Here is a 273,891-nt window from a genome sequence, read left to right on the forward strand (position 1 = left end):
TCTTTCATGGTTTTAGTTTTCTAATTTCATGATGACAATTAACTCTTTAGAGACTAAGGCCATATCCATGTTGTGCATTCGCTTTCTTGCCTTGGATGTCCTCTTGCTTGCATATCAGGTAATGGATTAGTGGGCAAGACAGAGACCTGGTCCTGAAAACACATGGAATAATGGAGCAGATTTGTATTAAGCCACACAAAACAGTTTGGTGTATATATCTTTTGCCTAAACATGATACCAGTGTTTAAAAGTGAATTTATAAGAACAAAATAGCTGACATTTATTAAATATTTGCATTATTTTGTGCACCGGGGAAAGCACTTCTTATTTCATTTAACCCTTACAACAATTCTAGGGGTCATTACTATTTACAGTTAGGTGCTATTGCTGCTGAAAATACCACCAATATTCCATAGGACTCATTTAGTCCTTGCATCGGTTTATGTTGTCTTTTGAGTATTTATCTTGTACTGCATGAAGATTTTGTAGCATTTATTAAGTATCACATCTGTGTTTGTTATATTAGTTGCTATAAGAAAAAGGTCCCCAGGACCAGTTGCTTAAAGAGCAAAAACATTTAACTCTCTCTCTCTCATGTAAAAGGCCAGGAGGCATACCACATGGCTGTTCATAGACCTTTGCTCCTTCTGTATTTTTCTCCACCATGTCTTAGGTATGGCCTAGTGTTAAGGCATTAGGCTAGAAGTGGCATATATTATTGCTACTTACTTTGGAGAAAACTTAGTCACATGGTCACACCTAAGTTCGAAGGAGAGTAGAGAATGTAGCTGCTGGCATCCAGGTGTCCAGCTATAGTTCCATCACTACGAAAGAAGGGGTGAATGGAATTCAGTGAGTAGCTCACTATGCTCATTATAGTCCTCAGTAAATGGAGGGGCACCTGGGTGGCTCAGTCAATTAAGGATCTGACTCTTGATTTTAGCTCAGGTCTTGATCTCAAGGTTGTGAGTTCGAGCTCTGTGTTGGGCTCTGCACTGGGTGTGGAACTTACTTAAAAAAAAAAAAAGACTAAAGTTATAATCTTCAGTAAATAGACTGTAAACAGTTGGAGAGCTAGGCCTATGTGGTATTCACATTTGTCTCTATCACAAGGTTAAACACCTGCCACAGAAATAGCAAACACTTGACTCACATGCCTGTACTCACTGCTCTGATATTTATGGCAGACATCACTAATCAACCCTGGCACTCTTTCCTGCTGGACCTGAATGAGACCTTAGAACCCTGTGTAACATAATGCCCTTGGAAGCTGCGAGCAATAAGTAGGAATTGACAGGATTTGAATCCTGTTAGCCTTCCCTGATTATAGGTATTTAAATATTCAGTAAAGGGAAGAAGGAACTATAGTCTTTCCCCCTTTATTTCCATGGAAACAGATACTTGGTTGTTGCAGTGATTTTAAAATATGTCTATAAATTCTTTGACATGCCTTTCTTCAAAAGGCAGAGTTTAATTCCTCTCCCCTTGAATGTGGGCCATTGGTAACTCACTTCTAACAAATAGAATGTAGCAGAAGTAATGCTATGTGGCTTCTGAGACTGTCAAAAAAAAGATATAGCTTCTACCTGGTACTCTCTTACTTTTGAAATTCTCATGTTGGGGAAAGCCAGCTTCCATGTCACAAGGACACTCAAGCAGTGCTACGGAGAAGTCCATGTAGAGAGGAGCAAAGGTCTAACAAATAGCCACCATCAACTTGCCAATCATGTGAGTAAGCTACCTGGGAATTGGATCCTCCAGCCCCAGCCAAGTCTTCAGACAGTGCAGTCCCAGCCAGTATGTGACTGTAACCTCGTGAGAGATTCCAAGCCAGAACTGCCCCACTGAGCCACTCCCAAATTTCCAACCAATATAAGCTGTAAGAGATGATAAGTGGTTGTTGCTGTTTCAAACTATGAATTTTTAGGGTGATTTATTATGCAACAAGTAATTTAGACTAAAGATGAATGAAAGAAAGAAAAGAAAGAAAGAAAGAAAAAAAGAAAGAAAGAAAGAAAAGAATTGCCTTCTCAGAATGAGAACTTGTGGAATGTCAGGAAAAATTAGATCGTGATAGGGACAAAGGAAGGAGTTGATGGAGGACCCAGTTCCTGGTGGTTGATGGAAGCCAAGGCAGGAAGAGCACTACCATCTACCTCTAAGTTGGAAGGCAGGGGGCATTTAGTCATCCAACAAGAGTAAGAGTTCATCTTCAAGGAGACCTGGACATGGATAGGTGCCCAAATACAAAGAACCATTTAAATGGTATCTACAGTGTCCAAGGGTGCTGAGAGGGGGAACAAAGTGATAAAGATTTTATAATTATTTTTTGGTTGTTGGACTGTTGTTTCAGTGACAGCAGCTCCTGGCTTGGGCTAAGCCAGGAAGGAGCTCATCTCTATTAGGTTATACAACGCTTACTTGATGTTTAAGGAAGAATCAATAGGTTCACAAGAAATAGAAGCTAATAGTTACTTTGTGGTTTTCCCAGCCAGATTGATCGTAAGAGCTGCCATAGCTCAAAATTTCTCATTTCCATCCATAAGGAGACTTGAAGACACCTTCCTAATCATAATCCTACCCACATTATCACATGGCCTGGTTACAGTCACCCTTAGGGTGCTCCCAAGGTATCTGGTTCCCCTGGTGCTCTTCTAAGAGCCCATCCATCCACATAATGCTGATGCAAAAATGTTTCCGTCCTCTCCCTTCTGCATGGTTTTGTTTTCCGGTCTAATTATGCTTTATACTCCACTTGCATCAATGGGGATAAACCCAGTTTAGCACCCACTCTGTGCCCTCCCTCGTACTCTAGTGCGGGAGTTCCTCTGCACTTGAGATTGTATTACATTTGATTGTGTGTGCATTCATGCTCTTTTGGAAGCAAGTAAAGAAATACACTTGAACTTTTAAAAGCAAAGAGAGGTAATTTATTAATGAGATTCAAGAATATCTTGCTAAATTTAAGAGCAGGAATACATCATGGCATGGCGGAGTTGGGAAGTGGGAAATGAGCATAGGGAGTTCTTGCTGTGCTTTTGTCTGGACCTCTGTGACATTCACATTGTGCACCAGCTCTCTCTATATTTGGTCTGCGGGGCAGATGCTAAGTTACCCACTGTGTCAGAATTCACAACAGTTCTAGACAGAGACTAGACAGAGACTCTCTTTCCATCCTAATTCTGAGTTCTTAGGGTAAGGACTTTGATGGCTCCTGGGGGGCCATCAGAGTGGGTAGATGGGAGGCAATTAAAGGAATCACTTCAGTTTCTCATGCCCACAGACTCCCCAGTGTGCCTGCTTCACCAGCGCCAGATAGGACCAGGTATGTATAACATGGGCAGGTGACACAGATTGGATCCTTGCTCTGTTTCTGGTATATATTTGTCAGGACTTGTTTGGTTGGAAGTGACAGAAATCCAACTCCAACTCACTTTTGAAAAAATGATTCCTCATTATCTCCTATAAGCACATCACAGCAAGTCAGGATGGAGTTATCTCTGGCACGATCAAATCCAGGGACCAAATTGTAATGAAAATGCTCAGAGCTCCAATTATCTAGGACTTAATATGCTGCTGACTCTCTGCTAGATGCTTTACTTAACACCAGTGGTTCTCAAACTTCATTGGGCAGGAGACTCACCTGCAGGGCCTTTCAGAACACTGATTGCAAGGCCAACCCCTGGAGTTCTGATTCAGTGGGCCTGGGTTAAGGGCTGAGAATTTGCATTTCTAACAAGTTGCCAGGTGATGCTGATGCTGCTGATCTGGGGACCACACTTTGATGACGATTGACTTAATATTAATTCATTTAAGATGTACAGAAGCTCTGTATGTTATCATATTCCTGATTGTTTAGATGAGGAAACTGATGCTCAGGAGGTCACAAAGATAGTGTCGGCCCTATGTATGATCTGAACCCAAGACTATTTGAACTAAAGTTCTTGCAGTGACCACCGAACATACTGCTTTCTTCTGAGGTTCCCCCCCAACTTCAGCTTCCTGTTTCTAGTTTACAAACAATAGAACCTACACCTCCAAGACCAAACCAAAGCTCTCCAGAAAATCCCAAGAAAATCCTGAGCACGTGCGGCTTCTGCCTGTGGTGGAGGAATGGGCGCTGAACCCAGAGCAGCCGTAAGAGAGAGGCCTGGCGGCCTGCAGAGCTGCCTGGCTTGAGCGGGGCTCCCAAAGGGATTGTGGCCTCGTTATGGCACCCCCTGCCCCCTCCCGGTAACTGACTTGAACTTTTCTTTCCCTTCTACAGTTTATTTGGCATTCTCTGGGTCCTTAATCCACAGTCATTTGGGTGGCAAAAAAAAAAAAGGTGGAAATGAGCTTTCTGCAATGTTGATTTTTCTTTCAAATTCATGACGATGTGGTGTCCCCAGGAATGGTTATTTTCTTCCCTTTCTCCCTAGCGTGAATTCTCAAGTAAGTAGCAAATGATTTCAAATGCATGCCGACTACAGTGGACAGCTGCCAGGAGAGAAGTGAAAATAAACTGGTGACAGGAAGTGTCACAGTTCACGGAAAGGGCAGCGAGGATATAGTGGAGCAAGCCCATGACACTTCTGGTCCACATGCTGAAAGACTTACCCGAACGGGCTGGGCAGCCACAAATCTCCTAGTAATTCATTAAGTAAGGAGAAACGCTCCCAGAAACATTTCTCTCCTCTCCTAACACCCTTTGTCTTTTAATTTCCAAACTCTGGGTTCATTCCTAAGTCAAGCAAGCCTGGGTGAGTCTCTCTAAACAACTCCTTCATTCGTGATGGAACACTGCAGCCGACTAATGCTTTGACTCTTAAGTGTTTTAACAGGCTGAGGAGGTTTCCAAGCTTTAGGACCACAAGACGGATATATGATCAGTGTGAACTACAAAACAGCATCAAAAACAGCACGAAGGATGGGGGAAACAAAAGCGAATCATGTGGAACTTCGCCCAGGAAAGGGATTACAAAGTTAGAAGGAAAGTTACAGGGCTCAAAAATTGTATTAGAAGTTAGTCACAAGATAAAGTAAGATGACAGAGTTGAGGTCAAACATATCAATCCTATCAATCAATGTGAATGGGCTTAACTTGCTTATATAAAAGAAAGATTTTCAGTTTTGCTAACACAGCAAAATCCAACATTCTGCTGTACACAAGAGATACACCTAAAACAAGAAGTCCTGAGGTTAAAAATAAGAGGATAGACAGAAATATTAAATACAAATTAAAACCTAAAAGTAGAGTTGCAATCTTGGTATGTGACAAGATGAAATTCAAATCACAGAGCATTACGGAGACAAAGAAGGAGACTGTAAGATGCTAAAGGCAGCAATTCACAATGAAGATATATCAGTTGTTACTGTTTATGCAACTAACAATTGGAGATGCGGGGATGCAGGGGAAATAGAAACCCAGCAATACTAGGTGAGTTGAATACATCTCTCTCATCCCAGAAAGATCAAGTAAATGATAAAGATATAGAAGATTGAAATTCATAACCAATAAGGCAGCTCTTATAGATCTGTGTAGAAGTCTGAGCCTCCGTAGTAGTGAAAACACCCTCTTCTCAAGTGACCGTACCTTAGGCCACAAAGAAAACCTAAATACCAAAGAACAGAAAGAATACTCTTTGATTACAATATAGTTGAAACTAATAATTTTTAACAAATAGAAAAACTAAGACAATTTCATCTGAAAAGTAAAAAAACAAAAATCATGCTAATAAATAGCTGTTGCTCAGAGGTAGAAGTACCACATGCAATTGTAGAATTCCTTGAAAATAATAATGAAAATACATTCAGCGAAAGCAGCTAATAGGGGAAAAGTTTAGCATTTACCTCTATAAGCACAAATAAAAATAAATGAATCCAGCACCCCACTCAAAATGATAGAAAAGAACAATGAAGTAAGCCAAAAGGATATAGAGGAAAGGAATCAATAAAGATAAAAACAGAAATCAATGAGTTAGAAAGTAGAAAAAGAGTAGAGCTAATAAATAAACCCAGGGCTGAAACAATCAATACAATATACAAACGATCAGCTAAACTAATTTAAAAAACAAATGGTAGAAAGCATAGACACATTAAATTAGAAATGGTAGCAGTGGGTAAGTGGGGAAAACCATCGAAGCAGAGGAAATCTGAAAAATGCAAGAGTCTGTTTTTTTTTTTTTCAAGTCTATTCAAAGGTACTTGAAAACCTAGATGAAATGGATAATTTTCTAGAAAAATACAACTTATATAAAGTAATCTCAGTAGAGACAGGGTCTTAACACACCAATTACCAAAGAAGAAATACAAAACATAAAGAGTTTCCCTACAAAAAAGCCCAGGCCCAAATGGTTTCACAGGGAAACTCTACCAAACGTTTAAGAATCAGATAATATGAATTCTACTTAGGAGCAAAGAAAAAGAAGAAAAACTTCAGATAAATTAAGCATTTGTGAGATTAATAACTGTAATGACTGAAACAATGTAAAATCTGTTCATTTCACATGTTCATCTGTTCAAACACATGAATCGATACTATAGATACCAACTGGTAATGATACTGAAACAAACAATAGCAACAGCATTTGCTTGTCACCTTTGGAAGATACTAGCAATCTTTATTTTGAAAGATAGCCATTAAAGGGAAAGAATCAAGCATTTATCTTTCTTTTCCTGTGTAGACTGTATATTGTGATGAAAGTTTCTTTTTACAAAAACATTCCAGCTGAAAAATACAAAGTACTGATAAGTTTAGAATATCACTGTTTTGTAACCTCTAACAAAATTCATGGATCTGAGCTATGCTCATTAAAGGCTGCTCGCTTCTCAAAAGGTCAGATCAAGAGACATTACATGTTTTCCAGTGGAAGTCCACTGCATCATCCATAATACATTCTTGGCACAAAATCAAACCCGGAAATGACCAAGACTCTAGCACTACTAATTTACAAGGAACACATGGTCCAGAGGAACATGTGAAGTAATACCGCAGGGATACAATCAGCAAAACCCAAACTACAGAGACTCTGCGGGACAAATGACTCAGTTTCCTAAACAAGCAAATTGCAAGGGGAAGAAGAGATGGCGAGGGAATCTATAGATGAAAAGAAATTGAAGAAACATTAACCAATCCAACATGTGGATGTAATTTGGATCCTGATTCAAACAAACTGTGTAAAATTTATGTGACAACTGGGGGAAATTTGGCCACTGACTGGTAATATGATGATATTAAATATTTATTGTTAGTTTTTTAAGGTGTGATATTGGTATTAGAACTTTAAAAAAGGACAGAGAGTTCATGTGTTTCAGAGATGCATTCTGAAATGTTTAAAGATGAAATTATATCACATGCTATTTGCTCTAAGAGATTGAAGGTGGAAGGGGAGAAAAATAAATGAGGCTGTAACTAAAATAATATTGGCCAGGAGGTGGTATTTAAGAAAATTGGGTGAATGGACGTGGAGGCTCACTATACTATTCTTTATACTTTTGTGTATGTTTGAAATTTCCCAAAGAAAAAGGGGTTTTGTTGTTTTTAATTAGTTACCATTCTGGATGATTGTTATATTTCCCTTACATGTTTCTGTCTTTCACAATGATAGTGATTTACTTTAAATAATGGGAAGAATGCTTTTTGGCAAGGAATAAAACTAAAAATTTAGTCACTGCCTAATTTCTTAGTAGCTCACTGTGCAAAGTTTGATAACACCCAATGTTTATTGAGTATTTATTATGTGGCAGGTATAGTCCCAAGTGTGTATGTGGATTCACTTATTTATTCTTAAATACATTCTTATTTTTCTCTTAGAGATGAGGAAGTAGGAGCCCAGAGACTTTAAGTAACTTCCTCAAGATAATACTGCTGGGAGACACCTGGCTGGCTCAGAAGAGCATGTGAGTCTTGATCTCTGGGTCGTGGGTTTGAGCCCCATGTTGGGTATAGAGATTACTAAAAAACAAAAACAAACGAACAAAAAACACATAAACTTAAAAAAAAAAAAAGATAATACAGCTGGTAAGAGACAGAGCTAGGATTTGAACTCAGGCTGTCTGGCTCCAGATCTTACTTTGGAAACCATGGTTTTATCCTTGCCTCCTGACTTCATTAATTGCTTAGTAAAATGTTGGCAGCCCCAACCTCCTCCTCCTCCCGTAGGAACTTCCCATGTGTGTTCTGTGGACTATTACACTGTCACTAAGAATCTGGCTCTTGTTCGTGGCATTGTGGCTGACCTTGAGCACCAAGTCACTTCATTCTCTGAGCTTCAATTTTATCACCTGTAAAATGAGTGGACTGGACTATTTGATGCTGACTCTTGCTGTGTACCAGCTGTGTAGCCTTGGAGAAGTTACATAACCTGAACTGGATTCTCCATTGCTGAAAAAGGGGATCATTATTCCTGCCTTAGAGGGTGGTTGAGAGGAAGCTGAGAGGCCATGTGTGAAAAGTGTGGGTCCCAGCCTGTCACAATAATAATGATAGTAATGATGGCCATTATACTCTTCCTAACAAGAAGAAAGGCTCATTTGCCGAGGGAGATCATACTGGGCCTTGCGAGGGCATGCTGGTGACTCTTTCTGTTGAGGGGATTCCACACTAGCACAGGCAGAGAATAAAGATGGATGCAAGTCCTTGAGCTGAAAGGACAAATTCTGCAAGTGGCATTTATTAAACCCCTACCATTCTCTAGATGCGTTACAAATATTCCCACATTCAGGTATGGCTTAGCCTAGCAGGGTGGATGTTAACAATATCCCCATGGCTAGTGAGTGAGTGGTAGTTACTGAAAACCATGCTTTTTCTCCTTTATCATCTTGCTCTGCTGATTTTTAATTAGGTTTCTTATGTGTGCATAGGGTCTTACTATTGCATTTAACATGAAGATGCCTGAGTCATAAAATAGGGCTTTTTTTTTTCAAGTACAAAATGAATCAATGCTCAATATAGCAAATACAAAAAAAATCCACAGAAGTAGAAAGAAAAGACAATCCACTGGCAAAGCTACTACCTAACATTTAGAGATAATAATGATTAGCATTTTCTTCTAGTCATTTTTTTCTTTTTCTTTTCTTTTCTTTTATTTATTTATTTTTTTTAATTTTTTTTTTAACGTTTATTTATTTTTGAGACAGAGACAGAGCATGAACGGGGGAGGGTCAGAGAGAGGAAGACACAGAATCTGAAACAGGCTCCAGGCTCTGAGCTGTCAGCACAGAGCCCGACGCGGGGCTTGAACTCACGGACCGTGAGATCATGACCTGAGCCGAAGTCGGCCGCTTAACCGACTGAGCCACCCAGGCGCCCCTCATTTTTTTCTTTGTAGGTTTTTCTTATATAACTGAGATTAGGTAGATAGGTTTTTAAAACCTAAAATCATTGAAATAATAAAATAAGATTACCTCAGATTGTGAGGACCTCAGATTAGAGAGTATCAAGGTTGGTTCATCTCAAGGAGTCTCAGTTGTAGGTGATTTTGCCCCAGGGGACATTTGACAGTGTCTGGTGCTATGGTCTGAATATTTCTTCCCTCTACCTCATGCCCCAATTTATACCTTGAAATCCCAGTGCTCAATGTGACAGTGTTAAAGGTGGGACATGCATAGGTCATGAGGGTGGAGCTCTCATGAATGGTATTAGTGCCCTTATAAAAGAGGCCCCAGAGAGCTTGCTAGTGCCTTCTGCCAGATGAGGACACAGCAAGGATGTGTCCCCTTTCAACAGGAAGAGGCCCATCACCGGAATAGGACCATGCAGGTGCCTTGATCTTGGACTTCCCAGCCTCCAGAACTCTGAGAAATCCATTTCTGTATTTTATAAGGTACCTGCCTAGTCTGGTATTTCGTTATAGCAGCCTGAACAGACTGAGACCTGTGGAGACATTTTTGGTTGTCACAAATTGGGGAGTGGGGCTAATGGCATTTAGTGGGTAGAGGCCAGGAGAGCTATTGAACATCCTGTGGTGCATGGAACAGCCCTGCAACAAAGAATTGTCCTGCCCAAGTGTCAGTGGTGCTGAGCTTGAGAAACCTGGTCTATCTGATACCTCCAAATTCAGTGGCTCTGTCTGTTAGAAACAGGCAGCTCATCCTGCTCATCTCCACAGCAACAACCCAAGTGCGGAGGATCCGGCCTGATCAAGTGCTAAGGGGAGGCTGGTAGCTTTGGCTGCATCTCTGAGTGAGTCAGGATCCTTGTCCCTGAGGTCGGCCTTCAGCACATCCCTCTCAGTGATGCTTTTCCAGCCAGGCAGCCAAGCAGCCAGGCAGCACTTCCAACCACCTCCGTGGTTCCTTCATCAGGGGTCTCTAGTGAGCCCAGAGGCCTGGGAGGGAAACTGGGAGTGCCACTCCTACTAGTCACGAGAGCCTGGGATGTGACGGGACAGAGGTCAGAGACACAGTGGAAGTCAGGAGGACGTAAAGAGCCAGCCAGAGGGGGGTCCTGAATCTATCCACATAACTGCCAGTGCTATCTTTTACCCCCCTCCACCTCTCTCTGAAGGAGTTGGGTCGGGAACAGGTGAACAGGGAATAGGAGGTCAGGAGGAGATTCCGCCCCGACATGTTAGTGTGCTGGGGCCACCATAACAAAGTACCACCAGTGGAGTGGCTTAAACAACACAGTTTATTGTCTCGCTTTCTGGAGGCTGGAGGTATGCAGTCAAGGTGTCAGCAGGCTGTGCTCCTGCTGAAGGTGCTAAGGGAAGATCTGGTCCAGGCCTCTCTCCTGGCTTCTGGCAGTAGGACACTCCAGTCTTCACATGGTACTCTCTCTGGGTGCAGCCGTCTCTGCATTTCCCCCTTTTTGAAGGTCACCAATCGTGCTGGATTAAAGACCCACTCTACCCAGTGTGGCCTCAAGTACTTATATCTGCAAAGGCTCTGTTTCCCAATAAGGTCACATTCTGAGGTACTGGGGTTAGGAATGCAATGTTTGAATTGGGGCAGGGACACAATTCAACCCATAACAGACCCCATGTTTGGAAAGTGGTTTTGGTGTCTCCAGAGAAGCAGGAGGATGTTAATCATGCTGAGTGCCTGTGGATGCTCACAGATGCTCATTGGCAATGGAGTCCTTCCTGTGTAGATGTCTATCCCCTGGAGGGTTCCCTGCCCTGTTCTTCTCTTGGGAGAGTTAGGGATGAGGGGGCCGCTCAGAAGCTCAGCTTAACAATGATGAGAGCACGTGTCAGGCCCACCCATGATGGTGGTCGGGGAGGAATTTAGCCCATGGCCAGGAATCCATGTGACCGAAACCAAATGGAGAAAGGAACAAACAGGAAGAAAGGAGGTTGAAGATTGGGGTGGGCATGAGATGTGGACAAAAATGGGCAGTTTTTCCCTGGAGCACTCTGCAATAAGTGTCCTGTGGGCTGGAGCAGACATTTTTGCACACATAGAGGTCAAATAGATTGGTATTTCCCAAAGTGGATCCTGTGGAATATTGGTTCTATAGGATATTAAATAGATAGTATGTGATGAAAGGGTTACATGGCAAAATAAGTTTGGGGAGCAATATTAATCTGAATTTTATTTCCAAAAGAAAGATTTTAGAAAACCTGATTTACTAATATGAATTATACATTGTTAAGAAGAGTAAATAGTAATCAGCATTCATCAACTTGATTGGGCCAGAGAGACTTTTTTCTCAGGAAAATCTTGCAGGACGCATTTTGAAAAATGTTGAACTCAGTGATAGATGACCCCATTGTGAACAAACCCACAGACTTGATGGTTGCAACAGATAACAGTCTTGGGAAATTCCTAATTTACATTATAACCATTCTATATTCTTCCTTTCTTAGATCTTTCCTCTGTGCTAGTATATTATATTTCCTTGGTTTATAAAACATTTCTTGATGCTGGCACCATTTCTCAGGACTGACTGATAAAATTCTCAACAGTTGTTAGCCAAATCATTGTACACAATGCTACCATCTTTTGACAGATATCCCATGTCTTCCAACCCTGTTTCGTCCCACAGGGGGTCCTTTACAAAGTGTTTGTGGGGCCGCAAGCATTCTGCTTAAACCAGTGTGGAGTAGTAAGCAGTCATCTTAATCCTTGGAAAGTCAGCTGGCTGCCTGCATGAGGCAGAGCATGCTGAACAGACTTAGGGCCTGAGGTTTGTTTTCTCTTTACATTCAACCTAAAGTAAGTCATTCACTTGGATTCCCCATAAAACAAACCTGGAGACAGGTAGTTTCTTTGGGAGGTGACCCCAGGAAGCCCAAATGAAGAAGTGGGGAAAGCGAGACAGAGCAATGAGAAAAGCTGATAATGGGGACGTTAATGAGAGGGTTCTTGTGGCTAACGGAGACTGAGTCCCAGTGGGGAACCTCTGGGAAACCATATGGAGCAATTTCAGAATTGTGCCACCAAAGGATGGTGTGCCTGGAGCATTTGCTGACCTACTCACCCGTCGGTTTTGAAGTTTGGACCCTGAAATGTGCTGAAGAGTGTCCTCCCAAATTCATGTGCTTCTCAGAACCTCAGAGTGTGATCCTATTTGGAAATGAGGTTGCAGATGTCATCAGTTAAGATGAGGTCATATGCAGTAGGGTGGGCCCTTAATCTGACTGGCATTCTTAGAAGAAGAGGAGAGTCACAAAGACATCCAGAGGGATCAGGCCATGTGAGGACAGAGGCAGGGATAGGGCTTTGCTGCTGGAAACCAAGGAGCCTCCAGGATTGCTGGCAACTACCAGAATCCAGGAAGAGGCAAGAAAAGATCCTCCCCTTTTATTTGTAAAATGGGCATGACATCATCCTTCAGAGAGATGGTGTGAGTCTGAGTTTACTTTTACAAAGCATCCAGCATGGTGGGGGGCACGTGACACCATTCAACAAACATCACTGATAATAATATTATTAGCTATTATTAGTAGAATGAGTGCAGACTTTGGAGTCAGACAGACTTGAATTTGAACTTCAGCTTTATAGCGGCATGACCTTGGGCAAGTTGTTTAACTTAGTTGACTTTCAGGTTTTCCACAAAGATATAACACCACGTGTGAAGGCCCTGCTGGTTTTCAGTTTTCTCCACAGCTCTAGGACGCATCGAAGATCATCCTGGAAGCATCTTTCAAGGCTTCTCCTCACTCAGGGCTGTGAGGTTCCAGGTGGTATCTCTGAAATCCAGACACTCTCCCTGAAACCATGGTAGAATGCAGAGCCAGAAGTGGATATGTCCTGTTGACCTTGCTTTTTGATGCTAATGCTTTACCTGCTTTCCACCCCCAGCCCCCACCATCCTGTGCTAATAAAGCCCAAATCTCTGCTGTGACACGTAGAGTCTGGGCTGCAGCCCTGGGCGGCTGCCTGGCGGGCATTCCTTTGAGTGAGGAAAGGAAGCTCAGACGCCTGCCCGTGCCTTCACGTCTGAGCTGGAAACATGGCCTCCGCCTGCGGAAACGTTGGCGACCGTTCCCTGGAAAGGATCTGGAGACTGTTTCCGTGGGCGAGGTGGGTCAGCCCCTACTCTAGCTTCTTGGCGCACAGACAGTGAGGCGGTGGGGCAGGTGTCGATGGAATGATGTTGGCTTGGGCTCCTTTTCGCTCCCCATCACTCTCAGCTCAGTGTGTCCAGTGCTCCTGGTGGGGTGGGGGGAGGGAGGGTGAACAGAGGGCAGGATAACCCCCCCCCCCCACTGGACCCACTCCCGCCCTCCTCGTTCCAGCCCCCACTGCCCAGCTGTCTGGTGTGGTAGCCACCGGCCTGATGCTGCTAGGTTACACTTGAAATGAGGCTAGTGCCACCGAAGACCGAAACCTTACATTTCATTTAGCTTTAATTAAAAAACAGATGCTTGATTCAGGTATTGGAAACATTTATAAAATATGTTTGGAACAGCTTAGGTATGTGGAGCCTACCTTTTACTTTTACAACTGTACGTTTTTATGAAATCTAAAAACAGATTAAGTATTTCCAATGAAAATTTAGCATCTGAATGGAGATGTGCTGTGAGTGGAAAATACAAACCAGATTTTGGAGATTTAGTATGAGAAAAGAGTGTAAAATATACCAGTATAATTATGTACATATTGATTACTAAATAGATGCTAATCATTTGGATGTTTTCAGTTAAATACAAAATATGTTATGAAAATATTTATACCTACTTTTTGGACTTTTTTAATGTGTTGACTAGGAAATTTTAAAATATGTATACAGCTTGCATGATATTTCTGTTGGACAGTGCTGCTTTAGATGCATGGGGGCTTAAAACGTTAAATCTGGAAGGGGCCTCAGGCATGGTCTGGAGCATTCCCTCATTTTCAAGGTGAGGAATCTGATGCTCTAGGAGTTTAAGTGGCCTTCCCAAGAACTGGAACCCAGATTTCTTTTCTCCTGGCCAAGAGTACATAGGAGCTGGGACATTACGAATAAGGTAGGTTGTATAAAATGAGATAATGGATTGAAAGTACATGGTTATAAACACATGATGACAGTATCAGTAAGGTGTTTCAAATGTGAAATGCTATTTGTTACTATTTTTGCCCTGCTCTGAGAAGCTTAATGGAACCAGAATGTGTCCCTTGAGATTACTCAGAGAGGCAGATTTTTTTTTCTCCCCCCCCTCTCCACCCCCCACCCGGACATCTACCTCATTCTAGAACCTGGATACCTAGGACTCTGTCCAGGAGCTAGATGCCTGCTCTTGTGAGGAATGTTCTCATCTTCACAGGGTGCTATAGGATGCAGGCTTAGGGCAGAGAGGCCGTGCTATTACTTCAGGCTGAGTATCTCCTCTCCTTCCTTCTTTGTCTCTCTCCCTTTCTTCTTTTCCAACTACCTGCCCCTCACCCGACTCCCAACACACATACTCTTTAGGAGGCAAAGACAACTTTATTGGAAGGTAGGAATCCCTGTCACAAAATCTAGCCCTGATCCCCATCTAAAATTGTGGTGCAGACAGGAATATGGTCCCTTCCAGCCAGTCTAGCCCCAGCCCCTGCCTTTGGGTGTGAATCTGGCCAAAGTAGAGACCATCAGTGTGATTCTGGTTGGGAAGAGAGGGTGGCTGTGAACATGGTTACAGAGAGGGGTGATTGTCTAGTTTGAGGGTCATTGCATGTTTGACTTTGTACATTGCGTTGTGTGCATGGCCATATCCCTGGGGATGTGGTTGTGTGTTTGAGAGTGTGACCTGAATGTGATGTGGTGGTGGCAGGTAGGGACGGTCCATCCCAGTGCCTGAGTGAGTGAGGAGAGGAGAGGAACTGGTGAAGGAATCTTTGCAGACCTATGGGGAATTTGGGGGTTGAGACTATAAAGTGAGGTCTACTGTCTGCCTAAGTGGATGTGGCTTCAGTTGTGGATGTGGCTGTGTGGCTGTGTGCCTGAAAGTTGTGTGGCCTTTTTATATCAGAACTCAGAGTGTTTCCTATTGGCATCAGAGCATTACAAACAATTGCTGCAGGGTCACTATTATCTAATATCTTCCCCCCTCCTCTCTCCCCTCCTCCCTCCTCCCTTTCCCCTTTCTTCCTTCCCTTTCTCTCCCTCCCTCCCTCCTTCGCTTCTTTTCTTGTCTGTACTTCATTTCAAGCTTACAGAGCTCTTGCTTTGGGCCAAGTACTATGTTGGGATTATTTGTCACTTGTTTTTTCTCCCCATAAACTAACCCATCAAAGTGCTATGGTGACTGACCTCCTCTTCAGCAACTTCATTATGAAAGCCTCTTCGTGGCAAGGATTAGGTCTTGCTTGGCTCTTTGTCCCCCTCAGTAAGTCATTGTTGGTGATAATATGTTGTAGCGCATCCTCTTCAGGAACAAAGGGAATGTGGGAAAGGGTTAGAGGGGTGCTGTGGATGAGTGGCTTGTTTTGGTGGAGACAAGGCAGGCAGAGAATTTGAGCCTGATGACCTGTGTCTCTACTATTTATTCTCCTGCAGACCCAAGCCCTGGAGATGCCAAGCCAGGTCTACAGTGTCTCATAGTGATCAATGCCATGTGTAGCCAAGGTTTGGGGGCATAACTTGGTTGTCTTTGTCACCAGCCTTTCCCTCTGGCACAGGCCTGGGCAGCCTGGCTGCCCGCAGGCTCTCACATGGGTCTCAGGATCTACCTGCAGGGCCTGGCTCCAGAGAAAATCACAGGACCTGGCAGAGGCCCCTTCCTCCCTTAGGGCCAGCAGCCATGGGATCATTTCTTCTCCCACAGGCTGGGCTGTGGTTTAGCCCATTTTCACCCTGGCACTGGCTCCCTGGAAGGGGCTTCCAGGTGCACATGGGTCTTAGAACTTAGTGGTGACTGCCATATGACACACTGAACCCTGGCTGTCCCCATCCTTCCAGGTTGGGCCCATCTGGGCTCAATGTCTGTACCCGGGACCTCATTGGCACAGCTGCTGCAGTGCTCACAAATGGGTTTGAAAAGCAAGGAGTTGCTGTTTTAAAAAAAAAAAAATTCTTTTGCAAACCTAGAGCCCAGTCCACAATTGCTTCACCTTTTTGCTCAACTCTATTTTCATACAGCAAATTGGAGAGAGATAAAAGAATGACATGGAATTTGAAATGTCCAAGAGACACAGGGCACCATGGAGGATCCTGGGAAATCCACCATGGCACCCTACCCCTAGTGTGAACTCCTTTGTGAACTGTTTCTGAACCTCTCTGGGCCTCAGGTTTTAACTCTGTTGAATGAGAACATCTTCTTAATCACTGTATAGAGCTGTTCTTTAGGAGAAATGGCCTAGGCAATGTGAAAGCAGTTTGCAAAAGAACAAAAGGGAGGAAAGAGACAGATGGTTATTTGGCACTTACTGTATACCAGGAATTTCATAGACTACCTCTCAGTCTGAGCTGGGCTCTAGAGACTAGTGGGCTCCCTGATTCCCACTAAACTCCTCCATGTCCTATCTTTCCTCCTCCCCGGGCTTGAGCTCCGGGATTCCCAAGGGGGTGCTCTAACCATCCAGTAAGCACTTGAGCTAAAGTATTAATAGTGTGTAGACAACTACTAGGGGTCAGGAGTCGTGGGCTCCAGTTCTAGCTCTGTTACTTCCTGTGTGATTTGGGCAGGCCACCCGAACCCTCTGGGCTTTCTGATCACAAGCATGTCCCTGACTCTGCATGGCCCCCAGATACCTCCAAGGGTTCCTAAAGCCTTAGTATGAAACCAGGTGCCTTAACTTGACGTTCATCAGGTCTCTATTCTGGCTTCAGTTTACCTTTTCCATCATGAAATTCCTCTTCCTCCATGCCTCACTCTCCTTGTGTTTCCAAAGCCCTGCACTTTCCCGCCTGCACACCCTCTCATCACCCTCTGTGAATGGAATACACCTAGGATGCTCAGCGCAGTGCCTGCCACAGAACCAAGTGTTCTGAAAGGCAGCTTAGATCATTTCCACCCGGAGTGCCCACTGCTTCATCCACACGGCATCACTCATGCAGTGCCCAAGCCTCAAATATTAAACCAGACTCTAACAACCAAACAAATCTAGACTCTGGGACACTGTACAAGATAATTGGCTTGGATTCTTCCAAGATGTCAGTGGCAGGACAGACGAGAAAGAAAAAGGTGGGGAAGATGGTTCTAGATTTATGGAAATGCTCTAGGCTCTACTAGACTAGACTGACCACTAAATGGAACCTGTGATCCTTGAGTGGTTTTTGGATTAAAAAAAAAAATTGATATAAAGAATATTATTGGGACAATTAGAAAAATTTGATTACAGTCTATGTAGTAGTCTGCTAGTGCTGCCGTAATGCAATACCACAGACTGGCGGCTTAACAACAGACATTTTATTGTCCACAGTTCCGGAAGCTGGAAGTCCAAGATTGAGGCGTCTGTAGATTTGGTTTTTTCTTCTCCTTGGCTTGCAGATGGCTTCCTTGGCACTGCGTCCTCATGTGTCCTTTCCTCTGTATGTACACATCTGTGTCCTAATGTCTTCTTCTTATAAGAATACAGTCATATTGAACTAAGGCCCATGCGTGTGACCTTGTTTTACCTTATTTACCTCTGTTAAGTTTGGCCCTATCTCCACATAACAGTAACGTGTGAGGTACGGGGGTGGGAGGTTAGGGCTTCAACATGTGAATTTTAGGGAGATACAGTTTAGCTCATAACAATTTGAATATTGATGCTCTTGATCTTAAACTTAGTGGGTGGGACAAGACATTGTGGTTATTGGGGTGCCTGGGTGGCTCAGTTGGTTAAGCATCGACTTCGGCTCAGGTCATGATCTCACGGTTTGGGAGTTCAAACCCCGCGTTGGGCTCTGTGCTGACAGCTCAGGGCCTGGAGCCTGCTTTGGATTCTGCGTCTCCCTCTCTCTCTGCCCCTCCCCCACTAATGCTCTGTCTCTGCCTCTCAAAAAGTGAATAAACGTTTAAAAAAATATTTAAAAAAAGACATTGTGGTTATTTAGAATATCTTTGTTTTTAGAATATATATGCTGAAATGTTTAGGGGTAAAAAATCATCTATGACTTTCAAATGGTGCAACAACAACCACCACAACAACAAAGTATATGTAGAGAGAGCAAATGTGACAAAATGGTGACTATTGGTGAATCTAGATAAAGGGGATAAGGTATTATTTGTAATAATCTTGTAAGTTTTCTATAGGTTTGAAATTTTCAAAACAAAAACTTGGGAGGAAGGAAACTTATCTCAATCTCAGGGTCCTGGGACCCCAAAATATGATGTTCGTTTCCCCCTATTATGTGCTCAGAGACTGGCAGTTCTTTTCCCTCTTAGGATTTATTATTGTTTTTTATTTTGTATTTGTATTTCATTGATTTGACAGCTATCTGTCTGGGCTCTACAGAGGCAGGCGTTGGCTTGCTTGGCTCATGTCTGTGCCCCAACACCCCACACAAGGCCTGGCATTCAATGATACTGATGAACTGAGTGAATGAATGAACGAATGAACATAGATGGGGCCGAACAGACATAGACCAGAAATGTGGATGGGGAGTTGAAGAAGGGTCTAGATCCCAGACAGTGCCTTAAAGTTGATGAGCCTGAGGCCATCCTTGCTCTCCTGTCTGCTTTCCCTCCGTTTCCCCTTTGGGTCTTCCCTCTTTCCCTCCTTCTCTCTCTCTCTTCCCTCCCACCCCACTTGCTTTCTCTCCATTTGTTGCTGTGGATTCTTGGGTGCCCCTGCCTCCCTTCCAGGCCTGCCTGGGCTGTCACTGGGTATCAGACTCCCCAGGAATTGCAGGATCTTAGGGGAGGGGCGGGCCAGGCAGGGGAGCTGGGCGAGGAGACTTGGGCGGGCACACCGCCAAGGGACATCTCACGGCCAGTCCGAACCTTTCATTTTCTGGGAAGGAAATCTCTTCAAAGGGCTCCTAATTCCTTGCCTGCAAAAGTCAGAAAGTCTCTTCCCCAGGGTGCTTAAGCATTCCCTCCAGGCACAGACGGAAATCCTTTACCCTGTGATGCTTCTGACCAGGGGGCGGCTCAAGGACACCCAGATGGGCTAGGAAGCCGGGCTGTCCCTGGAGGCCCAGGATGGCAGTAGACTCAGGCTGACCAGGTGCACTTGGGTCCTTGGAGCCTGGGGAGGCAGAACAATCAGGTCTTAGCATTGCCCTTTTGTTTCACAGCTATGGCCTTAGGCAAGCTGTAGCCCCTCTCCCAGGCCTCAGTTTAGTCATTTCTGAAATGAAGCAGTTGGATCAGGAACTGAAGCTGGCAGTGATGCTGGTGGGGTGGAGGGGCTGTCACCCTTTGAAAGAATGCTAAATGGTGTGTGTGTGTGTGTGTGTGTGTGTGTGTGTGTGTGTGTGTGTGTACTTTTGCGGTATGGTCTTTCTCACCTGGAGGACAGAGCTGCCATATACCATCTGGCAGCCAGTGCACTGCTGGGGTCAAATTCAGATCATCCTCACAGGCCAAACTACCAGCCCTGGTGCATCTCTGTATTTGCCTGGTGAAAAGGGTGGGGTGTTTGTTTGTTTGTTTGTTTGTTTCTTAAGTGAACAAAGGCTCTGTCTGGGTCTTCAGTTTCCTTAGGAGTCACCATTAAGTCGTTGCTTATGACTTGATGGCCCCAATCCTTCCAAGGCAAGAGGGTGAAACTCTCTTTGAGCCCAGCTGAAGGTGGTGATAGACTCTCCAGCTGGAAGGAACTGCAGAAATACTTCAGGGCCCTCCATTCCATGGCAAATCTAGTCATTCCTTCCAGCTGCCCTCATACTTGCCTGCATGGCAGCATCAGCTTCTCAGGGTGTCCCCCACTTCACCCCTGCTGCCCTCTCACAGCAGCCAGCGGATGCTTTGAAACTCACAAGTCAGCCCACATCACATAGCTCCCTCTTAAACCCACTTAAGGTTCTCTAAATCCTCTTTCCTCATGGCATTTTGGACAAAACTCAAATTGCTTTCTTCTCATCACTCAAACCTCAGCTCGGAAGTGACCTCCTCAGAGAGGCCTTCCCTGACCATCGCATCTCATAAGCACCCCACACCCTGCCCTCCATCATTTTTTATCTCAAGAATTTGCATTATGTATTTGCCTGCTCCCTGGTTTCTTGTCTGTCTCCCCAACTAGACTGTAATCCATATGAGGGCAGAGCCTGTGTGAGTCTGGCTGATAGCTTAACTCCTGTGACCAGTAGGGATGTGGGAAGTAATTGATCAACTTCCATGATTGGAGGACATGGTAACTAACCAGCTTGTGCCTTTCCCTGCCCTGGCAGTTTTAGCAGTGAGCAAACTGGAGCCCAGGATATGAAGAGTGGGATGTGGAATGAACTGTTCAAGTTTACCCCACACTGTCAACCTGGACTGGAACCCCTCTACTGCTTCTCAGCCCCAGAGCTGTCCTGCCAGGGAAATTTCAGGCTCACAAGGATATTCACATCACCTCAAGGAGACATGATCTGATGTCACATTCCAAGGCCCTGACTTCCCTCTGAACTTGAACCTTTTAGAAAAAAGAGGTAAGAGAATAAAACCAACGTCTAACTTCCTGCCAAATGCCACACGGAATTCAGATCTACTTACTCTAACAAATTTAAGAAGATTTTAAAGTCACTAAAAGCTTTTCAAATTAGCTTTTTATCAAAATAATACTTGAACACAGTTTAAAAAGTCAAATAATGCTAACAAGCTTATAACTTAAAAAAAAAAACTCAACTGTTAGTCTTGTTTAATGCTGAGCCAAGTGGTGTACTATTATGACATTTATTTTTTTGTATAAATTTTTTAGTTTCCTGAGGCTAATTACTGCTCATTTCTTTTCATTGTTTAGATTTCTTTGAGCCTTTGGCTCAGTCTCCCCATATCCTCCAGTGCACCAGCAGTGTTTCTCAGAACAGTTTTTCCCATTAGTAAACCTGTCAGCTCGTCTCTCAGCTTCATATTTTTCCAGAGATGGTGCTTCTGGAAGCTTCCTTCCTCTCATTCTTCTTTAAGACTTGTGGCTCTCCAGACCTCTGAGAAAGCTCAGAAGATAGTGATAGTCACATCTCCCTCCATCTCGGGTCTTTGGTTCATACCATGTCCAGTCACCTTTCCCTTATTCATCTTCATGAAAGAACAATGCCAGCATTCCGCTCTGTATCAAAGAACAAGTGGAGGGTGGAGGGAGGGGGTGTAATACTCTACTTTGGCTGGTTCCTATCAGTGCTTTCATTTATTGCTGTGATTGGATGGAATATGTTAGGCAGAATCGTGTGAGATTTTGGCTGGTTGTTACTAAAGTAAATTTTATAGTGTCTCTTGAATTTACTCAAGCCCTTGAGCTTTATGGTAATGCAGAAGATTAATTAGGAGGAAACAGAATTGTCCAAGCATCCCCAAATCTTGTTCCATTCAGAGCCAGATTTGTAAGTGGTCAGTGTCATGATCTGAAGGGAGTCCAAGGAGCTGCTGTCCCTGAATGTCAATTCCGCTTGGAAAAGCCTGTCTGAGTCTCCACCATTATTGCCCTAGCCTCTACTTCCTAAGGATCTGTTGTTGAAACTCACGTTTCTCTTGGAGGGATCACATTTTAAATCACATCTGGGTTTTTACTTTAGGGAGAATATGTATTAACTACTTTCCAAAGAGCAGGTAGAGCAGAGGAGCAGTGGGGGGAACTCTTCCACAACCCACAAAGTCCACAGTGGTCCCTCCATTAGCAGGCTGGCCAGTGGAGAGCAGTGCCAAGGGGGGTGGGGGAAGTACATCTGCAGGAAGGGCAGACCCTCAGCTCCTCTGTATCTTTATCCCTCGCCGGGATTTCTCACTCTCAAGTCAGATGTGGAATTTTCTGGCATGTATGTGTGTGTGTTTACCATGACCTCCTAAAGTAGACATCAGAAAGGATGGACTCAGCTCTTCTCCTTCTTCTCTGCCCATGGCATGGCCCATGAAAGTGAAGATTCCTAGTTTGAGCAGAGTCATACCCGGAAAACTAGGGAGGAGGTCTTACAAGGACGCCAGCACCCCCCTGTGGCATCCTGATAATACAGGCATCTGCCGTCGCCCATAGCTGCAGCTTGAGTCTCTCTGGCCAATGCTGGACCAGAGGCTTAGCCCATGTTCACAACTGTGGAGCTCTAGAGCTGGCTGGGGTTCTCCCAACTGTCGAATTAGCCCAGACAGGAGGGCCCGTCCTCCCACTCAAACTCACCCCCTTTGTAAAGAGGAGAATTCAGGGAAGGTCCATTCAAGACCAGTGCAGCTTGGGCTTTGCAGGACACTACATGGCCTTGGTTTGATGTCAGTGCCATCCTGTTCGTCTTTGTTTTCCCCTCTCTCCCTGTGGCTTTCTCTCCCTCTCTCTCTGTTAGACTCTTCCTTGTCTACTTTGTTTCTCTGTGTCCCATGTTCTTGGTTCACAGCTTTCCTTTCTCAAGTCAAGATGCATTACAGCAATGAGACAAACCTGGATGCTAAAAGGTCTGAGCTGGGGAACTTTACTTGGCATCAGCTCTGCAAATGTGTGTGTAAATGTGTGTGTTTTCATTTTCTGATCATTTCATGTCATGTGGAGGTGGAAGGGTCCTGGTCGATTTTCCTATGAGGATGTGGATCCTGTTGACCCCTCTGCTTCCAAACCCCTCTGTGACAGAAAGCATGAGTTTGCTTTGAATTAGCAACATGGGTCTTTCCCTCCAGATTCTGTCTGTGACTATAACCTTGAGCTTTTCTCAATATTTATTAAAAGCATAGTTGAACTTAACTGTAAATCAAAGTGACAATATAACCATGCAGAGGAAAACAAAGAACCCATCCAAGGAACTTGTGAATACAGTGCTCTTACTGAACACCCTTGGTGGGATGTAGGCCAAGGATTACTGAACTGAAAAAAAATCTTCCCCTTAACTTAGGCAGCTTGCGGTCAGAAGAGATTGTGATGAAGTAATTCCTAAGCTACTTTGAGTATATGGTAGTAAATGAGTGAGTAGATTGGTATTTTGGGAGCTAGGATTTTACTGTGGGGGAAAGGAGATATGGCCATGGAATGAAGGAAGGAGAGGAAGAACTTTTGGTATTAGGTTGGAATCAGAAGTAACTTACAAACACATACTTTAAAAATGGATATGTGTTTCCTATTTCTGTCCACTCCAAAGGCCCCCAGTGGTAATGAGTTCAAAGGGTACCAGAACTCCTTGGAGAAATGGCTGATTCCAGATCTAGAGAAGAGAAAATGCAACGTTGGTCTGGAATGTCTTGTCATTCCAGAAAGTACTCCAAGTAGGGAAGTGTGCAAAACATTGAGGAGATGTCAAAAAGACATAGGAGCCACCTTGAAGAAGCTCAAATTGGTAAAGTTTGGGTCAATTGGAGCATCAAAAAGAATAGTGAAAGTCATAAATAATAACACAAAATAAAAGATCAAGGAGTCCATTGAGATATTCAAATAATAATAATAATGATAATGATAATGAAAGTGTAGAGAAAGATGGGAAAGCTCTTCTTCATAGAAAAACATCACCAAAGAAATGTAAAGGGAATAACAAAATTAGTAAATCATGATTTTCCAATCACTATTCAATAACTGGAGCAAGTAAATGTTGATCAGTGGGTGCTCAGCCACTGGATAAAACCATTAGGATATAGGATGTTCACACAGTCTCAAAATATCACCCTATAAATGTCCACTCATTATAGGAAAACAAAAGTACTTTTGTGTCAAATGATCAAACTTATCATCTAAAATGAGATAAGTGATCAAATATGTCTTCTGCTATAAGGATACAAGGTCACCTCTGTAGTATTTTTGCCAAACATTTAACTTGAATCTAATCATGAAGAAACAATCAACTTTGGGAAGAAACCCAAATTTGAGGGCCATTGTGCAAAATGACTTTCTGGTATGCTTTAAAAAATACCACTATCATGGGAGACAGACAGAAAAAAGCTGTCATGGCAACTAAAAGCAATGTATGATCATACATTGGATCATTAATATTTTTGGAAACGTTAGAAAGGAGGGCATTTATGGGATAATTTGGGAGCTATGAATATGGACCCTATATTAGATAATAGTACTTATTGATATGAAATTTCCGGTGATGGTTATATTGTGTTTATGGAGCACAGTGTCCATGTTCTTTGGAAACAAATACAGAAGTACTTAGCTATGAAGTATTGTGATGCCTGCCACTTACTCCCAAGTGATTTTGAAGGGGAAAAACATATTTATATGAAAAAAATGGAGGAAGAAAGGAACAATCAGGCACAAATATGATAAAATGTGAACTGAATTTTCTAGATAAAGAGTATAGAGATGTGTGTTGCATTGTTTTCTTCATCTTTTCTATAGACCTGAGAATTTTCAGAGTAAGAAGTTTGCAGGGAAAGCAAGCTTAGGGCTATAAAAAAGTACATGGAGTCCTGCTCAATGCAGTCCACTTTGTCCAGCTGAGCTCATGTTTGGGGCTTGGTCAAGCATTGTTGCCTCTGACAGGCACATTTTCTGGGAATGGAAAAAGGAAAAAGATTTGAACCTTCCAGGAGATCAGTTCCCTACTGCCAGGTGCCTCTGGTGGACGCATCTCACCTGCCTGGGACCGGTGGGGAGAGGAGCCTCACACTGGATGACTGAGCCCCAGCTTCTGCCTTGGAATGGCTACTTCTGATGAAATCTAAAATGTCTGACACCTCTACAGCGAGTCCCCATAGATCAGCTCTCTATCAGTCAGAGTACTGCATTCCCACAGAAATAATCCAGAATTCTAAGCTGAGATTCATAGCGGTATGTCCTAAACCCAGCTGCTCCTCACAATCACCTGAGGACTTGTTAAGTCGCAGATTTCGTATTTTTAGGAAAAATCCGTATTTTTACGGAAATCTGTATTTTTAGGAAAATGTCCAGGTGCCTCTAATCTGGAAATGGGGATTGAAACCTCAGGATAGGTTTCTCCACCTAAAAAAGGTGAATGAAGCAAAGACACACTTTAGAAACTTTTCCTTGATCCATCCATTAGTCATCCAATGGTAAAACTCTCTTCTGTCTGATTTAAAGTCTGCAATCTAAGTAAAACTCCCTGCATTGGAGTGGGTTAAATAATTGACACAGAGCTTGGGTCTTGAAGTTGGAAAGGTACTTTCACATGTCGCAGACGCTGAGTGTTTGGATCAGGAATGTGGTCTGGGTGACTTCCAGGCATAGCCTGCCTGTGCCAGGCTGGCAGGTTCTCAGCAGGACCCAGCCCCTGTCTCCCCTGGCTTCTAAGAGCTCTATCTCTGCCATGTGGGAAGGAAACCGTCTAGGTCTAGAAATACAACAAAGGACTGAATATATCTGTGAAAGTGAGCAGTCTGGAATCAGGGACGATTAGCACTCAAAAGAAATGAGAGGTTGTCCTGTTTCTTCTCTGACCACTTTAGAGGTGGGAGAGCTGAGGCCCAAGATCTGTTCCATGGCTGGTAAGTGTCAGAAATGGGTCTCTAACCATGACTCAGAGTCTCTCCAACTTATCTCTGTTTGGTCCAAACAACCCCCATTTTTAGGCATATATGAAGATAATAAAAGTCAAGTATTGGGTGAAATGGAAAATACTAAAAGGGCTAACTCAGAAAATATAGGCCAATTTCTCCATGGCCAAAATATGCCTAATAAGTTGTGGAATTTTTCCCCCTTATTTCTTCCTCGGAGCTTTTCCCACAAATTAACACTTTTAGTGTCTGTTTGTCCTTAAAAGACAGCAGTGTTTAGAACCTTGTGATGATGGGGATGATTTCTTTTGCTCTCAGGTTTTGCCTGATTTGAGTGAAGTAAAAATTTAAAAAGAAAGAGACTCATCTGGAAAATCCTTTACAATTATTAGCTTATAACTCAATTTAAAAATGGATATTTTAAATTCATTAATCAATTAATTATTTGTGTGCTAGGTACTTGGAATAGAGATATAGCAGTTGACAAACATACTAAAAATCTAAAAGCCCTTCCCTCTTGGAAATTGTAATTTAGTGGATAGTAGAGGTAAATCCAATAGTCAATTTGTAGTGATTGTCTAAATAAATATAACTTTAAATGTTAACCTTCAAACTCAGTCATGTTATATGAAAACAGTGTATGTCTAATACATTTTCTTGTTCTTAAACAAGACTGTGGAATTATAAGATACTAGATAAAATTATTGTGTATATTTGCACGTCTGTGTTGCTTTTTAAAAACTACAACAAATGGAAAAAAATGGACCTGTCCACATTTTAAGTGTCCTAGCAATTTAACTTCTCTTAATGGGCTTCCAGGTTTTAAATGGATTAGCAGTGTTTGCTTTGGGCCAAACTGGTGGGGCAGTAGACACTGGTCCTTAGAATTTGGGGAATTCTACTCAGAATCCTTTTGGTTTCCAAGAACAGAGACCCATTTGAATATGTTCCAGAAAAGGGGACTTTGTTATGAGAATCCAAAAGGAAAACACAACAAAATATGTATTAAAGAGCTCAACACAACCACATTTCACTAGGGCTAGGATGGGAAACCCCAGAGCCATTAGGAATAGGGGCTTGTCTCTGCAAGGGTTCTATCTGTCTGTCTGTCTCTCTTCTCCTTGTCTCGTGGCTTCTTGGCTTTTCTTAGCACATGTCTACTCTCCCTTCTCTCCTTGACTTTCCTATGTGGTTTCACTTTCTTCTTTCCCCCAAGTCTCACCTTGCACATAACCATAATGGCTACCACTGTGTCCATTCTCCTGGCTTTTCAATGGTAGTGCCACCACTGCAGCCACCTGACAATTTCCCTTGGAGGCTCTTAGTTTAAATTCTCAAGAGAGAACCTCATTTTCTTGAGCCAGGCCATACAAGGTATAGGTTGCTGACTGGTTTATGGATAGTCCCCTCATTGGGTCAGATGTCATTCCTGGTCCCATTAGTCATCACCAAATTCAGATGGTATAGACGTGACCATTGAGGGCCATCTTGGAGCCTGTTGAGGGCTGCTGTGAACAGGACTCCTGAAATGACTAATATGTCTGGAAGACTATGGCCCAAGGCCATTTTTGCTGGCTAAAGGGGCAGGGGAGTGTCTGGAACCAGAGGGAGCACATGACTTTTCTTAAAATTGAAGGTGTTTATGCTCGAGATGAAGTTGAATTCTATCTAGGCAAGAGATGTGCTTGTGTATAGGAAGCAAAGAACAACATGTGACTCCTGGTGGAAAACCAAACAAAACCAGAGTAATCCGGGGAGACGTAACTCGTGCTCGTGGAAACAGTGGCATAGTTCATGCCAAATTCCAAAGTAGCCTTCTTGCTAAAGCCATTGGCCACAGAATCCATGTGATGCTGTACCCCTCAAGGATTTAAACTTACTGAAAAGTAAATAAATACAAGTGTAGATTTGTTTTCTTGTATTTTTGTTAGAAAGAAAGGAAAAAGGAAAGGAAAGGAAGAAAGAAAAAGAGAAAGAAAGAAAGAGAAAGAAAGAAAGAAAGAAAGAAAGAAAGAAAGAAAGAGAAAGAAAGAAAGAGAAAAGAAAAGAAAAAAGAAAAGGAAGAGAAGGGAGGGAAGGAGGAAGGAAAGAAGGAAAGACAGAAGGAAGGGAGGGAGGAAATTACCATTGAGAACAGCAGCACTTGTAAATGAGGCAGATTCATCCAGAAGGCAGTGTTTGGGAAGAGGTACTCTGAAACTGTTTTATTATTGTGGTAGTATTTCTTCTCAGATCAGAACCCTTGAGGACACCCTTGATTGTTCCTGAACCCCATGAGTGTTGTGACCTGGGCAAAGTGAGAGATGGAGTTTCAAGAAGCCAGAACTGAATCCAGGAACCCATTTTTTTTTTTTTAACGCTTAGGTGTCTGTGAACACAAGGGAAAGCAAAACTAGGAGGGGAGAGCTCCCTCATTTGGATTCCCTGGCATTCTTGACTACTCTTTTTTTTTTTTAATTTTTTAAAATGTTTTATTTATTTTTGAGAGAGAGAGAGACAGAGTGCAAGTGGGGGAAGGGAAGAGAGACAGGGAGACACAGAATCTGAAGCAGGCTCCAGGCTCTGAGCTGACAGCACAGAGCCTGACGCAGGGCTCGAACTCACGAACCGTGAGATCATGACCTGAGCCGAGGTCGATGCTTAACCGACTGAGCCATCCAGGTGCCCCTTGAATCTGTATCTAACCGCAGATACCTGGGTCAGAGTGGTCTGGTAAGCTTGGGTCAGAGTGAACCCTCAGTGGTGATTAAAAGGAAAAGTACTCTATATGGGTAGTTTTCAGGCCAAACATCATGATGGAACATCAGTCCAGGAAGGCATGTTGGCAGATTTCTGGTTAGAATGGGATCAAGGTTGGGATCCACCAAGGACAATCAGTGAAATTTGGTTTCATCCTTCTAGAGAAGATGGCTGGGACCATAGAAGATTTAAGAGGCCAAAATTAAGCCTAGAGTATTCTTGTCAGAGAGAGGTTAGCTAAGAATTACGTCCTGGAAGCCCAAGTGGGTTTATAGGAGGTGGGACCCTTAGTATTCCAGGAAAACCAGGAAGGCCAATTGAAAGGCTGCTGTGCTTTTGATCAGGTGGAGTCATATACAACAGAGTTTGTAAGGCAAGTAATTGACGAGGCCAATGTTGACCATGAAGGTGGGTGAACGAGGCACTAAGTGTGTGGACTTTGGGATCAGACAGAAACTTCTGGAACTGCATGATTTGGGTAAGCCTCAGTTTCCTCATCTGTAACATGCAGATAATATCTAGTTTGCAGAGTTGTTGGGGGGGGTGCTAATATCATTTTATCTGTAAAGTAGAAATGTTCACTATTATTATGTAATCCTTACCATCAGAATATTTGTCCATGATCATTGATAAAACACATTACCATGCAATATCTCATTTGGCTTTTGCCATTTGAAACTGCATTTTCTTACCACAGCAATGAGTACGAATTAGGAAAGAAGGAAAATGCTTTCAATACTTCCTTTGAAGTTACTTCTTTTTGGAATTCACTTTCATCCAGAGTCAAAGCTTCCGTGCTGGAGTTGAGGGCTAAAACCCCTGGGGAAGACAAGACTTCAATAAAAGTTCACACTAGAGTTCTAGATCTCTGATATAAATTTTTTTTTTCTTATGAGAAGTGTTTTTGGTGGGAAGTACAGGGACAGTGAGGAGGAAGACATAAGCTTAAAGGAAACAAAGTGAATAAAAATCAGTCAAGGGAACCACAGACCAGTTCCCCACTTTGTCTTCAGGCCAGCTTGGCCTGTTTCTTAGAAAGTGCTTGGTTAATTCTAAGACCTCTTTCAGAAATTTATAATGTGAAGTAGTTCTGAGAAGTCTTGTGGCCAAGAAAATGCCCTCATTGCCCTTAAACCAGCAGTCCCAAATTCATTGCCCACAGAGCTTCTTTCCAGACAAAGATCCTATCAGCCTCCTAAGGAACTAGGGAATTCTGTTCCATATCTAATCAAGGAAGGGTACATGCAATCCTAACTTTTGTTTTCTCACCTTGAATTATCTAGGTATCTTAGGGAAGATTGGATTAGACAAATAAGATAATTATCTGCAAATGTATGGAGGGTTGGCACTTCAGACAGTGGGATTTAGATTTGCTCTGCACGGCTCCGAAGAACAGAGCAGGGGCCAGGGGCTAGATTCCAGGTCAGCAGACTTGACTTCTTAATGAGAGAGAATGTTTTAAAAATTATTTTTTTAAGTTTTTATTTTTAAGTAATCTCCACACCAAACATGGGCTCAAATTCACAGCCCTGAGGTCAAGAGTTGCATATTCTACCGACTGAGCCAGCCCCCCCAAATTGCCTTATTTTTTGAAAAAACATATAAACACATGGTACAAAATTTTAAAGTGTTAATGCCAAATAAGGATATGGGTCAATAGAAATGTTTGCACATCGCTGGTGATATAACCTGTTTGGAAGAAGTCACCGTTTCTATACTCCATGACCTAGCCATCCGCCTCGTAGAATTTACCCCAGAGAATTCCCCAGAGAAATTACTGCACATGTGCACCAGGAGATGTATACAAGAATGTTCTGGGAAAGACAGAGAGCTTCAAACTGGAAATGACCAAATGTCCACCAACAGGAGAATGGATCAACAAATTATATAGTATTTTCATACAATGAAGTAGTATATAGTGATGGAAGTGAAAAACCAACAGATACGTGAAACAACATACAATGGAAAAATTTCCATACGATGGAAAAATCATAAAAACTTAATACTGACATGTAAAAAGTAAGTTGTAGAAGACTACATATAACATGATTTTATAAACCCCAAATCAAGTCAGATGAAACAATGTATTGCTTAAACCTGTATCTATATGATAAAACTATTTTTAAAAGATAATAAGAGACAGCATTGTTCATAATAGCCAAAAGATGGAAACAACCCAACTGTCTTTCAGCTGGTAAGTGGCTAAATAAAATGTGGTATATCCATACAATAGAATATGATTTGGTAATAAAAAGAAGCAAAGTACTGTTGCATGCAGAAACACAGACAAGTTTTGAAAGCATGCTGAGTAAAGGAAGCCAGTCCCAGAGATTCCATTTATATGAAATTAATAAATAAATCCATAGACACAGAAAGTAAATGTCTGGTTGCCTAAGGGCTGAGGTGGGAGGTTCTTAGAGGGAATGGGGAGTGACTGCTAATGGGTATAGAGCTTTCCTGGGGGTAATGAAAATGTTCTAAAACTGTAGTTTGTGTTTGTTGGTTGCACAATTCTACAGATATAACAAAAACCATCAAATGTCCACTTTAAATGGGTGAATCATATGGTGTGTGAATTATATCTCAATAAAGTTGTTTAAAAAAGTAGCAAGAGATGGACACCCTGGGTGGCTTGGTCGGTTAAGTGTCTGACTCTTGATTTTAGCTCAGGTCATGATCTCACAGTTGTGAGATGGAGCCCCCTGTCCGGTTCTGTGCTGGGTGTGGAGCCTGCTTAAGATTCTCTGTCTCCCTCTCTCTCTCTCCACCCCTCCCCTGCACATGTGCGCTTGCTCTTATGTGCTCTCTCTCTCTCAAAAAAAAAAAAAAAAAAAGGCAAGAGAATAATGGACACGAAACTCAAGAAGGTGATACATGTGAGGGAAGAGGAGGGGTACACAAGAATAGGGTAGAGGAAGAGCCCACAGGTAGCCTTTATGGCACTGAACATGTTCCAGCAGTGAGGTACTCTCTCTGGGGGGATTTATCCACATTTTATTTTTAAAAATTGTACCACATAACTTGCATCTATGTTGCATGTATTCTTTTGTAGATGTCAAACAATCCATAACAAAATTTTAATACAAAATGTACAAAAACACATATAGTAAAGGTAGGTCTCACTCCCTTTGCTAGTTTGGAGGCGGCCACTGCTGTCTGTTTCTTCTGTGCCCTTCTGGAAAATATGTGCATTTATTAACGTGACACGTGTGTACGTATCCAGAAGAGACCGCACACTCTTCACACTGCTCACACATTGTTTCAGAGAAAAACTTGTAGAACTTTCCAAAGCTGCACACAGAGTGGCCTTTGTTGTGTTACTGGCAGAGAGGTGTTCAGTCCTATTGGGGAAACATGCATGTACTGAAGCCAGACTGCCCCTGGTTAGCCTTGCAGCCTGCTCCTTTGCTGCCGTCAAGCCTATGAAACAAAAAGGCCACCTCATCTGGAATGGCATCCCACCATCATCTTATATCCCCTACCTCCCCATTATTTTCCTTCCTAGCACAGCCTGGCACAATATGTATCCGTTTGTTTAGCTGTTTATCATTCATCTCCTCCATTAGACACCAAGCTCTGTGACAGCAGGGACTTTGTTCCAGTGCCCTGTAGGGTATATTGCAGTAGGCACACAATGAATATTTATTGAATGGTTGAATAAATAAAAGAATGAATGAATGAATGTCTGGTCTGAAATTCCAGCTTCACCACATACTAGCTGTGAAATCTTAGGCAAGTTATTACATTTTTTTTGCTTTAGGTTTTTCATTAGCACGATGGCATAAAATTATAAGAAAAAAAGGATTAAATAAACTGATGCATTCAAAGCACTTAGAGCAGGGCCTGGCACATAGTAACATTCAGCAGGGATGTACCATAATTTGTATAACTGGTCTCCTATTTAGGGTGTTTCCAAATAGAGCTGGATTGCAGAACTTTGTTATAACGCCATTTTGCGAACGGGCAAGTCTAGTGGTTGGATACATTTCTACAAGTGGAATTTTTGGGTCCAAGGGTACATTCATGTTTGATGTTGAGAGATAGTGCCAACTTGAAGAGATCAGTAGTGATGAGCAGAACTGGCCGCAGTGGAAGATGCTGTTTCCTGACACTAGTCATGCTTATTCAGTCACTAGGCTTGTGTCTGGCTCTCAGGGATGTGGTGGCAGCTCTTCTTTCTGCAGGTGGGAAGCTGGGCTGTGTGACCTGCAAGGTCCCTGCAGATTCAGAGCCGAGCAGCACATCCCATACTATTGCTGGCTAAGTGCCAGACATTTGCAACGTGAAAATGCAAATTTTAAAAAGTTCCATTTTATGTCTTAATTTTAAACGAAGAACCATTTTTAAAAATTCACATGATAGTGTTTTTGGGGGGATGGGTGGGAAGGGAAGGTTTGCTTTATGTTTTTGAAACTTTTTGAAACTTTATCTGGTGTAAAAATTTAAAAAATGTTCGGTGTACCTTTTTAAAAAATGTGTGCTCAATTATTTGAACTCACTCCACACAAATTAAATTTTTATATAATGATTAGGGTGTGGGGGTGGGTCAAGAAATATTGTATATCTTTTTTTTTTTTTAACTTTATTGGCTTCTTTTTTTCCCTTGTTGAGTCTAGTCAATAATCCACATTCTACAGCCACTCAAATGTCAAAATGTTTCAAAAACATAAAAAAAATCAAGAAATGAATAGAAGCGTCCTTGTTCTTTAAATTATTTCTGTGTTACCCTGAACTGTAAGTGAACCCTCCTTGCTTATAAAAGAAGCAGCTGTTCATGCAATTGAAACCATGGTTCATTACCAGCTGACCTCGGATTCAGGAGTAAAACTTCCTCTATTTTACTACGACTATTCAGACAGGGACTGGAGATAAACAATAATCAAAATCAGGATGGAACTTGACTGGGAAACCCTCTATGTTCTTTGGCAGAATTATAGCGGCTCTCAGATTGCCAGGAGTGAGGCAATGTGAAATGACCCTCAAACATTCCCTTCTGAAATGCAGTGGGTCCAGGCTGCCAGCTCCGAGCAGACAAAGGCTGATTGTAACAACTTCTTAAGCATATACTTATAGAAACATTAATTATCACCAACCCTATTTTAAACATTTATAGAAAGTCGAGATGAAAGGGCCCTTTTATATCCATTTTTATATTCCCCCTTGCGAGAAAGTATGATTACAGAGTGTTTTTTTTTTCTCCTTGGAATTCTTATTTCTAGGTCTTATTCTTAAAATATTAAGTTTGACTTGAGGCTTACCTGCTCATCAAGTTAGATGTGAGAAGATAGGAGGGAAAAGAAGTGGGTGAGTGGGTGTGATGATGGAGGGGACATGCTGTAGGGTGGGAGGTGTGGGCGTCATACACATGGAAATGACCCATTTTGGAAAGGTGGAATGCCTGCTCTAGACTGAGGTGGTGAGGTCGAAAACAGTGGTTCTCAAACATTAGAGCTCATCAGAGCTGGGGTAGGGCTGCTTTAGCAATGAGCATTATGGGGTCCCACCCCCAGAGAATTTGATTCAGTATATCTGAGTAGATTGTTACCCAACACTCCTGCCGATTCGGATGGAAGTGGCTTCTGACCACACTTTGAGAGGAAACTGGCTTGAAGGTTAATTGTTCCCAATCTGCCCTTCAAGAGACCTTAAGTCATGTCTCTATTCAGTCTACATTTATATGTTCCCTTTCTGGAACACAACCCTACTGTTTCCCTCCCACATCTTCTCCATGGCATACTGCATCATATGCTGAAGAGTTGGCTCTAAAAATGATCTGCAGCAGGCCATGTGCAAAGGTATTCTTGGCTGAGGCCATCCATGAAGAATGCTTTGACCTCTTGAAGTCAATTGTAATTCTTTATAATCAGGAAAAAAAAGAGGAGAGAGAAAGGGAGATTTCAGGCCAAACTGTTCACTGACAGGGAGTTGATAGATGTCGTTGGCATGTAGAAGGCTGAAGTGAGTATGGTGGGGGTAATGGACAGACCCTGGACCTGCCTGACTCAGCTGGCAGTTCAGTGGGCACAGTGGAGATCTAGGAACCTATATAAAGAGCCAAGCTGTTTGTTTGAAGAAATCAGGAAGCTGCACAAATTCCACTGAGCATACAGAACGAGACTTGACTCTGCTCTGGTTTCCCAGTGCCCTCTCTCTTCCCTCCACCCTGTTTCTGTGCTCCCATCACCAGGTTTAGAGAACACACGACTGTCAGAACTTCACGTTCTCATCCTCTGCTCTGTGCACATGAACACCAGTAACTGGAAATCCCCAAAAAGGTGTCAAGAGCCCAGGTATTGGCCATCTATTGGGTCCAGTCTCTCTTCTGTCTAGTTCCAGTGTCTGAAGAGAGCCACTAGACCAAGGCCAGCACAGAATTGCTCTTCTCCCTCTTTCTGCCTCCAGCTTCCTGCTGATGATGTGGGTGTTCCATCAGATAGGAATCTGTCATGTTCACTCTAAAAGTTCTTTCCTGAGATTGCCAAAGTCAAGGGGTTCCAATCTAGGATTGAGAGAGGGGACTGTTATAAGTTAGGTATGTACTAAGTGGTAGGTGCTTTGTGTCTGTACTGCATTGACTCCTAACAGTAACCCTGTAGGTAAGCAACATTATCTTGGTAACAAGTGGGGAACCAGAGGCTTGGGATTCTGTGGCTTGCCCCAGAGTACACACAAAGGACTAGAATGTGTGAGGTAGGGAGAAGACTTTATGCTGTTTCCTGTTGCTTTGATGACTCTGAATCATTTACTGTAGCTGTATTTTATGCCCATTTGGGAAGCAGTATAGTAAAGAGGTTAAGAATTGGGCTCTAGAGACAGGCTGCATAGGGTTCTGCCTCTCATTAGCTGTGTTCTATTTGTCTGTGTTCTTACGATAATAAGAATAATGATGATACTACTTACCTCTTAGAGTTTCTGACCCTCTAAGAGAGAGAAATCCTAATACCTACTTTGCTCACCTAATAGGTCCGAAGAGTGATGTCTTTGGACAGATAATTTGTAGACAGTATTTCTCTGTCCTTGTCTGTGTATCCAATATTTATTATGAGCCTGTGAGGCTAATCAATTATTATTACCATGTCTAAGTTTCTGTGGGGGTACACATTTTTAATCCATGTCCGAAGGTATTTATTGTGCAAGAATAATAAGAGTACTAACTACCACTTACTTAATATTTACTCTGTACCAGGCATTTTATGTTTATTATCTCATTGAATTGGCACAACAGTTGTAATGAAGTGACTATTCTCAGCCATTTCATATTTCATAAACCTCAGGGAGGCTAAGTAGCTTGCTCTCCATCTAAGACTTAACAGCTGTGAGTCAGTGCCAAAGCTGAGGATCACATCCAGACTCTAATTCCAAAGCCATTGCTCTTGATTGCTGGTGAAGAAGGGGAGTATAGTGGGTGAAAGATCATCCACTAATCGAAGGTGGATGTGGAGCCATTGCTTCAGCCAGAATGGTCAAAGATGACTTTGTGGAGGGGCAGGATGCAGGAAGGTTCTACAGGCTGAGGGGAGCATTTCATGGTGGGTAGAGGGATCAGTGAGGGAAGTCACAGATGCCCTGATCTTCCCCACAGCTCCACGAAGGAGGAGAGACAGGGATGCTCATTTCCATTTTGAAATGAAGGAAGCTGAAAGAGGTTATGTGACTTGCTCATAGTCACCCACTTACTAAGTGATGGAAATAGGTCCTCAGGCTGCTGGACTCCTTCCATTTTACAAGCAGCAGGGAAGCATGGAAGTTTCGTGCATAGAGTATGGGAGATGGGGTATGGACCCTCTTATACCATAAAATGTATAATTTTCAGGGCACCTAGGTGGCTCAGTCCATTAAGCATCTGACTCTTAATTTTGGCTCAAGTCATGATCTCACCATTGTGAGATTGAGCTCTGTGTCAGGCTCCATTCTGAGTATGGAGCCTGCTTAAGATTATCTCTCTCTCTTTCTCTCTTTCTCTCTCTGTCCCTCTCCCTTTCCCACTCTTGCTCTCTCTCTCTCTCAACTAAAAAAATATTGTAGCTTTCATTATTTGTTTAAAAGCAGCATTCTTGGGGTGCCTGGGTGGCTCAGTTGGTTAAGCTTCTTTTTTTTTTTTTAGATTAATTTATTTTTAAATTTACATCCAAGTTAGTTAACATATAGTACAATGGTGATTTCAGGAGTAGATTCCTTAATGCCCCTTAACCATTTAGCCCATCCCCCCCACAACCCCTCCAGAAACCCTCTGTTTATTTTCTATATTTGTCTTTTATGTTTTGTCCCCCCCATTTTTATATTATTTTTGCTTCCCTTCCCTTATGTTCATCTGTTTTGTATCTTAAATTCTTCATATGAATGAAATCATAAGATATTTGTCTTTCTCTGACTAATTTCACTTAGCACAATACCCTCTAATTCCATCCACATAGTTGCAAATGGCAAGATTTCATTCTTTTTGATTGCCGAGTAATACTCCATTATATATATATATACCACATCTTCTTTATCAATTCATCCATCGATGGACATTTGGGCTCTTTCCATACTTTGGCTATTGTTGATAGTGCTGCTATAAACATTGGGGTGCATGTGTCCCTTTGAAACAGCATACCTGTATCCCTTGGATAAATACCTAGTAGTATCGTAGGGTAGTTCTATTTTTAATTTTTTGAGGAACCTCCATACTGTTTTCCAGAGTGTTTGCACCAGTTTGCATTCCCACCAGCAGTGCAAAAGAGATCCTCTTTCTCCGCATCCTCACCAACATCTGTGGTTGCCTGAGTTGTTAATGTTAGCCATTCTGCTATCTCATTGTGGTTTTGATTTGTATCTCCCTGATGATGAGTAATGTTGAGCATTTTTTCATGTGTGGGTTGTCCATATGGATGTCTTCTTTGGAGAAGTGTCTATTCATATCTTTTACCCATTTCTTCACTGGATTATTTGTTTTTGGGGTGTTGAGTTTGATAATTTCTTTATAGATTTTGTATACTAACCCTTTGTCTGATATGTCATTTGCAAATATCTTCTCCCATTCCATTGGTTTTTTTGTTTCCCTTGCCTCTGGAGACCTGTCTAGTAAGAAGCTGCTGCAGCAGAGGTCAAAGAGGTTTTGCCTGCTTTCTCCTCTAGGATTTTGCTGGCATCCTGTCTTACATTTAGGTCTTTCATCCATTTTGAGTTTATTTTTGGTATAAGAAAGTGGTCCAGGTTCATTTTTCTGCATGTCGCTGTCCAGCTTTCCTAGCATCATTTACTGAAGAGACTGTCTTTATTCCATTGGATATTCCTTCCTGCTTTGTCAAAGATTAGTTGGCCATTCATATGTGGGTCCATTTCTGGGTTGTCTGTTCTGTTACATTGATGTCTGTTTTTGTGCCAGCTCCACACTATCTTGATGATTACAGCTTTGTAATACAGCTTGAAGTCTGGGATTGTGATGCCTCCAGCTTTGGTTTTCTTTTTTTCTTTTTCAAGATCGCTTTGGCTATTTGGGGTCTTTTCTGGTTCCATACAAATTTTAGGATTGTTTTTTCTAGCTCTGTGATGAATTCTGGTGCTATTTTGATAGGGATTGCTGGTTAAGCTTCTGACTCTTTATTTTGACTCAGATCATGATCCCAGGGTGCTGTGATCGAGCCCATGTTGGGCTCTGTGCTGGGTATGGAGCCTACTTAGGATTCTGTCTCTCCCTCCCCCTCTGCTCCTCTTCCGCTCACATGTGTGCATATGTACAGGCCATCATGTGCGCGCGCGCTCTCTCTCAAAAAAAAAAAAGAGCAGTATTCTTAACCTTTTTTTGTGCCATGGGCTTCTTTGGCAGTCTGGTGAAGTCTGTGGATTGCATTGCCAGCAATTTAAAAAATATTTAATTATGGTAAATACACATAACATAAAATTTCCTTCCTTCCCATTTTTAAGGTTACATGTACCCTTAAAGGGTACATGTAAGGGTGAATGTACCATTCACATTGTTGTGCTACCATCCACAGAACTGTTTTCATCTTACAAAACTGAAACTCTAATTCCCCAGTCCTTTTCCAGCCCCTGGCACACACCATTCTACTTTCTGTCTCTATGAATATGACTACTCTAGGTACCTCCCAGAAGTAGAAACATATAGTATTTGTCCTTTAGTGACTGTTTTTTTCACTTGGCAGAGTGTTGTCAGGGTTCATCCATGTTGTAGCATGTGTCAGAATTTCCTTCCTTTCCCTTTATGTATACACACACACACACACACACACACATATATATGTATAGACATATATATGTATATGTGTACGTGTATATGTATATATGTATACACACACACATCACATTTTGTTTATTCATCTGTCAGTGGACACTTGGGTTGCCTCTACCTTTTGGCTGTTGAAAATGTGCCAAATAATGTTTTAAAATGCATAAAATTATATGTGTGTGTGTGTGTGTGTGTGTGTGTGTGTTAGATATAACATGATCACAAAGGAAAACAATTACATTGATATACAGTTACTGATATATATATTAGAAACAAGTTGTGACATAGAAATACATCAGCTCTTTTACTAATACAGTAAATAAGATCTAGGAGCAGGCCCGATAACTGCCTTAATTTTGAAACAGTTGTGAGTGTAAATGATATTTTGATGTATGTGCCGTAACAAGAATATGCTATGAAAACATCCGTGATTTCAGTTACAGAGTCCCAGGTTCTACCAACAGTCCTGTAGTTTGTTGCTTGCATTGATGATTGAAGGAAACGCTAAATTTCAGTCAGAGATTTGTGAAAAGGAAGATGTCATTACTTCCTGTACAAGCTCGAGACCCCCTGGGGTTCTCTTTGCAGGTCCTGGAAAGCTGCAGTAGCCTGGGGCCACACTGAGGTCACTGCTTGGAGTTGGGAGAAAAGTTCTTCTGCCATCCAGGCCTGAAGCAAGAGCTCCAACTTCTAACTTCATAGTTTGGGGTGATCTTGTTCTGGCTTGGCCCACCTGTGTGAACTTGGGCAGTTGTTTAGCCTCTCCAAGCCTCAGTTTCCCCTCTTGTGATTAGATACCAACATGCAGTCCTCAGAAATGGAGGCTTGCTATGAGTCCTGGGGCTCCTTTAAAAAGGCGGACAAAACCAGGCGAGCATCTTGGCTCAGGTTTATCTAAATCTCAAAATCCCCTCCTCCATCCATAATGGATGGCAGGCTTTTTACATCCATGTTTTCCAGAACCTCATTTTCTTCCTGTTGGCCAGGGTAAACAACACAACTAGGCCAGACCCTGACTTGTCCTACCATCGTAGCCTTTTGGGAGCCGAGATTGGCATCTGTTTTCACAGACCCTGAGTTGTCTAAAACTTTTACATACCAAGGGGTGGTCTGGGATCCTGTCAGGGGTCATAAAAGACCATAGCCAGCAAAGATAGGGGATCAGCAGGGTTATTCTTGAACAATTAGCTAGAAAAAGGAAGCCACAAAGGGAAGTTTATATGCAGGTGTCCAGGCATTCCAGCAATGTGCCTTAAGATAACAAAATCCCTGGCCACGGATGATGGATGGGAATTCACTGAATTTGTTGCTTGCCACGTTGGCTTGGCCGGTTTGGTTTTAATATTGAACAACTCATACTGTGATACTTTTCTACAGTGTATGAAATGGGATAAGGTTAGCTAGCTCACAAGATTGTGGACTGATTGAGACTGTTTATGAAAGCTGCTGTCGATGCCGAGCTGGGCTGGAGGGATCTCTGGGAGGGGATAGGGAGGCCATGTACCCCAAGGCCTGCTTGCATGAATTGATGTGCACAGCAGTTTGGTTCTTGGTTGAGAGAGGAGGGTGCAGAGTTTGCTGTCATTGCTTTTTCCCCTCAGGAGTGCCTGGGAAAGGAGGAAGAATGGAGGAAATGATCACTGTTTCTGTCCCCCTGTCACAGATACAGCCCTCTGCAAGGGAGACTTTTGGAGACTGTGCCCAAGCACCGTTGGCTTTGTTGGCTCAGAGCCCAAGAGACAAAATGTCACACTGAGCAGGAAGAGGGCTAGTTGCCCCCACACCTCTTCCATTCTGCCCAGACTGAAGGGCAGTCCTGCAGATCCAAGGGGACCAGCGACAGAGTCCCTGCAGTGGGCAGTGGTGTGGTAGGGGACAGAGCGTGGTGCTTTGCAGAGGCAGAGGACCACAAGCAGACTCACTGCTGTGTATTTGGAGACCAGACTCCCTTGGGAATCTTGGAAAATAAGTGTTGGGGGAGAGAGTATGTGTTAAATAAGGTCTAATTTGATGAGTAGATGGGGCTGGGAGCTAGTAAGAGTCTATTGACTCAACATAACCTTGTTTGCACCACTTCTGCTTGGAGCTTTGGACATACTAAGTAAAGCCTCAGCCTCGTTAAAAAAGAGGGAGAGAAATTCCTCTTCTTTTTCTTAGTCTGGGAAACAATAAAGTATTTGACACATAACTGCTTACTAGTAATGCTACAGTCATTAAGGTATTGCTTTTCCATCAACTGTGTAGAAAGGTTTATAGGGTCAACTAGCTGCTTGTCAAAGAGCTGAGATTCAGTCAGGTTTCTCTGGTCCCAAAGCTCATCTTCTAAGAGAGCTTTTCCCTAGGTTTATCTTTGATAAGAAGAAAACATCACTAATAAATTAACAGAACTACCATATGTTCCAGCAATTCTACTCCTAGCAAAATGAATCAAAGGCCGATGATCAAACATGTGTACACAAATGTTCATAGCATCACTGCTCACAATAGCCAAAACATGGAAATAACCCCAATATCCACAAACTGATGAATGGGTAAGCAAAATATGGTATATACATATGATGGACTATTATTCAGTCATAAAAAGGAATGAAGTGCTGTTACATGGTGGAACACGGAGGAACCTTGAAAACATGATGCTAAATTAAGGAAGCCAGTCACAAAGGACCACACATTATGCTTCCAAAGATGTGCTGTGTCCACAGTAGGCAAATCCAAAGAGACAAAAAACAGATTATTGGCATAATACCCTCTAAGTTATTGCAAATGGCACAATCTCCTTCTTTTTGAGGTTGTGTGATACTCCATTGCGTGTATATACCACATATTCCTTATCCATTTGTCTATAGATAACTCTTAGGTTGTTTCCATATCTTTCTTGGCTATTGTAAATAATGCTGCAGTAAACATAGGGGTGCATGTATCTTTTTGAGTGAGTGTTTTCATATTCTTTGGGTAAATACCCAGTAGTGGAATTATTGGATCATATGCAAACAAAAACAGAATCAAACCTATAAATACAGAGAACAAACTGATGGTTGCCAGAGGGGAGGAGGGTGGGAGGATGGGCAAAATGAGTGAAGAGGAGTGGGAGGTCCAGGCTTCCAGTCATGGACTGAATAAATCATGGGGAAATAAGGCATGGCATAACGAATATAGTTAACGCTATTGTAATAGCATAGGGTGACAGAGGGTGGCTATACCTGTGAGCACAGCATAATGCATGGATTTGTAGAATCACTAATGTTGTGCACCGGAAGCTAATGTAACAGTGTGCGTTAACTGTACCCAAATTTAAAAATTAAAAAAAAAAAGCAGATTTGTTGTTGCCAGTGGCAGGGAGGTGGGGGATGGGAAGTGTTGCTAATGGGTACAGGGTTTCTTTTGGGGATGGTGAAAATATTCTGGAATTAGCAGCGATAGTTGCACAACATCATGAATGTACTAAGTACCACAAATTGCACTCTTTAAAATGGTTAAAGTAGTGAATTTGCAAGGAGCAAATGTTTAAATAGAAAATATTAGGCACATTGCAGTGCTTTCTTTCTCAGCAACTTATTTCCTCACTGTTTGGTACAATGATATCTCACCCATCTTGGGACTCCTTAGGCAACCTCACCCCAGCAGAGCACACCTGGGAATCAGGAAGAAAACATGGTTCTGAGAGCGTCCTTCAGTGGCTGTGAGAGGAAGAGCTGGGGGGCGAGGCTGTGAGCTAAGTGTGTATATTAGTGTATGCCTGGGTCATCGTGATTCTCAGGGTTATCAAGACAAGGGTAATTGCACTCTGGGTCTCTGGAACACCCGTTCAGGCCTCTTGATGTGTTTTCTGCCTTGTTACATAGCAAATCATGTGTTCTTTGGTTCATTCCTGAGAACTCTGAAGATTTTAAAGGAGTTTCAGGAACAGACTCAATTTCATGATGTAAACTCATGCTCTCCAGTGTGTCTGCTTAAGACAGAACTTGAACCTGGGAGCAAGGGCTGAAAGACAAGGATCAACCTAACAGCCACAACATCACCCATAAGATGCCGGCCCTCAGGTTTTTCAACCGTGGGGCAGGGTGGTCTCAACACAGGGCTATTATGAAAGTCAAATATGATAATGTGTGAAAAGCGTTTTATGAATGAAGAGTTTCTATACAAATGTAAGCCCCTAATTGTGTTGGCAGCAAGAATTCCCTGTGCTAGCTCAATAATAACAACCGACATGAGCTACACATGTACACCAGGCACATGCCAGCACGTCACACGATGTCCACGTACATTTAGGAGGTCAGTTATATCTTAGTCCCAATTAACCAGTGAAGAAGCTGAAGGAGAAAGATGGTAAATAATTACCCAAATCTAAGGTCACAGACCAGTAAATGATGGAGCCAAGATGTGACCCCAGGAAGCTGGCTTAGTCCGCAGCACTGCCTCTGGTGCACAGCGCGTCTCATTCTTCGTGTAATGGCAAGGAAAAAGTCAAGTGAGACTGAGGGATGTAATCAACACTTTTTAAGTGAGTGTCTTTGGATGAAATGACACAATCACTGGAGCCAGGTCAGAGCTGGTCGCTGGCATCTCTTTACAAACTCCACATCCAATAGCATCCATTTGTAGCTTAAAATCAACCACAGTGGGCGTGTTTATACCAGGGACATCAGCAGATGCTTCTAATCAGGGCTTTCTTCTCTTTTCCCCCCTCCTTCCCCTCCCCCTCCCCTCCCCCTCCTTTGGAGAGCCAGTTAAACACTTACCAACATAATGCTGGCTGCAATGATTTCTATTAGCGGGTAGAATTAATAATAATATCTGACAATGGTAATAAAAGCACTTTCCCTTTATTTGCAAACTTGCAAGTGCAAAAGGACTCCTGTTGGTGAGTGTCAGTTTCGGAAGAATCAGAGGAGAATGGTAACCGAAAGAAACTTGAGGGCAGCCCCTGGATTTGTGCTTTTCCTGGGCTGCTACTGCAATCTTTGAACCAGACACAGAGCACCTAAGTTGTGTTGTCTCATCCTTTGAACAAGATAGGTAGTATGTGCTATTATTATTGTCTGAGTTTAAGTGAGAGGAAACGGAACCTTGGATAAGTTAAGTAACTTGCCTGAGCTAGAAAAAGGCAGAGCCAGGACCGGAGTCCAGGTAGCATAAATCCAGAACTCACCCTTTCAACCCCCAGGCTTTATGACTTCAATGTCTTTGTTTTCATCCTTTCCTTTCCCTTAAGTACTACTGTTGAGGATCTTCCTAGATATCCTGGCAAAAACTGAAGGCAGTCAGAAAAGCCACCAAAGACAAACCGTGTCAGTGATTTGCTTGCAGATTTAAAAAGCCCATTTATTTTCAGGCTTGTCCTAAGATGTCAGGGACCCCCTACTTAACAGGTGCTGAGAGAGGAGCTGGCCCGGAGAGGGAGAATAAAACAGGATCAAGGACTCTTGAATAATACCTTCATCACATATATTTTGAGCACCTCTATGTGTCAGGCATAGTTCTTGCAGGGTGCTGAGGATAAAGCAAAACCCAAACAGTCAAGTCTTTGCACTAAATGGAGCTTATCCCCTACAACAACAATAACTAACATTTACTGAGTGCTTGTTGTGTCCCAGCACTCTGCTAAGCAAGCATTTATAGGCACTATTTCACCTAATCCTTGAAGCAAGATACTGGGCTAAGAGCATGACAAGTTGGTAGCCTTGGCAAGTTACTTGAGTATGCTATGGTCATTTCCCAGGTGCATAAAATGGGGATAGCATTGTAACTACTTCACCGGTTGAGAATTAGATGAAAGGATAATATGTGTAAAAGTGCTTAGCATAGTTTTTGGTGCATAATCAACCATTTATGATAGCTTTCATTGTTAATAAATTTATAAGATAAATACCATGATTAAAAAATTTTTTATTAATTCAATTTAAACTTAAAAAAAGCAAAACAGTTCTCCCATTCCTCCACCCCCCCCCCAGCCCCCACCTCTGGCAACTACTAATCTGTTCTCTAGATCTGTGAGCTTGTTTTTTTTTTTTTAAGTTTATTTATTTATTTTGAGAGATGGGGGGAGGGACAGAGAGAGAGAGGGAGAGAGAGAGAATCCCACGCAGTCTCTGCACTATCAGCGCAGAGCCTCATGTGGGGCTCAAACCCACAAACCATGAGATCATGACCTGAACCAAAGTCAGATGCTTAACTGAGCCACCCAGATACCCCTGAGCTTGTTTTTTTTTTTAAATTTAATTACACTTTTTTTAGATTCCACATAGAAGTGAGATCATATAGTATTAGCCTTTCTTTGTCTTATTTCACTCAGCATAATATCCTCAAGGTCATCCATGTTGTTGCAGATGTTAAGATTTCATTCTTTTTCTGTGGCTAATATTTCAGCATATATATATTGGAATCCATTCATCCATCACTGAATACTTATGTTGTTAACATATCTTGACTATTATAAATACTGCTGCAGTGAACCTGGGGGTGCAGATATCTTTTCGAGTTAGTATTTTCATTTTCTTCAGATAAATACTCAGAAGTGGAATTGCTGGATTATATGATTGTTCTATTTTTAATATCCTCCACACTGTTTTCCATAGTGGCTGCACCAGCTTACATTCCCACCAACAGTACATGAGAGTTCCCTTTTCTCCACATCCTCATCAACACTTGTTACTTCTAGTCTTTTTGATAATATCCGTTCTAACAGGTGTGAGGTGGTATCTCATTGTGGTTTTGATTTGTATTTCCCTGGTGATTAGTGGCGTTGAGCATCTTTTCATGTACCTGTTGGCCATCTGTATGTCTTCTTTGGAAAAATGTCTACTCAAACCCTAAGCCCATTTCTTAATCAGATTTTTTTTTTGCAATTGAGTTGTATGAATTCTTTATATTTTTTGGATATTAGTCCCTTATCAGATATATGATTTACAAATGTTTCTTCCCATGCAGTAGATTGCCTTTTCATTTTGTTGATGGTTTCCTTTGCTGTACAGAAACTTTTTAGTTTGATTGATGTAGTCCAACTTGTTTATTTTTGCTTTTGTAGCTTAGAAACTATGATTAATGCCATTTCACAGATGTGGAAACTAAGGCTCAAGTCTAACAATTAACACTGAACACATAGGGATGGCTGGGTGGCTCAGTCAGTTAAGCATCTGACTTTGGCTCAGGTCATGATCTTGTGTTTCATGAGTTTGAGCCCTGTGTTGGGCTCTGTGCTGACAGCTCGGAGCCTGGAGCCTGCTTCAGATTCTGTGTCTCCGTCTCTCTCTGCCCCTCCCCAACTCATGTTCTCTCTTTCTCTCTCTTTATCTCTCTCTCTGTAAAAAAATAAACATTAAAAAAAGTCTTAAAAAATATTTAAGGGACACCTGGGTGGCTCAGTCAGTTAAGCGGCCGACTTCGGCTCAGGTCATGATCTCGCAGTCCGTGAGTTCGAGCCCCGCGTCAGGCTCTGTGCTGACAGCTCAGAGCCTGGAGCCTGTTTCAGATTCTGTGTCTCCCTCTCTCTGACCCTCCCGCTGTTCATGCTCTGTCTGTCTCTGTCTCAAAAATAAATAAACATTAAAAAAAATTTTTTTTAATATATTAAAAAAAACACAAAACTCTGAACATATAACCACACTGTCCTTGGAGTATCAGAATGAGAAGCACGGAGGGACCAGTTGTAACAGGTGGGGTGCCTCCTGCTGAGTTGGAAGAGAAAAGAGGGGAAAGAGGAAGTCATAGGCAGAGAGAAGTCTTACTCAGATTTACAGGATGTTTGGGCACTGACTGATCCCAGAAAGGTCAATCTCTCTAAGTTCTGGATCATCTTCTTTAGGAAACCTTTCTTCACAGCCCCCACTCTCCCTGCCCTTCCACCTCCCATCCCCACTGTCTCCTGCCAGCCTGGACTGGGTTGCCCCTTGCCTCAGATTCCACATTCCCACAGCTTTGTGAGGTTATCCCTTTCATGGCATATACACACTATACTATGATTGTCTGTTTGGGTGTCTGTGTACCTTTTGAGGCCAGGAATTTGATCATCTCTCTAGTCCCAGCACCCAGCACTCCTGGTTAGAGCTCAGTAGGTGTCAGTTAATCTGGACAAAAGACTTCATTTATGATCAGGAAGAGAGTAAAAATCTGATCCTGCACCTCAAGGAGAAGTTTACAGGCATACACACTTATTTGCAAAATGGAGTAGAGCACCATGGCCTTTCCCTACTACTATCTAAAGGATGTTAGTAGGAAGCTCATGTTGCTGCGCCATACAAAGAAAATTATTACAGAGTTTAGGCCACTTAAAGGGACCTTTGAATAAGGTGTCCTGGAAACATCACAGAGCCCCAACGGGCTGCCTGTTGCCTGGATGTATCATGATTTTTCTAATCATTGCAGAGCCCTTACGTGGTTTCCATTTTGACTCTTCCCAGCAATGCCACAGAGCTCGTTTCTGAATCTATAGCCTAGTACTCCTGTGAAGTGCATTCCTGAAGGGGAATTGCAGGGTCAAAAGCATTCTCTTAAAGGCTCCATTTTAAAAACTCAAATATTAGAAAGTACTAATGTGAAACCTTGGCTCATGACAGTTACCTCAGAGGCAAATACCTCAAGTACCTTTTCCATGGACATGCTATTTATCTGTTCTGACTCAACATCAGAGTTCACAACTCTTGCAACCCAGTTTTCTCTGAGATTGACATTGCAGTACGCAGTAGGAATGCCCAGGAGAACATGTCAACAGAAAAGAAAGACAGAGTCAAGGGCAGCAAGAAAAATAACATTGAGAAACCTGAAAGAGCAAAGGTGACTTGGGGCTGAAAGGAGGGAATGGTAAAACGAAAGAAAGGGAGAAAATAAAACTAGTTTCTATCTGAAATAAGGATCTCATAGAAGTTTTCCTCTGAAAAACTCACAATGCTAGTAAATAGCAAGATTCTGGTGTGAAAAGCAAGGTTTTGAAATGGTACGAGATCCTCAGGACCCATCCCCATTTTTTGTAGATGAAGGAACAAGGGGCAGAGGGGCTCACTGCCCTGCTCAAGGACACATAGGCAGTTAATGGAGACGCGAGGACTGGCAGTATTTTGAACACTTGTTCTCAGTCATGCTGCGTCATGGCCTTTATTTTTCCTTCCATTTCTCTCCACTTATCCCTTTATAATTACTCTACTTAGGCAATATGGATTATTCATTCAGAGCTGGAACTTCGTTTTCTCATTTCACTGAGTTTAAATAGAGATGACAGGGCCTATTCTTAATGTTTAACAATCAAAACCAATTATGAGTCTTTCTTTCCCTCACGCAAAAAACACACCGTCCTTTTCAGAATGTAGTGTTTTCATTCTATGGCATAAATAGGCCGATGAGAACAATAATATGGCAATAAAACCTCCAGGGAAGACATATGCTGAATGTAATCAAGTAAGCCCAGTTATTCAGGGTTGGGGAAATCATGCTATGGATACAAAATAAAGAATAAAAATAGCTCAAAGGACATTGAACTCATGGGTATGAGTCAGGGCACACTTATGTGTTTTTAGTCCAGTGATATGATCAGCTCCAGCAAACTCAATTTCTTTAAGTCTTTGGAGGTCCAGATAGCAAGTGCCTATAGACTTTCTTCGTATTGAACCCAGATTTCCAAAAATTCCCAAACTATGCCTGGCTAGACCACTAAATCTTCCCACTTTTCCCTTGTAGTAGAGAAAAACGGAGTCAAGAGCCACCATAAGCATTAGTTCAATAAATTACCCAACCATCTACCCATCCATCCTTTCATCCATCTGTTGAGTTCCCACCATGTAGTTCAATTGGCGAGTTTAGAGACAGCTTCCTGATTGGAAATATTGACCAAGTCTTGGCTTCTGTCTTTACAATTTATTTATTCCTTATTTATAGAGAGGGACAGCCAGTTCTCTTAGGTTTTCGTCCATCTGTGAAATTAAATGGATATAATTGCTCTCCTCTTGTCATCCTAAGTCGTAGAGCCAGAGGAATAAAGCAAGAATAATTGAATATAGAAGGGAATCCCATTCTTCTTGTGCTGCATCTTTAAATAGCCATTTTTTTTTAATCCAAGGAAGAGTATTTGCCAGTGAGCCCTTCCGTGAAACAGAAAGAATTCCAGTGGAGTGGACTGCCCAGGAAGACAGCCCTCGTTTAGGAAAGAAATACTCTTGGACGTCTATTTCTCATGTATTAATGATCCTGGCTTAATTCAGTGCTGGAGGCATTTGATACCAGTGCTATTTGGAAACTACATCCTCAGGTGTCTAGGGGGCTCTGGCCATGGCCCTGCCTTTGAAGCTTCCTTGGCAAAATTGCCTGTGTTTCAGATTCCAGAGACTAAGGAACCCAAACAGACTGTTTACCTGGGATCCTGGAATAAGTTTATAGAATGTGACTCTCTGAAATTGAAAGAAGAAGAAATGACACAAAATGGATAAGATAAGCTATGTCTTCGGCTGGAAGATCTGTGAGGACAGGGGCTCTATTGATGGTATTCATTGATCTCTAGAGTCTACCAATATGTTGTTTAGTGCTGACCACCGATTTGTTTAGTTAATAAATATCACCATTTCAGTCTTCCTAGGAAATACTGTAGCAACTAGACTATTCAGCCATGGCAGGCACATCAGACTTGGGGTCAGAAATCCCAAGTCTGATTTTTGGCATTTCTTCTTACAAGCTGTGAGCATCAATTTTCACATCTTTAAAATGGGTCAATAGCATCTGGCTTACAGAGCTAGTGGGAGGATTAAATGGTATAGCATATTCAAGAAGCCTGAGCACAGTGCCTGGCACAATGATGTATGCTTCATAAATGTGGGGTGTGTGAAATAAAATTAGAGGACTGCACTAATCTTAGCAAGAGGCTCCAGTGACTCTGAAAAGGAATCACCAATTTAAAATGTAACCAATGTGGGGCATCTGGGTGGGTCAGTCAGTTCAACTTGAGTGTCTGACTCTTGATTTCGGCTCAGGTCATGATCCCAGGGTCATGGGATTGAGCTTTGTGTCAGACTTCACACCGAGCATGGAGCCTGCTTAAGATTCTCTCCCTCTCTCCCTCCTCCCTTCTCCCCCACTTGCAGGCTCTAAGAAAAAAAAAATGTAACCAATGAAAGAGAAGCTAAAACTTCCAGCCTGTCCTAAGGAAGCATTATAACGACAGACTAATTTCGTAAGGATACAAGGAATATTTTAACAAGAGAATCAATGGATAAAGGTTTGCTAGTATTCGTGTAGCAATTTTCAGTGCTAACTTTTATTTTCATGTGAGTAAAACAGCTTTCCTGAGTAAAACAGGAATGGTTCATTAAGATTTTATTTCAAAGTTCTTATTAAGAAAAAATTTCCAAAACCTAGAAAGAAGACAAAGAAGTTATTACATGCTCTTGTTTCAATGTCAGAGAGAGAACTGTCTGGTAAACTAACCTCAGAATCATCTGATGCTCCAAGGATTTATCATTTCATTTGACTTACTGTTTATTAGCTGTTAGAAACTAAATGTTTGTGTCTCTCCAAAATTCATATGTTGAAGCCCTAAACCCCATTGTAGCTGTCTTTTGAGATGGGATCTCTAAGGAAGTGATTAAGGTTATAACGAGAGTGAGGCCCCAATTTGACAGGATTAGTGTCCTCATAAGAAGAGACACCAAAGCATTCTTTCCCCACTGCCCCATGTGCATGCATCAAGGAAGGTCATGTGAGGACATAGCAAGTAGATGGCCTTCTATAAGCCAGAGGAGAGCCCTCACCAGATGGCTGGAATTGGCCAGAACCTTGATCATGGACTTCAAGCCTCTAGAACTGTGAGAAAATAAATTTCTGTTCTTTAAGCCACCGAGTATGGGGTATTTTGTCATGTCAGCCTGAGCTGACGAAGACAACTACTTTTCAAAGTCCAGACTCTCTAACTTTGAGTATCAACTTGTAACAGATTGAGAAGTTGTTTTTTCAGTACTGCCGTGAATGACTTCTGTTTGTAGAAAGAAGAGCCCCCCAAAGGTTACAGTTTTTATTGACTTGTAAGACATTATCCATTTTTATGTAATGTAATCTGAGCCTCAATTTTCCTGCTCTGTAAAATGCCACTAAATAGCTTCTCCTTCGTAATGTTGCTATAGGACTAAATGTAAGCACATAGTACCTCTATGGCACTGCCTAACATGTAGTAAACTCTCACTTAAATTACTCTCACTACGATTATTTAGATCAGAGGTCCACAGCCATTTTGTTGTGTTTGTACACTGTTTAAAAATATTAGTGGCCACCAGTAAAAGTCAGGATGTTTCACATATTTCAGATTTTGACTCCTCTTGAAAATTCAATCGGTCAAACAGCACAAGGCTTAAATACCCACATGGAAACCAATGGCTTAGGTGGGTGGCATCTTCCCTTTGGGATGGGCAAGTATTTTCCCACTTGCCATAGGCCACACCCAACTCTTTTGTTCCTTTACATTACCTGCCTAGCCCTTGAGGTTTCAGTTTCTGGTTTAGAGCATCATTCCCCTTATACCCCAGTTAAAATAACCTACACAGTTTCTAGAGGCTCCAGAATCTGGGCTCCTACTCTGTAGAACTCCAGTGGTGCTTCAAGGGAGCTCGTAAGGGGCTCATAGTTCAGACTGATGGTATGGGAGGTTTTCACTGGGCATCACCCCCTTCTCTTCTCTTCCTCAGCCCTGCAGGAAGGGCATGGTGTGCTTGGGCTGAGTGCTAGGGTAGACATCTTCCTGAGGGTCTCTGAGATTGTCATATCCTGCCCGGACATTCTCCACGACTTAACAGCTTATAGCATTGTGGTGGAGCACTGGACTAGCTGGTGATAATAGTTAATCAACTTAAATATAGAGCTCCCACCTTTTCCAGCCTCTTGAGGTGGGCCATCTTGTAGAGTCCTCCAAAGCATCTGAAGTAGGTATCATATATCCACAATCTGAAATTTCAGAGCACCCAAAACCAAAATTCTTCTTACTACAATTTCATGTTAGCAGGTTAGCGAAGTCTGACCTGAGCCAACATGAAACAATATATAGTCTTCATTTCCCCATTTAATGTAAACTCCCTCACATTTTGCTGCAGAAATACTGGAAATTGTTATTCATATAAAATTTTCTAAGCTTAGAAAACCTGGCTCCAAGGTTCTGGATAAAGTATTGAGAACATATATCATAACCATTTTACAGATGAGGAAACTGAATCTTTGAGAAAAGCTTTTTAAAAATCCAAATAAGTGCTTTACTGTAATGACCACCCATCAGGCAGCCTTTCCTGGATAATGTTGGGCAAGCCGCCTCTCTGGACCTCAGTGACTCTATTTGTAAAAGGTAGGGTAGCATTACTAGCTAATAGTGTGCCATGCACTTAAAATGTTTCAGGTTGTTTCATTCTCTCTAAACCATCCTATAGCATAGGCAGTGCTGTTGTTGCTATCCCTATTTTGTTGATGAAGACACTGAAGTTCAAAGAACTTAAACAATTTGCCCAAGGTCAGCAGCCAGTCACTGGAGAGCTTGCATGGTGAACCAGGTCTGTCTGGCTTTGGCGTCACACACCCTCTCATGGGGCTCGAGGGTCCTTGCGGCTCTAAAAGGAGTCCCTCTCTGTTGCATCCCTATTAGATTGCTTCACTGAAAAAAGTGTCTGGCCTGTTACCTCTGCGTCTGCACATTCCAGCAGTCATCAGCTTGACAGAGAGGCTGGGAAATCTTTGAAAATGCTATTTACTATTCCCTACCTCTCACACCCCAGGGGAGCGTTCCAGCCATTAAAAAATGTCCACTTTCAAACTATTGCAGGCATTTTCTAAAACCTCATTTTCCCGGGCTCCGTGAGTGGTCTGTCTCTCCTTCTTCCTGCTGTAAAGGTTTCTACAAGTAGGTGCAACATTTCTCCAGGGGTGTTTAGCCCTAACAGGCCTGACCCAACAGACGTGGTTCCTCCGCTCCTGTTAATGAGGTCTGTCCCTCCTCCTTCCTTCCACCTCGCCTGGCGATTGCTCTTCCTCTCACTTGGGACAAAGAGAAATCACAAGAGCTTCTGGGTTGGCCACGTGTGGGAATCCAGGTTTCACAGAAAGAGAGTGGAGTGCCATGCTGGAGGAGCTGTTGCCTTCCAGCCAGTTCAAGTGACCAAGGAAGATGTGGCTCATTCCCATAAAGTCATGTTCTTCAACCCAACTGCTGGAAGGAAATATCTCTTGACAAGAAATGCAGTGGTTTGGGAGGTCAGCTGCCTATAATCCACCAATGAAGAGATACTACCGGGAAAAGAGCAGCAGGGTCTGCTATTTCTCTCCCCATTCTGTACCCTTCTGACTTTGGGCAAGACATTTGAACTCACTGAAACTGTTTTATCCCCATTTGTCTGGGAAATGGGGATAAAAACACCAGATCTGCCTATCTCAAAGGACTGCAGAGAGAATCACAGTAGTCACGGATGTGACAACCTTTGCAAACTTCACATACAATTATAAGGTGAGCCTGAGGACAGTGGGTGAGTTATAGCCAAGGATGAATAAGGAAGAAAGGTCACAGGAAGTCAGCTCTACAAAGAGATGAGATCAAGAGTTCAGTAGACTGAACTCCAACAGACGGTGACAGGTGATCCTGGGCTTACACAAGTATTTCTAACACATATCCCTTTTTCCTGCATCCAGATGGTTATGAATTACTGTTTAAGAATGACTGAAGAGGGGCACCTGGGTGGCTCAGTCAGTTGAGTGTCTGACTCTCAATTTTAGCTCGGGTCATGATCCCAGGGTCATGGGATCAAGCCACCTGTCGGGCTCTGCATTGAGTGTGGAGCTTGCTTAAGACTCTCTCTCTCTCTCTCTCTGCCCCCACTTGTGCTTTATCTCTCTCTTCTAAAAAAAAAAATGAATGGTTGGAGAATTTTGTTTCTGTGTATCATTTAAAGCATTTTTATCCCCTAATATTGTGGCTAACACAAGAAATGCAACAAGAGTAAAAATCAAGAGAAACAACAGATAACAAAAACAAGCTTGCACCTACCTTCAACAGTGAAATCATCAGAGACAAATTATAAAACAAGTTTATTCATTATATAAATCATAAACTTGAGTGTATTTTTAGGGAATCATAAACTCTAAAAAACTCGGGGTGCCAGGGTGGCTCAGTTGATTAAGCATCTGACTCTTGATTTCAGCCTAAGTCATGATCTCACTGTTTGTGAGATTGAGCCCTGCATCGGGCTGTGTGCTAACAGTGCAGAGACTGCTTGGAACTCTCTCTCCCCCCGCCCTCTGCCCCTCCCCTGCTCACAATCTCTCTCTCTAAGTAAATACACATTTAGAAAAAAAATCTAGCAGATATGAAAAAGAACCAAATAGAACTTCCAGAAATAGAACATACAGGAACTGAAGTTAAACACAATATACTTTCATAGATGGGTTGGGGACTAGTCTAGCTGGGAGAAGGTGAGAGACAATGTCTGTCATGGAAAGGGACATTAGGCTTGGTGTAATTGGAGCTGTATGTAGGTGGTAGGGGAAGGGAAATAGAAAAGAGCTCTGGAAAGTGGACTTCCTTAGTGCTTCGGGGATCTCAAAGGTGTTGACTTCTTTGATAACAAGGGTAGCATCAGCATCAGACCAGATTCTTAGGCAGCAGAAGCCAGATCTTCTCTGGGAAAAATGGAAAAGTGGTGGCTGAAGGAGGCATCACAGCTCCCACTAAGTCATTCAGAAGTAGGGCACTGTCCGTACATCATAAATTACAACTATGATGTGGAATAAGAAAGACTAATTAGCAAACTCAAGAATTACTCTTGAAAATCCACTCTAATTAAAGGAAGGCCAGTTGTGTTTTCCAATTGCGTAGTCTTAAAATTGAAGCCAGGAATCCAGGTTCATGAAATCCGAAGGTGAGACTTCGTATCAGAATGAAAGTTCTTATGAAATAAATGGAAACATACATCCAAGTCTGGAATCCTAAAACTTGGCACTTGGAAGAAACCACAGAATGATCGTAGGGCAATCCCTTCATTTACAAAAGAGGAAACCAGACCAAGAAAGAGAAAGTATGGCAGACAGCTCACACAGGCAGCCTCCTAACCTCCACTCTGAGACTGAAGCAATACAACCCACCAAAGAAAGCCGTTCCCCCTTGGCTCAGCTTTCCAAAAGAAAAAATATATATATGGTGGATGGGGCTGTGAATGCCGGCCCATGTGGTGAATGATTGGCAAAAATCAAAATATAGAGAAAATGAGGGCTGGTTTGAGTCAAGAGAAAGGAGCCTGCCGGGAAAGGCTTGGAGATGAGCTTTGAAGCAGGACCTAGGCACGGACACTTCATATGGAAGGAAAGCGTGCCGCAGGCAGGGGAAATGGTACAAGCAAAGGCCAGGAGGTGGGGTGCATGTAGACTGGCTTAGTTGATTCATTTATTCAACAGACATTTACTGAGAGCCAGTCCTGTGTTGGACACAGATAAACAGAACATGGTCTTTGGTTCACGGAGCTTATAGTCTAGTGGTCTGGGGAGGGGAGGAACGAGATTGTTGAAGAGTGTGTGATACATTTCCTGGGGAGAAAGAAGAAACCGGCAAAAGGGTTGGTAGAATAAGGGCAGCCCCCCCTCCTGCAGGAAGCGGGCGACACCAGCACTGTGGTATCAGGGACGGATGGACCCCTGAGGCCCTGCACTTGTATCCCAGTGCCAGTCTGATGCAGGTTTGTGCTAAGGACTGTGGATAATGTTTGCTGCGTTTGCTGCAGCAGCCCATCCTGCGAAAGCTCACTTACTGGTTGCCATCAGCACCGGCACCGCAGGAACCCCCAGCCCCACAGAGCCCTGGCCTGCACGAAGCAGGCAAAGTGGGGACAGTGGGTATTTCAGGGTGCTGGTACTGGGGGTGCTTCTGTTTTCTTCCTTATACTTTGGCATACTTTCCAAGTTAAAAAAATTTTTTTTTAAGTTTACTTATTTTTGAGAGAGAGAGGGGCAGAGTGTGAACAGGGGAGGAGATGGAGAGAGAGGGAGATACAGATCCCAAGCAGGCTCCAGGCTCTGAGCTGTCAGCACAGAGCCCTCCATGGGGCTCGAACTCATGAACTGTGAGATCATGACCTGAGCTGAAGTCGGACGCTTAACCGACTTAGCCACCCAGGCTCCCAGACTTTCCAGGTTTTCTGCTTCAAATATGCGCCACCTTTTGGAATCAGAAAAAACAATGAACATGCCTTCTTGTGAGGTATTTATGTAAACAACTGATATTAACCATAGTTATCAAATGCACTGATATGGAAAGATATCTACAATATATTACTGAGTGGAGAAAAAGAGCAAAGCCACAGGACAATACATAGAACGTGATCTCATTAGTGTAAAACTTTCTACAGATGTATTTGATCATACATACATACAATGTTCTGGAAAAACCTGCATTAAACTCAGTGGGGAGAGGGGGAGTTTTACATTCTCCTGTAATGTTTGAATAAACATGTGTTACTCTTGCCATTTTTAAACCAAAGAATACAGAGATATTCGGTATCATTTATTCAGCTTCTCCTCTTTGAGTACTGTCCTAACACATTCCTCCGCTCTCCTGATGGCTCCTGCTCTCTGGGAAACAGGGGACGAGACCCTTCAAGTCACTCAAGTCTGTGCCCATCCTACTCAGATGACTCTTCAGATAGCACCGACCTTGGGCCCCTTGGATCTTCGGGCACACAGGTGTGTATCTCCTCTCGGTGTGGAGCAGGAGACCTGCAGGTGGTTATTTTTTCTGGGCTCTCGTGTGGCTCTGCCCAGCTTTCCCAGTCTAGAGAAGTGCTGGTGACAGGGCGTGCCAGTGGGTGCCCCTCTGGTTAGTTCTGCCTCATGCCGGGAGGGGGGAGGGGTGACTAGGGAGGTGCCCCCAACCTTCACCCTTGGCACCACACCACCCTCCACTCTTCTGGGCCCCACAGGTTGGGGGGCCCACACTGGCTTTCTCCTTCTCTTCCCCTCCCCCACACCCTCCCTACTGCCCCCTCCTCTGCCCAGCCCAGGAAGGAGGTGGAAATAATTAACACCTAAGTGGAAACTCTTTCACAAGGGTTTGTGAGCCCCTCCACGAATTTGCATTTTAAACCTTCGGTCCCTAATTGTGGAATGCAAGCCTTTGTCTCCTCTGACACAAAGGGCTGACAATGGGAATCAGGTGAAGAGGGCCCCCTCCCCACCCCAAACATCTGCCTCTGAGCGCGGTGCAGATTAAACCCATGCTGGAGGAGTGTCACCCCTGACAGTTGGTTTCTGGAAGTGAGCTACGTAGCTGTCTGTGACCTGGGGTCCAGCCGTCTCCACACTAAAACGGGCCCAGCCTGGCACTCTTGCCCTCAAGACACTGTCCTGTGTGCAGTGGGGGTTGGGGGCCTGGAGATAGGTCTACACCTGGTAGCAGGGGCAGAGGACCCCTGAGAGGGGGTGAGCAGCTTGCGTGGGAACCTTCCAATTAATTTCTTGAAGGAGTAGAACAGTCACCAAAAAATTCGAAAGGTTCAGAAGTAAAAAGCAAATGTTCCTCCTACCCCTTGTTCCCAGATTCCCACCCCCCCGACCTTGTGAAGCTGCGTGCACGTGTGTGTGCGTGCATGTGTACCACACTTACGTTTAATGATAGTCTATGGGACACACATGTTCATGCTTTTTTTCAGGTCCTTTTCTGGCCTACTTACTTGCTATGAGACCTGTAATGTCATTCATTTCCTTGTGCTCAATCTCATCTGTAAAATGGGGGGCAATAAAAATACTTACCTCACGAGAATGTTGTGAGGATTACATGAGTTAATTCACGTGAAGTCCTGAGGCCAGTGCCCAGCACACAGCCATTACACGTGAGCCCATTTCGATTATGAAGCATTGAAAATGAAGGATTTTAGCCTGTGATCAACCAAAATACAGAATCTTTGTGCTTTTTTTAAATAAAAACTTTTAAGTGTTCTTTTTTTATTATTTTTGAAAGAGAGAGAGAGAGAAAATCCCAAGCAGGCTTTGCGCTGTCAGCATGGAGCTCAATGTGGGGCTTGAACTGAGATCATGACAGGAGCCAAAAATCAAGTCAGACGCTTAACCACCTGAGCCACCCATGTGTCCCAAGAACCTTTGTGTTTTAAGGTATGTAAGAGGTATGGGTGTGGGTGGGAGAGAGAGAAGGACAGAGGATACTGATTTAATGTTATAAAGAAAAATGATGATTGATTCTGAGGCCCCCTGGAAAATGAGAAATTGACCTAAAGAAAACACAACAGAATGGTAACAGTGAAGCTCCTGTTATCATGTGTCTGCCCCACGCCTGGTGCCTGTTAGGCCCTTGACATACCTTATTTAAGGTGACAATAAAACTTTTTTGGTGGGCGTTGTTCCTTATAGTTGAGGAACCTGGGGCTTTGGTTAATTTGTAACAGGAGAACACTCTAAGTGACATAAACTCAGTCCATTTAGCTTCCTGTTTATGCTGAGCAGGTATCTGTTTGTCTGAAGATCAAGGCTAGAAGTTTCATAGGATTCCACACTGTCACTCCTTGGTTCTCATGTTGCCCTTGCAACGTGGCTGATGCTTAAAGCAAACAGAAACAAATAACTAGGGGAGTTACTGACCCTGAGCCTCATCAATACCTCATTTGTTAATATTCCACAGTATGTGATTTTGGGCAATCACTGAACTGATTCTTTTAATCTGTCCCTGAGGCATCACCTCTGTGCTACCCTCCACTTTGTGTGCCTTTAACCAGCCTTTCTGCCATCAGTCGGTTTACTATGGCAGACTGGCCACAGTCTGAGAAATCAGCAGGTGGCCAGCCTTGATGGGACTGTGCATAAAACCAGAACTGACAAGGGACAGTCGCTCCTCTGGGGAAAGAGTGACCCCTGTTAAGAGCCAATTTTTTTTTTTGCTTCTGTTGTGGATTCTTTGCATTCTAGGTAGCTGGAGTTGCAGGAAACTTAAACCCACAGTGAGTGTTAACCATTGATTCCACCTTTCTGGCTATTATGGGAGCCTAGAGCAGTGAGAGAGGCATTAGCCGGAGGTGGTGTGGATATTCCACGACCTTAAAATGGTGTGGGTTTTGTCCCTTTCCTCGAGTGCAGGAGGGCAGCACGGACACCTGCCCTGGAAACTGGCCTGTACCTGTGGGAGGGCTGGCAGTGGCTGTGGGGACTGGCAGGTAGGGGGTTTGTCCCCTGGGGTTGTCCTGGCTTTGTGGGCTATGCCTGAGACTCCCCAGTGGAGAGCGGGCTCAGGGGGAGCAAACATAGCAATGGCAATCTGAAGCAAATACACAACTAAAAATTCCACCGGTGGATTTTCTGATGAAAATAAACCAGAGGAGAGATTGTTTAATGGACCAGAGTGGCGCTATTGTAAGTTCTGCCAAGTCACCTGGATCTTTTGTTCTGTGAACTGCGTGTTCGCCTCCTTTTCCTGTTCTTCTGTTGAGTCATACTTGCAGATCTTGCCGATTGGGGTGCGCTCTTTGTAAAACAGGAAACCGACCGTTTATCGGTCGTAGGTTGCAAACCTTTTTTTCCCATTCTTATTTATCTTATTTTGTTTATGGCACTAATTTTTGCCCTACAGAAATTGTACATTTTTATGTAGTCAAAGGTATCGATTGTTCCTGTTTCTGGGTTTCACGGTCTGCTTAGAAAGTTCTTCTCCACTCTTAGATTATACCTTTCCCATGCCTTCTTTGAGACATCCTGTGGTTTCCTTTTTACAGTTTAAGTCTCGCATCCAACTAAAATTTATTTTGGTGTTAAGGATTGAGGTAGGGGGTCTCACTTCATGACTTTGTCCAACTGATTAGCCATGACCCCAAATCACTGGCAGAGGAACTCTCTTTCCTCACTAAATTGGAGTGACACTTTTATCATAAACTAAATTTCCACGTGTGTTTCAGTCTATTTATGGTCCCCTACTGTAACGCTATTTTTTTTCTGCACTATAAACTGTTTTTAATTGTTGTATCATGATGTGTTTTATTTTATTTTTTAATTTACTTTTAAAACTTTATTTATTTTGAGAGAGGAGTGGGGACAGGGGCAGAGGGAGAGTGAGAATCCTAAGCAGGCTCTGCACTGTCAGCACAGAGCCCGATGCGGGGCTCGAACTCACGAACCGTGAGATCACGACCTGAGCCGAGGTCGGAGGCTTAACCAACTGAGCCACCCAGGCACCCCTCATGATGTATTTTAATAACTAATAGGTCTAGTGCTACTTCATTCTTCTTTGGCCTTTCCAAACCAAATATTTCCCATGTTTATTTTTCCAGATAAATCCTGATCTCATTTTATCACCCCCGTCCCAATCCTCTTGGTATTTTAAGTCAAAATGCATTGAGCGTGTACATTAATTGAGGGAGAATGACATCCAGAAGAAGGGCGTGTCTTCTCGTTTACTCCGGTTTTCTTTTATGAATCTCGCTAAAACTTTAAAGTTTTCTTCCTGTGGGTTCTACAGACGCTTGGTTGAATTCATCCCCCTGAATTGTATCTTTTCCAGTCACCATAGCGAATGAATTATGTGCTTTTCCTATTTTCTACCTGGCTGTGTGACCTCAGGCGAGCCCCTCCCCCTCTCCAGGCCTCAGTTTCCTTGTGTCTCTCAGATCCCTTTGTCTGAAACTCGTTGAGTTAGTGAAGTGTTCCTTCACTATTCGTAAGATGCTAGTATTTTCGGGGGCAGCTCTGCCTCTCATTGCATTTTCATGAGAAAGACCCAGGGTCAGCTCAGTTTCTCTGGTCCCAGCTGTGCAAACAAATACCTGGGTCAACCCTAATTGGAGCCCCTGTGAGTCCCCTGCCCCCTCCAGTGATCCACCAAGACTCAACTGTGCCCTGACTCCACTCTTCCTGGAGCCCAGGGACCCCAGCAGGGGGGGCAGGAGCTGTATTCCACACCCAGCCGCCCTTAATGGGGCATCTACCAGGTGCCAGGCACAGCGCTAGCCTCTGGACCAGGCCCCTCGGCTGTTTATCTGATCACCGTGGACAACCACTGTGGATAATTCACACCTCCCAGTGCAGTTTGCAGTTTGCATTTCGGGCTTGATTCGGAGTTTCTTTGGCCTCCGTGTTCCCTGAGTGGATGAACTAGTCAAGACCTTTTCTCCAGCGTGCCAGAAGTCACAGCCAGGGAGTGTGATGGACGTGCTCGGCATATTTGGTGGTACCCAAGAGAGAGGAAGCTCAGAGAGCGCACTTCTTAGGGAGAGAACGTCAGGGCTGGCCAGGCTGGGGAAAACCTCCCACCAGGGGCAGAATGTCTTCCACAGTTTCCTGCTGCAGTGCACCCCGCTGTGCTGATGACTGGGTGACAGGCTCACACTCCTGGCTAATTCCAGGAGGGACACATTGACGCCACTTAGCCTCATTGTTTCTTTAATTGAAAGTCAGCAGATAAGCACAGGTTTCTTTTCCATGCTAAAGAGGCTTGAACTAGAAGAAACGAGCCAGTGGCATAAGAAAACAGATGCTAGCTTTAGCCTGGCTTTGAGGGAGGAGGGCTTTGTGCCTCTGTGTTCTGGCATCATAATATATTTGAGTTAATTTGACTGGTAGGGGTTCTTAGTTAGCCAAACACTTTAATAGGATTGAAGGAGGCTACTTTCAAGCCTTTGCATGGATAAGAATGGACTAACTAAGCCCTCTTTTCTTTAAGGAAATAGCCCCCACACTTTTGCAGGCCAAAATAATTAAGTAATTAGCAAAGGCATTTGTCAAAATGCCCAGTGGGGCTGACGAAAATGACAGCTTTGAGAAGGATGAAGACCTTGAAAATAGCATTTTCTCTAAGCTCCGGGCTGGGGTCAGGCCTGGAGCCTGCAAGGAAAAAACGCCTGCCTGGGACTCCAGGGTCCCAGCTCAACCTTTGGGGTTCAAGTTCACTTCCCTGTGGCAAAAACAAAGGTCCTATTTCTAAAGAGGCTTTCTTGAAAGGCCTTTGGAACATCAAAGGGCTCTAACACCAGAAAGTAAGTGAAAAATAAGGGAGTCATTTTCCTTTTCAAAGGATTGAAACCGTTAAACAGCCAAGTCGGTGGTGGAAAAAGCATTCGTGGTTTACTGAAGTTAAAAGACTGGGGAAGTAGCTTGAGGTTATAAGGCAGCCATCACTGTCAACAGTGAACCGTGCCTACTGTGAACTGTGCCCTACTGTGTGCAAGGCAGATTCCTGGGTTTTCTTAGGGCCAGAAGGATCTCCACCCTTAAGTGGCTTGCAGTGTTTTCTGTTGTGGGGTGGAATAAAGATTGGTAAGTGAAGAGAGATTCTCCCAACATAAGAGAAAAGCAACACTGTAGCAACAACCAGTTAGGGGCCCTTCAACATGACAGGCGCATGGTGTCTCATTCAGGGCCCGCAACAACCCTACGAGGTTGGCGTTCGTTCTTCTCCTTTAGTAGATGGGAAACTGAGGCTCAGGGCGGTCAGGAAGCTTAGAGACGAAAGGCAATGTGAAGGAGAAAGTTGAGAGCAGTGGAGTCATGAGGAGCTGGACTGATAGCAAATTCTACTTCTCCAGGTCCAAAGGAATAAGCACTGAGAAAAGATCATTAGATTTAGAAGCTGCAGTTGACGGCGTCTGAAGGGTGGTGTTTTAGGGGAGGGAAATGGGCTGTCAGACATGGCGAGAACAGGGTGTGAAGAGTGGGTCTTCCAAAAATGACCAAGCAGAGAAACATCACCATCTGTCCAGCTGGGGAGATTTCCCAAGCTGGGGGCTGGGGGTGGGGGGTGGGGGGCGGAGAAACATGCTCAAAGAGAGGGAAAGTTTGAAGATGCCAGAAGGGAAAGAAATATTTGAGAAAGACCAGTCCTTTCTGGAGGAGGTGGCCCAGAGAGTGAATGCAGCTTAGAGAGGAGGTCACCTTGCTGTGGGGGCAACACTGAAGGAGAGATCTTGTTAAGTTGTGATGTGCCAGGTTGGAAAGGAGGGAGTCAATTCAGAGGTGCAGGGAGGAGGGCTGAGAGTGCTGAGATGCAGGGAAGTGGCTTGGAGGGGTTCTGTCTAGGAGGAGGTCAAGTGAGGCCAGGAGCCGGTGGGATGTGTGAGGGTGCTGATGGGGTGGTGGTTGTGACTGGAGACAGGGGCCCGGAGCTCAAGAATTTGGAGGCAGAGTATCCACAGGTATATGTGGTGTCCAGGCTCGGGCTGGTGGTGCCCAGGGTGGGGGTGCAGGATCTTAGGAGGCCAAAGGTCAGGGACACAGTTCATGAGCACGGAGTGAATGATGGCAGGCAAGGGTGTGTCAGCTACCGAGTTTCCCAGAAACAAGGCCAAGGAAGCTGGAAGACGATGGTGGCAAGGACTCGGTGAGGGCTGTGTAAGTGGGAACAGGGGACGGTGGGGCCGCGTAATGACCCACAGGACACAGTAAACCTTCGCCTCTTCTCTTTCCAGACAGTGAGAAATACTGGGGCCTTGAGGGTTGGGCCAACCTGGCTTCTAATCCTGGTACTCGACTTACTAGTTGTATGGCTTTGGAAAAGTCACCTGGTCTATCTGTGAGTCTTAACTCTCATCTGCAGAGTGGGCGTGCTGCACTCACTGGTGGGGTGTGTGTGAGGATTAAACAAGGTAATGACTGTAAGAATCTGGAGCAGCACGTGGGGCATAGTCGGTACTCAGTAAATGGCAGCTGTCAGAAATGTTTCAGCCAGAAGAGACCTCAGGTCGTCCGTCCAACAGATGGAAAAGGAGGCCCAGAAAGATTAGGGAGGATGATGGAATTCCTATGAGGTCACACAGTGAGGGAGTGGGTGCCGGAAGGCAAAGATTCTGGAATCTTCAGGGTCCCCAGGCAGGTACCGGCTCTGGAACAGAGGGAGGGGTGGGTGTGAGTGTTGGGGGGTAGGGACATATCATAGCTCTTTCCAGGGTTACGACGAGTGCTCAGAGGGACATAAAACTTGCCTTCTAAGTGTGTGTGACACCGTATCACATCTGTAACTGAAGGGGCCTTGTCTGTGTGCTCTTGATCAAAACCCCAGGCACTGGCCTCCCTCTGGTCTCCAAGCTTGGACCCATCGTGTCGGCCGTTGCTCTGGCTGGAGATTGATTCGTGGTTGACAGAGCTTACTTCTGCATGCCTAGTGTCTGCTACAAGTGAGTGCTCTAGAAATACTTACGGAATCAATGAATGAATAACCTCTTCTTTGTTTTTGGTGGCAACACATTTCTCTGTTCACCTCTATGGTTAGCTGGCTGTGTCGGGGTGAAGTATCTAAGTTTAGGAGTTTCACAAAGAAGGGTTGAAAACCCACCTTTATCACTTAATACTGGTGACTTTCTCCAAACTGCTTAACTTCTCAGAGCCTCAAATCTATAAATGAGGATAACAATACTTGTTTTGCCTTCTTTGATAATTCAGTGATACGTGGCTGGAATGTTCTTAGCATCATGGCTATGTGGCACCTTCCGTAATGATGGCTATTTTTAATTGTCACCGCAGTACTGGGTATGGCAGCACACACAAATTTACCTTTTCTTCATTTTTTTAAAATGTTTATTTATTTTTAGGAGAGCATGAGCGGGGAAGGGGCAGAGAGAGAGAGGGAGACACAGAATCCAAAGCAGGCTCCAGGCTCCAAGTTGTCAGCGCAGAGCCCAATGTGGGGCTCAAACTCATGGACCATGAGATCATGACCTGAGCTGAAGTTGGATGCTCCACTGACTGAGGGACCCAGGTGTCCCTAAATTTTTATTTTTTTTTTGAAGCTGAGAGCCTCTCTTGTCCTACATTCTAGAAAGTGCCATGAAGCACTGAATACATAGCCATCCCTGTTTCCCAGCCCTGTGTAATTCCCACTGGGTTTGAGGCTGCAGTGAAAGAGGAGCCAAGCAAACCATCCCCTGATTACAACCCAGAGGTGCCTTCAACCTCAGGTGGGTTTGCCCCGGCCGGCCAGCCGGGTAAAGGCTTACTGCAAACAGGCGCGGTGTTTTGGGGTGCTCACCACCAGCAGAAGAAATTCTCTACGTGGAAATTACTTTAATTTGCAGTTGACAAAAGGCAAATTGCTGGCATTTTTTTGCTTGGAGCCTGGAATGTAACCTTGTACAACTGCCCCAGACATTCCTGGTGACAGGTTCCATTAGCCTGGCCCAGATTTCTAGTTTAAAGAAGGGGGGCAAAAAAGAACATAAGTAATTTTACAGGGGGCAAAACCCCCAATTGCTATTTAATTCTACCAACTTCTAGTACTTCGAATTCCTTCTTACCCTTGTCAGCATATACAAAGCAGAGTCAACAGGGACTGCTATCACGTGTATTTTTTTTCTGTGCTTGACCTTCAGTGGGGTATTACCTCACTCCACAGGCTGGTAATATTTAGTTTGATGGGAGACATCTTCCAGTGATCTACCACTGATTTGTGTGTGACTGGCCCTAAGGTCACGAGAGCAGGGCCTTCTCTGCCATATTCTTTGCACAGTGCCTGGGATGTCTTCGGGTCTCTACATATTTGTTGAAGGAATGAACCAATAAATGAATGAATGGGCAGTTTCCAAGTTTTTCCCAAAGCCAGAGCGTCCTTGTCTGTCTAGTCAGACTTCTATAGCATTCCAGAAGGAAGGGCATCCTTTAGTTTGCGGTGCTGGTCACCTTCCACTTAAAATATGTCCCAGAGATGCCTGTCTGGGGCGGGGTTAAGTGGAATGCAGGCTGAATGGAATGCCTTCTGGGCCAAGTGAGAACGTGAGGCCGCTGCTGCCATCTTGTGGACAGTATTTGAAATACAGAAGAAGTGACCCAAGCAGACCTTTGCACCCTTCCACTTCTCCCAAAGAAATCTTGGCTGATCCTCTGATGGAATATTCTCCTTTCCAATGCTTTAGGCCACATTTCCAGATGCATGCTTAATCTTTTTATATTCCTCTGTTGAACTCATCATAATAATTATAATAATAACAGCTCACATTTATTGAACTCCAGGCACTGTGCTAAGTGCTTTATTATCAAAAAACTTTCTTAATTCCTGTGCTATGATTAGCATCTCTATGGCAGAGAAAGGAAATTGAGACTCAGAATGGCTGCACGACTTGTACTTGGCTAGTATGGGAGACAAGGGAACCAGGACTTGACCCCAGCCAGTCTGATTCTGGAGAGTGTATCTGTATGTGTAGTCACATCATGTTTTAACGGTTTGTTTATGTGTTTGCTTCCCCAACAAGACGCTGAGCACCATGAGACTTGGTCAGAGCTACTGGGCATGGAGATTTTATGTGTCTCTGTGCACCAACTAGGCACCAAGACTGTGCTAGACTAGGACAATATAAAGATCTGTTAAACAGGGGGAAGACATTCCTTGTGTATGTGTGCCAGGGGGTTGCAAAGCCACAGGAAAGACATGGAGTATGTTCCCGGAGTATAATTTGTAATAAAGATTGATGAAGGTGATGAGTGGGGGTGGGGGAAGGAGCAATTTAACTAGTTATTTACAACTTTATTTTTATATGACTGCCCCCCTTCCCCAGGACTGCTCAGGTAAACCATAATCATTATTAAATCCACCCGTACATGTGTTTTTTTTGCTCTTTATCCTGGAGCACTTGACACAGAGCCCATGTGAGAAGCAGTTCACTGGCAGCTGGGGGTTGGAGAGAGGACAGTGGTAGCCTCTCTCTTTGAGGTTCTCTGGGATGGAAGAGACCCACGGAGAGTATCACATGCTCCATAGAGCCTATATTTTGAGTTAGATTACCCCAAATAAGTCCTCCGTGTTTGATGAATATGTATAGGCAGTTTGCATTTGATGTAATACTAGACAAAGCACCAAAATCCGATTAAAATAAAGATGGTGAAATGGAATGCACAAGTTAGAATAAATGTGTAAATTAAAGCAAGACTTTCACCAAGCTTCAAACTTGCAGGTAAAACCCCAGGCTTTAAGTCCATTCCCCTGTGTGTTAAGGTATTTGGGGTAAAAATTCACAACATACTCATGTATCGTTTCTTTACACAGAAGCAGTGGCACATGGGGCGGCTGAACTCAGTACAGCTGTCCTTTCTACTTTATTCAAGGACTCACTAAGGAGCATTCATCGTGGGCCAGGCGCAAGGCATGGTGTTTCAGGAACACAGAGCTAGGAAGACGGGGCCCTGCTCCTGTTGGCTGGCAGATTTCTCAGCTCTAAGTACTGTGAAGTAACACCTGCAGGGGCTAAAGACATACATGGGGAGACAGGAGATGCAGAGATGAAAGGAGAGTGTAAGAAAGAACTAGAAAGGAGAGGAGAGAAGAGGATGTGCAAAGAGAAGTGAGAGACTCTAGATAAGGTGATGGAGATAACCCCCAGAGACCTCGGAGGCCCCCCTGAAATGTCCATCCTGGGGGCTTGGAATCAGCTCAAACAAGCAAGTGCCCTCTTTGGGCCCTTCTAAAGTGCCTGGCAGCAACCATCTTCCCACAGGTACTGCAAGGATATCGTACCAGCTTCCTTGTGTCCCGAGCACTGGTGTCTTTGTTCTGGGGTCAAAACTATTGAGAAGGAAGTATTATCGCCATTTTAGTACTTTTATGCCATCACGGGCTCTGAATGTGCCAGCCTTCCTGGGCAGCAGGGGCTGGGTGTGCAACCAGGTCTGGAGTGATAAGGTGGGCACTTTGATGGCATCCTTGAGTAAGAGAAAATGTCTGAGACAAGTGAGACTGTGGGAGACTGACAGAGCACATGGCCGTGGCGTTGGCCTGGACCCATTCCTATGCTGAGAAGACATGGCTTCCATCTAGCATAAGGGACTCCTGGATGCCATCCATCTGCATGTGGGGCTCACGGAGACGGCACATCCCCAGTCCACAAGGCCAGCCCTTCTCAGAGAGCATCATCACCCAGCTGGTGAGGAAACATCTGGAGGCTGGGAAAAATGTATGGGAAAGCATTTAAAAGCTGTACTCTTCTTGATAGTTACATATGGCAGCCGTAACGACATAGTCCTTCAAAGGACTGTGCTTTCCTATCATGCTCTGGCTTTTATTAAAAGCTGTTACAGGGGTGCCTGGGTGGCTCAGTCAATTAAGCATCTGACTTCGGCTCAGGTCATGATCTCACGGTTTGTGAGTTCAAGTCCCCCATCAGGCTGTCAGTATAGAGCTGACTTTGGATCCTTTGTCTCCCTCTCTCTCTGCCCCTCTTCAGCTTGCGCACTTTCTCTGTCTCTCTCAAAATAAACTAAGTAAATAAAATTCTAAAAAAAAAAAAAAAAGCTGTTACATAGATATTTCTATAATTTACAGATAAGAACAACAACACCAGCTAACATTTACTGGACTTAGCAAATGTTAGGAACTGTACTAAGATCCTGCTGAGACATTTCTATCATCTTTTGGTTTAAGAAATAACTTTGCTTTTTCTGAGGACCTGATAGGTTTTTACCGAGTAGGTAAAAGCAACCATATGATATTTTTCTCTTCCCCTCAGCTTCCTGGACATTCTGAGTCACTTTTTAAACCTAAATAAGAGCAACCATATTGACTGTTAGGATTGACGTATTTTTTTCTTCTCTTATCCGTGTTTCAACCTAGTGAAAATTCTGTCTTCCTTTAGGGATTTAACTTAAAGAGCTATTCTTAAGTTAAATTTAAGAGAAATCCATTCATTCATTCATCCATTCATTTCTTCCTTCAGTGATGGCTGCTCTGTGTCATATGCTAAGTTGGGTGAACAGGACAAATGCTAACTGGCCTTTATAATGATAACAGCTTAATAGACCTGGAGGCCCCAAAAGTCAGGCAAAGATCTTGGTGCATGGGTATTTAAAGCAGCATTACTTAAAGTAGCAAAGAATTGGAAACAACACATGTCCATTGATAGGGGATTCGTTCAATTATAGTAGATGCATATGATGGAATTTTAAATGGCTGTTATGCATTAGTTTTTTTCCATGCTGTGCAAAAGTGTTTAAGAAATACCATTTTAAAAAGGGGGAGAAAAGCAAACTATAAAATTAGAGACTTGTGAAGGCAAGGGCAGGGAAGTTCTGGGTGTGGGAACCTAATTTTATAGCTTAAAAAAAGACCAGAAGGAAGTATTATAAAATATTAACAGTAGTAAATTTTCATTTTCATGTTTTGTGTGTGTGTGTTCTTCAGAAGCTTCTGTAATGAATATGAATTAATTTAAAATCATAAAGGCAATAAGGAAAAAAAGAGTGACTAGGGGGCGTGTTTGGGCCTTCAGGCTGCAGGTGTAAGGGGAGCATCACTGCTCAGATTTCCCCTGTCTGCAGCCTCCCTCACAGTGTCTCCCTCCAGGGCTGACATGAGCTTGCATCCAGGGTCCTCACTAACTCGCTGCGAGCCAGTGGGAGCCGGAGTGGACACTCACCAAGGGCACACGTGTGACGAGGAAGGTCACCTGGTTTTCCTCTGAAAGCCCTTGTCTCAGTCCCTGAGACAAATGTGGTGTTAGATTGACAGATGTAACGGGATGAACATTAGAGTAAAAATGTGGCCCTGTGGGGAGAAAGACAGTCATGAAATGGTTTCATTCAGTCCTTAAGGTTTTGGTCCCCCAGTTAGGTTTTGTTACTATTTCATCTGACCTACGCCCTTCAGTGGGATATCAAGAAGTGGAATCCACAGATAGAGTGGCTCTGGAGTCAGATGGTCCAGGTCTCAGTCCTGACTCCACCACTGCATTGCTCAGCGATCTTGGGCCAGTTCCTTAACCTCTCTGAACCTTACTTACTCTTATGTAAAAGGGGAACAATGTATCACCTACCCAATCTAGTCGTTGCGGAGATTAAACAGGAGAATCCGCACACAGTAGACAGGTGCTGTGGCTTGTCTGTGGCTCTCCCCGTGCTGCCCATCCCCACTCAGTTCCATTCCCCGCCCTTGCCCTGTGCCCCTCTCCATGCGAGGGGCCAAACGAGGCAAACTCTGTTTGTCAAGTTACAGCTGGCCCGGGGGAGGCCTTGCCGGGAGACTGAGGACAGGAGGCAGGAAGAGATGAGGCACTTCTCCGTGTCCTGCTCTGCTTTGGGCAACGTGGCTGGCCGTGCTCACATCGCCCCTGAGGTCCCTGTCCCCCCAGGGCAGCCCACCGCCTCCTCCGCCCCTCGCTTCCTGGCAGAGGTACATCTCCTGAACTCCCTATGTGCACTCTGTTTCCTGTCTGGACTCCGCCACTCTTCTGACCTTCGCTCTACCTGCGGTTTTGAATGACCACGATAAACAACTTTTACAAGACTTACTGTGTGTTTGTTCACAGATCAACTCTGCAAAAAGCCGCTCCTCATATTTAACCTCAGGGTGCAATCATTTGGGGAGAAGAAGCAACTTTTAAATTTTCTGAAAAATCACATATTGGCTCCAAAAGAATATGTCTATACGAAGTATGTAACATAAAGAATAATGATTCAAAAGGGGCGCCTGGGTGGCTCAATCGGTTAAGCATCTGACTTCAGCTCAGGTCATGATCTCATTGTCCGTGAGTTTGAACCCCATGTCTGGCTCTGTGCTGACAGCTCAGAGCCTGGAGCCTGCTTCGGATTCTGTGTCTCCCTCCCTCTCTGTCTCTCTCTCTCTGTCTCAAAAAACAGAAAAAAAGAAAAAAAAGAATAATGCTTCAATGGACAGACATCCCTGTATCCGCTGCCCAGTTAAAAGAAACATTTATCATTATCTTTGGACCCCTCAGTGAACCCCTCCCTGGTTTGGTCTCCTCCTCCCCTCCCCAAAGATCTCCATCTCCCCAGGCCGTCAACCCTTTGCTTTGTCTTAGCAGATCTACCATGTGGCTATGGGAGAAACACGTTTTTAAATTGTATATAAAAGAAAGAATGTTGCAGGTATTCTTCTCTGACTTGTTCTTCTACTCAACATTGTTACTAAGCATTTCCTGTGCGGCTGTGATTCATTCCCAATCCATTCACTCCGGCTTTGCAGTATTCTGCTACAGAACTACACCTCACTGTATTAGGCAACTACTATTAATGGACATGGAGGCCTCTCCAGGGTTCTGCTATTTCAAACATTCTTCCGTCTGTCTGCAGGTGCCTGAGCGTCGACATTTCTCTAGGATACAAACTGAGGCATGGAGTCTCAGGGTCACGGAGCAGGGAATGCCACTGTTAGCAGATAATGCCACATTGTTTTCTACAGTGGTTTTGCCAATTTATCCTCCCACCAGCTGTGTCAAAATATACGTTGCTCAATCCCTCATGAATCTTTGATGTCAGACTTTCGAATTTTTGCCCATCTGGGGAGTGGGAAAGGACACCTCATTGTGGCTTTGCTTTGTATTTTCCTTCTTATTAACGAGAGTAAGCTTCTTTCCATATTGGCTGTTCACATGTTCTTTTCCGAGAGGAGTGTGTTTGAAAAAGCAGCTAACTGTACTTTCCTGGAACCTTGGTCTTGTGGCTGACTTGGGCAGCTGGGGAGAGTGAGGAGGGTCCAGGAGGGAGGGAGGCCCTGAGTGGACAGGGCAGGGGCATGGCTGTGTTGGGGGATACAGGCTGAGAGAGCTACCCAGCCTGGGGACTTCCAGTTGATTCTTTTATTTTCTTCCCACTGTGAAGTATTGACAATTACAATTTGTTAAGAAAAGCTCAAAACATTTTTTTACTATTAATTTTGCTAATTTTTAAATGTGGACACCCAGAAGTGGACTTGCTATGTCACATGGTAATTCTCTCTAATTTGGTGGAGGGAACAGTCCTAGTCTCTTAGCGGTTTTACCTGTTTTCTGTACTTCAGATATGCAGTTAGAACTCAGAAGGAAATCAGCATCGTTTGGGATAGCGGCAACTCACATCCTTTCTCCAGCTACATTTTTCAAAAGCAGAACACGGATGAAGCGCTTGGGCCCATATCTCTTTGGCTCTTCTTGTCCTGTGGCAATGACCATGATCGATGATCCTTGCGATACTAACTAAAATACATTGTATACTTACTTTGTTCCTAACACTGTTCTAAACACTTGTGCGTATATTTGTAATAATTTTATCTTCGTAATCGTTCTACGAGGATTATTGTCCCAGTTTTCCGGGTGAGGAAACCAAGCCACAGAGAAGTGGAAGCGTAAACAGTGCCAGGACAGACAGGCTCATTTCGTTCAGCATTGACTTTCACAAACAAGGGAAAGGAGGCCGACGAGGAGATGTCCAAAGTCACAGCGTTGTGCCGTGACCGACCGGGTGAGCTCACAGGCTTCCAGACGTCTGCAACCCCTTGGCCCCATGTTCTCGAAGACAGGATTCCACCCGTTCATTTTGTTTATCCTGTCGACCCAAGTGAAACCTCTTCTGAGAGGCTGCCGTGCCGCATCGGGATCCAGCTGGATATTCCCGGTCCCCTCCCTGATCATTACCGGGGCAGGACTGAGCTGAAATATGACGGGGAGAGGATTATGGGTTTGGCTCTCAGATTTTGTGAAAACACACGGAAGTAGCACATTAATATTAGTCAAGGGCTGAATGGGCCTTTTTAAGGAGTCGAGATAAACTCTGGCAAAATCAGGTTGCCCTGAGAAGTATTCAATTTACCGTGGAGTTGCCCAAAAAAATTATAATTTTTCTTTCCTGTTAAGTTTATTTAGATAGTAAAAATCTGGAGTCTGTATCTCCTACGAAGCTGAACCCCTGAAGTTATGAGTTTGACCATACATATGGCAGGCCTGTGTTTTTCATTACATTCCCTTACTCGTCAGGTCTCACAGTTAGTCTGTGCTACACGTTTCTCTTGTGTTTTTCTTGAACTTCATGAACTCTGGCATTTCATTTCGGGGATGTATATCCAAGGGAAAAGCAGCCTTCCTTTGATCTTCCTTGGGACACCATTATGTTTAACCTAAGAAAGATTAGGGAGTTGCCATTCAACGCTAAACAAACACAAAACTCGGCTGCAAAGATGGCGGGTGCTTAATCTATTTACAACATCAACTCCATTATGAACTAATTCCATCCAAGCAGACTCTGAAAAGCATTCTTTGGAACGGGATTTTCATCTGCTTGAGGAGCCTACGTGCATGTGGTCCCCAGTCCTGAACGTATTGGCCGCACAAAGAAATCTATTTAGCATGAAATACTTAAACTGTAGAGGGTTTTTAAACTTTGAAATCATTGTCAGTGCTGGTTCCCCATATGGCTGTCAGGTTGTACTTTCTCTGAACTGAACAGCAGTTTCTGGAAAGCACCCTTGCCTTCTCCTTGTATTTGTAATAACATCTGCTCAACAGTGGTGAAACAAGTCAGCTCCAGTCTTTGGACAAACAATCCTCTGAGCTGGGGTGAACTCAGAGGGGCAAAGAACTGCCACTTGGCCACAGCAGCTGGAAAACCAGACTGCTCAGCTCCCCTCCACTCCCTTTCCAAAATGGGCTCCAGAATTCAGCCCACCTTTTAAATAGCTCTTTAAAGCAACATGCAGGTCTAATTGTGATATATGTGTGTGTGTGTGTGTGTGTGTGTGTGTGTGTGTGTGTGTATGTATTTTTTCCCCCTCACCCTACAATGAGAAAGGAGGAACAAAACCAAAATCAAGTGTTAGCCTGTCAGGATTTTCAGTTCCCTGTCAACCCCAAGACATTGATGGAGATTTATTTTCCTAATGAAGGTTCCAACGGTAATGGTGGCACTTGCTACAATCAGTTAGGACTAAGTGGTATTTAATTCACAGCGAAGCGACAATCTGACTGGACTGTGATTAGTTCCAGCTTTTAGCTATCATTTATAGGTCACCAGGCGGCTAACAACCTCAAATGAGGGACCATTATCTTTTGACAAGATGAAGCATTTTCGGGGGGGGGGGGGATGGGAGGAGGGGGCAGGGTGTTACCCAGAAAGCCAGCTTAATACTCTCTCTGGGAATTATTTCATTCCTAATGGAGCTTCACAGCCACTTACTCAAAGGAACCACACTAGTGCATTCCGGTTGCTCAAGGCAAAGGAGGAAAAGACTTTCCTTATAGCTGTTCACTTATCCACTCAGCAACTACAGGCAAACCTTGTCTTACTGAATGTCACTTGATTGCTCTTCACAAGGTATTGAGTTTTGCACAAATTGAAGGTTTGTTGCAGTTCCGTATCGAACATGTCTATTGGCACCGTTTTTCCAGCTGCCTCTGCTCACTTTGTGTCTCTGCACCACATTTTGCTAATTTAAAACAATTTCACTTTTATTCTATTTTTTATGGTGATCTGTGATCAGCGCTTTTTGATGTTACTATGATAACTGTTTTGGGGGCGCCATGAACTGCGCCCATGTGGGACAGCAAACTTAATCAGTAAACGTGTGTGTTCTGACTGCTCTACCGACTGGCTGTTCCCCCATCTCTCGCCCTCTCTCAGCCTTCCCTGTTCCCTGAGACACAACAATAATTTCAATTCCCTGAAGTTAGGCCAACTAATACCCCTATAGTTGCCTCCAACTGAAAGGAAGAATGGCATGTCTCTCCTTTTAAATCAGCAGCTAGAAATGGTGACGCACGGTGTGGAAGACCTGTTAAAAGCTGAGAGGGGCCAGAGGCTGGAGCCAGCTAGCCAAGCTGCAAATGCAAAGGAAAAGTTCTTGAAATTAAAAGTGCTACTCCAGTGAACACACGAAGGATAAGAAAGCAGAACAGCCTCATTGCTGATACGGAGAAAGGTCTAGCGGTCTGGATAGAAGATCCAACCAGCCACAACATTCCCTTAAGCTAAAGCCTAATCTGGAGCAAGGCCCTAACTTTCTTCAGTGTTGTAAAGGCTGAGGGAGGTGAGGAAGCTGCAGAAGAAACGTTTGAGGCCGGGTTGGCTCATGGCGTTTAAGCGAAGAAGCCATCTCCGTAATATAAAAGTGAAGCAGCGAGCGCTGATGTAGAAGCTGCAGCAGGTTATCCTGAAGATCTAGCTAATGTAATTCGTGAAGGGGGCCACGCTAAATGACAGATTTGTCCGTATACCGGAAACAGTCTTCTATTGGAAGAAGATGCCACCTAGGACTTTCGTAGCTACAGAGGTCAGTGCCTGGCTTCAAAGCTTCAAAGGAGAAGCTGACCCTCTTGTCAGGGGCTAATGCGGCTGGTGACTTTCAGTTGAAGCCACTGCCCATTTACTATACCCAAACTCGTAGAGCTCTTAAGAATTACGCTGAATTTTCCTGTGCTCTATAAATGGAACAACAAAGATGTTCGGTCAAGAACATCTGTTTACAACAGGGTTTACTGAATGGTTTATGTCTACTGTGGAGACCTACTGCTCAGGAAAAAGATCCCTTCAAAAATATCACTGCTCACTGACAGTACCCCTGATCACCCAACAGCTCTGATGGAAATGCATGAGATTAATGCTGTTTTCATAGCTGCTAACACTACATCTGTTCCGCAGCCCATAAATCAAGGAGTCATTTCTGACTCTCCATTCTTATTATTTAGGTAATACATTTGTAAAGCTGTGGCTGCCACCGATAGGGATTTCTCTGATGGATCTGGGCAAAATAAATTGAAAAATTTCCAGAAAGAATTCACCATTCTAGATGCCATTAAGAATACTTGTGATTCATGGGGAGAGGTCAAGATTGCAACATTCACAGGCGTTTGGAAGAAGTTGACTCCAGCACCCAGGGATGACTTTGAGGGGCTCAGGACTGGCGTGGAGGAAGTAACTGCCGACGTGGCGGAAAGAGCAAGAGAACTGGAATCTGAAGGTGGAGCCTGAAGCTGGGACTGAATGGCTGCGATCTCATGATGAAACTGTCTTGGATGAGAAGTTGCTTTTTAGGAATGAGCAAAGAGAGTGATTTCTTGAGGTGGAATCTCCTGGTGAAGATGCTGTGAAGATTGTTTACATGACGACAAAAGATTTAGACTACTGCATAAACTTGGTGATAAGGCAAAGGCGGAATGTGAGAGGACTGACTTCAGTTTTGGCAGAAGTTTTGGTGTGGGTAAAAGGCTATCAAACAGCATCGCATGCTACAGAGAAATCGTTCATGAAAGGAAGAGCACATCAATGCAGAAAACTTCGTTGTTGTCTTAATTTAAGAAAGTGCCACAGCCACCCAGCCTTCAGCAACCACCACCCTGATCAGTGAGTGGCCACCAACATAGAGGCAAGAGCCTCCACCAGCAAGATTAGGATTCTGAAAGGTCAGGTGACGGTTAGGATTTTTTTACCAAAGTTTAAAAAAAAATTTTTTTTTTAATGTTTATTTATTTTTGAGACAGAGAGAGACAGAGCATGAACAGGGGAGGGTCAGAGAGAGGGAGACACAGAATCTGAAACAGGCTCCATGCTCTGAGCTGTCAGCACAGAGCCCGACGCGGGGCTCGAACTCACGGACTGCGAGATCATGACCTGAGCTGAAGTCGGCCGCTTAACTGACTGAGCCACCCAGGCGCCCCACCAAAGTTTTTTTTTTTTTTAATTAAGGTATGTACATTATTTTTTTAGACATAATGCTACTGCACATTTAATACACTGCAATATGGTGGAAACTTCACTTTTATACGCACTGGGAAACCAACAAAAGTCATTTGACTCGCTTTATTGCTACATTCACCAAACCTGCAATATCTCTGAGGTATGCCTGTATTCCTTGAGTGAGGCACTGTGGGAGGACATATTGGTGGGGTTCCCTGGAAGGAAAGCTAATATTCAACCTGCGCGTATTGGTATGGTGGTTCTAGGCTTTTACTAGCCATTCTCCATTGTGACGGGGTAAAGCACCTGTTCTGATTGGCTGGTGTCAATGCCATACTGATTGTTAAATGTTCAAAATAACAACCTTGCCTGGAACAGTGGTCTTCTTTGGAGCCTATTTTTTTTTTCTCCAAGACAATTCCATTTTAAATACATTTGTATCCTTTACATCATTAGAGTGTCTCCTAAATTAGATGAAAGCTGTTGACCTTTTTTCTGTTCATCATAAGCAAGATGATGTGACATTGTAAAAAAGTAGCAGTTTGGGTGTGGGTACAGTATAATTCCAAAGGGTTAGGAGGCTAGCCCGTGACTGTTCATGAGAGCTGTGATGACATCTGTCAACCCCATAACAGGGAGGGCCCATTGGTCGCCAGATGGGAGCAGAAACCACTGGAAGGACGCAGGTGTCCCTGCCATCACCCACACACCACTTCTACAAAACCACCCGAATTGGTGAGAACTGACTTGTTTTCCTACCTCCCAACCTTGAGACCCCTACTTCCTTCTTTCTCGGCCTTGAGGAGGTAGCAGATAGTCTTAGGTCTTGCTTTTCTCCTATTTGGTGAGTCTTAGAAGGAAAACAGTTGGCTTTTATCTGCTTTTGGGACTAGAACATCAGATTTTTACCCATCTGATGTAATACCGAATGTCCATGCATCGAGTGCCTACCAGGCCTCAGATATTGTAAAGGTACTTGACACACAGGATTTCATTTAGCCCTCACCTTAATCCAGTGAGGCGGGCACTATTGTTCCCAGGTTGCAGAGGAGTCTGAGGCATGACCAAGGATACAAATCCAGGCCTGCTGCTTCATGGCACCCTCTGTCCTAAAGGAGCTTACAGTTGGTTGTGAAAACGAGCCACACCTATAGAGCTATAAGGTGAAACAAAGTACGGCAATATTTGTCAAAGCTTGATCCCTTAGTTTTAGGTAAAAAAATTGTTATGAACCTCCAATGTTGATTTACTTTTATAAATGACTTAAATATGCCCAAATCTAAATCTCGCGTAAACTCCTTATACTGCTAATATTTTGATGCCTCTCCTTATAGACACACATGTATTTGGGGGCTTATTTTATATTTGTATTGTGATTTTTTTTTTTTGTTTCTCACATATCAGCATTTTCCTATGTCAGTAACAAAATTTTAAAAGTTGATATGTTTTCATTTGTGCACCAATATAGGGATTGCACCATATATTCAACCATTCCCCTGTAGTTGGGCATTTAGGTTTCTGATTTGTGCCATTAGAAAGCCCACTGTAATGTGCCATTTTTGTACATGAACCTTTGGCTGTCTTTCTGATTATTTCCTTGGAGTTAATACTCAGGAGTGCAATTACCGGGACAAAGGGCACAAACATTTTTAAGGCTTTTAAACATATCTCCAGGAAGGTTGTACTAATATGTTTGCATCTGATATCGAAGGATCACTTTGAGGCCTAGGAGGTGTAAGAAGTAAGTGGCATTTGAACAAGAACTTCAAGGGTGGGCACAGCTCCCACCAGTGCAGGTGGGTGGAGGCGTTTCGGGTGGGAGATACCATCGCCAGACTCAAGGGACAGAATACAAGGCGCCTGGGGGAAGGGTGAACATTCTGATTTAGTTAGTGCTCTGTCAGCCATTTTATGTATTAAGCACACTAGAATGTTAAAATTCTGAGAACATAAAATGCTCAAAATATGAAACAACTCGGCAATAATGTTAAGATAGTCACCGCTGTGGTATAATGTTGTCTAAATGTGCAAAAGCATCACCATTATTGTACCATTTCTTGCTCCCCTTGGCTCTGTGCTTCGAATAGAACTATCTGACGATGTCACTGTGGTCTCAAATATTATCAGGACAATGTTCTAGAAGGCACGCTGTGTTTGGTGTTGGCATGGAGCCACACTGGGTCGCTACTGTCATTCGTCACCTGACCATTCAGCCCTGTGCTCCCCTTGATAGCCTTCCCACGGTGGTATCATGTTGTGATTAAGAGAAGTGAAGAAGAAAAGAAACCAGACTGCCTGGGTTCCAATTCCAGCTCTACCATTGATTGTTTGTGTGGCCTTATGCAAAGTACTTGACCTTTGTGCCTCAATTTCTTCAACTGTAAAATGGAGTTGATGTTATCTACCTTTATAGGATTATCTGGAGGATTAAATGAGTTAATAAACATAAAGCACGTGAAACAATGCTATGCACAGAGTGAGGACTTCTTTTTTTAATTAAAAATATTTTTTTTATGTTTTATCTATTTTTGAGAGCAACAGAGACAGAGCATGAGCAAGGGAGGAGCAGAGAGAGAGGGAGACACAGAATCCGAAGCAGGCTCCAGGCTCCGAGCTGTCAGCACAGAGCCCGACACGGGGCTCGAACTCACGAACCGTGAGATCATGACATGCCGAAGTCGGACACGTAACCGACTAAGCCACCGAGGTGCCCCCAGAGTGAGTACTTCTGCTAACTGTTAGCTTTTGTGATTTATTATATTAGCCTCAGTTTGGCCCACTGGCTAGGATTTGGCAACACACATATATAAAAGGTTTACAGCCAAGTGGGATGCTGTGGCCTTCCATCTGCTGAGACCCAGAGGACTGGAAACTGCGTCCTTCCCAACTCAGCCCACAGCTACAATAAACAGCTATGTGTCAAAGGTGAAATGTTTTTATTTGAGTCCATCACAGAGGTTGAATAGAGTCTCATGACATTCATCCGTATAAAATATCGTAACAATGGCTGCAGGCATAAATAAGAATTACTCTAGCTATGCTAAATATTTTATAACGCAGAGTCCTTTTTGTTGATTACAAATAAGCATATGAAGTTAAGGTGCAGAAATTTTTCCACTTTGATTTCAGCAGTTTCTAAAAATTGAAGTATAAAATTAAGGACACGTAAAAATGATGCTTTTTTAAATGGAACCAGCCACCTTGAAAAATATCCTGAAAAACATGGTTAAAACTTTTTAATACTTCACAAGATAAGAAAATAAAAATGTTGCTTGTTGGCCTGACTTTCCAGGACCTAGACCCTCCGGGAACTGATGGCCTCGGTCAAGTAATATGACAAGTCACGGCGATGTTGTCTCAGACACAAAATCACTCTTGGTTTTGGTCCGTAACAGAGACAGGATTCCCTCATTGCTGGATGACTTGAAAAGAAGCCTTTGCTTTCATTATGCATTTGGCCTCACAATCTTCATTGACAAATAGTTCTGAAAAGGAAGCAAAAATGTTAAAAAATGTATATATTTTAAGTCAGGGCTTCTCAACATTGGCACTATCAACATTTAGAACTGCGTGATTCTTTATTGCTGGGGACTGTCCTGTGCATCGCAAGATGTGCAGCTTTCCTGGCCTCTGTCTGCCTGATGCCAGGGGCACGCGGGCACCCCTAGGTGTGACAACCAAAATGCCTCCAGACATTGCCAAACATCCTCCTGAGGGCAAAATTGCCCCCAGTTGGGAACCACTTGTTTAAGTCAATAAAATCTAAATCAGTAAAAATAACTGAGGAGTTTTTTTTAAATGGTCAAGACAGATTGGACTACTTATAACTAGAAAATTGTGTGTGTGTGCATTAACAAACAGAAAGTATACTGGGAAAAAAATAGAGACTTAAAATCTCTGCTGTTGGGGTTGTGACTATGCCACCCTACACAAAACCAGCTGTATTATTACTAATATGAATCGAAGTAAGGGTCTTTAAATGCCTGGACTATCCCTTCTCCACTTGGCAAAATGGGCTTAAATGCCCCCTCCTTGGTGAAACCATCCTCAGCAATGAGGTCCTATGATAATCTGTTCATATGTCCATAATAGCTTGCCTTTCATAGTAATTGACTTGTTCCTATGTCTGCTTGTCCTCAGGCCATGAACTGCTCATGGGCAGAAATCATGCCTTGGTCATCTCGACATCCCAATTCCTAGCCTATAGTAGATGTTCAATAAATTCCTTGAATGAAAGAATGGAGGTACTACTTCTAGGCACACTGGCAAACCTCCCATTTAGACTCCCATTTATGACTGAGGTGGTTAAGAAAACTTAAGGGACAGGTTATGTGATGCAGGCCTTAAAGAACAAATAAGAAAGTTTCGATAGACACGACACAGGCAAGCGAACAGCATTGGCAAAGGCATCCTGTCAGGTAAGGGCAATACCTGCTGGGGGTTGGGGGAACTAGCTAGTTTGAGTGAAGTTCAAGATTAGTGTAGACCTACAATGAGCCCATACTGGGGGGAATCTGTGAATGCTAGGATAAGGAGTTAGCTTACAGGATGGTTTGGACCAAGGAAGTGTGAAGGCAGGAAGATCAGTCAGAAATGCTGGCTATTGTCCTGGTACATACTGCTAAAGGTCTGAGGGGTTTCTCCTAGAATTCTTGAAACCAAAAGTTTTTTCTTCCAACCAGGAAGTTCTGCCTGTAATTATGAAACCCTAAGAATGTCATGCTTATCACAACACGCATTACTGCAAAATTTCCACATGTTGAAGGGCTGCGACACCACAACCACGAAGTAGGTCAGTCTGCTGAAGAGCAACCAAGGCCAGACCCAAGTTAGATGGCAGACTGTGATTCACACACAAAACGCCAAGACGAGAGGCCAAGGACTCGCACCGGTAAGGAGTACAGGAGCACGGCCACGAAGAGCAGCAGGATCAGCAGGATCAGCAGGCCAATGATGACCCACTTAAATCGGCGCCACACGATGAACTTCATGGTCTTACACGGGTTGGTGAACCACAGGAAGGAGGTTTCTGGCCGGCTGCATTGCAAAGAAATGGTTTTACCTAGCCAGTTCAGGTGGGACAGGAATTTTACCTCAGAACCTAACACAGTTTAGAGAATAATTAATAAATAACATTTATAAAGTCAAGAAAAGATATTATTCCCCTTAGTTGGCTGAGAAAGATTCTTTAACATTTTATAGCCTCCTAAGATGCTGAAGATACTCTGCACTTTGGTTTTGTGGGAAGGGACAAGGGTTAAAATGAAGCCTGATCACCGGGCTCTTCCATCCCCCACCCCATTAAGTACAAAATTAAGACAACAGTGAATCCAGTCCATTAAGTGCATTGGAAGGGGGGCTTTTCAGACTGCAGATGTTTGGGGATCAGACGTTGTGAAGAACAAAGAGGGCCTCTCACTTTGGTGGGTCCAGCTTGGGGTTCATGTTGGGTTCATCCCGTCCCTTCCCGGCTGGCCTCTCGTCTGCCTCCTTCTCATTGAGGATTTCCAACGTCATCTCCACTTTCCCCTTCAGTAAAGCAGAACAGGTTAAACACATGACATCACGTTTCACAAATATTTTCACTTCAACCCAAGGAGTATTCCCTGAGCAATGATTTTTATTCTTGTAAAACAATCCTTAGATTGCCTTAAATTTTCCTCAAGAGATTTCATCGCATTTCCTCTTCCATGTGTTTCTGAACCGACTCCTTGTGGGAAACTGAGAGGAAAAGTTGCTTTCCCTCCCCGCAGTCCCTGCTTTTCATTCTCTGTACCCCATCATCTAATTCTCTCATAGCCATCTCCTTGCCTTCTCACACACTACCCTTCGTAACTTTATTTGGACCCAGATTAACCTAAATACTGCTAATACCAATATCTAATACTTCTTGAGCATTAACTGTAGGCTCCCAGAGAGTCTGCATGCTTCCTGCTTAACCATGGTAGCCCCACTGCTTGGAGCAGGGCTGACACTTCATGGGTACTCGATGCACACTAGCTGAATATATGAATGAATGAGTGAACGAATGAATGCTGCCTTCGTGTTTATACAGGTTCCTAAGTGATGCACTGGATGCTGTTTAAGCCTTCTATGTGGATAATCTCATGTAAGGCTCACAGCAACCCTATACAGCAGGTACTGCTATTTCCTTCATGTGCACCCAAGGACACTGAAGCCAAAAGACGTCTAGTAAGTTGCCCACTTCTATGGCCAGGCTCGTAATGGGCTTTCTAGGACCCCAGAATGCCCACTTGGTCACGGCAGCCTAAGAACCCCCAACCCCAGCACTTGGTTAGGGGGTGGAGCCAAATGACTCCTATGCTAATGAGTCGGACAAAATGAGGTGTCTGCCCGAAGCAAGTTGCTACATCTCTCCAAGCCCGTTTGGGGGGGCTTTTGTTTTTGTTTTACTTAGTTCAGCAATATTTTTTATTCTTTTGTTTGATAAAGAAAACTTTTAAAAATTTTTAACGGAAGTATAATTGACCTATAATATTATATCCAAGCCTGTTTTTTAAATCTACAATTTGGAGATAATGTCTAGAACGAAATGAGATTCTGTGTAAATTACTCTGTAGAAAACAGATAAGTGGTTTCCTGGGCCAGGGGTGGAGGGGATAGTAGGCTGCAAAGGGCACAAGGAAACTTCTGGAGCAGTGGGAATGTTCTGGATCCTTGATTCTGGTGGTGGCTTCTTAAGTGTCTATATCAGTCAAAACACATGGAATTGTGCACTCTAAATGGGTGTGGTTGATTTTATGTAAATTATACCTCAAAGTTATTTTTAAAAACAAGATTTGAGCATAAAGCAGTCACTTAGCATGTTGTCTGGCTCATCATCAGTGATCTAAAATGTTAGCTGTTATAAGAATGACAATAATACATGATGAAATAGGTAGTTTTTGGTGACATGGCATGGTAACCCAGACTTCTGCTTCTCTACCACAATCTATCTTGAATTCTCCAAATTGTAAGTTATGGCCTTCTTGTTCAGTGGATGTCAGGGCTCCCTGCTTCTTCCACCTTTTTAAAATTTACTTTTTTTTAAACAAGAGTTTGAGTTTGAAGTTCCCTTTCCTGTACTGAATTGTACTGGAACTCTGGATAAATTAGCCTTCTCAGGGAAGGAGGGTCCTAAAGAAATATGGTGCAACCACTTGGGCTCTCAGCTTTTTACCATTCCAATCTCTCCACTTTCCACGCAACCCCAAACATACACTCACAGCATCTACCACCTTCTCGTGTAATCCCAGTACAAACCATTCCTGTAGCTTAAAGCCCCATCAATGTAACACTTCTTTATCTGGAGTAAATCGATTGATAGAGGGCAAAGCCTGAATGATGAAAGAAATAAATGACCCCGAATTGGGAAATACTCATACAGCCATCACACGGGAGCCATCTTTATCCGCAAAGCATGGCCACCATCCTTTCATGGACTTCTGCTCAAACAGTGAGGCAGTTTTTGCTTTAAGGGGGTTCATGGCTTTGAGGTCTGGAACCATGTCCAAATTGCATTTCTCTGATGATTTTGCTGGAATGATGGTGTGGTGCAAATCAAGTTCCAGGAAACCTAGCCAAGGAAACAATTAAATCCACATAAGCTTCCACGGATCAGCCGTTGTTCACAAGTGAACACAATGTTCTTGTCAGAGGAGAGGCACACAATGATCTTGAGCAGGTGATGGGTGAGTTAGAGAAAGGGATCCTGGTAGACATTTAAAATTCCTTCCAGATAGGATGGAAAGTGGTAGAGAAATGTCTACCCACCACTCTGCATCTCACAGAGGTTGACATGGTTTATTTCTCAAAGATACAAACATAAACTGAGCTCTTCTACAAGCTCAAAATAATTAAACATCTATAGACTAGACTAGACTAGACATCCACTGAACGCAAATTTGAAATTTGCTCATAGTGGTCTCAAGCTGCCCTGAACAGAGGCACTGTGAGTGGTCAGGCTCCTTGTGCTGGTTTAGGAGTCATACCTTGCTGACAGGTGAACACTGAAGCTTTACCTTCAACTGAGTGGGGAGTGTAAATTGTTTGGGGGAAGGGCCAGAGAACCCCAGGGAAGGCAAAAGCCTGTATTTAAAGAGGGGGAGGAAAAAACAGAGCTGGCCAACCAGGCAGACCCCGGGCCTGGGAAAGTAGAAATCAGAAGAGCATTATGCACTGGGGGTGGGGGTGGGGAGCATGTGTGCCAAGAAAGGGAACATGGTGGTGGTGGGGGGGTTGTTTAGTAAGTGCCTTTAACCACAGAGGAGGATGGACCTGGGGGAAGGAACAATGGCTGATGACATTAGGGAACCTCAGTAATCTTGGAGAGCAGCATGGAGGAGGGAGCCAATTCCGAGGTGCTGAGGAGGTAGAGTGGGTAGTTTGGAAGTGGAGGCAGGGGTGTGGGATCCCCTTGTGAAGACAGGATTTGTGTCTTCATGGCAAGACAGGAGCTGGTGCAAGAGCCTCCTTAGGGGCCCTTGAGAGTAGATGGGGCCTGCAGAAAAGGGTGACGTTCACTGCAGGAAATTCTCGGAGGACCCGGGACAGAAGACAGGCAGCCCACACCACCCAGGGGACATCCAGGCAGTGAGTGTGCCCCAACCCTTAATTACCCACAGTATTGGAGATTTGAATAATTGACTCCAAATTTTAATTGATTTCACTAAATCAAAGTAAAATTTCTTAGAGAAAAGTATCCAAATGTAAGTCCTACCCAAATAGTCATCCAGAGAAAACTTGTCATTATCCCATATCTGAATGATCAGCCTGGGTGGGACCCGAAATTCAGTTTGGTCAATACTCCAGAAATGCTCCTAAAATGACAAGATAAACAGAAAAACCAAATGACACCACTGAACTCTGAAACCTTCCCTTTGGGCCCCTCGAGACCCCAGCATCAGGGCATGGGGCTTTTTCGCTCCTTTGCATCCCACCTCTAACACCCCTTTCCCTTGCCCTCACCCCTCTACCCCATGGTATGGAGGGCAGCCGGTCTCTCCCGGAAGTCTCAAGGCCACCAGCTGGGTGACAAAAAGGTTGCCCCAGGCAATCCCCAAACAGAAGGTTTCCTGCCTGCCATGTTCCTATCAGCGTGACTTCCTGCTGCCATTCCTGGGGTTTGGGGAGTGATTATTTCTGCTTCCCCACCCTGAGACCACTAGGCCAGCTCAGACTAACAGCCAGGCTGTCCGAAGCCAGCCCATAATATCACCCACTGGGGTGTCACATTTGCTCGGTGACCTTCTTCCCACCCCATGTGGGTATCTGAGCACATCATTTCACATGATGGTGAGGAGACTGGGACCCAGCTTTCTCCCTTTTCTCAGTGCAGGTTTAAAATGTCCTGACATTTTTGGCTTTTGACAATACTACTGTTTGTTACACGCTGCGGTCAACCAAGACCCCCGGATTCCTCGTTCTAAAGCTGGGTGGAGGGAGGACTGGGTAAGGGTCCTCTAAGTTCTCACCTCTGGTCTCTGCCTCTGCCCAAACAATATTAGCCAACCACAATAACACCTCCACAGCCTAATCACACCTACATAATGGGAATTCCCCCAGTGATTCATGAATTCGAAGAAAAGATGGTTGGATTGTTTCTTGTTTTTCAGATGACATTCCATGAATGTTGCCCTTTGCAGGGCTCAGGGGGCCTGGCTCTGAGGGGCTAGGAAGCTCGTCCTGGCCCCACTGACTGTCCTGTGTGGGGTCAGGCTCCAGGTGACACTCAGGGCGCTGAGGGGTCCAGCAGTAGATGTGGGTAAGTAAGAAAGGCCTACTTGACCCTAAGTCCCTCCCCTTCTCGCCAGTCTGCCTCACCATCTGGAAGTGTGCAGGATTTGACATCTGGTTGAACTAGTAGGTCTCTAGACAGTGCCCTTTGAAGGCATTTCTCTCACTAGGCACAGAAAAACGCTCCCCACAGTGTCAGCACTGAGCAGGGCCAGCAGAGGGACGGGTCTGGTTATATGGGACATGATGCAGATGCATTTTGATCAGGTGTGGGGAGAGAAGGTGAGCAGGCAGAACTAGGAAAAGTTTATAGAATGTGGGGGACAGGAATGGGACAGGGGACCCATAAAAGACATCTGTTATTATTGCCTGCCCAGACCTCAGGCCTCCTTTTTGGAGGAAAAAAAAAAGCATCCAGATTTTCCTTGGGGACTGACCTCCAGTTTGGGAAGAACTAACTCCATTCCTAACCCCAGAACCAGTCAGAGCACTGCATCCCCAGGCCACATTGGTTGGTTCAGGGATGGGAACGTGACCCCAAACAGGCAGAGGCACTGAGGCCCAATTCCAGAACTCTGGTTGGTGCCATTGGGGATTAGTTCTTCTCTTTCTGCTGAGGTTTCTGGGAGGGCAGGAGGTGGCTGGGGCTGCTGGCAGCCATCTTGCCTCCACCAGAGAAGGAGGGCCACAGGAGAGGACAGAGAGAGAGGGGTGGAGAAAGTGAGAACAATTTCTAAAGACATCAGTTCAACTTGGGATCCAGGCATTCCTAAGCGAGCCATCCCTGGACGTTTTAGTAATGTGAACCAATAAATCAGTTTTTTGGTATAAGCCAGTTTGAGTTGAGTTCTGTAACTAGAGTCTTATCAACCACGAGGGCCCTGAACCCTCAGGGAAGTGCTTCTGAGGGAGGTAAAACAGATGCTGAGTTTTAATAAAGAAGGTAAAAGGAAAATTTCACCTACTTAAAATTTTTTTAATGTTTATTTACTTTGAGAGAGAGAGACAGCAGAGAGTAAGCGGGGGAGGGGTAGAGAGGGAGACAGAATCTGAAGCAGGCTCCAGGCTCTGAGCTGTCAGCACAGAGCCTTCCACGGGTCCCAAACCCACGAACTGTGAGATCATGACCTGAGCCAAAGTCGGATGCTTAACTGACTGAGCCTCCCAGGCACCCCTAAATTTCACCTACTTTAATATTTCACCTGTTTGGTTAACGAGTCAAACAGTTCTGCTTATCGTGGGAAGAAATCAGTCTCCCTGTGATATAAAAACACACTTAGGTGGTTGCCTATATTAATACAAGACCCCCGGATCTACCCTTTACTAGATCTTTCACCCTGCTGCCAACATGTTTGGGAAGGACAGTTGTGTTCCAGATACTTCCTAATTGCACAAATAGCTGTCCTAGCTTTGTGAGCCTGGGCAAGTATCTGCACCTCTGTGGGTCCCAGGTTCCCCATCTGTATCACAAGAGAGCTGGACCCATGACCCCTAAGGGGCTGAGCAGCTCCTACATGCCCTGTATCTGTCCATGACACCCACTTCCCATGTGCCTATTTCAGAACTCACTTTTTTAGCAATGATACAGAGTTGTTCAGCTGGGAGGTAGTCAAATGGGAAAACAAATCTCCAGTTAAAATTCCCTTCACCATCCAAGGACCTGTAATGGACATCTGTTTTCTGTTTGTTTTCTTCACTGCCAGGAATCCAGCTGAAAAGCAGAAGCAAACAGACTTAGCTTCACGGGATTGACAGGTAATCTAGCCACAAAACTGTGCAGTGATTAAGGAAGTGAAGGGCAGAAGAAATTAATGCACTTTTCTTGGGTGGGTTCCAGTTATCTGCAGAGCTGGGGGTGATTTATTAAGGGGAGGCGCTCTGTTGCATCCAACACAGGTTGTAGCCAAATAAAATATAATTCCCCTAAAACCAAAAGCAGGAAACCCTTTAGACTTCAGTTAACAGGGATAAGGTGACATTTTCTGGAAAATATCAACAACTTCTATTTTGGGAACGCTGAGGCTTGCTGGCTATGCTGCTGGTCTTTATAACTATAACTCATCAGTGTCTGTCATCACTGCTGATAGGCTTAATGAATATGAGTTAGTTCCAAATTTTAGCATTTCCTCTTCCATATTTCATTTAAGCAAACAAAACAGGCATGACTCAAGTAATCTTACAGCTTCCTTTTTTTATTATTCTTAAATGCCCTATGATCACATTAACGAGACTAGCAAGGGAGACGTAAGCCAAGTTATTTCCATCTGCATATCTACGAAAATTCACTTCCATAAACAATTTAACATCTTAACTTTTGACATCGGAAAAGTTTCCTTTGCCTTGTGGCTGGCATGTAGTAGGTCCAGTGAAGGAATAAATGAATGAATGAATAAAGGAATGAATGAACACACGAGGGAGGAAACTGTTGTCCTATCTGCCGGCTGTTGGGAGGGTGTGTGTTTTAGGAACCATGGGAATGCTGGAGGTTAGCCTGGTAAAGGGGTAGAATGCATGGTTCTGCAGGCTGACGGCACTTAGAATCACAGTGGAATCGACTGTGCAGTTTTTAAAAAATACTGATGCCTGGACCCCACAGATAGAGATTCTCAGTAGGAGGCAGGCCTGGCTATGAAATCTGCCACTTCACGTTCTGGGCTTCATCTCCCATCTGTAAAATGTGGTTAACAATCTGTGCTCCCTTCACTTGGTCGACATGGGGACAGAAGGAAAGATCATGGCTTAGAAGGGCCAGAACGGGAAGAGGGATATCCTTAACTGCGTTACGGATCATCTGCTGTGAACCAGTACTAATTAGCATGCCTTGTTTTATTATTCCCAACAATTACATAACTATCTCCATTTTTACAGATGAGAAAACTGAGGTTCAGAGAGAATAGATAACTTCCACAAGGTCATACGGCCAGCAACAGACAGGATTAAGTCTTAATTAAGAATTATGAAGCCTTTGTTGGTCTGACTCCAAAGTCCAGGCCTGTCACTCTGCCTCAAAGGACCATGGAGACTAGAAGGTCACGTAAGGTCACGTGCTAACATTAGATCCTATTATTAGTAGTGGTATTACTAATATCATTCAACTACAATAGTTGTAGTTTTTGCTAATTAACTGACTAGCTAGATGAGTTGAAAGATTCCTCTTTTTCACTTTTAAGGTTTTAAATTAACTTGCTGAACAGAGTCCACACTCTTTGGCTAGGATGTCAATGGCTTCGCTTCCTGATAACATCCTGAAAGTGCTCCCGTCTTCCTTCCCCAGACCGCTTACCCTCTGAAGCTCTTCCCGCTCTTTTTTTTCCTGAATCTTTTCACATTTAGTTTTTAAAAAAAAATTTTTTTTAACGTTTATTTATTTTTGAGACAGAGAGAGACAGAGCATGAACGGGGGAGGGTCAGAGAGAGAGGGAGACACAGAATCTGAAACAGGCTCCAGGCTCGGAGCTGTCAGCACAGAGGCCCACGCGGGGCTTGAACTCACGGACTGTGAGATCATGACCTGAGCCAAAGTCGGACGCTTAACCGACAGAGCCACCCAGGCACCCCTCACATTTAGTTTTAAATAGGAATCTTTTCACATTTTTTACTTTAAAACAAGTTGAACTACTCCATGTATTTGTGTGCATATGCGTATAACTTTGTGTGTAACACCCACATGTGCACGGTGCTAGGCATGCTATTTACACATAATTCATCTTTTCACATATAGTATTTGGATTTTAATTGCAAATAGGACATGGTACTTTTGGTTGTGCTTTTATTCTTTGATTAGAAGAGTTTTCTCTCAGTCCAGTATTACCTGAGTTTGTTTCCGTGATTTGAGAAAACAATGCTTATGAGAGTCAAATAAATTTGCATATATATAATTAGCTAGGATTAGTTTTCCTTGGGGAATGGTAATAAGTTTCTGAAATGAGAAAGAATAATGAAGAACTTGATGAAACATTCCTTGTTTACAGTGAGCCCAAATGATAGTAATTATGTCTTCAACAAAGTTTTGACTGAGGGCCACTTGGGATCGTAAGGGAAACTTTGTTATCACTTTATGAATGCATTAAATTTCAACAAATCTTATCTTTCACATATCAAAGAACCAAACCTGGTCTATGTGGAATAGTAGTAATACTAGCTAACTTACACAGTGTGATAGTTCATTTTTTGTGTCAGTGTGACTGGTCACAGGGTGCCCAGATTAAACGTTATTCTGAGTGTGTCTGTGAGGGTGTTTCTGCATGAGGTAGAATCTGAATTGGTGGACTCGGTGAAGTAGATTTCCCTCCCCCGTGTGGGTGGGCCTTGTGCAATCTGTTGAGGGCCTGAAGAGAGCAAAAGGCAGAGGAAGGACTCATCCTAAACTATACCACGGGCTTTGCTGGGTCTCCAGCTTACGGATGGCAGAATCACTTCTTAGCCTCCATTATCATGTACGCCAATTCCTAATTATAAATCCCTCTCTCTCTGCCTCCCCCTCCTCCCTCTATACACACACACACTCACTCTCTCTTGCTCTCTACTTGTTCCGTTTCTCTGGAGAACCCTAAGACACCCAGTGTTTACTATCTGCCAGACACTGTCCTAAATGTTTTGAATAACTCAATGTTCTGAATATCCCAGAGCAGTGGGTTCTATCATGATCTGTCTTTTACGATGGGAAACAGTGAGTTTACTAACTTGCCCAGCTGGTAGGAAAAGTACCAGGATTTCAATCCAGGTAGTTTGGCTCGAGTCTGGCATTTTAATCATCTATGCCATTTTGTACTCAACATCTTTGATCCAGGGCATAACATGAAACTAACATCAACATGGACTATTTGGAATTGAATGATACGAGTAACAGAATAATGAACAGCTATGAGACTTCACATGTTAGATGCAGGCATCCCATAAATGCTGGTAGAATCAATGATTTTTTTGGAAATATGCTAATGTTTCCTCTTTCCCATGGACTTTAGCTGCTGGTAGTAAAATATATACAAAGTGAAATTTAACAAGCCTTACTTGTGTTTCTAGGGCTAGTTACTCAAGGTATCAAAAAGGAATAAAAATGAACTGACTAAAAAGAATGACTAAAGAGCTGACTAAAAGAATGACTAAAAGGAAATAATAAGTTGGCTTAATAAACTTAACCCATTTTCTTAAAAGAGAAATGTAGAACTGCTTATCAGTTCCTATAGTTTACTAGATTGCTCATAAACAAGATCCACAGAGATTCCTCTTCTCTTTCTGTTCTCTCTCCCTTTGTCCTGCTGGAGTTTCCTGAGCAGATTGCATTAATGGAATAGAAGAACTTCAAATAACCAAGGATCCTAGAATGGACACCTTTCATAATGATGACTCATGAAGGAGAGCATCTGTTTCGTTCCTTGAGTCTGTCAGAGGCAAACTAGCATGCTAAACTTACCCTTTGACATAGATGTCACTCATTTCCTCTCCTGTGATGCTTTTTTCATCCAAGAGAACATCCTTGGTATTCCAGATGATCACACGCAGGTAGTACCTGAAAGGAGCACATTTTGAAGGTGATTTTGCACCCAGACCCCAGTCCGATAGAGCAGGGTCTCATGGTTACTTACTTTTTGGCTTTCCGGGGGGTGATGTTGAAAGGAGGGCCTGGTGGTCCCAAACTCTTGGGGAAAACATCCACCCACATCTGAAGTTTCCCCTAAATCATTTAAAAATGAAAAGAGAAATTAAGTTATATGATGAGTGGTGAAGCCTATAGCTTTCTTTCATGTCTTCTAGGTGAAACTGTTTCTTTGGGCCTGCTAACTATTAGTCCATATGGAAGGCAAAAAGAGTAGAGTAGGAGAGCGAACCAAGATAAATCATCTATCTTCAATGGCATTTAGGGTACCCACTTCCCACTCTCACCAGAAACCTCTGATGACTGCATGCGCCCACTCTATCATCGTCTGAGTGTTCCCTGGTTAATGAAGGGGCTTCATATCACTAACACCTCCCCCCCCCCACCCCAAACATGCTCACATACCCTCTTACAATGACTTAAAGTTGAGTCCCTCACTCAGAACTCTATTCGTCACATTGCCTACTTGCTATCCCAGTTTTGTAACATCCAAGGGTTTCTCCACTTACCTCCGGATAGAAAATCAAAATAACGTAAAATGGTATTTAATTTGTTAAAGAAGGACTTGCAACGTGGCACGTTCAGAGTAAAGACCCAAACAACGACAAGAACATTACTGTTCCCCAAAGTTGAGGACTCCCTGCTATTGGCCAGCTAGTGCCCACCACCTGGGAGGAGGCTCGCAAGAAGGGGGAGGCTGAAAGCCCAACTGACCCTTGTGGTGCCATCTTGGTGAGGTCCCGAGCAGGTCTTCCCCTGCCACAGACCAGGTCCATCTATCTGACTAGAATGTTCTTCCAGATGGGCTAGGGGTGCCATTAACAAACTGTATCAACCCCATGAAGCAACTTAAATTTCACAAACTGATTTCAGATGTTTTGTTGACTCTACCTTCAGACTGGTCTATAAGAAGTTTACCAAGGAAACTAGATTGGCTTCCTAATACGCTATGATCAAAATGACTTAACTGGAACACTTAAAAAGGATATATTTTCCTACAATCCTGGCTCTCTTCTAACTAACCTCTAGGGTTCAAGGTTCTATAATACATCAAGCATGATGCAGAACATGAGGCATTTGGGTGTCTCCTAAGACCCAGCTATAGTCTGTCCAGTTTGGTAGGTAAAAGGGATTGAGGGAGGGGTATAGGGGAGATGTGGATTTTATTTGTAATTACAAATTTGTAATTTCTTAAGACTTTATTTAAGGTGTGGGAGGAGAGAGAAGAGGAGGAATGGGCTCTTTGGGGGAAGGAATAATAAGAAAAGGAAGAAATGAAAATGTAGAACAGAATAAAAGCAAGGAGTGAGTGACAAACTAGTAAGCCCAGGGCACCTGCGGCCACTTTTTATAGATAAGCTTGTCCACAGTTGTGTGGGGTCAACATGATTTGCATCCATTAGATTAATATTTCTTAGTGTGATTTCCTGGCCACCTGCATTAGAACCCCTCCAGGGACTTGTTAAAACTCAGATTCCAGCCACCCCAGACCTACTGAATCCAAATCTCCCAGGCACATCCCAGGAGGCTTCCTTGTAACAAGCTTCCACCCGGATCGTTCTGTCATTTGCCATGTCTCTCCTGGTTTCTCTGGAAACTGTTCCCCAGCTGCTGGAAACTAATTCTCCCCCATCATTATGCATGTGGTCCTGTGATGAGCCATCTTGTGCACTGAGCCCAGCTTCCTCCCTGGCAATTTGGTCTCAGAGAGTACCGCCTCACCCAGGTAGGGCCAAGTACAGTGCTTCCCCAGACCCCACCTGCTTGGCTGCAGCTGAGTAGTCCAGTGGTGGAGAGTTGGGCCAAGTTGGGGCAACCAATCCCTTCCACATTTGGAAGTAGATTGGGGCTACGTTATAACATGAAAACCTTAGAAACTCTTTACAATATTCCGATTCATAGGAAGGGGATCACAGGAAGTGTGTAGAACAACAGAAACTCAGAGAGAGAAACAGTAAGAGACAAGGAGAGATCCTGAGCCGTAGTCACCCTCCTGTCTGGATTTAGTGAGCTACCTGGAAATTCTGACAATTTATTTCCCCTTTGGGATAAAGCTAATCTGAGTTGCCCTTCTATTTCTTGTGTATCTAAAAGTGTCCGAAAGAGATAAAAGAGGCAAATCTGTGTCAGCTGTTGCCACTGCGTTTGGGATGTGGAGGATGGGTCTTCAGACGGAGCATTCTTTTACCTGGGAAATGTTCGGCTGGAAGGTGCTATGCAAAGTCCTCGTTTCCACGTGCTCAGGGACCAGTCCCTGAGTCCTGAGGATGTGAAGGGCAAGACGCTCGTCGGGGGCCCCCAGGTGCTGGTGCAGAATTTTGTTGGCCTCTGGAATAGAAAGTGGCATTGAAACAGTTGCCCTGAGGGGCATGTATCCCTTCCAACCAGACTCTGCAAACTGGACAGGCAGGGCCAGTGTGCGAACTTTTGATTTGTGAAGGAGTCATTGATAGTAATAGCTCTTGACCATGGGCCCTACCCCAACCAGTCTCACACCTGACCTGTGGGCTGCCAACACCAAAGGGGCCAGAACATACCAGAATGTGTAAGTAAGAGCAGCCTGTATCTACTTTTCTGGCAGAGGCTCACAGCCAGATTCTGTTTCCCAGCCTCCCTTGCAGTTAGGTGTGGACACACAACCTAGTTTGGCTAGAATGTAACACAGGTAGAAGTGACACGTGTGTCACTTCTAGATGGGGCACAATAAAGCCCTCTCGTGAAAGATACTCTATGTGCTGTTGCCTTTTGGATGCAGAAGAAACAACAACCTTAGGTGCCCACGTTGAAGAATGGCAGAGCTGCAAAACGCCAAGGGCTTGTTGCCTATCGGAATACCTGTTGCGAATTTCTGAGAAGTAAACTTCTATTGTGTTAAGCCGCCGACATTTGGAAGTTTAATTGTTATAGCAGCTAGCATTACTGTGGCATTTTAAAAACAGCCCTCAAATTCTCTGACACTTCTCCCATGAGAGGTTGGGTCTATGTCCTCTTCCTTTGAGTCTGGAGACATATCTGACCACTGAAGTGTGGAGAAAGAATGCTGTGCGACTTCTCAGGCTGGGCATACAAGGCCACGTGACTTGTGGTTGGTCCACTTGGGATGCTTGCTTTGAGGGAAGCCATCTGCCCTGGAACGAGCATGAGTATCTAGAGATTGCCCTGGAACGAGCATGAGTATCTAGAGATTGCCCTTCTGGAAAGGCCTGAGTAGGTGCTCTGATCATTAGCCCCAGTCAAGAGCCAGCATCAACTGCCAGCCATGTGTGCGAGCCATCTTGGACATCCAGCTCCGTGGAGCCGGGATGCCTGTCGCCTGGCCCCTCCCCCGACATCTGACAGCAGCCAAGCACATGAGGTACTCAGATGAGAACTGCCCAGTGGGTGAGCCCGTCCTGACCTGCAAAACTGGGAGCAAAACAAAATGGACATTTTTCAACTGCTAAGTTTTGGGGTGATTTGTTAGGTAACAATAGTAATTGGAATGATCGTTGTGACTGAGACAGTTTTGGGGGGAGTTGTTTGATTATCTGGGGGTACTCTTAACTATGAGGCCATGTTGCTTGCCAGTTAATTCCTTATCCCTTTTGCAGAAGTCCTCTTCAAATGGGAAGACAAAGCATAGTTTCTTGCAATGTCAGGAATAAACAGTGCAGGATCAGGAAGGCACCTTCACCCCCGTGTGTCTTTATTCAGCCTTCTCTGGGTATCCTGTGCACCCTTCAAGGCAAGCTCCACTGCCACCCCCTCTGGGAAGCCCTCCCTCCCTGCAACACCGTGAATAATGCCACAGCTCTTATGCTCTATTAAGCTTATTTCAGGCTTTGTCATAGCGCAGCTAGCTGGCTATGTGTCAGGACCGATTGTATTATAAATTACTGCTGGAGAAAGAGCAAGACCCCAAGCTCAGACGTGAGCCAGATGTGAACTCAGAAGAGTCCTCAAACAAACCCCCTGCATCCTCGAGCCTTCTCAGAGAAGGGCTGGAAGAATGATGGAATAAGCCTGGAAGAGAAATTCTTGCACTACCATCTGAGCACTTTTGAGCTAAATTATGAGCTAATTACGCACTACATAGAAATTAGTTAATTACTAGAACTTTGTGTTCAAAGCTCCAGTGGCTATGACCTAAAAAGGTCAAGTGAAACCTAAGACAGACAAGAAAATGTGTACACTTTGACACTTGACAAGACAGCAAAACCCTGCTATAATGGGGCTTTTGTTAGATAGTCATGTGTGCGGAGTCTCCTGTGGTATAATTAGGGCACTGCTCTGCCCATCCCCCTCCCAAAGCAGACCCAGCAAAGTTGCTATACTTTGTAACCAGCTTGCAGCCTATGGTGTTGCACTTACCAAATTCATCCAAACTATAGTCTCGACCTCCATATCTGATTCTACTTCCATCTTCGGAAAGGATGGGTGGTGGGAAACCTTTGAATCTGGCTACATTTTGAAGCAACTGTGTTGGTCTCAACTGATCTCGCCAGGTATTTACTCCAGAACTGTGAATAACAGTCCACACTCAGAGTTATCACGGGGCAGAGAGGTTCTTCTTGGATTCATACACATACACTCCTATTTATTCTTACAGGCATCCCCATGTAGTGACGGAGCAGGGAATGGGCTCTACCCTTTGGCTTTTGCCTAGAAATCTATTTCAGAGACCTAAAATCCACAATTACTTTGGCCCCGGCCAGTTAATCCTTTTTCTCCCCCCTCAGTTTCCTCCTCCATCAAAATGAGGGGTTTGACTGCAATCACTGTAATCGTAATAGGCAAGCTCATAAACCAGAAAACGCAAGCTGTATCTCATTAGATACCATAGAAAACACTTAGGGAAAGAGGGACATCACAAGATTGATCGGGGGGTGGGGTGGGCATTGCCCTGGACTTGGGCAATGCTGTGGCCCTATTCTCCCGAAGATAGTCCAGTTATTAAAAACAGTATATATCTGAGTCAGAGTGGTTCAGTGAAGTCAGGCACAGAAGTAGGGACCCAAGGCTTCCCCAGGTATTGACGTTAGATGGGACAAATTGTCTACTTTTATGGCCAGGACAACTTACACACAGTATTGTTCAGGTATGCCGCAGTGGGACCCAAACCGGGAAAGGAATCGATTTTCCAGATCGATAATTGTTTCTCCCACCTTTTCGTCACGGGTAAAAGTGTCGTAATCGTAGACAGAAATTTTCAGATCTTTTTCTTGAGGTAAGTAGCAGCTGAGCTCATACATTCTAAATAAGCAAATGCAATGTTAGAATCTCCATGATTCTATCCAGACCTCTCAAAAACAAAACAAACAAATAAACAAAAACAAACAAAAAAAACCCCCAGGGCTCTGGGGCACCTGGGTGGCTCAGTCTGTTAAGCAACCTACTGTTGAGTCTGGCTCAGATCATGATCTCACAGTTCATGGGATCAAGCCCCGTGTCAGGCTCTGTACTGACAGTATGGAGCCTGCTTGGGATTCTCTTCCTGTCTCTCTCTGCCCCTCTCCCACGCGTGCTCACATACACACGCTCTCTCACTCTCAAAATAAATTAATTAATTAACCCCCCACTCCCAAATCAAGGCTTTCTGCAGAGAGTCCCCAGGCGGTGACTGTGGCTGCTGGAGGAGGACATGGTGACTGGGACAGCCAGGTGGGTGGCAGTGGGTAGGAGCACTTGAGAAGCAGTACGTGTTAGAAGTAAGAATAATGCAAGGTTACATGCTTGCTCAGGGGGAGAGCTTGGGTTTAAATACATATGTCTGAATCCTAACCCTGCTGCTTACTAGCGGTGGAACCCTAGGCCAGTTACTTGACCTCTCTGTGCTCAGTTTTCTCATCTGTAAAACAGCGACAGCAATACCTACCATCCCATGTTGTTATAAGGGTCAGGCAAAGAAATGTTTAGAAAGCACTTGGCATGACTGCATTGCTGAAAACCCAGTAGCTGTGATGTTAAAAAGAAGAAAGGAAGAAAAGAAAGCCACTTGTTTTGGAGTTCCTCTGGTCAAACTAAAGGCTTTGAGAAGTCCTGCAGCTATTATCTGTTTTCACCCAGGTGTCTTGGTTTGACGAAGGAATACTTTTTTTCTTGGAACACCAATTAACATTCTATAGAAGACACACATTCTGTTGAACATGACCTGGATGTTGCTATGATGTGACGGGAATATACTGAACGATGGCTGAGCACACACGAAAGGTTGCCCCTTTCTGAATTCCTGTCCCAGAACCCCTGAGGGTCTCTGCTAAGAAGAAAGTCACCCCCTAAGAATCAGCCTAGAGACCAAGAGCCATCCACGGGCCTGCAGAGGCGGCATCTCCTTTGAGAGGGGGCTACACACACACACACACACACACACACACACACACAGGGCACAGATTGGCTGAGCACAGCCTGACAGCGTCGCTTCCTCCCGGGGGGGGGGGGCAGGGGGGCTCCAAGCAAGACTTTTCCTGCCACTTAATTAAGCCTGTGCTTGGCTCCTCAGAGACGCGCGATTCAGACAGGGCCGCCTTTCTCCCGTGAAAGCTGGCTTTCCCCTGCTTCCCTGTCTCCCTCACATGGAGCCCTCCTTCCTGCCCTGCGTGCCTTTTCCTGTCTAGACCTCAGGGCTGGATCAGCGGAAGAAAAGGAAAATGATCATATTGCCGTGCCAGAGGATTATTTCCATTCCCTGGCCCCGGCAGGCAGCTTTGGGGTGTGCGGCAGCGTGTGTGTGTGTGTGTGTGTGTGCACGCGTGTGCACAGGTGTGTGCACGCGTGTGCTCAGGAGCTGAGTGAGAGTGCGGTTCTGTGTGCGTGTGTCACAAGGTGTGAGTGTGTGTAAGGGAGAACAGTGCGTGCGAACCTGAGAGACTGTGATGAAGGCAGGTGTGTGTGCACACATATGGGCGCACACACGAGAGAGCGCGTAAGGACGCGAACCAACAAACGAGTAGAAAAGAGGAGGATGGGCAACATAATAAAGCCAGAAATTAAAATATAGGCCACACATCAAACAAGAACAAAGTATTCTCCCGTTTGGCAAGGTTCTGGGAAAATAACACTGTTTTCACAAACGTTTTGTACAAAGACCATTTATTCCACAGGTGGTGGCTTTGCCATGAATATGAAGCATTACCAAGGGTGTTGGAAAAAAGCCTGGGGCTTGGTCAGGAATTCCTACCTAAATCTTGGCTCTGTCATGTACCAGCTCTGTCGACAGAGCTCTGGCACCATGCCCCTCCCCTGTAATGTGGGGCTGCTGACCTCTGCCCTGCCCTGCTGATAGGCTGACCATGGAATGAGATGGTGGCAGCCACAGAGAGCCTCACGTGGATACCACACAGATGCTACGGTCAGATGGCCTGGGTTCGAATCCTGACTCCACCTCTTGCCAGCTGGGCACATTAGACTCTTCCTCCCTGTGCCTCAGTTTCTTCTGTTGTCAAATGGGGATGAACAATAGCACCCCAGAGTTGTGAAGTTGAGATGTTTCATATAAACGTCTCCGGAGGGTGCATGCACCCAGGAAAAGTTCAGCAGTTATTAGCTTTTATTAAATGTGGATGCAGCCGGTAGCTGAAAAATCTGGGTCCTATTTAGAGGTGACTTGGATGTGCCCTCTCCTTGAGAAGGACCTCATCTCCTTGAAGAGATAGATCGGTGTAGCAGCCCAGAAACAAGTCTGATGTGGTAATGGTGGAGAAACTAATGCTTTTTAAAGAGTCTTCAGGAACAGAAGACGGAGGGGCATTTGGACCCCATCATTTTCTGCCCCCTCCTCAGTTTTGGTAACAGGCACATTAATACATTCACTGGACCAAAATGGTGGAATTAGAATGTCCCAGAGAACAAGCACAAACTGGATTCGGGGAGTGAGAACCAACACGTGGCTACAGGTGAGTCACTGCCCGTCCTGCTGGTCTGCAACCCACAATCGTATTGGACTTCTGGGTCTTGTCCCCTCCTCCTTCCTGGGGCCCTGGCCCCCTTGACCTCCCAGGCTCAGAGCAGATCTCTCTAACAGAAGCCCATCTTATGACTTGGCTTTATTTTCTTCATGGCGCTTTTCACTTGCATTTGTGACCTTACGTGTTTACTGCCTGCTCTGCTGACGAGAATATGTGTCTAGTTCCTAGTCACGGTCCTGGGGCCTAGAACAGAGCTGGGCACATGTCACATCCTTAACTCAAAAGCCGTGGAGAAACAAAGGACAGAGAAACGTTTAGAAATGTTCGTTACCTGCCGAAAACCGGGTTGAGGGTGTTGGGGATGTAGTGGTCTCGATCTTCAATTACTTTTTTGCCCAGTGTTATTTTTATGTAAGGGTCACACTGTGGGGACAAAACAGATGGCATGCTGTGTCACCGTCGGGTGCAAGTTCAAGGCAGTTTCCAGGGCAGACTCAGGTAGCCTCCACACCCGCTCCCACACTGACGAAAAGGTGGCGTCCGCGCCTCAGTTGAGGTCTGAGCAACACGGCCCTTGGTGCAGCAGACCGCCAGCCGCCTTCAGAGAAGTGGTGAGGGGTGAAGGGGCGGCGGCAGGGAAGAGGCACCGCGCAAATCTCCTCGAGGTCACATTTGTAAAATGAGAAGCATGAACCAGAGGAACCAAAGCCCCTTCAAGCTTTTGGATAAATCCCCATTGGGACAGTCCTCCTGAATACATTGCTTGGATAGAGTATCTTTCCCCTAGTGAGATAACAGACGCCCCAAAAGAAAGAACATGACAATTATTGTGGCTGATGACTGTAATTATCTTGCTACAGGAGAAGGCCCCACACCCAAACTCTTACCAGGCCATTGTTGTCTTGGGGCTGGAGCTCTAAGCCTCGAACAATGTAAATCCTAACCGTGCATTCCTGTGGGACGCTGTCAGGTAATTCCCGAAACTGCCTGGGAGGGGCCGGCACGCTGGGGTCATCCGACAGGGAGTAGATTCTAAAGGAGCCCTAAGAGAGAGATACACAGATATCCTCACAAGGCCCCTGGTGACCCGGGCGGAGGACTCCTGCCTTCCCCTGCCACGTACATTCTGGAGCAGCCACAGGGGCTGCCTTTTCGTGAAGGGAACAGTGTCTATTACACTATACACGTTTCCAGTAGGGAAGGTAAAATGATGATAAAATAAGTATTTAACTAATTACAGAGAAGAAAAGGCAGGACAGAAACAGGAAGACCAGGCACAAATCGAGGCCAGAGCTGGACCGGTATGGTGGCAAAGGAGGTGGTGAGGAGTAAAACCCTGCACATATTTTGAAGATAGGAATCAAAGTGATTATTTTTTATTTATTTTTTATTTTTATTTAAAACAATTTTTTTAACGTTTATTTTTGAGAGAGAGAGAGAGAGAGAGAGAGCACGAGTGGGGGAGGGGCAGAGTGAGGAGACACAGAATCCAAAGCAGGCTCCAGGCTCTGAGCTGTCAGCACAGAGCCCGACACAGGGCTCAAACTCACGAACTGTGAGATCATGACCTGAGCCGAAGTCGGACGCTTAACCGACTGAGCTACCCAGGCGCCCCAAAAGTGATTATTTTTCAACGTTTATTTATTTTTGGGACAGAGAGAGAGAGCATGAACGTGGGAGAGGCAGAGAGAGAGGGAGACACAGAATCGGAAACAGGCTCCAGGCTCTGAGCCATTAGCCCAGAGCCTGACGCAGGGCTCGAACTCCCGGACCGCGAGATCGTGACCTGGCTGAAGTCGGACGCTTAACCGACTGCGCCACCCAGGCGCCCCAAAAAGTGATTATTTTTTAAACCGAGTAAAGTGCTAAGGGTGATTTCCCTTTTCTGGTGTCACCCCTGTAAGCCCCATCCCACCTCCCAGGCAAACTCCTGTTCATCCCTCAGGTCTCAACTAAAAAGTGTCTCTTCTTCCAGGAAACCTCCCTGATTGCTTCTGGGTTGGATGTGTCTTCTGCGCTCACCCCTGCTGCAGCACTGACCTCTGCATCGTGCTTGTTTACTTATTGTCTACATTCTTCATGAGACTGGGAGCTTCCTGAGGGTGGGGACTGGGTCTTGTTTATCACTCTGTCTCCAAGACCTAACACAGGGCTGGGCATGTCTATGGGGCACCATAAATGTTTTTTGAACAAGTGAGCCATCAGGCCAGCTTGACAGGCCATACATCGTATGCTGAAATGAGCTTAATTAAGTACAAGAGAAAGCACTCAAGTTGGATTCCAAACATGTGGGTCTTAGTTCCAGCTACACTCATCCAGCAAAGCAGTGTGAAGTAATAAGCACTTACTACTATGTGTCGGGCATCAGGGACCCCAAAATGAACTCAAGGAACCCGGTCTGGCACAGGGATATTAGATAGGTTTGATTCTTAGGCCTTCTTTGATTGCTTGCTGGGAAGCCGCAGTGAGAAGGATGCCGAGAACATGGGTAGGGTAGGTAGGGTATAGTGTTCTGATCGATTAGCAATGTCTGCTGTTGGAAAGGGTTGGGAAGTAGCAGCACAGGTGCCTGGGATTTGCGGGCTGTGGTCGGAGGGAGGGGCGGTCACGAAAGCCGATACTCCCAGTGTGAAAGGCACTTTAATGGTGGCAGGAAGCAGACCTGTGGGAGCCCAGAGCAGGAGTGAGTCACTCTGCCAGAAGCAACCAGGGAACACTTCACAAAGAATGTGACACTTGAGCTGACCTTGAAAAGGATGAGTAGGAGTTTGTCAGACCACAGAGAGGGAAGGCAGAAGAGCCTGTCCCAAGGCTCCCAGTTGTGAGCATACGAGGTGTGTCTGGGGCCTGGGAGAGGTCCTTGAGCAGCAGCGCGCCAGGGCTAGAGAGCAGAGGAGCTCGGGGAAGGCCAGCTCCGCCTTAGGAAGGAGTTGGGACCTGAGCCATCGTGGAAACCCGACATCTTTTAGGAGTCAAGAAACATGATCATGTTGGGCTGCGTGGGGAATGGACTGGAGTAGGGCAGAAAGGTCAGGAAGTTGCCTGGTGGTCCTGCTGGAAGGCGGGGAGGAGGCAGTGGGGGCAGGGAGCAGAAATGAGGTCTTGACGACGCTGAATCTGCAGGACTCAAGCTTGGATGGCACAGGCAGGATGACGGAAATGTACTGAGAATGGCTTTGAGGCTTCTGGCCCCCACCCCATGGCCCGTTTTCTTGTCACCACCTTGTAGCATCCTTCAGATGTCAGAGGACATGTCCCTGCCCCAGAGGCTGGCTGTCCATTATCCTAGGTTTCTAAAGAAATTAAAGGTGGGGGCGCCTGGGTGGCGCAGTCGGTTAAGCATCCGACTTCAGCCAGGTCACGATCTCGCGGTCCGGGAGTTCGAGCCCCGCGTCAGGCTCTGGGCTGATGGCTCGGAGCCTGGAGCCTGTTTCCGATTCTGTGTCTCCCTCTCTCTCTGCCCCTCCCCCGTTCATGCTCTGTCTCTCTCTATCCCAAAAATAAGTAAACGTTGAAAAAAAAAATTAAAAAAAAAAAAAAGAAATTAAAGGTGGATTTGAAACAGAACAGAAACACACATTGCTCACCTTAAACTCTCCTACCACAGAAGGATCTTCATTTTCATCGGATTTGCCTCGATACAGCTTGAAAGTATCCGAAAAGTCGGTCAGGCCGCCGAATTCTGTTACATCCTCCAGTTCACAATCATATACCTGAAAACCATCAACAGCTTCTTAATTTCTCATTAAAATGCAGGTGGGGTCTCAACCAAAAAGACTGGCAATACCAAGTGGGCATGAGGGTGTGGATGCAGCAACGGGAACCCTCACATCGCTGGCAGGAATGTAGAAGGGCACAACCACTTGGGGCAAACATCTGGCAGTTTCTTATTGAGTTAAACACCCAGTGACTCTATGATGCAGAGACTGCATTCCTAAGTGTTTATTAAGAAAAATGAAAACACGTCCACGTCCACATGATATGAGAAGGTCTGAAGCAGCTTCATCCTCAGGAGAATGGATACACAAATCGCAGTATATCCGTACAATGAACTGCCACTCAGCAATAAGAAGGGACAGAGTACCGATACACAGGACAGCGTGATGGATCTCAAAACAACTGTGTTGGGCTAAAAAAGCCAGACACACACAAAATACATCTGGTATAAGCCTGTTTCTATGGAGTGTAAAAACAGGCAAAAGCAGTCTATGGTGATAAACCAGGTCAGCTGTCTCCAAGAGGGATGGGCGATGGTGGATAATTGGCTGGAAGGGGTGCACAGGAGCTCTCTGTGGTGATGGAAATGTTCTCTGCCTTGTTTTGGGGGGCAGTTTACACGTAGACGCATACAACTATCACAACCCATTGAATGGATTCCTTTATTGTACGTAAATTATACCTCCATAACAGAAACAGGAGAAGAGAAGGAACAAGAATGAGAATGAGGGAAGAAAGGAGGGAGGAAGGGAAGGTGGTTCGGGGACTGATCTACCTGACCAGTTTGATCATTTTTCCAAATTAGTGGTTCTTTACATGCTGGTGTTTCTTGAGCTGCACTGAGATGTTATGATAATAAGGTGAAAATATGTGGAGGTTTTACTACTTTGATGGGGAAAATCATTTTAATGGCTAGATATTTCTCATTTAAAATTTTTTTTCCTCCCATGCAATGTTCTGAAAACTTTAGCATTTGCTTCTACTTAAGCGCATTAATTATAGCCTGAAACATGGAATGAAGAATTGGAAACTCAAAACATTAAACCAGGAGATCACAGATAGCCAGATCTGCCTAGCTCAACAGTTCACCTTCCTCCTGGACACATGTGTCCATGGTTGTGATGGTATGTTATACCCATGTAACAGAATCAACTTTTCAGCTGGTGAAATGGATGCCTGTTTGGAGGACAGGCATGTTGACATTTCACACTGTTCTGTAAGAGCATGACTTTTAGGGTTCCTTGGGTTGAACTGGATAATTGTTGGCCTAATTAGTGTGGTGCCAACCCATTCCCAACCCTCTGTCAGATGCCCCCAGCCCCAAAGTGGCAGTCACATAACCATAAATCAACAGCTGTCCTCAAGCTCCTGGAATCTTGGCAAAGCCAAAGCCTATTGCAAGAGGACTCTCTAGGAAGCCAGAGGTGCCCCGGGCCCCTCCCCATCACCTCCTTTTGTCTTCTACTTAGCTCTGCCCATGGTCAGTTGCAATGGATGCGATTCCCTCACCCACAGCAGCACAGGCCCAGGTACCTTGAGTTTGGAATAGCCCTTCTGAAGGTATTGTCCACATTTTTCATGTTCCCCTGTGGAAGCATAAAATTTGCTCCACCAGTCAACGATTTCTTCCTCCTAATGAAAGACATCAAAATGGAAAAACCTTTATTTAGTATTGACGTGGATTTCCAATCAGTGCAGGAAAACCCATATGTAACAGGTAAGAGAAATGGTACTTCTGAACCTGAAACAGGGGAGATGATAGGATTTTTGTTTACATGTAGATTCAGACTCAGCATTCACGATTCTTCTACCCAGAAGCTACAGGTGAAATGACCATCCTTGGTGGGATCTAATGCCCAGAGCTATAATAGATTCTTTTTTTTAAAAATATTTTATTTTATTTATTTTAGTTTTAGAGAGAGAGAAAAAGCATGAGTGGCGGAGAGGGGCAGAAGGATAGGGAGAGAGGGAATCTCAGGCAGGCTTCATGCTCAGTGCAGAGCCCCACATGGGGCTAGATCCCACAACCCTGGGATCATGAATGACCCAGCCGAAATCAAGAGTCAGACGCTCAACCTGCTGAGCTACCCAGGTGCCCCTAGATGATTTCTTACAGCCTATAGACACAATATATTCATTAGTCTGATTTTACTTTTTTAGCCTGTTGACTTGATATTTATATATACAAATTAATTAGATAAAACTTCCCTTATATGTTTTCCACTATTTTATTTCTTTAGTCCTTATAGCCAGCAATGCATTATAAAACAAAGCTAAGCTGAGAGGTGGAAAAACTGGTTCTAACTCCAGTCCCATCCTTTACGTGATAAGCTGTACTCTCACATTATAAGCCACATCGGTTTGGGCAAGTTATCCAACATCTCTGAGCATCAATTTCTTCATCCACCGAGTGGGTAAGAGCACTACCTGTCTCCATCTACTTCAGAGAGTTGTTTTGGAAATCAAAAAAGATCATTAGGAGAAAGAGCTTTAAAAATGATAAAATGTAAAACACAGTAGGGAGGCATTATGGGTCATTTAGACAAGTGGCTCCCAACCTGTCCTTGGGGTTTCTAATTCAATCAGCCTGGGGGAGTCCTGGGCATTCGGGAATGTTTTCTTAAATTCCACAGGCGATCCCATTGTGCGGTCAGTGTTCAGAACCTCTGGTTTAGACGGGTGGCTCTTGGTTGGGCAGAGGGGATAGCATATCAGAGTCACTTGTACAACAATTTAAAACTGCAGAAGCCTGTAGTTTATTAAAGGCTGCTATAAGTTCCACTCAAATTTTTAACAAGAATAGAGCCTCATCAGACCCACCCATTGCTTATTTTAATATACCTGGGAAAGAGTGATCTTGCTGGGGGGAAAAAAAACAGTGTCACCTGTAACATAGACTCTTAGTCTGGGTAGGGGCAGGGAAGGAACACTCAAGAAAAGCTATTTCCTTTCTGTGTACCATAGACATGCAAACACACACACACACACACACACACACACACACACACACACTATACAGAATTATTTCCCCTTTATAGTCAGTAAACTAAGCCTGGATTTTAAAAAGTTTCTTTACATATCAGCTATAGGCAGAAAATCTAAAATGAATCTTAAATCTAGCAAAGTGTGTACAATAGTTACCTTTTCTGTCAGCTGTTTATCACATATATGCACAGGAAGAGGGCAAACCGTGTCAGGTCACACAGATATGGAGACCCCATGAGCATCAGGTTTAAAGAGAAAGAGAGAAGGAGAAATTAATTTTCATGCATGCTTTAGATGATCAACATTTTGATGGATTATTTAACGTATTCAAGATGATCTCATAATTAAACACACCTTCCTGGTTTCTTCTCTGAAAACGTGCACATGAGTTACAAATAGTATTAAAATGGAAGGGTTGGAGGTAGCCACCCACATCCCATGTTCTCAAGGGTTAGATAATCTCATTGTCTGCCAGCACAGTAGTCACAAGATGGGAGGGATGGGGGTGCATGGAAGTGTGGCCACTCATCAGTCTGCCCCCAACCTTTCATTTCACTTAGCTCCTAAAGTATTCCCCAAATTGGCCTTATTCTTATCCCTTCAAAAACTCCTGTCAGGGGAAAATCATGTCTAGCATGGCTGCAACATCATCATGTAGCTGCCTTTCCTTGCTTTTTCCCCATGCCTCTGTTACAGCACCAAATACAGATGCGTCCATCAACACTGTTCGAAGATGTCAAGTTTCTCATGGTCAAATGCTTCCATCTGAACTTCTGCATGGAGAATCCACCCCTGATCTCAGGGTGCATCCAAGAGATGAGGGAATGGTGAGCTCGGATGCTGGGCTTGAGTTTTCTTTCCGTGCCTGCTGGTTGTCATCCAAGTTCACCTTCAGGGGCAGTCTGAGGAACTGCTATCTAGACCCCCTTTCTGAAATCCTAACTTCATTTCTTATGTGAGGAGACAGTAGCTCCTCATTATAGGCCCTTCCTGCAGCTGTTGTATGAGGCGGCCACAGGGCTTCCTCTGTTAAGTGCCCCTTGGTGTTTTCTGATTGGCGTTTATTCAGTACACAGCATTGCCAAGAGAGGCAGAGAGATAGACAGATGTAACAGTTTGTTATATTAGATTCATACCAAAGCAGGATTAAAGGTTAAATCGCAGCCAGATTGAGATTTTGGAGAGAGGGACTTTATGCCAAAAGTACATTCACATTCTGAATGGTTCCTGAATTTTTTAAAAAGATTTTTAAAGTCTGTTTATTCACATCTATTTTTAGCTATTTGAAATCATTTCCAAGAAGAGAATAGTTCATGGTTTAAAAAGCGTGACTCAAAACAAATGTCTGGTTTTAAAAGTTAGGATTAATATGGGAGAATTTATTCACGCCCATTTACTCAGGAGTTCATGTGGAAAAAGGATGCGAGCATCTCACGAAGCTTGCTTTATGGTATCTGCATGGCAAGAATCTCCCTGGGCTTCAAACAATCACATTTGCTTAAAGATCACCTTTCACTCCAAAATCTAGTATTAGAAGGAATCTGAAAGGAGAATTCAAGTCTTTAGACCAAGGTCCCCATGGTCCCAAGCAGCTTCATGCCTTTTCTCATCATACATACATGCACTGTCGTTGGAGAAGCCATTTTGCTGAGTGCTGTTGACATACTGCTTAAACACTGGAATTGGAAGGTAATTGTTGAAATGGCCATGTAGGAATGCCCATGTTATCTGGCTAGCACTTACCAATTTGCCCCAGGCACCACCTTTCTTGTGGTAATGCTGAGCCCATTTAAGAACTCCCAGAGATCCGGGGCACCTGGATGGCTCAGTCGCTTAAGAATCTTTGGCTCAGGTCATGATCTCATGGTTTGTGAGTTCAAGCCCCATGTCGGGCTCTGTGCTGACAGCTTGAGCCTGGAGCCTGCTTTGGATTCTGTGTCTCCCCCTCTCTCTGCCCCTCCCCTGCTCGCACTCTGTCTCTCTCTCTCAAAAATAAACATTAAAATTTAAAAAATAAATAAAAAGGAACTCCCAGAGATCTCACAGGGCAACGGTGTGAGTTTCTGTGAGCACAGGACAGTCACCCAAAGCCCTAGCCTCCAGCCCACATCAACAGCAGTTAGTTTTGACTTACTCTCTCAATTTACCCAGATTAGTGGTAACGGACATACATTACACATATATCACATGTACATGTAATGCACGCACATCATGTACATGTAATATAGGACATCAGCAAAGTTGTTATTATTTGCTCTTCCAAAGCTCAACTTCATTCATTTGCCTTTGCCGAGATGTGTACTGTCTTCCCTAATGAATGGGTGGAGTCAGTTTTTGAGGGGAGATTCCAACCGGCCTTTCCTAACACAGTGTGCCTCAGCTAGGTGTTAGCAGAACAAGCTGATTAAAGTCATGTACAGTATAGTAGTCCCCACTTATCAGCGGAGCATACGTCCCAAGACCTTTAGTGGATGCCTGAAACTGCGGGTGGAATTGAACCTTGTATATATTATGCTTTTTCCTATATACACATACCTATGATAAAGTTTAATGTATAAATCAGGCACAGTGAGAGATCAACAATAACTAATAATTAAATAGAACAATTATAACAATATACTGTAATAAGTTTTGCGGCTATGGTCTCTCTTTCAAAATATCTTATTGTACTGAACTCACCCTTCTGATGATGCGAGATGATAATATGCCTAAGTGATGAGACGGGTGAGGTGAGTGATGTAGGGGCTGTGACGCAGTGTCAGGCTACTATTGCCCTTCTGACAGAAGGAGGACCGTGTGTTTTGGGACAGTAGTCGACTGCGGGGAAAGTGAAACCTCAGATGGGGGGCGGGGGGCACTGAACAATGGCGGTTCCGAGTGCTACCACCTCCAATCCTGTTCCGCTGCAACTCAGATTCTATGATGTAAACTAACCTTTCACAATGTGTTGTTCCAGTAGCCCAGTCACCGGTCAACTACTGTTACGAAATGAGTGACAATATCAGCATAGATTGGCCTCGATTCTTCTTGATCCCCCATATGTAGGGCTACCGAGGACACAGCAGGCACGAATAAGAATTGTTTGGCGATGGAAAGTAAGAAAACTGGAGACAGGTTACAGAACAGGATCTAAAACTGCCTTTTTCCTGGGCCGTTGTGAAAATGTATTATCAATCAAGGTTCTTAAGTATACAGTACTTAATTTCTCCCTAGGCCACCACTGTTTTGGTGGGAATATGTGAGGTCGTTTGCAAAGCAAATGTGGTGTTTCGCAGATTTGATATTGTCATTTATGACTGTGGAGGATTCCCAGGGAACAGAATCAAATGCACTGCGACACAGGGCTGGCTGTGGAGACCACATTTCATATGGTCCAGTTGTTAGTGAGCTTAATGAAGTGGGAAGGAAGTGAATTTTTTAAAAGGCACTGTTTATGGACATAACATATTAAAGTGCAATCATGTGCATTTTTTGGCCAGTTTGCACATTAAAACATGCTGTGAAAGTCCATCCTAAATGCCAACACAAACAGGGAGATATTTGATGTTTTCTTTTTTCTGGACTGAGACCTTTCGTCCCCCCACCCTCCCTTTCCTTCTTGTAGAATTGGCTGCAATGGTTCTAAAATAGGCTCCTGAGTGAGCATTTCCACCAATTTCTTCACCTCAAAACCACAGTGAATATAAAAATCTTAGATAACCCACACACGGGCAAATAGGGTCATTAAAAATCCATGACATTTCTACTTCATGCATGCACCCCTTCTTTGGAATGTTCAGTGCTACAAACCACTTCCTGAAATTTCTCTTTCTAGCAAATGGTATCATTCAGACTGTTCACACCAATGGTTCTCAGACCTGCCTGCACATTAGAAGCGCTTGGAGAGATTTTTTAACATACTGATGTTTACTAGGTCCCTCTTCCTCTGGGAGGGTGGGGCCTGGTCCTGGGTATTATTTTAAGTATCCCGGGTGACCCAGGGTAGAGGACATTAATCTACACAACGTCATTTAATTACTGATGAGTGTAAGATTCAGATTCTTTATTCTACCTCCATAAATTGGCTTGGTTATTATTATTTTAATTGCATTGAATGGCGGTTTGCCTGAATTCGCCCAATGCCTAGGCACCTGGAAAATAAAACTGATATTATCCGATGATCAGTTCTGAAACCTACCTTTGAAGCCAGTAATGGTTTGGTGTCTTCTATTTCAATAATGACGTCCCGGCAGGGTGGGGTAGACAGAAGGGAGGCTGCAAGACAGACAATTTCTCACCCAAGATACTTAGGAAGAAAACAGTACTGAACATTCTAGTTGAAGTTCAAGTTCAGCAGCCACAGTGGAAAGTAGACTTTACTCATGGGTAGGACTCACTGAGTGTACAGGACCATCCCTGAATGGAGAAGGTGACCCAGTAACTCATCACTTTTCCCAAAACGTGATGTAGGTTTAGACATTTTCTCTTGTCTTGGACAATTAGCCCAGTGCCTGTACACAGGAAGTGCTCAAAAAAGAACGGTTCAATTGTATCAAGAAAGACCAATGTCTCTAGAGGACATGAGCGGAGAAGGAAACTCACATCGGAAGGAGCTTCAGCTTCTTAGAATCTGTTCCCAAGACACAGCAAAGCAAAGCAGGGCAAACAGTTGCACATTTCAGGCCTGAAGCTGCAGGCGGCTCATTCGGCTCCGGTTCCCACGGTGGGAGCACAGGGAAGAGGCGTCACCCTGGTTTTATGCAATTCCCAGAATACGGCTGACCCGGAACAACACGGGTTTGAACTGTGCAGGTCCACTTATGTGTGGAATTTTTTTAATGCACTATGGTACTGTAAATATATTTTATTTTCCTTATGATTGTATTTTTTTTTAATTTTTAATGTTTATTTTTTGAGAGAGAGACAGAACATGAGCGGGGGAAGGGCAGAGAGAGAGAGGGAGACACAGAATGTGAAGCAGGTTCCAGGCTCTGAGCTGTCAGCACAGAGCCCGACACGGGGCTTGAACTCACAACCGCGAGATCACGACCTGAGCTGAAGTCAGAAGCTTCACCGACTGAGCCACCCAGGCACCCCTTATGATTTTCCTAATGTCTTCTTTGCTCTAGCTTACTTTATTGTAAGAATACAGTGTATAAAATATACAACATACAAAAAATGTGTTAATGGACTGTTTATGTTATTGGTATTCAAGGCTTCTGGTCAACATGAGGCTATTAGTAGTTAAGCTTTAGGGGAGTCAAAGTTGTACATGGATTTCTGACTGCATGAAGGTCAGTGCTCCTAACCCCTGCGTTGTTCAAGGATCAACTGTATTTGTGGCTCTGGATTTTGGGATTAGTGCAAGGGCTCAGGGGTAGCCCCTGGGCTCACCAGGTTTGCTTCCAATGAAGCCTCAGCCTAGGGCACGGGTGTGGGTGAGGAGTATGTCTACCCTTTATGGAAGACGGCATTGGGCAGTCAGACATTCAATGGGAGGCCAGCACCCAGACAGAACAAACTGCAAAGCCAAAAGAACCTTCTGTTTAACCCACCCGTGTAGGACCAAAAGCAGGGGAGGGAGGACACATATTTTAGGTATATACCACGTGCCAGGGAGTGGACTAAGCCTTTTACGTACTTTATCTCATTTAATCCCTCAATAATCCTGTAGAATATGCACCATTATCCCCATTATAAAGATTAAAAAACGAATTGAGGCTAAGAGAATCCAAGTTACTCGCTTCAGGTTAAACAGCCAGTAGGAAGTGGAAGTAGATGACCTAGGGCTGTCTGACCCCAGAGCTTGTGTCTTAACACGCCAGCGCCCAGGGCAGAGTAAATGCTCAATGAAATGGGAAAGGATTAGGGGGACACTGGGGAGACAGGGAGAGTGACATTTACTGAACATCTGCGATCCTCCACTTGCTGTGCCAGCTCATTCTATATCCATGCAGCACCCCCATCCCTACCAGCAGTCTCTACATTTCCAAAACAGGCTCCCCCCAAAACTTCTGCCAGCTACAACACAGGACGTGACAGCCAGCTGGGTAGGTGTGCGGGAACACAACTATATGCAAGCTCCTTCTTAGCAGTTCTCTGCTTTACCAGCCTCACGTAAACAAAGCCTCAAGGACAGGAGGAAAGCTATTCTGTATGCTTCTGACACTAGGCCAGCCAATTACATTCCTCAACTCTTACTCTATTTTTGGTTTTAAGAAAGTACCAGATTCTAGTCTTGGGAACATTATGCTTTGCCCACCCCATACTCCTTACGGATTTTCCTTTTTGAAGAGTTCTGTGAAACCTTGACCATATTTCACATTAATTACAGAGTCACTAACCAGGAGACCTCTGCCTGAGCCCCATCCTACCCGCCTCCCCCGCCCCCCCCCCCCGCCCCCCCCACCCTGCCCCATAGCTACCAACAAGTCCACACTCGGAGGCCAGAGAAAGATTGCAGAATTTGTGATTTCACGTATTTGGATCAAAGAACTTTGTCTCATGAAAGCAGCAGGGGCAATGCTAGGACAATGGTTTCTCTCCATTGAGTAACCCCAAATTAAACAATGCTGCAGTTATAGTAATCCTTGTTGCTATAAAAAAAGTTGCTATGTTAGGTACTACCAATTCAACACAAAATGCTTGGCATGGGAAATTTCTGGATAAACTCATGTAGGTTTATTTTTGCCCACGTGTGATTGTGGATTTTATTTTAGCCTCTTCTCTGAATCAGGGCTATAGGATGCTGAAACAGATGAGTTTCAGATGCTCTGTCAAATCAATACCAAACCTTCTGGAAGATTAAATAGAACTGGTTAGCAGGACAGCTGCTTAAACAGAAGACATCTGTTTCAGTCTTGAGGCACCGACGATCAGCTGAATGAATGTGTGATAGTTCCCCACGGCATCTAATCTCATGAAGCCAGGGGCCCTGGAACTTTATTCACTATGCTGACCCACTCCCCAGCCCCTAACACGGACCCTGGCACACAGTAAGCTAAAAACAAGTCATTATTGAATGGGCAATAGCAAAATGCTATTCATTCGCTGTTATTTATTTGGAGCCCTAAGGTCAGCACCATGCCCCACTATCATTTACCTACGAATCATGTGACCTACGGCAGACAAGTCCCCAGCTTTTCCTCCGCGGATATAACAATGAAATAGTATCTTTCCAATGACATTGCGATAACGGGATGCGCTCATGAGGACGACAGACAGAAAGCAATTCGAAATGAAAATCCTCCCCCCCACCCCGCTTCACTGCTCAGGAGGGGACCGCTGTATTTCTTGCTCAAAGCATTTATCACACTGACTGCAACTACTCATTTCCTTGTTTGTCTTCTCTGCTTGACTACATGAAAACATTATGAAGCACTTAACATCGCCCGAAGAGACAGCTTATGTTCAGCCAGGGATAGGTTACTTCAGAAGGTAACAGTTTGGGCGCTGGATGCCACCCCCCCACCCAAACAAGGTGGGAATTCAAATCTAACTTTACCACCTACTAACTATAGCACCTTGGGAAAGTTACATAGCCCACTGGATATCAAATGAGTTCTTCATCTGCATGAATATTTTTTATCTTGAGGAGGTCTGTGAAGATTTAATCAGATCTCACATGAAAAACCCACAGGGATATTTATAGACGTGAATTTTACCTTTTAGCTGTGGCACAAGATCCTCCTTTCCCGCATAAGGGTCGCAGCGAAAGCGGTCCAGGCGGTCGATGGTGCACTGCCCAACGACAGGCTTCCGCCCAAACTGCCTGTGGTCAATGACCTTGATCACCAGCGGAGGCATGTACAATTCTTCCTTGGGCAAGAACTGGGGATTCACAGAGGTAGGTGTCACTTCTCTGTAGCAGAACTGCCCAGTAAATTCTCCCAAAGGGACCAACCCAGACTTTTTGCCTGATTGGTATAGCCCTGGGGACTCACAGTACGTAGTTCAGGAATTTTATGTGCTAGGCAAACAGCATAGTGCTTCAGGACGGGAGCTGAGCCAGACTGCCTGGGGTCAAATCCTGGCTCTGCTACTAGGAACCGCTTGGCCTCAGGCAACTTTTCAAAGCCCCAGTTATCTCCTCAGTAATAGGAGGGTTGTTTAATTGATGTGTGTGAACTGCTTAGAATAGGGTCTCAGTGCCCAGTCACAGGATGCAGACTCAGCATTTAAAAGTAACTGAGATCAAACTGAATCTCCAAGGGAAATAACTGTGGCTTGGGAATCTTTTAGTCTTGGAAGTTCGGTGTCCGAATGGAATGCTCATTTTTCCTCGACTCCTCCTGTTCTTCCGTGTGGAATTTGGTGGCCTCGATGACATTGCCTGATTAGGGAATCATGGGCTGGTCTTGGGGTCTGCCTGGTATGTGGTTCAGATACATTTCCATCTCTGGCCTTGCAAAGGAATCGAAGTTGGGGTTGACTGGCTTTTCTCCTGCTGACTGAGACTAGATTCAGACTAGAACACGCGGGGGGGGGGGGGGGGGGGGGGGAGGGGCTGGGGAGCAGGCAAGGGTGGGTGGAGTGGCCTGGGGCGATCACTTCCCGATTGGATTCGGGCTTGCAGCACCCAGGTGGCACTCCATCTGCACATTGCAGGGGGGAGGAGGACGGGTTTTGCAGCCGGAGGAACCTAAGTCCAAACTCTGGCCGCCTACTTGCCAGCTATGTCCCTGGTGTAAATTACTTATCTTCTGGGTTTCCGCTACAGTGGGTGTTTAAGGAGTGAAAAATGCCTGTCTTGCAGGGTGAGAGCAAAGACAAAAGGCAGGGAGTATGAAGGCAGCCGGCACCCAGGGCTGCTGCTGTCGCCTCTCCACATACCCACTGCCGCACAGGTGTGGCCTGACACTCACTTGCAGGACCTGAATAAGGTGTCCCCCTCTCTAGTCCTCAGTTTCTTCATCTGTAAAAGCCCAGGTTAAATCACAGGACCCTAGAGTTTGAGAATGGTGTGCTAGCGACACCAAATGACTAGGGAGAGAAAAGGAATGTGAAGGTCCTGGGCTTTCTACTCCATCAAAGCCAAGGAAATGCCTTGATTTTATCTCTTTGATATAGTACAGTAGGATAAGGATTTAACTGCTTTAAAAGCAGGAGGACTGGGTGACCTCTTCTTGCTCCTATGGGGTCCTATGATGGAGGACCGTGAACCGGATCTGACACTGTCCCATATTCCTAACAACCCGTGGAGCAAGGTGGGTGCCTTCCAGAAGCACCTGGAGGAGGCGCGCAGTCACGGGCTGTTAGGGCATGGCCCCACTGCCCCAAATGGGCTCCGCACCTGCCCTTCCCCAGCCAGCCAGTGCCTGTCTGGAGGCTTCCAGTCCGTACACACTTGCAAGGGCAGGACTGAGGGTTAGTATTCTGCCCTCAGGGGACTGACCCAAAGCCTGAACCTGGTAGCTGAGCAGATGAAAAGTTTATTCTAGAAATACGTATTCTCATAAATATTTCTGTATCACTGGGGATGTCTAAAGCTTCAAGAAATCATCACTATGGTATGAGAGTCTAAGGGACAAAAGTCACTGGCAAGCTGAATCCAAGGCAAGGTTTTTCTATTTGCTGTCAGAGTTTGGAAATATATAAACTTTGTGTGTGTGTGTGTGATTATATATATATATATATATATATATCTCCATATTTCAGATAAAACTCAGGTACTCAACACACATGGACTATTACAATCTTGATACTGTACCACTTTCATGAAGAGAACAGAACTTGGGAAGTTGGGTGTCTTCTTAAGGTTTTTGATCACCACTGATTCTACCCTTTCCCCTCCACACTCCACAATGAGGCTGGGGGATGTGATAGAAGCCATCTGGTAGTTCTTCATATTTCTTAAGCCCCAAGCTAGAATCTAAGAAAACAATATAAAGAGATAGAAAGAAAACCCAGTATATTAAAAATAATATTCAAAGGAAACATTCTTCCTTAATAACTGAGAAATTCTTTAAGGTTGACTGGTGCAGATTTGCCTAAAATCTCTGAGACTCTTATTCTGGAAAGCCTGTAGGTCATGCAGAGAAAGTGGTTTTGCCCCTTTTCCTCTGCCTGAGCTGCTAAAAAGCAGAGCGGTGAAGAGTGCAGGAATCAAATCCTGGCTGTGAACCCAGGCAAGTTAGTAACCTCTCTATGTCTCATCTGCAAACAGGACTGACAGCATTATCTACCACAGGGTCATCCCGAGGATCAAGTGTAAACTTCTTAACACAGCGTCTGACGTGTAAGCATTCAAAAATGATAGCTGTTGTTTAAAGCCATCTGTTTGGTCTCTGGAAACTCTTACCAAGACAGCTTGAGAATGGAAATCTCAATGTAACATCAAGGAAGAGACCTTGAGAATGGACCAGACACAGTCCATCAAGCTACCTGTTAGCTCCATCAGCCTGTGTCTGCCCTGATTGTCTGGCACGTCAGCATTTCCTGTTACCCCCATGCCTCTCTCCACCTTGAGTCCCCTCTTGAGTCTCCTGCTCTCTGTGCACACGTGCACACACACACACATACACACACACACACTGCTCTTTGTCTGCCTTCCCTCTCCCAGCTCTCCAGTGGACACGGGAAACTCAGAAATCTCCTGGATCCTAGTAAATGAGAACCCCAAATTCCCTCAGTAAGGCTGGAATTGACCTGTTCTTCTTGTTTCAACAAGCCTTCTATGTCCATGAATATTTCAGATTTTTGGACAAATGCTTTAGGAAGTTGGACACAGCAAGAGAACAGGTGACAAGATTTCATTTCCCAGGTGAAGGATTCCAGTTCTGTCGCTATGTCATTTGACTTGATCCATAAAACTTAGGGAGCTGCATACCTCAATGGCAGTGAGCTGGACCACAGGTCTGATCCCCTGGGGAACCATGTATAGATTTGGCGCCCTTTGTGAGGGAAGGATGGGAAGGTTGGAGCCATCCTGTAAAACAAACATGGAAATGTCAGTGCCTCTCTTTAGTTCAAGGGAATGGTGTCGCGGGTTGTTAACAAGTATTTTAAGCAGTTGCTATGAAAGAATATGTAAATGAGAACTCAGTAAGTACCTTGTGCCTCAGAATCAGTTCTGCGGTTACAAGGACGTCCCCACAGGCTTTGTCTCCGTTCATTAAGGGGTGCCAGAGAAGTTTGGGTGTGATATCCATTTCTGAGTTTAGCTTTACCAGAGGGGAGCACAAGCTTCGTCCTAAAAATTCATCTTTGCCCTAGAGAAACAAACAATCCTTAAATTCCCCAACAAATATCCCTATAAACTTCCATTATTCCCCAAGCCATCTTAGAAATTCTAAATTACCTACCACTTGGTCATTGTCAAAAAGTTCAATGACAACTTTGGGTGGGTTCTGTAGGACTGTCTGGGGCTCCCCGTAGATTTCAATTTCATCAAATATAATCGTTTGGTCCCATGTGGGATTCAGAGTTGAGTGGATGATCTCAGTGGTTTTGCTTCGATGGAGGAAGGAGACATGAGCATATGGATCTAAAACAGAAGAAGAGAGGGGCGCGTGGCGGCTCAGTTGGCTAAGCGTCTGACTTCTGATTGTGGCTAAGGTCATGATCTCATGATTCATGAGACTGAGCCTTGTGTCGGGCTCCGTGCTGGGCGTGGAGCCTGCTTAAGATTCTCTCTCTCCCTCCCCGTTGGCCCCTCTCCTGCTCACATTCTCTCTCTCAAAACAAACAAATAAATAAATAAATAAATAAATAAAAATAATAAAAATAAGAACTAAAACAGAAGAAGAGAGTAACAGTGAGGCCATGGCTAAAGTCCAGCTCCTCAGGACCACTCATTTCAATTGCATGTTCTTCCTCCAGGTGCACTGATCACAGACCCTCACCACCACCTGGGAGAAGATTGCCAAAGCAATCATGAAAAAGAACAGAGCTGGAGGCATCACACTTGCTGGTTTCAAATTATATTACAAAACTATAGTAATCAAAATGGTATGGTAGTAGCATAGAAACAGACACATGAATCAACAGAACAGAATAGAGAACTCAGAAATAAATGCATGCATATGTGAGCAACTAATTTTCAATATAGGTGCCAAGAATGCACAATGGAGAAAGGATAGACTTAATTTTTGATTAAGGCACCAAGAATGCACAATGAAGAAAGGATAGTCTCTTTGATAAATGATGCTGGGAAAACTGGATAGCCACATGCAGAAGAATCAAGCTGGAGCCCTGTTTTATACCATACACAGAAGTCAACTCAAAATAGACTAAATACTTGAATATAGGACCTGAAACCATAAAACTCCTAGAAGAATGTATAAGGGGTAAGCTCCCTGATATTAGTGTTGACAGTGATTTATTTTTCTGGCTTTGACACCAAAAACAAAGGCAACGGAAGCAAAAATAAATAAGTGGAACTATGACAAACTAAAAAGCTTCTGCACAGCAAAGGAAACAATAAACTGAATGAAAACCCATGGAATGGGAAAAAGACATTTGTGAACCACATATATGATAAGGAGTTAATATCCAAAATTTGCAAGGAACTCATACAAAAGAGCAAACAGCCCAAATGACCCAATTAAAAAATGGGCAAAGGACCTGAAGAGACATTTCTCCGAAGAAGACATATAGGTGGCCAACAGGTACAATAAAAGGTACTCGACATCATTCATCATCAGGGAAATGTAAATCAAAACCACAATGAGATATTAAGTAACCTGTCTATCCTGTTAGGATGTCTCATTATCAAAAAGACAGGAGATAACAAGCGTTGGTGAAGATGTGGAGAAAAGGGAACCCTTGTGCACTGTTGGTGAACATGCAGACTGGTGGAGCCACTGTGTAAAGCAGTATGGGAGTTCCCCAAGAAATTAAAAATCGAGTTATCACCTGATCCAGCAATCCCACTTCTGCGTATATATTCAAAGCAAATGCAATAATGATCTCAAAGAGATCTCTGCACTCTCATGTTCACCGCAGCATTATTCACAATAGCTGTGGTATGGAAACCACCTATGTGTCCACTGATGGATGAATGAATGAAGCAAATGTGTGTGTATGTGTGTGCTATCTATATATAATTCAGCCTTTAAAAAGAAGGAGATCCTGTCATTTGTAACAACATGGAGGAACCGGGAGGGCATTATGCTAAGTGAAATAAGCCAGACCGACAGAGACAAATACTGCATGGTATCACATGTAGAAGTTCCCCCACACTCCTTCAAAAATCAAATTAATAGAAACTGTGAGTGGAATCGTGCTTGCCAGGGGCTGGGGGGTATGTGTGGGGGGGAGGGGGGTGAAATGGGGAGAGGCTAGTAGAAGGATACAAATTGCAGTTATAAGGCGAAGAAGGCCTGAGGACCTAATGTGTAACATGAGGACTACAGTTGACAACAGTGTGTTGTATAAGTGACACTTGCTAGGTGAGGAGAACTTAAGGGTTCTGTCACACACACAAGTGTAACTACGTGAGGTGACAGATGTGTTAACGCAATTGTGGGAACCCTTCCATCACGTAGTTGGATATCAAATCGTCACTTTGTATACTTTAAGTGTGCAACTTTGTAATTTATACCTCAACAAAGCTGAAAAAAGATAAGGAAAAAAAGAAGCAATCTGTTTCTCCTCCATGCTAAATAACTTCACCAAAACTTTTGCAATTGCCTGGGAGCTGATCTATTTGAGCAATAGCCTAATATCTAACCTGAAAGTGTTGTATCATCGAAAATGCTGCTTCATTTTTAGCATTGCGGTATCACATGAATGGGGCTCTTTGTTTCTGCTCCGATTATATATCTTATGTCTCAAACTGCAAAGAATGTGCTTGAGTTTTAGGCAACTTCAGTCAAGAATTTGGAGAAGATTCTAACTTCAACTTTCAATGACTGAGTGCCCTCTGGTGGTGAATATTCAAAAATGTCTTCAAACCCCATTTGGAGATCCGTAGTATAGAGATAGCTTTGAATCTCCTCTCATTTGTCAGAAAAGGAAACCACTCACAAATGTTGGTTACATTGGTGCTTGGAACACACCTCACAACTGATGTGAGCGTGCCAGAGTGTCAGGCAACTGCTTTAAGAGCTGTTTCCATAGAAGCTCTGCTCCGTTCAAGTCCTGAAGGAGAAATCTGCCCCAAGTAGCCCAGATGGCCCCTGAACTATTCATGATCCCACCAGCTACAGCAAAAACTCCCAGCAACCTTTTCCTCAGCCCTGCCTTCAGCCTCCCCCTTAGATCCAGTCCAAAGGACACAAAACCAGCCGGGTCTCATGGCTTTATGGTGCTGCTGGGAATCAGGGGAACAGGCTGCGGAGAGGTCGAAACGGACTCCCAATGACCTCAAGCCTGGTGTTGTAGGCAAACGCGTGAACTTGTGATCTGTCAACTTGAGAGAGCTACAAAAAATATATAAAGGATCTTAACTTCCCAATCAGCCCAAGAGCCCAGGGTATATGTATATATAGCTGTGTGTATAAGCAGAGAGCAGAAACTGCTTTTCTTCTTGGGCCTTTTTATTAGCTGATCAGTTAATGATTATTAGTATTAAAAGACCACATATCTTCTGTGTATCTCCAGCACCCAGCAGGAGTGCTCGACATACTCAGTGATTATTTAATGACTGAGCAGTTTACTTCACACAAATCGAACTAATCTCAATATGGAAAGCCTTTTAGTTGTTCTCTGAGAAATCACTAAAAGCATCCACAAGCTAGCCTGCTATGTAACAACATGCACGATGGAGATTTTTGTGTCTTTACCTGAAAAACTATCCTTGTCTAGAGCCATGAGGTTTCTGGCCTGATAGATATAGCAGCGCAGATGGTAAATGTAGACTCCTGAAAAGAACAGGATGGAGGTTACTTACAAGAAACAGAACAGTGGAATATTTGGAGATAATACATATTTCAGATCTACTTCTCCACAGTAAAGAACACATAGACTGCTGATGACACGTGCTCCCAAAGTAGTTCTGTTTCCTATAAAATAAAACCAACTTTAAAAATACTACAGTAAGGTTGGGGCACCCGGGTGGCTCAGTCGGTTAAGCATCTGACTTCGGCTCAGGTCATGGCCTCACAGTTTGTGAGTTTGAGCCTCACGTCGGGCTCTGTGCAGACAGGTCAGACCCTGGAACCTGCTTCAGATTCTCTCTCTCGCTCTCTCTTTCTCTCTTCCCCTCCTCTGCTCGCACTCTGTCTCTCTCTCTCTCTTAAAAATACACATTTAAAAAATACTATAATAAGCTCAATGCAAGTGTTATCACTCAGGAGAACATTACTCCTGTTGTGAAATACCTGGATTTAGGCTACTGCTTGTCATCACAGACCTTTAAAATGAAACTTGGTTTCCAGGAGTTATAGAAATAGGGCTTTCTATACTACTTCAGCCCCAGATCTAGGAGACAGTTATCTGCTAAAAGCTGCTTTGATAGCTCAAAATCTTTATACTCTTTATCCTTATTGTGCTAATGTGTATACCCTCCCACCTCCCACACACGTGATCTGAGAGAGAGAGTAGGGCACTGTGATTCGGTGCACAGATCTGGGAGTCAGACTATCTTGTCTACAGTGTTTCCAAGCTGTAAGATTTGGGGCAACTTATTTAATCCTTCTGCATGTCTACAATGAGGACAATAATAACACCTACTTCCTCGGGATGTTACAAGGATTAAAGGAATTAATATATGCACAGTGCCTGGCACATGCTAAGCCCTAGATAAGCATTTGCTATTATTATTATTATTATTATTATTATTATTATTATTACACAGCAGGTCTGCCTCATCCCAGAATGCCTAAAGATTATCATCGGAACCAACCTTTACTTAACTTTTTGAACCTCTTTTTCTAATTAAAATAATCTTTTGGGGGAGCTTAACAGATAGAATCAGTACAGACTCTGTCAAAGTCAATGATTTGACAACCCTCCACCCCAAATACAATTTTTAAAACTATTTTTTAAAAAATCCTCTCATCAGGTGATGGCAATGGAAGTCACACTTGCATGAAGACATTTTAATCATGTTTGGTGATGCAAAGAGTTTTCTAGAGATAAGTCATAGCAGCAGAAGGCACAAATTCATGTTTAAAACTTACTGTCAAAGTTACAAGAAACAATGGGAGTGTTTGCCCCAAACACGGTGGTGGCACTGTACTTCTGCTTTTCTGTGCTCTTTTCATCTCCTTCCTCAGTAGTGTCCGCACCCTAAAGAGGCAGAAAAGTCCATGAATGGTGCCTCAAGACAAACAAAGAGGCAAGAATTACAAAAATCTGGAATGGTGGCTTTCAAAATAGACTCTTTTCATCCGATCACTCCATTTTTAAAGATGAATGAAGCCCAGCACAGCAAGTGACTTGCCCAAGGTCACTTAGCTGGAAAGCAACAGAGCATGAAGTTGAAGCTAGTCTTTCTGCCTCAAGGTCAGCCTTACCAAACCCGGATGCTGAAAATTTTAAAAAGGAAAGGCATAAAGGATAAATAAGGGGATTAAAAAGGTGGGAGGAAGACAAGAATAAGCAGTGGAAGCACACAGCAGGGTCAGTGTGCAAAAATATAAAAACAGGCTGTGTTTGGAAATGGCTCCCGACCACCATGTTGTTTTAGATGGACCACTGCCATTTTCTTATTCCTTCCTTCCACGGTTCTGCTTTTTCCCTCCCTCCCTTCATTACTGTGAGTCCATATAAATTATTCTCTAATTCCGTGAGCCATCCTTCTGTTTTCCTCCCCCTCACATCTGTATATTTAACACTCTTGATTGTTGAACATTTGTAGTTTCCAAGGTATAATCCAAGGAACCTGTGCCTGGGAATGTTAACAGATGTCACCTGCGACCAGGGTTTTGAAACAGATGTATTTGGAAAATGCCCGACGAAACAACATTAAACAGGTGTGTCTGCAGTAGAACTTCTTAGAATCTTTCCTATATTAATGGTCTATTCATTCAACAAGAGTTACTGAGCATCTAGGATGTGCAGCTTTCTCCCAAATTATCTGCAGTCCTGCAGTACTGGAGGGATCTCCATGGCGTCCCAGGTGTATCCAACACTCATCTATTTTCTCTACACCAACATTTTTGAGCTTTGAGTGTTTATTACTTACGAGGGCACCTTCAAGTTTAAAGATGGCAGCTGCACCATGTGTTTCTGAAGGAGCCATTTTTCTTCTCCAGCGTCTACGGCGAAAGGTATCCGAACTACGCTGTTTCCAGTGAAATTTCCAGCCAATTAAAGAAGCATATTCCCAGCCCTCCCGGTCTTCATATTCTTCCATGGCCTAGAACAGAAGTAAAGCTTTGAATGCTAATGATAATCATAATAATAACAATAATAATATCCCTTAATTGATAAGGCAGATTATGTGGTCAATCAACAAATAACGCATTGAAAATCTACTCTGTTCCGAGCATTATGCTACGAGCCAGTGATACAACAAAGAAAGAAGCAGACACGCTGTCTGTCCTTGCAGAGCTGATGGACTGTGGGAACACTGAGAGATAACCAAGCAATTGCAATGGAATGAGACATTGCAGGAGAGGCACCTTATTCAGATTTGGGGAGGGTTAAGGAAAATGGATTCTTTCTTAACTTGCTTTCTATATTGTCATTTTCATCAGCTCATAAGACATTGCAATTGTGATACGGTTTATAAAACATTATCATCTCCATTTTATATAGGAAAAAGTGACACCACGGTCCCTAGGATTTAAATGTCTCATCTAAGCTAATAGCCGGCATAACTAAGTGATAGATCAGATATATTACTTCCGTAATAACTAATAACTTATGAGTATAGTACTTTTTATCTTCAAAACGGTTTATACATAAATGCCCTCAGTGTTCAATGTTGTATGCAGTTCAACAAATCTGCGTGTCTACTGTGTGACAGAGATTGTGTTAAGCGCCAAGGAGGCAGTGAAGGACAAGACAAGACAGGGCCCGTGCCTTCGTGTGGCTGACCTTTACTGGTGGACATTTTCTGTAAATACCTTAAAAGTATTACTAGATTTAATAAATGCAAAATAATACTGAATCATATTTATGATCTCAGAAATAAGAGCTCTATGGAGGCTATAACCATTGTAGAGATTCGTTTTTCAATTTTGAATAACATAATTGCAGGTCAAGCACAATCTTGTAATCGCTGCTCTAGTAGTATTCACAGCGGCACTGAAATATTTCAGGTAGCCAAGAGTGAGGAGGTTAGGGAACAGGATCAAAGTCTCAACAATGCTTTTTGGTAGGACTGGGCCAAGTTTCCGGTCTTCTTCCCACCCCCTCTTGGTGCTCTCCTGTGGCAGGCAGGAGGGAGCCAAGTGCCTCCAAGAACTTCTCACCCCATCAGAATATGGGTAGTTGAATGAGAGGTATTCGTTTATCAGCTTATTCATTCTCCTCCATTACTTGTTAGGAACTAGTTTCTGAGCTGGCAAGAAGGATACAAAGTAGACGGCTTCCATCTTTGTGTCCAAGGAGCTCCCTGTCTAATAAAAAGTAATTTCATTGCATTTACTATGAGTCAGGCACTTTGTGGAACAGCCTTGCCTGTGTTCAAACACGGCTGGCTCCGTCATTTTAGACATGTGGCCTAGAGTCCATTTAACCTCTGTGAGCATTATCTAAAAAATGAGGATAAACGTATATCTCGGGGATTACAGACAATGCATATTCAGTACCTAGCATTAGAGAAGGCACATAACACATTCCACTTATTATTATGAGCAGTATTATTCCATTTCACTTACTATTATTCCACATAAGCCTTATACTACCCTAATTAAAAGCATGGTATTATACCCATTTTGCAGATGAGAAAGGAAATAAAGCCAGGATTTGAGTCCTCGTGTATCTTATTCAAGGGCTGAACTATTGCCACTACTTCCTTATGCCACCAAAATAATTTCTATTGCTACCTCTAGAGTGGTTCTCATTATTCAGCCTACTTCAGGGTCACCTGAAAGACATGTTGAAGCACAGACTGCTGGGCCGCACCCCTGATTCTTAAATCAGTAGGTCTGGAGTGAGGCGTTTCTAACAAGCTCGCAGGTAATGTGTTGTGGCTGGTTGGGGTGGGGGGCACATTTTGCAAACTTCTTTGAGCAGGCATTAGGCCCTTGACTGGCGAATGGTTTCTGTAGCAAAAGCAGAGTCACTGGAATTCTGTGTGGGTCCCCCTGCCCCGACTCCCCGGACGGACGTAGCTTCCTCCATGGTAACTCTTACCCTTGCAGTACTTGAAGCGCTTTGTGTTAAATCTTTCTTGCGTTTTCGGACCAGCCTTCGCCGCCTATGAGTATGATACATTTTCTCTGCTGCAACCCAGGATTTGGGCTTATTATCAGGAGGAATGGTAATTCCATACTCCCAGCCTGGAACAGAGTTTGCCAACGGTTATCCCAAAGAGATGCATTTGCCAGACTGCTGGATAAACTTCCAGAAAACATCCAGCCAATCTCTCTGCTCCCCCATCAACATTCTCTGTGGTGACAAGGAATGCCACTGCCCCTTTCACTTTGCTGCAGTTCAGCCAAACTGAATACAGCTCTGTCCCCTTCGATCCCTCTTCAAACTGCTTCCTTTGCGCCCACGAGGTTCTCCTTCCCCTTTCTCCCTCCAATCACTCATGGTAATTTAGTGCATCTACGAATAAAGCACAGTGCAAGAGGCAGATGGGGACAGTGCTGAAGGGTGTCGTCTGTGTAACTGCACAGCCAGGGTTTAAATCCCAGCATCACCACCGCTGGATGTTCACTAAAAAAGTTCCTTGCTGGTTAGTAAACCTGCCTATGGCCTAATTTCCCCAGCAATAACGGTAAAGAATACCTTTTTAAAACAGAGTTCATCAAAATAATACATGCAAATAACTAGGACTATGTTTGTGCTCAGTGCTAGCTATTATTATAAGGCCTGGCGTGTGCATCAAGATCAGTAAGAAATTTATTATCTAGTTGAACCTTTCTGTATTATGGTTGTTTTTTTCTTTCATAAGGGAAAAAAATCAGATTTTCTCTTTTGATATTTCCAAATATTATAGTCATTTAACTTTACATTACTATTCATTGAAAAGGATAAACACCATTAACAGAATCTATGTCAATAATCTACATTATTGTATGTCAACCTTACTTAAAAAAAAAAAAAAAAAACCACAACAATCTGCATTATTGCTGAATAGGTTGACTTTTAAGGCATTTTACAGTCTTTCTTCCTGAGCTACAGGGTCCTGAGTGTGATGTTCCCAGGGAAGCTATGGGTGTGATTAGAAAAGAGAAAGTCCAAATTCCACTTCCCTCCCAAATTCTCGTCCTGGATCCCCAGCATCTCAACGTGCAGCCAACTGGCCCCCTGTGATCTTGTATTTTTCACTCTTGATGCCCCCCCACACACCTGTCCAAGCACTTGCTCATCCTTCAGATTTTGCATCTGAAGAGTCACAGCTAATATCCAAGACCTGATTGTCACAAACCAACAGAAGTAAGACTCCTCCCTGCCAAGGAAACTTTACTCTGGTTAAGCAGGGCCTTGCCGCAGACAGCCCGGCACGTAACAGATCTAAAATGTTACCTTTCTCATCCACTGCTCGATTTATGTCATATACCCATGCGTCATCTTCCCATTCCCAACCTGGAGGGCATGTCAGCTCGCTGGGCGATGCTGCTTTATCACCGTTCTTTAAAACAAAAACGAAAAAATGAAGACAAGTAAGTCATAGGGTCCAATAAGAAGCAAAAGTGAGATGGTACCTCACATTTAACAATGGTATTCACGTGCTAACTTAGATGCTACACTCAGAAGAATCTTTAATCTCTATGCACAACTGCTACACGAAATTAGTTTTTTTAGAATACCTTCTGTTTCCACTGTTAGGAGGTATGTTGGGTTGAACCATGGGAATTGCTTTGACCATCAAAAATGGTCAAATATCAGCAATTTCCTGTGTTCAACTTAAAATTATGAAGTGGTACAACTGTCTTTATGAGGAGCTAGTAGGAAAGAAACCATCAGAGATGGAAAAAGTGTGGGGAAAAAACATGTTTTTAAGTACAAGGGAATGTCACTGGAGGTTCTAGATGCTAACTGTGTAAGATTAAGCAAGGTTTAGGTTAAATACTCACTTAAGTACTGACTGCATTAAAACCGACAGTTATGAAAAAAAAGTTCCTAAGAACAGAAGTAAAGGTGGTCCATAAACACATGGAAAATTACCCAGCCTTACTTTAAATTAAGAGTGAGATGGGGCGCCTGGGTGGCGCAGTCGGTTAAGCGTCCGACTTCAGCCAGGTCACGATCTCGCGGTCCGTGAGTTCGAGCCCCGCGTCAGGCTCTGGGCTGATGGCTTGGAGCCTGGAGCCTGTTTCCGATTCTGTGTCTCCCTCTCTCTCTGCCCCTCCCCCGTTCATGCTCTGTCTCTCTCTGTCCCAAAAATAAATAAACGTTGAAAAAAAAAATTAAAAAAAAAAAAGAGTGAGAAAATGGAGATGACATCAGGGTACCACTGATCATGCAGTGACAAGGCTGTGGCAGTGGGGTAGTCAGTGTTTAGGAAAACAGCCCTCTAAGAAGCTGTTGCTGGACATGCGAACTTATACAACCTATTTGAAAGCTGTTTGGCAATACTTATCAAAATTGCATATGTACTGAAATCTGACCAAACCAATCCAGGGATCTTTCCTGGAGATAAATTTTCACAAGTGAATAAAAATGTACGTATAAAAACATTTACTGCTGCATTGCTTAAAAAAAACCTAAGACTAGAAAAAAAAATGTCCACAAGGAGAGGATCATTTAAATAAATTAGAGAGGGTGCATATAATAAAACACTCTGCAGGCATTTTTTTAAAAAAGTTCATAGTTCTATATGTACTGATGTCAAAAGATGTCCACGATACACTGTCATATGGAAAATACAAGTTGTTGAACTGTGCACACAACACAATTCTATTTAGGTGTGAGAGAGAGAGAGAGAGAGACAGAGAGAGAGAGAGAGAGAGAGAGAGAGAGGAAGGAAAAAGTTATATAGTTGAGCAAGAACAGAAACATGTTTTCAGTAGTTACCACGGGGCGGAGTGGGGGTGGAATATAAATCTGGGAGAATTACTTTTCATTTCCTTTTATGCTGTTTGAATATTTTAGAGACATACACATTCCACTTGTGCTTCTTAAAACGAGTTAAATGATAAATATTTATTTATTGCACAACTCAAATTTTACCTTGTACCAACATCTAAACAGGCCCAGTGACTTCTCCAGAGAAAATAATTTATAGGTGCACTTGTGTGGCTTAAAGTTAAGGTAAGGCTGTTCAGAACACGAGACAGAGCAGAAGAGAGGGGGAGGCCGCGCCTCAAGGTCGGCGGGTTCACGGGTCGTGGTTCCAAAGAGCTAGGGTTGAGGCTCTCTCTGGGGAGCAACCCGCTCACCGCATCGGTGTAGGTGTCCTCGGCTGCCTTCCACTCGCCCCCGGGGTAGCGACTCTCATTCTGATACACTTCATCCGTGAACTCCGTGTGACCTGCGTCCGCCTCAGTCAACAAGCTGCGGGTGAGGCTCGGGTTACCAAAGGAGCAATGGAAGCCAACCACCCCAGCTCGGCCCGATGGTCGGGAAACATCTACACCGGTTCCCTCCTCACTCTACCCCTTGGGTTCTCCACTCCAAACTCCTCTTCCTGCTAATAGCTTCTGACATTCCTTTGAAGAAGGGGTCTGCGGGAACAAGGAGACCTAAATTATAGAGCACTCCTCCAGTTAGCAGGCCTGCTCCTTCTCAGTAATTAGGGTGGGGACTGGGAAAACAGTCCTGTGGGCAGCTCCTTATAGAGATCTTATGCTCCATATTTTTGTTTCAGTTCAGGACCGTTCAGCTTTTTTTTTTTTTTTTTTTTTTTCCCCAGCAAAACTCCTGGCTAACAGTTCAAAAGAATAGGATGTTGTCCACCCTCATTCCCCCTATTTTAAAAAATTGAGGGGAGACAGTCTCATGAGGCCAAGTGTGGAAATTTTTACTCATGGCTTGCATGGTCTACGTAACACAAACTGAAGGGAGGAGTTTACATTTTCTGGATAGTTCCTAGGTCGACAGCCAAACCAGGTCATTTAAGACTCCAGACTCCATTTAGGTACTTAAGAAATCCATACTGACTCTCTGCCAGGCCAATTTTCCTCTTGGAGTTGGAACTATTTTGACAACCCATAATGGAAAGTATGGAGGCTCCAACTTTGACTGGAGTGTTCTGCCAGGTACCCACTCAAGTGAGGTTTCTTTTTCTTTCACCGTGGCCCTACATCTTCTCCCTGCTGCATCCTCCCCTAGAATCAAGCACTGGAAAGAAATCAGAAAGTAAGTAGTCCCAACTCTTTGTATAAATTGAGCTCATCCCGTCATTTCTCTGGGCCCCCGAGAAGGAGAATAGAAGACCTGGCTGCCGGCCTCTGAGGTCCCGTCAACCCCTGACATGCTTTGACCCTTCTACTTTTCCAAACACAATGCCTCTGCCTTTCCCTGTCCTCACTAACCTTTCTTCCTTCTGTCCAATTCAGATCCCATTTCGCTTCTCCTCACCAGCAACCCCAACCCCATCCAAAGCAAGCTGTTGTGGGTTAAAAGCAATCATGTGGAATCATCCGGTCTTGACAGACCAGACCAGACCCAGCATGCTCATTGGCTTCCTTCCCCAATGCCTGTGATCACAGGAAACAAATGTGGACAGAGAGGAAGAACTCCAGCTTGAGGCCTTAAGATCCAGCTTCACAAGCTCGTTTCCTCCAAAGTCAAGTATGCTGTGATGAGGTGGGGAAGGGGAGCTCTGGTTCCAAGGGTGTTGGCAACTTGCAGAAACCCAAACTCCTGGGGACACATGCTTGCCTCCCCTCTACTGTTTCTTTCATTTTAACAATGAGCTTTTGAGATACAATTCACCCATTTAAAGCATAGTCTCTACTGTTTCTTACAGACATTCCAGCAAAATAGTTGAGTGGTGGTTTTGGTGCCCAGGCTGGACTGGTACCACTCACAACCTATGTGTGTTTGGGTAAGTTATTTAATTTCTGTAGTTCTCAGTTTCCTCACTTGTGAAGTGGAGATAATGCTATTATTTGTTGGGAGATAATTCTCTATGAGTTCTTGTGTTTCTGCACAGTTAAGGATGTTTATATGAGGAATAATCTTGGAAGACAGAGAGAGTGTCTCTCTCTCTCTCTCTGGAGCAAAGGGCCAGCAGGCTTGCTAACCAATTGATTCTGGTTCCCTAAGCTCAGTTTCCTCTCCTGTTATACAAACCACTTCATGTTTAAGTACCATCTGACCATCTCCTTGTCACTCTGTGGGAACTGACTCCCTATTCCCACAGAGTGACTAGAGCAAATGTTAATTCTGGTACAGCTATTGGGGCTGGCCGTGAAGTCCTTTGTCTCTGACCCAGGAGTCCTGAATCTCCTTCCAGCATCCATGGAAGTATAGCAGGTGACCTTGTTTGCTTGTTAAAAATCTCAGATCCTTCATAATTTCTGACACTACCTACCTTGTAGAGCTGTAGTTCAGATTCAACAAAGTGATTAGCACACTGGTGCTTAGTACACTGCTTGACACATTCACACATAATAAGTTCTCAACAAATGTTAGCACTAGGTGCTTTTTGTATTTCCTTGTTTTATTATGGGGCACCAATGACATATTTCAAGTTTCTATGGACTTGTGTTCAGTGAGTGTTACATAAATATTTCCAAGAATGATGATGGAGAAGATTCATTTAGCACTTTCTAGGGAAAGGCTTCATTGTCATCCCTGTTTTCTCAGAAAGTGGAAAAACTTACCTTCTTTCAGGATCAACTATCCAGTCTCCTTCCCATTCCCAGCCTTTTGGAGGTAAAAAGAATTCCCTCTTGAGTTTTATTTTTCCTGTGACATCCGAAAATTTATGACGACCGACTAATCCAGAAGTGCCCCATTTTCCAAACATAAGAGCCTGATTTTCATACTGTTAAAAACAAATTAGAGAAACACCATCAGAGAGCAAGAAATAAAGCCTGCCTCTAAATGTTTAAGCCCATTTAAGCTAAACAATGATAGAAAGTGAAAAAACTTTATACCTAGAAGGTAGGGACCTAACTCGAGCTGCTACTGATTATGTAATTTTGGGCAAATCACTCTAAGTCTAGTCTTAGACTAGTCTAAGTCTAGTCTTATCTTTCTAAGACTCAGTGTTCCCATCTGTTAATTGGGGATAATACTACCAATTCTTATAGAATTGTTCAAATGTGCAAATGATTGTAAACAGTGGTATATCACACTAGTTGTTTCCATTATTATACTGAATGGCTCCAAATGGTTCTCTGAACTTAATTTTTATTTTAATTAAAAAAATTTTTTAAATATAATTTATTGTCAAATTGGCTTACATACAACACCCAGTGCTCATCCCAACAGGTGTCCTCCTCAATGCCCATCACCCAATTTCCCCTCTCCCCCCACCTCCCATCAACCTTCAGATTGTTCTCTGTATTTAAGAGTCTCTTTAGTCAACCTAATTTTTAAAATACCCACAAAAGTCATCAATTTATGAATGTGCAGGTTTCTAAGAGTTTACTTGTAAACAGTCTACTGTCTAGAACTTAGGGCCCATTTCCCCACAGAATCAACATTATAATTGATGGTACATTTCCTAGGCAGTCTGCAAAGAACCTGTCTGACATATGAAGGTCCTTTAAGGGCCCAGCCTTTATGGAGCCTAAAAGTTCTGTGCCTTCATCCCCTCTGGAATATAATGGGGGTGAAGATCAAGATCTTTCTGGAAGCCCAGGTTCAGTGGCAGTGACAGACTTTGGTTTACAGGGCATTTCTTTCTAAGTTGGAACTTATAAATCTACAAAGGTCTGCTCTTCACTCTGTCAACCATCAAAAAGGTTGTGATTTGCCAGTGGTGAGTGTCCCTGTTGAGGTACAAGCTGAAATTTCCATTTTTCTGCTGATGAGCCCACTGCAAAGATGATTTGCAAGTGACAGGGAAGTTTGACTGAGGTTGAAGAAGGAAGGAACAAGTCTGAATAGACACTTGATGGGGAAATTGGGTTCAAGCAACCACAGTAGTACCTGTCTCAGATATGGGCTCTGAGCCTTGAAAGGAGATAAGCTTCAGGAAGTAGCTGAAGAAGCTATTGTTACAAGGGGCTGTGAGACTTGGGGGCATGCGCATGGCTTCTCTGGTTTCTAAGTGACAAGGACACAGAATAGAGAGGAGCAAGGTGTTCCCACTACTTCTGCTTGGAGGCCAGCATGGCTAGAATAAAATCCAGGCAAGGAATTTGGCAAGACCGTTAACACATGTGAAGCACCTCAGAGACCTCCAGAAATCTGGTAGGGGATGCAGGGTGATGGTGGATTCTGCAGAGAACAGAGGTGTGGTTTTAGCACAGGAGGGCAAGAACCAGTTGAAATGTCCATTATTGCCGTTAATGTGTCCCTACTGGTACTCATAGGTTGTGAGAATCTAAGGAAACTAGTCACGCAACTAAGATGTGTGGATCACCTCTTTAATGTGAGTTGAAACTAGAGTCTGAGCTATCTAGTCTGAAAGACCTAGGAAGGGTGAAATGGAGCCCTGGACTGGTTGATCCTTGCTCAGTGCTAGCTAGCTTCTCCCAGCTGAGCTCCAACCTCAGAGCTGGAGACAGGCCGATGCCAAGAAACCCTATGTGAATGTTGGAGCGTCTCCTGCACGTGCCCTGATGCCATGACTCCACGTGGTCCAGTTGACTGTGCATAAGTATCAGCCACTCCAGGCCTTCCGTGTGGCTTGCAACACACCCTCTATTGATCTCCAGTGGCACTTCCAAGCCTGCTCTGTAAGGGCTCTGTGTGTTTCCCATGTATCTCACTGTTTCTCAAAGTGGTCCACTGAGGTCTCATATCCACCCACCCTGGAATCACTGCTGGTGCTCATCCCTAACTCAGTTACAGAATCAGAATCTCCCGGGTGGCCCTGGCAGTCCGCATGGTCAACAGGATACCCAGTTTTACCATCACTTAGAGAGGTTTCCCTATGTGAGGAATGAGTCTTCTGTGGTGCACAGACCCCCACTCCCCAAGCACACCTCTCAAGGTCTGCACCTGCCCAGTGTCCTCATTCCTGGGTTGTCTGTGTATGAATCACTCTGGTGGGTCCGTCCCAGTGTAGCCAATCTTTCCCTATGCCCCCAGAGGAAGGTCCCTCAGATGGGATTCTAGGTAGTGCTGATGCCTGTGGCTGTTTTTGATCTGTGAGCGTTTTCTCTAAGGAGGACATGTAAAAGGACTCCCCCACGGAAAGGAAAGATAGTCATGTCATGAAATGTACCATTTCAGCAAAGACGGTGAATGTTCCTTCTGCGAAGCTGTTGAACTTCTTCTCAACGGCACTCAGGCCCAGCCAGATGTTCACCCGCAGCTGCACAGGCACCTTGGGTCCGTGGTTGTTTTCCCGCGGATACTGTGAGATGCACAATAACACTGGCTGTAGCACACGCGGTGATGTTAAGTTCAAGCCACAAACAGACTGAACATCCAATCACAGTTCTCCTGTTTTCCCCAGCCTACTTTTAAGTCAGCTTAGTTAAAATGTTTCCAAATGACCCTACAGCAGAGATTGTGATAACAAAGAAAGCGGTGGTTGTCAAAATGTAATCCCTAGACCCCTGTGTGTCCTTGAGACCTTCTCAGGAGGTTCACGGAGTAAAACTATTTTCCTAATAATACTAACGTGTTACTTGTCATTTTCCGCTGTACTGGCATGGGCACTGAGGGCACAAAAGCAGTGGTGGATAAGACTCTGGGCACTGCAGCAGGAATTGGGGCAGTAACACCAAACTGAACCTGTGGTGATAGTTTTCTTCATCACTCTCAGTAAAGAAAAGAAATGCCAGTTTTAAATAAATCAGTAAAAGTTACTAATCTTGTCAAATCACGATTCTTGAGTATATCTTTTTCTTTTAACTTTTTTTTTTTTTTTTTAAGTAAGCTCCATGCCTAAGCTGGGGCTTGAACTTATGACCCTGAGATCGACATGCTCTACTGACTGAGCCAGCCAAGCGCCCCCTTGAGTACGTTTTTAAAATATTTTGTGTGATGAAATGGAAAGTATACACAAATTATTTCTGCTGCATATTACTGTATAGCTTGCGAAAAATCTCTTATGCGGTTGTTTGAAATGTGAACTGAATTAGCCTTTTTAAATTTACTTTTTAATTTTTTTAATGTTAATTTATTTTTGAGAGAGAGAAAGAGAGAGCGTGAGCAGGGGAGGGGCAGAGAGAGAGGGAGACACAGAATCTGAAGCAGACTCCAGGCTCTGAGCTGTCAGTGCAGAGCCTAACACAAGGCTTGAACTCACAGACCGTGAGATCATGACCTGAGCTGAAGTCAGACGCTTAACTGACTGGGCCACCCAGGCACCTCTGAATTAGCCCTTTTATTTTTTATTATTTATTTATTATTTAAAAAAATTTATTTGATTTTTTAAATATGAAATTTATTGTCAAATTGGTTTCCATACAACACCCAGCGCTCATCTGAATTAGCCTTTTTAAAAAATGTTTATTTATTTTTGAGACAGAGAGGGAGAAAGAGCAAGAGAGCGAGAGAGCAGAGGGGGAGGGGCAAAGAGAGAGGGAGGCAGAAGATCCAAAGTGGACTCTCTGCTGAGAGCTGAGAGCCCCATGCAGGGCTTGAACCCATGCACCATGAGATCATGACCTGAGCCGAAGCTGGATGCCCAAATGACTGAGCTACCAAGATGACCCCTTTTTGTTTTTTAATGGAAACCTTTTTTACTTGAAACAGTGATTGACAGACAAAAATGGCCACTCAGACTTAGGTGTGGGGCAGAGGTTTTTTTGAACATAAACCAAGTGAACCTGTCACTTCAAGGACGATGACTGACTGTATTCTATAGCCAATGATAGAAGTCAGTCTTCCAAGTAAAAACAAGTAAGAATTTTTTAAAACTTGTAGCTGTCATGGTGAACTTCATAGCATCCTGATACATAAAGACTTTCCTGATGAGTAATATTAATAAATGTGATTTTTTCCAATGTTGTAAGATAAAATGTGTCAACATTAGGAAAATCTGCATAACTTCATGAACTAATATTTTCTAAATGATCAATGCTAAATGTTACAAAATCAAGGATGGATAAAAGAACCATTCAAAGTACAAGAAAAACCAATGGATTTCAATGTAGCAGAGAATGAAAAGGTCACTGATACAGCTTCAATTCCATACTGCAAATAGCCGTTTAGAAGCTACTACTTGAGTCTGGTGTTGTATCAAAGATATGTATCCACAATTATCTGAAAAAGATATTAAAATACTCCTCCCTTTTCCAATTACATATCTATGTGAGGCCTGATTCTCTTCATGTACTTCAACCAAACAACTTATTCCATCAGATTGAATGTACAAACGGATATGAGAATCCACTTATGTTTCTGTGAAGCCAGGCATCAGACTACTCTCTGGGAATTATCACTCCAGGGGAAGATGCCAGAATGGATAGGAATTGATCATGATTGCCCTAGTAGTCCTTCAACGGTCAGAAAATAAAGCAGCCCCTTCTTGGGAATGTGGGGTTTGCATGTAAGTATTTCGCATGACACGGTGTTGAAGCCATACCTTCAGCAAGATGGTCTGGGTTTTCCCACAGTATTTCCCAGATGCGTTCTCACCACTGGTGGAGTATAAAACCTGATGTGCAGGAATGCGTGCATAGGCCAGTCTTTTCTCTCCCCGGATCATCCAGATGATAATGTCAGGCATACTGTTCTGTGGCTGGTCACATGGGTGGATGGAAAAGTACGCAAAACTGGAGTTAGTCTAAACACAGAGGGACTGGAGAGCCTGCAGGCTGGCTCCTCAGGGCTCCCCTTAGAAACTCTGTGATTAGGGCTCTGTCTGAATTCCTGAGTCGCACATCTTCTGGGACCACAGAGTCTGTAGGGCGGGGAGGCAGGCTGTGGCTGGTCCAAAGGGAATAGAGTGAAGCAGGGTGGGGGCGGTGGCTTCACCTGCCAAAAGTCTGACCTACACAGCTCTGAGAGGTAGTTTAGGAAATACCCCCTCTTTTCTTGCCATCGGTAGTCAAGGGTTATTGGTTTCATATATTTCACTGGACACTGACCAAGTATCCCCACCTCAATCCAATATTTGCCAAATCTGAAATATTAATTTAGTCTTTTAAATCCCCTTTTTTTCTGATTATAAAGATGATATAAGTTGTCACCATAGGAAACTTTGAAAGTACCAAAGCATAAAAAGTAGAAAATAAAAATTACTTATAATCGCATGTTTTTTCAAATGTATTTTTATCCACAAATATATTATGATCCCCGCCCACCCGAATCTCTGAAGGTCAATAGGAAGGGTCTTATACTCTCGTTTTTCTAGTACACAGAGGTTAACGGCAGCCAATATTTACCCAGCACCGCGATGTGCCCTACACCATGCTAAGCCCTTCATACTCATCATCTAAATACAATGCTATGAAGTGAGTACTACAATTATCCCATTTTATATATGGGAAACTGAGGCTTAGAGAGGTTGCCCAAGGTTACATACAGTAGATCCAAGATTCAAAACCAGGTCTTCCCGGTCCCAAGAAAAGGTGGCACTTCAATCCTCTGTGCTACATAGATTTGCTACTTTCTCCCTCTACTTGACATACTCTCGGATCTGTCCACTTTGAAGATCTTTCCAGAACCACCAACTCAAAATTCTTCTGTTCTCACTTCAGTGATATTCACCCCATTACCCATGACTATCCCAGCCCAGTAACTTCTTGGTCTCACCTCTGTCAGATTTGCTCAATATCCAAGATAATATACTACACTCTCTTACCACCTTCTCTATCCTTGGTGCCCCTCCACAGAATCCCTCTTCCATATCAAGTGACCTTTGTGTAGTTTAAAAGTCCTACCTCTTCAGTCAGCTGCAGCAGTTTATCAAGCCAGTCCTCAATTTCCGCCAGCGTGGACTTCACCTCTGTGGCCTCAGACCTCATCCTCACAGCTGCCTCGTGTATCTGGGAGAGAGATCGGGACCGCAACTTTCGGATCTGAGTGTCAAGAATTGTGACATTAGCTTTTCCTTCCGTGAGAGGCAACGTGTACCTAAAAAAGGAAAGAAACAGATAATCTGTAGAATAGCTTTTCAGGCCTCAGAACTGTCAAAGTCATTTATGTTTGATTTCCATCTTGCAAGCCACACCAGTTTCCTGACTCATAAGCATGACCAGGTTTAAGCTGAAGTTGAGTGTATGTGGCATTGGCAGAGCAGACCTGTCAGACAAACCCTCCTTACTCTCACGAGGAATGCAGGGGGATTAAAATTCCAAAGCAAGTTCTTGGGTTTGACTTAAGGCCCATGGAGTCACTGGAGAGAAGATGGCAACAGCTGCAGCCTTTGGGAGGAACAGGCCTTCCCTTCTTTTGCTTCTTAAAACTACTGTGCAGACCCACAAAATGAAGGAGGGGAAGGCAGATTACAGAGCATTTAGCAGAAGGGCTCTTAAGGACCATGCACCCCTAAGCAGTCCTAGGGTGGAGGGACGGGGTGCTCAGGAGGTCTGCAAATCCCTGGAACTTATTTAAAAAGTCAGGCAGTGTGATGTATGATGAGGACGACATGCTTTGCAGCTATCTGGGTAAAAATCCTGGCTCCACCATTTACTAGTCCCGTGATGTGACCATGAGCAGTTACTTAATCTCTTCTTTCCCTGTCTTCAAATGCATGAAGATATCGGGCTGTTGTGAGAAATAAATGAATTAATATATGGAGAGCATTTAGAACACTCCCTACTGCAGAGTAAGGTCTGAGTGAGGTCATCAAGCACTGTCTTCTTCATCGTCATGGTCTCATTAGATATCCAAAGGGGCCCATTAGCTCCCAAAAGGTTAAGAACCACTTGTGTAGGCAAAGCTCCCATTAAAGTGAGAAGTCTAGAACAGCTGAGTTGGGGCCAGAATTAGCCTTCTTCTGCAGGGTCTTCCTCTCACTATGGCAGCTGGTGGGGGCCACAGGGTGAGGTTGTCATCAATTCCAGGAAGTTCTACTCACATTGTCTCTACTAAGAATTTCCATTGGTTTGAATTTCCCCTAGCTTCTTAAATGGAGGAAATCCTAGCACGACTTCTTTTAAACACAAGTTTCCTGATACATGAAGTTAAAAAGATTCCATTTGATTTTGAAAACACAGTCCACATCAATTGGGTACTTCAAAAACTGTGTAAATAGGTCTTTCTGTGTTTTGCTCGCAAATCCTAAAATTCATAGAATTTTCTACCTGAAGGTATTACCAAATGTTTCTGTTTGGTCACATTAGTAGTTATGGCAATGCATTAGAAAGGTTAAGTCCCTGGAATGATCTGAGGCAAAAATGCATATGGAAGCAGCTAGCTCAAAAGTCACATTTGAGACGTTCAATAAATAGAAGTTGACTGCGTGTAGCATGTAGCAGGAAAAGTTGTGTGGATAAACCCCACCCTGACGTTAGATGCATCGTTCACCCCCTTGGGCCTCTGTTTTCTCATCCATAAAATAAAGGGGACTGGAAGAGATGACCTGTTAGGACCCTGATTTAAATTTTCTGAATTTAAGCGAGAGCCCACCAGTGCTCTGATTTCAGCTGCATTTCAATGACCTAGCTAAACCACTAGAAGGCATAAGAAGACCTGGAGACTGAGGGCATTAGCCCCGAGGGGGACAAAAAAAAGCGGTCCTGTTTCTTGCTGCTTGTGAGAAGTTTTCAATATGCTTTTCTTTTGGAATTTTCCTGTCCACTGCTCTATTAGCCAATATTTAAACTGAGTTTGGAATGAATCACTTCCCCTTTTGAGTTCCAAATGCCCAGAGTTCTGAGCTGTTTCTCTAAGTCACAGTTCTAAAAGGTTCTCCGGCTCAAGTCAAATCTACTGGCTTTGGGAAGGGAGCCTTAGATACAGTCTCTTAGGCATTCAGCAAAAAAAAGCAAGTAAAAAGGCTACTTCTAAAAATGTGTTTGTGCATTAGGAATGTGATTCTGAATGGCAAAATCAATGCTCCACCCCTAGACCCCATTCTCTGTGGGAGCCAGGCTTCACCCTTCTCCAGGAGGGGGGCCCACAAGCACAGGCCAGCATCCTCCTTCCTTGTCCCCACCGCTTGCCTGAGGCTGCCCTGGGATGTTTCCTTCAGGGCCCTCAGCCTCCCCAGGCTGCTTTAGAATTGGCACCAAATCAGAAAGTAGAACTTTTCCTGGTGGTGATTCAGAGACTCCTCCCAGTGACTAGGGCCTTTTGAGAAGCTTGACTAGTTCAAATTCATTTTTCAGGCCAACACTGGGAACAATCCTAGAGGCTCTCCTTACAGTTTCAGGGAGGAGAGCATGACTGGGAATTCTGAGATAGGAACAAGATCACTGTACCTTGTGTCTTCTATAACTTCGTCGATCAGCTTCAACCATAATTCGGCCAACTGGTTTGCAGGAATTTTACCTTGAATCCCTGATTTTAGAGCCTCTGTGTTTGATTGCTGGAGAGTTTGGAAAGAGAGGAAATAATCGGTTAATTGTGCATCATGCCATTAAACCTAGTAAAGGCTTAATGTTTCTTTTCAAGAAAAAATACACAAAAGACTTGACAGAAAAACCAGTGCATTTAATTTTTTACCTTTAGTAATGCTCACCATAGCTTAGCACTATTTACTTTTCTTCAAAAGGCAATCAACGCTGACATCTATAAGTAACAGGGCAATCTTTCATATATCCTTGACCTTTGAAACCATGTAAATATTTTATGTATTTAAAAAGTAAATAAAATAAAACCAATAAAGATGGGAGAAGGAATCCTACCATGGAATATAAAACAGAAACAAATGAACTCTATGACTACACCAAACTAATCCAAATAACTTTTGAACACAGTATTTTGATGATATACTCTCAGTTTAAAGAAAAAAACCATTGGGGTGCCTGGGTGGCTCAGTCGGTTAACCCATTGGGGCGCCTGCGTGGCTCAGTCGGCTGATTTTGGCTCAGGTCATGATCTCATAGTTGGTCAGTTCGAGTCCTGCATGGGGTTCTGTGTTGACCGCTCAGAGCCTGGTGCCTGCTTCAGATTTCTGTGTGTGTGTCTCTCTCTGCCCCCACCCCCCCCACTCACTCTCTCTGTCTTTCAAAAAAATGAATAAACGTTAAAAAATTTTGAAGAAAAGAACCATGAACATATCAAACTCTAAATTTGTTTGTTGCAGTGGTTTATCTATGGATATTAGGATTGAACAAATGAGCAAATGACGTTTCTCACTGTTGGAGAAAAGAGTTATAAATATAGAAATAGGGAAGGCTAGAACAAACCTGTGACATTAGAATGGATTTGGAGTTAGGCTTATAAATTCATTGCTTTTCATATATTGATAGATCTAGAAATAAATCACACGTGAATATGTGTGTGCATGTGCCCATCATTAAGTCTGTCCACTGAGAAGGCCTAGAAGCAATGGCATCTAAATAGTAGTGAGCATCTAATACCCAGATCTTGGTTTTCATATGATATTCCCGCTAAGAGGAAACAGAATTCTTCACAAAATTGGCGATTTGAGAATTAGGGCAGAGCAGTACAAGATGAGCCCAGAACATACTATTGTGTCACTTGGAGCATCTGCTGACACAGATTGAGAGAGTGTCCACCATGATCATCAAAAGTCCTGATCATGGAAAGCCACCATGTTGTCCAGATCAGCATGGAATAAGGATAGCCTGATCAATGCTGAGGAGAAGAACAAGGAAGAAAAAGGCCTGAAGAATACCCAAAACATAGTCAGAATAGAGGGGTGACCAGTTCTTTACTAATTTCCTTGAGACGGAGGACTGGAAGTTAATACCACAACCAGGCTGCATGTCAGGTGAACAATTATGCTTAAGTTAACTTAAACTACGATTCTCCTTCAATATCATCTTTATAATATAAAACAATATATATTTTTTAATGTTTATTCATTTATTTTGAGAGAGAAAGAAACACAGAATGAACATGGGGAGGGGGGGAGAGGCAGAAAGAGGAAGGGGAGAGAGAATCCCAAGCAGGCTCTGTGCTGTCAGTGCAGAGAGAGACATGGAGCTCAATCTCATGAACTATGAGATCATGACCTGAGCCAAAATCAAGAGTTGGCTGTTTCAATCCATAAGAGACTCTTAAATACAGAGAACAATCTGAGGGTTGATGGGGTGGGGGATATGGGAGAGAGGAAAATGGGTTATGGGCATTGAGGAGGGCACTTGCTGGGATGAGCACTGGGTATTGTATGTAAGCAATGAACCACAGGAATCTACCCCAAAAACCAAGAGCACACTCTGCACACTGTATGTTAGCCAATTTGACAATAAATTATATTAACAAAACGAAAAAAAAGAGTCTGCCGCTTAACCAACTGAGCCACCCAGGCGCCCCCATAAAACAATATGTTTAGATTTTGCTGTGGAATCTTAGATCAGGTATATTCCAGGACCCCCACATGTATTGGTCTTACCCTGACAGAGGTTAGACCTTAGAAAAAATTAATACTAATATAATCTGGAAATCAAAACACTAATCACACCAATTTAGTATCTTTGACTTAGAAATATCCCAACCGTGTGCCCCTCCTCATCACTATCAACTAGATGGAAAATTACAGATACCACATCTATGCAGTTTCTGCCAGAGGGAACTCCCAACCTCCAAACAAGGAAAGTTCCCTCTAATTTACAAAAAGAGCATAAAACGTCAGGCTCTGGTTCCTCTGAGCCCACCCCTTCCCACAGTGGAGATTTTTACTCAACAATAGAGCTCTAAGGGCTGCATATTTCTGTTGGCATAAGCCATTCTCCACACCACTCCTAACTGTGGCAGAACCTGTGGGTTGTCCTCCCACTTCGATATCCACCCCCTTCTTCCTCAGGAAGAGAACTTTTATCTGGCCTATGCCAACCCAAGCATAAGACGGCACTTCCCAGTCCCCTTAGAGTGAGATGTAGTTGTATGACTGGATTCTGGCCAATGGAAAATGAGTAGAAATCAAGTGTGTGACTTCTGGGTCTTTCCCTCCAAGGGAAAGGCCTGTGCCATCTACTTCCCCATTCCTCTTCCCTCAGGCTTGAGGGCAGGCTTAGTGGTGAGCAGCCTCAACCATGCAGACAATGACAACTCCTTAGTGATGGCAGAGCAACAAGAGGGAAGGAGTGCAGGTCCCTAACATCTCTGAACCTCCATGCCAGCCTTGGATCGCTGATGTCAACTGTTACTAAAGAAATAGCTCTTATCTTGCTTATCACTATATTCTGATGTCACTTACAGGGCCTACCTTGTAACTAATACATAATTCACTCTGTCCAGTGGAAAGGAAATATAGAAAAGATAAACTTACCAGCCGTTCTGCCATGGTTAGGAGAGTGTTCACCGCATCCAGGCGATGACTAATGTCCTCCCAGTATGAAGTCAGGGTAACAACTGGCTTTGTGTGGGCCCAAGGCAAGTAATAATAGTAGTTTCCTGGTGTAGAACATTGAGGGTCAGTGAACACTGGACACTTAAACAACATGTCTATTAAGAGATGTGCAAAATGGGCTACAGGTTAATCCATCCATATGCTTGGGGAATGGTTTGGGGTGATCTTGTTTTTAAATTTTATTCAATGAAGCCACCAAGGGATAGACAGAAAGTTTTTTATTCATTCAACCTGTTCTGAAAATCTCTCTAAAATACCCTAGTAAGCCGAATGCAACAATTTTAAGATCTTGCAGTGGTTCAGGATCACCGATGATTACATAACACTGCAGCAGAAAATAGAGATGGGAGTTTAGATTATATGTGTTTGTACCTGAAAAGTGCTATTCTAAATATTTTTGTTGGAATTGGGGCAAGAAAAAAAATGATTTTCTATTTTGTAAAGCATGGATTCATGGGGTTTGGTATTACTTAGAACCTTACAGGGATTAACAATTACCAGCCAACTTTTTTCTAATACATTTTATATTTTCACACTGCTTGTACAGAAATTAGGTAAAAATAATGGCAATACTGTTGGGACATTTGATCAGAATGTCTCTCTCCTTTCTATATACTCTTAAATCATTTGTTGATATCTTTACTTGCGCATTCTCATACTCCACTTTGTTATTTTATACACTAGAATATATCCTCCTTAAAAGTAGAAACTGTTTCTCATCCATGTTTGTTCAAACACAGCTATTTAATCCTCACAGGAGCTCTGGAGAAGATAATGGAACTGAAGGTAAGAATTGAGTGATGCGGCTAAGGTCATAGTGCTGGAGAGTAACAGAATGAAGACCAGAAGCTTGATTTTCCAGGACCTGAGCCAGTGTCCCATCCATTTCAACTACTTAATCTAAGAGCAGTTTGGGGCTTGGTAGGGTGGAGTTGGGCAGGGTGGGAGCTGACTCTCAGCAAGTCACCATTTTGTGATTTTACAAAACAGAGCCAGTGTGAAAGCTGAACACGGCAAGGGGGCTGGGGTTCAGACCCTGGCAAAGGGCCTGCAACTTCTTGGGTTTGACCTGTCTTGAAGGTGCTCGAACTCTAGCCACCTGTCTTCCCCATTTAATCTTTTCTTTCCACTAAGCATATGCTGAAGATAATGGCTGCCAAAGGGAGAATATGTTGGATGCTTCTTGTCCTGTGATGCACCCACCGTAAACTTATGAGAGGAGGATGGTTAGAGGCAGTCTTACCATCAAATACGGCACGGCTGTATTGAGTAGTTGATGCCAAAGGCTTACAAGTTGTGTCAAACTTGTTGCCGTAGTTCCCAATGCTGACTTCAAACTGAATGGCCTCGCCAACATCTTGCAACATGGTGGCTGAATGGAATACGGCAGACAGGCTATACTTCCGCCTTCGTTGGTATTTCTGTAAAGTATGGACAGACGTAAGGCTCAGTGAAACTCCTTTTGCTCTTATTTATATGTGGGTGTCTAGCAGATATAATTCTAAAACTAATAATTAGTATTGAATTAAATGCCAGTAGAGAATGTCCTTAAATCTAGCAGTTTTTCTTGTACTCATACAAGTGGGCAAAGATAGAAGTACCAGGATATTCACGGCAGTGTTGACTGAAATAGAGAGAAAAAAAAAAAAAATGAAAGCAATACAAATGTCTAGCAATAGGTCACTGGTTAAACAAACTATGTTACATCCATATAATGCAATAAAGTTAGTAAAAAGGTAGATTCATATGTGCAAATGTATTTTAAGTGAACTCATTAATTATATATTTTAATATTGGCATATGCATGGAGAATGTGTAGAATAGAAATAAAATTGTTGAAGGTAAAAAGATTATGGCTAATCGTACTTTCTAATTTATATGTTTTTAATTTTTTGAATTGCTTGAGTATTAATTTTCTTTTTTTCTACTTTTTAACAAAATGTTTATTTATTTTTGAGAGAGAGAGAGAGAGAGCGTGAGGAAGGGGCAGAGAAATAGGGGGACAGAGGATCCGAAGCAGGTTCTACACTGGCAGCAGAGAGCCTGATGCGAGGCTCAAACTCATGAACCCTTAGATCATGACTTGAGCCGAACTCAGACGCTTAACTGACTAAGCCACCTAGGTGCTCCTTTAGTATTAATTTTCAAATAAAAAACAACAATAAAGATTTTTAACATAAGACTTTAAAATTAACTGAATTTAGGTGAACTTGTTTTCCTGTTTTCTGAAACAGAAATCAAACGTTATTTTTTCCTTTCTCTCTTTTTAAAAAAATTACCGGGGGAGCGCCTGGGGGACTCAGTCATTTAAGCATCCGACTTCGGTTCAGGTCATGATCTCACGGTTCATGGGTTCAAGCCCCGTATCGGGCTCCCACATCAGGCTCTGTGCTGACAGCTTGGAGCCTGGAGCCTGCTTCAGATTCTGCATCTCCCTCTCTCTCTGCCCCTCCCCCATTTCCACTCTGTCTCTCTCTCTCAAAAATAAATAAACATTAAAAAAAGATTACTGGTTTATTGAGTGTGTGTGTGTGAGGGAGTTGAACATAGGGCCAAAAATGACCACACCGAGGATCTTTCAGCCTGGCAGAAATGACCATGAGCCTTTCAGGCCTTCCTTAATCCGAGCACATAAAGTCTCCTGAATCCACAGATTGCTCAGATGGCATCTCTCCTTCTTTGTGGATCATATCCTCACTGATCTTTGGGTACTCTGCCTTCTTTAGTCAAACAGAGCCGTGCAATGGTTGAAATTGCTGTACCTCATTACGTTCTAGGCATACTGCCACTTAATACTGTCCACATCTAGACTCTGTTCCGGATCTCCATCGGTATCCAATCTCTGTAGACACTTGTCAAGCTTAGGGGTGAGAATACCAGTGGTTACACTTGGCTACATGCTTCACTAGAGGGTTCATGGAGACCCATGAGTGATAATACCCAAATTGTTTGACGAATTTCTCACTATGGCAAGTTTACTTTGAAAGCCCTTAGAGAAGGAACTCCCAGATCTGGAGTCCTTCAATTTGAGATTTGGAGGCCACATTGCTATCAAACTTTGGCATATGCTGAATCTTATTGTCGTTGGATTTGCTCTTTTGCATTCCCACCTTGCTACCAATTTGTGCAGCATAATCTACGTAGCAACGTAATGACACACTTCATCTTTAAGAAGCTAACAAAACTTGGGGCACCTGGGTGGCTCAGTCGGTTGAGCGTCCGACTTCAGCTCAGGTCATGATCTCATAGTCCGTGAGTTCGAGCCCCGCGTTGGGCTCTGTGCTGACAGCTCAGAGCCTGGAACCTGTTTCAGATTCTGTGTCTCCCTCTCTCCGCCCCTTCCCCGCTCATGCTCTGTCTCTCTCTGTCTCTCAAAAATGAATAAACATTAAAAAAAATTGTTTTTCAAAAGAAGCTAACAAAAATTACGTGATCCCAGTAGGATATTTGTCAACCGATTTCCTTTTCTTTTGTTATTCATCCATACCATGGCCTTTATTCTATTAAATGTATCACAATCATGGGCAGTTCTTCTGCCTTGTATGATGTAAGAATATGTTCTTTCATTCACAGAAGTGCTTGGACGACAGTATCAAAAATTTCTTTTTTCAAATTGCGGTGAAACACACATAACATAAAATTCTCCACATGAGCCACGTTTAAGTGTGCAGTTTGGTGGCCTTAGGGACGTTCACATTGGTGTGCTACCATCACCACCATCTATCCACAAAACTCCGCCCATCTTATAAAATTGAAACTCTGTACCCATTAAACCCCAACTCCCCATTCCCACCTCCTTTCTGTCTCTCTGAGTTTGGCTACTCTGGGTATCTCACGTAAGTCAAATCAAACAACATTTGTCCTTTTGCGACCGGCTTATTTCACTTAGTTCAATGCCCTCAGTGTCTAACCATGTGGTAGCACGTGTCAGAGTTTCCTTCGTTTTTAAGACTGAAGAATTCTCCATTGTACTGTTGAAAGATAAACTGGGGCATGTTGAAAAGTTTTAAGATTTTATTTGAGCAAACATAGATTGGATTGGGCAGCGACAAAGCAGAAGCGGTTAAGAGTGCTCCACCTACAAGAGCTGAGGAAAGACTTTCAGAGAGCAAATGTGGAAGGAAGGCAAGGAAATTATTTGACTGGCGCTGGCTTAAGTGGTTGCATTATTTGGGAAAGTCTAGTTGGTTATTTGCGCTTCATTGTCCTTTGGTTTTGATTTCTTAACCTGGAAGCATTTACAGGCCTAAGTTCTGGTTTGCTCATGTAGGTTGCCCAGGCATTACGGCCACTTCTGTCTAATGGCATCCTTGTTTAATAAGTTTAGCAGTGTGTTTATACCACATTGGTCTGTCCATTCATCTATCGAAGGATTGCTATCAATGGACGGCTTCTATCTTTTGGTTATTATGAATAATGCTGCTATACACATGGGTGTACAAATATCCACTTGAGTCCCCGCTTTCAATTCTTTTGGGTCTATACACAGCAGTGGATTTTGGAATCACATGGAAATTCAACTTTTAACTTCTTGAGGACTGTTTTAAGAACATCTGACAGGGACTGTAGTTTGTTGTCTTGAAGAACCACAGGACGTGCCACTATTACAAACTCTTTGTTTTGGTTAAAAGGATTTTTGACATGGTACACTGGAAACCCTCAATAGGATTTCATCAGAAATCCTTCTGAGTTTCAATCTTTCTTGAAAGTCTTTCCAAAACATTGGTTTGAAAACTTAGCTGCGTACTGAATCACCTGAAGGGCTTTGAAATATCCTTATAGCTGGGTGCCACATCCCAGAGACTGCCTAGCACTGTGAATTTAAAATTTTTCCTACTTACATTAGTCCACCGTCACTTTGGCAGAGAGGGGGTTGGAGACTTTTATCGCTTGTCAGGAGTCCCTTTAACTATCCACAACTAAGCCTCCTGAACTATCTATCCATGGTTCAGGAATGCTGTGGAAATTCTGGGTTTGGTTTAAATTGTGTGAAAATTAGAAAGCAGGAAGTTATTTGTATTAGTCAGAACTTCTATATACAGCATAACTTCTTTGTAAACCATCTGGGATGATCTAAGAGAAGGGAAGGAGCAAAAATATGAGACATAATTTGGGGCCTAAGTCAGGGCCCCACCCCCCAAATGACCAGCATTTAAGCTGGTGCCATCTGCTTATACAGAGGGTGCAGAGGAGAGAAAGTGCATAGGGAGGCTGTGGAAGGGGTGGGGATGCCACTTCCGGCTGGGCTGGCTCTGCCTTGCACACCTCTACGTGGCCACGATTCCATTAGATCTCCCTGGGTTTTCCTGAGCATAGCTCACAGTCACCTGCACCCTGGTAGCACCCTCACCCCGAAGAGTTTGAGCTCTAAGACAGTAATTTGGGTTTTGGCCATCACCACACCTCCCAACAGAGCGGCCCACTCTGTGAGCGAGCCGTTCAAGATGGAGCTACAAACTGGGTCGCTTCCCAGGTCCAAACTACACAAGGGGCAGAGGATCTACATCTGCTCACCTGCCCCAGAGCCAGGCTCTGGACTGTGAAGCCCTGAATTCCGCCCTCCCCCCAGCCCTTTCTCACTTCCCCTGTGCCTCAGGGCTCAAAGAGGGGGAGAGAAGAAGGAACAAGCAACAAAGTTTAGAAAAGTCAGGAGCCTCAGCTTTTGTTCCCTGTGTTGCCTTTGGGCAAAACTGCTCCTAATGCGGAAAGTTAAAGAATGTAAATTATAATCTACTGAACACTGACGGATGTTTCTTTGACTCTGTAGGGCCTTGGGGCTCTCTTTCCAATCATCAAAGACCGGTGTGTGTGGTAGATGCAGGTGGTATCAGAGTTTTAGGAGTAAATCTGGAGAAGGTGTGATTTTTGTCAAGCAGAATACTGAAAAAGGGGTAACAAGTAACAGCTCTTAAAAGTGGCCGGGGGACCACCAGGCGTGGGACATTAAGGATCAGTGACAAGGAGACTGTGCCAAAGAAAACTGCCCGACTCGCCACCTTTGGTCTATTTACTAAAGGCGGCTGACAACTAGCGGAGCTGGTGGAAGAATCTGAACGTGTTATTTCAAGCAATATTTGTTGAGCACTTACGTAGGCCAGACGAATGGGAGAACTCAAGGAGGTTCTAATTGAGCAGAAGACAGAATGCATGTTCATAAAATGGTCCCAAAATATGTTAGGTCACACACGAGAAGACTGGGAAGGAGTAGGGTGGAAGTGGTCTAGGAACAGATCCCAGATGGTGGAGACAAAACGATGGCGTCCTTTAGTGACTGGGCAGAGGTTCCAGAAGCCAGCAGGTGTCTGAATAGAAGTGCGATGCCACGCTTCATCTTCTTCTACCTGCCTGATTCCTTAGGGAGGTGGCCACAGGTGGAACCCAGCTGCATCTCTTCAAGGGTCTCTCGACTGGAGCCAGTTCAGCTCTAAGGAGGTGGGGCAGCTCTATGGCGACTGAGTAGGAAAAATTCACTCTCCCTCCTGTGTTCCTCCTTTACTCTCACAGGACTACCACACTCCGAACACTTCTGATACCAGACGTGTAGCGGATTTTCCCACACCACGCAATTCTGCAACACCAGTTGGGTGTCCTACAGTTGAACTCAATTCTGACACTATCTACCCAGAGACAGAACGTCTCAGTCCCACAAGACTGCCCCATCCCCACTTCAGATCCCAGTCGAAAGTCCAGGTTCTGATCGATCGGGTATAAATTGGAGGCTCCCATGACTTCCTCCTCAGAGCTGATTAACTTGCTAGAGCAGCTCACAAAACTTGGGAAAGCAGTTTACTTACTGGTTACCAGTTTATTATAACAGTATATGGTAAAGGCTACAGGGGGACATCCAGATGGAACTGCTGCATAGGACAAGGTATGTGGCAGGGACGCAGAGCCTCCACGTCCTCTCTGGGCACAGCACTCTCCCCAAACATGCATGTATCCACATCCCAGAAGCTCTCTGAATCCTGTATTTTGGGGATTTTTTATGGAGGTTTCATCACATAAGTGTGATGGATCATTAACTCAATTTCTAGCCCCTCTCGGGAGAACAGGGGGTAAGGCAGAAAGTTCTAAGCTTCTAATCATGGCTTGCTCTTTCTCATGAGCAGCTTCAAACTAGGAGCCCATAAGAGTCACCTCACTAGAACAAAAGACTCACCTACCACCCAGGAAGTCCCAAGAGATTTAGGAGCTCAGCGTCAGGAACCAGAGTCAAAGAGCAAATACTAGCACTATTATTTCACAGCAACCAAGTCGCCCTCTTGAACACGACCAGAAATTTCATTATTTGCGTATGACCTGGAACATGGGATCTTTGGAAATGGGAAAAGGGTCAGGATCATCTTCGAGGCCAATGGTTCCCGGTGGTTACACAAATCTGCTCATCTCACTCTCTTACCAGGCTCCTGGTTGCCTGCACTGTGGCTGTGTCTTCAGAATCTCAGCTCCTCTCCTGCTTTTTAATGTTACTGGGATTTTAGTTTATAGATTTCGTTTTTGCTTTCATTAAATTTATGACATAAGCCATTTTGCTATCTGGGTTTAATTATTTGGATCAAAGAAAAGTAACTTTGTTTTCTATTTCAGTTTATAAAAAGCTGTTCTTTTATACTGTTGACATATACTGTGGCGACTGTATACTGTTGGCTCTTTGTTTTTTGAGTTTCTTTTTGGTTTTATTTTTTACTAAATCTATGACACAGGCTTCTTTGCCTGTATGTGTTTAATTATTTGGAGTAAAATAGAAAAAAGAATTCAGTTTTGCATTCTAGCTACCATACTTTGTTGAGTCTCTTCCTACCCCTTCCCTCTCCCCCTCTCTATTACAAGTGCTTAAAATAAAAAGAAAGGCCATGAACTTAAATTCTGTTCTGGTGACAGCACAAAGTAAAGAGGCACTGTAATTGCTGAGAACCCATGGCCGCATTTCTGCCTAAACCCAAGTTGTAGCTGGACTCTTCAAGAGCCAATCTATAACAACTCAAGTCCAGAACCACCCATGCCATACCATGTGTCTCCATAGAGGCCTTTGGGGTTTTTTTTAGCTATTTTCTTGCACGATCCTGGCAGTAAATGGCATGTAAGCTGCTCCACTTTCCCACCCACCCTCTCTTCTTTTTCCTTTTTCTAAATTTGTTCTTAAGATGTGTTACGATTCCTCACCTTCAGAATTGATGGTGGTATGGGGTGGACAGAAAGACTCACACCAGGATCTTATCGACCGGGGGAATTTGTTTTGGCTCTGTGTCTCTTTAACAAGTAAACAACCAAAACAAAATGAGTATACATTACATGATCCCACAACATACACTTCTTATAGAGATTCGTCTTGATTTATGACCTCATCTGCAGAAGCAAGGTTGGAAAAGTCAGGATAAGTCCAGCACTCAAGGTCTTCAAGTGTCCCCTGTTGTTACTATGTTATGGTAGATTTATCATTTGCAAGGATTATGTTCCTGAGATCATAGCAAATCCCGAAAGTCAATAATGTCACAATATTCTATCATTACCCCCATGAAATGTAACAAAATAACTGAAAACTCTGGGGGACTGCTTCAGACCTTATGTAAGAGTTGTGCACCGGTGTCAGGAATAGAGAAGCACAGAGCCTCACTCTCATGGACATGCAGACTGGGTGATGGCTAGGTGCACTGACCAGCACTCACACACCTGCTTTTCTGCACACCTGACTCAATTTCTCACCTCAGCAAAATCACTCCTCGCTACACATCAGAAACTCCGGGATAACTCAAGAGTGGTCAACACCATTAATGCTAAATCCAAGAATGGCATTATGGCACCATTGGTGGCATGATATAAGTTGCAAATGGTATTATTTATGTGTCTGTATATCAGTGGGAATAGGTAGGATGACAAGGAGTAGAGTGATGGAGAGACACTTGATAATTTCTTGAAGACTTATCTCCCAAGAGTTCTTAACATAATCTGGTCTTTATATCCACTTGTTTGATAGGCTGATTCAGGAAATAGAAGCAAGTGCCCTAGAATTTTTTTATTGGATACATTAATGTATAAAAACTCGGAAAACTATGACTTAAAATTTCTAAGCAGTTTCTGATTCTAGGAGTCGAGATATGAATTCACATTCAAGGCAGACCATTGCTTTGCTTAGGAAACTTCTTTGGACGGACCTTTAACTATAATACAAAACATACACCTACCGGGATTCTTTCACCATTTAAATAACCTGACTTCAACTGTTCCATTTGGTCACATGCTCTGTTAAGTGTATATTTTAGCCAGAACTATGTTATAATCTGTGCTCGTAGAGGGGGAAGAATTGATCCTTTCCCTGTGAGAACTTGGACTGATGCCCTGTGGCTTGCCGGTGGTAGGTGTAAGGTTCCTTCTTGAGGCTGAGGGGTGGAGACAGAGGTAACCTGTGAAAGAATGTGTGGCCCAGTCTTCTCTTACAGGGAAAGACACAGGCGCTGGATTGAAATCTGTGTGGCTCGTGAATAACTGGACTCCTAATGTTCCAAACATGCCAGGACCGAAAAATCCAGAATATACTGCTTTGGACTCTAACCTCCTAATATTGTCTTCTTGGGAGTCCATGAACAAGGCTACAATGGTCTGGGGGAGAAGGGAGAGTTTCCTCTAAAGGGAGTAGATATTTTCCTTGTCACTCATCCTGAAAGGGGCAAATCTCACAACAGGCAGACATGAAACTCCTAGAAAGGAGAAGGCCTTGTTTGGCTGGGAATTCATGGCACTTGACACAGACATTGAGGTGGCCATGTGTACAGGGTGGTGTTGGGAATAGGGGCAGGTGGGTAGCCGAGCCCTGCCACAGTAAGCAGGCTAGAGAGAGACAGGGAGGCCAACTGCAACAGACCCAGAAAGCTGGTCTGAGCCCAGAGCTTTGAGATTAGCCATTTCAAGTTCCTCATTTCACGGTTTCCCTACTCTTACCTCTTACTGGAGGTAAAAGGTTTTCTAAAATTGCCGTTTGGTTTCTGACGTAATGTGGAGACATAAGAGAAGGGTCTATCCCATGCCTGGGACGGAGGGGAAGGTGAAGGAGACAGCTTCAAGAAGCTTGTTGGGTCAGGGGTGGAATCCAGCAAAGAGTGGCCCTGGGCAGAGAGCCATAAGTGAGCTGGATGCTCTGGCAAACAGCTCAGATTTCTGGAACACATAAGCATCAACCCGGGATTCTCAGAAATAGGTGGGGGAAGATGTGGTGTACACATACAAAATGGAATATTATTCAGTCATGAGAAAGAAGGAAATCCTGTCATTTGTGACAACATGGACAGACCTGGAGGGCATCATGCTAAGTGAGATAAGCCAGACCAAGAAAGACACTGTATGATATCACTTATATGTGGAATTTAAAAAAAGTCAAACTGTGGGGCGCCTGGGTGGCTCAGTCGGTTAAGCGTCCGACTTCAGCTCAGGTCACGATCTCGCGGTCCGTGAGTTCGAGCCCCGCATCGGGCTCTGGGCTGATGGCTCAGAGCCTGGAGCCTGCTTCCGATTCTGTGTCTCCCTCTCTCTCTGCCCCTCCCCCGTCATGCTCTGTCTCTCTCTGTCCCCAAAAATAAATAAACGTTAAAAAAATTTTTTTTAAAAAGTCAAACTCATAAAGACAGAGAGTAGAAGGGCAGTTACCAGGGGTTGGGGAATTGGGAAGATGTTGGTCAAAGTGTACAAACTTGTAGTTAGAAGACAAATTCTGGAGATGTAATGCAGTGCGTAGTGATTATAGTCAACGATGCCATATTACATGCCTCAAAGTTGCTGACAGACTAGATCTGGAGTGTTCTCACCACAAAAAAGAAATGATAATTATGTGACATGATGGCAGTGTTAGCTAACACTACAGTGGTAATCATATTGCAATATGTAAGTATACCAAATCAACACACCATGTACCTTAAACTTACACAGTGCTATGTGTTAATTTTTTAGAAGTCAAAAAATAAAAATATTAATCAACTAGCATATTTATTTTTAAAACTCATAATAACGGTATAGGATGTGCTGGAAATGATTCAGTGGGCAACAGAGACAGGGATAACTTAATATTGGGTTATCCATCACATATGTTAACAAATCTGTATTGCAGATGTCAATTAATTGACAAGGAAAAAAATGAGCATTTTACAGCTTAATGATAGTAATATTCTTCTTCTGGGATTTATTACCTTGAGTTAGTAACACTGGCATTTGAATTTACTAGGAAAAAACTACATCTGTAGCTCTCTACCATATGGATCATGGGCGCTTAAATTGTGTCCATAGAGGAGAAAGAGCTGATTGGAAAAAAAAAAGGAAAGAAAAAAAGAAAGAAAGAAAGAAAGAACGAAACAGTTGCGGAGGTGAATTTGGAAGACTTCTGTCTTCAAGGAGGAATTAATATAAACGTGCCCCCAGATGCTGGGAAGCTTGAGATATGCCTACTTCTGAAAGTGGAAATGATTAACGGTGGCACCAATGCCATTTGGGATGGCTCTTGTGGCCACTTCCCCAGGACCACACAACCCCAGTTAGCAAACAGGCCACTTGGTTCAGAGGTATCACTGCTCCTGCCAATTTTCAGTAGGGTATTAACATCACAAAAGATGAAGCAAGCCTCACTCACCATACAGCTGTTCTAGATAGATCAAGAGGGTGTTAAATAGATCCAGAGGTACTTGCTATGACTCAGCGCTCCAACTCTGCCACAGCTGATCCTGCAGTCCCTCGATGTCCCCACTTGCTCAGGCAGGCCAGTACTAGCCACCCACCGCCAATCCCCTAACACCCCCTTTTCCATACCAAGCATCATCCACACTCCAAAGTTACCTCCACAACCAGCAGGTCATCATTTGAAATGGGCTCAAGTTTTTTGTCTGGTGGTGTCTTTTCAAGAAAAGTGCTTAATTCAACCAAGATTCTGCCTCTGTAGGCAACTCCTTCCCCCTGAAAGGCAATAACACGAAATCATTCCTGCAGGCCTGAACAACAGCAAAAAGAACTGTCTCTCTAGTCAGGCTAATGCAGCTACAGTTTAGTGTTTCCTTCCTGTGGCCCTAACCTCCAAATTCAATCGGTCAACAACTCTCTCAGTTGGGTTCAGGTCTTTGGTAGCTGAAGGAAAAGTCAGTGACTTCAGGAAGGGATCCAAAGAGAGCTGGGGAGCCAGGGCTGAAAGGGATCTTAGCTATGACTAGGTCAGAGGCTTTCAAGCCATGCTCTGGATCCTGAAGAGGTTCCCAGAGGCTGGGGGTGGGAGTGGAAGGTACTCAAAGTCTCCCTCACCCTACTTCAGTAGAGCAACTCTACGTAATCTGTGTCAACTTGGCTCCTTCCCTACTCTTCTCAGGAAGGGAAGGCTGCCATGTTGGCAACCAGGGCAAGTCTCGGAGCAGCCAGGAAATAAAAGAGGAAGATGTTTTGGGTGTAGCTAAGCATAAAGATGAAGAGCGGATACTCCTCTCTCCATATCTGGCAGTGCTGGCAACAGAATTTTCTGGAGAGGAAGGGAAGGCTTCCACTTCCAGAGCCAGTCCATTACCCCTGCTCCCTCAGGGGTTTATCTCTACCTCAGTCCCTTTCTTGGGCCTTCAGAACTGACTCAAAGACATTACTTTGGCTTCTAATATGCTGGAAAGAGCATTTCCCGTCTCTGGGCCTCCATATCCTCATCTATAAAATGAAGATGTTGGATTGGATCAGGGATAGCAGTTTCTTCAGGCATGTCACCTCCAATCATTTGGTAAATTCCTAGAACACAGTATCGAACAGGATTCTGAGGCAGCACATTTGCTTGTTAGGAAAGAGCCAGCATTGATCACTGACATCTGCCCTAAGTGCAGGACAGGGGGAATGGCCATGCTGTGCATTTGTAATTGCCAAATTAGATGGTCTCCAGGATCCTTTCCTAGCCTTGTATTCAAAGACTTGAGGAGTGTGGGACTTCTGTCCTTCAACACTTGATCAGTCACATGTCGGGTCTATCTGTGTGTGTGTGTGTAGAGATTCCCTAGATATGAGACTTAATTATAACAATTATAAGAAGGAATCACATTAATAAGTATTCCATTAATAATAAATCTTAATTGAGACACTAACCTTGCCAGTATTTAGCTCATCATAGGGGTCTGGGAATCCTGTGTACTCTCTGGGGCTTCCGTAAAGGTTCAGGTAACAAGGTCCAAATGTTGGCACAAAGCCCACCTCTGTTTCTCCTGTATTTGCTGAGAGATAACATCATTATTAGATTTTAGGCTTTTACCAATTAATCTATTGAAATAGATATTAGTTATTAGTTAGCTGAGTGAGACTATTTTCTTCTAATTTGTGAGTTAGTTGTATTAATGCAAATTACAAGCACTTGTGAGACCTGCAGTATTTTCCTTTTCTTATTGCTATAAAACATTAAACAAAAAATTCAGGGGATAGTTCAGGTAAACTTATGTTGTTATTACAGAAAGATAATGCTATGCAAATGAAAGAATAATAAGGCTTTCGAGTTGATCCTCACATTTTTTGCAAGTTTATAATTGGCCTTGTATTAAATATGTCATTGGTAATTGGGATAGTTTGGGGTAATTGGTAATTTGGGGAAGTCATTTAAATGATATATACCAGATGAACTGCATTTGTTCCCCCCAAATTCCACTTAGACTGAAATAGTTAGTACAAATATGGCAGATGCTATTAAAAATATGAGACATTAAAAATTTTTATATATAACAATGAACTGCCTGCCTTTGGTTAGGACCATATGATATTTATAAGCAACATAAAGTCCCCATTCAAACATTCTATCTCTGATGAGCATCCAATATGCTCCATATTTCTGCTACCTTGTCTTAGCCAAGACTGCTCCCCAGTGCAGTGAGGGGAACTGAGGGCAATGTAAGAAAAAATGGAGTCAAAGGGAGACTGTGGGTGAACATGGGGAAATGTCTCCAACCATCTGAATGGCTCCCATATGGAAGAAGGATGGATTTGTTTCCAAAAACACAGTAAGGGCCACTGATGGGTGCTACGAGGAGGTATTCTTTATTTCACTCGATGTAAGGAAGATCTTTGTAGGAATTAGAGATGTCAAACAATGGGACAGATCACACTGGTGACAGAGGAAATGTTGAGGCTAGGGTTTTCAGGATTATCATCAAGACAAGTCCTCTATGAATGAGAAGTTAACCATATCACTCCTATGGCCCTTTCCAACTCTATGATTATATGTAAGGGAGAAAGATAAATGTGGATTAGCAGTTGAGCAGAATGCCCATTAGTGAACAGTTGACCAGACCATATATAAATGTGCTCTTGCAATTTTTAAAAATTATTATTTGAGGTTCTTACACCATGTATAAATGCGCTTGGGCACTTTTGAGAAGAGGTAGGAACCATGCACACTGGCAGAGATTAATTAAAGTGCAATCTCGGTGAAGAATGCACGAGAAAAGAAACATTTAAATTAAGATTTAGGAAAGTAACAACTGACAGCCTAAGGGTGAGACTTGGTAATGCCTTGGGGTGCCATACTTCACACCTGTTTGGAAACTTCTTGTGAAACCCAAATGGGACCAAGAATTTTTCCAACAGAGATTTCTCTGGATTGTGCTATCCTGTTACCAAATGATCAGGGTAAAATGAATATTATATCTGGACATATGGATTGGTTTGGCTTTCTCTAATCTGCCATATGGAACATGGACACAGTTGACTACTTGATTATTAATAAGCAGGGTTTTGATTGCTTTCCTTGTGCTAGAATATCCATTGTGAGGAACTACAGCAGAGGACTAAAGCAGAGATCCAAAGTGAGAAAAGGAAGTCACTTTCAGGAGTTGAATCACAGAATGTTCAAGTAAGAATGGCCATTAAAACTCTTGCACCATAGTCATGCCACATTATGGATGGCCAAATTGAAGCCCATAGAAGTGACATGACTAGTCAAAGGTCCCTGAAGATGACAGATTGAGACCCAGATCTCGAGTTTCATAGTTCTACTACACCACCCATCCCTCTGGCCTAGCCCTACCTCACCCCCAGCCAGTTCCCATGGGTGACTTATTATGTTGTTTGTCATGAGTATTTGTTTTTCATTAAAGATTTCCAGGGATGCAGACAATCATTGTCAATAATGATCTATTGCAAGTTACCGTGATATCAACAGCTTAATTCTTTTTGTCCAAGCAAATCTCTTTTCAGGTATTTTATACCCTTTGACTTGCTGGCTATGCATTAACATGGAGAACCTTCCTTCTCTGGGTTTATGCCTCAGCATGGTCTCCAGGGAAAGCTTATTCTCTCACAAGGTAAGTCTCTTCCTGCCTCCAAACTTTACTCACCAAACTTTTCCTGCACAACTGTCACATCAAACTTCCAAAGACCTTCCTCAAAAGCCTATACTACATAAAACAAAAATTCTTTAGCCTGGCCATCAACCTTTTCCTCTGACCCGCTTTTCTTTCTTTCTTTCTTTCTTTCTTTCTTTCTTTCTTTCTTTCTCTTTCTTTCTTTTGTTCTTTCTTTCATTCTTTCTTTTTTAAAAATTTTTTAAATGTTTATTTATTTTTGAGAGAGAGAGAATGCAAGCTGGGGAGGGGCAGAGAGAAGGGGAGACACAGAATCTGAAGCAGGCTCCAGGCTCTAAGCTGTCAGCACAGAGCCTGATGCGGGGCTCAAACTCAGGAACCATGAAATCATGACCCAAGCCAAAGTCGGAGGCTTAACCGACTGAGCCACCCAGGCAGCCCTCTGACCTGCTTTTCAAACATTATTTTTCAGACTTCATTCACCTCTGTGAGGCTCCTTTGTATTCTGGATTTGTATAACGTATCACTTTATATTTTAATTTTTGAACTTTAAATAGCCGCCTATTTCTGTGACTACATTATAAATTCATTTGGTGAGTGGGGAAGGATTCAAATATATTTTATTTTGATCCCTTAAACACTGAGAACTGGTTCTACCATGGGGAACTACCACATAAATATTCTTGGATTGATTGGAAAAATGAATGAAGGAATGAAGAGTTACCAAATCTGCCAAGTTTGTTATAAACTTAAAGGACTACTTCAGGGGCGCCTGGGTAGCTCAGTTGGTTGAACTTCTGACTTCGGCTCAGGTCACGATCTCGCGGTCTGTGAGTTTGAGCCCCGCGTCGGGCTCTGTGCTGACAGTTCGGAGCCTGGAGCCTGCTTTGGATTCTGTGTCTCCCTCTCTCTCTGTCCCTCCCCCGCTCATGCTCTCTCTCTCTCTCTCTGTCAAAATAAATAAACATTAAAAAAAAATTAAACTTAAAGGACTACTTTATATTCATATTAAGTCCGAGTATAAGATATTAAGATTGATTCTTAAAAACAAATATGAATGGGGCATTGTGCCAGTAACACAAAGGCAGACAATAATAATGCTTTGTATTCGCACAGAACTTCTGTTTGCAAAGGTTTCTCAGTGCAGTATCTCTTTTCCCTTCTCAACACAAGCCTGGGTAATTAGCACGGCAGGGATTATTGTGTTGACTTGAAAAATGACAATTCTGTAAGCCTCAAGTCCTCATCTATTTGGGGAACAATAACATTAGGGGAGCTGTGATGGTCAAATGTGAGACCATTGAGCAAACTTGCAAAGAATGGCCAGTGCTGTGCAGACGAAAGAACATGTTATGATCCCCCCTGTTTGAAAGATGAAGCCTTCAATGTACAATCGTTCAGTGTCTTCCAACCTAGAGATCCACGTTCAAAGTGAGGGACAGTTACTCCATACATTTTGAACTGATCTCACGCCCCATATCTCTACCTACTGAACAAAAACAACAATAACAGACACAGTTATCTCTCACAGTTATTTACAATGGCACCCAATAGGATGGTATGCATCTAGGTGAAAACGTGAGATGGTAGCAAAGCCTGATTAGCACATCTGTTTTAATTTTAGCCATGCAGGACAACCATAGAGCACAAATACAAAAATTAAAATTATAGCAAAACTACTTTGGAGACAGCAAAATGTTAAAAAAAAAAGGTTCTAAAGATAGTCAATTGATACATTCTTAATAAGACAATAGTAAATAGGAAAATCTAGAAGATAGCAAAATTACAAAGCATAAACCTGTATACGATGCAGCCCCAGATCCCGAAGATGATAAATCTATATAGTAAAAATACGACTGGTTAAACCACAAGAGAAACACGGGCATTATAAAAGAGACACTGAAAAAGTTAATCAAATCCAATGCTAGGTAAGTGGTTTAGCAACACCAGAAAAACACCAACTTCAGACCCAAGTGACATGACCCTTTTGTAATTTATACCAATCTCACCGGTTATATGCAAAATGGCTCAAACATTTGTGATAATTGGCAGAAGCGCCACACATTAAATAACTCAAATCCCTCTGGTCCCAAGGCAGCGAAGCATCTGAGAAGAGCTAGCTTCTCACCACCAAAGGAGGGCCTGGTGAAGTTACCAACATTTCATATTTTTAATAAAACGTGTACTTGTCTTATATCTGACTTAACTGGGACCAAGGCCAGAAAACCCAAGTTAATTTAGTCTGAGGCTGTGCAGGTCAGAGTTTGCAGTTCATGGTACATTATTTGTTTCTTTTGTGTGTGTATTGGGGGTGGGAGGCGGGGGATGCTTGCTGCCTCTTGTTATTTTGAGACCCATAACAGACAGTCTGCAGGGCTTTCAAGGAGAGAAGGCCTCAAAGACAAGGCTGAAAACTGCATGTAACAATTTCTGGTTTTAATTCTTCTGGATGTTACTGCTATATCACTAAGAAAAATGCTTATGCCAGTAAATTTTGAATAATTACCTCCAGGTAATTATTGAATGACTTCTTGCCAATGATAAATGGACATAACTCATTTTGACATAGTTTTGATATGATTTTTTAACTACTCTGTGGGTTACCATTATGATTTAATCTAGTCTTTATTTCTGGATTCCTCACTTGATAAGACAAGGCTACCACCATGCCTACCCTTCCTCCACTCGCCTTCCTCCTTCTGCTTCTAGTCTCTATCTTCCATACTTTTACATTGCAATGGGCAATAACATTTACATTCTGCTCAGAGCTTTGGCTATAGGCATCAAAGAAAAAAATCAAAAAACAATTAGTGCTAACAGTATAGCAGCCATATAAATACTGATCTCTGCAGAGGAAAGAGTCGTGATTACATTTCCTTTGTTACAGTTCCAGTTGTATGGTCCCCTCTGCCACTCAGCAGAGGGCATGCAGACGGGAGCTTTCTTAGTTTCTAGCATTTGCTTAAAATAACGGCCACATATGACTTTATATCTGAACTATATCTTCTTTGTTCAGTATTTTGTTTTTCTTGGAATTTCAAATTGCCTTTTTTTTTTCTTCTAGAGAGAGGAAATCTCTGTCTTCTTCACGATATCTCTAACATCTTCCAGGTTCTTATCCATGCTATACATTGCTTGGATTAATATATGTTTTAAAACCTATAAAGTTTCCTCTTAAACAAAATGAGGATGAGAGGAAGCTTGAGTTTCTCAAGACCATATTCTGTCTTGAATTCTCTCACATAATTTACTCAACTCAGTATGTTGAATACATTAGTAATTACAAGCATTTTTGTTATTTTTGTTTTGGTAACAAAAATCAGCTGCTGATATTATTGATATGTCAGCATTAAATTTTTCTCTCTTACCATCTTTGCTTTTCTCCTTCATTTCCTGTTACAATTTCTGGTGTATGCACAGAATCCCAATGCCAGGAATAGGCAAGTAATTCTCAGTATGGAGAACAACAGAAAGAAAAGTGTATTTGTTATCAATGCTTTTAGCACGAAAACAAAATACACATTATCTTAAGGAGTGGAGATTTTATGGCTCATTGCTACCTGACATCCTTGTTCCTGCTAAGGAAGTCAGTGGAGAAGGGAGTATTATTTTATATTTGGAGGGACTGGAGTCAATACCATTCTAACAGATAGGTTGCCAACACTCTGTATTGGCAGTCAAAAATTTATAAAATAGCTACTGGGAAGAGTTTTTGGATGCGCGCAAGAAAACCAAATTCTTCAAACAGTTAGTTGCCTTAATTATTAGTTACTAATTAATTGTTCTGTTGGTCATCACCAAAACATCACTGAAATAGTTCACTTGGCTCATCACTTTTGGCTTTTGAGAAACCAACTCCATTGCCAGGTGGCCATTCCAGTTCATTCTGCTTCAGAGGTTCTGCACCCTGTCTAGTTCCAGGTCTGCTGACGGACTTACCTTCCACTTCCCCACCAGAGGCAGCAATTTTGGAGAGGTATAGGTATGTTGTTCCAACGACATCATTTTTAGTAAGACGGTCCCTGTGTAAAAGAGCAGGTTAAGGCTTCTACCTATGAAGACATAGCTTCACTTCAACAATAATAAGGTTGAGTTGGAAAAGATGCTAGACCTCAGAAATCATCCTGTCCAGTGGGCCTCAAGCTTTACTGTACTTTAAGAATTACTTGGAAACCCCAGCTCTCATCTCTTATCCAAGCTTTTGATTCAATAAAAGCAGGGGTGGAGAGCAAGTACCCGCATTTACACAAGTATATAGCTCAACTGATTCTGATATGGATGGTCCTCCAACTACCTATTGAGAAACATTAACTGGGCAATTCATTTCAGCTATGGAAACTGAGGTTTTTACAGACAGGTCAAGGGATTTGCCTATGGCCACTCAATACCGTTGTCATAAAATGAATGAAACAATTATAGGTACGTTATCTAATGGGTGTAATGTAATCACATTACATAAGTGTGTGTGTCTGATTTTATCATGTTCATACAGATTACTCTGATGGTTTAACAACTACAATGAATGGGTCTTTCACAGGGAGAACAATTCCCTTCCAATTCGGTTCAAATATTTATTGAGCACCTACTGTGTAACAGCTGAGGGCAGCTGAGGGCAGTTGCTTGCCTAGAACCTAAATCTTATTTGTATGGTAGGGACAAATATTCCCACTACAAGTAAATACATTATTATTAATCTTTCCATGGATATCACAGAAAGTATGCAAGTCTAACCCATGAAGTGGCCTCTGGATGGGCTCAACAGTAGGTGTAAAAAAATGAGGTTTCTATGAATAACATCTCTGTGCTTAATTCAACCTATTCTTCCTTTTTTTAATTTTAATGTTTATTTATTTATTTTTAGACAGAGAGAGAGGGAGGGAGAGAGACAGAGAGAGATTGGGAGGGGCAGAGAGAGGGAGAGAAAGAGAATCCCAAGCAGGGTCTGCACAGAGCCTGATGCAGGGCTCGAACTCACAAACCATGAGACCATGACCTGAGTGGAAACTAAGAGTCAAATGTTTAACCAACTGAGCCACCCAGGTGCCCCATTTCAGGCTCTCCTTTATTCAATCTAATAGTATACCCACTCTGAAATCTAAGACCCCATGGGAGAGAGGAAAGGTTCAGTATTTGGGGGAAAGACAATACTACAGTGTAATATTATTATACTGCATTATAGTAATGGTCTATGTTACATACAATCTTATACATTGTATAGTATAATAGTATTAGACTATAAAGAATGACTAATGAAACACAGCTTTCCTGAGAAGAAGTATTACTTAAGGATAATTAAGTCACAAGCATGGTTCTTGAATCTTTTCTGTTCATCCAAAAGGATCTAGACTACATTTAAAGAACTCTTAGCTTCCCCCCAGTTGTGCAACTACCCTACAAAATATGTAACCTGAGATTTGGATCCAAGGATTCCTTAGTTAAACAGGGCCTGTCTCTGCATCCTAGTCTACACTATTGCTTTGGAGGGGGCAGATTAGTTCAGAAAGTAACCACATTTGCAGTGACCACAGACGACTCTGGGATGGCTCAATCCACAACCACTCACTGCAAAGCCAGTAAGCCAGAGTAGTCACCTGAACTCTATAGGTCCACATTCACATTCCTGAGAGTTCCTGAGGCCCATGGAACACATTCAGAATGTTGCCTGAGGGTCTCAAGTGCTAAAATCAAGCTTACACTCACTGGAAGGGGTTTTCTGTCTTCACGACCCTTCCATGACCCTCAATAAACTGTGATGTGGTCATTGAACAAAACGAAATTTACTACCTCCTCCCAAAGTGCCCTTTTGCCATAGTACTGGGAGGGTGCCAATGCAAAAGCCAAATACATTCTGTCAAAGGAAAAACTATGGGGACAGCCAGACAGGGCAGGGGCCCAACTCAGTCTCTAACTTTCTGAGTGACTGTGAGCAAGTTACCTGACCTCTCTGAGCCTTAGTATCTTCATCTGTAAAATGAACTGATAATAGTCTCCAACTGAAAAGGTTACTCTAAAGACTAAATGGGATATTACAGTTAAGTCACATGGTACAGCACTTAGAGTGCCCAAAAAATGGTAGCTAACACCAGTATAAACGCTGATGATGAGGATGATGATGGTATTTGCCATTTTCAATCTCAAGGAGTTAAGGACTGCCAACTGAATGCCTCATCCAGCTAGAACATGCACAAGAATGGCCTTATTATGGTCAATCCCCGCTAGGAGGGTGATCTAGTTAAAATTCCATCAGAACCTCTCAATGAATTTTCTTTGCATTCAATCAGACAGGTAGCTTTCTCCATTTTCCTTTCTTTTTATTTATTTATTATTTTTTTTTAATTTTTTTTTCAACGTTTTTTATTTATTTTTGGGACAGAGAGAGACAGAGCATGAACGGGGGAGGGGCAGAGAGAGAGGGAGACACAGAATCGGAAACAGGCTCCAGGCTCTGAGCCATCAGCCCAGAGCCTGACGCGGGGCTCGAACTCCCGGACCGCGAGATCGTGACCTGAGCTGAAGTCGGCCGCTTAACCGACTGCGCCACCCAGGCACCCCTGAAATTTTCCTTTCTAACAATAACAGAGAATAGCTGTTGAAATGTTTTGGTGATTCTTCTCAAGCAATGGTTCACTCCATTTCTGAAGTCTATTTTGGACAGCCTAAACAGTATTTAAATCCTTGATTTCTTATCTTGGGGCATTTTCAGATTATTTTCCCCTTCCTTGTTTACGAGCCAATGGAACGAAGATACACAAAGCTTTTCTGTAGCAATACCATTAATAATTTTTTTTAAAAAGAAAACACCCAATTCCAGGAGCAGTTTATCACCTCCCTCTAGAAGAAAAAGAAACAGGCTGAAAAGTAAGAGTTAGACCATCAGAGTAATGTTCTGCAATATCCAAGTGTTCAATTCTTTAATTCTGAATTAGACACAAATTTGTTTTTTAACTCACCAGTCATATATTGTTAGCTTTATTTTTTCACACATCGAAGGAAACTGTTGAGAAGAAACAGAACAAAGTAGTTGTTTCTCAACTTATTCAGTAACTATTAAAGTAAATAGTCTTATTTTTCTGCAAGAAAAAAACATCAAACCTTGATCTGAAGATTAATGACTTGGTTCCACTCAGGGTTTGCATTTTTCTCAATTATATTTGTGCAAACCTGTAAAATCATCAAAACAAAACAGTAGATATTCAAGATTCTAATTTCTGCAAGTTCACATGTATGCATACTACATTATGACTCTAGCAGTCTATTTAGCCAGTTACATACTTAGTAACCTGGTTAAAGTTTATTTCTCTTCTAACTATTAGGTAAAATATAACATGGGTTTAATATTAATCTTTGCCTCATCTATGCACTAAAAGTTACTTTTCAATCGTCAGATTTCTAACATTGGATTAGGGTCATGTTGCAAGAGTTAATGTTTATTGAGCACTTACTGCATACTATCTAGTGAGCATCTCTTCATTAACATATGCACACAGATCTTTTGATCCTGCCCACAAGCCCCTCTCCCTGCTCCCCAAACCAGCTCCTGTTAGAACCAGTCACCACATCTCTCTTCCCCGGACATGCCTCACTCCTGATACCACAGCTTTGTCCAGATGCTGATCTCCCCGGGGTGCCTGCCGTTGGCTCCTGTCTGATGCACACACCCTCTCCTGCCTCCTTACTTTCATGGCACTCCCTGTGTAGCAGTCTCAGTGAGCTCTCCAGGCATGCTTAAAGTCCAGACCCTACTCTGGCTCATAAAACCCTGCCTACCTTTCCCCACCCCAAATCTGACTTCAGCTCTTAGCTTTCCCCGGCTCACTGCACCCCAGCCACATGGGGTGTCTTTCACTGCAAATGTGTCTCCTCCTTGGGAGCCTTTACACCTGCTCTTCTCTCTTCCTGGAAGCCCCTGCCCTCCAGATCTCACATCATCCAGGCCTCTGCTCAAATGTCACCTCCTCAAAGGTGTCCCACCTGCTAACCTAGCAAAACCCACCTCCTCTCCCCAACCCCCAGCACCAATCACTCCTTGTCCTCTGCCCTCTTTTCTGCATTGTACATGGTATTATCTGAAATGATTCAAATACTTATTTGCTTGTTTATTGCTGTTCCTTCTGCTACAAGGGAAGTTCCACGAGAGCTGAATTCTCTATCCCTAGCACACGGGACAGTTTCCATATTTAATAGGCTCACAATAATTACTTAACCTAATTAATTAACACTTTCAACAATCCTATGGGATTATTATTATCTTGATTTATAGCTCAGGAAATTGAGACTGAGAGCTAAAGGAATTTGCCTTAATTGCCTCTGGAGTTGGCTCCAGTCTAAACCGTAAATCTTGCTCCAGAACAGAGGGCTTTTCCACCGCCTCCCTTCCACCACGCACTGCCTCTCCTAGAAAGCAACACCTGGTCGATATGCGTGTGGTTGACCAAATCTCGCTTTCATAAGCAAATGGTTCGACTGTACAGAAGACGCTAGGTCTTCATGCCTATAACTAGGCATGGTGGTCTCGGATGTGCCTATACCAAGAGTCTCCTGGCTCATCCCTGTGGGCTGGGATGGAGCTCTCCTGCCTGCTCTCCAGTTCTGGCGGCTGGCTGGGGCCTGGGAAGTGAGAAGCATGTGGGGAGCAGGCAGCTGGGCGTCGGGGGGCTATCCCCAACATTTACTGAGGATTGTTGTTGCCAGTGAGGAAGCTTGCCTTAGACAAAGACAAGGTTTGGGTCTGAGAAGTAATCCACATAATTCAGTGATAGTCTTCACATTCTATTCTTTCAAAAGACTGAATTTTCTAATTTGAGTCCTGCAAACTTTCCACTCCAAAATAAACCTGTGGAGAAGTCTGGCATGTTCCGACTCAAATAATCTGTGTTCCTGCAGACTTCCCAGATCATCAGGAGTCAGCTACTTTCACAAAGAATAAACAGGAATTCACTCCAAGGAAAGCACAGTGGTTTAAATATTTTTTCCTAGAGGCGTCTGCATTTAGATCACATACAAACCTTTTTCCCAGCAAAGGAAACTTCTACAAAAGGATCCACTAGGTTTTTTTTATCTGCATTGCCTCCGAATATTTCCTTTACCGTCTGTGAGAAGGCATCATCCACTAGAAAGCAACATGTCGCACAGCAGAGATTAAATTTGATTTTCTTAAAGGAACAGAAATCACTCAGCAAAATTAAAAATTTTCTCCTAAACATGAAGACAAGTTGCAACAAGAATTGTTCTCAAAAGTGGCAAGCAGGAGTAGCACTGTACTACAGAAATTTTGTCTTAGCTAAGAGAAAAAAATGTGTTCTCCCCACAAAGTTTAAAAAAAAAAAACAAGAGCACCTTGAAAAATAAACCAATAAATTATTGTATTGAAAATCAGTCATCCATGAAGAAAAAGTAGAATAAAGACAGTCCATCCATATAAGGTCAGAGGCAGTTCAAAAACTCATCCTGGTTTCAACTTGGAAATACGTTTTAGGTCAAAATAGTGTAAGCCTAGTCGACTTTTTCAGAGAAATCCAAGGAACTTTGGCATGATGACACATAACATAATCATAAATCACACATTTAAGCAACTATAAACACCATGTCTCTGTTTTAACAAACTAAGAAATGAATGGAGATCAATTAAATAGTCCGTGTAGGCAGTATAATGTGAGGTTTAATTTATTTACTTCATTTAAGATATCTCTGAGCAGAGATGAGCATTATAGGATGTTAAGCATTATAGGATGTTAAAAAAGAGACGGGGTAGGTTCCCAGGGAAAGTAGCAAATCCTGAAGAGATCCATGGCTTGTACACAGAGTGCTATCTCCTGGGGACTTGGGAAGGGTTCCCATGTCCCAGGGCCCAGCGGGAAGCAGATAGGCTGGACAAGGCAGAAGGTTGCTGGGTCCTTGGCAATGACAAAGGAGTGGCTGGGCCAGTGTCTATGAGTAAAATCACCATAAGTGATTCTCTTAAATGCATCCAATCTCTTGTTACACGTACCTCGCCATGCAATATTGCCAGATTTCTAGTTACTGGCACTTAACCATGTTTTGCTCAGCTATTTTTTTTTAACGTTTATTTATTTATTTTTGAGACAGACAGAGACAGAGCATGAACGGGGGAGGGTCAGAGAGAGGGAGACACAGAATCCGAAGCAGGCTCCAGGCTCTGAGCTGTCAGCACAGAGCCCGACGCAGGGCTCGAACTCACGGACTGTGAGATCATGACCTGAGCTGAAGTCGGCTGCTCAACCGACTGAGCCACCCAGGCGCCCCATTGCTCAGCTATTTTTAATAATCCAATAACAAATACATTATTTGTTTCAAAAATGTCATATTTTCCCCTGTGATGAAAGGAGTCAGAAGTGCTGACTGATGGCCACTCTTTTGTATCCTCTAGAATAAAGAGAAGATGGAGAACACAGATGGAACAGAATGGGCCAAACGCTCAGTTAAGAGCAAGGGCCAATGACCAACTGGCTTCCCCATCAGCCTGCTCAGGAAGCTTTCAGTGGGGCCAGAATGAATGGAAAGAAGTCCACGAAGACCTTCGCAAAGAAAAACCAAGGATAGGTAGCAACCAATCACTATTCAGAGCATGATGTTAGCACATGTGATCGTGCAGATAACTGGTCGTCCTGGGGAAGGACTGAATCCATACGTACTCTGGGGGATGTCCTCTGCTCGGTAGATTTTCAGCAAGAAGGTCACCCACCGGAGGGCGATGCCAGCAGGGAGTAGCAAATTACTCTCCACGTCATCACTGTCATTATCACGATCTCGTTTCTCAGCCTATTGGGGAAACATGATTATAAATGATACCCATAGAAAAGCAGCACTTGGAAGGAGCCAAACTGATGCTTGTAAAATGAAACCAATTGGAACTGTTTCCATTAGGATTTCCTGTGCTTCAGGCTTAAGAGTTCAGCCACCAATTCCATGTCAAAATTAGTCTGCATAATCAAAGCTCGTATGTCTCTTCCACAAGAAAATAACGTGACCTTTTATAATTTTATGAGCACTAAATAGGAGAAAAAAAGAGAGACCGTTCCTGAAGTTTTGTCAATTTCTCTTGGGTACTACCTGTCTCCCAGTTTGCTGTCTAGTTTCCTAGAATGACAACTGTCCCTTTAGGTAGCAATGCCTGGTTTTGCAAGTGAGCCATACTTTATAGGTCAAATGATGCAAGGGACTCTTGAAAATACACATATCTTTACTAAATGAAAAATCCACTCCTGGACACCAGGAAGGAGTCCAAGTGAGCTGGAATAATAGTTCTACCATGGAGAAAAGAACAACTTCCAAAAAATAGGAGGAACTGGAAGGTTGGGGTTATTGATTGGAAGTTGTGTTGCATTTCACAACTACTGACTCCCACTTGCTTAGCTCTTGGCCCTCCCTTTTTAGTGAAAACATGTAAAAGGTATAGAATGTAAGGGCTCACAGGAGGCTCATCTCCGGTTCCCAGGATGAACATGCTGACTTTCATGTAACCTTTAGCTCCTGAGCTGGCATCTTCGGGGTCATTGAGAAGAAGCCATTTTCTCATGATAGCATGACCTGAAATAAAGAAGGATTAAAAGGACAGGGACCCACTACAGATAAGTTGACAGGTTTGTGATTTCATCTGCTATAAGACAAACAATAATTTTCTCTGAAATATCATAATGACACCAAATTTGCCAGATGAGTCTCTATATTGATGTCCTCTGCTTTGCACTGACTAGCCCCCAACCCCAATCCTGCCCTGGTGTGACTCAAGACTCTCTCTAAGCTCTATTAACTGTTTTTATAATTTGATTTTGATAAGATCAAAATACTGTCACAAAACAGAGAAATTACGTACTTGTGAATGTTAGGATAATTACTATCAGATTAAAAAAGATGTCCATATTAAGCTATTACTCATTCTTAAGTATACTTCCCCCTCCTCAGTCAAGAAAACATTTTTATTATTCCCTTTTTGATCCCTCAGATTTTCTTGATTCCCAGAATGTTCAAGTTCATGGGGAGAAAAAATATTACTTACCAGGTTCATCATAAATGAATCCAACATCAATCTGGGAAAAAATAATTTAAAATAGTTCAAATAGATTTTAAAATCAGTTTAGTCATTTCAAAGAAACCATAATTGTTATATTAAAAATGTTTTTAATGTTGTTTTTTTTTTTTATTTTTGAGAGAGAGACAGAGTGCGAGCAGGGGAGGGGCAGAGAAAGAGGGAGACACAGGATCTGAAGCAGGCTCCAGGCTCTGAGCTGTCAGCACAGAGCCCAATGCAGGGCTCGAACTCACGAACCATGAGATCATGACCTGAGCCAAAGTCCCACACTTAACCGACTGAGCCACCCAGGTGCCCCATTATTATATATTAAATATAAGACTCTTGCCAAGACTTCGGTTTCTTTGAGAACATTTCCTTCTTACCCTCTCCATACCTCCAGTGCCTTGCCTGACCCTCAATCAATCATTCCGAATGAATGAACTAACTAGTCTTAGAACTGGAAGGGACCACGGAAGTAGGATAACCAGTATGTCCTGGTTTGCTTGGGACTTTTCCCCAAGCACAGAAAGTCTCACATTCTGTGAAATCCCTCAGTCCTGGGCAAACCTGGACTTTGGTTACCCTATGAGGAGTCACTTGGCCCAATTTCCTATCCAATATTCCTCTTCCTCTCCTCTGGCTAATGCTAATGCTAATGCTAATGCTAATGCTAATGCTAATATTAATACAACCATCAGTTGGGCACTTCAATGTGCCAAACAGTGTACTAGTCTTCACATTGACTCCTTTTTACAGAGGAAACTAAGGATCAGTTGGCATGTGGCTAGTTGGTGGCAGACAGGTATGAACACATTCAGGCCTGATCCAAATCATTCTCTAGGACTTCTAATGACTGGGAGCCCTGAGAGGCTTTGAGAGGTAGTCCATTCCACGCAGAATTGCTGAGAAGCACCCACCAAGTATTTATCTTTAATTCCAAGATGGGTTACTTGGAAAAGCACCCCGATTCTCTTTCCTGGTTTGCTTGCCTTTCATATTCAAGGTTTACAATAATTGGCTTTGTAGATGGAGCTCTGGGGCTGCCGGTAAGTGGAGCTGGGTGATGGGCTTCTTGCCATCAACAAGCACCCTTTCCCTTTGCAGCACTGCACTGGCTTCCATCCGCAGCTGGAGTGCTGGCAAGGGCCCTGATGTGGCAGCTTTCAGGTATTTGCTTTAAGGTATCACAAGTGTTGTACTTGGAAGTTGACTAGACCCAGGCCAGAGGACACTCAGCTGGTTTCTGGCCCCTGGGGCATTTGTGTCCTGCTGGCATACCAGCCCTCAGCAAAGACCGTGACATGAATCCCTCACACGTAACTTTTAAGATCACCCAGGTGGACAGCCGGATATGTGGCCAGGAACCTGATGCCTCATTACGACAGTGCCTATCTAAGTTGAATGAAACAGACTGTTGGCACTCACCTTAAATTCCCCCATCAGACAGTCTGCCCGCAAAGAATGGGAATTATAAACCTGAAAGAAAGAAGAGCCATGAGAAGCTTATCAGCTTTATCCGGCAGTTAGAGAGCACCACCTTCCTACTCCGGAGCCCCCTTACCCGAATGCTGATGATCTCATCCATCAGTTCAGAAGGAGTTATGTGGACATTGTAGAAAAATAACTGTCAAAACAAAAGAGAAAAATGTTTGAACGTTTACAGGGGTGGACTCAGGTTTAGTGTGATCTAATGCTATAATTTGAGGGCCCTCCTAAGAAATTATAAAAACATAACCCCCAAATAGGTGTGACCATGAGAACACATTGCAGGGCCTTCAGAAAGACCCATAAGCTTAAGCTTCTTGAACTTCATGGCAAACTCACCTTTGCATGTCAGAAAAAGGAAAAAGGGTTAAGTAACAACGGTAGTGTTTATGTAATGAAACAGAATTGTTCCTTTGGGGCCAGAAACATACTAGCTCACACAAAGATCTAAGGTTATTGCATGCTGCAATCCCACTAAAATGGGTGCTTAGGGCTTGCATGACCTGGAAAGTTGAGTTGAATTCCCTACAATTGTCCTGAATTTCTACAATGTCTACAATTGTCCTGAAAAAAGTTCTTTTTTAGCTTTTTTAAAAGACATCTAGGATCCACTCAAGGATTATACATACAGGTTGTTGTGTCTTTTTAGTTTCCTTTTATGTAGAACTGTACTCCTGCCTATTTTTGTGGTTTATTTTTTCTATCAAGATCAGTTGTCTTATAAAATATCCCACACTCTGGATTTGCATGAATATTTCCTCACTGTTAGATTCAAATTGGTCATTTGACAAGAAACAACACAGGTGATGTTAATACTTCCATTATATCACATCAGGACACACACTTCAGTTCGTCCCATTATCAGTGATACCAAGTTTAATCACTTGGTTAAGAAGATGTAGGTAAACTAGGGATTTTTTTTAGTAAAATTCTTTTATTGATTCCTGAATTGGTCTGCTTGGAGCCTCAGGTATTTGATCTTTTCCCTTTTGCCCAGAGTTCTCATCTCAAAAAAATTCATTCTAATGGGAAATTCTAAGGTGGAGATTCTTGCTAGGCTCCTGAGAATGTGGCTGAGTAAATATTTATCCTGCCTATGAATGCATTACACCTTAGGTGTCCAGTCACCAGCGGCCTGCCCTCCCTGCAGTCTGGTCTTCTTCACAGTGAACCTCTTTCCCAAAGTCCACTTTCCGGAAGTGCTCAATGTACACCCATGTCTCATGTCTGCTTTGACACTACTCAGCTGCGTGCTGGTGTCTACAGTTCATCCAAGGAAGAGAAGTGACAAGCAAGAAGATAGGTCTTCTGTGAATGAAGGTAGGGCCAGCTTGAACATAGGGGAAGAAACTAGAACACAGGACAGAAGCAACTGGTTCCTTTTACACATAGGGGTATGGAAAAGAACAAAAGTGGAGCTGAGGCTAGGTCTAGAAGCTGTAGGGAGGGATCTCAGGGGAACGGGGATAGGAAACCCTGGAAAGAAGGCCTGGGCTCACAGAACGGGCAATGGGACGCACGCCTGAGGAATCTCAGAAATGAATCTCCTCAGAGCAAGGCTGGGCTTGGAAAAGTCCCCAAGCTTATCATTTCTCTTCACAGCCCTGATCGTGGGGTTTGTGCTACCTGAGATGACTATCAAGGTATTCAGTGTTTTTGAGGAGTGTTCCAGAAGGGGTCAACAGAAGGACTATGTTCTCGATATTCAGGGACAAGAAAAACCTTTTGGCTCCTAACTGCTTTCCTTTAACATGTATTATTTTTCTAGCCATGTAGGTTTTGACATCTTTAAAAAGCCAGCCATTGTTGTCCCTGTGAAAACTGTAACATCTGCCTTAGAGCTGGGACTGAAACTCGGTATTTTTTTCTTTCATGGGCGTCCAGCATCAACTGGTCTTAATTGTGAAAATGTGCTGGGCATGCTGTTTTAAAAGTAACAAAGCAATCACAGAAACGACTCAGTCACATGGACTCATCCCTCAGACACACCCTGCTGATTAGAAAGAGCAAAGGCAGATGTAGGTGACTTCACGGGCTCCATCCTAAGGGGTACAAGGATCCTTCAGGAGAGGCGCCATGGGGAAGTGGTCTAAAAACGCCAGCAAGACCCCGGCAGCTCTGAGAACCAATGATGAAGCAGGACATGTGGTTTCAAGACCCAGTGGTCCTTAGAATGTTTAACGCGGGAACTTTTCGTTGTCTTTACCAGATTTTTGTCCACGAGTTCCCCTCCCATACGGAACAGGAGAGAGAACGCTGGGAGGTGCATATTAAGTAGAACAGACGCATTGAGCAGAAACATGCATTATGCCCATTTACCTCATCAAAAAATGGGTTGTTCCCTCTCTTGATTCTCGTTCGGTGTGTCTGACCACAGACGTGGACCTTGACCACGGGCCTTATATTGTTGCCACTTAACTGCCGGCCCTCAATCACCCGGACACGGATCTGGAAGCACAGAAGGGGTGTTGTTACTGATCCTTCCCCAGTAAGGAGTCCTCGGATCCCCGTCAGCTCGCCTGCCTGTAAGGACCGCTGAAAGTAGGCCAGGGCAGCTTTGCCACACAGCGGCGTGCATGGACTGGGGTGGCCCCCATGCTCATTCCCAAGGTGGAACTGGGTTCCAGAAACTGAGAGCAGTAGTGGGACTGGAATAGTCCAGAGCTGGCCCTGGGAAAGGGCGGGACAGGGCAGAGGCCGCTGCTCCAACCCCAGCCTCCTCCCTGGTCTGCCTGAGCCTGGGATGCATTAACTCACTCCACGGCTGTCCGCCAATGAGGTGCCTAGAGCTACGAAAATGCAATACTGTGATTCTCTTGTCTCCTACCACCAAAGGGAAGGAGCGGTATAGTTTTATTTCTCTGACGAGCCTCATCTGGCTTGACTACGTCTACTTCTGCATGCAGAACAGAGACGGACAGCTCTTCTTTTCGGGTTTATGCCCTGATGTCCCCTTTTGCTAACTGAGCTGCTGCCCATAGCAATGGGTCTCTCCCGGAACACCGCGACTAACAGAAGCTGGACAATACGGCAGTAAAACAAACGTGGGGTGTGCTGGCTGTTCCTACCTGGAAGTCCTGGGGCTTGTTGGACAGCATCCGCCGGCTCTTCTTTCCTTTCGTGAGCCTCCGGGCAAGCTGAGCTTCCGACACCAGCCCACCTGCCCCCTTGGGCCCAGGGGTCCTGACTGTATTGTCCAATCTGTCTTCATCACCTCCATCTTCCTCCTCTTCTCCTAAAACACCAAAAAGGAATGCCATCAGAGATGGCCCTCACACTGCAAATGTCTGAACTCGGGTTTCCTGGACTCCAAGAGTTTTCAGTGTTCCTGAGGCAGGTGGTGAAGGAGTCACTCCTTTGGTGACACTTATTTGGGATGTGCTGACTCGGATACAGTTTCTTAGGAAAATGTGTTCATGGTGCATCAGGGCGCTCATTCGGGCTGTATTCAGAGTGGCCAAGAGAACACCAGAGACCAAGGGGAGAGTGATAGAAGTCTCAGTCAGACCTAGCCAGAAATCACCTGGTTCTGATCTGGGAACCCCCCCCCCCTGACGTCAAGGGACCTTTCTGCAGTTAGGACACAGAGGTGAGAAAATGCCGGGGGAAACTGGAACTTTGCACAGGAGACTTCAACTCCAGTTTTCTTGCCAAGCAGACCAAGGTGGTCTCATGCTCTCCCTTTGCCCACCTAGTCTTTCACTTCCACACACATCTGTCTCCTCGTTATCCCCCTAGCTTCCCTTCATACTCGGGGCAGGGCGGGGGAGGTGCTTCCTGATTGACATAGTGAGAGCCTACTTCCTTCTGATTCTTTGGAAAACACCCCAAGTGTCCCTCACTCTCTTGAGTACGTCCAGAGGATCCTTCCCAACGGGGCCTCCCCTCTGCCTTCACACAGGCACAGATCTTTCTCTCCTTAAAAACAAAAACAAAAACAAAAAAAACTAATTTCTGCCTACTATGTCTCCCCTTTCTTCTATTCACAGACTCTTTTAGACTCGTTGACAAATTTCAGTTTTTCTTATCTTAACAGACAAAAAGTGTGAACTCCTACTAACCTGTGCAGTATAATTTAAGAGATCCCAGAAGACTAACTTGTCCAAAAAGTACCGGCATTTGTACTCCCTACCTTTGGATTCTGAAACTCCTCCTTTACAGTGCGAAATCATGCAAGAGACTGAATTTCCAGGCTAACATGTCTGTCAGTCACTCACATGATAGTATGAATTAGTTCAATCAAACTGCCGTGTAGCACAGCTCTTAAAACTTGGGCTCTGGAGTCATATGGCTTAAATTCAAATCCCAATTTTCAGCTATGTGAGTCTGAGTAAATTTTATAATTTCTGTTTTAGTTTTCTCATTTGTAAGAAGGGAGAAATAATAGTATTTACCACAGGGTTATTGTAAAGAAAATTAATGTATATGCAAACCTTCAACATGGTGTCTGGCAAAAAGCCAGCCTATAAATTCATCTTTTTTTTTTTTTAACTTTTGTTGATGAATCCGTTTTTGCAGGAGCGCAGGATTCTAGAACACTTCCTGGAGAGCAGTCATGAGGTGGGGTGAGGGCTGGAACAGTCAGTAGGCAGCATGGGGGGCGGGGCTCAGCGTGAGGAAGGGGCAGTTACAAGGAAGTAAAAGCCGCCCACCCACACCACATACTGCTACAGAGCTCAGCCCAGAATGAACCCTCCTCCTCACCAGCCCTCATTCACGCTTTGCCTATCCACCCACTTCTGTCTATGAATGTCAACCATGACCTCTTCTCACTAAGCTCAGGACCCTTTTCTGAGTCCTCACATTCCACTTAACATGGCCTTGGGCACTGGGACCCACACACACTTCTTTACATCATGCCACTCTCTTCCTGGCACTCTGACTGAACCTTCTCAGGTTCTGCATGGTCCCCTTTTCATGTCCTACTCCCCAAGTGTGACTTCCCCCTCTGTTCCTCAGCCCTCTGAGGTCTGCCCTGACACCCTTTGGATCTACGCTTTGGAGTCACAGCCCCTCAGAGCGTTAGGCTAGAGGGGCCTCAGAGGTCCCGGGTTGGACGTGCCCCTCCCCACGGTGTGCAGACGAGACAACTAAAGTCTGGAAAGCTGAACGAGCTGTGAGGTCATTGGGAGCTGAGCTGAAATGAGCACCCGGGTGTTCACCCTACCTCAATGGCTTAAGACTGGGTCTAAAACCAGGCTGTGGGTGAAGGAGCTGTGGTCCATCTGGTTCCTCAGCACCTCTGTCAGGACACCAGGATACCCCAGAGAGGCTGAAGGCAGGGAAGGGCTACCTTTGCCCTCTGCAAGGTAACCTGGGTCTCATTTTCCCCATCCCTGAATAGGCTTCAGAAGCAAGGCTTGCCTGCCACCCATCTCTGGGAGCCCAGTTCTCAAAATGTCCCTCCCATTCTTCACCAAGTGAGCTCCTCAACTCCCTCAAGCCCCAGGTGAATACCCTGTCTCTGGACAGCACCACACATCGTCCTAGCCAGGGGCTTGATGAATGCAGAATGAATGAGGGGACATGGGCCCCTGCCTTCCCAAGTTCCTGAGCAATTTGTACAAGTGGCAGCACAGCTCTCAGGGAAGAGCGCCCGGACACTAGAAGGTGCTCCTCCGACCTTTGCTCCATTCTCAGGAGAACCCAGAAGGCCAGGCCCCCCCTGCTGCAAACCTGTTCTGGACTGGGCAGTGGCTGGGCTGGATGCTCTGACAACTAAGACAAACTCCCTTCCATCGTCCTGGGCCTAAGCAAGGCTTCCTCCCTGCTGTGGACTGTTCCATTCGGGGTTGGTGGTTATGTATGGTGGCAAGCAGGAGAAGGAGGGGTAAGTTGTACCCCTTCGCGGTGCTGGACTCTGTACAAGTCCTCATTAAACTCTTGATGGATGCTTTAGAAAGACAGCAGGCAATGAAGAGCCAGTTTCTTCTAGGAAATACCTTCTGCCATTCAGACTTTAGGTTCAGCGATGCGTCAGAGGAAACCAGCCAAAGTCATGGCTACAGCCAGCATCTCTGTGTAGAACAAAAGGATACTGGAGCAGGAAATCGCCCCATTAGGTGGCAGGAAGTTGCACGGGGTTAAACAATACCACCCTAAGTGTTCCACAAACAGTGAGGGGGTCCCTTTAGGCCCTGCCAGGCACACCCTTCTGTGCAAGCTGTTTTGTTACCAAATGTGAGTGGTTGTGTGGGCATGCGCCATCACTGAGACCCAGGCATGTATCCGATGCACAGCCAAGTGGACCTACAAAGGATGACCCTTCATGACCACAGAGGGCAACACTGAGTTGGGAACCGATGATCAAACAGAAAGCTGCTGCTTGTATTTATTTGCTTGTTTTTGCCACCACAAACTGGGTGGCTGAAAACAAGAGAAATATATTCTCTCACAGTTCCAAACTCTAGAAGGAGGGTGTTGGCAGGACCATGGTCCCTCAGGGCCACCACCCCATCTAATCCTCTTCCATTCCTTGATGAAGAGTCCTTTCTGGAATAGTTTATGTTTCTTTGGGTGGGGGGGGGAGGAGGTGTCACAGTGACCCAGTTTTTCCAGAATTTTGTAATATTTTGTAATGTTAATTTTGTAAATATTAATTTTATAATTAATTTTGTAATTTTAATTTTGTAATTTTGTGAAATTTTGTAATATTAATTTTAGACAAAAGTCCTTCCTTGCCTCTTAGTTGGTGTCCCGTGGCAATCCTCGGCATTCCTTGGCTTGTGGCTGCATCCTTCCAACCTCTGCGTGTGTCATCACATGGCCTTCTCCCCTGTGTGTCCATGTATCTTCTCTTTTTGTAAGGGTACCCATCACTGGATTTAGGGCCCACCCCACCCCAGCACGACTTCATCTTAGCTAATTACACCTGCGAAGATCCCATTTCCAAATAAGGTCACCTTCTCAGGGTCCGTGTAGGAACTGGGCAGTGGGGACACTATTCAACTCATTCCAGAGGCCATTTTTTGTATCTTTCCAGTGCGTTCCATCTATTGCTCCAGTCCACAGTCTGCAGCCACATGGGCAGCCCCAATCTATGGACATCACCCCCTCCCATCCTCCTTCACTGTGTTCACACCCTTTTCTCCTAATCTGAGCTGGAGTCTGTGATCTAACACTGCCATCTCTCTTCTTTGTGCTCCTCAACCCCTTCCCTTTTCTCACTTATTGTGCTCACCTGGTTCATTCAACCTCCCCTTGCTCCACGCCTTCACCCAGGGAGCTGCATATGGCTGGACACTCACCTTCCTGACTATTCCCACTTAAATGTCATGATCACACCCCCAAAGTGGACTCGCAGGACTCCCTGGCCATCTATCATACTTCCAAGGCATCTATTCACAGTTTTCCTGGACCCTGGTCTGAGAAGGCCACTAATTAGCCAACAAGGTCAAATCACTTTACCTTTCTGAACTCCCACCTTTTTTGCACCTTGAAAGCTTCTAACACCCTCTCGTATCCTTCTCACTGCCAGCTCATGACCTTGCTTATTTCATGGACAAAACAGGCAATCAGAAGAGAATATCCTCATCGTCCCATGCCAAGGCAACCTTCCTACCCGCACCTGCTGTCTGCCTCCTCTCTTGCTACAATCATTGAACTGTCTGTGCTCCCAACCTGAGGTCAATCTTTCCACGTGTGCACACATCTCCTCTCCTCCACCTACCCATGGATTTTGCTTCTGCAATTTCTGCCTCTGTATGTACTCCTCAGTCTTCTCCCTCTCAGCGGCATCATTCCCATCAAGATATAAATGTGCTGAAATACTGCCCACAATAAAAACAAACCAAAATCTGTCCTTGATTCCATAGCGCCCTCTATAGTTACTATTTTTCTGCTCTCCTTATCTGTCACTTTGGCAGTGAAAACCTCTGCACAATTTCTTTATATGAACACCATCCTGCCTCTCCAACAATTACCATGCCACTCAGTCAAATCCTGCTAAGCTTTTGAGTGCAGCCAACACTGGCCTGTCTCCTTTCTGAATGTCAGTAACCCTCTATGTGACTCACCCTTGGTTATAAATGAGCTTCAATGAACACTTAGGAATGGCTCTCCATTGCAACTCCAGCAGCTCAACAAAACACGTCTTCATAATTCCTGAGATGTAATATTGGCCTCTCTCCAGAAGCTCAGTTGCAATATTCCTGCCAGCTGCCCCTGTGTGTCATCACTTGTGATAGTGACACTTCTCTGGAGGGCATCTGTTTGTCCACCCAGTGCTGAAGAGTTGGCAGCCCCTAGGGGACCTTAGGATACAGTCAAGTTTGCCTCCGGCATGCCCAACTGTGCCCTTCCCTAGCAGGGATCAGCTTCTCTCCCTCCACCAAGCTCTCATGCTATCCTACTCTAGCACTTACCCTTTCTGAGCATAAGAGAATGAGCTATCAGTCACTCAGATGGCACCAGATATGCAAGCCAGCCTTTCCCTGCCATCGCTCTCATCCTGTTAGAGCTTCCCAATGAAGGCAATTCCTAGGAATGGCTGAAGAAGAGAGACACTTACCCAGTCGCCACTGGTTTTCTCCTGGCCTGAAATACAGACCCTGTGCCCTGGCCAGCAGGCCTCCAAACACTGTTCCACGCCCCTCATCTTTCCACCTAGGCTCTAACTGGGCCACCATTCCATCTAATCTTCTCCCATTCCTTGATGAGAGTCCTTTCTGGAATATTTTATGCCTTTTCTTTTTCTTTCTTTCCTTTTTTTTTTTTTTTTTTGGTCACAGCAACTCTGTTTCTCTAGAGTCCTAGAATGCCAATCTCTGCCTGTGATATTAATTTTGCTTCTAATGACAAAATTTTGTTAAGTGATTAAGGCAGAACTTAATTACCTTGGGCCAAAGGTCACTGCTAAGTCAGCACAAAGGGCTGGTATAATACCATCAGTGTAAGTTAAAAACGTACAAAGCAGAATGGGAGAGAGGACGTCTTTAAACATGAAAACATTTTGGAGATAACGTGCTGATTTAGCTGCTATGTTGACTAGTAACTTTTCTGGGTTTCTAACCTGAGAGAAGTTATATAAATACACATCTGCACTCAACCATAAGCACTTCATTACCCTCCACCCCGATTCTTGGGTAAACAGCACTATATGTGCACCACGAATTTTCTGGAATGGTTCTAATGCGTAGCCCAGAGCACAGGTGTCATGGAAGAACCTCTAACCATACAGTAATGCAAAGAGAGGCTTGCAGGGTAATCTTGGCAGCAACTGCTTGAATTAACTGACCTGTGATCCAGTCTAGGAAACGTTGCCCAAAAAGCTCCGGCTGCATCTGGGCAAGATACTATTAACAAGGTAAAATGCTCAACTCTGGGACTTCTTACAGTGAGTTCCCAACTCTGCTGTCATCAGGATCTCCTGGAAGTTTCTACCAACTGCACAGATTGCAGGGGGTCCCCTCCAGACCAGCTAAATCACACTCTCTGGGAGTCGGTGACAGAAGTCTGCACATTTAAAGATCTCCCTTGATGATTTTCCCTGTGTCTAAAGTTTAAGAACCCCTTGTTTATTATGATCACTTTGGCTTTCTGAAATAACTTGGAAGAAAGATAGGCTTAATACAATCAGTTTGCTGGACAAAGTCAAATAGAGGCCAATCCTGGAAAGAGTGCCTCCAACAATCTTCTAGCAAACTGGTAATTTTCCAGTTCAGTTCTGATGAAGTCAGTCCCTTCTTCACCATGCTCCATGGATCCCCATGATGTGTCCCAGAACAAATGTCTCAGCTTGGCATTCCCAGCCCTTGGGAACACGCTGCCTTTTGACTACGTCTCTGAATGAATTCGTCCCTTTTGTCTATTCACTAGTATTCCCCCCAAAATGCCTTTCTTGAAAGGAAACATTTAAACAATATCCATTGCCCATCCATCATTCACTTACTCACTCAACCAACCAAGCATTTAGTGAGTAATCATGACTTAGTGGTAGGCGCTAAGAATACACAGTTGAAATCGATAGCTGAAAAAGTACTTTCTCTAAAAAAATTATGTTCCATGTAATAATTTGCTTAATCCTCTGTTGGGGAATTTATTCAGCTCTGACCTATACTTATTCATGCTGATATCTTACCTTTTTACTAAAATGCAAGCTCCTCGGTGGCAAACCATGACTTTATCACCTCTGTACGCCTCAGGTGTCAGTAAATGTTTTCTAAACTGGATTGAATTTTTTTTAATGTTTATTTATTTATTTTTGAGAGAGAGAGTATATGTCGGGAAGGGGCAGAGAGAGACAGACACACACACAGAATGTGAAGCAGGATCCAGACTCCGAGCTGTCAGCACAGAGCCTGACACGGGGCTTGAACACACGAACTGTGAGATCATGACCTGAGCCGAAGTCACAGCGCTCAGCTGACTGAGCCACCCAGGTGCCCCCAAACTGGACTGAATTTAATCTTAAGCACAGTGACTTTAGTATTTGTGGAAAAAAATAAGTTCAAAGTGGCAATGTCTAATGATAAATGAGTTTTTGCCCTTCCGTTGTTGAACACAGCACAAATTTAACAGATGGCTCTTCAAAAATAGATGTGAGATTTTAAAAATAGTTCATTCCGGCAACAAGAATGTAGGCTCCATTCAAGCTAACTGACATCTGGTGAATCAAGTTGGGAAGGTAACAGGTTTTTGGGAAGTCAAGCCTGAAGTCTGGGTCATCCCACCCCTCTGTCACAGGAACAGTCTTAGAGGTGGGTCAGTGAAACAAATAACTTTGATACGATACATGTTCAGTCAAACCACCAATGCCCTGGGTCTGTAATCTTTGTCATCCTGATATAAGAGTTCCAGAAATGCATTCCTTAAAAACAAAACCCTTAGCTATACCACCAAAGACACGATCCAAAAAAGAAATAATTGATAAGCTGGACTTCATTAAAATTAAAAACTTCTGCTCTGCAAAAGACAATGTGAAGATAATAAGAAGACAAGCCACAGACTGGCAGAAAGTATTTGTAAAAGACACAATCAATAAAGGACGATTATCCTTTATATATACAAAATAAGCAAGAATTCTTAAAGCTCAACAAGAAAAAAACAACTTGATTAAAAAATGGGTCAAAGACCTAAACAGACAGCTCACCAGAGATACAGATACACAGATAGCGGATAAGAATATGAAAAGAGGCTCCAAATCTGATGTCATCAGGAAATACAAGTTGAGACAATGAGATGCCACTACACACCTATTTAAATGGTCAAAATCCGGGACACTGCCAATACCAAATGCTGGCGAGGATGTGGAGTGACAGAACTCTCATACGTTGCTGGTAGGAATGCAAAATGATACAGTCACTTTATAAGACTGGGGGCTTCCTGCAAAGCTAAGCATACTCGTACCGTGTGATCCAGCAATCATGCTCCTTGGTCTTTACCCAAAGGAGTTGAAACTGTACGTCTACACAAACCCACACACGGATGTTTGGAGCAGTTTTATTCATATTGCCAAACTTGGAAGCAACCAAGATGTTCTTCAGAAGGTGAACGGATAAATAAACCATGGTGTACCCAGACAATGAAGTGAGCTATCAGCCCATGAAAAGACATGGGGAATCATAAATGCATATTGCTAAGTGAAAGAAGCCAATCTGAAAAGTCTACATACTACGCGATTCCAGCTCAAGGACAATCTAAAAAAGGCAAAGCTATGGAGACAATGAAAAGATCAGGGGTTACCAAAGGTTGGGCAGGTGGATGAATATGCAAAGCACAGAGGATTTTAGGGCACTGAAAATACTCTGTATGATATTATAATGATGAATATATGTCATTATACACTTGTGCAAACCCATCAAATATACACCACCAAGAATGAACTCTAAGGGATACTATGGACTTGGGTGACTATGATGTCACATATGTTCACTGTGAGCCCCATAGGTTCTTCCTTTGTAAAACAAAATGTCATCATTCTGATGAGTGACATTGATGACAGGGAAGGCCATGTATGTGTGGGGCAGGGTGTGTATCTGAAATCTCTGTTATCTTCCTCTCAATATTGTGGTAAACCTAAAACTGCTCTAAAAGAAAACAAGTCCTTAACACACACACACACACACACACACACACACACACACCTCCTATATCCAATTCCTGGGATCTGTGGTCAAATTAGTTTCTTCAGTTTCCAGTGGTGAATTTTCCTGAAAATCTTCACTTTTGTGTTCTATCATTAGTGTTTCAAATTTCTTCTATGCGAGACTCACTATGTGGTTGGTAATCTTTACAAACGATATTGGTAATCATGAACAGTGGTTATCTCAGGAGGGTGGGAGTGTGGAAGATGTGCACTTTCTGTATTTTATATTTCTGCAATGTTTACGTTTTTACAAATGGGTATTGCTTTTGTACTCAAAAAGAAGATCAACAAGTTCAAATCTTTTTTAAAATTTGTAAAGATCTATATAAATTAGAAGAAGCCGACCCATTACTTTTACATGGAATGGTAAAGTTTTTTAAAAGAGTTAATTAAAAGGAAGGGAAAAAAAATTCTGGGCCAGATGTTCTGTTTTGGTTATTAAAGTATGTGGCGGCAGAAGGTGTGGCTCTCTCACCATTATTTCTCTGCCTCATATTTCTTTGTCTTATCTTCCCCCAAGACTGCAAGTTGTTGGTTTTTTTCCCCCTAGTGTCTTCCCTAGCACAGAGTTGTAGTGAATACTCAAAGATATCTTTGCTTAGTTGAATTGAATTGTCTTATTAAGACAAAAAAAGGTTTTCCCTTGAAACATCCAAATAATCCAGGATATTGAAAGATTTTCTTAAATGTTGAAGAAAAGATTCTTTCAGCGGGATTATGAAGACCTCATTCAGAATGTCACCCTTAAAACTGTTTTTTGTTTTTTGGGTTTTTTTAAGAAAGAAAGAAGGAGAGCGGGGTAAGTACAGAGGGGGAGAGAGAGAGAGAGAGAGAGAGAGAATCCCAAGCAGACTCCACGCTCATCACAGAGCCCAGTGCAGGGCTGGATCCCATGACCCTGGGATCATGATCTGAGTGGAAATCAAGAGTTGGACACTCAACCAACTGAGCCACCCGGGCACCCCAGAATGTCTCCCTTGACCCAACTTTGGTGAATAGTCATCTTATACAACAAAGATAGTACTTTCAGGGCAAAGAACCCTGTATGTTTTTTAAATAAAATGTTTCGTGTTGTCATCTCACACTTGAAAATGAAACTGGCCTGCAGACACTGCTCATTTCCTGGCCAGCACCTAGTAACACACCCTTTGTTTGAGATCCAAATGAAAGGAACTCAGGTTCTGGTTTATTTCCTATCTCTATCCAGCATGATCAGGCGTTCTATAGAACTTCTGAGGACGACCTTTGCCAACTGCCATGGCAGAGCCTGCTGGGAGCGAGCTTCCAAAGGGAATGGGTGGGCTGTCAGTCCACAAACACTGCTGGAGCATTAGCGTTGCCAAGACAATCCAGGAGCTGAGGAGAAGGAGCCTCAAGCAAAGGGAGCCTAGATGACAAGGATTTTCTCCCCATTGGGTCTACAAGTTCAAGAGTTGTTGCTTTTCTCATTTTTAAGCAGCCTTGGCTCCAGGGAAATTGCATGGTTTCTGAGCTTGGTCTTACCTGGGTATGTCTCAGGAGATGGGACCTCCCCCTACACTGTCAATAACTTGAGAAGTTGCTTATTCTCAGTCTTTCTGGTCCACTAGGACACAATCTTTTTCTTTTCCTTTGTTTAAAAGACATTTAAAAATAAACATTTAGTCATCCCAACATGACTTTGAGCCAAACCAGATCATTCTTTTCCAATAGCTCTGATTTTTAGAGGCAACAATCCGAACGTTCATACAGAGGGTGCCACCCAACTGAACTCATGACTACATATCACCAGGAGTTGTTTTTGTAAAAACACTAGATCATAAAACAATAAATCATAAGAAAAATCATAATAATAACAATAGCCACCATTAAGGTAGCATTCTAGGTACTGGGCGAAGTACTTTATATACTTTATCTCATTGAATCCTTGCCACAACTTTCTGATCTAAGTGCCACTGTTATCCCTACCTTACGGTAAAGAAAACTGAGATTCAGAGAGGCTAAGTGACTTACCCAAGGTTACACGGCAAATAAACAATAGACACAGAATCCAACTTAGGCCATTCTGACCCCAAAGCCCTTGTTCTTATTCATAATGTTACAGTTTCAGGATAAAAAGAGTTTTTTCTCTAAACTCCAGAGTCAATGTTTTTCTCTAAACTCCTCCGAAGGCAGGAGCCATGCCCTTATCACCCAGCACTTCAGCTTCCAGCAATGGCTCAAGAAAGCCAGCAACCACTTTCTTTACTTAGTAACTACTAAGAAATGGAGTGCTGATCACACACTTAGGAGGTGAAGAAACACGAAGAGAGTAGAGGCCACTCATGTAGCTTTACCACCAGGGACATTCCAACCAGCAGTAGAAGGTACCAACGTGAAGCAAAGCCTTGCTTGGGACCTTCCACTAGAGTCTGTGTGTGCTGGACGGGCCCACTGCGAGGCTGGTCAGGCAGGGGCTGTCTCACCCCCTCCTCTCCCTTGAAGGGCATTTCACAAACAACTGTACTGTCCCAGTTTGGGGCGGCTCCACCTGCCTCACGGGGCCCTGTCTAGGTAGGCAGGGTGCTACCGACAGAATAATGACAAAGAAGGCTTTCTTGGAGACTCCCTGTGTGTCTTTAATAGATGGCCTCTGGCATAGGTTGGGCCTTCAAAAGGGTCAGCTTACCTTCCATGACTGACGCACTGGTCCCACTGGGGTCATTCGGATGTGGAGCCGAAGGTGGAACATAGCCAATCACCAGGTCAATGGTGGCCTAGGTAGAAATAATTCATTGCAGACAGAATCAGTGCAGCGTAACAGACTCAAAGCAAACCAAATCAGCAGGAGCAAAAGTTCTGGATGGAATAGGCAGGGGGAAGGGAAGGTGAGAAGAGGAGAGAAAGGTCACACATGCTCCATTGTATCCTCCCTCATGTAAGCCAGGCAGGCAGGAAAGCCTGGGAAACGAATTACCTGTTACAGGTTGCCAAGTGTACCACTGCTAAGGGGCAACTCACAAACTGGAGCAAAGTTGTGACAAGCAAGCATGAACTTGAAATTAGCCTCCATCTGAGACTTGAGATGGCTTCCAGTCACAGAGGCTCATTTGAAACGATTGAGTTATTTGTTTGCACACTGACCTCTTTATTCATTGCTGAAAATTATTGTTCTTTCTCTCTCTCTAAAAAGAACTTGAGCGCCTAACAAAAATTATATAACAATGTGATTCATAAAACAGGATAAAAAAGGGAATCGAGTCTCATTAAAGAGGAAACCAATATGCAAATCATGAAGTTCAAGATAATTGCATCTTGCATAAAATGTGACTCCAAGATGGCTAGGAGCCAAGGCAAGAAGGAGGGCAGAAAATGTGGTGTAACTTTCATTATCGGAAAGGAAGAAACATACTAGTTCCTGATAGGAAATCAAGTTATTCCCATTTTTAAAATCTGAGATAAATTTCTCACCTTATTTTAGGGCAGAGTTTCCTATACTTATATATTTCATGAACCTACAAAATTTCAAACAAGTTTATGCTAGGGGGAGTCGACATAGGGATGCTAACCTAAGCCCACAACTGCTATCTACTATTACGAGAATTTCACAAAAGAAATGAATTTTAACAGCAAAAACGAGAAAGGACAAATCTCAGAATAAAAGGAGCCTTGCAAATAAGGATGGCTTGCACACACACACACACACACACACATACACACACACCCAAGTTACCAGTTAAAACACAGACATAATATTTATGTTCTACTGAAAAATTATTCATTGTTTACCTGAAATTCAAATTGCAATGGGCATCCCATACTTTCAACTGCCACTTTTGCTACATGCGGCAAACTCTAGTGTGAGCACATACACACGTGCACGTGCGCACACGCACACACACACACACACATACACACACACACTATATTGTCCTTATTTTTTCTCATCTGTCTGTTCATCAGTGAATACTCCTTCATGGATCAGCACATTGTGTGGCCAACTTAGGAACCACAGATCTGGGAGACGCTGAACAGAACAATGAATCGGGCCCCGAACAACAGTTTCATGGCAAGTAAAGAATCGTGAGAGCAGCACCTCATGGCTACCCATGCTAAGGACCCAGGCCACAACCCGAAGGCCGAATGCAAGGAGCAAGAGGGGCTCAACTGCTAAACTTAAGTAAAGAATCAAACTTTCAAAACTTAGAAAAGGACATCGATGGCTCAACTTCTGGATCAATGATTTTCCAATAACGTCAGGATTCCCAGAAGTGCTCCCTAACGGCGGGTAGGAACTACCAGAAGATAGGACTTGAAGCCCCTCATCTGCCTCACTCCACTCAATCACCACGGCACTGCCATTTCAGGCTTCTACATGTGCTTTCTTCTGTGCTTAAGAAACAAAACCCCGGGGCACCTGGGTGACTCAGTCTGTTGGGCGTCCGACTTCAGCTCAGGTCATGATCTCGCGGTCCGTGAGTTCGAGCCCCGCGTTGGGCTCTGTGCTGACAGCTCAGAGCCTGGAGCCTGTTTCAGATTCTGTGTCTCCCTCTCTCTCTGACCCTCCCCCATTCATGCTCTGTCTCTCTCTGTCTCAAAAATGAATAAACGTTAAAAAAAAATTTAAAAAAAAGAAAACAAAACCCCAAACAGCCAGAAACATCACTGACTTGTAGTATCTTTCCTAAGTATCATTTCCCTCAGCCAGGTTTTGGACAAATAGATGACAGCTGACATTCTGAATTTACGTTTTAGGATTAGAAAGATTCACAGCAAGCCCATAAGTTTTGGAGCCTAGACCAACCAAATCGATATTCTGAATGGGCTCTGAGAAGCCTCACCTATATATTCTTGCCAACAGGGATGGCCTATTTTGAAAAATTTTTAAATCTTTATTTATTTTTGAGAGAGACAGTGTGAGCAAGGGAGGGGCAGAGAGAGAGGGAGACACAGAATCAGAAGCAAGCTTCAGGCTCCAAGCTGTCAGCACAAAAGCCCAATGCAGGGCTTGAACTCACAAACCGTGAGATCATGCCTGAGCCAAAGTTAGACGCTTAACCGACTGAGCCACGCAGGTGCCCCTATATTATTATTTTTTTAATGTTTATTTTTCAGAGAGAGAGAGAGACAGACAGACAGAGCATGAGTGAGGGAGGGGCAGAGAGAGAGGGAGACACAGAATCTGAAGCAGGCTCCAGGCTCTGAGCTGTCAGCACAGAGCCCAACGTGGGGCTTGAACTCACAAAAGCAAGTTCATGACCTAAGCCAAAGTTGGAGACTTAACTGACTGAGCCACCCAGGTGCCCCAGGGATGGCCTATTTTAGTATAAAATCTTCTCCCTTTGTCCTAGCTCCCAAGCAAAATAAATTGATTGGAAAATGAAGGTGTTAGAGAGTAATGGGATAAGCATGGTAGGTAGCTTTATGAGCACTTGTTAGCAAACATGAAATCTGAGAGCTATGAGCCTTGAGTCCATTTGTTTCTTTTAAGTGCACTTGAGAAAGAGAATTCTGGACTCACATCAGACAACATCAATATGTACTCATTTAAAGGCTGTAATCAGAAAATAGCTAATATTCACATCTTGATGTTCCAAGGCAATATTAATGAAATACCTTCTACAGAGTGTTTCAAAGAGTGTCTGATACACAGAGCTATACTCACCACACAAATGTAAATAAATACTTGAGCAGATATGCACAGAGCTATACCAAGAGAGGGTGCCACCTAACTCTAGAGCATTCTGTTGAAGAAAGTCAAGTTTATCTAATCCACTAGTTCTGTGATTGCAAGTATAAACCTGTAAGTGTGTGTGTGTGTGGTGATCTAATATAATTTCATGCTTTTCTTTTCTTTTAATGCTTACTTATTCTGACAGAGCGAGTGAGGGAGGGGCGGAGAGAGGGGGACAGAGAGAATTCCAAGCAGGTTCCGCACTGTCAGTGCCTGATGCGGGGCTTGATCCCACGAACCATGAGATCATGGCCTCAGTTGAAATCAAGAGGCAGATGCTTAATGGACTGAGCCACCCAGGCGTGCCTAATGTCACACTCTTCTTAATGAACTTTTGTTTACTTATCTCAGTTCAAAGCCATTCAATAAGACAGAAGGTGCTCACCCCAGTCTCTTGACCCCTTTCATTCAGCAGGGAGATGAGTTTGTATGGCAGAGATCTGTTCTGGTCGCCAATTAGGTCCTTCAGGGATACCGTGGCCGTGCCAATTAATCTGTGGGTGAAATGAGAAAGCACACAGTAACCTAAGTGAGGGACATGCTTTCATGCACTCAACAGGCCTCCCGATTCCCTGCCTATTCATGTTACCATTAAAACCACTCACAATGAGATGAATTTGGGGGAATTTTGGCAGTAAACATCACTTTTCCACAACATGTAGTCATTTCGAGAGTCCAGCTATGGTGTCTATGAAATTTGAAGTCATGAATGAGATGAGCAGTGAATGGTGACAGACAAAGATGGAATAACCCCCTCAGAATCCAAGAAGAGAGAAAAGTAGGACAAAATTCAGGCATTCCTCTGTAACGAAAATGTAAAAGGACCCATCACACATGGCCCACTGTAAAAATGCCCCCCCAAGGAGACCTTCTGCACTTGTCAATAGGTTGCCAGTTTACTGATGGGGCCAGCTTACTAACCTGCATAGTCCGGAGCAGAATTCAAAAGTTGGATATGTGCACGTCTCCCTCTTCCTGGACACTGAGGGATTCTGTTCAGCCTTTACTGCCTCCCCATCTACCTCGTAGTGCACATAACCTACTGGTACAGAAGTATGCATATGTCCCTGCTCACCACGGTTAGGCCCCTGAAAGCCAGGATTGCTCCCTTCCGTGCTCTAACCCCAGTGCTTGGAACATACTACACTTGTTCATAGATATTTACTAAATGAAGGAAAGAATGAATAAATCGACATACATTAAAAATGAATATGCAAGACATTTTTTTTATTTTGTTTTTAAGGGGCGCCTGGGTGGCTCAGTCGGACACCCAACTGACTGAGCCACCCAGGCACCCCTGAATCTGCAAAACATTTTTGTGGTTAGGGCACATGATCAACAAAGTTCATAAAACACGCATTCCCTGAGAGTTGGTGGATATAAAAATGTAACCTGTAGAATACAGTCTGTAAATTGGGAGTTATAGTGACAACGGGGCATGAGATTGGGTAACTGAAGAAGTTCCCTCTGAGAAATTCAATCAAAAAGCAAAGAAAGCCCAGGGGTGTGCTCTCAGTATGGATACTGAGAAAGGAAAAGAAAAACAAGAAGATTTAAAAAATGTTATTTACTTATACATAGCCTACATTTGCAGTGACTGATACTAATAAATGGCACCTATGACAGCATAAATATCATTAGCATGGAAATAGAAAACTAAGCATCAAGTCCTCAAAGTCATAGAGGAGATTCCTTACATCAAAAAACCCAGAGTGTGGGGCACTTGGGTGGCTTGGTCAGTTGAGTGTCTGACTCTTGATTTTGGTTCAGGTCATGGTCTCATAGTCATGAGACCAAGCCCCACATCGAGCTCTGCAAACAACCCAGGTGAAGAAACCATAGTTGGGCATAAAACATAACTGGGCTTTTGGGAAAAAATAATAATCTGGAGAGTTCATCTTGTGCAGAAATATTTATTGTATTTTAACATGTAGTAGTTTCTTTAAAAATTAGGAGTGAAAATTGATGTCAACATGGAAATGCCATTTTTGAACTGACAAATATCCATATTCTCCTTCTCCACTCAGACCCCAGAAATAGAACTAGATTGTAGATCTGGAGTCTGTCACCCAACTACATACATCCACTGACTCAACAATATGAATAAATGACTTCACTTTCTGTGAATAGACATATTGCACAAGACCAGGAAACTGCTATGGCACCTGGTTTCACCTGATTTACCCCATGGCATGACGCACTGCATATGGTTTCTTGGAAGAATACACTTTCTTGGACAGAACACCGCAAAAGATGCTCAAAAACCATGATGGGTTCTCATCTCTTCCAATACCACAAGTAGAGTTAGTTACTGGAAATGGAAAAGAAAACTTCTGCCTCCAGAGGGTTAAGAGTAAACTTTTCAGCACTTTTAGGTCAATACAGAAATTAGGGCTCTCAGTCAACACTGGGAATTGACAGAACCTTTATAAAGTAATTTCTAGATAAGTATGTTCACTCACGAAGTTGCTAGAATTTTTTTTTTTTTTTGTACATGAGTATAAGTTTTCTCCTTACTTGGGTTTTAATTCCCCTGACATATTGAGGAAAAGAGTCTACACATGATTCCATCTCCACCAGATGAAACAAGGAAACCCACACAAGGTGAGGGCCCTGGCAAAATCTCTTCCATATCTCCCTCAGCCCCACATAATATGAGCCTGACGAGAATTTTGTTCCAAGTTTTAAAAATAGCACAGTAAGCTGTGAAGTTGGCTAATTGAGTTTTTAAGGACAAAATGTGAAAACTCCAATTTTAAAAGTCATCTGACTGGTATTAAATGTCTAAATGAGGTACTCGCCTTGAAAGACATGGAAATACACTGGATTTTTTTTCTTACATACCCTTACATACCCTGATTCATAACCTAACTGTATGATTAAAATAATAACATTGTGGGGTGCCTGGGTGGCTCAGTCGGTTAAGCGTCCGACTTCGGCTCAGGTCACGATCTCACAGTTCGTGGGTTCGAGCCCCTCATCAGGCTCTGTGCTGACAGCTCAGAGCCTGGAGCCTGCTTCAGATTCTGTGTCTCCTTCTCTCTCTGCCCTTCCCGTGCTCACACTGTCTCTCTCGCTCTCTCTCAAACATAAATAAGCTTTAAAAAATTAAAAAAAAATAACATTGCACACTTGGACATGGACAGATTTGCTGTTGCTGAAACCAAGATGACCTGAAACTCTATCAGCAATAAATAATTCTTAGAAGAAAACAACGTGTAGCATGTCAGAACAATGTGGAAAGAGGGCTGGCCTGGGGTTGGACTAGAATTTATTGACCTTGGCACTACTGACATTTTGAACTGGACAGTTCTTTGTTTTGGGGGTCTGCCCTGTGCTTTGTCAGATGTTCAGCAGCATCCTTGGCCGCAACCCACTGACAACTCTACACCTTGCCAATTGTGACCAGGTGGGCAACATAGCCCTAGGTTGAGAAGCATGGAATTAGATGATTTCTGTTCTTGCCCTAACTCGGTGTCCCAACTTCCCCCAAGCCTTGGCTAAGTCACTCAACTCTCTGAGCCCACTTCATTCATTATCTGGGTAGACTGAAGTAAATCATTTCTCAGACCCTTCTCAGCTATTAAAGTCCTGCTAGGCTTGTACGTGTGATGTTTTCTACACATATCTATATAGGACACTATCTCATGTTAAATATTTCTTTTCTCTTTGTTCATTGATTTAGGAAGAATATATCCTAAAGTCTGTCCACGTTGGAAATCCCGAATAGTTTCCTCTTTCCACCAATATGACCTACCATTTCACGGATCAAGCTTAAATTCACACAGAGTGTCAGGAGAAAGGTTAGGCCAATCACAGAAATGTGGAATAAGTGTAAGACAGTAGGGAGTGGTGACTTGTGCTAACCAGAGGGAACAGGCTCACCTGAAACACAAATCCCATCACTGGCTCTTCGTGGTCTTGAATGGTTTTACACCCTCCATTGTGACTCAAGCAATATCTGTGGCTTTCCTTCCCCCCCACCCCCCCAGAGGCTTTGAGAGGGTGGTAACGGATAACAGACCAGGAATGGACTGAAATAAAAGCAGCCAATTATAAACTCAAACTTCAATTCCTTCTTTCAGAAACCCTTAGTCCCATTTCTTAAATCTGCTTTTTCATCATACAATTCTGATGCTTTTGTGTTTGTGTGTGAGGGAGGTGGGTTAAAAGAAAACTTCGCTTTCTTTTTTCTGAAGTAAAGATAGTGTGTTTAGATGAAAGCCTGGAAAGATGTTAGTCCCCAAAAATATTTTTAACAGCTAGGTTGTGTTGAAGAAAAATGCAGTTACAACTTCTAACACCTTTCCCTGTAAATTGGAGAAAGCGCCCCCTATGGGCATGTCTGAGCTCCGCAGGTCTCCGAGGCCCCCCCCCCCTCCCCCCCCCCCCCCCCCCCCGGCAGCCTGTCGTGGGCTGTTTTCTGTGACGTTGCCTGGATACAGAATACCATGAGAGGCTAGGAAATGATGGCCCAGCCTCCTACACAGAGGACAAGAACAGTGTAGTAAGGCCAGTTTCCTTTAAAGGAGGTGACACTAAACCAAGAACCCTTTTTCTTTCATATTACTAATGCTATAAATATGCTAACATGTTACAGTGTGACAGTAATGTGGACACTTTGCCCTGGATTTTCATGGAAAAATAAGAGTCTCCTGATGGACTCCACCCAACACTAAAACAGATGGACCATGTCTCAAAAGGAAGCTTTACAGTGAAAAGAATCTCAAAGTCCTTCAGCTCTCCAGCTTTATTTGCAGAATTAATAAACTGCAGATGTATTCTGAGGGGAAGAAAAAGCCAGTCCTGCTCTCATCCCTTACAGTTCTTGAAGGTCTAGTGGTTTTGAGTTGGGTCTCCATGCGACATGGAACTAGTTCTAAGCAGCAGAACCGCAAACTAGTCAACTTAGTCATGCGAGGGCTAGTTAAGAACCTCTTTAACTTGTTAAGACAGAGTCTAGCGTGTTTCAAAAAGAGAAATGGGAAACGTTCTCCCTGTAAGCACAGACACAAACCTTAACAGCCACATGCCACTGTGGTGAGTAAGGGCTTTGCTGGCTGAGTTCTTAATCATGGGAGCTCGCATATATCAAGTTGTTCTGTGCAGCAGGGGCACAGCCCACACGGATTACTGGAGGAGGGTTTACTGGAAATTCCTTCATGAAGGAAAGGAAAAATACATTGGACTCTGGAAAGTAAATCACATGTTGTACTGTTTCTGCCCCTACGGACTGCAGCACATCTCACTTCCCCTCCTCAGGGAGGGAGTAACAATCCCCAGCTGGGCTGAGCACAAATACTTCTCCAAGCTGCTCCCGGGTCCCTTGTAGAAAGGGCCAGACCTGCCCACCCTTTGAAGCACTGGGCTCTCAGCCAGCTGAGCCTTGTCATTTCTACCAGGTCTGTGTGGCCTTGGTTCCTTGGCTGGGCAGCATCACCCATCCCCACACTTTTCCTTCCCCCAGGACCAGTATCCGTCAAGCTCTTTCCTGGCTCCACCCCCACCCCCACCCCCAGCTGAACCCAAAGGTGGGAGAGCCAGGCCTACACTTTCCTTATGACCAGATTGGGGGGGAGGGGGGGTGCAAGGGGAGGAGCTGGGGCAGCCATGACAGCAAATCCTGTCCCGGGAAGCCCTGTGTAAGCAAAAACTCCCTCAAAGGACACAATCTGGGTCTCCCATCCACTTCACCAGTGGGGAACCTTCCTGAGTCTCCCAACTGGCCCACGCTGGCCCTTTGGATTAGCTCATAAACCGTTTCTGAGATTGTATTTCCCCAGACCTCCTTGCAGCAGAATCGCTAGGGCAGTTACAGATTCCCAGGACCCTGAGTCACACTTTTTCTTTAGTTAATTCTTATACCCAGGAAGTCTGAGAAACAATGGCCTAAAGCAGTGATTCTCAGTGGCAGCAGGGCAAAAGTAGAGGGATGGGGGTGGGGGGGGGGGAGGGGGAGGTAGGAAAGACAGCTGGCAAAGCTAGATCTAGAGACAGGGAGACATGTGCAGTTTTTAAAAGCACATTCAATATGATAACACAGTTCACATTTGAGAAATGAGCATAGGAATCCAATTATTTAATAGAACAAAGTAGTAAGCAAAACTCAACTAAAACCACTCGGCCAGCCTCATTATCTGTATCTTTCCTGTGACCTCTCCTCCTTACTCGCCACCAGGACTGTCAGAGAGCCTTGGGGCCTTTGTCCGGTTCATCAAATGTGGAAACACTGGCCCAAACTGTGGTTCCCAAATTTGGCTGTGTACCAGCCCCTCTAGGGTAAGGCAGTGCTCTGTACTTCTAGCGAACTCCATTCCTGGGTTTCAGAATCACTCACCTAGTCTAGAGGCTGTGGCAGGTTTGGCAGGATTCAGGGCCAGCAACAACTCCCTTTTTTCCAGTCCCTCCCAACCCCAATGCCCTGAGGCCAATGGCATCACTTTAACAAGGGAAGGAGCTGAGTAGAAGCCCAGGCCTCTGCACCTAGGTGCAGGTGAGGCACCTAGGCCAGAATCAGTCACCCTGTGGCTACAAGGAGCAGGCAAACTAGCCTAATGCCTGACATGCAGGCAATGCTCAATAATTATTTCTAGAATAAGTGACTATAACCTGTAACCTGACCAATTCTCCTGTTCATTCAGTCCTCAAGGGTCTGAATCTGTGGTTGTCTGCTTGTACAGTTTAGAGCAACTCCCAGGCTCTGGCTCTGTCCCTGGCCCATTGGAATCAAGGTAGTAGTTTTCTGTTATTCATTCATTCATTCATTCTTTCATTCATTCATCAAGAACTTGGACCTAACAAGGAAAGGGAGACAGAATAACAGTGATTAAGAATTTGGAGCTAGGCAGGGCTGACTAATTCGGACTCATCCTTGTACTAGAGGCCAGGTACAGGTTGTTTTACTTCTCTGAGCCTCAGTTTCCTCATGTGTAAAATGGGGTTATGACAGCTACTACCTAACAGTATTGTAAGGATCAAAAGGATGATGTGGTAAGTCCTTAACAGTTACTTTTTATTATTTCAGACACTACTCTAGAAAAAGGAATCAAAAGAAAGCATGTGACCCCAGGCCAGTACTGGCAGGGAAAGCTGGTCTGAACTCATGCACAGTCTAAATCACAGGAAGGTGGGATATCTATGCAAGGATATGGGTAGGTAGCCAGTGGGTAGGTACCCACTTCCGTTTCTGTGCAATCAATTGTGCAAAGTTCTTAAAACCAGTCCTTTCTCTTACATACATGAAACAACTCCCTCCCCAACGTCAATGCTGTATATACCAAAAGTCTGCTTGGAAAATCATTTTTTATTTTCAGGGTTAGACCAGAAGCAAACTTCAGCTATAGCTGAATTCTCATAAAATCCAATTAGTGGAAACTGAATAAAGGTTTTAAAGGTCTCATAAAATATTTCATTATAAAATTTTTTTGAATGTTCATTTATTTTTGAGAGAGACAGAGGCAGAGCTTGAGCGGGAGAGGGGCAGAGAGAGAGAGGGAGACACAGAATCCGCAGCAGGCTCCAGGCTCTGAGCTGTCAGCACAGAACCTGACATGGGGCTCGAACCCACGAGCTGTGAGATCATGACCTGAGCTGAAGTCGACGCTCAACCGACTGAGCCACCCAGGCGCCCCCATACTTTTAACACTTTTATGTCTCCTAGTGACAAGACTTCCTGCTGACATTGCCACATGTAATCATGGCCATGGGATTTGTTGAAGTGGCCCAGATGTGGTTGGTCGGGAGCGATGGACAGCCCACGGGTTGAAGCAGGCTTTCTTTTTTTTTTTTTTAAAGTTTATTTATTTATTTTGAGAGACAGAGAGAGAGAGAGAGAGAGAGAGAGAGAGAGAATGCAAGGGAGCAAGCAGGGGAGGGGCAGAGAGAGAGAGGGAGAGAGAGAGAGAATCCCAAGCAGGTTCCATGCTGTCAGCACAGAGCCCTTGTGTTCCATCACACAGTGAGATCATGACCTGAGGCAAAATCAAGAGTGAGTCAGATGCTTAACCTTAACCGACTGAGCCACCCAGGTGCCCCAAGGCTTTCTGATTGGAGTAGCTTCTCAGGCTGTGTAGACATCTAAACCAGAGGCCAGTGTTACTGTGGAACAGGATTCTCAGTTCAGTTCTTTTTAGTTCCATATTTTCAGTGGTGTGGCAAAAGTATGAAAAGATCACAATTGGTTTGGGCTGGCTGGGTCTGGGTACTGACTTCAAAAAGCTGAACCCCAGCGTTTTGGGGAGGCCAGTGAAGTAGGTGCCACAGTCCTGCTGATGTCTGTCAACATCTCATGAGTAAGTAAAGGTGGGCCAAAGCTTTGGAGAAAGACACCCAGAGAGATTGAAAGAGAAAGGCATTTAATAATGACAAGAGCTATAATTATCTTCTAATTGCACTTGGAGGACCATCTCTTAGGAGAGGAAGCTTTACAACTTGTAAGTCATTTGCAAGGTTATTGGACTACCTTCAGCGATGTATCAATTAATGTATTCATCTGACAAATAATTGCTGATGCTTATGTGTGTCCGACACTGCTCCGGGCACTGGGAGTACTCCATGCCTTTCATGGGGCTTACATCTGAGTGGACGGAATGTGCAGTGTATCAGATGGTGTTTAGTGTGATGAAGAAGATTGAAGGGGAAGAGAGGAGAAAATGACAAGATGAGAGAGAGAGAGGCAGAGTGTGTGTATATGTGTACGTGTGTATAAATATTTGTGTGCTGGTTTAGGTAGGGTTTTTGTTTAAAGGTTTGTTTTCAGGTCTGTTTTATAATGAAATATCTTAGGGGTGCCTGGGTGGCTCAGTCGGTTGGGCATCCGACTTCGGCTCAGGTCATGATCTCACCGTCCATGGGTTCGAGCCCCGCATCGGGCTCTGTGCTGACAGCTCAGAGCCTGGAGCCTGTTTCAGATTCTGTGTCTCCCTCTCTCTCTGCCCCTAACCCACTCGCATTCTGTCTCTGTCTCTCTCAAAAATAAACATTAAAAAATTTTTTTTTAAGTATTAAAGGTATAAGGACAAGGTCTTTTGTATATGAGGGAATGAAAATTTCTCATAAGCCTTACCATATTGCTTCACCATATTAATTTCATTCCAAACTACAGTATCTGTTTTTATTAATAAAAAACAAAAACAAAAAACAAAACAGAAAAAAACACCCCACAAACCTTTGTTCAGGGAGTTTGTTATTATCACAATCCAAACTTGTCTTTTTTTTTTTTTCTAAATTCTGTAGCCCATACTACCACTCTGTGTGTGTGTGTGTGTGTGTGTGTGTGTGTGTAGCTCCAGACTCCCACCTGCACCTCTCCAACTCTGGGAGACAACTGGGACTTGCCTCACTTCTCTCTCCCTGAACTGCAGCTGGAATGCTCTCCAGGCATTAAGTTGGGCACTCAAAGGGCTCATTTCATTTATGTCCTCTTGCTTGGGGTCATTATCCAGTCCAGTATCTGAAACCATGGTTACATATGTTTTATCTATTTTTTTGGTGTATCAGGTGAGTATGTAGATCTGGTCCCTGTTATGTTATCTTAGCACGAGCAGAACTTCCAAAGTCACTTTAAGGATAAGACTTCTGAGGCCCAGAGGGGTTAAGTCACTTGGTTGAGGTCATCAGTAGTCACCAGTAGAGCGGAGTCTCAAAGCAGCCTCTGTCTGGCTCCCGAATCTCAGCTTTTATGCACTATGAGTTGCTACCTTCCTGTGAATTCAGGAGTAAGCTCCACGTCTCTCTACAGAAAGGCATGAGCTTTGGGACTGGCGTTTGTTTCCCTTGTGACTTGATCCCTTTGTGTTCTGACTCCTTTGCAGCTTAAACCCGAGTTGGAACCAGAGAGCTGTTCAGAGAGCTGGGTTGGACAGATTCCACATCAATGGCTCGTTACTAGTGGGCTAACTGTCCAATGCAAGGCGCTTTAGATACTATTCGTGTATTAGTATCGTGAACTTACTTGCTCATTCATCCAACAAACACTTACTGAGAGCTTATTATGTGCTAGGCACTATGCTAAGCGCTGGTGTTACAGTGGTGAACCAGACAGGTGTGGAGTTTACTGTCTAGTAGGGGAAGGCCACGTGAATAACAAAACAGATATGGACGTGTCAGATGGTGGTGAGCGCTGAGCTAGGCAAAGCAGGAATGCGGGCCAGCACATATTTTTGAGTACTTATCTAAAACCCAACATAAATGTCCACACACCCAGCTGGGCTCCCTCCACCATTCCCACACCCACACAAGCTTGCTAATAAGCAGGGCTCTGAGGAAATGAAGCAGGGCAATGAGATGGAAAGCAATGGTAGGCGCTGCTCTAGATTGGAGGGTCTGAGATGCTGAGGCCGAATGACAAGATTTCATATCTACTGCAGTTAGAAGGAAAGAGTATTCCATGCAGAGTGAACAGCAAATTCAAAAGCCTGAAATGGTAACTCTTTTTCCTCCTTGGCATGCGTGCATGCGCACACACAAACACACACGCACACACACACACACACACACACCTGAAAACCTGTAAACACCTTTCATTCTTACATTTCCAGGCTCCTGAAGCCGATTCTTCTTTAGGAACTCAGGTGAAGTGACAGCAGGGCCAGGACGCCAAGGGATCAGGGTCCCAGCCTCAAATCTCATCTCCACCACTCAAGGTTACTGTGAAGAGCACATGAGATGAGATATGCTCTCCAAATTTCTCGTGTCCACTGTAGAACATGAGTATCAGTGACTTACTATTCAATAGTATAAAATTGCCTGCTTAAAAGTGTTACGTAGGGAGGGACTGCCAATACTCTGATAATGACTGTCCTTCATTTTTTTTTTTTTTTTTTTGCAAAATTAGAAAGAAAAATTACTTCCATTCTGGACAAAAGTTAATCAATAATTGCATCCACATTTTGGTTCCTGCAGGTGGTTCACGGTTTTCAGTATAATGTGAAAGTCCAGAACATAAATGCTGGACATAATGCTCACTCTGACACATGCCTGCTGTGTGACCTTGAGCAGATTACCTGGACATAAATGCTCACTCTGGACATAAATGCTCACTCTGACACATGCCTGCTGTGTGACCTTGAGCAGATTACCAAGCCTCTCTGGGGAAAAAGAGGGTGTCTGTGAGGATTAAGTAGCATAATGCACTCAAAGGGCTTGGCATAGCCCTTGGCACTCCCTAAGATCTCACTAAGCTATAGCGGTATTGGCTGTCTGCAGAGGGAACTCCGATTCTTCAGCGGCTGGGAAAATCCTTCCACTCTGACATTTTGGCTAAAAATAATTTCATTTTCATCACGTGATCAAGAGGCATTTCTGGCTCTTCTCTCACCCTCATTCAGCCTGGATGGCTGGCTGGATGACTGGGGGGGGGGGGGGGGGGCGGGGGGGGGCGGGGGGAAGAACAGAGTCTGCACTGAACAGCCCAGCCGGCTCCCAGTGCCTGAGGAGGGATGTTGCTGACGCACCAGTGCTATGCTTGCATGACCTGGACCCTGCAGTCCGCTGTGGGTGTGGGCACGGGTGCACAGGCAAACCTAGGCAGTCCAGCGCTGTTTGTTTCCAGGCCCCAGGCAGCAGATGCAAAGTGAGAGCCCTGTTTGCACAACCCGTTTCCATGGCAACAGGAACGTCAACAGGCAAGGGATTCCTTAAGCTGGTAGAAAAATCCTCTGCCCCCACCCTGCACATCCAAGTGAAAGCAAGTTCCCACACTGAGCAGTGAGCAGATCCTCGAAGGCCAAATTTTTAGTAAAAAAGCCAAGAAAAAAATCTGGGACCAAAGTACACAAATAGTTTGGACAAACATACAGCTTATTCCCAGATGGGTTTAATTTTTTTTTTTTCTCCAGGGTACTTATGGGCAAATTTGACCAAGGTGTATGCATTGTTTAGTTGGTGACAGCAAGGTCAAAGTTCACAATTCCTGGCGGATGGTGGAGAAGCATGAAGCTTAGCACAGTAAGCTAAGTAAGCATTATCATTCGCACTGTTCATTCCAAAGCAGACTCGGGGTCGGCTTTCACTGGAGGATGGTCAACAGCTATGCAGCGAAATTTGTAGGACACACAACTAACCTCCCAATTAAAAAGACCTTCCTGGCAATTCCTATCAAAATAACACGAGCATTCTTCACAGAGCTAGAACAAACAATCCTAAAATTTGTATGGAATCAGAAAAGACCCTGAATAGCCAAAGCAATCTCGAAAAAGAAAACCAAAGCTGGAGGCATCACAATTCCAGACTTCAAGCTGTATTACAAAGCTGTAATCATCAAGACAGTATGGTACTGGCACAAAAACAGACACTCAGATCAGTCCAAGTAGTAGGACCAGAACCTGCAGAGTATATTTATGTAGCTTAAGAAAAAAATGCATCAGTCATAAGGGGCATTGGTCAGCAACTGAACACGAAAAAAAGGATCTCATCAAAGGTGAACATGTATAGTACCTATCAAAGCACTGTCCAGGGGGTAAATGTCTGTCCAGGATCTCTTAGCCTGACACCATTAAGTAGAAGACTCCAGTCATTAGGGTGACTATCTAATTTACCGTCCAAACCAAGTCACTGTTGACAGCAAAAGAGGTGTTACTAACCCTTGTGCTAGGACAATAAACTAGGACTGTTCCAAGCAAGTCAGGACATAAGGTCACTGCATTTCAACTAATTCTTTCTGGTTTATGCCTCTCATTGCAGCCTTCTACTTATACCAAATGTGCTTAAGGCTAAGGTATTCATTTTTATTATTTTTTTAAATTTTATTTTATTTTAAGTTTATTTTGAGAGAGAGATTGAGTGCATGGGAGCGAGTGCGAGTAGGGGAGGGGCAGAGAGACAGAGAGAGGGAGAGAGAGAATCCCAAGCAGGCTCTATGCCGTCAGCACAGAGCCTAATGCAGGGCTCAATCCCACAAACCATGAGATAATGACCTGAGCCAAAACCAACCTGAGCCAAAACCAAAAGTTGGACACTTAACCGACTGAGCCACCCAGGCACCCCTAAGACATATTTTTAAATGTATTGACATTTCTAAAAACTTGGATGCTTCTTACAATTGATAAGGTCATTTAATACCAGGCTCCTTCCCCACCCCAAACCTGTTATTAATTTAATAGTACATCTATGGTCAATGATATCTTATAATCAAGGATACAGAGTAAATTGGCTTTCCATGCAGGATGACACAAAGGTGAATTCATTAATCAGAGAATGTCCTCCCACCACGCATTTATTTCCACTGGAAAATAACACATAAGTAACTTGGTTTTAAGCACTGGTTTCTTGTAAGCTTGGTTAGTTTGAATTGGTAACCTAAGACTGGTTTCTGAGTCTGTAAGGCCAAAGTCCAGGATCAAGGGCTGGGGTGAATTTACTGAGGTCATTCTGTCCCATACAGACCTGTTTTGGAAATCCCCAAGCTTTACTCAGGGGACAACCCTCAGTCCCACCATGGGCACCATCGTGACCCTTCCCATTTGAAACTAGTAAAGGCGACAGGAATCTGACTTAGATCTGTTGAGTTTAAAAGGCCAATAAAACATTAAAATGAAAGTGGGGCTGCAAGTAGAACTTGAATGGTCACACATAAGTGGAAGAAGAAATGATTTTGCTTGTGTTTAATATAGCTACCGTTCAGATAAACCACCCCAGGGTAGGAAGTGACTAAGTACAGTCAACAAAGATGTTTTAGGAATGTAAATAGATTTCACAACAAGGGCCAAATTGGATACAGTAATGGTGGCTTAGTGTTTGCAGCCTCTTAGGAATACAGTAGTTCCCCCTTTATGCATTAGGATATGTGCCAAGACCCCTGGTGGATGCCCAAAACCGCAGATAGTACCAAACCCTACATACATACATACATACCTATGATAAAGTTTAATTTATAAACTAGACATAGTAAGAAATTAACAATAACTAATAATAAAATAGAATAATTATAACAACATACTGAATGAGTTATGTGAATATGGTGTCTCTCCCTCTCTAAATATATTGTACTGTACTCACCCTTTTATGCATGATGATGTGAAATGATAAAATGCCTAAGTGATGAGATGAAGTGAGGTGAATGATGTAGGCACAGTGACGTAGCGTTAAGCTACTATTGACCTTCTGACACTATTTCAGAAGAAGGATCATCTGCTTCTGCACCTCAGTTGACCATGGATAACAGAAACCACAGGTAAGAGGGGACTACTATACAGAAGTTTGGGGAAAGCAATGTGATCATTAATCACATCTGATATTGGCTCAGAAAGTTGTGTGCATGGGGGGTGGGGGAAGGACACGGAACTGAAGCACGATTATATTGCAAATATCATAAAATGTTATTAACGATACGTTCCTTCAACAAAATAAACACTGGTAATATAATACGTAAAATGAGAAAAATAGTTGAAATCAACTTACTTATTTTGTCCAATCGTCTCAAAATCTTTTACAACAATTGTAAGGGAAGATGAAGAGTCGAGTGGTATACCCCTCAAGTCAAACTCCAAAATCTGCCCATGGAAAGGTTATAAAAACAGAAAAGTTGTTTAAAAGGGTCAGGAAGTATAGTATAATAAGACATACCAACACTAAATGACTAAATGTCATTATCTTCACCAATGTCAGTCTTGTGAATCATCAATTCTATAGTTAGTAGAAGTGACCAAATTCCAAACCTGGAGGCTGCTGAGAGCTGTGGGAGTGCAAACCAGACAGCCTCAGAGGACCTGGGGGTGACCTCTGGCTTCCCATTTTCTAGGCTCTGTGACTATGGGCAAGTCACCAAACCCATCTCAGAGTCAGAGAATTTACCACAATTGGTTATAAAAATAAAATAAAATGAAAATGCTTTCTTCATTGATTGTTTTTAAGTTATTTGCTTTTCCTAGTCATATTATTATCAAAGAGATAGATAATCTAAAAAAACATTTTCTAAAATGCATCAGCCTTTTATTTTAGGCTTGATTAGTCTTCACCACCATGATTAGTCTGCAATCAGATGAGACTTTCATCTTAAGGCAATAAATTGCTGTCTAATGGCAAACACACAAAAATAATCTAACATAACACCGCTGATGTCTTTGATTGATCGTGTAACATATGAATTAAATAAAGCAGAGCCTACTGAAGATTTGATTCTCCTTGTACTGGGTTTGGAGTGGGTGGTGAATGTGTCAGAGCTCATATTAGAATCCTAACCCTAATAGGTTTGGGGTTAGCGTTTCATTTGGGTTAGATTTCCGTTATAAAACTAGAGTTGGGAAGTTTACTTGATAAATACAATTGCAGTTAGAAAAAAATACATGTTAGATGGGGAGCCTGGGTGGCTCAGTTGGTTGAACGTCCAACTTTGGCTCAGGTCATGATCTCACAGTGTGAGTTCGAGCCCCACGTCGGGCTCTGTGCTGACAGCTCGGAGCCTGGAGCCTGCTTCAGATCCTGTGTCTCCCTTTCCCTCTATCCCTCCCCTGCTCACACTCTTTCTCTCTCTCAAAAATAAACAAATAAACATTAAAAGAAAATACATGTTAGAAACAAAACGGGGTGAGACGGATGATACCCTGCAGAGGATGTCTGCTCACGTGACCATTTCCACCTCTGCCATCAGCTACATGGATTGACCAGATATAAAGAAGCATGTGAGAATTACTCAAAACCGGAAGCACTATATGCATACATAATGTACTTTCAATTTGTTTTATTCTTGGAGATCTGTGTGAGGTGCTAGGAGCCACACACAGCATCCACCGGGACCAACCAGACTGGCCTCTTGCTTTCACGGAGCTGGTAGTCCAGCTGGCTGGGTTCTGGGTTCCAGTGAAACTGCAGAGAAGCAGAACTGCCTTTCAACTTTCTGCTTCTCAGAAAGGCATTAAAAAGACAGTTCATCTTCACCTCATTCAATGAAAAGGTATGGCTTTATTTTAGTTTCGGGACTAGGAGAGGAGGGGAATTTACAGTTGGTGGAGGAGAAGTCTTCACAGCCTGGTGACTTAGTGACAATAACAAAGACATTTATCACTACGCTTATCCAGGAAAGTTTGACCAGCTTTTGGGAAAAACAATGGGGCTGATGATCATCTTTTAAAAAATTAGTCAGCATAGGAAAATCTACTCAGTGGAAAGAATGAAAACTTTCACATATCTATAAATATATTCAACACTGAACTGCTTATAAAATAGATATAAAGTCAACAGTGGGGGAAGTAAATATATTATAGCCCTTCCATAGAATGTTGCATAGTGTTAAAGATACTTCTGAATGGAATGATATGGTATATGCTTAGGATATAATAGTAAGAAAAAAATAGGAGAGGAAGCTGTATCTGCTATATGTCAAGACATCATATTTTATTAATTTATTTATAAAGAATAATTACTTATACATTACAAATACTTATTCAATAAACATTTATTGCTATATCCCAAATGTTAACAGTAATTGCTTCTGGATAGTGGGTCCAAAGGTAAATTTTTTTGTTTATCTAAAGCTTTCAAAATGTCTACATTAAGGATATTCTACTTTATCAGCATAAAACACAGTAAACGTCATTAGTCAGACACACAGTGTCATGTAATGTACTCTTGGTTAGTCACGTGCAGATACATTTTTAAATATGGAGCTTTCCCTCCACGACTCTGGAGAGCAAGCCCACCCCTTGCTCTACAGATGTGTCCCAGATGTGTAACATAACTGGACCGAGGTCACACAGCAAGCTCAAAGCTGCTCCCGGCTAGAACATAAGATTCCCACTCCCTTTCCAGACTTCACTTACACCACTATTATATAGGAGATGTCATTGTGGTATGTCCCCTTGAACTGTTCTGCTATCTCTATGGCCACAAAGAGAGATAGAGTGGTGGGGGATGCAACGTGGAGATTCTTCTTTCAAAGGGAAAAGCTAACCTTTGACCGAAGATAGGACAATCAGATGTGGCTTATCCACTGAAATGATGTTAAAAAAAAAAAAAATGAAGTTACCTCATTCCATACAGGGTTGAGTTCATTGTCAACTTTCTTTGTTTTCTTTTTCTCATCTGCAAATAAAAAATATGAATATCAATTAGAAATATTTCTAGAACTTGTCCATTCATTCGTCCATTCAAAGAGCATTCCCTTGAGGGCCAACCGTGTGCTTGCATTTCCCCATTCATCAGCCTAGAGTGAGGACTACAAGAGTCAAGGTTCTCCAAACTGAATGGCATTTTTTGACCTAAAACATTTCTCCCACCCCAGGTCTACGAGATGTTGGGGAATGAAGGACTCACAATCATGGAAATGCCATGATCCCCTGAATCTCCCTCACCAGTTCCTATAGACCAAGGTTACCCAGGGCTTCTGTGTCTCCAGTGTGTTGCAGAAAGAAGCCAACAAAGCTAACCTTTGCTAAAAGGTGTCACCATTTTATAGATGTGGCTACTGAGACTCAAAGGAACTGAGAAATGTGTCTGAGCTAATACTTGGCACTGGTTCCTATATAACCTGCAATTTCCTCTCTGACGCCCGTGCTGCCTCTGCATGTGATAAGACCCCACAGCTTAAAGACTGAGCTGGACTCCCTCCCATAGGCCTCGGCACAAGGTAATTAGTAGATGAACACTTTCTATGACCTGCAAAGAATGTAGGGTTTCCTTTACAACAGGCTCACCTTTTCTGAAGACACGGGTTTTCTCTCTGTGTGTCTGAGACCTTCCTGCATGAATAAATGTTCCTCCAGCTAGTGTTCAAAGTTTCCTTAGAGAAGTCCAAAGCACAGAGAGGCGTCTGTTGGATCTCTAAGTCCCCAAATACTCATCAAAATAAAAGCTAGTGTTTGAGTACCGAATGCTTTGGAGGCATGAGCTATCTGTTTTCAGGGGGAGAAAAATAAAACAAGTTCTCTTCCCGTGTGAATTCTTTACCATCACATAGAACATTCATCACGCTTCTGACACCAGATGTATGGTGGGGCGTTCCCCAGCCAAGAAATTTTCTGTGACACCAGCTGGGTGTTTTACAATTTAACTCAATGATGATACTATGTACCTGGAGACAGGGTCCCACAGGTTAAGGACTCAGAGGACAATAGCAAGTCCACGCTGTCACCTGTGCTTCTGACCTAGCAGGCTATAAATCTGAAGTTCCCATAACCCCTGTACTGGGTTCAATTAACTGGCTAGAGCAGCTCACAGAACTCAGGAAAACATTTATGTTTACTAGTTTACTAAAGGATAGGATAGAGGGTACAGATGAACAGCCAGATGAAGAGATATATAAGACAAGGTGTGGAAACGTCCTGTGTACAGGAGCTTCTGTCCCCATGGAGCTGGAGTACCTCAACCTCCCGGTACATGGATGTGCTCATCACACACCTGGAACCCCATACTTCTGGGATTTTCGATGGAGGCTTCCTCACATAGGCAAGATCAAGTATTAACTCTATTTCCAGTCTCTTTCTCCAGTCTAGAGAAGCCGGGAGGAGGTGGGGGCAGAGCCAAAAATGCCAAGCTTCTCATCATGGTTTGGTCTTCCTGGTGATCAGTCCCCATCCAGGAGCCATCCAGGAGCCCACCCAGAGTGATCTCATTAGAACAAAAGATGCTCCTACTCTTCTCACTTAGGAATTTATAAGGGTTTTAGCTCAGTGCCAGAAAGTGGTGGGGGAAAGGAGCAGAGACCAACATACATATTTTTTTTCTCATCTCGTATCATCTAACCTCTTTAAAAACCCCAGGAGATATGTATAATAATTTTCATCCCCCTTTTGGAGCTAAGGAAACCGAGAAGTTAAGTGGCATATTCAAAGTCCCGTTGGTAAGTGGCAGGGATAGCAGCCTCACATTGGTGGCCACACTGGGAACCACTCCCCAGTTACCCCTCTGCTGCTATGGAACGTAGGAGGTAGTGGGTTCCGTTCAGCTGAGTGTCATGTTGCGAAGGCTCCCAGCACATGCCAGTTGTGGGACTAACCACCTCATTCTTCCAAGACCTCAGCATAGACAAAGCATGAATCATCACCCTTACTCTGCTAAGCATTAACTTTTCCACTTGAGCAGCTCCCAGAGCCCAACCGGCTTCCCTTTTTAAACTTCAGCATGACCCTGCTCATCGGCTCACGCCGGGGCCTGTACTAATGCGTTCTAACTGTGGTCTCTATGTGGTCTACAGAGCGCCTCCCTGCATATGACTCTGATATCACCTAGAAGCTGTCCTGTCCCTCCCACATTTCCATACTGACCCCACCTGCCCCTCCCATCATCTGATGAAAAGCCTCCCAATTTTCCTCTCTGGCTGCTACACAAGCGAGTACTTTTGAGAGTAAGACAGGCCAGGCAAAGTTTAAACTGACAGAACGGGACACATGGCTTCTTTGCACAATTGGAGCAGCCTGTTCTATATAACCATCTACAGGTGCCAGAAATCATATTCCTTTGTGTTTTTTTTTAATGTTTGTTTATTTATTTACTTTTGAGAGACAGAGAGAAAGCACAAGGGTGGGGAGGACAGAGAGTGACAGGGATACACAGAATCTGAAACAGCCAGCCTGATGCGGGGCTCGAACTCACGGACCATGAGATCGTGACCTGAGCCGAAGTTCAACACTTAACCAACTGAGCCACCCAGGCGCCCCGGAAGTACATTCTACTACAGTGTCTCTAAGTCGTTCCGATAGCCCTGCAAGGGTAACATTCTCATCCCCTTTTTATAGACAGATAATTGAGAGAAGCTGGTTAACTTGCCTAAGGTCACACAGCAAATAAAAAAAAAGAGTCAGAAACAACCTACGTCTCCTTGGCTCCAAAACCCGAGTGTGTGTTCACTATCACACCACAGTGTCTCATTGGAAGCTGTCAGAAACACTGGATAAAGAAAATGCATGAGTATAATATGAGTGACGGGCTTGACGTCCTGAGCAGTGGCCACAGGAAAGTCCAAGGTCAGACTTCAGAGTATCCTGAGACTCTCTAAGACTATTTGCTCCAACACACAAAATGTGACATCTGTGAGTTTTTCTGGGGAGACAGTTTATTCCCTCATCAGATTCTCAAATGAGTTCATGACCTTCACCAAAGTTAAAAATTCCTGACCTCGACAAGCATGAAATGGTACCAGTAATATCCCTCCAGCTCACCACCACCCTTGCTGCCATAACCAGGCCTGGCGGGTGGAGAACTGAGTCAGGAAAGAGTGACTCTGGACCCTGGGACCACAGCAGATCTTCAAGAGAAAAGATGGAAAATTTTAAGAGGCCATTGCAGAGTAAGTAAAGCAAGAAGAAAGCAGCAAATCATTTATAGAAATTGGGTACGGGGGCTTGAGGCAGAATGTGGGTCCCTGATGGATGGTATTGAAGGAAAATCTCAGTCTCCAAGTCCCCAAGATTCCAGGCAGGGAGCTAAAGCAAGGACAAGGGCTCCAGAGAGGCTGTGGAAAGAGCCAGTACTTGTCCAGTTGAGCTGAATCCCAAGCCTGGTTACTGGCCTGGGAATCAGCATACAAGAAATGCTGCACTGGGACATTTTGGTGCTGAGCCTGGTACTGATCTCCCTCCCCTTCCCCACAGGGGCAGGACTGTCCCAAAGTCAGCAGTTGGGGGGCGTGAAAAAGGGAGTGCCACTTGCTCATTCATTCATCTTCCAACATTTATTAAGCACCTGCTGTGTGCCAGGAACTGGGGAAACAGAAGAGTACAAGATAGTTCTTGGTCTTAAAACGTTCCACAAAAGGAGGTCATGGCCTATGGCATAGAAGACCCAAATGAATCTTGATGACTATTTTCAGCACACAGCAAAAAAGCCCACCATGCTCTTGTCTGCTTCATTCTCAGGTTGGAGCTTCCTGCTGCCAGAGGGGGATAATGGTAATAAAGCCTGCCCAGGTCAGGCAAAGGGAGCTCGTAGCCCAGTCCATGGAAAGGGTCCACTAAGTGAGTTCTTCCACCAGCAGTAAAGCATTTCCTCATTCTTCTATCCAACAAGTATTTTTGAAGTATCACTGGCCCAGACACTGAGCTGGACGCTGTGGGAGATACAAAGGTACCCAAGATATAGTTCTCGCCCTCAGGTGCTCCAGCAGGGAGCTAGATGTGGCCACAGGGGACTGATATAGAAAGAAGGCGGCAGTTGCCATCAGAGGGGGTACAAATGAAAAGGGGAGGTGACTTCAGGCTGAGGGCACCAGATAAGGCCTCAGAGAGGAAGCAGAGGCTGAGCTGGGGTTTGAAAGACAAGGATGGATTGGAAACGTGGAGCTGGGAAGAAAAGGTCACTCCAGGTGGGGGCAAAAGGGTGAATAGGTCAATCACAGGGGAGAGAGAACCAGTCATGTTTGGGGACACTGCACACTTGGCATTCGTGGCTGCACAGTGTGTGCGAGAGCGAGTGTGAGAGTAGGGGAGGACTCTGTGGGAGGGAGGACACTGCCCTCCATTTGGCTGGAGCCAAGGGAATATGGAAGGGAGCAGAGGCAACCAGGCCGTGTGGGAAGGTTATGGTCACACTGTGCAGCCACGAATGCCAAGCTAAGCTTCATTTACAAGCCACTTAGTAAAGAGGGTGTTAGACACTGGGCTTTATGGCTTCAAGAGGTTCATAATCCCCATGAGAAAAACCAAGTTGCATAACAACTCTTCCAATATATGCTCCTGAACACATGATTCCATTGTGTATTGACGAACAAAGGGAACCAGCCAAATCCTGGCAGGTGCAGGTTGACCAGGGCCAGGTGGGACTGTTCAAGTGGAACGTGAGGCCACTTCAAACACTTGCATTAATGCCAAGGGTGCCACTCAATAGGGGGCGCTCTCTTCTGGCCAAGCGTGTGCTAAATCCTGCCCATAGGTCATTCCACTTAACTTTCTCAGCAAGCCCACGCATCTTGAATTTGCAGATGAGCAAAATGAGCCCAGAATGGTTAGGTAAGTTGTGCAAGATCACAGAGCTAGGAAGAAACACTCTAACTCAGGACTAGTTTAATTCTATAGGCCATGCATTCAACCGCTGTTCCTCGCTTCTCCCTGGTCAATAAGTAAAGATTACATGCTAACATTGGCTCCTATCCTTCTGGAAAAACCCAGCTCAACCTCTTCTAAAAAAGGAGATTCTATTTTTTATCAGAATGTGTGCACATTATATTTTATTGAAAACCTATTCACACATAAATGTCAGCCAAAAAAAAAAAAACAAAGGTAAATTTGTTCCTCTCTCTCTCTCTCTCTCTCTCTCTTTCTTTCTTTTTACTTTAGAGAGAGAGTGTGTGTGTGCGAAAGCGAGTGTGAGAGTACGGGAAACAGGCAGACGGAGAGAAAGAGAAAATCCCAAGCAGGCTCTACGCTCAGCAAGGAGCTGGACTCAGGGCTCGATCCCTCGATCCTGGGATCATGACCTGACTCGAAATCAAGAGTGGGACGCTGAGCTGACTGAGCCACCCAGGCGCCCCAATAAATTTCTTTCTTACCAACAGCCACAGAGTCACATATTTATATTATTTAATTATTCAATTCCACCACATTTTTTTTTAAAGGTCTAAATTGCAGAGGCTGATCATCAGATTAAATTACAGGAAGCTCTTTTCCCCTTTTCCACATCACCTACCTCCCCCTGTTCTCATCTCTAATTTTATTAAGATGACAGTTTCCTCCTATGGAAAGGAATTAAATACTTTCAACCCAGAACATAACAACGGATTCAAAAGCAGAATACACTCTGGACCATGACTCAAGGCATTCTTTGGGACATTTCCTGTTTTTTGATAAGTCACGCCTGCCTGCTTCTCTCTCAGTTTGCTGAAGGTCACCGCTGCAGTAATTAACCTGCATGCCAACCTCTGAATACGGTTTCCCTGAGAACTGAGCAAGCACTCCTTGCCAAGCCACCGCGCCCTCCTGCATGGAAACATTTCCTCCGCTGCGCGTCTATCACACCACAAGCCATGCTGGGCTCTCCAGGATGGGATGAGGCGCCACCATGACTCCTAAGACCGGACTGCTACATTTTCTGAGAGGGCCGGTTCATTTCATGTGTCACTTGTCGAGGCTATGGTGCCACTTGTTTGGTCAAACTCTAGTCCAGAAGTCGCTGCGAAGGTATTTCATAGATGTGATTAACATTTACAACCAATTGTCTTTATGTGAAAGAGTTTGTTCTCCATCAGGTGGATGTGCCCCATCCAAACAGCTGAAGGCCTTAGAGTAAAAACTGAGATTTCCAAGGGAAGATGGAATTCTGTCTTGGGGCTGTGACATAGAATTCCTACCTGTTTCCAGCCTGCAGGACTGCCCCTCAAATCTCAGATTTGCCGGACTCTATAATCACATGAGCCAATTTCTTAAAATAAGTCTCTCAGTCTCTCTGTCAACACACACACACACACACACACACACACACAGACACACACACGCCCTACTGGTTCCATTTCTCTGGAGAATTCTACTACAATGAGTACCACCAGGTGCCCATGGAAATAATAGCATCTACAATGGTAACACTTTTTCAGTACTTCCAAAGACATGCCATCTCACTGATCCTCATACTCCTTCAGGGCAAAGTGCAGGACTTGGCCCAGCTCTTCTTAATGTTTCTTTATTTTTGAGAGAGTGAGAGACAGAGAGTGAGCAGGGAAGGGACAGAGAGAGAGAGAGAGAGAGACAAAATCTGCAACAGGCTCCAGGCTCTGAGCTGTCAGCACAGAGCCTGACGCGGGGGTCAAACTCACGAACCGTGAGATCATGACCTGAGCTGAAGTCGGACGCTCAACCGACTGAGCCACCCAGGCCCAGCTCTTCTGACTGGACTTTCAAATCAGTGAACTCTCCAATTCTTTGAGATTTGATCTCAGAGAGACATAGGCTCAACCACTGAGCTCAGAGTCCCTCTTGTAAACACCGGGGAATTTTGACTAGATGATCTCTAAGTCTGCCTCCAGGTCTAGTGGAACATGTGATTTATGAAGCCCCCCAAGTCCTCCCTAGCTAGATTTCTGTGTCTTATGACATGGCCCCAGGAGAAGTGGGGGTCAGAGGGCATTTACAAAGCTCCCCCAAGTACCTCAGCTTTTTGGTAGGCAAAGTAGATTAACAAGATCTCTAGGTCCAGCCATGCATCTAAACTTGACCTCCCATTCAGAAATACTTCTTCATCTTCTCTGGCTCCTGGGTTGTGGCCACTTTTGTCTTGAGAAACATTCATAGACAAATGGAGAGTCACCCGCTAGTTGGCCTAGAATATCACAGACCTCCTGAAGCCATCCAATCATGGCTAACGGTTACTAAGTGCTCTGAACTAGTCATTGTTTCCGGAGCTTTCTATAGATTGTCTCACTAATCTTTACAACTACCCTAAAAGGTAATAAGCTTCCCCAATTACAAAAGGAGAAACCAAGACAAGAGAAGTTAAGCAATTTATCAGAGGTCACACAGCTATTAAGTGGTGGAGCTGGGATTCAGACTCTGGCAGACAGGACCCAGAACAATCCTATGAGGATTAAGACCAGACGGTGACTCCTTGAAGGCTGGGACTATATTTTACTAGTGTTGGTATTCCTCTCAGCGTAATCGTTCCATGATTTGAGTGCATTTGACTTCGTAAGCTCATGTATTATTACTAGGGTTGCTTTAATGATTAAGTGAGAAAACGAATACAGAGTGCTCAGCACAGGGCCCAGCATACAGGAAGCATTGAACCAGGAGCTTTTATTTTGTATTACGGCACCTGGGCAGCACCCCTTGCATGCCCCAGGGGCACTCCCAGGCTGTGGAGCCCGCCCTGGAGGGCAGGGCCCAGTGACCAGAGGAAGCGCCCAGTGATGCTAGGCCCAGGCTTGGTGTAGCAGTTCTGTCACGTGGCTCGGTTCCAGACCTCCGAGGCCCGCCTGGGACAGCTGCCAGACGGGCAGCGACCGCTCCTCCCTGGCAGTCAGTCTGGCAGCCATGAGCATCTGGGAGAATTTCCACCGTAAGCAGAGAGGTCAGAGAAGGCTCTGGGAAGGGCCAGCAGGAGATTCCTCCCACCCTCAGGACGTAGAGGGACCTGGGGGGAGCACAGAGACATGTGGCCCATCCAGGTCTACCTGGCTAAATGTGGATCTCTGACTTTTTGCGTCTCCACCCTGGCTGCCCTACTGCTCCAGGCTATGTTGTCAAACGAGTTCTGGGGAAAGGCATTTATTTTGGCCAAACGGCAACTATGATAAAAAGCAAAGCTGTTTGGTACATTTCTGACATAGTCACTGATATTGCTGATAAACAGAAAGGCCCAAACAAAAATGCAGGCGGGATTACCACTCTGCTTTCCATAGCCTGTGCCCCCACTGGCCTCTCGGAGATGTCCTGACAGGCATTTGAGCTCTTGAATCAAAACCAAATCCTCCAAGGGAACTGCGGTGAAGCCCAATCGATCTGGACAACCCCCTACAGGATCTTCTTCCTAAAAGCGGCCCCTGGGGTGGGAAGGCAAGCTGGTGCAGCCACTCTGGAAAACAGTATGGAGGTTCCTCAAAAAACTAAAAATAGAACTACCCTGAGACCCAGCAATTGCCCTACTAGGTACTTATCCAAAGGATATAGGTGTGCTGTTTCGAAGGCACACATGCACCCCCATGTTTATAGCAGCACTATCAACAATAGCCAAAGTATGGAAAGAGCCCAGATGTCCATTGATGGATGAATGGATAAAGAAGACGTGGTATACATATACAATGGAGTATTACTCGGCAATCAAAAAGAGTGAAATCTTGCCGTTTGCAACTACATGGATGGAACTGGACAGTATTATGCTAAGTGAAATTAGTCAGTCAGAGAAAGACAAATACCATATGACTTCATTTATATGAGGACTTTAAGAGACAAAACAGATGAACATAAGGGAGGGGGACAAAACAGAAGAGACTCATAGATATGGAGATCAAACTGAGGATTACTGGAGGGGTTGTGGGAGGGGGGATGGGCTAAATGGGTAAGGGGCATTAAGGAATCTACTCCTGAAATCATTGTTGCATTACAGGCTAACTAATTTGGATGTAAATTAAAAAAAAAAAAAAAAGCTGCCCCTGGGGGTGGTTGTGTTCCAGCTCTGCCATCTGCCAGGACTGCAGGTGGAGAGATACCAGGTCGGCCAGGCACCTGGATTAGCTGCCTCGGTAGAGGACCGAACTGTGTGCCTCTTGGGCTTGTCTGTTTATTTTGCATGTGAACATCCACTCCATGCCCGGCACTTTGAACACATTCACGTCTAATTCTTACAACAGAGGTATCAGTATTGCCATTTTACAGATGAGGAAACTGAGGTTCAGTGATGTTAAGCGACTTGCCGGAGACCACACGGCTAGTGGGTGGCAGAACTGAGCTGCAGCCCCAAGCCTGCCTCATTTCCAGACCTGTGCTCTTAACCTTCACTGAGGGCTGAGGATGTCAAGTGACCTGCTGTATATTTTCACCACTTACCAGCAGTGTGACTTTGAGCCGGCTCTCCAGATCTCTGTATCTACATTTTGTTATTAATAAGTATTGGTACCAGATGCCCAGGAATAATAACTCCCATCCATAGGGCTCATAGTATACCAGGCACTCTTCTAAAGGCTTGGTATATGTTACTTGTTACTATTATATTTATTTTCAGGCATAATAAAATTAAGTAGCTTGTTCAGGGTCACCTGCTACTAAGAAACAAAGCCAGAATTTGAATGCTGGTATCCTGGCTCCTAGCTTTTTAACCTCTCCTTCCTTTGCCTGGTATGTTTCTGAGACAATTTGCTAGAGAATGAATGAAGGCTGGTACTGGTATGTTTCTGAGACAATTTGCTAGAGAATGAATGAAGGCTGGTACTGGGCAAATTCACTTCAAATCCAGCTTGAGGTGGAAAGTTCCTAGAGTTTCAGAAGGGCTTCTCAATGCCTGGGTACCCTGTAGAAGAGGATGAAGAAGTCCCTGGCACGGCTGTACTGAAAATCAGATGAGAAAGCCTGAGGCTGTCTAGGACACAGGAGACATTCCTTTGTGTTGGATCAGAATCAGAATCACAAACTACCACCATCAAACAATATAAAGAGGATCATGTTCCTCTGCTTTCCTTGATTCCAAGATCAAGAGAAAACGAAAGTCACAGAAAAGAATTCTGAAAGTAAGCAGAAAGCAGAGTCAAAATCTTAATAATTCAATTCCATCCCTTCTAAGCAACAAGCTTCTAGCTGTGCTTTGCTGAAGCTCAGATCTCAGTGTCCCATAGTAAATAACCTCTTTCAATGGGATTTTTGCCATCGCCAGTGGTTTAATCCACTGTCTCTAGTGCTCCTTCCTAAACTGGGGCTGGCTTTGACATCTGGGCTCTTTAGCAAGCTAGGCTGATCAGTCACCACAGGTACAAGGTAGAGCTGGGAATTGGGACTGTCTGGGATGGGGATGGAAGTAGACTTAGCCCAGAGAGATGAAGCACAAAGAAAGCCAGACACGCACACAGCAGTGGGAGAGAGCATAGAACTCAGTCTCAGGGCCCCGGGAGGAGGCCCTTCCTCAAGCTATGGCATACAGGGGATGCCACCATAATGTGTCCAGCACACTGGGACAAACCAGAGGAGCCCCAGACAAGGTCTCTGAGATCAGAAGTGTGAGGCCCCAAGGCACCAATGTCCCAGGCCCTGGCACTGCTCTGGCTACCTGCCCCAGGGCTGACTCTAGCCAAGGAAATACAATGGGAAGGCGAGAGCGCCTGGATGCCAAGCAGAGGGGTCTGAACCCTGAGCCTCTCTGCGCATTACCTCAGGGGGGGCCGGACCCTTGGCCAAGACCCAGCCTCTCACATGGGGTGTTACAGTCTCAACATTGGGCATGTGCATGGAACCTGCTCCAGGACCCTGACCAAGGCCGCGTGCCCTCCCCAAACCCCTAAAAAGTGGGACTTCAACCATAAAAAGAGGGAGTTCATTTATTCGGTAAGAATAAATATATATGAAGCCCTTGCTGGACTTAGTAGCTCTCATCATCAATAGAATCTGCAAATAATGAAAAACATTTTTTTTTTTTAACTTTCTGGGAGTTTAAACCCACTGAACTCTGAATTCACTGACTTCTGGCTGGATTCACAGCTGCACTAGGAGCTGTGCGGGCAGGGGCAAGTCTGGCTAGTTCCCGATCCCACCTGCAGTGCTGAGCGCCCAACAGAGTACACTCTTGGTCAACACTTGTTGAACGAATTTATGTTTGGCAGAAGCAGTAAGGAGACACAACAGCAAAAGAGAGAAGGGAGGGAAATAGGGACTGTCCAAGGCAGTCATTTCCGACAATGAGGAGAGGTCAGCAAAAAGAGCCTTTTTTATTTTTTGATAATGAGAGAGAGATAAAGAAAAGGATTTTTAAAAAAATTTATAAGTTGTGCCACTGGAATGTAAAAGGTAATAAACCAAAGAACTGAGGTGAGGTTAAGTGGAGACTCCCCTTCCACTCAAATATTAGATTAAAAAAAATGTTTAATGTTTATTTATTTTGAGAGAGAGACAGACAGACAGACAGGGCATGAGCAGGGAAGGGGCAGAGAGACAGGGAGACACAGAATCCGAAGTAGGCTCCAGGCTCCGAGCTGTCAGCACAGAGCCTGATGCGGGGCTCAAACCCACAAACTATGAGATTGTGACCTGAGCTGAAGTCAGAAGTTTAACCAACTGAGCCACCCAGGTGCCCCTCAGATATTAGGTTTTTAATACTTACTTGGAATATGCTAGAGTTTTAGTCTCCACTAATAAAATGGCTCCAACTTGACTATCAGAGGAACTGATTCACTGCTAAGCTATTTCAGCTCTGAGCTTCTGAGTCACAAAGTCATAAAGGCTTTCATTACCCTGTGGAAACTCACCCCAAGAGGGCTGGGTTTTACTTTTATTCTTCTTTAAAAGTTTTTGTGTTCTTGGTACATGTTCTTCCTCTTTCAGGCTGGGTCTGAAACGATCTCCCCACACTGAACAACGCAATCCATTCAGAGTGGAAAGGAAGCATTCATAATTTGACTTGGTTGTTTAAGGCACAGGGTGTGTGTTACCTCTTTACCCATGTTGACCTCAGGGAATACACATTGGAGACTCTGGAATCAGACAGTCCTGAGTTGAATCCTGACCGACCTCTGCCTCAGTTTCCCCACGTGTAAAACAAAGATGATAATAAGACTTAGTTCCTAAAAATGCCATGAGGATTAAATAAGATAATACACACAGGTGTGGGCCTAGTATAAGAATTTAATAAATGGTGGTGGTGGTGTAGCAGGTGGTTGGTACTCAGGCTATCTCTCCCACCATGCCAGAATCTCCGGAAGACCTAAGTAGCAAGGAACACTTATAGCACTTTCTATATAAGTGCTTTCCTTTCATCATGCTAACCCTCACAGCCACCCTCTGAGGTGGGGACTGCTATCCTGTCCATTTTGTAGATGGGACAATTGAGGTCCAGAGACGGTGGGCAGCAGTGAGTGACAGGAAGTCCCAAGCCCCTCACGGCTGTGACTGTCTTCTGCTATCTGTGCTGTGCAATAACCACACGTGGCTGTGTCCATCTAGATTAATGAAAATTAAGTATTCTTAAACATCCAATTCCTCAAGTCACATTGGCCACGTTTCAGTGATCGGCAGCCGCATGTGGTTCGTGGCTACCATAACACACAGGGCAGACCTCGAACATCTCCACTGTCCCAGAACGTTTCAGCAGACAGTTCTGCTCTCAGTAATCGAGCACACAAATAAGTGACTGCCGAAGGAAGTAGATACAATGAGTACAGCTCTATTTTATTTTCACCAAACTGACTCATTGTTTTGACAAAATAATGAGCCCAACCTAGACCTCTTTCCTAGATTAGTAGCTTCACCTTGTAAGAGGAGAACATAAAGGTCCTACATCAGCTCTCCTCATTTGATTCGCAAGCTTCACACTTCCTTAGTCCCTAACCTACACCACTAATTTACTTTTCCACATGCAAAAAGAGCCAAACTTCAAGAGGTGAGACCAGCATAAAGTTTAAGTTTATTTATTTATTTTTAGTAATCTCTACACCCAATGTGGGGCTCGAACTCAAAACCCAGAGATCAAGAGTTGCATGAAAAAAAAAAAAGAGTTGTATGTTCTTCCCACTAAAGCCAGTCATGCACCCCAGTAACCATATACTTTTAGTCCAAGTACTTTTTTATTTTTTTAAATGTTTATTTATTTTGAGAGAGAAAGAGAGAGAGAGCAGTGGGGGAGGGGCAGAGAGAGGGAGACAGATCCCAAGCAGGCTTCATGCTGTTAGTGCAGAGCCCAATGCAGGGCTTGAACTCACAACCTGTGAGATCACGACCTGAGCCGAAACTGAGAATCAGATGCTTAACCCAGATGCACCTAGTCCAAGTACTTTAAATATATCTTGTTTGACTTTGACAACCTTCAGAGGTAGGTCTTATACCCACTTCACAGCCGGGAAGACTGAGGTTCAGAGAAGTTTCTTGCCATTAATAAGACCAAAGCCCAATATCAAAGTCAGAGGTAGGCTGCAGTTCCTCTGCCTTCCAGCTTCCTTTGAGGTGCAGCCTGTGGAAACTCTGAAGCCTTAAGAGCCCAAGATCAGTTTTGTACTTTGTGGGCAGAGGGATCTAGTCGCCTTTGGTCCCATCTGGTCTGTGAGACCCTGTCACCGATAAGACCCTTTGACCCCTGAATTCACCATTGACCCCCTGAACTCAGGACTGACTTTCTGAACTCAGCACATTCCTAAAAGCTTCTGCCTCACTGTCGATTTCATCTTTTAGAAGCTAACTAACAAAATGCTGAAACAGGAAAAGAAACAGTTGAGGAGGATGCCTACATGGATGAGCCAGAAAGTGCCCGACAGTTACCTCAGTTTCACTATAATGTTAAAATCCCCTCCCCCTGAGTATTCATCCCAAGCCCTAATAAAAGGAGTCTGCCATGGCTATGGAATTATTCCCGTGATCTCCTTATTTGTACAAACAAAGATGATGTTGAGAGGCAACTCCACATGTACAGTCTTTGTCTATAACTCCCCAAGGAGGGGACCCACTTTGGTCTGGTGACATGACCTGAGTGAACGAGGGGAGAAGCCAGAGGCACTCATTCAGTAACTCCTTCTTGATCATTTACCGTCTGCCAAGCACTAACCTAGGTGCTGGGGAAACAGACATAGTCCCTGCCCTTCAAGAATGTTACTGCCCGATGGAGGAGGCAGACAAATCAAATAAGCCAGCAAATGTACAACTGTATGTTCTGATAGGTGCCATGAAGGAGCATAGGATGTTATGAGAAATAAATACAGAGGGACCTGTCAGGATGTGCTGCTGGGAAGCACAGATGAGTGACCGCTGGTTCCAACCCTGGGCTGGGGAGCCCCGACCAACCAGAAGTCCTGGAACTGCAGGAGACCAAAGCTATTTTCCATTTGCCTTCAGCCCTGCTATAGCTCTTGGCACGACCTCAGCCACAGACATCACAGGGTCAGGGCTCCACTGGCTAACAGGCCATCAGCCTCTCTCAGGCGGATGCTGGGCCCCTGCCAGGCAGACGTCCCTTCACAAGAGGGCTGCCTTGATGCTGGCCACCGAGGCTACAGAATACAGAATAAGGCAGAGACCCTTTTTCGGAGTTACTGAAGTAAGTGCGGGTTGAAAATCCAAGTCAACCGAGAGTTGCTAAGAATCTAGTATGTTCACATCCATTAGGATGACTATTACGAAAACAAAAACAAAACAGAACAAGACAAACCAGAAAATAAGTGCTGGCGAGGATATGGAAAAATTGGAACCTTGCACACTGCTGGTGGGAATGTTCTTAAAATCATGCAGTCAGTAAGGAAAACAGTGTGGTAGTGGCTCAAAACATTAAACATAGAATTACCACATGATTCAACAATTCCATTTCGGGGTATATACCCAAAAGAATTAAGAGCAGGAACTCAAAAACAGTACCATTCAGAGCCACACTACTCACCATAGCCAAAAAGTGAAGCAACCCAAGTGCTCATCGATGGATGAATGGATAAACAAAATGTGGCATATACGTACAGCCTTACGAAAGACAAAAATTCTGACACCTTCTACAACATGGATGAACCCTGAGGACATTATGCCAAGTGAAATAAGCCAGTCACAAAAATTGAATGATTTCACTCAGATGTGGTACCTAGACAGTCAAATTCACAGAGACAGAAAATAGAATGATAGATGCTAGGGGCTGGGGGTCGGGGAGGGGGGAATGAGGAATTATTACTTAATGAATACTACAGAGTTTCAGTTTGGGAAGATGAAAAAGTTCTAGGGACAGAGGACGGTGATGACCGTACAACAACACGAATGTACTTAATGCTATTCGACGCACACTTAAAATGGTCAAAATGGTAACATTTATGCTGTATACACTGAACCACAATTCAAACACCACCACCAACAAAGAACGTATAGTGGGCCTGGTCAAGAAGTTACAACGTGCTCCCACAGATGAATCTAACACTGGCTCTGCCTTCAAACTGCTTGTGCATCCTAGCTACCGGGCAGCCCATTCATTCCTCTAAGTTTGGGCCACCCCTCAAGTGTCCCCCAGCGTTTTGTATTGTCCCCCCCCAGCAGTGGGGTAAAGAGTGGGGCATATAAAGGGGGAGGAAGTGAGTGCCGTACAGCGACCGATGTCTCCTAACTTGCAATGGTACAACTCAATTTTCCAACTTTATGAAGGTGCAGAAGCGATATGCATTCAGTAGAAATGTACTTTGAATTTGGATTTGGATTTGTCCAGGCCCAGCCCTATGCAGTGTGATACTATCGTGGTGCTGGGCAGGGACAGCGAGCCACAGCTGCCAGTCACCTGCACAATCACACAGGGAAACAACTGATACACTTACAACCGTTCTGCACCCATACAGCCATTCTGTTTTTCACTTTCAGTACAGTATTCAATGATTACATGAGATATTCAACTCTGTATTATAAAATAGGCTTTGTGTGGGATGATTTTGTCCAGATGATGAAGGCTAATGTAGGTGTTCTGGGTATGTTCAAGGTAGGCTCTGCTAAGCTATTATGTTCTGCACATGAGGTGTATTAAGTGCATTTTCTTTTTTTTTAGTGTTTATTTTTTTATTTTGAGAGAGAGAGAGAGAGAGAGGCAGAGAGAAAGGGAGATCTCACAAACTATGAGATCATGACCTGAGCTGAAATCAAGAGTAGGATGCTTAACTGACTGAGCCACCCAGGCATCCCTATGCATTTTCAACTTACGATATTTTCAACTTAGGATGGGTTTAATGGAGTGTAACACCCTCATAGGTCAAGGACGGTCTGGTATTATATGCCAGACCCTATGATACTGCTTTAGATGTTTTATCATTGTTGATTCTTACAATATCCTTGTGAGGTACATATCGTTCTCCTCATTTTATACATGAAGAAATAAAGGCTCAGAAATATAGTTGTTCAAAAATATTTAGCTTCTGGGGTGCCTGAGTGGCTCAGTTGGTTAAGCTCTCGACTCTTGATCTCAGCTCAGGTCATGATCTCAGTGTCATGGGATTGAGCCCCATGACCAGCTCCACCCTGAGTGTGGAGACTGCTTGGGATATTCTCTCTCACTCCCTCTCTCTCTCTCTTCCTTTCTCCCTCTCCTGCTTGAACTCTCTCTCAAAACAAACAAAATACAAAATATTTAGCTCCTAATGACACATCCAAGAGTGAAACTTGGTCTGCCCAGTCCAAAGCTCATCACTTTACCTGAATTGTGTTGATTACGGAAAGAAGGAGGCTCTTTTAGGGGATGTGGTGGGGTTGGTCAGATAGTAACCAAAGATGGCAAAGCAGGTCAAATGCCTAAGCTGGAGGGAGGTGGGCCAGACAGTTCATGGTCTAGGCCATCAAAGCTCATCTTGTGTAGTAGAGACATCTGGGATACCCACCTTGTGTGTGTATGTATCCCTTGGCACAGCTGATTGGACCAGGAGTGAACACCTGATGAAAACAGAGCCAATTGGTATCTTTCTCTTAAAGATCCCCACCAAGAGACACTGAGGCCATAAGAGATGTAGAGTCAGGACCAAGTCACCTCCATGGTAACCCAAAGCCCCATGCATGCTGCCAATTGCAGGGAAGCAGGAGTAAGAGACTCCATGAAGGCAGCCAATGTGCAGAGAGAAAATGGACGCCCTGTGCAGGAAGGAACAGAGGCATGAGGCCTGATAGTCCCTTGGGGAGAGACAGCGAATGCCACCCTGCCTAATACCATTCTGGCTCCTGTGAGGCCCGTAATTTAGATTCCGTGAGATTTCTCTCTAGCTTTGGGGAAAAAACAGAAAGACTAAACCACGCTTTACTTGAACAACCTTGTGGGCATGTGTTCCTTGAAATTAAACAGTTGCTGGCCATGACACCTCACCCTTCAGGCAGGACACCTGGCTAGGGGGAGAAGGACTTTATGTGAATGAGACCTCAGCTCAGCTTGGTTGAAGAAATGCACCCTGTTGGCCTTTGGGAAAACAGCAAAATTTGTCTTTCCTGCCACTTTTTATTTCTATGTTTTTCTTCTCTTAGTGGCTACCTTCCCACCGGTCTCAGGTAGCTAACATTCTCATGCTGGCCTTCTGCAGAGCCACTCCACACCCCCCCACCCCCACCCCCAGCCCCACCCTCGCCTACAGGGTGAACACCCTGGCTGGGAGGAAAAACAGGCTGATGTTCTGTTTCAGAGAGGAGTGTGAAGAATTAGCCTGCCCAGGGCAGTTTTCTTATTAATTTAATTCAGTCCGATTGCTTTCTTAGTATCTTGCATGTCAGTCCTTTCCTTCTCGTTCTAACCCTGGGATGAGCTCCCTCTGCCCTGCAAAGCATTTGCCTCAACCAGTAAACCTGTTCAGTCACCTTGACTAGAACTAATCTCACAGGGCTGCCTAGTGTCTCACCACTAGTTTATAAGCAAAGTGCAATCCCTAACCACACCGGATTACCCTCTGGCAACCTCACCACACAGGCCCATGCTCCCTGGCCTTTCTGTGTTCTTCCAAAGCCTAGAATGTCTTCCTTTTCATTATTTCTGTCAAATTACATCATCCTTTAAGACTGAGTCAAGTGATACTTCCCCGCAAAGCTTATTCCTCGTCCATCTGCTCTAGCATCGTAATTCTCTATGTCTATTCTGGTTTGTATCTCGTTCTTGTGTTCTAACTAGTTGATTTGCTAGGCTTAGGAGGCCTAACCATGCTATGTATATTTTTCTAGACTTATTCCTCACATGCTGTCTGGTGCTTGTAGATCTCCATGAAAGTAAATGTTATCAAATGGGGAAGGAAATTTAGGGGTTCCCATGTGCAATATCACATGTATATTCATTTAATCCTCAAACAACCCTGCAGGGTTGGGGGGGGCAGTTATTAAGAAGAGTGAAGCTGGAAATTTTAATTCATTTGCCCCTGAACACGCAGGAAGTAAGGGGCGGGAGACTGGATTCTCGTTCAGGCCTCCTTGGCTCCAAAGCCCAGAGGCCTTGCACCCTAATGTCCGATAGGCTTTACAATCTAATGCCTAATTCTGTTAGCTGATAAAACTTAAGGTGCCAGATGTCCAAGAAGTTGTTTCTGGGTGCTCAGAAACACTGACAGCACACTCCTACTCAACAGAACAGTTGTTCAATAGAAATTATACAGAGGATAGGTGATCGTTGACACGTCGTGGTACATGCATTACCTGGTATACACCACTGCACAGTTCACGTATGAATTTGCAACATAAAAGCTTACAACTTCACATTTTCCTTGCAAAATCAAGAATGCAAAAAGCACTACAATACCGGGGCGCCCGGGTGGCTCAGTCAGTTAAGCGTCTAACTCTCGATTTCAGCTCAGGTCACGATCTCGTGGTTCATAAGTTTGAGCTGATAGCGCGGAGCCTGCTTGGGATTCTCTCTGCCTCTCTCTATTCCCCACCCCTCCTCAAAATAAATAAATAAACGTTGAATAAAAAAGTACTACAACACCGGTTTGCCTCTGGGTAGCAAGTACTAGGAATTGATTATGCTCAGTGTTCAGACATGTGTGAAGGGACCCTTTGCCAAACCTCATCCACAAAGCACCTACGAGAATATTAAGTTTAATTCTTCCTGAGAGAAGGGAGATGGGGAGGCTTCTGAAGGTCCCTTTCAGGACCAAGAATCAATGACTTTATTGCACTAAACTGTCTCAAATCTTCTGCCAGCTCTTGCTTCCATGGTCAACATTTAAAATGCATATTCAGCATCAGGGATGTGCTAGAGGTTGCACAGGATATAAAAATCTCATTCCTTTTCAGCAGGGCCAAATCTCATGGGGATGGGGAAACTCACCAGTAAACCCAAACCAGACAAATACCAGCAACTTTGGGCATGCCTTGAGGGCACACATGTAAGTAAGATACGTTGTGCAAGAGGAGAAGAAAAACAAACCACATTAATTCATTTTTAAAAGGCATTCGTGGCTTTATAAATGACTGGGACCCTGTAAAATGTGCCTTTAGGAAGAATACCTTTGAGAGTTCCCATGCTTCATTCACTAGAGTGGGGACACTTTCCTTAGGCGGTGACTCTCCAAGTTCTGTACTCCCGGAAGTGAGGGAAATGACTCAGTAAATTAAACACTTCTGCTTTCCCGAGTGTTTAGTAAATGCAGGACAGTGGTTCTATGGGGGTACCAGAACAGCATGATTGTCAGTTGAGCCCTGACTCGTCCTATGGTGTATCTGGGTAAACCAAGTCACCTGTGGGTTGCTCATCAGGCGCCTTCACGGATGACAGTGAATGAAAACCATTGGATCTTTTTCCCACCATGCTTCATCCTTCTTAAATGGAATTTCATTTTCCTTTTCTGCTTATTTAAAAGGTTATTTTTGAATATTTAACTGTAAATTTTCAAATAGTAAAATACTTTTTGCTAAAAATAGAAAATTCTTTGTTACATAAATCACAGCCTTGGGGGATCTCTGCAGATCTACTCCCCTTCAAATAAGCCATTAAAACTCTATTTTTCAAATGAGAAAAGAAAAGCACTCTTAGAGGGGTCAAGTGGTCTCCTAAAGGCTATAAAGTCGATAAGCTCTTTGAAAGGAGTTCCTAGAAATATCTAGGTTTCACTCCAAAAACATGTACAAATGAAACAACAAGTACCTGGAAAAATAGGTGATAATAGGACAATTATGTGGTGACCATTTGGACAATAGCAGAGCCATTTCACAAGGCAATGATCTACACAAGACCAGAAGAAAAAATTCCAGCTGACAGAATGGACAATATCACAAGGATGGAATGAGAAAAATGCTACAGTTGCAACAATCATGCTCCCTAGAGTTGGATGTTTCATATGAATGCAATGTGGCCACATTGGAAAAGCACAGCAATATAAAGGACTGCAAGAAACTTTCCTCTCCATCAATTTAATGCTGAGAGATTTGACACCAAAGCCAGAGATGAGACACAAGGAAAATGGAAATCCATGGCAATAATCTGCAAAACCATCTGTAAAAATCAAAAAGAAAGGGGTGCCTGGATGACTCAGTTGGTTAAGTGTCTGACTCTTGATTTCTGTTCAGGTCATGATTTCACAGTTCGTGGGTTTGAGTCCCGTGTCAGGCTCTGCGCTGACAGCGTGGTGCCTGCTCGGGATTCTCTGTTTCCCTCTCTCTCCGCCCCTCCCCCATCCTGAAAAATAAATAAATATTTAAAAAGATAAAAGAAAAAAATACAACCCAAACCCATAACCCAAAAGGCAACAACTACCAAAAAGAGAATCTTGTCCTTCAGTAATGCACACATTCACAAAGATGTGCACTGTTAAGAACATCCATTGCAGTAAGAGCACTGCTAACAGGGAGATGTTGGAACAGGTTACATATCTAAAGCAGAAAGTCAAGAAGATTTCAAATCAAACTGTTCTAAGTAGTTATTCCTAGATAGTAAGAGTGGAGGGAGAGAAAGAATAGGAAGAACGTGGCGAGAATTTTTACTTTTGAGTTGTACAATCCCTTCTGGATTGTTTGTTGTGTTTTTACGTTGCATTATTTTAAAATGTTTTAAACATCATTAAAAAAAAGTTTTTCAAACCTGTTATGTTTGGGAGAATCACGAAGTCTTGGAGTTCAGAGAAGCCACAAGCATCTATCTAATCTAATCTCAGCCATATTTAGCTTTATAGCCTGGCTCTTGGCATAGAACTCAAGAGAGAATGGCCACTTTTGGCTTGCAGGTGCTCTGGCCTTAAGATTCAGAGCTAGTTTACAGAAGCTGGTGCACCCCAAGGATGTGAAAAATCAAATAACCTCTGTGGTTTTCATAATCTACTCCTGAACTGGAAAATATCAATGACATCTCAACGGGGATTCCAGTAACTTCCAAATCCTCCTGGTTCATACCAGGTCCTAAGAAGTTCGGTAGTCAACCTCAGAAGAGGAGTGAACACCACGGACTGAGGTCAACTCTAAACCAGTTGGTTGTCAGTGCACCACATTCCCTGCTGGAGTGTAACTAGTCTCACAGGTCCTCAGCGTCCATACAGTCATCGCCACTAACACCCGTCACTTGGACATTCTTCCTACCATCTTGAAATTTGAGGAGAGTTGCCTTTTGCCCTGACCTTACTATGTGATGTACTCAATAGTCAGAATTTTACACGTTTGAGTAAGCACAGGGGCTTTCTCTGATCTTCTCGTAAGGCCTTTTACATCTCACTCTCCACACTCTACCCCTCCACACCACATCGTGAAGCGCCTCTGGCTCTGTTCCCTCTGAAGGACATCTCATTGTAATAAGCATCCTTAGTCCTGTCAGCACTTAACAGTGCTCAAAAATGGGACGCACACCTGGGAAGGGCTTGCCATCCCAGTGTTCTCAATCTGTTACCATATATGCTCCAGTACCTAAGTCTCTGCCTTCCACATCTTGCTGAGCACAGGTATTCAATACATGGAACTATAAAATAATAGGATTTTACAGCCAGAAGGAACCTCCAGGAGATCAGTTCCCACCATTCCACAGCTGAGAAAGGTGAGGCCCGGGTGGTTAAATCTGGGTCATTCTGGAAATATCAGCCACAGTCCGGGTGTTCCTACTCTGAGATCAGAGTTTCTGCTGCTAGGTTGCTGGTCAGATGAACGATTGACTGACTTTCCCACTTAATTTGCACAACCAAAGGAAACTGGAAAAGAGACTCAAGTTAAATGATCTAATAAATATAATTGGAGAGACTACATTTGCCCAATTTAACTGAACTTTTCCACTTTCAACTGGGTGCATATGTTGATAGTTTCAGGCATATTTTTAGTCATTTAAAAGTTTGGACCAATGCACACACTTTCCAGACAAAATACAAGTCAGATTTCAATACAGTATTAAACTCCAATTTCTCTATAATCTATATGACTTGCCTCAAATAATGACATCACCAGGTTGAACCCAATATATTTTTATGTGTCTTTACATGTCAATGGTGAAGGTACAAACTTTTCATGTTACGTCCTGTTATGCAATTACTTCAAAGAAAAACAAAAGACTTAAGATCAACTAATACATGTAAGAGAACATGGTTGTAACATGAGTACATGATATTTACTAAACAGATTCTCAAACCAGGTTGTCTTTTAAGAATTGAACTTTTGGGGCACCTGGATGGCTCAGTCGGTTGAACATCTGACTCTGGCTCAGGTCATGATTTCATGGCTCGTGAGTTTGAGCCCCGCATCGGGCTCTGTGCTGACAGCTCAGAGCCTGGAGCCTGCTTCAGATCTGTGTCTCCCTCTCTCTCTGCCCCTCCCCTGCTCTCACTTTGTCTCTTTCTCTCTCTCTCTCAAAAATAAATAAACATTAAGAAAATAAAAAATAAAAAAAGAATTGGACTTTTGCCCTCTGAATCTTTTTTTTTTTTTTTTATAAACTAAACAACCATTGACCGCTTTGGGTTTCATTTCATTTTCTTGCTCATTCTAATGGAGAAAGGTTTGAGAAGAGAAATAGATACAATAGACAAATGAAAAGAGAGAGGCATAGATAAATCAGAAACTGGAAGGGAGAAGTAGTTGGTTCCTGGAGGAAGAAAGAAATGTTTGAGGTGTGGTCAGAGGCGTGGTCAGGAACCCTGTGCCCATCAAGCCTCCCCTTCTCTCTGTTCTCCCCTCTGTCTCTCATCCCTCCTGCCAAGAAGTGAATTGGATACCTTGCCAGTGACCTTGGATAAACAGAAAATGATAAAGCTGCTAAACTCAGATTTAGACACATCACCAGGGCCCAAACTGGAATCACTTACAATGCCCGGGAGCAAACTCTCACACTAGCCACTCCTGTCCCCGTCCACTGTAATTCAACGTCATAAAAAAATAACCTTTTGGAATTACAGTAGGCCTTTTAAAGATGATCTAATCTAAACCCTTCTCACTGTTTTACAGAAAAGAGAACTGACATCCAGAGAAAGAAGGTCACTTGCTCAAGGTTATTCAGCAGAACCAAAGTAGATGCCCAAACTTCAGACTTGCTTTGTTCAGAGCTATTTCCTCTATGAGCAACTTAAAAGCTATGGAACCCACATTCTCCAAGTTTGGAGAGACGAAGACAAAATGGCACAAAACAACATGAAGACAACCTAATCCAAAATAATAACTTCGCTCCACCTCCCAAAAGCCGGTGACAAAGTAGCGGCAAATGGGCTGTGTTAGGCAGTAACAGTACCTAGAACAACTCAACTGCACTTTTTCCTCGGTCACCCACTTCTTGAAAACAGACAATAAAAATGCACACAAGACTGCTCAAACTTACTTTGAACCAACACAGCCCTTTTTAAGACTTAAAACTTGGGGATTAACAAGTACATATTTCCCTACAAGGGCTTACAGAAATCACATTATTAGAATTAAAACATCCGGTCATTCAATAAGTCGCAAAACCCTGGAGAAAATGAAATGCCTTCCACAGAAATCCGTCCTCTCCGCTCACCTGCACAGGTAGCAATCCAGCTTAAAGCCAGAGAGGTTTTGCTGTATCCGTGGACTAAACGCAGCCTGTTAAAGACCGTGACCCACGAAACTAACTTTCCAAAGCAGGACCTGAGAAAAAGAAGAAAACTCTTCCTTACCCTTAAAAATAACAGAAACAATAGGATCCGGTTTCCCAAATTTCGTTTTAGGGATATTGCTGGCAGACTCCACAATCACGCGAAGCATGGCTCTTCGTGGGCAGAAGGCAAGTGCCAGCCAGCCGAGTTGACGCGGAGTGTGCGCTGGGGCTGCGCGCCGCGGGGGGAGAAGGTAAGATTTCTCCAGTCCAGAGCGCAGGGGTGGGGTAGGGGGAGGCGACTGGGTGGATCTCTGACGGATTGTGTACTGAAGGCTATGTGTAAACTGATACCCAAACTCCCGGGCCCCCGCAGTGCTGCAGGCACCCGCTTATGAATTTGGGAAATGTGGAAGTGAAAAGGGCGAAACCTCAACTAAAAATAATTATGTGCAACAAATGAAACCGAAGTGGTTTGGCGCTAATAAATGCAGCCAGGTCAGGAGACCGCCAAGACGCCGCTGACTTTTAATTCGGCAAAAGCCGAATTAATTGGTGTTCCACACCACCCCGTTCATTCTTTTTTGCGCTTCGTGGAGTTTTAAAACTTTGCTTAGTCTTTTTTTTTTTTTTTTTTGGAATTTTACTTTTGCTGTTTTCTCTCTCATGCTGCTGAACACACCCACTCAGTAATCACTTAGAGGAAGGTTTGGAAAAAAAAAAAATCAGTTAAAGGATGCCCCCTATTGGAATGCAGAGGAATAACTGAGTTTGTTCCAAGCAAACCCAATCCGGAGGGTTTGCAAAATTGGTGTAGTAGAAGCTGATCTTCTGCTTTACAAAAGGATTCGGCTTAGGATTTCTTTAAAAAAAAAAAAAAAAGCTGGGCACTTAAGTTTTCCTCGTCCATCCAAAGCTGCTAATAGTCTTCAATGGAAACGGAGAAGTGACTCTCCCCTCTTTCTCAGCAAATCCCTAGCAGTGTCTTCCATTCCTCTGCTAAAGAAAAAAAAAAATCAGTGACACTTGTTAAAGCATGATATGGCTTTATTCAAGAGAAGGGGACCTTTGCAATAGGTATAGGGACCACTGCAATGGAATTTTGCAGTGGAGGGGAGAGATTGGGCTCAACTTGAAGTACATCAGGGGCAAGTGGGAATTCATAGTCAGGGTGGGGGGCCAGGATGGAAAGTTACTAGGAAGAAATGTCAGAAAGGGGGTTCTGGTTAAACAGACCTAACAGGATTCTTGCTGAAGGTAGGTCAGGATGGCCAGATATCAGCTGGGTGATGGGAGAGAATGAGAAACCCCATCAGATGTCAAGAGTGATCAGATACGGAAGGTGGGGGGTTCTGGTTACAGTGACTTTTACAAGGAAGTGCACAGATAGGCCCATGGGAAGGTTCAGAGGAGCCTGACTACAGTTTGGTCAAATAAAACTCTTTGTGCCCCTGAGGGTGTGTTGGGTGGTGTAACCTGATGATTACGATCCCAGAAGATGCCTGGGGTTAGTAGCCAGCCAGACCTGAGTATGGGTCCCTGCTTCACTTTGAGTTATGTCACCTTACAAGGTTCTAACCCCCTCTTTTCTGCGGTGATCTAACCTAAGGTAAAGTTATCATAAGATAAAGGTCTTAGTGTGGGGTCCTGGCACGGAGCATGCACTAAGTCACACACGTACGGAACCAGAAGTTCATGCTTGAACATGATTTCATAGCATGTCCCATAAAGTAAATTGGCTTTAAATCACTGTGTTTCAGAAGAAAAGGCTAAGAAATTAGGGTGAAGAAACACAGGGTTTCTTTCTGGTTTTGAACATACAACCAACAAGACCATTTGTAAGCAAATGCTTCAAGTGCATTGAAAGAACATGGTTTATCTATAGGAATTCTATCTCTGTGAGTTTCTCAATGGCTTATACAAACAACCAATGAAGCCAACGCTATATACATTATTGACGAAAGGGACCATATTAGACTCAATATATTTAGACACACAGACTAAATAGACTACATTTTGGTGGAATATAAACAAAATTGTGTTTATTTTGCTTGGCTCATTTTTATATCTCCTTTTCACTGTGAAATATATTTTTGAAAAAATTCATAGAACATAAATGTGACAGTTTAACAAATGAGCATCCAGGGGAAGATAGAGAACATTGCCAACACTCCAGCAGCCCCTTGTTATAACCCATATGTCACATCTACCTTCTTCCCTTCCCCCCAGAGGTAACCACTATGTTGATTTTTATGGTAACAATTTCTGTTCTTCATAGTGTTTACCCCCAAAATAGTTTGCTTGATTATGACCTTTATATTATAATATGAATTGCTTTATACATTATGAATTTTGTATACATGTGTATTTATACCTATATATGCAATACACACATACATATATTCATACAGAATGAATTCTTGGCTGTATTATGACCTTTGTATAAAAGGAATCATATAGTATGAATTGTGTTTGGCTTATTTTTTTCAACATTACATTTTGAGGTTCATCCATGTAACTACTTTGTTTGCTCTTTGCTATCTAACATTTCACTGTGTGAGCATACCACATTTTATTAATCCACTCTACTTTTGATGGATATTGGAGTATTCAGAGTTTGAGGCTATTACAAACAGGGCTATTGTGAACATCCTTGTGCCTGTTTCCTGCTACAAATGTGCATGAGCATATTTAGGATCTAACCTATGAGTGGAATTGTATCAAAGAGTGCATGCATTCCACTATGTAGTTGATTATATTCTACTTGTAATTGACTATGTTAGAGGTCACGTTTCGTCTTTTCAAATATGGATATTCAAATGCTTTATTACAATTTATTGAAGAATTTGCCCTTTCCCCAAATCTAGGTCATATGTAGATGTGTGGGTCTGTTTCTATGTTTCTGGGGGGTTTGGGCTGGGGCTTCAGTGGAGAATAAGCCGAATTTCTGACCTGATGGAGCTCCCCAACTATAGTGGGGACTACATGCCAGCTCTCACATGTCTATCATTTACTGCTTTCACCAGAGGAAAAGAAATAGAAAAGAGGAAGTCTTCGCAAAAACTCTAGATGTAAGGAGCAAAGTAAGGGGTAGAAAAGAGGGGTTAGTGGAAGAGAAATGAAGATTCATAATACCTTATTCCAATTCCAGTTTTGCAGAACGTTAGGTATTATCTAACAGCAGTTTTCAAACTGGCACGCACAGAGGGTCCATTGTTAAGATCTCTTTGCTGAAATACTTCTTTATGAATTTTTTTTTTAAATTTCAGGGGTGCCTGCCTGGCTCAATCTGTTGGGTGTCTGACTTCAGCTCAGGTCATGATCTTGCAGTTCGTGGGTTTGAGCCCTGCATTGGGCTCTGTGCTGACAGCTCAGAGCCTGGAGCCTGTGTCTTCCTCTCTCTCTTCCCCTCCCTTGCTCATGCTCTGTCTCTCTGTCTCAATCTCTCAAAAATGAATAAACATAAAAAAAAAACCTTAATAAAAAAAGAATTATTTCAGCTGATAACTAAAATGATTTTTAGAACAAAAATGCTATTTTTTGTAGTTTAATTATAGGGTTTTGCACAGGAGTAAATGATACTTTTAAATAACTTAATATATAGTATATTTAAATTTTATTTCTTTAAAAAAGTACCTGGCAGTGACCTAAATCTACATGGAGGGCAGGAGAGGACAAAATATTTTATAACATTTGGCACCAGTATATCATCATTATTCAAGGCAATTGAGGAGCTAAATACAAGATAGGAATGAATCTGAACTTCTCCAATTCGGTATTAACATATTTTAAAATAAACCTAAAAAAAAAAAAAACAGAACAGGGAAAAGTGGAATCATTTTAAGCCTTGTGCTCACTTTTTTGGAAATAACAATTCTTCATCAAAATGTTTAATAGACAAGTGCCTCCCAATCATTCTTCTGTAAGGATGCTTCATTCATGCACAGGTGCCTTTATTCAGCTAACAGCTACTGGAAATCCACTTGGTGCCAAGTACAACGTTAACTACAAAGATGAATAACACACATGTCCTCTCTGCAAGAAGCTCAAAGGTAATTATAGTCCAGTGGGGTGAGTGTAATGATAGAGGGAGACAGAGAAGACAGGTATCTAACAGGGCAGGCCAGGGCAAACAGGGTGGGCTTCTGGAGGAGGTGGCAGCTGGACTGAATACAGATCTTCCTCAACTTACAATGCAGTTACAGTCCCATAAACCCATCATCATAAGTTGAAAATATCATGTCAATATTTAATGCTTTACATATCGTAAATGCATTTAACATGCCTAACCGACCAGACATCATAGCTTAGCCTAGCGCACCTTAAATGTGCTCAGAACACTTACACAAGCCTGTAGTTGGGCAAAATCATTTAACACAAAGCGTTGACTGTTTCGTATGATTTACTGAATACACTACTGAGAGTGAAAAACAGTGTGGTTACATGGGAGCAGAATGGTTGTAATTTGTATGGGTTGCTGGCCCTTGTGATGGTGTGGCTGGCTGGGAGCTGCGGCCTGCTGCTACCCAGCATCATGAAAGAGGATTGCAATGGATTGTGCCAGCCCGGGAAAAGATCAAAATTCAAAGTGTGGTGTTTACTGAATGCATATCACTTTTGTACCATCGTAAAGCTGTTAAGTCAGGGACTTCTGTATTAATGGTTGAATCGACATATGTATGATTTGAACTAGCATTAAACAAATACACATGGTGAGCATTAGAAACTTCAAGCCATTTGGTGTTGGCAGAACATCACGTGTGAGGTGAAGCAGTCAAGCAGTGAGCCTAGGCAGGCAGGCAGACAGCAGCTCAGAGACACTTGTCTGCTCTGTTAATAACAACTTACATCTAATGAATGCTCACTCTGTGCCAGACGCTGTCCTCAGCCTTTTATTTTGTCTCATTTAATCCATCCACTGCTCTATCTTATGAGGTAATTACCACTTTATCATCCCCATTTTACAGATGAGGAAACTGAGGCCCAGTTTGGTTAAGTAGTGCCTAAGTTCTCCCGGCAAGCGGAGCCGGGATGTGAACACACGCGGTTATCCTCTAGACTCCATGCTCTTACCTCCTTACACCGTGCCTCAGTGGCAGTGGGGATTTACTAAAGATGCATTTTTCTGCAGGGAAGCAAAATGATTAAATTACATGCCAGTTCTCTGGATACAAATGAAACATTTTAATAACCCCACAGACTAAAAATTAACTTAAAAGGAGCTAAAACAGGCAGAGCTGTCAGTGCGCAAGGAGCTGCTCTCATCAAACAGAACTGAAAACAGAACAGAACTGAAAACCATGTCAGGAGGATCACTGACTGGCTGGTAAGAATTCTCCCAAGTGAGATTAGTCAGCAGAGAAAATCTGCCAACCTGCCCCGGAAATGGCTTTCAAACGTGTTACTTACTGATAGGGCTGCTTTGATCTCAGCTAAATGCGAAGGGTGTCTCCTTATTTACAGATTTAGAACGCAGCCCTTCGTGGCTGACTATGAACTCTATCTAACCCAGGAAAGAGCAGTGGGTCGACCCAGAAAAGTGCCGGGCTCTAAAATGATGCTTTTTTGTGCCTGTTAAGGAATATTGAGAACAGAAAGGAGGAGAGTAAAGAATTTGTCTATTTCTCCACAGTAATCTAGGGCAGAGAACACCCAGGTCAGTTCATTCATTCATTTATTTATTCATTCATTCATTGAGCAAGTAGTTATTAGCTTCCTAATTTGTTCAAGCACGGTGATGGTAGGTGCTGAGGATACGATAGTGAGCAAAATCAGACAAATTCCTCAAGGAGTTTGCAGTCTAGTGAGGAAACAGGACACCAAAGAATCATTAACAAATAAATGTGCGAATATAACTACAGCGAATGTTTTGAAGAAGTAGCTGGTAAAGAAGGAAAATCTCCTTTTCAGAGGCAGGAAAGCCTTTCCTAAGGCAGTGAGGATTAAGCTGAGATCTGAAAGGGAAGTAGGAAAAGATAATAGTGGCAGCATCACAGATGTGGGCGCTTCCTGGGAAAAAGCCCTGAGGCAGGAAGAAACCTGCCTGGTCAAGGAATGGAAGGTGTCAAGTTTGAGACCAGGCTTAGCCCTGCTAAGCCTGAGAGAACAAAGAGGGATTTGCTTTTTTATGCCAAGAACAAAGGTGGGTCAGTAAAATGTTTTAAGTGTGTTGGGGAATGCGTGACATGATTACATCTACTTATTCCAAAAAAATCCCTACTGAAGGGAAATTGGATTGGAAGGAGGCAAGAGTTTACTTGGTCCTTTTCTTCCTGCATTTAAAGAACATTTATCGTGTACATATCGACACTGTCCAATAGAAATGTAACAGAAGCCACATTTATTGTTTTGAATTTTCCAAAATTCACAGTAAAGACAGTAAAAAACAGTAATAGTGAGATTAATTTTAATATATTTGATTTTGCCTAAAATATCTATAATAATACTATCTCAACATGTAAAAAACTTTTTTTAAATGTTTCTTTATTTTTGAGAGAGAGACAGAGTGAGAGCAGGGGAGGGGCAGAGAGAGAGGAAGACACAGAATCTGAAGCAGGCTCCAGGCTCTGAGCTGTCAGCACAGAACCCGGTGCAGGACTTGAACTCATGAACCGCGAGATCATGACCTGAGCCGAAGTCGGATGCTTAACTGACTGAGTCACCCAGGCATCCCCATCTCAGCATGTAAAAATATAAAAAATTACTAGTGAAATACCTTATGTTCTCTTTTTCATACTAGATTTTGAAATCTGCTGTGTAGTTCACACATCCCAATTCAGAAATGAAATTTTCATTAGAAATACATCTGTATTTAGATTTCATAAACTTTACAGTTGAAAAAAATAGGTTTGCAGACCCAAGTTGTTCCAAACATAGTTAAAAGTTGTCCAATAACTAAATCAACTACCAGGTTTTAAATTAAAATTAAGTAAAATGAAAAATTCAGTTCCTCAATCACAGTAGCCACATTTCAAGCACTCAACAGCTGTATGTCTAGTCCCACATATTGGACAGAGCAGAAGGAACTTTTCCCTCACTGCCGAAAGTTGTATTTGGAAAGTACGTGGTATCTGCTGGTGAGGCCCTGGGCATTCATTACTATCCTTTTAGGTCTTGGGAAAGACCTAAACTTTCAAAGGTGTTGATCATACTCACCTACAACAAACAGCCCCACTATTTCTTTTTCTTAAGGCTAAACATATTCAGCAGGCTGTTGGTACCATTCTGGTTTCACAAGTAGATTTTCCTACTGGGAAGAAAATAAAATAACCTGCTGAAATAAATATCCAGTCTGCTTGGCTGTTAGATTGCTCTCTGAATCCTTGCCCTAGGATTCCTCAGAGTGAAGTCAGCATCAAAGTCCTAGCACCTTTGTGAGGCCTTATACAAACTACAGCTCCTCACACTTCATGCCTGGCGGCACCTGTCGGTGAAGAGCAAATGTTGATTTTCAGGTCTAATAATTAGGAAATTACAAAATTACAAAATTCAGCAAGCCATGGGGCCAGTGAGTCTCCTGCCTGCTCTTCTTCCTCTGGGGTCCCCAGTCACAGAGGGAGCTCCCACCAGAAGAATGTGTCATTGAGGTGTCTGGCCCAGCAGGTCCCCCACTGCCAGTCTGCCAGGTGCCACCCCTCTTCACAGAGTTGTCTCCCCACCCCCCAACTCCCTCTTTTCTTTATTCCCATTTTGGTTCTAAACTGAGCAGGGAGATTTCTTTCTCTGTCACTCCAAAAATTTTTGCAAATTTCTATGGAAACTAATTTTGTCCTTGCAACTGTGGGCAATGCATATCATTCACAACCTCCCTTATTTTGCCAGGAATTCCTCCCACCCCAATCCCATCTGACACTTTAACACAACAGATGTGAAAGAGCTCAATTCTATTCACTTTCCCATCAGAAATGTGAGCTCTTTGGAAGCAGGGACCAAATGTTATCTTCTTGCGCTATTAAAAAAAAAAAAATCCTTAAAATTCTCTACATGGCTTCTCATCCATTTTATTTAGTTACATAGGAGTTTGTTACTTTTTGTGTAATAATGGGTGATATCAACTGGGCATTTACTAAATGCCAAGCACTTTACACAGATTCTTCCATTTAATTCTTATATCCATTCTAGAGGGTAGATATTATTATTTACATTATTTTACAGATCAGGAAACTGAGGCTCAGAGAGGTTAAATAACTTATTTAAGATCACACATCCAGTAAGAGGCAGTCAAGCCAGGAGTTAGATGCAGTCGTAATCTAGAGTTCTGGTGTGTGACATTGTTTTCCCAGGACGTTTTGCTACTGTATCCTATTATTAAATATTGATGAGCTTATGCTTGGTCTAAGAGAGAAATGTTAGGCTCTGCCAAACACTCTTTGTGCCCCTTTGCAGCAATACAGCCCTGTAGGCAGCTAAGAATGACTCAGATTTGACCTACAGACATCAAGCCGGAGGGCAGCAATCTGGAGCAAAGGGCTGCCTGGTCTCCTGCATGACTCATAATCTAGGAGTTCAGTCTGGGCGTGCCTATCAGTGGTCCCACCTGCTACACTCTCCAATGCTCCACCCCTGACTTCTGGCAGGAGAAAGCTTCAGCCCAATGGGAAGACAGGCTGTCCTCTCGGGGAAGGCAGTTCTCCCATTCCACAAAGGGCAAAACTGGTACCTAGAAGGGCAAGTTACACTCAAGGACACAGGATGAGTTAGTCCCCGTTCAGTTATTGGGTTTAACTCATTGAACATAGTAATGTACTTCATCCCCAAAGCAGATAAACATAAATCCGCTGCTTACAAAGAAACACCGAGTTTGAGGTTTGAGACCTCAAAAAAACCCAGAAAAAAAAGCCCAAAATAGGACTGCGGGGCCTTGGGCCGGAGTTCCAGTCTTCCGTCCCTCCCCCTGACCCCGCCCCGTCGGACCCACTCCGTCCGGTCTAGGCCCCGCCTCTCGGAGGCCGCAGCCAATCGGGGAGGCTCGGGCTCGCCGCGTATGCCGCTCCCCCCTTCCTGCCGGCCGCGCCCCCGCCGGCAGTGACGTGCCCCGCCCCGCAGCCGCGGGATTCAAACTCCCGGAAGCGGCGCCCGCGCCGCTGGGTGTGACTGGGCGGACTCGAGCGCCGCGCTTCGCCTCAGGTGCTGGCTGGCGGCGAGGAGACGACAGCCGAGGGTGGCGAGCGCGGCCAGGGTCCACAGCCCCGGGGCCAGGCTGGACCGCGAGGGAGGCGCGGTCAGCGGGCAGATCGCGTCCGTTTGGACTCCATCTCTGCTCGCCCTGATATATGTCCCCTTTCCCTGGCGCTCACTTCGTGCCTGCCCCGGGTTGGGAGCCTCGAGCGTCAGCGGGTTGATCCTTCCTTTCATCTTTGCGGTGGGTATCATCACCCTCTTTGCCTTTTTTTTTTTTTTTTTGGTGCGGAGAGGCCAAGTGACTTGGCCGAGGTCTTTTCGTGAGTACAGCATTTTGCCGCTTACAAGCACGTTCATGTCTGTTCTACAGACATCTTCACTTTAGAGGTGAGAAAAAAAAAAGTGCCTCGTTTTGCAGTTTTTCTTTATTTCTGTGTTTCCCCACGTAGATCTTATGTGAGGGTTTTTGTAAGATTCGCCTCCACTTGGAGCCCGAGCAGGTTGTTGGGTTGCAAGATTTCTTTGGCCATCTCCTGTCCAGGATGCCTTAGATCACTTCAGCCAGTCAATAAATATTTATTGAACAGCGGCTGTTAGATTCTGTGAGTGACAAAAATAATTCAAGGTTCAGCCCCTGAAACAACTGCTGAACAAATTTAAGAAGTGGGTGTAGGGTGGGAGTAAACAATCGAGTACCAGATTGTATCCTGTGACCAATGTAGCTTATACAGAGGGAAGGCGTCCTGGAGAAGATGCAGCAGGGCCAGATAAAGTTTGAACAGTGTGAACTCTGTGAGTATTGGCCTGATGGCAGTAGAAAAAAAAAAAAAAAAAAAACAGGGAAAGGAGGTTGGGAGGACTAAATGGTGGGGAGCTGGGAGATCCCAGCAGGGTCTATCTAGTCCAGAAGCTAGAAACAATAGTCATTTGTGACCAAAGTTCTGTCCAGAGGTCAGGAAGCGAACGTCCATAGGTTCCTTCCCGTTCTACTGATCCATGTAGTTCCACCATTCTGTGTTTCAGTGACTTGGGTGAAAAGTAGTTTTCTGTCATATCAACCCATTATAGCAAATCAACCATGTGTTACTAACAGAAGCATGTAGGAAAGAACTTCCTGTGGCGGCAGGTTCTCAAGATGCCATAACCTTGCATTGGTCTTAATCGGTTTACTAGTTACCTCAGCCTTTCACCTTAGAGTGGGCAAAAATCCAGGACTAACCTTTCGCTAGATGGTCTGTTCCATTCAGTTTTCACAGCTCTGGTGTTTTCAGACTGATTTCATACAGGATGACCGTAAAAGTCACTTCCACAGGCAGGCCTTCCCCCGTCACCTTAACCGAGTAGGTCTCCCCTGTTTTTTTACCAGAATCATTTATTCCTATAGAACATCGACTTTACAACTTGAGAATCTATAGTGTGTCCTTGCCTCCTTTACTAGATTGAAAGTTCCATTATGTAAGGGAACATGTCTCTTTTTCTCTTGTTTCTTTGTCTTTTCTTTCTTTCTTTTTTTTCTTTTTTTTTCTTTTTTTTTTTTTTTTTTTTTTTGCCCATTTATACCCAGCACCTATGATGTTGCCTGGTAAATTAGGTTTTCCAGTATTTTTTAAATGCATGAATGGTCACACATCCCTCTAATTTACCTTAGTCACCACCACTATTTTTATCTTGGGATCCATAATGTAGAAAAATGCTTTTTAATCTCCCTAATTAAAGCTACTTTTATTATATGCGCAGTATCTTTCACTGTTTTGCTCCTAGAGTTAATATTATACATTTCTTCTACACTGTTACCAGATACTGTTAGCAGATTCTAAGTTTCTTACTCAATTTGGCCACTGTTCTTAATTCTTGAATATTGTGCCTCTTTTTCCTAGAAATGTCTGATCTTAGATTCTCCTCACTTCTGCCCCACTGTACTCTCTCAACTGACTACGTAGATCTGAACTAGGCCTATCTTCTAAAACAGGACATATCATTATGTCAGGTAATGATATTTCAATGCCTGTGTGCTCAGAATTATATACTTATCACTAGCTTTTTATTCCTGGGTAAAATGTCTTTGATTGTGATCTGTTTCATTCAGACTTCATTTGATGGTTTAATCATTGATCCTTTTTCTTTTAGATGAAACTTTTTCATTGAAGTATGACACATACAGAATCCTGCACCAAACATGTGTCCATGTTTTTTAACGTTTTTATTTTAATACCAGTATGGTTAACATATAGTGCTATTTAGTTTCAGGTGTATAATGTAGTGTTTCAACAATTCTGTACATTACTCAGTGAGCATCAAGGTAAGTTGACATATTTTTAAAAGGTAAATTCTCCCCATGTATCCACCACCCAGATTAAAGAATTGGTATTGTTACCAGCAAGCCAGAAGCCTTTCCCAGTCCCTTGGTTTGGCTGTATCTCTTCTATTGAGATAGAAATGTTCTTCTATTTAGCAAATAGGTTATTACCTTTCCAAGCCTTTCAAACTTAGACTAATAAAGTATAATTGTATTTTTATTTTTACAGTTTCAGAGATGTCTTCCAGAAGTCCCAAAAGTTTAATTAAAGGTAAATGGGGATCGAAGCCTAGTAACTCCAAATCAGAAACTGCATTAGAAAAATTTAGGGGAGAAATTGCAGCCTTAAAAACATCAGTGGATGAAATCACAAGTGGAAAAGGAAAGCTGACTGATAAAGACAAACACAGACTTTTGGAGGTGAGTGGCCTTATAAACCTTTTTTTTTTTTTTTTTAATTTTTTAAATGTTTATTTATGATTGAGAGACAGAGACAGAGCACAAGCAGGGGAGGGGCAGAGAGGAGGAGACACAGAATCGAAGCAGGCTCCAGGCTCTGAGTTGTCAGCACAGAGCCCAACGCCGGGCTCGAACTCACAAGCCTCAAGATCATGACCTGAGCCAAAGTCAGACGTTTAACCGACTGAGCCACCCAGGTGCCGCATAAACCTTTTTAAAGTATAATAAGCCTTACTGTAGGAGATGAGAAAGTATTTTCCCAGTAATTATGTAATTTGGTTATTCTGTTCATTCACTAAATGTAAAAAATCAAAACTAGTAATTTCAAAGTGTTTAATGGAGTTCAAATTTTAATGTGAATGCTTAAAAACTCATTTTATCATATATATTGGTTGCTTTCCAAATAATCCTTGTTTTCAGATATTTGAGATAAAATCATTACATATATTGGCATTTTGCATTCTGTTAAACTATATTTCAGATTCTCTAATTTACAGTTTGTTATGGCCTAGTCAATAAAGCAGTTTTATTTTGCAAAAGCTATTTCCTTGTCCATAGTTAGAAAATAAATGACCTATATTAAATCGTATCATTGGATTTCTTTAAATTTTATTTTATAGGCACACCTAAAACCAAATAATTTATTTCTTTAACAACACATATTGAGGTAAATACTTATTGAAGCATTGAGAAATGATCTATCGCCGATTTTTTTTTTAAGTTTATTTATTTATTTTGAGAGAGACACAGAGTGTGAGCAGGGGAGAGGCAAAGAGAGAGGAAGAGAGAGAGAGAGAGAGGGAGAGAGAATCCCAAGCAGGCTTGTGCTAATAGTGGGCTTTGAACTCACAAACCGTGAGATCATGACCAGAGCCGAAATCAAGAGTCTGATGCTTAACTGACTGAGCCACCCAGGCGTCCCTATCTCCAATTCTTAAACACAAAGATTATTTTGCAATCTGGTGATGGAATCTAATAGCTTCTCTGAGAGATCTCTTTCCAGTTCTTTCCACTTTAAACAAGCACTGGTTGTCAAAACTTTGTTCCTTTGTAATCAATTGAAATTACACTTCCTGTAACTTCTACCAATTTGTTCTAATTGTACCTATTACAGCTGCATGGAACAAGTCTATTTTTTTATCCATTTGACAACTTTTCAGATATTTGAGGAAATCTTGCTTTCTCTTACTTTTCTTTAATATATATTTTTAAGTTTATTTATTTATTTTGAGAGAGCGAGCGAGAGAGTGAGCGTGTGTGCACATGGGGGAGGGACAGAGAGAGAGAGAGAGAGACGGAGGGAGAGAGAAAATCCCAAGCAGGCTCTGAGCTGTCAGCACAGAGCCTGATGTAGGGCTCGAACTCACAAACCGTGAGAGCATGACCTAAGCAGAGGTCAAGAGTCAGACACTTAACTGAGGGAGCCACCCAGGCAGCCCTCATCTTACATTTCTGTAGACCAATCCCATTTCTTCAGCTTTTCTAGCTTCGTATCATCCTGGTTACTTTCCTGAACATTTTGTGACGTGTTCATATTCCTTCTGAATTATGCACCCAATATCGTGCACAGTGGCAAACACGGGTTGAAATGGCAGTATTATTTCTACTAATTTGGATGTTGTTTTCTACAAAAGCCTAAAATTATGTGGGCTTTGGTAACTGTATCATACTACTGCTTTATCTTAAGCTTGAGGCGACTTAAATCCCTTCATTTTCTCAAGGTCACCTAACTCAGTTTCCCCATTATATTTGAACAACTGCTTCTCCCCTTCATCCTCATGCAAGTTTGAAGTTTTATGTTGTTTTTACCTTGTTAGCATATAAAGTCAGTTAACTTTTTATGGACTCTCCATAGATGCTTTCCCGCCTCTGTCAGCAGCCGCTTAACAAGTGTGCCTTCTTTATCTTTTAAATCCTTGGAAATGTGAACAGTCCTTTGAAGATCAGCTTTAAGATTTGTTACCAAATCATTTATTAACAAAAACAAATTAATGAATGCATTTTTATCCAGCTGTAATTTTCTGTAATTTTTAGGTTCTGTTGCTTTGAGTTCAATAATGAGCATGTATCTCTTTTAGGACTCACTTTTAGCCTTTAAGATGATTGGAACTGGTATGATGGAGGGGTGATTATCACATACTCATGTGGGAGCCAGCTTTTCGTTAGCTTTCTCTTACCACCCTTGACAGAGTTGGTTTCTCCCATTCATTTTATATGTGTCTTAACTACAGCACCGACCATATTGCATTAATGTATTGGTTTCCCTCTCTGGAGCTCTCTGAGCACAAGACCTTGGCTTCATTTTCTTTTTGGCCCTGGTGTCTAGTGTGATGTTGACTTGATGTGTGATAAACCCTCTGTAAATGCTTGTTGGATGTTGTTTATTTCCATGTTTGACCTGGCTTTGTTCTAAGATTCTTCTTAGTTTATATCTAGAAAATTCGAGTCCTGGAAGCTGAGAGGCAGAAGAATGCTTATCATCTCACAGAGAAAGACAAAGAAATACAGCGCCTCAGAGAGCAGCTGAAAGCCAAATACAGTAGTACCGCATTGCTTGAACAGCTGGAAGAGAAAACAAAGGAAGGCGAAAGGAGGGAACAGCTGTTGAAATCCTTGTCTGAAGAGACAGATGTATTGAAAAAGCAGTTGTCTGCTACAACTGCAAGGCTTGCTGAACTTGAGAGCAAAGCCAGTACGCTTCATTTATCACAGGTACTTGCCATTTCTTTAAATCCAGATTTTTTTTTTCCTTTCTGATACAATTTGTAGTTCTTGTGAAGAATGAGTTTGTTAAAACACACTTGTCAAATGTTGAAACAGTATAGTATACCAACAGGTTATTTTTTGTTTATAGCCCGATATCCTCTCCATAAGCAAAAATAGTTAACATGGTTCCCTCCATTCCCCAGACCATTGTTTTGCACAAGGGAATATTCGGAATACAGAATCCACTGTGTATTACAATATCCACGAAGATTTTTTGGGGCTGTTTTTTTTTTTTTTTTTTTCTGTAGTTTGTATCATGAAGACAATAGGCTCCTTTTTGTTATTGTTTTCAAATTTGAGATATACAATGATAATATCAAGCATGTTTTTTGAAACTACAAGTGCTTTTGCTCCCCTCTTTTGTTTTAAAGTTTCTAGTGTAGCAGAAAGAGCAAGACTTTGTTGGTAGGCAGGTCTGAGTTCAGATTTTGGTTCTGCCACTTGCTAGTTGTGTGACTGTAACCTTTCTAGTCTTAGAGGCAGTGCTAGAGAGAATTTACCAGACCCTTCTCCTTAACCTCAGTTTCCACAGTGGTAAAATCAAGATAAGGATACTGGAGATTAAAATAGGTGAAGGAGATAAAGAGGTCCTAAAATGACGAAAGAATACTGGAGATTAAATGTGATAATATAAGGGCGCCTGGGTGGCTCAGTCGGTTAAGCGGCCAACTTCGGCTCAGGTCATGATCTCGTGGTCCGTGAGTTCGAGCCGTCGGGCTCTGTGCTGACAACTCAGAGCCTGGAGCCTGTTTCAGATTCTGTGTCTCCCTCTCTCTGACCCTCCCCCGTTCATGCTCTGTCTCTCTCTGTCTCAAAAATAAATAAACATTAAAAAAAAAAATTAAAAAAAAAGAAAATAAAGTAAGTGTGATAATATATCTAAATCCCCTAGCACAGTGCCTGGTATGTAGAAAGTGCTCTGTAAATAGTTTCTTGTTGATCAGATCTTTGATTCTTTAATAAATTTGGACACTTGGATAATACTAATGTTACAACTATTAATACCACCTATAGAAGAAAATCTGTTGCTTTCAGATATAATACCTCAATGTTATTTGGGGTCTTTGCACTTTTTCTCCCATTTAGAGTAGTCAGAGTGATCAGACATATACATTTATGTGTAATTATGCACCTTTATGTGCCCTCTCATAGAATGGCAGTTGAGTATTTTTACAGGTGAATTCAAAGAGGTTAAGTTTTTCTAGAGAATTTCCATGCAGCTAAAACTAATGAAAATTATAATCAGATCCAAAGTGGTTGCCTAATACTTTTCCTTAAAGCTGAAGAATTAGTTTCTCTGCTCTCAAATATGGAAAGACAGACCCTGGTATAAACGATAACTTTTAAAAAATGTATTCTTATAGTAATTGTGTAGGCTGTCCACTATTAATTTCTGTATTAGTCAGACTGTTTTATTGCCGTAACAAACAACCTCCAAATCTCACGGTCTGACACAATAAACGTTCGTTTTTTTCCCTCATGTCACAATTTACTGCAGGTTAGAGTGGAGGAGGCCTTACTCCACAGGGTCACTCAGATCCAGGTTCCTTCCTTCTAGTGGCTTCCCCATCCTTCCACCAGATCCTTTATGTACAGCTATGTAAGCTAGAAAGACTGTGTGGAGCATCAGGCGAGGGCTTGGGGGCCAGACCTGGCATTGGCATATTTCACTTCTGTCCACGTTCCATTGGACAGAATTAAGTCTTATGGCCTCACTAAGCACAGCGAAGGCTGAATGTGAAGTCCAGGTATGCCCAGGGAAAAATGGAAAGGGATTTGGTGAGCTATCTCTGTCCTAGTTTTTACCAAGAGGACTAAATTGAGAGAGAGGAAGGACCACATACTAGGGTGAGTATCTAGAGTACCTTTGGAGAAAAATATTTTGTGATTTGTTGCCAGTTTTCACACAGATCTGTTTCCTTAAGCTGTTAAAAAGAGTGAAATATAGCTTTTTATGAGTTTTGTTGGTTAGCATGGGTACCTAACCATCTATTTCCTCTCTTTTTTTTCCTCTATAAGAAAATGAAAAAAAAAGAGGAGAGAAATTATGTTTTGAGTTCTGTAAAATCTGTTTAACTAATACTAATTAATATTTTTAATATAAATATAATTCTAGAAAACAACTTTTATCTTTTGAAAATTTAGTATTTTCCAGATTTGATCTAAGAGCCCACTTCTATGTGTTTTATCTCATTTTGGTGAAAAGCGCTGGGCAATTCATATGCACTGAGGTATTCTAGTGATCCAGAGGCCCTAAGAAGTCAAATTAGTTATGAAATCTCGGGGCTTCCAGTGTGCTGAGGAAGCTTCCAGATCTTCATTCTCTTCTGGTACTCATGACCTGGCATGATGGCTCATCAGCATATACTAGATCTGGATTTTGGGGATGCCCTTGTGAAGTATACTGTGTTATTATAGAACTAAATATAATGAGGAAACTTCTGTTGTTAAATTTGTGATATTAACTAATACTGGTTTATTTCAGACTGTGGCCACAAGCTGCTTCAACTCATCAATGAGTAATATTCATGAAATGGAAATACAGCTGAAAGATGTAAGTTCAGTTTCCTTTTATTAAGTTATGGGAAAAGAGGTCTGATTCATTCATTCTTAAGTTTCATGGAAATTGACAGAATTGATTCTGTGGCTTAAAAACAATCTGTTAAGACGGAGAACTGAATGGTTTGAGATCATCTCCCTAGGTTACTATCTTTAAATCTGTTTCTAGACATTCAAGAGGGCCAGTTCCTCTAATCATGGTCTCACGAATAGGCTAGAAAGCCCTAGAAATCACCCAAACACCCAATCTGATTTGCCCAATTATTTTATTATTATGGTATAATTTAATTTACAGTTTTTTCTCTTTTTGTTTATCCATGCAAGATGTACCTATTCATTTAAAATTCTTCCCTTGGAACCAGGATTTGCTTTCATAGTTTGAAAAGGAAACACATTCTTAGTATACTCAGTACATCTTCTGTAGAATTTGATATGAGGTTATTCTACATATATGGTAAAGCTATATTATTTCAAACTTATGTCTTAAATACAAGAAGTGTTTCATTAGGGATTGACTAAATTCAGGACTGTATTTTTTTGTGTTTTAATATCAGATATACAAAGTATAAAATTCTTGAGTTAATTATTAGGCCAGTAGGTAGGTATTTTGATTCCAGAAATATTACTGGCATGTCTGCTCTGCCTCTAAGTTGCTCTTAAGATTCCTGTTTTATTTCATCTGGCAGGTGTACCTTGCAGTCTATTTGATCTTCAAAAGAATTTAAATCTGTTGAGTGTCTTTATAGCAGAGTACTATAGTAGCCTTATCAAAGTAATTTACCTAAAGGTAACTAAGATAAAGAAGAAACACAATTTTTAAAGATCTATCAAAATAAGTTATTTGTGTTGTATGTTACCCTGACCTTTATCATTCTGTGTATATCAGTACCTACCAGATGCGCATATCTATGAATAATTTACCTACCCACCTCTAGTTTTCCCCTTTTTCCACTCCAGCCATGCTGGCTTTCTAGCTACTCCTGCATTACACTGCCTTTTGTCTTTCTCTTCTCTCTGCCTGGCACACTGCCCTCAGATATCTTCATGACCCACTTCCTCACCTCATCAGATAATACTCAATTGTCACTTTCCGGAAGGGGGAGGGGCGGGGAGTGGGGCCAGAGGTTTACCTAGCCATTTTTCTAAAATTATAGCTCCCAGAAAATTCCTATTCCCTTTTCTTTTTTTGTAACTTCTCCCCTCATCACATATAACTGTTAAACTTATAATATGTTTTACTCACTTTATTACATGACTCTTACATTGGTATATATATTTTTTTCATTTTACTTAAATTCAACTTAGCTGACATATAGTATAATAATGGTTTTAGGAGTAGAATTTAGTGATACATCACTTACATGCAACACCCAGTGCTCATCCCAACAAGTGCCCTCCTTAATGCCCATCACCCATTTAGCACATCCCCCCACCCTCCTTCCCTCCAGCAACCCTCAGTTTGTTCTCTGTATTTAAGAGTCTCTTATGATTTGCCTCCCTCTCTTTTTATCTTATTTTTCCTTCCCTTCCCCTATGTTCATCTGTTTTTTTTTTCTTAAATTCCACATGAGAGTGAAATCATATGATATTTGTCTTTCTCTAACATTTTAATTAGCGTAATACATTCTGTTCCATCCACATGGTTGCAAATGGCAAGATTTCATTCTTTTTGATCACAGAGTAATATTCCATTGTCTATACATTGGTATATGTTTTATGAGGGAAGGATTTCTGTTTTTTTCACTGCTATATCCCCATTATCTAGAACATTTGAATTTTATTAGTGCCTGAAAAAATATGCTATCATCTTAAACTTCTATGTAATTTTTAGGCGTCTCAGCACCAACTGCTTCAAATATCAGCTAAGGTTATTTTTAGATAATGGCAATTCTTTATGTTAAAGTAACTTTGAAATGTTATGCATGTATACCCAGTCTTTTTGTTCTGTGTTATCTTCCTGGCTTACTTAAAGATCACATTGTACTTCTCTGCTCTGTTTACCTTAAAAAGGCTTTTAGACAAGTAGAGTAAAATTTAACGCAACTCACCTTCAATAGACTGAGCAGTGCCTCCCAGACTGTCATGTGCAGATGAGACTACGCGATTTTTATAAAATGCAGATTCTGATTTCATTGGTCAGAGTTAGGGCCTGAGATTCTGCATTTCCAACAGATTCCCAGCTGCTGCTGTATTAACTTACATGTTTGAGGAGCAAGAGATGGTTTAGCTCTGATTGTCTCTGAGCCCAGGAGGAGACTAGGGAGCCCAGAAAGCGACCTGTCACTCCTCTCAGCATGGGCACTGTGGCATTATTCTGCTTTGAGAGCCCAGCAGTTCCCATCCCTCACTGTTCCTCCAGTCTCCTGCAAAGCTTCCTGGAGCAAAGCTTCCTGGAGCAAAGCTTCCTGGAGTGTTTGCCCACCTATTTTAAGAATCAGTATTTGTTTTGCTAAAAGAAGCCCTAAAAACTCATGTTTACCTTTCTTAAAGCCTAGCTGTATCATTTTCTCAGCTGCCATTTAGGTCTGGCTGACATTTTGAAATAATTACATGACATTCATTCTGTAAACATACAATGTCATTAACTTGCAAATCAAATAGCTAAGAGGCAGTTGAAATAGGCATTTCTTGCTCTTAATTTTAAAAGTCTGATTTTTAAACAGAATTTAGGGAACATAGGTAATGTTTATTTATTTAATTTTTTATTTGGGAAAAAGTAAAATTTGCAGAAAAGTTACAAGAATGAAGATGATACATAGAACACCCAATACTAATTACCAAAATTCAAACATTTTTAACATTTTTTTCCACCTTATACCTCTCTCTTTCAATACCCCCCCACATATAATATTTTTTTCTAAACCATTTGAGAGTGAGTTGCATATATTACAGCCCTTTAAACCTATATACTTCAATATATATTCCTCAGAATGAGGATGTTCTCTTACGTGATTACAGTACAGATTGCAACTTTAATAAATTTAACAAGGACACTATACTTCTATGTAATCTACCATCCGTATTCCAGTTTTGTCAATTGACCCACATTTTTTATTTCTCCAATATAGGCTAACATTTCAACCTGCATTTCAGTTTTTGCCAAGAATTACGTAATGCATCTCTGGGAAGCCAGGAGGAAGAACTTTAGTAGCATTCCACAGGGCTTCTCTTTTGCCCACTTCTGTCCCATATTTTTATTGATAACTTGAGTGGAAATGTTATATGTATGCCTTAGAAATGTGTAGAAGACACAAAGCTGGAAGAGATAGTAATATAATGATGGCTCTAAAGATGCAAAACTAATATCAGTATTTATTGATAGCCATCAAATCCATTAATTATTGATACTATTTAGAGAAGAAAGCAAATGCAGAGTCAGTGAGAAGAGGCCCGAGTAAAGAAATGTTTGCTACTTTAATAAAGTAATATTGCCACCACGTGGCTTTTTAGAATATTGCACCTCAAATCTTAACCTGTAGTTCTGTTTCTCATACTTAAGTAATGTATGGACAAGTTCATTTATTACATACATATATTATATATATTAGTATTTATACTAATTAGTATACTAGTATATATACTAATTAGTATATATACTAATATATACTAATATATTATATATATACTAATATATATAATATATATATATTAGAGCAAGTGTGAGCAAGAGAGATGGGTAGAGGGAGGGAGGGAGAGAGAGAGAGAGAGAGAGAGAGAGAGAAAATCTTAGGCAGGTTCCATGCTTAGCACAGAGCCTGATGTGGAGCTTAATACTATCACCTTGGGATCCTAATCTGAGCCAAAATCAAGAGTCAGCCGCTCAACAACTGAGCCACCTAGGTGGTCCTGGGTTCATTTAAAAGAAGAAAATTTTCATGACCATCCAATGTTAACTTGGATTATTTATATTGAAATATTTCTTAAAGATGGACTAATTTAAAATTTGAAATAAAATTAGGTTATCTTTAGCATCTAACTAATATGATTTATTAAGTATTTGGATATGTGCCTGCTTTTTGAGTCATACCTCTTTCGGCAGCTAAATTTGAGTATATAGTACAGAACTCTTAAGCTCTGTGAGGAGAATTAATGTTGTAACTGCATGACAGGTGCAGAGAGAAAAGTGTGTGGTCAAGTGACTGGAGGGCCCTGGACTAAGTCTTTGATTCCAGATGCTATCGTTGTCTTTGTAATCCATTTCTTAGTTCTACAGAAAACAAGACACTGAAAATTCTTTAAGCCCTATGCCTAGATGCTCATGAGTTTGTAGGATGCTCATGGAAAGAGCCTAGCAAAGTTTAGAGGAACTCTATAGACTTAAGGGTTTTTATAGAGAGAGATCTTTTTAGACTTGAGACTCAGTCGTTTATGTCTTTAAAGATAGAAATTCTTATCTGAAAGAAGATGCCTTGATATACAACCAAAAACGTCCAGTATGTTCCTTACCACCTTTCCCATCTCGCTCCCCGGGGGAGATGCCAGCTTGTAGGGAAGGGGAACCCCTCCTTTTTCAGCACACCTACGACAAATGCAGCGTGAGTAAAAAGAATTGAGCACTTTTGAAGATGTATTCCAGTATGTATGTTTTACTTCAGTGTGATTGGACCATGCAACATTTTTGTCAAGAACTTTATGTTTGTACCATCTTTATTTGGCACCCCTGAGGATATGAAATTTTACATCCTGGCTGTCACTTCAACCATTGATAATAGTAAATTCCAGCAGGTCTGGGATGAATTATGACACAAGGCATATATATTATGCACTTATTAAAATCACAGAAATAGCTGTGATAGTTCCATTACAAAGAGGTTTGATTACATTTTCATACATTCCTTAGTTAATGAGTAATAGATTCTTGAGGGTGTTTGATTCTTTTTGAATCATTCTAAATGGATTGTTCTTCTGTGTGTAAGGAACTTCTACTAGGTTCTTTCATGCCATTTCCTCCCTTTCCTGAATACTCTCAAACTTCAGTCTGGGTCTAAAAGCCTTGCTTGGATGCTTGGCTGATTCTGTCAATCATTGTTTCTCCACTCCATGTCGTCACCATCATTCATGAACATTCATCAGGCAGCTGCTTGCTATGGAAACATCGAACACATGAGTAGAACCTATGGACTCTAAACAAGCCTGGGCTCAGCTTTCTGGGGGCTCATGTTCTAGTTCAGATAAGAACTATCATCAGGAGGCAATCAAGATCATGAGTGTAAGATGCCAAATAGATTGAATAGACATTAAAATCACTGTTGGTTACAAAGGAGAGGGAACTTGGTGAGGGCAGTTACGGTGAGGAGTCTTGAAAGACAAGCCCGGATGCACTGGAACTTGCTGAAAAGGTGGGATTTAAGTGAGCAGGTGATATAGGAAGGAGTTCTAGGGCATTCTGGGCAGAAGGAAGAGTTTAACCAAGGCACAGAGTGTGTATAGTTCTGTAGACAGCAAGGTGGCAGTGGAGGCCAGAAATGGCCAGGCTGTAACTTGAAGAGATGGGAAAAGGCAAATTGTGGACCATTTTAAGGTTAGCCTAAGGGAACATAGCTTCCGTTTTAGCAAATGGTGTTATGAAGCTTTCAAAAATTCTGTTACTAATATAATTAAAGCAATTTAGCACTTTGGGGGACCAAGGGAAAGGTTGAACTGAATTTATTAGGAGTAGCTGTTTTTCCCCAAAACACAGAGTAATCATAGTATTGAATAACCTGAAGCTTTTGGTGATAACCTGTGCCTCTTCATACTCTTTTAATGGGGAAATCACTTTCAAACTGAGGATCTGTATTGTTGAGCAAAAAATGGACACATTTTTTTCTTTTTTCTCTTAATCCTCTTATCTCCAGGGTTTACCAAGATCCAACAGTGAATAATTGCTCAAGTAGGCATTCCGACAGGGGCAGACAGGTCATAGCATGAGCACCAGGGCCAGAGGACTCAGTACAAATGAGCTTGGGTATCAGAAACGGATGTTCACATCTCTGTGTGTGCCCCCTTCTGGGACCCTTCATCTGTAACATTTTGCACAGGTGACATCAGGTTTAGATAATGCACGGCCTCTCTACACAAATAGTCATTGAGACTTGTTTCCCTAGCCAGCCTCTTAGGAGCAAAGAACGAGAAAGGGACAGTCCCGTCTTCTTGGACTGAACTTCTAGATTAGAAAGGAGAGAAGAGTTATCTCATTGCATAGTGGTGCTATTTAAGAATTTCTAGACTTTTCCCCCCAGTGCCAGCAGATGAGTTATCTTTTTTCCTAGCTTTCAACTTGAATCTGGGCCCCACTTTCATGAACAAAACTGCCACCTCCCCTGGCAAAACTAGGGCAGGGGTCAAGGGGGTGGGGTAGTGTGCGATTGCTGGGGATACTAGGCTGTCCTGGCAGACTCCTTTGCCTTTCACTGAATTTCCAAGGATCCAGTGGTTAAGAACAGTGAGAGCTAGAATCAGAGGGGATATGAACTTGTCCTGATTGATAATAATGAACCACCTTAGAAATCTGCATACCTTTGTCCATGTATTACCCACTAAAGCTTGTTTACCCACTAAAGCTAATGTAGCTTCCTATAGGAGTGTTTGCTAGTGTCTTGCCACAGATCAGGTGGGGTCAGGTTTTCAAACTTAAGCTAGGTAGCCTGGTAAGGCTATCAGAGCATATCTAGTTTCTTGAGGGAAAGATGTAACCAAAATGAAAAACTTGTGTTAGCAGTAATGGTAAAGTGAATCAGTTTCCTTGTTACCAGCTAACTTAAATAGACACTGCCTATTTTATTAATATTACCCTGTCATTCAAATAATTTCTTGAGTGTACATATTGTACATAAAAGCAGATTCCTCAGAGGAATCCTCTGAGAAGAGCATGGTCTACCACTTCAAGAAACTTACTATTTGAAAGACATAGCAAGCACAGATAAACATCTGAAGATGTTTGGTAAAATACTTTTTAAAAATATGTAGATCTATGTAACAACTGACTTCATAAGCCCCTATACAAACCAAGTGAATGATCCCAGCTTGGGATTTTTGCTTGAGTTGTAAGAGATGTAAAGGATGAAAATTGGGGATCAAAAGGGGGGTGGCTCTTTAAGTTGATTCTCCAAGAAGCAGCCACTGAGATGGAGTTCGGAGGTCAGTTTACTGGGCAGCAACATCTGTGAGAGTAGAAGGAAGGTGGCAGGACTGGGCAGGAGCACCAGGCTGCAAGCCTGACAGGGTCTATGTCCCCATGGAGAGCTCCTGAGCAGAGTTATATGTTGAGTGGAAATCCCTCTTTCTCAAAGGGAGCCCGAGCAGTGCACCTCACCTCTGCCACAGAGGCATCCTAGTTTACAGAGAATGACATGGACACAGATACAAAGCAAGTTGTGTATAGGAGACAGCAGAGAAATGAACTTGACCCCATGGAAACATGACTTTGCCATGGTGTTAGGTGCTCTGAAGGAGCCTGATGTTCGAATGGATCTCGAGGTTGCAAGCCATGCGGTGGCGAACCAGACTTCTATGTGAACCACAAGACTGTGCACTGAGAAAGGCTACATCACTTTGGCTCCCTTCTCCGTTTTAAGATTTTGGTTTTTCGTTTTAATGGTTTGCTTTCATTTTCATTTCAAGGCTCTGGAGAAAAATCAGCAGTGGCTTGTGTATGATCAGCAGCGGGAGGTCTACGTAAAAGGACTTTTAGCCAAGATCTTCGAGTTGGAACAGAAATCAGAAACAGCTGCTCATTCACTCCCACAGCAGACAAAAAAGGCTGAATCAGAAGGTACTGGTGTAAAAATGTTCTTTTGGGGTAGGCCTGCCTGACATTTTCCAAAAGGAGAGATTCATCAAATTTAGATTTTTATAAATAAGTGTTAGAAAGTAAATTAAGCAAATCTTCTAACCTTGAAGTAAGAAATATTGTGTTACCAAGTCTGTTTTCTCATGTTTTTTGATAAAAGGGGGCACAGCCACAGAGTAATGGGTCTCTGGCAGTTCTGAAGGCACATTAAATTTTCTCCTTCATGCATGTCCTTCTCTGCCTTCAAAGATCTTCTCCAGCTTTATTTCCCCCAGGGTCAGCCTTGTTACTGATTAGCTTTTTACTCTGCTTCCTTGCATGTATTCATATCAATCCCAGGAGAAAGAATACCTCTTACAGATGATTTTTCAGTCTTGTGAGTCTCCCACAGAATTGAAATGAAGGCTCCTAAGGATGATTCAATCTTTTTGTCAAGTTCTTCGCAGCTTCTCTGACATTGAGTTTCACAAGAACTCTAAGAGGTGGGGCAGGAGGGGACATTATTCTCATTTTACAGATGGGAAGATAGGTTCAGCAGCTCCAGGTGACGAGCTAAGAAGAGAAAAGAAACCCCCTTCCAAAGCACTTGTTAAAAGACGGATAGCACGGGGTGCCTGGCTGGCTCAGTCAGTGGAGTGTGCGACTCTTGATCCCAGAGTTGTGAGTTCAAGCCCCGCATTAGGTGTAGAGATTACTTAAAAATAAAATCCTAAAAAAAAAAAAAAAAAAAAGACTGATGGCCCTAATGGGACTGAAGCCTTGAATTATATAAACGAAGGCTAAAGAAAGGGAGACAAGACTCCTAATCTTGGAGCTTCACATTTGAATATTTAAAATGAAGCTAATGCTGAAAAAGAAAATATAAAAGGAATTGGGCACAAAGCTACTTAACTGTAATTCCTTTATAAGTTTATTACACATAAAAGTAAGATTTTAGTTGTGGGCTAAGTCTAATTTCTTCTTTGGCAATATGTTCTCTATGTGTATATGTGTTTTATCAGAGTAATGTAAGCTCTTGTTAAAGTAATTTAATAGTAGTATAAGAGGGCTTGCCCTACTCTTCATAGTCCATCCCAGTTGCTATTTCCTCCTGCCATTAGGGCAGCCGCTTTTAACATTTCTGGTTTTGATTTTGGTGAGTATACCTATAAATAATGAGCTTATATTTCTATTTGTTGATTTATCTTTTTTAGACATTGCTGATTTTCCCTTCCCATAGAATAGCTATATTACTGTTTTCAGTTCTTCTGTTTATTAGTTTAACTTCAAATAATGTTCCTGAGCTTCTGTTTCTTGTTCCATCGGATGTCTACCCTATCTCTTGACTCTTCGTTTCATGAGAACTTATTTACAGAAATGTGTTTAGTTTTAACTTCTCAGGATTATTATGTTTTATAAAGTGAGTTGTGACCCAATGTGTTTGTCATAGGTTATCTTCAAGAAGAAAAGCAAAAATATTACAACCATCTCTTGGCAAATGCAAAAAAAGATCTTGAGGTTGAACGACAGACCATAACTCAGTTGAGCTTTGAACTTAGTGAATTTCGAAGAAAATACGAAGAAACCCAGAAAGAAGTCCAAGATTTAAATCAACTGCTGTGTTCACAAAGAAAGGCAGATGTACAACATCTGGAAGATGATAGGCATAAGACAGAAAAAATACAAAGGCTCAAGGAAGAGAATGATATTGCGAGGGAAAAGCTTGAAGAAGAGAAGAAGAGATCTGAGGAGCTCTTATCTCAGGTGAGCCTAACTAGTAAGACTTTCCGTGATTCAGAATTCAGAATTGCCATTGTACTTACCAAGCATCAGGAACTATGTTAACCACTAGGGAACCAACAAGGAACAAATGCCCTGCCCTAGGATTCTTATTTAGAATGGAAACAGACCATAAACCAGTACCTAAATAACCAAGTAAACTCAGGAAAATAAAGCAGGGCAATATGACACAAGAACTGGGGGCCGGGGGAGGCTTTACTGCAGAGACGGTATTTGCACGAAGGTCTTTTGGGAAGAAGGAGCCTGTGAAGAGAGTGACTGGGAATTCCCTCCTGTGGAGGAGCTCGTGTACAGAGGCCCTCGGGGAAGAGGAGGCAGGTATGTGTGAGGAGCCAAAAGGTGTGAAGCACAGAGGGGAATCGGTGCTGGTTCCCAGGCAGGCACCTTGATCTGGATGATACCGTGCTCAAGTTAATTCCTTCACCTGATACCGTCCACCTTCTCATTGCGCTCATGACCTCCTGCCAGGATATCTGTGCCAGTAACATTGGAGTTACTAAGTTAGGATTGTTAGAATTGAATACTACTTCAACAGAAACTCATTAATTTAAATCTTGCTTGGCAGCATGGAATAATGAAAAAAACATTATTTGGGGTCCACACCTGGTCTCTAGTTCAGGATGTATGGCCTTACTCGTAGGGCTTTTGTGAAGGTCAACTGAGAGAATGTGAAAGTGCTTTGTAAAATAAAGGGCTGGGGTCAATGTTCGTTATTGCTGCCATTAGAATAGTAATTTTTTTTAATCATCCAGAAGTTGAGAGGGAGAACAAAGCAGTCTGTAACATTTGCCTTCTTAGTCTTTACCACCCTGGTTTGTGCCTGCAGGTGTGAGCAGTGATCTTTACAAAAGATTAACCAGAAATGGTGGAGAGGGAGCGCCTGAGTGGCTCAGTCGGTTAAGCATCCAACTTTGGCTCAGGTCATGTTCTCACGGTTTGTGGGTTCAAGCCCCACATCTGGCTGTGTGCTGACAGCTCAGAGCCTGGAGCCTGGTTCAGATTCTGTGTCTCCCTCTCTCTCTGCCTCTTCCCCAGCTTGCGCTCTGTCTCTCTCAACAATAAATAAACACTAAAAAAATTTTTTACAAAGAAATGGTGGGGAATTTTGTTCCAACTCTGCAGGCAAGGAGGCAGGGCACCTCCAGCTTTGTTAACCTATCAGAAATATTAGCAGATGTCAGAACCTCCAGGAAAGTGGTGTGTGCACTGCAGAGTTCAGTGCTGTTTATGGACTCACGGTCTCTGCCTCAGGGAACCCTCAGCCAGGGTGGTGCTGCTCAGCCCCTTGTACAGATAGCCATCAACCAACCAGCTGCCGGGACTCACCCCAACTAGCAGGTGTCGTCCAGAATAGAGATGGATTTGGGAGCCTCCCCTGCATCCCAAGTCAAGCAGTAGAAGAGTGGATATGACAGTGTTGGTTCTGTTTCCATCCTACAGGTCCAGTTTCTTTACACATCTCTGTTAAAGCATCAGGAAGAACAAACAAGGGTAGCTCTGTTGGAACAACAGGTACCGACTGGGGCTGCTTCTAAATTCAGCTTAACTTGTTAGAAAATGGGATTGTTCCTCATGTTTACACTAGTCTATGAAGAACCATTTGAAAGTCATGAAAAATGTTTTTAATAAACTTTAACAACCACAGCAAAAAATATAAGTGGCCATCTGTGCTTGCCATTTATTCCTATCTTTAGGCTAAACCAGATCCTGAGGGGGGATGGCGGTTGTTTTGACAGGGTAATGTTTGCCTCGGTAAATCTTACTGTTCCCCGCATGGCTTCTGTAGTCCCTACTCCAAGTGAGCAGGATCTCCTCAAGAGGGCCATCTTATAACTTCAAGTAGAACTCAGAGAGATACCACTTGTTCTCAGGATATAGACCAGAGATTTTCAGTGTATTCCAAACCAGGGAACAGCTATCTTTTCCCTTCTCCCCCTGCCCCAGAACAGAAGGGGGTTCAGGGAGGACACACCCCAACCAGCAACTTCTTAAGTTGCTCCTCACTCACCTCAAGCCCTGGCTTTGCTCCTTGGATAAACCAACCCCCCAACCAGAAGCTTTTCTATTTATCAACATCTCACTGTACTCGGATGAATTCTTGCTGTGAAGGCACAGCAAATGTTTGCCTCTTGTGCTAAAAAAAAAAATGCAAGCATCCAGTCAAGAGAACTCGACAGTATATACTAACCATAATTGTCTCGGCCTGGGTATTTGTTCCAGATGCACGCATGTACTTTAGACTTTGAAAATGAAAAACTTGACCGTCAAAATATGCAGCACCAACTGCACATAATTCTTAAAGAACTGCGAAAAGCAAGAAATCAAATAACACAGCTGGAATCCTTGGTGAGTCTGGAATGGTTAAACTAAAACTTATTTTCTTCTTTCTCTTGCTGCCATTTTCCCATTTATGTATCAAACCAGTGCCCAGACTGAGAGGATACAGCTTCAAGCATGGCTATTTCTCAAATCAACAGGCAGAACCCTGCTTCGTTGGAAGCACCTGCCCTTTGAGCATCAGCCCAGAGCACTAGAAGGAGGGGCCCTGTGTGCCTCTGTGTAACAATGACATTACTGGTGCCCGAGATCACCTCTCCCTAATGTGACTCTAGACTCACTAAACGGGCTGTGCCTGGGGCAAGGTGGGGTAAGGGAGGGCAGTTGTAAATCCTGAACTGAAACCATGTTTTTCTATTTAGAAAGAAAGAAATGTCGTTTTTAGTGACAATGGATGGTTCTGTTAATACACTGTTGCAGGCATGTTGAGTTAAGCACATTTTGTGGGTTACCTTGAACACATAATCTTTTAAAACATAAACCTTTTAAATAAGATTGTTTCTATGAGGAAGTGATTTTTGACTTACTATTTTCATCTTACTAAGAAGCTTTTGAACCAAACCTGTTGGTAACTGTGTGTGCGTGCTATGTCCCATTAGCACATATTTTATTTATTTTTAATTCATTTTGAGATAGAGACAGGGAGAGAGAGCACGTGTGTGCATGGGTGGGGGAGGGGCAGGGAGAGAGAGGGAGAGAGAGAATCCCAAGCAGGCTCAGCACTGTCAGTGTGGGACCTGCTATGGGGCTGGAACTCACAAACCTTGAGATCATGATCTGAGCCGAAGTTGGACTGAGCCACCCACACACCCTGGCACATATTTTATTCATGCCTAGTACTGCAGAGTATTTGCAGATGGTAAAATGTAACAAATAGAATTCCTCAGTTTTTGAAAGAGGAAAAAGAAATTGTTAAAAAAATCATTTGTAGCTTCTTTATGAGTAAAAGACAAAATATATCTTGACTCTGTTCTTTAGTAGTACGTCATTCATTTTGACCACATATAATATTTGAAATTGAAGTTTATAATTCATTTCTGTTAATGACTATTTTTCAAAGTATAGGAAGCCAGAGGGTATAAAAAAGATTCCATAATTTTCGTGTACTTTTCTTTGTTTTCCTGCTGTCCATCATCTTTAGAATATGCTGTAAAATATTCATTTTAAAGCTGTATTGACTATTCTGACTTCCTCAGGGGGGAAAAAACCATAAAGAAGGAAAGTCACAAAGATATTATACAATATTGTTATGATTTCTATGTGTAACCTATTTGATCTGCTAACATTCTTTGCTACTCTTAATTCTATGTAGTTTCTTTTTTTTTTACTTGCTGAACTTGACCTTTTTTTACAAAACTATCAAATTTTGTCAGCCTTGTATATAGGTCTACCTTTTTATCTGGCTCTAAGCATTTTTTAAAAAAATTTTTTAACATATATTTATTTTTGAGAGAAAGAGACAGAGCATGAGCAGGAGAGGGAGACAGAATCTGAAGCAGTCTCCAGGCTTTGAGCTGCCAGCACAGAGCCTGACACGGGGCTCAAACTCCCAAGCGGTGAGATCATGACCTGAGCTGAAGTTGGACGCTTAACTGACTGAGCCACCCAGGCATCCCTGGCTCTAAGCATTTTAATAAACTCTATCCATGTAAATACCCAATCCTGGTATTTCGTGGGTAATTTGGGTAATTTATAACTACCTCGTATACATTTATTTTTCAGAAGCAGCTTCGTGAATTTGCCTTCACAGAGCCATTAGTCACTTTCCAAGGAGAGTCCGAAAACAGGGTAAAAGTTGCCTCACCAAAAAGTCCCACTGCTGCACTAAATGAAAGCCTGGTGGAATGTCCCAAGTGCAATATACAGTATCCAGCCACCGAGCATCGAGATCTACTTGTCCACGTTGAATACTGTTCAAAATAGAATATAATTCTTTGTTTTTGTGGCAAAAGATTCAATACTGTATCTTCTGTTAGCTTATGGACACTTTGAATTACTTATTTCACCTCTTCTATAAGAAACTGCCTCTCTACCTTTGAGACTCTGGCATAGGAGTGAATCATTGTTTTTGTTTTGTTTTGGTTTTGTTTTTGTTTTTTTTGGCTGCTTTGCATTTTCCTTGGTAGTGATACCTCTCTGAGATGGTTCACCTTCAGGCTTCAGTGACGGAATGAGGTGAGCTGAGACAACTAACATTTTGCACTGTTAAAGTACTTGATAAGGACGAGATAGTTCAGGTTATCGCTTGTGGGCTTAATCTGTTAACACCAGCAAGCAAATATTTTATGTTTCTTGTAGGTTTTTAAAAGTCAAAGTTAATTACCCAGGATCTTACTTTGTTGGCTTTTTGTTTTTTTATTAAACTTCATAAACCTACAATTCCAATTTTCATGTCCATTGTTAAAAGCTGGTAATACTTTTTACATTTTTTCCTCTCTGTAATAAGGCGGTTATTAGAAAAGTTGGAATTTTTCTTGATCTTTTTTTGCAGAGCTGTGTTCTAATAGAAGCACAAGGCAGATTCTGCTTAAGCAATACTCCTCAGTAGCCACACACAATGTTTTCTTTCATATTAACTGGCTGTAACTTTAACTTGAATTTCATTAGCACAGGTTGCTCAAAGTTGTTAAAATGAATTTTAACAAAGCCATCTAGCCCTCTCATTTGAATTGCAGGTATTTTATTTATTTATTTTTGGCACTCTTAAAGTTGGGCAATGTGATGAACATTTGCTTATCTGAATATATATTTTTATATGTGTGTGTGTAAACCCCCAATTTTTTTTATTCAGGTTTTCTAAAATGCTGAATATGGGCTACTGTTAGTAATATAAAGGAGAAAAGAATAAAATTATTTAATAAGTTTTAATATGTCTTGTGTATATGTACACAGGAATTCTAAGATTTCTGTCCTGAGGGGTGTGCCAGAGAACAGCGGATTCACTTACAGTGTAAAGGGACAAGAGAGTTAAGGATCCACGGGAACCAAAAACTACATGAGGCTCGGAGAGATAAAGCAAAATCCCCACAATCACTTAAAAGAGAAACATATTCTTGGGTTTCAAACTCCCAAATCAGCCCCAAAGCCCAACTTCACTCTACCCTGCCAGAAGACTTTTGTGAATTCTCCTAACTCAGTACACGTCAGGTGATGTTATAACCAGAGTAATGGAATGTTCCTTGAGTTAGGAAAACAGCAGAGCAGAACATACCAACTGGTCTCTTCCATCCCTCTGGTCTGAGAAGTCCTGCCTTGTCGAACCCCTCCACCTGATCCATGGGTCTCTGCTATGCCAGTTCTCCAACGTCTTTAATCTCATTCTCCAAACACCTATTAAACACCATCTACGTGCCAGTCCCGAGGCTAGGTATTAGTGACACAGTGATAATAAAATGCTGCCCCATCTTGAGCATCTAGTAGAGGAGGCCAACATGTAACAGGTAAATATTACATGTAGGAGGTGCTATAATCAAGGTATATGGAGGGTACAGAAACTGCCTTATTCGTTTTTTGTTTTTAAATTTTAGAGAGAGAATGCACACGCAAGCAGGGGAGACAGGCAGAGAGAGAGAGAGAGAGAGAGAGAATCTTAAGCAGGGTCCACGCTCAGTGCAGAGCCCGATGCCAGGCTCGATCCCACGACGCTGGGATAACCTGAGCCAAACCAACTGAGCCCCCCAGGTACCCCAGAAACTGCCTTATTCTAATGAAGACTGAAGGTCTTACTCTTGAAAGATGCAAATCTTATACGAAGATTAAAAAAAAAAAGAAGAAGAGTAAAGGTAGACTAAGAAGTAAAATGGAGCCACTCCTAAGAGTAGCCCCTGAAAGGCAGGCCATGGAGTGCTTCTGAGCCATGAGCCTGGTGCTGAGCACAGGGCAACAGTCCTGCACGCCAACAGTCCTGCACGCCATTCGCGTGATTTAAACACAAGAGCTGATCTCTGAGGGAAACACCATTACAGCGGTCCTGGTGCTGTAGAGATTTGTAGAAAGAGATTTCTCCCGCGTGCGCTTGTGGAGAAGAAACCATGTAAGGTAGAGGTCCACAGCCTCAACACAACGTCGCCATAAGCACAGCAATGGTGCCAGCTTGCTGCTTTCTCACCAGTGTTCTTCTGCATAGGCGAAGAAGGTCGTGCCCAGAGGCCATTCCATAATCCTCGAGGGCAGGCCATGTCCTACTCTCCCAGTACGTAGCTTTCTGCTGCTCTTGCTTATCCCAGAGCAAATTTTAGAGTCAGGGGAGCCGACTCAGAAGCCCCCTCAGACAGGAGCCGGGTCGTGTGAGTGAGGCAGCTGGCCAGCCAGAAACTGTGGAGACCGGAAAATGGTGCCTTTACGGAAAGGAGGTACCCGCTGCTCCGCTCCAGCCAATGTCTTGTGCAGGTGAGTCAAATGTAGCTGATCTTTCAGATTTTCCAATAGAGATATGGAATATTTAAATGTGAAACCTTCCAATTTTTAAATGTTGGAAAATTAAAAACAACACTACGTGGGCCACACTTCCTGTCCGTAACCTTTGTTTAGAGCATCTCAAAGGGGCAAAAGAAGCGGTGGTTAGCTTAGCCTGAGATAGGCAGGAAGCTAAGGCAGGCTTTTGGTCCTGTCTGCTGTCTTGAGACTGAGGTCTGTCTCCCCAAGTCCTGTTCAAACAGGCACTGTTAGAGAGACACCGGGAATATGGCCCTCCCTGACCGTTTCCTTCCACGTGCCATCTGGCTTTCTTTTTGTGGCTACCTTCCCAAACAGAACTGGCTGGCTGACAGCATTTCCTTGCTACCCTCTGCTTCCCAAACATGGCAACTGAGAGAATGTCCAGGCTGGAAGGGAACTAGGAGATCATCTACTTGAGCATTTTTGGTCCGGAAAATCACCTCACCCTTGGAGCGCGTTTGAAAATGTTGATCCTTGGCCTCTCCTAGTTCTATTTGCTAAATCAGAATGTCTGGGGGTGGGGAGCATGTAATCTGCATTATTAACAAGCTGTCCAGGGCATGGTGGTGTTTTAGTGAAGGCTGAGAACTGCTCATCTAGTTCAACCTTGACTTTCTGATGAAACAGAGTCCCAGAGAGGGGACTAGCTTGTCCATAGTGGGTTGGCAAGAAAGTGAGGGAGGCCCAGGCTTTCAAAGGCAGTGGTCATGAGAGCCCTTAACACTTTGGCTTGTGTACTGTGATTCTAGCAAAATTACCCTTTCCAAGATCTTTAATGCTCTGTCTTCCTAAGGCAAATCCAGTGGTTTGTTGGCCTGGGTGTCTTTATTTCTCCTTATTATCTCTGTGTTGTGCTCTCTGCTTTGAATCTAATGATATTTTGGCTTTGGACAGTTGAGTGGGAAATACTGGCAAGACATCCAAGTGGCCAATTTAGTGGTGGCACCCAACCAAGGGTGAAAGGTCAAGGATTTGCATAGAATCTGGAGACAGGAAGAAAGGATCAAAGAACACTGAGTCCTGGGGAGCTTGCTGCAGTCCAGAAGGAGACAGGAGACCTCAGAGAGAGTCTAATTAATGTTGTATCTCCCAAACGAGGCAACCAGAGAAAGAAGGAATGGTATGCACCCTAGAGAATGAGTTCGCATCTGATAATAACCTTCACCTTCTTACCTACCAGACTCAGTATATTGATTTAACCCCAGGATCAGCACATCTTCTGCTACAATGTTTTAACAGGTATTACAGGTAAGTCTCCTGAAGAAATCTTACCCATTTCAGGGGATGTACTAGGCACTGATCTCCTTACTTGATTCAGCAAACATTTAGCCCATGTGCAACGGGTAAGATGCCTTGCTAGACACTAGAGGTGGAGAGAGGGTATGGCAGGGCCCACCTTTAGCAGAGCCAAGGCAGGGCAGATATCAGTGCAGATCAATTACAGCACAGTGACGTCAGTGCCCCATTAGAAGTCACCCCACTGTGGAAAGAGGAGAGACTTTCCAAAGGAGGTGATGACTGAGCTAGGTTTAAGAAAACAAATAATATTCAAGTTGTAATAGTGTTTGTTCCTGGACTTATGTTGAAAGTGAATCATTAAGCAGAACTTAAAGAAAACGGCCTGGGTTATATTGGTCACTTTCTGATGACAAAGGGTGAGGGTGTAGAGGAAGGGCAGGAGCGTGGATCCAGATTCTGACGCAGTAAAAGGCGGTCCTTCATATCCTCCTAACTTGCTGTCCAGAGTCACGTAGCCACAAAAGCCACAGAAAGCAGACTGTTTCGAGTGATAAAATATCGAAGGAGATAATAAAGGTTTTAATGAAGGAGAAGAAAAAGGCTTAGAAAAGTGGCAGGTTTGCTGTTTGATTCACAAATTCTACAGACAGCACCTCTGCCTCCTTTCATAGACTCTTGCAAAGGTGTGTGTTTTCTCTTGATTTTTATAAGGTGGCGGTAGGTGGCGGGGAGCTGATACTGGAGGACCAAGAGCAACATCCAGAGTATATTATTTTCAATATAAATTTGACAACCTCACATTTGCACATATGCTATGGGAAAAACTCCCTTCTCTTGAAAGAGTGAACTTCACGGAAATGATTCTGTTCATTGGAAATCAAAAATGAAGCATCTCAGCATTTAAATCTTATTTGGTTTTACGTCTTTGGCAATTTCAACGAAGCGCATTAGTCCGGAAAGACCCCCAAAATGGGAAGCACCAGACTGTGGGATGAAAATCTGGCTCTGACTTAGAGCAAGTCATTTAACCTCCCTAAGCCTCAGTTTCCTTCACTCTGCGTTAGGAATGGCAGCATCTGCCCTAGCCGGCCTGCTAGGATGTCATCAAAACCAATCCAATTTATTGTAAGGAATCCTGCGTCTTAAGCATGTTTAGTGTCCCAAGCAATATGCTAAAACTTCCTACGTGTGATGTCATTTTGTCCTCACAGTAACACTATGTATATGGGAGTTTCTATCATCGTTCCATTATACAGATGAGGAAGCTATGGTTTAGAGAGCTTAGGTCACTTGTCCAAGGTCACACAGCAATGAGAGTGGCAGGGCCAGTACTTGAACCTGACTGTGTCTTCCTCTAGAGACTGAGCTCTTAGCCCCTACATAATGCTGCCACTCCTCTCTCATCTTAAAGCCAGAAAATGAACTTGAAAGCACATCACAGCTGGAGAAATACTGTCCAGGATTATTTTTGTTTTTCAGCAATGACTGTGGTGCGGATGGGGATGAAGAGAAGACAGGAGATGAAAGTGACGTTCCCTACCCCCAAGAACCTCCATTCGTTTTACTTATCCATTATAACCAACTCCTCATCCTCATTTGCAACTAGTATCAGGGCAGATGCATCCAGATGCACATACAGGTTTTCCCCCACTTCCAAAAGTAGAGGGGCCCTATGAAACCTTTCCTAAGCCAAAATGGTGGTAAGTGAAGAAGCAATTACCATTAATTTATATGGAAAATTTTTTTGAGCATTCCCAGACCAAAAAAACAACCTTTCTTAGGCTTTTCTGACACCTTAGGACACATCCTGCTAACGGATGCAGAAAATCAATTGAGACAGAGCGGAGATGTTCCCAGACGCAAGTTTTGGCAGCATGATGCCGAGATGCTGAGTGTAGCTCCTGGTGGTGCCACTCTCACTGCTCAGGGGGGTGTGCTGCCTCTATAACGGCTTTCTTTCAGTCATCAAAAACAGATACTAAAGTTGGTCCTTCATGAAAGCAAAGTGGCTGTAACATGAACTTTCAAAAGTGGGGATATTTGTAACAAGAAAGGCTAATAGCATTGGGACATTTATTGTTTGTTTAAAAAGAAATAAGGAACCAGACAATTCCAGTTTCACAATATGAAGACTGTGGCCTGTCATCTCTATAATTCCCTTGGTCTTGTACTCATGCTCACAGAATGGCTGCCACAGTTCCAAACATCACATGTCTCTAATGAGATGTATTTTCAAAAACCAAGAAACAGACAGCTAGCTTGGGTAATGAATGAGTACTCCTATATGCCGATCTCCTTTTTCCAATACAAGAAAGTGTACTGGAAAGGGAAATATCCATCTAGAAACTGCACAGTGCACTTTCCTACATCTCATTAACTAGCACGGGATTGCATAGCATATTAGAACAGGCCAGGCGAAGCTTAGGTAACAAGTAAACCCTGAAATCTCAGTGGCTTAACACAATATAGGTTTACTTCTTGCTCACCTCACAATTTTTGTGAGCTGGTGGCCCTCCTTTGTCTTGTGGCCAAACCCCTGGGACCATGAGACCTCTAAGGTCACTGCAGCAAGGGAAAGAGGGAGGAAAGTGAGGGCACCAGCTCTTAATTGCATGAAACTGGGACGTACTCTGTTCATATTCCTATTAGTTGAACTTGATCTGATGGCCCACCTGCAAGATGTCTAGGAAGGACAGTTGGCCCCACAAATGAAACAGTGTGAAGAACACAGAGCATTGTGTTTTCCTAAAGGCCCCCCTGATGCCAGAGAAGGAGAGGCTTGGGAATGGCTGCTGGGTGGGAATCTGCCACCAGGTCTCATGTCCATCTTCTCCCCCCATCAGTGTTCTCTGGGATTCCATGATTCTTATGCCTTTCTTCCATTGCCCTTTCCTCCCAGTATTATGATTACCTTTCGCTTGCCTGTCATTCTCTCCCTCCATCTACTCCACCCCCAACAAACTGTGAGCTTCTTAAGGTCAGAGGTTGGGTCATCATCCCTTTCTATCTCTTATGCCCAGACTAGGGTCTGGCACGTAGTAGGTGCTCAATAGATGTTTTTAGACCAAGTGAATGAGGGCCTTTTAGAAACAGCTGTTTGACTGTCTTTAAGAAATACCTGGCTTATCCCTAAATACCTAAACTTTAGAATTTGCAGAAGAATCACTGAGGAACAAGAAGTATGATTCAGCCCTTAAACAAACATGGGTGCGAAAGATAATGCAGAGCAGACTTCAAGAATGTGACCATAAATCAAGTAAATATTTGATCAATGACGTCAACAAACGTAAAACATTTCTTTAAGGAAATTGATTTTTGGAAACTCATTTAGAAATACCTTCAGTCTGGTCTTGGGACATTAACCCAAACTACATCTCCAAGGTTGGAAATGTTGAATATTCCCTGAATGCCCAGAGAAGACGTCACAGGGATGGTGGTTCAGATGGGGGGTGGGGGATAAAAATATAGGGTATTTTGATATATACTCTTTAAGAAACTTAATTAAGGAAGCTAAGTAAGTGAGGCATTTCATCAGCAGGGATTATCACCACCATTATAGTTGAAATGTATGAGGACCATGTGCCAGATATTGTGCTAAGGACTTTATGTGCATTATCTGATCTGATGGTCTCAACAGTGCCATGAGGCAGGTCCTATTGTCATGCCCATTTTACTGATTGGTATAGTAAGGCTGAGAAAGTTTAATAATTTACCCAAGATGATGTAGCTGCAGACAGATTGTTGGCAAAAATTGAGAATCAGGCTGTCTGGTTCCAAAGCCACTTTTAACCATTAAGCTTTAGACTTGCTCCCAGATTCAAAGTACTGGAAGATTTGGCAGATGTTTCACTTATCATTACTGTGTAACAACACAGCCCTAAACCTAGTGGCTTAAAACAAACATTTATTACTACCTCTCATGGTTTTGTGGACTGATAGGGCCAGCTGGGTGGTTCTCTCTTGAAGACGCTTTTATAATTTTAGATAATCTCGTGGCCAGCTTCAGGAGTCACACGGTGTCACCTCTACTGCACCTACCGCTTAGAAATAAGACTCAGGACCAGCCAAGACTCAAGGGGAGATGCCTACACACTAGAGAATGAGTACCAGGAAGCATCCCTCCCCGGGGCCATCTGGGAGACTGACTTCCCTCATGGACAAATGCGCAAATATGAAGCGTCCTGCGCAGGTGTGCAGGAACTGACTTCTTCAAAGGGACTTTCACACCCACTTCTCATTTGATCTTTCATAGCCTGTGAGGCAAGCAGGCCAAGGGCAGGACTTGATTTCTATCTTATAGACATGGACACTGTTGTTCACTGAAATTAAGTAACTTATCAGAGGGGCGCCTGGGTGGCTCAGTCGGTTGAGTGTCCGACTTCGGCTCAGGTCATGATCTCACGGTCCGTGAGTTCTAGCCCTGCGTCGGGCTCCATGCTGTCAGTTCAGAGCCTGGAGCCTGCTTCAGATTCTGCATCTTCCTCTCTCTCTGCCCCTCCCCTGCTCACACTCTGTCTCTCTATATCAAAAAACAAATAAACGTTAAAAAAATTTTAAGTAACTTACTAGACGTCATACAGCTTCTAAATGTGGGTGTGAACTTTGGTCTTCTGAGGCCCCCCCACCAGCAGAAAGTAATCAAGGGGAAGTAATTATGGATCTAAATTCAAAAAGAAAAAGGATATCAAAGTTGTAAGAGTTTTAAAACATGACAACACCTATTGTAATAGCTGATGCAGGAATGAACACAGATCTCCAATTTGCAGGAGCATAAGTTGGTACGTTTCTGGGTATATAATAGATGCCAAAGCCTGAGAGTGTTGCAAAATCTTTGACCCAGAAATTCCACATCTAGAAAATTTTCTTAGGAAATAGTCATGAATATGGACAAGTATTTAGTTATTAGGATGTATTCTGTAGTAGTTTTGTTATTAGGGAAAAACTAGAAATAATCCCAATGTGTAACAAGAGGAGTTCTGCTGAACTCTTTCATTCTGCTATGAAATTAATGTTGTGGGAAAATATTTAATGCCACATATCAATGTGTGCAACATTACTTATGGGAAAAAGCAGATTTATAAAGGGTATTATTATGTGCCACTTTTGTTTTAAAACATACATGTGTCCCTACACACAGAAAAAAAAAAAAAAAGACAAGGAAGATATAATACCAAAATGTTAGTAGTTATTTAAAGACAGTGAGATTATAAGTCATTTTTCCTTTAATTTATTCTCTAATTTTAAAAATTGCTTGTAGTGTAGGTTGCTTTTGTAACAAGTTTTTTTATTTAAAAAAAAGGTTTCTTTTAAAATATTTATTTATTTTTAAGAGAGAGAGAGAGAGAGTGTGTGTGTGTGTGGGCAGGGGAGGAGCAGAGGAAGAGGGAGACACAGAATCTGAAGCAGGGTCCAGGCTCTGAGCTGTCAGCGCAGGGCCTGATGTGGGGCTCAAATCCATGAACCATGAGATCATGACTTGAGCCCAAGTCTGACGCTTAACCAACTGGGCCACCCAGGCACCCCAATGCAATGAGTTTTTAAAAAGGGAAATAAGAAAGGGAGTTAGGAAAATATGGAAGGTTTTAAGCTAATTTCAACAAACCAAATGGAAGATATACAAAAGAATAATATGATACTTTACAATTAACTCTTCAAAGTGCTTTTTAATTCAAGGTCTAACTTGATATCTACAACAACTCTGTGAGGACGGTTGGAGACGTATTATCTTTATTTTGCAAAGGAGGCAAGTGAGGCTCTAAATGGTGAAGTCCGTAGGGTAACCCAGCTAGTTAGTGACAAAAACAGAACTAGAGTCTGGCTCTCCCAGGTGGTTCATGGACTTGAGATGAAGTCATAGCAGCAGATGCTCAGTCACACACTTTGTCCCCTGCTGCAGATTCCCCCCGCCCCCGCTGCGGAACCTCCAACCCACCCCCTGCTGCGGATCCCCCACTACCACCCCCGGCTGCAGACCCCTACCCCCCCTTCTGCAGACCACCCCCTCATCGGTGCAGACCCCCTGCCCCACCTTCTGCTGCGGACCCCCCCCCACCCTCCTCTGTGGACCCCCCCACCCCCTGCTGCGTACCACCCCCTTCCTGCTCCTGCTGCAGACCCCTCCCCCCCCCCCCCCGTTGCAAACCCCCCCCCCCCCCTGCCGTGCTGCGGATCCCCCACCACCATCCCCTGCTGCGGACCACCCCCTTCCGCCCCCACACACACCCTGTCTTTGGTCTCAGCTCTCTGACTCTTCTCTGTGGAACCTGCCCTCCCACAGTCTCAGTCCAGATCCCAGGGCTGGGCATGCGACCCCAACCCAGCTCATGACAGCCATCTTGGGGAATTCTGCCCAAAGTGCCAGAAAGGAGCATGATGTGTTCGTAGGAAGTAGGAAGAGCTGCTTGGGGCCTCTGTGCTCCTGCTGGGGGGCTGATGGGCTGCCTGAAACAAAGCCAATCAGAAAAAAAAAAAAAAAAAAAGAGGAGGCACAAACAGATGCCCAAAAGGGTCATTTGGGCACCAGGGTCCCGGTGTGCCTCAGGCTAGATCTACCTACTGGACTTTTGCTTACCTGAGCTGGTACATTTCTCTTCCCTCTTTTTCTTTCCTTCCGCCTCCTCCCTCTTCTCCCCTCGCCCTCCTCCTTACCCTTCTTTTTGTTCAAGTTGGGTTGGATTCCTATTAGTTGTAACCAAAAGACTCCTGATAGGTGCAGTCTCCCATCTCCGTTTCTCACCTGTTAAATGAAGATGCTAATGGTACCGATCACCTCCCACACAGGATTGTCATGCGATTTACATCAGTGGGTGCACATATAGTGCTTGTCACACCATGAAGGGCAGTAAATGGTATGTGTTATTTTTAAGGAGGTAGAAGAAACTGAATCCAGAAAATCTCATCCTCCCATCCCAGAAAGAAAGAAAGAGAACAAGACTGCCCCATGCATAACACCGTAGAGGAGCCAGGATAAGAAAAGAGAAAGCACCGTGTCAGCAACTTCCTCCAGGGAGATGCTCTTTCCTAACTTGTGGTCAGGCAGAGGCAGCCTGGGGAAGCCACCATCTCCTGGGGTGTGAGCCAGCACCCCCACCTTGCCCCACACTCACTCACACACTCACTCACACGCTCCCTCAGGGCCCCTCTTCAAGGCCAGGTGATGCTGGGCCCCATTCTGCTGGCAATTGCTAGAAACAGCAAGGGTTGCCAGAGAGGAGGGGAAAGGGGAGGTGAGTGGTTGGCAAGACAGAAACGGCTGATTTTGCAACACAGTTTGGACAGAGGGAAAGCAAACTGGGAGAAAGTTAGCCAGGCCTCTTAGCCTCATTCCTGCATCACTTGCGGAAAGAAGGGACACGCTGCCTGCACTCAGAAAATGCTCAGTTAAGGCTGCTTGCTTTCCCAGGCGGTTGGGACTGGGATGAAGCCAGTCCACAGGGCTCTGAGGCTGAGCAAACCTGTGTGTGTGTGTTAGCACAATGGGGGCAGCGTTCCCGCAGGAGCCCAGTCGGCTGGATTCATCAGCAGAGGCGTTGCGCAGCTCGCAGGGTCTTGGAGGGGAGGGCCAGACAACCAGTGTCAGACCTCCAGCCCGGGACAACGCCCTCACGGCGGGGACTACCCCAGGGCACAGGCACCATGCCTGGCTTGCACCGTTGATGCTGGCCCCTGGATGCTAGGAACCCCACAACTGTGCCCTAACCCTTACCCCAGAACGGAGTCCATGCAGCCTCGAGTTCCTCTTGTCCTCCCCTGGAGGCCAAGTCTATCCCGAATGTCTGAATGGGTAAGCCTAGGGTTTATGCCTTGTTAAAAGGGGGTTAGGAAAGCCAGCATCAATCAGCCTTTGATCCTGGGAGGTGGGACTCATAATGTGGGAAATTTACCAGTCACAGGATGGAGCTGGAAAGGACAACCAACAGGGATGTATGCATCCTCCTGCAGCGTTTCTATAGTGTGTGGGAGTGCATATGGTCCGTGCCTCCACGTCCCCTTTCTAAGGTGCTTTCGTCCTTAAAAACTCATTTGAGGCCCCACCAGCAACAAGAGCCCAGTCTGTTCATTTGGGTGTCGCTCAGCACCTCTGAGTTCCAATTTCAAATGCAGCTCCAGGGACCATCTGGTCACCCCCTTCTTCTTGTGGCTCTGCTCTTTCAGGTCATTATTGTCCCTAAGACATGGACCCTGGCCTCTCCCCCCTCCCCCACCCCCCTCCATATGGAGAGCTGAAACAGTCCTCATAGACATACCAGGCCCCTGGGAGGAGACACTTCCCCTAACACACCAGAGGAGTTGGCTCTGATTTGTCACAGACCCCTTAGGACTTCCCTCTGGTTTTCCCTCTGCAGAAACAAAGACCTTTTAAAGTGGCCTCAAAAGTGAATTCAGCCACCAAACCTAAGATACCAGGACAGAAGAAATGTTTTTTAAACACTGGGTTTTTGTGTGTCCCAAATGAAACCCCATTTGAGGGGAGAGAGTTGAGAAACTGCTCTAATAGTTTTTTCCTTAAGAAAAGCCTAAGGGCACCTGGGTGGCTCAGTGGGTTAAGCATACGACTTCGGCTCGGGTCATGATCTCGTGGTTCATGAGTTGGAACCACACTCTGTGCTGACAGCTCAGGATTCTGTCTCCCTCTCTCTCTGTCCCACCCCTGCTAGCCTTCTGTCTGTCTCTGTCTCTCTCCTTCTCTCTCAAAAATAAATAAAAATTTAAAAAAGAAAGGAAGGCAGGCAGGAAGGAAGGGAGAAAGAGAGAGAAAGAGAGAGAGAGAAAGAAAGAAAAAAGAAAGAAAAGGAAAGAAGGAAGGAAGGAAGGAAGGAAGGAGGGAAGGAAGGAAGGAAGGGAGGGAGGAAGAAAAGCCTAGAAAGCAGATTAGGGCAATGCTCCAGAGTGGTCCCTGCTTCACCCTCCCAGTGCATTCCTGGGTCTGCTATTCACCTTCTGGTGATGTTCATGTGCTGCCTGAGTTAGCACTTGCCATGCTCCGCCCCAGGGCATTTCTGTTTGTCACTCAGTGCTTGTCTGCTGAATGACCAACCAGCTCTTCTGTGAATTCTGCTTGCGCCCCTAGGAGAGCCAGCTACCATCCCCGTCAACCTCCCACAACATTCAGTCTAAGATCCCTGTG

General features: G+C 43.4%; 2 protein-coding genes and 1 long non-coding RNA gene across 7 annotated transcripts; 2 read left to right on the forward strand and 1 right to left on the reverse strand.

Annotated features, from left to right (window-relative positions):
• Positions 1–79,035: 79,035 nt before the first annotated feature.
• MYOF (myoferlin) lies at positions 79,036–230,348 on the reverse strand. 3 transcript variants are annotated; one of them, XM_015061900.3, is made up of 54 exons: positions 230,084–230,348; positions 206,003–206,058; positions 203,440–203,531; positions 189,428–189,536; positions 185,998–186,085; positions 174,334–174,500; positions 173,585–173,713; positions 171,342–171,404; positions 171,206–171,256; positions 169,766–169,796; positions 169,181–169,296; positions 168,402–168,528; positions 166,755–166,858; positions 164,842–164,910; positions 164,700–164,743; positions 161,689–161,771; positions 159,548–159,586; positions 155,549–155,673; positions 154,280–154,396; positions 143,709–143,886; positions 142,385–142,509; positions 139,407–139,513; positions 136,923–137,115; positions 135,623–135,778; positions 133,310–133,441; positions 130,791–130,954; positions 128,400–128,514; positions 126,544–126,649; positions 125,203–125,348; positions 123,083–123,256; positions 122,076–122,184; positions 120,738–120,815; positions 117,315–117,496; positions 117,063–117,221; positions 116,840–116,938; positions 115,721–115,882; positions 113,676–113,841; positions 110,210–110,286; positions 106,189–106,200; positions 104,581–104,679; positions 102,918–103,043; positions 100,218–100,373; positions 99,662–99,753; positions 96,509–96,679; positions 95,798–95,946; positions 93,636–93,775; positions 91,437–91,525; positions 91,265–91,360; positions 87,421–87,562; positions 84,836–84,935; positions 83,502–83,692; positions 81,536–81,645; positions 81,006–81,153; positions 79,036–79,601 (listed from the first exon to the last, which is right to left on the reverse strand). In XM_015061900.3, the coding sequence occupies exons 1-54, from the start codon at positions 230,169–230,171 to the stop codon at positions 79,563–79,565; spliced, it is 6,186 nt and encodes a 2,061-aa protein (XP_014917386.3). In that variant the 5' UTR covers positions 230,172–230,348; the 3' UTR covers positions 79,036–79,562. The 3 variants fall into 3 exon arrangements, with proteins under 3 accessions (XP_014917386.3, XP_026918444.2, XP_014917387.3); XM_027062643.2 differs by lacking the exon at positions 159,548–159,586; XM_015061901.3 differs by lacking the exon at positions 106,189–106,200.
• Positions 84,302–100,739, forward strand: LOC128312687 (uncharacterized). The gene is made up of 2 exons (XR_008292291.1): positions 84,302–87,606; positions 98,527–100,739. It is a non-coding gene; the product is annotated as an uncharacterized LOC128312687 (long non-coding RNA).
• Positions 230,349–239,060: 8,712 nt separating the features above from the next.
• Positions 239,061–261,956, forward strand: CEP55 (centrosomal protein 55). Of its 3 annotated transcripts, XM_015061902.3 has the most exons (10): positions 239,061–239,508; positions 240,999–241,108; positions 241,647–241,837; positions 244,313–244,588; positions 247,128–247,196; positions 254,804–254,954; positions 256,402–256,715; positions 258,192–258,263; positions 258,972–259,097; positions 260,811–261,956. In XM_015061902.3, the coding sequence occupies exons 2-10, from the start codon at positions 241,102–241,104 to the stop codon at positions 261,009–261,011; spliced, it is 1,407 nt and encodes a 468-aa protein (XP_014917388.2). In that variant the 5' UTR covers positions 239,061–239,508; positions 240,999–241,101; the 3' UTR covers positions 261,012–261,956. The 3 variants fall into 3 exon arrangements, with proteins under 3 accessions (XP_014917388.2, XP_014917390.2, XP_014917389.2); XM_015061904.3 differs by lacking the exon at positions 240,999–241,108 and having other exon boundaries at positions 239,062–239,508; XM_015061903.3 differs by lacking the exon at positions 240,999–241,108 and having other exon boundaries at positions 239,062–239,362.
• Positions 261,957–273,891: the final 11,935 nt, after the last annotated feature.

This window comes from Acinonyx jubatus, chromosome D2 (assembly GCF_027475565.1).
Source record: "Acinonyx jubatus isolate Ajub_Pintada_27869175 chromosome D2, VMU_Ajub_asm_v1.0, whole genome shotgun sequence".
Taxonomy (NCBI): Eukaryota; Metazoa; Chordata; class Mammalia; order Carnivora; family Felidae; genus Acinonyx; species Acinonyx jubatus.

Excerpts from the sequence above, each read along its gene's own strand:
- MYOF (XM_015061900.3), bottom strand. The coding sequence starts at position 230,171 with ATGCTTCGCGTGATTGTGGAGTCTGCCAGCAATATCCCTAAAACGAAA. Across the intron at positions 189,537-203,439 it reads GAGACGATTGGACAAAATAA|ATTAATTGGCACGGCCACGG; the intron begins GTAAGTTGATTT and ends TTTCACCCACAG. Across the intron at positions 166,859-168,401 it reads AGCAGAGGACATCCCCCAGA|TGGATGATGCCTTCTCACAG; the intron begins GTACGTATGGAT and ends GTTGCTTTCTAG.
- CEP55 (XM_015061902.3), top strand. Across the intron at positions 241,838-244,312 it reads ACAAACACAGACTTTTGGAG|AAAATTCGAGTCCTGGAAGC; the intron begins GTGAGTGGCCTT and ends GTTTATATCTAG. Across the intron at positions 258,264-258,971 it reads TAGCTCTGTTGGAACAACAG|ATGCACGCATGTACTTTAGA; the intron begins GTACCGACTGGG and ends TATTTGTTCCAG.